General features: G+C 35.0%; 1 protein-coding gene across 2 annotated transcripts; it reads left to right on the top strand.

The window, feature by feature from the left end:
- The first annotated feature begins 38,496 nt into the window (after positions 1-38,496).
- Positions 38,497-232,441, top strand: SLITRK1 (SLIT and NTRK like family member 1). Of its 2 annotated transcripts, XR_002078633.2 has the most exons (4): positions 38,497-39,138; positions 220,505-220,626; positions 223,000-223,069; positions 229,578-232,441. XR_002078633.2 is itself a non-coding variant. In XM_019444099.2 (2 exons), exon 2 carries the CDS (start codon positions 39,691-39,693, stop codon positions 41,779-41,781), a length of 2,091 nt encoding a protein of 696 aa, XP_019299644.2. In that variant the 5' UTR covers positions 38,563-39,138; positions 39,638-39,690; the 3' UTR covers positions 41,782-42,992. The 2 variants fall into 2 exon arrangements, 1 of the variants encoding a protein (XP_019299644.2); XM_019444099.2 differs by lacking the exons at positions 220,505-220,626; positions 223,000-223,069; positions 229,578-232,441 and adding an exon at positions 39,638-42,992 and having other exon boundaries at positions 38,563-39,138.
- Positions 232,442-288,358: the final 55,917 nt, after the last annotated feature.

Consider the following 288,358-nt stretch of genomic DNA (forward strand, 5'->3'; position numbering starts at 1 on the left):
TGGATGATGTTCCTTGACAAAAATCTAAGGAGGCAAAAAAAAAATCCTATTTCTTACCTTCATTTTTTAATTTTTAAAGGTTTTACTTAAATTCCAGTTAGTTACCATACAGTGTAATATTAATTTCAGGTGTACAATATAATGATTCAAGACTTCCATACCATACCCTGTGCTCATCACAGGTGCATTCCTTAATCCCCATCACCTATTTAACCCATGTGCCCCACCCACCTCCCCTCTGGTAACCATCAGTTTGTTCCCTATAGTTAAGAGCCTTGTCTCTTGATTTGCCTCTCTCTCTTTTCTTCCCCTGTGTTCATTTGTGTTATTACTTAAATTCCATATACTAGTGAAATCATATGGTTTTTATCTTTCTCTAACTGACTTATTTTGCATAGCATAATACCCTCTAGCTCTATCCACATTGTTACTAATGGCAAGATTTCACTCTTTTTAATGTGTGAGTAATATTCCATTGTATATGTATACCACATCTTCTTTATTCATTCATCAGTTGATGAACTTGGGCTGTTTCCATAATTTGGCTATTGTAGATAATGCTGCCATAAACATTGGGGTGCCATGTATCCTTTTGAATTAGTGTTTTTGTATTCTTTGGGTAAATACTTAGTATTGCAATTGCTGACCATCCATAAAAATAAATTCAAAATGGATTAAAGACCAAAATGTGAGACATGAATTCATAAAAATCCTAGAGAACACAGGCAGATTTTTTACATCAACCATACCAACTTTTTTCTAGATATATCTCCTGAGGCAAGGGAAACAAAACCAAAAATAAACAATTGGGACTTCATCAAAATAAAAAGATTTTGTACGGTGAAGGAAACAATCAACAAAATCAAAACGTCAACAAAAGGCAATCTATGGAATGGGAGAAAATATTTGCAAATGACGTATCTGATAAAGGATTAGTATCCAAAATATATAAAGAACTTATAAAATTCAGCAACCAAATAATAAAAAAAATCCAAGTTTTAAAATGGGCTTTGTCAACTTCCTATGCAGTTTTTAAGCATGAATTTTGATCTCTCACTCCATAGACAAAAAAACTATTTCAGATGGATTATAGAGTTACATATGACAAGTAACATAATAAATTTCCTAGAAAGTAGCAAATAAGAATATATATATAATTATGGAACAGGCAGATATTTTTTAAAGTGATACAAAATCAGTAATCAAAGTAAAAATTAAAAATGTTACTACACTAGTGGTAAGAGCATATTTTTTTATCCAATTACCTGTAAGAAGGTAAAAAGGCAATCCATATTGTGGGAGAAGACATTTGCAGCACACAAATCTGATGATGATTTCACAATATATAAGGAACTCTTCTAAATATGTGAAAAACTCTTAAATAAATAAGGAAAAGTTCACCCAAGATAAGAGAAAAATGGGGAAAAGATTTAAACTTAAATAAGCACTTCACCACAGAAGATATCTAAACAGCCAATAAACACTAGAAATTGTGCACAACTTTCTTAGCCATCAGGGGATTAAAAACCTAAAATTAAAATCCTAAAATTGATACTGCTATGTACACAATAGAATGCATAAGAAAGACAAAAATGATAAATACTGGTAGATATGTTTGAGCAACTCAAACTCTTATAGGCTGTTTGTGGGGGGATGAATATAGTACTCCCCTATCTGCAGTGTCACATTTCACAGTTTCAGCTGCCTGTGGTCAGTCAAGAACAGCAAGCAGATGATCCTCCTCCTAACATATCATCAGAAAGTCAACAATAGTCAGTCATCATTCACCTCACTTCATCTCACCAGGTAGGCATTTGATCATCTCACATCATCACAAGAAGGGTGAGTTCAGTGCAATAAGATATCTTTAGAGAGAAAGAAATTACATTCACATAATTTAACATAATATATCATTATAATTTTTCTATTTCATTATTAGTTACTATTGTCGATTTCTTACTGTGCCTAATTTATAAATTAAACTTTATCATAGGTGTATAGGAAAAAACATAGGGTATAGAGGGTTTGGTACTTCACATGGTTTCAGGCATCCACTGGGGATCTTGGAATGTGTCCCTCACAGATAAGGGGGACCTACTGTATTAGCACTTTGGCAAGCTATTTAGCAGACCCTACCAAAATGGAATATACTAAAACCTTTACCCAACAATTTGGTGCCTAGTACTACCAAATAGAAATGTGTTCCAGAGTTAACTAAATATAGGTGTCAGATTTTGACAGAACTATTAAAAATAGCCAAATTTTGGGAAAAAAATAAATATTACTCAATATTGTAATGGATAATTATGCTATATCATATCCATTCAATGAATATTTAATGAATATATAGTACTAAGAGTGAACGTTAATTACGTGTAACAACATGGGTGAGTTTCATAAGTAAAATGTTGAGCTAACTAAGTCGCAAAAGAGCAATGCTGTGTAATTCTATTTTTATCCAAGATAAAATAGAGCAAAACATATTTAAACATACGTATGGTGGCAGAAATTAGGTTGGAGGTTATCTCTGGTGCACTGTAGTCTCAGAGGTTGCTGTCAGTGTTCTGTTTCTTTATCTGATTCTTGTTTACACGGTTGTGTTTACAAGGGCAAATTCATCAAACTCCATAGTGACGATTTGTACACTTTCTATATGGGGTGTTTACTTGAATAAAAATTTTAAATTTAAATTGAAAAAATATTATTGGGAAGGGCCACAGACAGAAATCCCCAGGATTGTTGATCCAAACTCTTGCTTTAAAAATTCTGAAATCTGGGGCGCCTGGGTGGCTCAGTCGGCTGAGCATCTGACTTCAGCTCAGGTCATGATCTCATGGTTTGTGAGTTCTAGCCCTGTGTCTGGCTCTGTGCTGACAGCTCAGAGCCTGGAGCCTGTTTTGGATTCTGTGTCTCCCTCTGTCTCTGCCCCTCCCCTGTTCACGCTCTGTCTCTCCCTCTCTCTCAAAAATAAGTAAACATAAAAAATTTTTTTTTTTAATTCTGAAATCCACCTGCCTCCTTAGCGCAGTAGGTAGTATATCAGTCTCATAAAAGTTCTGATATTCATGATTTCTTTTTTTTAAGTCAATCAAAGATGAATTTGGTGTAGTATTCTATCATTAAAATAAATAAGTTTGAGGTCATATCTGTCCAAATGCAAAAGAGCACAGTGGATGGGTGATTTATGTGTGTGTGTGTATATATATTTGAAAAAAGGTGAGTAGATTGATGTGATTAACTCATGAGTTTCGGAAATAAAAGATGGAAGTGATGAGGTCATGAAAAGGGAAAGATAGTTTGATTTCAAATGATGAAAATGGAAAGGAAATTTACAGTCAAGTAATTGAGATCTTTGAATGCTATGTTAAAGAATTTGAACTGGGGGTGCCTGGGTGGCTCAGTCGGTTGAGCGCCGACTTTGACTCAGGTCACGATCTCACGGTCCGTGAGTTCGAGCCCCGCATCGGGCCCCTGTGCTGACAGCTCAGAGCCCGGAGCCTGTTTCAGATTCTGTGTCTCCCTCTCTCTGACCCTCCCCCATTCATGCTCTGTCTCTCTCTGTCTCAAAAATGAATAAACGTTAAAAAAAAAAAAAAAGAATTTGAACTGTATTTTGTAGATAAATGAGTCACCACAGAAAGTTTTTGAAAAGAAAAGTGACAGCATTTAACCTGTTTGTATGAAGATAACTCACGTGGCAATGTGGAGAACAGATTAAATAGGTTAGAATCCAGAAACTTGGCGATTATTTGGGTAGATACTGTAACAGATAAAGCAGATGATAAAAATCTGACATTAAACCTGATATTAACAAGAGGAAACATTACAAGAGAGAGGCAGAGAATTTTGCAAAATGTAGTGATGTAAGAGAACTGACAGAATTTAGCAAGTGTGTGGATATGGGAAATGGGAAAAAGTGAATGAAGTAAAATAGCTTTAATATTTCTAAATATTGTGAGAAAGTGAGAAAAGCAAGTACAGAATTTCAAAAGAATTAGTAAACAAAAAAGAAACACCTTTGGAGAGAAACTAATGAATTCATCCTAACATTGGAATTTGATATAATGGAGTTTGGAATAATGCCAGTGTGAACTGGCAACGGAGAGTGAGGTGTAGAAGCAGGTTTGGATGAAGGTGTGTATTTGGTCAGTCATGAACAGGATGTTTTGGTGCAAAGGTCATCTTTGAAACCATAGAGAGGCCCCGGGGTAGCTCAGTCAGTTAAGTGTCCATTCAAATCTTGGTTTTGGCTCAGGTCATGATCTCACAGTTCTCGTGAGTTTCAGCCCTGCATCAGGCCGTGTGTGGACTACATACAGCCTGCTTGGGATTTCTCTCTCTCTCTCTCTCTCTCTCTCTCTCTCAATAAACAAACAAACATACATGATATTTTTTAAATTAAAAAAAAGAAACCATAGAAATGATTTCCAGAATCTTCCTGTCAGACTGAATCTTTATCATCATAATTTCTCATTGTGTTATTTAACTTTGTTTTATCCCACTTTATGTATACATTTCTAAATTCTCTATGCTGAAAGCAACATTTAACATTTATTTATATATTCTCCTACAGGATCCAACCTGGTGGTAGGGCCCAAAGTGATCAGTGACTACTAAATTTTTGGTGATTTGACCTTTTGGGTATGTGACAGCTCATGTTTTTATATTCATTATGAATTTTACAACTTTCAAATATTAATACTTTCAAATTTACAACTTTCAAATATATCATTCAACTTCTCAAAATATATGTAGCAGAACAATCTACATTATGTAATTTATTTTTATAATAGCAAATATGTTTCAACAATAGCTTTGAAAAAACCTGGATCCTCTAGTCAAAATTTGGTTACTGTCAGTCTAGGGATACTGAGTTAATTTATGCCTTAATTATTTCCCACATGGATTATTGCATTAAGTTCCAACTATGTCTCTCTTCAGTCTGATTCTACATTTCCTTTTTCACTCTGTAGCCAACAATCTGCCTGTCTATAATTTATATTCTTTCTTCAAGTTATACTCTTTCTTCAATTTATACTCTTTCTTCAATTTTTCCAGACATTCTTCTTATGATTATTCCACATCAGTGAAGTTTCTGTGGAATCCTATTATTAGGATTTAATGAATCAGTTGTAAAATAAGAAATGTGGCTTTAATGCAGGGATGGTGGCTATATTAGTTAGGGTTCTCTAGAGAAATAGAATCAACAGGAGATACACACACACACACACACACACACACACACACACACACACGTGTACATATACACACATGTATATATCAATAAAATATGAAGAGGTTAAGATATTTATTATAAGGAACTGTCTCACATAATTATGGAGGTAGAAAAGTCCCCTGATTGCCCTCTGTAAGCTGGATACCCAAGAAAGCTAGGGGTGTGATTCAGTCAGACCCAAAGGCCTGAGATTTGGGACCAATGAGGGTAAGAGATTGATGTCCAAAGTCAAGCAATCAGGCAGAAAAGGCCAAACTCTTCCTTCCTCTGCCTTTTTGTTCTATTCAGGCCCTCAACAGATTGCATGATGTCCACCCACATCAGGGAGAGTAAACTGCTTTACTGAGTCCACTGATTCAAATGCTAATTTCACCCAGAAACACCCTCACGGACACACTCAGAAATAATGTTTAGCCAAATATCTGGGCACCCTGTGATCCAGTGAAGTTGACACATAAAATTAACCACCACAGTGGCTGTGCTCCAGAAGCTCATTACTAGGGATATTGTTTTATTATTTAGAAATCCCTTTTTTCCCCAGATTGTCAGAAAATGTGCTAGTCCACGTAAGTGATTTTTCCCGGAATAGAAACCTACCCTTTAAAATTAAACATTTAATGTGCTTTGGTTTAAACATTTTAATGGAAATTTTTCCAAACTGATTATACATGTTCTTGCCTTTTAAATAACATGTACTGAATATAATTTAACTTTTATGTAATGATTTAGGTCCTTTATTACCAACATCAGCTGGCTGTAACTTCAAGATTATCTGTATCTACTTCTATCTGTATCTACTTCTTACCAATGCCACTTTACTGCACACAAATAACATACATCATCTGGATTGCTATAATGCCTACTTTCTGATTTCTTAACTATTCCCCATACCCACTGCAGCCTGTTGTCCCAGAAACCAGAATGATCCTTTTAGCATTTAAGTCAGATCATGTCACTTCTGAGCTCAACATACTCCAATAAGTCCTATTGATTCTTACAACGGCCTACAAAACCTTACATGACTTGACTGCTCTTATCTCACTTTCTACTATTCTCTCAAGATATGAGTCATGTTCCCACCTTAGGGTCTTTGCACTAGCTGTATCTACTTACAATTTCTTCCACCCTTAACAATATTTTAATATATCTTGTAACCTTTGACACATGTACAACCACACACACACACACACACACACACACACACACACGCACACACACACATACAAGAAAGACTTCTAATTTACTGCTGCTAATGTGCTACAGACTCAAATAGCAACTAAACAGCCTCATCCAAATGATGTCTAAAATTAGCATGCATACGCTCTGAATGGCAGCCTGAAGAACTTTTCTTTAAGGAAATTATATAATTTTTTGCATACGATTGAATGGTGTTCATGTTTTAAACTGCTCTAGATATTTGCTATTACTGGAAAAGTCATCTCAACATAAGTGGGGTATTATTTTCTATGGCATGTAAGTGGCGCTGATGAAAACCATCAACGGAGCAGATAGGAAGGAAAAAAGCTTCATGTGTCAGTGATTCAGTCTTCTAGTAACATTGTTTCTATTTTTTATTTTAAATGTAATAAGCTTGTTGAGCCACGGAAGAATGCATTTGAGGTAAATCCAAGTCATTTATCATATTCTTATTAAAAAAATGAAACTGAAAACAAAACAGGAAACATAATGGGAAATGTTTACTTTTGTTTAAAGTATTAGAATCAATCCTATTTAGAAAGATGAAAACTGAATTATAAGGCATATAGAGATATTTAAGCATTAAGACTGAGGAAAAGATGGCTACTTTCATAATGAAAATTCTCACCTCATTCCTATATTAGTGTTAAATATCAAAATTAAATTAGTTACCTTCTTTTCATTGGAACTCTAATGAAGTGTTAACAGTGCCAAATGAGTACCATGATAATTTGTTGCATGATTTAATGTAAGCAACATTTTATTATTCTAACTTATAATAATAATAGTGATTCATTATATTTATATAAGTCCAACATCCAGAAGAAAATCCACAAGCATAAGTGACATATGTATTCAGAAACTCATCCAATAGCTGTAGGAATAAAGACATATGATAACTAAACATGCTATTGACTGAACAGAGATTGACAATATCTTGTGTTCATTGTTTGAATGGCTGTTTTAATTATTCTTGTTTCCTGCATAGGGAAACCCAGATAATAGATAATGAATTGAGCCCCCCCCCACATACAAACAAACAAACGACAACAAACCAAAATCCAAAAAAGAAAAACAACAAACATTGCATTATATTGGATTTTATGGTAGGATTTTATGATAGAGACACAGTCTTGGGTTGAAAGAGTAGCTAGTGGGAAATCTTCATACATAATACTTGCTACTGAATGACCCAGTGTCAAATATACTCCATAAGTAAAAATCATGTCTCTACAATAGCCATATGTTTTCAGCCCATTGTGTTATTTTATAGGAACCTCATTTATGTGTCATTCACCCTTGAGAGTAATTTATAGTAAGATAAAATGAAATTCATCTTCATTTCATCTGAAGAGATTGAGTAACTGGAAATCTGAGAGAATCTCATTTTGTCAGCGTATACCTATTTGGGAGCAGAATTTATCCCTGGAGATAAGCGCCCATTCCTAGAGATTATGGCATGAGTCAAGTCCAAAATACAAAAGTTGAATGCTATTCCTTGCTGTTATTTTCATCCTAAAGCATAAATACTGAGAAACAAGAAGAGTCACTTTTTTTTTCTATAGAGAAGATGATGGGATTTCTAAAATAGAATGAGCACAAAACCTCCAATTGTTGTTTTTTTTTTTTCCTCTTTTCGTTTCAATCAGTGTAGCACTGAAATAATGGAAACTCTGTGGACTCCTCATCAAAATGGTCCTGAGTTAAGAATGTGGGCAGAAGCACCTTTCCTTTCTGGGTAGACCTTTGAGAATATGACTTTGCAGGATGAAGGAAAATGCTGCGAGGTTCTGATAAGGCCAGGTGACATTAGACACTTCATTAACTGTGCTCAGTGCTGGTTAAGTAGGGATTTCTTCTATTGTGAATATTAAAATAAAATCAAAGCTCAAGCCACGACTGATTCCTTTATCACCTCTTCATCATACTCTTCATCATCATAGTTAACATTTATTTTGTCTATTTTTCACGCTGTTTCATACATTTAATTGCTTATCATATGTAGTCGAAATTCTATTGTATGTACTTGTTTAGCTTCTTTCACTTGTAATATATAGATAAGGTTCCTCCATGCCCTTCCATGGCTCAATAAATCATTTATTTGCTGAATAATATTTCTGTGTCTGGATGTACCAGAGTTTATCCATTCACCTACTGTAGGACATTTTGGTTGCTTCCAAGTTTTGGTAATTATGAATAAAGCTGTTTTACATATCTGTGTGAAGGTTTTTCTGTGGACATAAATTTTCAACTTCTTAAGATAAAATATCAAGGACACTTATTGATAGATCATATGGTAAGAATACTTTTATCTTCTGAATTAAACTGTAGAGAATTGGTATAATTTTTCCTTCAGTGTTTGGTGGAATTCATCAATGAATAAACAAAGCCTGATGCTTTCTGTTTTGGAAGTTTCTCCATTATTGAATCAGTTTCTTTAGTAAATAAAGTCCTATTCAGATTACCTGTTTCTTCTTGTGTAAGTGTTGGCAGTTTGTGTCTTTCAAGATATTGATCCATTTATCTCTGTTATAAAATGTGCCGGGCATAGAGTTTTTTATAGAATTATTTTATTATCATTCTAGCGGCCATGGATTTGTAGTGATGTACCATCTTTCACTTCTAATATTAGTAATTTGTGTCTTTTCTGTTTTTTTCCTTAGACTGGCTAGATAGTGTATTGATCTTTTCAAAAAAATAGTTTTGGGTTTTGTTAATTTTCCCTATTGATTTCCTGTATTCGATTTAATTGATTTCTGCTCTAAATCTTATTATTTACTTTCTTGTGCTTTATTTGGATTTAATTTTCTCTTCTTTTTTAAGTTGCCTAGTATGGAAACTTAAATCATGATCTTAAAACTTTTTTTAAATAATATAAGTATCCAAGGCTGTAAATATCCCTCTAAACACTACTTTTGCTGCATCCCACAAATTTTAATAAGTGACATTTTTATTTTCATTTAATTCCAAATGTTTTTTTTCATTTCTCTTGAGGTGTCTTCTTTCACTCATGTGTTAAAGGTATATTATTTAATCTCTAAGTCTGTTGGCATTTTTGAGTTATCTTTCTGTTATTGATTTAATTGCATTGTGTCTAGTTTAATTGCATTGTGGTCTGAGAGCAGACATTATATGATTTCTATTATTTTAAATTTTTTAAAGTGTCATTTAGGGCCCAGAATATGGTCTATCTTGGTGAATGTTCCATGTGAATTTGAGAAGAATGTGCCTTCTGCTATTGTTAGATGAAGTACTTAAAATACATTTTTAAAATTTTTAATGAAAAAAAAATCAAGCATATACAAAAGTAGAAAGTACCTCTATTTACCCATTGCTTAACTTCAGCAAATATCACCCATCGTGATTTTCTATACACCACCTACCTCCCTCATCATAACATATCTTGAGTCATTCCCCAGACATCATTCCATCCATAACTTGCAAAATAATTTTAGCAAGAAACAAAGGTAACATTTTTCAGGGACTTTGTTCAGATATTAAACAATAATTTACTTCAGAAAGTATTATCATTAGATCTTACAAAAGTATAAATAAAGAAAAGAAGCACAGATATCTGGGAATTATCAACTATATGAATTTTACAAAGTTAGTTGTATTTTCTATTCTCTAGTTTACTTACCTGTAAGATAAGAAAAGCTTTGTAAACCTCACAATTTCTTATGAAGTTAAAATGGTAAAAGATGTGTGGATATCATATAAATAGTTGACTCAGTGTAACTGAATTTGAAGTAAAAGGGTGATTAAGAAATAGAGAACAGTATGTTATACTTATGCCTCTTTTGTGTATAGAATGGAAATACAGTCAAGTATGTAGAAATTGAGGAGCTATTTCATGGGTAACTTAATGCAGGAAGTTGACAAATTATTGCAGAATTACCCAAATCAAATTTTCCAAGAAGGTAGTGTAGATTACTATACTGCTAGTTTTATATTTGAAGTTTTTATTACAATCATTTTGTAACCATATGGATTTTGAAGTGTTTGGCTTTTAATTTTTCCTTCTGTATATTGTAATAACTACTAGAGTCAGTATTAAAACTATAGTTTGTATGCTGCAATTTTCAATATCTTAGTAAAATTTTGATATCCACATCAGCATAAACTAATCACGAAAGTATAATCCACCTATATATATAATAGATAATAGCTTTTTCCATTTGAAAATTTATTACAAAGAAATTAGTTAAAACTAGAGTGTTGAAAATATAAAATAAAATTCAAATGAAAAGAACCATAAAAATAAATTAGAAATAAATTAGAAATACATTTTATCCCTGGAGCACCTGGGTGGCCCAGTCAGTTGAGCATCTGCTTGATGTCTGCTCAGGTCATGATCTCATGGTTTGTGAGATCTAGTCCCATGTCAGGAACTGTACTGACAGCTCAGAGCCTGCTTGGGATTCTCTCTCTCCCTCTCTCTCTTCCCTTCCCCCACTCATACTCTCTCTGTTTCACTCTCTCAAAATAAAAATAAATAAATAAATACTAAAAAAAGAAAGACAGAAATTTAATTCCTGAGAAAATGATCACAACTATTGAGAGTTTTGTTGTTCTGGAGCTATCCATTTTTGTGGCATTAAAAATATTTAAAATTTTTGTATACCAGAAAAATCCATGTGTAGTTCTCAGTGTATTTATTTTTTTTAAATATATATTAAAGATATATATATATATATATATATATATGTATCATATATATATATATATATAATATATATAATTTTTCCATGTATTTTTAAAACATATATAACATATATGGGTACCCCAGTAATACAAAATAGCTTTTTAATATCGAAATGCTTTTTAATGTAAATATTACATTGTTATTAGCCAAATAGGCATGGGATAGTGATATAAGGAATGAGTGTTTGATGGTAGTATTTTGTAGTGAAAGGATCACAGAAAAATGTGTACTAAATAACGTATGGAGGGCAAATATGTTTAGGACTACATTTATAATGAAACAAATTATGGAGAGATTTTTTTTATTTTACTATATAAAAATAAAAATGTGGCTCTTTTATTTGTGAGATTTTGTTGCCCAAATCGTTTTCCATCTTTAAATTGTTAAAACCTTTATCCAAACTCTTTCCTACACTGAGCAATGCTGTCCTCACTTGAGATAATACATATTTAGGTAATCTCTACCACACTTCTTTTTTCATATATGTGCTGACTTGCTTTCTATAAATAAAACCATGAAAATCCTTTGGTGGCTATATTCATTTTATTTGTGTTTTGAGAGGAGAAAAAGAGACAGGGAGCTCTTAACCAAGTATGATTGATATTCAACTTATGTGATCATGAATATCCCTTCCATATTTTATATATGAAATATTTCATAATATGACATTAAAATAGTAGTATTTTGCGTAGGGTATTATAGAACTGCACAGGTTGTACAATAGTATTTTGCTTTAGATTAAGACCTCAATTTAAATCAATGTGTGAATAAAGTATATACATACATATATACATGTACGTGTACATCATATATGTAAACATACAAAAATAATATTTACTAACTAAAGTGTTTTTCTAAACTTTGTATAGTTTGTATCTGTTAGGGTCAGGCATAAGGCAGGGTAAAGATAAGAGTCAGGGGCTAAAAACTTTTAGCAGTCAAAGGCTTTACTGGGAACTAAGGTCTCGGGCGAGGTTCCTTGACTCAGGGAGAGAGAGAGAGGAGTCAGGGAAGTCTCCCCCGGGTGTGGTGGGGTGGGGTTTTTAAGCTGCAGCGGTTCCGGGTTTAGGTCCAGGTGGGCCTTTTTCGTGTCAGGTCTTGCTGTCGCTGGGTGATTGGTTGACCTCCAATTCGTTCTGGCACCTTACTAGGGGCTTTTCGTTGGGTTGCGCTGGCAAGACGGCTGTCCTCTCTACTGTGGTTCCAAGGACATACTAACAATATCCTTAGTCACTATATTTCTCTGTAGATATTGATTTGAATTTGTTGGATATAAAATTAAAAATGGGTATTTATATTTGAAAAATATTCCTTTATATTTGTAGCAATTAGATTATTACCAATTTGTACCAATTTGCTCAAAGTAAATAAATGCATAACCTAAAAAGAGTATCAAAGAAATAATTTGTAATAATTTGAGAATCATTTTTGATTATTTGATTCTGTGTTTAAACATTAATCTTTTGTAATTAACTATAAATGGTATGCTGTTGCAAAAAACTTTCTTAGACATCAAATATATTAGCATTGTGAAAGTTTCACATTCTAAATATATTAGTAATATCATAAGATGATATTAACTGCTTTCAGTAAATGAAATGACCTATTTGCATCTTTGAGGCCATTCAAGAAATACTGATTTTACAAAGTGTAAATTTTTACCTAAAATAGCAAGTTTCAAATATAAACATATTCACACTGACTGTGATATTAGGTAGTTACCTATACCACAGGTGTAAATGATAGGGCGTTACCTATGCCACAGGTGCTAATGCTAGAGATATTATATAGAAGTGTGTGTCAAAAAATTCCATATTCCATTCAGACTCTATCATAGTTTTCATTAACTCAAAATAGCTACTAAACCAAAGTTAAACTCTATAAAAGATGGCATCAAGATCTATCAGGCTCTGAGTTGTATGTATGATTTATGTGACTAAAATTAAACCTCAATGGAAAATAAAATCATAAACAAAGAGGGGGACATAGCTTCTTGTATAGGAGTAGAATGATGATGGCTCATAAAACAGAGTTTTGCTACATGAGACAAATGCATAGCATTAATAACTTCAAAACATATCCAATAATTTAAAATGATATAATAATTATAAGTAAATTTCATCAGAGAATGAGGCTTTAAAAAGTTTACTATTATAATAAAAATGGAAGGAACTAGAGAATCAACCCTATCAACCAGATCTAATACTGTGATTTAATGTTTATATTCAAAGTTTTCTTGCAAATGATGATGGAACATGCAGAAATTTACAGTGGTTTAACTTATCACTGCCACCTATATGTCTCTGTCAATTAAACATATACTTTCAAACTAATAGAAGAGAACAACCAATTTGTTCTTTCCTGAATTGCGTAGGAGGTATTGAATGCCATGTTCAAGAAGCCTTTCTGTTCTAACTCAGTATTATACAATTTGTTTTGTATATACCAAGAGGTAGAAGATTCACTATTTCCCCTTAGCTTATTTACAGGAGATTTTGATGTACTAAATCATTTTAAAAGTTAAAAATAGGGGCGCCTGGGTGGCGCAGTCGGTTGAGCGTCCAATCAACCTAGGTCATGATCTCGCAGGCCGTGAGTTCGAGCCCCGCGTCAGGCTCTGGGCTGATGGCTCGGAGCCTGGAGCCTGTTTCTGATTCTGTGTCTCCCTCTCTCTCTGCCCCTCCCCCGTTCATGCTCTGTCTCTCTCTGTCCCAAAAATAAATTAAAAACGTTGAAAAAAGAAAAATTAAAAAAAAAAAAAGTTAAAAATAAATTTTCTTGAGGAATTTTATTTCTTTAATTTGCATCCAATAAAACTAATAATGACTATGTCTTTCAATTTGTTGCCGCACAAAGCATAAAGCATTATTGTGTTGGGAAATCGTTTGATTTTGACTTAAAGGGAGAGTTCTTTTTTTTTAAATTGATTCCTGAGTTATTATAAATGATGCCTGTGCAATTATTCAATCAATCCAAAATCATGTAGCTAAATTAGTTCATGGTACAAATAAATATATTGAGCCAATTTTTTACATTGTTTTCTTTTTCTTTTTCTTTTTTTTTCTTTTTTCGTTTTTAAAGTAATCTCTATACCCAATGTGGGGCTTGAATTCATGATCCCAAGACCAAGAATCCCATGCTCTATTGACTGAGCCAGCCATGCACACCTTGAGCCAAAAGTTTTTTAACAGGATTTTTTTTAATCCAGTAATTTATTACAATACATATATGGACTTGAGCAAAAAAAAAAAAAATTTAAGATTTTGACTATCATTTTAAAAGAAGGTAAATGGTTTTATATACTATATATTTAAATACACCTGTTAAGCATAAATTAATCTAGTCATAGAAATGGTATTATTGTAGTCATTCATTGAATTAACAAATACTTACTGGGTAAAATATTATTCTACTCCTTTGCTTGACACTGAGCTGGTGTTGGTGGAAAGCTGTCAGGATCCCTTTTCTCATAGAGCTTACCTCCTAGCTGTGCTCTTGGTAACTCATTCTGCCTCTGGGTCAATTCCAAATGACAATGATCTCATATATTTTCTCTTGAGAGTGAGGAGAGTGAGGGCAAAAAACACCATCATTGCCTTGAGATGAGGTCATTATGATTATGCCACACAAATCAGATTTTTATTCAAACTTTGACATAAAAGAGAAAGTTCTGCATTATATATATATATGTTTTACATTATATATATGTTTTATATATATATGTTTTATATTATATATAATATATATGATAAATATATTATATATATGTTTATATATTTAATATATATTATATATGTAATATAATATTTTATATATATGTAAAATGAGAGAGAGAGAGACAAAGGTAGAGACAGAGACAAGAGACAGACCACAAGAATCAGAAGATATGGAAGTCAGAAGATATGGAAATCTATTTTTGTGTAATAATCCAATGCTTTATTTCAGTTTGATTTGTCTTGTCATATTAGCATGTGAACTGTATGGTCTTACTATCTACAGATCTGAATTTCAGATTTTTAGTTATCTTCATACCCCAAACTTTGGTTTCAGCAGTATTTCGTTTATTTAATATAATATTTATTTAAAGCAAATTTAAAGCAATTTTTAAAGCAAATTACATAAAGTGATATGTATTTAAAGCAAATACTTTTTCTTGCACTTTTGTTGAAATATTAAGACTCCAAGGTGATCAATATTAGTTAAATGTATCATAAATTAAGAGTATAGCCTTTAGTGTAAGAGTATGGATTTTATAATTAGATAAATGTAGATTTAAATCAGGTGTTCACCGATGACAACTGTGTGAATTAGACCCGTGTCTTAGACAGTAGTTACCTCACAGATGTGAAGAATTGCTAATAAGAATGTGATATATACACAAAGCTCCCAAAATTTTACTTACATACACACATAACAAACACAGAATTCAACACTTTGGAAGTGATTAAAGCTTGGACAAGAGTGAAATGCTTAAACAAAAAGAATTCTGAATGAACTTACTTGTCTGAGGCAAGGCAGTCCTAATTTTTCAACATGATACTTTTCTCAATACAGACATGTATTGAAAAGTCAAAAGGCATATGCAATTGCAGAGGGATATAACATTGATGTAATCATAAAGTTACATTTTTATGATTATAATGAAGTAATTTAGTAGAGAGGTAAAGGACATTTGGAGAAACTATTCTGATATGAATATTACTATAGCTCTTTATAGAGTTCTATTTCTCCATTATCTAGATATAAAGCATCTATTTACTGATACAGGTTAATGAGGACTTTGGTAAAGTGCTTATTTGTGGCTTTAAAACCTAATGGAAATTTACTATATCAAGTAATAGCACATAGTACCTTTCAAATAATATGAAATTTTCAGTTTACATGACAAACACAAATCTGCCCATGATCTTTCTTATTCAGTGATGAAAATGCTTTATCAAATGTAAAATATAGAAATATTTTGCATTAATATTTCTGAAAAAAAATAGTATGTAGGTGTAATTATACAACTCGTGGAACTTATGATATAATAATGTTTCAAGACCATACTGCTCAGGAATTTTTGTTCATGATAGTATATACTAGGGATATAAATGCCATATCACACAGCAACATTAACACTGTGGGAAAGAAAGCAGGATCACATAACTGGAGGAGGAAAGAGAGAGAGAGAGAGAGAGAGAGAGAGAGAGATGGAAAAACCAAGAAAAAGTATAATCTAGTACTGACCTCTAAGATTTTGGGTAGCATTAAAAATATGAGAACTTTTTGGGTACCTGGGTGGCTCAATCAGTGAAGCCTCTGACTTTGGCTCAGGTCATGATCTCACAGTTTGTGAGTTTGAGCTCCGCATTGAGTTCTGTGCTGATAGCTCAGAGGCTGGAGTTTGCTTCAGATTCTGTGTCTCTCTCTCTGTCCATCCCCCATACTTGCTCTCTCTCTCTCTTTCAAAAATAAATTAACATTAAAAAATGAGAACTTTGATTCACCTCAAGATTAAAGGAAAATACACAGACATGTATACATACATGTTTGGCAAGATATTACCCATTATCATGATACATAAAAATCTTCCATTCATTCAGTGATTAAAAACACAAATAGTATTCTTAGTGTTACTATCTCATTTATAATTATTTAATTACTTCCTACTCTGTGATGGAGACTGTCTTAAGTACTGAGAATATTGTGTTCAATGAAAAGATGTGGTCCATGCCCTCATAAAATTTTAAAACTTGTAGATGGGAAAGGTATCTACAACAGTCACAATAAGTGCCTATGTAATAGTTACAAAATGTGGGAGTGCTTTAAAGAAAAGTATGGAGCAAAATAAGAAATTATTACAACTAGACATCAAGGCAAGGGAGTGGGTCGTGGTCTGAGAAGATCTTTTGGTGAAAACAATACTTCCATTAGAAAAATTTTCCCAGGCAAAAGGGGCAGTGTATATAATGTCTCTAAATCTAAAAAGAACTTAATTCTTTGGAGGAATAGTATGAATGTGGCTGCGGGAGTGATCACAGGAGTGATATTACAGAGATTGGGGCCATCATCAAACACTTTGAGTAAGAAACCATGATAAAGATTTTATGTTTTAGCTAAAATGCAATTGGGAACTGTTAAAAGTTTCTGAGTAGGGCAGTGACCTTTTTTGATAAGCATATTAATAAGATCACCAAAACTGTGATCTTAAAGATCTTCTTTAAAGATCTAAAGTTCTTCTTTTTAAGAAGATAATTTTCAAATAACTCTATTTCACTTGAATATTGCATTCACAATACAAGAAACATATAACATAAAAAGCAAATAGGAAGTAGGAAGTTCTTGAAAGTCAAAAATATTTCTAAAATTAAATAAAAAATAATTGACAACTTGGAAAAGTCCAGATACATACTAAAGATGTAGAACAAAAGGATAACATGAGAGGAGACTAATTCATGAGAAATTCAATATACAACTAAATATGAACTCTAGATAAAGAGAGCAAAGAAAATAAAAGCTAATAGAAATTTCTCAGAAAGGTGTCTAGGCATAGACTTGACAACTGCCCAAAAGAGTAAATGACAAAAGATTTTGAAAGATAAAGGGTGGATTCTAAACCTTCACTAGCGAGTTTCCATACCAATTAATGAGAGTTACATTTGAGTCACATATCATAAACAGTGAAGTAGCTTGAGATCAAAGAAATTATAGCTTTATAGATCTGACAAAAAAAAAGATCTCAGAAGAAAGGACTGAACTAAAATAAAGAATATAAGCAAGAAATTGAATATATATGAGTAAATCAGAGAAACAAAAAAAGTAAAAAAAAATAATCTTTTTAGAAAAGTGTTTATTTATTTTGAGAGAGAGAGAGAGAAAGAGAGCACAAGTTGGGGAGGGGTACAGAGAGAGAGTAAGAAAGAGAGAGAATCCCAAGTAGGCTCCACACTGTCAGTGCAGAGGCAGACACAGGGCTCCATCCCATGAACAATGAGATCATGGCCTGAGCTGAAATCAAGAGTTGGACACTCAATCGACTGAGCTACCCAGGCACCCCAAAGAAAAATTATCTTATTAAACTAACCTATAGTAGTGCATAATTTGTAAAGAGTGATGGAATTAATGTCTTCCAAAGCTTTTGCATTGTTAAGGATAAAGATAATGAAATAACTTAAGTTTAGATTTTTAATCTCATTGACTTAAATATGCATGATAAAGTTTCTAACATAACCACTAAAATTATAAAAATAGAATGCATAAAATCTAAAAGAGTAGATGGAAAGTTGAAATAAGAGAAAAAAGTCCTATCAGAATAAGGCAAGAAAAGATTAAAAGCCTATGTAAAAAAGGACAAATGGAAGAGGAAAAATATGTAGGTAGAAATAAATCCAAACATATCAGAAATGATGATGAATGAAAACAATGTTTGCCAGTTAATATCTAAAGTTTGGCTGTGATACCCTATTTGTAAAAGCCCTAACTAATATACAAGAAATCAGAGATGATAGTAAAGATGACACCATATATATTCCAAATACCAAGAAAAAGGATTATTCATTTTAATATCAAACAAAGTGGATTAATGTCTCATAATATAACATATGAGCAAAAAGTAATCTAATTCTGATGAGATTTTGAAAAAAATCCATTGTATTATATGACATAAACATGTATGAATCAAATACTTGATGTTCAAGTAGACAAAATTATAGAATATAAAATATTGGAACATGAGTGTGCAGCATCCAATGTTTAGAGAAAATGCATTATTCTTAAAGTACAGTTAATATGTATTACAATTGTTTAACACTTGTGAAGTATGGTATTGTAACTGATCATATGCTTGAGCCACAATACAATTTAACTTGGAAGTCAGTTTCAAATACATAGTGTAGAAATTTTAAAATGCACTTTCAAATATCACTAAATAGGGGCACCTGGGTGGCTTAGTTGGTTGAGCATCCGAATCCTGATCTCAGCTCAGGTCATGATGCCAGAGTGATGGGATCAAGCCCTGTGTTCAGCTCCATGTTGAATGTGAAGCCTGACTGGGATTCTCTCTCTCTCTCTCTCTGTCTCCCTCTCTACCCCCCCACCCCTGCCCCTCTGCCCTACTATAAATAAATAAATAAATAAATAAATAAATAAATAAATATCACCAAATGAACTTCTCTATATCACATAAATATGAAAGTCAATGGAAATACTACACATTAAGACAATGGATAAGGATATATTGAATACAATTATGGATTTAGTATTTCTATTAGAAGAGCATAAAAAGATGAAAATAGTGAGCAGAACAGCTAACTGAGTTCTGGAAAAAAGATTAAATAAATCCAAAGAAGTTAGAAGCACCTTAACATGAGAGAGGAAATTAATAAATTAGAGAACAAAGTTTCAATGGAGAAAATAAAAACAAAAAGTTGACAATAAAGAAAAAAGCACCATTTGAAAAGAGTAATAAAAGTGATGTTTTTCTTGAGAATTCACTGAGGAAAAAATCAAGATAGATACATATTAAAATGAATAATGAAGTAAAACTCATATACTCATTATACACAGTATATACAATATAATCTTTAATTTGTTTCAAAGATGTATTTTTCAAAAAATGTTTTCATTTCTTATATCTTCTCAAATTTTGGACATAAAACTATTTCTTTTATCTTTCCCCCTAGCTTTATTGAGCTAAAATTGACAAATATATTTTGTATATATTTAAAGTGTACAATGTGATGTTTTAAAATACATATACATTGTGAAATGATTACTATAATGAAGCTAATACATATCCATCACCTCACATTGTGTGTGTGTGTGTGTGTGTGTGTGTGTGTGTGTGTGTGGTGAGAACACTTAAGATCTACTCTCTGAGCAAATGTCAAGAATATAATACATATTTATTAACCATAGTTACCTAATATATATGTATGCATGTATGTATATATATTTATTTTCAGAAGAAACTCTCAGGTAAAGGACAAATGTTTTCATTATTTATCTCTGTAATCTGGACTGTGGGATGCTATAAGCAGCCAAAGCTCTACCAGGGAAATCATGGAATACCTCTGATTTTACCACTCTGTACTCATCAAAGTTGAAAAGCAAGCAATTGAAGGATAGCTATTGTCTTTTGTTGCCATAAAAATGGAAAGTAGTTTTTCTTTCCTTTCTTGTACCTTATACTCACCACTTTCTTTATTGAGATATAATCAGGTAAGTTTATCTTTAAGGTAAATTTACCTTAAATTTAAGGTGTATTGCCTGTTGATTTGATACACTTATGTATTTAACTGTGATTACCACTGTAGCATTGTTTAACAGGCCATATCAATATCATTTCTTTTTTGTGGTGAGAACATTTAGGATCTCTTGCCAACTTTGAAGTATAGTATTGTTGACTATAATCACTAAGCTGTGCATTAGATCTCCAAAACTAATTCACCTTCTAACTACAGGTGTGTACCATTTCACGGAATCTGCCCAATTGCTCCACCCCTCAGCCCCTGGGAACCACCATTCCACTCTTTCTATGAGATCTGGTTATTTAGATTCCACGTATAAGTGATATGGAACATTATTTGTCTATCTCTGACTTGTTACTTAGCATATTGCCCTCAAGGTCTAGAAGTGTTTTTGTTCAAGAATTATAGCTGATGATAGCTCACAAATACAGATCATTCTATACTAATAAAGCTAACCTTCAAATATTAAGGAGCTCAGAAAACAGTATAATTTTCTTATGAAAAAGAAATGCAACATAAAGAAGTAAACAATTATCAGTGATGTTTTTGAAAGACAAAGAAAGAGAGGCTTTGAAGGGAAAAAATTGTGTAGATTATAATGTATATTCCATTATATTTTGAAGGCCTATAGAAGAGTGAATTGCTCTGTAAGGTTTCTTTGTTTGCCTCAACCATTCTCCCTGGCTTTCATTAGAGGCATGCTTTTGCCACCAAAAGATGACTTTTTTTCACCTGACAAGGGGATATTTTTCCTTGTATTTAAATAATTATAATTTTATACAAACTATGGACCTATTATTATGTTGCTACTGAAATAAATTCATGTCTTATAGTCTATATCTTAATTGTACGTGATAATATTATTGTATTAGTGTACACAATATAAGCTTATTATTTTAATCCTATGCTTATAAATTACTATAAAACAAAAATTTCCCTTCTCATTGCTAGTAATTTCAGCTAGTTTTCAATTGGCTTTCTTTGATATTGCTAATGCCTTAGTTTTAAAGTTGAATGAATGAGTGAATGAACAAATGAATGAACAAAAATATTATATGTGTAATAAGGCTTCCAGTAAGATTTTATGTGTATATGCACAGAAGAATATGAATATTTGTTAAACAGATATTCAAAATTCTTCTCAATGAAATTAAGAGTTGCATGTGCTGTGGTATCCTGGTGAGGGCAGCAAAAGATTCAGCCTAATTTTAAAAGGAGGTACTGTTCTATGCAAACTACAAGTCATTACAAAATCCAAAGTGCAGCTCTTCAATCCCAAAGGAAGTATTCAAAGACAAAAAAACTGTACTTTTCATCAAAACAATCACAGTATCATCACTGTTTTCTAAATCACAGTAGCTCTTGTATCTATTCATCCATTCATTCTTCATATAATTATATGTATATATACATATATACATATATGTGTGTGTGTGTGTGTGTGTGTGTGACTTATATCTAAGTCACAAGCCTGCAGAATTTTAGGAACCACCTGAAAAGATATAAATACATCTGTAACTGAGAACTAAGAGGATGCACACTCTTATTAGTTATCACTAAATTACAATTGTTCTATGCAGCATATATTTTTTTCTAATTTATTGTCTATTTTCATAATTTGTTTAAAGTATCAAACATCTTAAAATATTTTTTGTGATATATTTAGGTGGGTAAATGTAATAGCATGTTCTGGTATCTAATTGAAGGTATGGTCAGAAGAGAATCTGTTAAATTTATTTATTTTTTTAATTTCAATATACTAAAGCTAAATAGAAATATATTTTGATGGACTATAAACATGTTAACAGCTGAATCAACAATATTTATTGAGCAGATACTGCATTGTTTTAACAAATATTTATTTGATACTGACTCAGAGTAAAAATGAAATGATATAAATATAAGAAATCTTGGAAATGCATCATTTTATTGACTTGATGATTGTTTAGGAATTCATTGTACACATGAGTGGATTTTTTCTTAAGTTACACACCTTAACAGAAATGCAAGTTATTAGCTAGAATAATAGTAATGAAGAAAGGGCAGGTGGAATGAGGAGGAAGGCATGGAGAAACCTGTATGAGTTCCAACATGCTTTATTGGAGGTTTAACTCTGAAAAAATAGAAATGGTTCTAGAAACCTGAAATGGAATCTTAAAATTTTCAGCCTTTTCAGTGAGATACTCTATGTTTCTAGTCACTTCGATGCTAATATCATATGTGGAAACATTCTTTCAACTGAAAATATTCCATTGGATGCTGACTAGTTCAGAGCATGTGTGCCTCACATGGTATCCTCTTAGTTTTTGTTTTAAAAAGTGATTTCCATATATGTTTAATTGATAGTATAATTTGAAATTTAAACACATACTTCCAGATGCTGAGGTTCAGAAATTACAAATTTGTTCTATATTCTGAGCCACTAAAGAAAAAATAAATTAACAATGTTATCTCATATTTGACACATACAATTACAAATTGGATGTTGTTTTTATTTTTATCATGAAAAATCAAATAATAAATATGTATTGTGACCTCGATATGAGTGAGGATAAAGCATAGTTCTATTTTGAAGCATCTATAACCTAGGCAAGAAAATCAGGCACAGATATTTTACAAACTAAAGAAAAATAAAATGTGAGATGAAATAATTCTAATCTAAGGAAATTTGTAATGTGTAGATATCAAGTAAGTAGCAAAGATATAAAGTGAAATAGTTCAGAGGAGTTAATCTTAAATTGTAATTGTCATTTTTTTGTTGTTGTTTTTTTAAAAATATATGGTATCTATTGTGTTTAGTGCTGTTTCCCATGGGAATGTCTGGGGAAGACATAGGACAGTCAGAAGGTGGTTTGATGAGCATGAAATCAGAATTTAAAGGACAAGGATGTAAGTGGATACACTTCCCAGGACTCACTCTTCCCCTTAGCATTCTCAGATATGAAGAGTTTTGCCAATATCTTATTTTTCTGTTTCTTTTGTTTTGTTAAGTTTCTTGCCATGATACTACTCTAATGGTACTGTTGTTTTTATCTGATGAGCTGGTCTTTAGGGTGAAGTGGCATGTTTATCATATGATAGTATGTATCTAAAAAAGTATAACTTTTGGGCAACCCAGTCGGGACCCCTCTTACTCTTGAGAGCTTTGTACTTTGGCTCAATAAACTCTATCTCTTTGCTAAAAAAAAATTATAACTTTCAGGAAATAAATTACTGAATAAATTTTATGATTGCCATTCATACCATCGTATCAACCATATGATTATTGTGGGCTGTGGAATCTGTATATATGCATATATGTACACATACATATATAGACATATACATACACACATAAATTCAGCTTACAATTTATAATGATATATAGGACATACCTATAATATAAGCTAGACTATCATGAGACAGAATGGAAATATGGTATATGGATGGATTCTAGTAAGTTTACACTTACATTTATTGGGGAGTAAGAATTTAAAAAAAGGAACTGTTGTTTTGCAAGCTTTTCTATGGGTCTCATGTTTGGCTTTTGATACTCTTTTAACAGGTTTTCCCAGATTTATTGAAATATAATCAGTATACAAAAAAATGACACATAATTTATGCAATTTGATCAGTTTGGACATACCTATGCATTAATGTTACCCTCACCACAATCAGATAAAGAGGATAATAACTATATCCATTACCTCCAGAAGCTTCCTTGTGTCCCTTTTGTTTCTTTTTATGTTGGGGAGGGGAGGCTAAGAACACTTAACATAAGATCTACTCTCAACAAATTTTTAAGTGCATAATACCTTATTGTTAACTATAGTCATTGTATTTTCTTTTTTGAAAAGTTTAGTTATTTTGAGAGAGAGAAAGAGAGCATATGTGGGGGAGGGGTAGAGAGAGAGAGAGGGAGAGAGAGAATCCCAAGCAGGCTCTGCATTGCCAAAGTGGGACTCAACATGGGGCTCGATCTCACAAACCATCAGATCATGACCTGAGCCAAAATCAAGAGTCAGGCGCTTGACTGACTGAACCACCCAGGTGCCCCTAGTCATTGCACTTCCATCATAATCTCAACAATCATCAGTCCTCTATGATAAAATACACAGTTTTGGAGAATCTAGTAAAGTTTCTTAGATATGAACCTGGGCTTTGCTCAGCAACTTTACATAGTTAGACATTTTAAAATATTTTGCTAACAGTGAAAAGTGAGTAAAATAATGGTCACTTAGATAACTAAGGCACAATGATTTACAGTTAACAACATGCCTTTGTGTTCATCACTTCCTTTAATCTTCAGAGTATAGACATGAAAATGGGTAGAACAAATATTTAACAACTGATCAAGTAAATTGTGCATCTTTTATTTTTCGAGCCGTAAAACGTAGTGATTAAATTGACCTTTGAGCATTAATTAGTTTTCTTTGGCATCTCAATTCTCTTCCACCTCTTTTGTTTTTTGCATTTTTTAAAATAACTTTTAGCATTTTTAATTTAATTTGATAGTGTTAGTGTTTTTTATACTTCACAGTTCAATAGTTGGCTAATATTGAAAACTACTTTTCTGTTCATACCACCTTTTCAATTTAACACATACAAATATTTTGAAATGTATAAGAAGAAAAGGAATAATGGAGATCAGTACTTGGCTAATATTAGAAAATTCCCCTTTCTCCTTTTCTTCTTTCTCCCGCTTATGTTTTACTGCATATGCATACTTCAACATATACAATGATAAGAAATAAAATGGTTCACATCAAAACATTGTTTCACATAAGTAAGAAGATAAATATTGCCTCTAAAGTATTATTTCTGAAGGCATTGGCATTTGTGTTTTTCACCCAGCTCTTGAAATAATTCAAATTTATCATCATTCATGGCACAAATAGTTATGAGCATTTTTTAAGCTTCTTAACCTTTTACAAAAAGCAGACTGACAGATACTATAATGTTACTTGGAAGGAGTTTATGAAGCATACAGAGTCCATTTATCTTTGCAGACAATTAAGGATTTAAACATGGATTAGGCCATGCAATCAAGTAGTTTGTACATAGATTATTTGGTCTTGGCATCCTATCAAGTTATTTGAGTGCAATATTGTTATTTCACCAAAAGGTATTACAGGAACAGCTTTAAAAACTCATTCCTGTATATGCTCTAAGGAGTTATTATGTCATCCATAATATCACCATTTCTCAATGTCTTCTGTATGAAAACCTACATTGAAAATTCAGTACTTAAATTTAGTACTTGTGAAAAAAATGTGGTTTTCTTAAGGGAACTTCAGTTTTGTCCCCATATCACAAAGTAACTCCCAATATAGTATTTACTTTCAAAATTTGGCCATCCACTAAAGGATATTGAAAAATACCTTGCACTCAGTGCACATACTTATAAATGTAAGTAGACTATTGGAAAGTTAGAAATGCTTAGTTAAAAGAACAGAGCAAGAGCTATGGTGATTAATAATATATAAGTACAACATTATTTTTATTATGCTATCCATACTGGTTAAGTGTGGAAAGAGAAAAAAATAGCAATTCAATGAGTTTGACATCCCATAAGTAATTGTACAGAGAGGAAAATAGTTTACCTATAAGCACACCCTTACAAACTAGCAAAAGTATTATTACCCATTTTGTTTTGGACACCATAATACTCAGGAGCAAATGCATAACCAAATTAAAATGGCTCTGAGGACCTTACAGCCTGCAGGTTAGGTCCTGATGGCCTTTTCCAACTCATTTTCTCCCTAAGAATATGTCTATACTTTGCTATTTTATTGTATATATTTTCTATAAACTACCACAAATCCTTTGTGGAACCAGACATGCTATTAATTAATTGCTTAATTCTGTGCAGCTGCACTGTGCCAGGCCCTCTGCCAGATGCTGGAGATACAAAGATAAACATGACACAATCCCTTTTTTTCAAGGAGCTAGAAATCTAGCCAAAGTGGATCCCATTTTTATGGTACTTTGAAATATAGCAAGCTCTTCCACATTATCATATTTGATATACACACATGGGAAATTTAAAAAGTGCATTAGAAGTATGTTTACTCTTCCTGGGCACTGAACTGCAACAATTATTTTGTTCAATAATAGATCCACCGGGAGTATGTAGCTAATGTGTGAAAATTCAAATCTGAATAGATGTGTTATCCTGGGAGAATAACGAGAATTTTGGTGAAACCCCTTTTGATTCTGTACTGTGTTATTGTATTTTGATTTTCATGAAGCAAAATGCTTCCATCATTACCAAATCTGAGAATCTAATATTTATATAGTAGATAATACCAATTGTAGACTACTGCATTGCTTCAGAAACAAAATGAAAAGAATCCAGAGCCAAAGATCAGAGTGAAATGATAACATATTAAGAAAAACCTCTAATTTGTGTATATTTTTAAGTCTTTAAGAATTTTAAATATGTAAAATAAAATGATTTGATGACCATTTACTAAATAATAGTCATGTATGTTGACAATGTAAATATTTTATTCTGTCTTACCATGCAAAATAGAAGCCAGCCAATTACATATCCTACTGCTATCCATGGTTTTGTGCTTTATCTGGCTGCCTTTGAAAAATAGATTTAAGAGCTCCTGGATGGCTCAATTGGTTGAATGCCTACCTCTTAATCTTGGCTCAGGTCATGATCCCAGGGTCTTTAGATCAAGCCCTGCATGAGCTTCCCACTGAGCATGGAGCCTGCTTGGAATTCTGTCTCTCTCTCTCTCTCTCTCTCTCTCTCTCTCTCTCTCTTTCTCTCTCTCTTTCTGTCTCTCTCAAAAATAAATTGAATAAAATAAAATAAAATAAAATAAAATAAAATAGATTTGAAAACAAGGCTATTTATTCTGGCTTTGGTTTACTGCCCTCCTTTTCCTCCCATTGTTGAGGAAGAGAGTCACATTCCAGTGTAGTGGTTTTTCCATCCTTGAGGATGGCCAAAGCATCACACTTGACACTGGATGATTAACACTGACAGCAGGGAAGAGTAGTGCAGCGAACCATTTGCCCAAAACATGTGTGCTGATACTAGTTGTAATCAGACTAAAATGAAAAAAGAAAAAAAAATCTCTTTTTTACCTAGACTGGGAGAGCAATTTCAACATGTGTTTTGATTGACATGCTTGCAGATGTTTAAGTACTGTGAAGCAAACTATAATTTATAGAAACCAGATTTTGCATCCCGTTGATTTCCCTTAGAAACATTTCATTGAGATATGACATTTGATTTTGATTTTTCAAGACCACCTCAGAGACAAGATGTTATGTGCTATCTCCTAATGCTATTAACGTATTTTGTGTGCCTGTAGTGACTATTTCAGCAAATCTTCCTTCAGGAATACCAGGAATTATAAATATGTTACTAAACTAATGGTAAAAATCTGGGAACAGACCATCCATTTTCAGTGGCGATGATCACCCACAAGGGGGGAAGTTGGTTTGAAATGGCAGAATATTAGATATTGCAGTAGTTGTAGACATGTAGGACATGCACGATATATAGTACATCTTTTATGAACATTTTAGGGGAGCAGGAATAGGGGAAAAAGAAGTCTAAAAAAGCTCTTGGTATGGGAAATGATAATGGAAAAAATTAAAAGTTTAAGAAACAATGGTATAAACCTAGTCATTTAGGGTTTGAAGCCACATACTGGTTTACCTAAACTAAATTTATCAAGCAAAAGGCAAGACTTTGCTGAACTGGAAAATTACAAATAAAATAGTATTAATACTTCAGTAAGTAAACATCTTCTAGAGAATTCCTTAATGATGTTCTTTTAATATAAGAGAACTGAAATACAGTTATGACAATTTCAAATATGATTATAATTATTTCTAGATTAAAATAAGTATATGAAGGATTAAAAGTATGAGAAAAGTTACAGGTTTTTAATGTCTTGTGTTCTAATATATTTATTTCCAATTTCAAAAGGGGTAGAATATTTAATAACTATCAATAAAATATTTTCAAATCAAACTAGTAAAAATTATGGAAGAGCATATTAAAATAATATCTCTTCTTAAACAGTTCCAAAGATGAAAACATTAAAGTATAATGAAATTTTAACTGTGTTATTTGTTTTAATTCTTCTTTCCACTTAGTTTTTAAGTCAAGGTAACAATATTTATAATTTGTGGAAGCCATATTCTTCAAAGACAATTATTTTTCTGCAGGTTGTATGCTAACAAATAATTCAAAGTAGTGAAATTCATAAACTAACAAATAAGCTAACCAATTAAACTAAATCCAAACTAAAATCAAGCAATGTGAAGTCAATTATAGTGATATATAAAAATCCATGGCTGTGCACAAAGGCATTTTAGAAATTTACTGTGAAATAAATTTTTGCTAAATTTGCCCCTTTAATTAAAACCTATTATGTAAAAAAATATTTAAGAAAACAACGATTTACTGTATAAGTTTTAAAATGCAAATTTAGTATCTAACACAATCATTTTTAACATAGCTTTTTAACTAGTAAGTTTTTTTATTTAAAATTTTTCATTATATTTGAAATAATCTTTGCAGATATATTTCTTAGGCCAGTCAATGGATTTTTTAGCATGATAATTTCAAGCTGTAATATACTGAAAAGAGGAGGAGTAAACTAAAAAGATAAGAAAAGCAGGCAGAAAATATTTTTTATAATGACATAGAAGAATAGAAATTGCCCATTATTGGAGCACCAGGGTGGTTCAGTCAGTTAAGCCTCCAACTTTGGCTCAGGTCCTGGTCTCACAGTTTGTGAGTTTGAGCCCCACGTCAGGCTCTGTGCTGACAGCTCAGACCTGGAGCCTGCTTCAGATTCTGTGTCTCCCTCTCTCTCTGCCCCTCCCCTCACACTCTGTCTCTCTCTCTTTCAAAAATAAACATTAAATTTTTTTAAGTTTAAAAAGAAAGAAATTGTTACTATGTAGCAGAATCTTATGTTCTCAAAAATAAGTTTTCCAATAAAGTTTTTCAATAAAAAAAAACAAATGATAAGATTTAGTCGCTTTTCCAAAAATCATAATAATGGGAAAATACCAACTTGAGATAGAAAACCACGCTTGAAAAAATATATATATATGCATGTGTACCTATATATGTGTGTATATATGTACATGTACATATATTTGTTTATTAACTTATGTAAATCACCTACCAGATATGACATCACTTCCTTGACTTCATGATAGTTTTAGAGGACAAAGCTTTTGGACAAAGCAAAATATTCTGGGAAAGGGAAACCTCACTGTGCTTTAGATACAAATTTCAGCTTGAAATAATTGGAAACTGAGTATAAGCATTGTATGTTTAATAAATGGCTATAATAGAGGTGCTTGTTCAAGAAAAAACAGGAATGTAGCTAGTTAGCCTAACTTCAGGGACACAGTAAAATGAGAAATGATAACAAAAGTCCCTCAAGGGAATTACTCAAGCCATGCAATCTAACTGCCAACATCAGCTTACTTTCCAGGATGCTCCTGGAGATATAACAAGTAGGTATATGACTGTACAGCAACAAAGTTAAAACTGAGCAGATAACTGGGCATAAAGCCTTATTTCTCAGTGTCACCTTCAAAGTGGCACTGTGGGTTTTCAAACAATTACAAAATTTGAATTTGTGTTCTGCTGTGTCTGTACTACAATATTCAGAAACCCTGAACCATCATTGTCTCAGAAGTAGCCCCGAATTACCTACTTTCTTGTACAATTATCTTTGATAAACTAGCATTAGAAAAAGGATTGGTAAAATTTGGGGGTGGGGGGAAACAACCAGCATAAACCAGGACTTTCCTGGGAAAACATGGATGTAAAGTCAGTCACCTTACTCCCACTCAGATCAGTCAGATTTCCTGATTTACTCAAGCAGAGAAGCCATTTAGAAAAAGGTAACTGGGTAGCTCCCAGAATCTCTGGAAAGATCAGAGAACCAGTTTGGGTACATGGACAGGAGCAAAAGTTGCCCCATAATCAAAATGGTTGAAGTTAGACCATAACATTCCTCTGCTGAGGATGGTGCTGCCAGCGCTGGAACCAGCAGCAAAACGCTTTCAACAACTCCCTTCTCAGCCCTGGACCCTGAGAAGTCCCCTGCCACAGTTGTGTTGGATATTCTCATTGCTGCCGTTGCTACCATAGCCAGAGATAATCCTTCTGTTTCCTTTGCCACATGTCACTAAGTCTAATTTCAAAATCCAGACACATGAGCCAAGTCATATGATCTGCCCTAGCCACCAGAAGAACTGGGAAAATGGGTGTCTAATGTTTTACCATTTATGATATTATATGTGGTTTATCTCCAAATAAGACTTAAAAGGTAGGAAATTGACTGGTATTAGGATCGGAGTAAGAGATTCTCCCATAAGCCCAGTGTACTACAAAGTATGATTTCCTGAGTTTGATGCCAAAGCCCATGCTATTTTCACTGCTCTAGGCAACTGCTCATGTGAGATAATGCTTTTTCACAGCCTAATAGTTACCATAAATGTAAGAACTGCCAATTCCAACTGATTAGAAAATAGCATGTTTTCTAGTTTAATAAATAATATTTAATTCTTTTTTCTTGGGCGATTTAAATGCCCTATAAGATTTCCATTCTCCATAATATCGAAACCAAAATTAGTTACTAGTATATAGTGCTTGTGGACAAATCTAAAAGAGATGGTGTTGACCTTTTTCATCAGCTGATTAGCCACTAGCCATCTGCACGATGTAATGTAATGGTCATCACAACAAGGCATCCACCTCTGTTAAATGCATCTCTACCTGGCCTGCAATAGTGCATGTAATTCTACCTTTAGACATTTATTTCTCTAGATCAAGACATTGTATATTTAAGAATCAAGAGTGAAAATGTAAGTGGCAGCTTTGTCCATCTTGCAGTTTTGGCATTCTGGTGTTTTGCATACAGTAGGTTTTTTTATGATTTATTGTGCATACAGTGTATATACATGTTTGTGTATGGCTAGTGTACATGTGTGTGTGTAAAAGGAAATAAATGATTTTAACACTTTGTTTTTGAAAACTGGTGAAAAAGAATGTGGGTATAATACATTTTTAAATGGTACATAATCTTGCCATCATATGAACACTTGAAAGACAGTCAAATTTTGTCCTGAAATAAGTCCCAAGGAAGACATAGTAATGTATGTAACAAAATAATAATGAGTGGGACAAAGAGAAAGGTAAAGAAAGAAAATATTTTAGAAACAAAATAGGGGGCAAAAGACAACTTAGCATCTTTAAGATTTTGCCATAGCTCTGAAAAAAAAATAACAGAATAGCAAATAATATTTTTGTATTCATACATTTGTTTTGTTTTCACACCTTTTAAAAATCCAGTCAATAACCTGAAAAGTTAACCTCACTGGGTCTATAGACTTTCATGATCTTTTATATTCACAACAGCTAATTTCATAATCCACTTCCTCTTGCAAAAGCAGCAACGTGTCCCCATCATTAGCATCATCACCCATTCATTGGTTGTCAACTAGGTCCATGGTGCTATACTACTCTTATGGGATATACAAAATGTAGGTTAGAAACTCATTTTCTAGAGGAAAAAAATTCATAAATACTTGCGTGATAATACAAGAAAAATGTATAAAATGCACATAATGCATGGAAAACATGAAACCTAAAAATGTACCTAAAAAATTCACAGATCATATCACTTCCTCAGGTAACTAGTTTGTGAATTAATCCTGTCTCTGAGCTTCTAACTCTTGTGATCTGTCCTATTCAATTTATCACTAACTTGCCTACTGCCTTATTTCACCGGTAGAGTATACATCTCACATATTATGTGCCCATTGCTCTGCTAGATGACTGATATAAAAATATAAAAGAATTTTATTCTTTCAAGAATATTACATTTTAGTGAGGAATCAATGCCACAAACAAATAATTTTTTTTAAAAAAATACACAATTTATTAGTTATTTTACTGAATACATTAAGCTGAAAGGTCCTGAGATGCATAGATAGGTTGGTCTGGAAAGTCACAGAAGTGATTTTAAGCTGAACCATATCTTAATACTTAAACAGGAATGAAGAAGGTAAACAATGTACTCAATAAATAATCATAAATTGAAAAGTATTTGCTTAAGTAAATGGATCAGCTTGGCTTCACTTTAAAAGTACTGAACTGATTGGAAAATATTTTAAATAATAACAAATAGTGTTGGCAGGGGTTTAAGGAAATAGCAAATCTCATCTACCATGGATAGAATATAAATTAGCAAAATTTTTGTGTAGGCAACTTGTCCATTTGTGTCAAAAGTCTTAATATTATTCCTACACTTTGACCTGGCAATTCTACTTCTAGGAATCTATAATAAGAAGATAAATAATGATGTTCATAGTGATTTGAGCACAAGGTTGTTCTTTGCAGCATTATTTATAAGAGCAAAAATTTTAGTAAGAACTAAATATCCAACAATGTGAAATTAATTCAATGAATTATTCTATGCCGTACAAAGGAATTCAGCCTCTAATGTAATATATAAAATATAATATATAAAATATAATATATAAAATATAATATATAAAATATAATATATAAAATATAATATATAAAATATATATATAAAATATATATAATATAATATAATATAATATAATATAATGATGGATAATTGTTTAATAACAAGGAATGTGAACAATGTTCACGAATAAATGTTAAGTGCAAAAAGTGTATTGCAAAATATATGTGTGGATGTTTTTACTAATTTCTGGGTGTTGGAATGCAGTAGATATTATTTTATATTTTTGCTGTTGTTTTCAGTGTTTTCCAAAAGCTCTACTAGTAACATGTATTGCTTTATCTTAAAAATGTAATATGTAATTTTTACGTAACACAGAATTCCTTTTCTGTGAGTAATTATCTGCAGTATCTTACAAATTTTTAAAAGTAAAATAAGTTCTGTTAAAAACAAAACAACAGGCCCAAGATGGAGTTGCTTATGCTAAACCCCACATCACCAAACTAATACTTAATTCATTTTGGCTCTCCTAGAAGTAGAATATTAAATCAGCATGAGTGAGGTAATTGGCTCTAAGAACTCGTTCCATGCTCTGAAGAAAAGTGACCTTGCCACAACCACTCTGATTTTTGCTAGTATAACTTTCTTGTTCATGCTTGCCTTCTGCCTACAAAAGTCTTTTTCATTTTGGACAGCTCTTTGGAGCACTTCACTATCTGCTAGATAGAAAGCTGCCCAATTCATGAATCATTGAGTAAAGCCAATAAAATCTTTAAATTTTATTCAGTTGAATTTTGTGTTTTAACAGTTCTTAATAGTTATATACTTAGGCACCCATTAATATAAACAATTGGAGGAATATGTGTTCTTAATTCATGGTAGTAGAGTACAGAATACAGTGTAGCACAGTTGACCCTTGAACAAAATAGGTTTGATAGATACAGCACAATACTATAAATGTATTTTATCCTCTTTATGATCTTCTTAATAATATTTTCTTTTCTCTAGCTTACTTTACTGTCAGATACAGTATATAATCATATACAAAATATATGTTAACTGACCATTTATGTTATCGGTAAGCCTTCTTGTCAACAGTAGACTATTAACAGTTAAATTTTGGGAGAGTAAAAAGTTATACATGGATCTTCAACTGTGCAAGGGGTTGTTCAAGAGACAATTGTATACACCTAAGTCAACTGTTACCCTTTCCAGGCAAACATTTGGTTGTGTGATCTATGTTAAATTTTTAAAAATAATTGATTAGCAATTTCCCTTCATATAAATTATGTTTTTGATCAGTGTCCTCTCCAATATGTCCAAAATAGTGATTCACATGAGTTTTACTAGACAATGAGACTTTATGAGAACATCAGTTCCACTTGAAAATGGCCAAACATGTGACTCAAAGCAGCTTAAAATTTAAAGTAATATGAACATGAAAAAAGGATGTCAAGTCACAAGTAAAAATGTAAAAGTATTTTTATGTGTCCTACTTAGTTTACTGTTTATTTCATTATAAATAAAAGCTACATTTTGAAAAGCAACTATAAAAAATAATTTAAAAATATCTTTTATGGTTTTGCCTTCAGAAGTCATGTAATGTGATAATTATCTTGGTATTCCACTCCTAGAAAATTATTTACAAACATAAAAAGAAACTATAGAGAAATAGAGGGAAATCTTACATTCTAAGCATATTAGTTTATAGGTATAATTGATTTATGTTCTCATCTCTTAGTCTACAATTTGTGTTACAGAAGAAAGAATTCCAACAACTCCTTTATCTTGTGAAATAGCAAGGATAGTAGTAGATTAAAGTCAGCACCAGTGAATTCTATTCTACAGTGGTTATTACATTTATTCTTGGTTTCAAGGCCAAGTGAATATGCAAATACATTAATAAAATATCCCAACTCCAAATGTAAAAAGTCTAAGGAGGCAAGAGACATTCGGATTTTTCTGAAATCACTTTTAAAGATTTTGGAATCAGGAAAAAAAGCATGAAGCGACCAAAAATTCCACAAACTTCAATGAATTAATTTGCTAGTAAGGAAATTGACCCATGGAGAGCTTACCTGAAGTAACAGATTTAGAGCGAATAAGGACTTACAAGTAGGAATAAAAGTTTAGCTCATGAGGGTGTAGTTTTGTTAACTCTGGCAAAGTCAGCTGGTATTATTCAATCTTGGTAGATTACTCAATACTCCTCAGTTTTGGTTTAAGCATCTGTAAAATAGAATAACAATATTAAATTCACTATACACAAGTTTTCAGTAGTTTCCTCTGGAATAAAAATCATGGATGAGAGAAGACTAAAGATGGACTTCCTATATATGATTTTGTATTTCTTAAATAAAAATGTATTTCTTTAAAATTAAAAATCAGAGGCACCTGGGTGGCTCAGTTGGTTAAGCGGCCTACTTCGGCTGAGGACATGATTTTGCGGTCCCTGTTCCAGCCCTACGTTGGGCTCTGTGCTGACAGCTCAGAGCCTGGAGCCTGTTTCAGATTCTGTGTCTCCCTCTCTCTGACCCTCCTCCGTTCATGCTCTGTCTCTCTCTGTCTGAAAAATAAATAAACATTAAGAAAATTTTTTAATTAAAAATCAAAACTGAATACTTTTAAAATTATTGTGCAGAATAAATAAACTAAATATCTTAAGATATTTAATATTTTAAATTAATATTTGTTATATATTCTATTCTTCCATCTTAAATATGCATATGCATGGAAACATCTGGAAATTTGATGCCACTTGGGGAAATAGATAATAAACTGATAACTCTATTTTTAATCATAATGATTTTGTGATATGTATATCTAGCTTTTGTCACTTAAGAGATGAACCTGTTGAAGAAGAATAAGAAAACATGAACTTTTAATGATACAATTGAAATCCTTGTAGCCACAGCGCAGAAACAAAACTACAGCCCTGAGCAAATATTATCAGTTCTCATCATCATCTGGAGTATCCTTTATCTCAGGCTCCTGAGATCATCTGTTATGAGAGGCAAAGCAATTGAAGTAGTTCACTTGAACTCAAATAGATACAGTAGAACCCTTTTAAAAAGAGTTCATGCCTAAGAAATGTTCCCCTAAGGCATTAGAAATGTTTAGATCGCATACACATTGCCATATTTTTTTTTATTTCCCACCAAGAAATTTACTGTTGTACTTGAAGAGTTAATCTTTGGAGGGATGGGAGTGCTTTCCTGGACTGATTTATTTCTCTGAAATGAATTTTTAGGACAATAATATTTTTAAGAAAAATTTTTTGGCTAATTAATGAGGGTGCATTTTCAAAGGAACTACATGTGTGTATCTGTGTTGTTAGCTTGCAACTTTATATTGAATATCTTCATCTAGGTAATATTCCCTAATATTCTCTTCTGATTTGGTTGCTCATCTGACACTACCACACACCTTTTCTTAGAGTACAGACATAATAAACTATTTGAGGAGGGTAACTCCCCCCTTCAAATTGTAATGTGTCTAAGTAGGAAAACCCTGATTGTAAATTTTCTAATGTGACTGGTGCTTTGAGAGGCAAGAAGCAATCAAGGAAGAGAGAGAGAATTTAATGGGTGGGGGAGGGGTGAAATGTGAATATCAATTGCTTGCTACCTCAATTCTGTTCATTTAAAATCAACTGAAATATGTTCTTTCGGTCTCTTCATATAAAGAGTTTATTCAGCAAGTTGAATAAACAAGTAACTAATTAAGTGAAAAAGTGTGATTTTAGATGATTACCATCAATACTTTTCTTCCTAAACAGACAGCATTTTTCTGTCTCCCCTTCAGAGCCTACTTACCCCTATCAATCACAGACACTGAAAGAGGCTGCCTTTCACAGGGTGTTTTCTGGGGCTAAGAAGTTTCAGACCTGAGTCCTGTTACAAAGATACAGAAATATCCTTCTCTTCAGTATAACTCCTCCAGCACTTCTGCAGCTCTACTGCATAGCATTTTTTCAGTGAAATGGTTTCAGATTAAGCGTTTTCTCTTTCTACATGTGGTAATGGGTTAAATTAAACAGGAAGGGAATTGTTTTAGAAGTGTAATAGGTTGTCTAAAAAAAGGCCTCCCCTCTCTCTCAGCCTCTCTCTCTCTGTCTCTCTCTCTGTCTCTCTCTCTCTCTCTCTCTCTGTCTCTCTCTCTCTCACACACACACACACACACACACACACACACACACACACACACTGAACCTTCATCCATGCTCTCCGGCTGAATTTCACCAGAAGACAATACATTTGATTATATGAAAATTTTGTCTATAGATACGAAAACTGCCTCCCCCAAAGAATTAGCTTCTGGACCCAAGAAAAAATTTTCCTCTACTCTTCTCTGAATTTCCCTATCTCTAGTCCTTCCGGAATTCTTTGACTCTCCAGTCTTTTCAAAATGCACACATCCTTGAATATTGGATCTTTTATTCAGATTATTAGCAGGCATATTAACAGCTATCCAATTGCATAACACATAGTTGAAAGGGAAACTGATGTAAACATATTTCTACTTAGACTGAAGAAAGGGCATCATCATCATCATCACCATCATGTCCTGTAAATTCAAACCCTAAAATGTGCACAATTTTAAAAATGCATTCACTGAAAAGGTTTTGACACTAATAAGAAAAGTCAGCAGAACAGCTGACAAGCAGCAGTCTCTCACCATTTCTCACCTCTCGGGTGTTTGTAGAACTTGGTTTTTATAAGCTCCATCTAAGTTTGAGGAACCGGAGAAACCTTCTCTGAGAAAAGCCCTAGCCAAGCTCCACTAGCACCAGTGACCCAGAGAAGAGAAACTGCTAGCTACCTGCAGAGAAGCTTCGAACAGGGCCTTAGAGACCGGCGATTTCTCTCTCTCTCTCTCTCTCTCTCTCTCTCTCTCTCTCTCTCTCTTCCCCACTCCCCCTCTCTCTCCCTCAAAATGCAACTGGTTATTTACTTGTATGCGTTTTAAAATCGTCCGTTCAAATTCGGAAACTTTGTGAGTGTGTCTGAGTGAGTGAGTGAGTGCGTGCGTGTGTGTGTGTGTGTGTGTGTGTGTGTGTGTGTGTGGTGCGCGTGCCAGTCTGCCAGTGGTTTTTTAAGAGCACTCACGAATCATATTGGGATTTTTTCCTGCTCCCTCCCTCCTTTTCCGGTTCTCTGTGAAAGCTTTCGGGTCTGGAATCAAAGACGCAAGCAGGCATTGTATTTTCACCCTGCAGACTTAAATAACATTCAAGAAATATCATCAGAGAAACCTAACTCTCATCAACCAAATTGACTAAAATTCTATACCAAGTTTAAAAAAGAAAAAGTATGTGCCTAAATTATATCCATGCAACAAAAAATTCATACCCAAGTATATTATTTAAAAAATATATATGATACGATTATATGTTCCAAATAATCACTTTAAACATAGCCAAAAAAAAAAAAAAAGGTTTCAAAGACATCAAATAGCATAAAACATTGTACTGCAGAGACGGAAGAAATGCATTTAAAGCACCGATGAAAATGGCGTGCAGTATAATTACCTCAAATTGCTGTTCGCTTGACACCCTGACACTAATTTTATTCAAGCCATTGGGAAATAAATGTTTTAAAAGCACTCCTTTCCAAACGCTGGAGCCAGTGGGGGCTGTGAGGTCATTAAGGAAAGGAAAGGGTAAAGTTTTCAGCACGCAAAAAAGAATTAAATAATCCATTTAAAATAAGCGTCTATCTGGATTGACAGCCTTTAATGCCCACATTTTTAACGCTTGCCCTGTACGTGGATTGATTTTTTTTTTTTTCCTTCAGCATTCCCTCACCAGATGGATTTTTGCTACTGCAGATCAGCAGAGGGTGTCAGATCTTTCAGAGTGCACCAGGCTGGAACAAGCAGAGCTTCTTAGCAACTCTCTTCTACCCCCTCCCCATTCTCGCGCTCTCTCCCTCCCTCAGACAACTCGCCCCCCGCCCTCCGCCCCCTCCACGTAATTCCGAAAGAGCAGAATAAAGAGGAGAAAAAGAAAAGAAGAGCTAGTAACCGAGAGCTGGAGCCCAGAAAAAACGGCTGAAGAGGACCGAAAGGGAGGAAAGGAAAAGGATGGACAGCCACAAAACGCAGCGATTGCGGAAATTTTCCAGCGCCATTGGCTCGGCAGCGTGAGTCCTTTCGGTCGGGCGTGATTTCAGCACCGGGGGGACTGGACAGCACCTCGGGGGGACTTCTGGGCAACCTGCAACCACAGCAAGAACTCCATCAGCCGCCTCAGCTACAGAAGCCGCCGAAAACCCTGCTTTGTATCAGAGAGGCAAGGTCAGTCCGACGCACAGCCATGCACAGGCAGTGCGCCTGTACTACGCTGCAAACCCTCTGCTTGTTTCTCTAACATGCACTTGCTTCTAATTACTAGCATTGTTCCCTTCCTGATTAGTGAGGACCACTAGATCAGATTCTGTAAGGGTGTATTTTTAATTTATATGTATATATTTAACTTCTTTTGGTAATTTTTAAAGGGTTGAGGGAGAGTGGGGTTATTTTTTCTACTTTTCTTTCCTTCTCTTTCTTCTTCTTCTTCTTCTTCTTCTTCTTCTTCTTCTTCTTCTTGTTTCTTTTTGTTTCTTTTTTGCTTGCCTTGCACTACGTGCCTGGATAGTTTGTGGATATAATTATTGACTGGCGCCTGGGTTGTTGCAGTGCGGGGGGGTTAGGGAGGAAGGAATCCACCCCCACCCCCCCAAACCCTTTTCTTCTCCTTCCCTGGGTTCGGACATTGGAGCACTAAATGAACTTGAATTGTGTCTGTGGCGAGCAGGATGGTCGCTGTTACTTTGTGATGAGATCGGGGATGAATTGCTCGCTTTAAAAATGCTGCTTTGGATTCTGTTGCTGGAGACGTCTCTTTGTTTTGCCGCTGGAAACGTTACAGGGGACGTTTGTAAAGAGAAGATCTGTTCCTGCAATGAGATAGAAGGGGACCTGCACGTAGACTGTGAAAAAAAGGGCTTTACAAGTCTGCAGCGTTTCACCGCCCCGACTTCCCAGTTTTACCATCTATTTCTGCATGGTAATTCCCTCACTCGACTTTTCCCTAATGAGTTTGCTAACTTTTATAATGCGGTTAGTTTGCACATGGAAAACAATGGCTTGCATGAAATCGTTCCTGGGGCTTTTCTGGGGCTGCAGCTGGTGAAAAGGCTGCACATCAACAACAACAAGATCAAATCTTTTCGAAAGCAGACTTTTCTGGGTCTGGACGATCTGGAATACCTCCAGGCCGATTTTAATTTATTACGGGATATAGACCCGGGGGCCTTCCAGGACTTGAACAAGCTGGAGGTACTCATTTTAAATGACAATCTCATCAGCACCCTACCTGCCAACGTGTTCCAGTATGTGCCCATCACCCACCTCGACCTCCGGGGAAACAGGCTGAAAACGCTGCCCTATGAGGAGGTCTTGGAGCAAATCCCTGGCATTGCTGAGATCCTGCTAGAGGATAACCCGTGGGACTGCACCTGTGATCTCCTCTCCCTGAAAGAATGGCTGGAAAACATTCCCAAAAATGCTCTGATCGGCCGAGTTGTCTGTGAAGCCCCCACCAGACTGCAGGGGAAAGACCTCAATGAAACCACAGAACAGGACTTGTGTCCTTTGAAAAACAGAGTGGATTCCAGTCTCCCGGCGCCCCCTGCCCAAGAAGAGACCTTCGCTCCTGGACCCCTGCCAACTCCTTTCAAGACAAATGGGCAAGAGGATCATGCCACCCCAGGGTCTGCTCCAAACGGAGGTACAAAGATCCCAGGCAACTGGCAGATCAAAATAAGACCCACTGCTGCGATAGCGACCGGCGGCGCCAGAAACAAGCCCCAAACCAATGGCTTGCCTTGCCCTGGGGGCTGCAGCTGCGACCACATCCCAGGGTCGGGTTTAAAGATGAACTGCAACAACCGGAACGTGAGCAGCTTGGCTGATTTGAAGCCCAAGCTTTCCAATGTGCAGGAGCTTTTCCTTCGAGATAACAAGATACATAGCATCCGAAAATCGCACTTTGTGGATTACAAGAATCTCATTCTGTTAGACCTCGGCAACAACAACATTGCCACCGTAGAGAACAACACTTTTAAGAACCTTTTGGACCTCAGGTGGCTGTATATGGATAGCAATTACCTGGACACTCTGTCCCGGGAGAAATTCGCCGGGCTGCAAAACCTCGAGTATCTGAACGTGGAGTACAATGCAATCCAGCTCATCCTTCCTGGCACCTTCAATGCCATGCCCAAACTAAGGATCCTCATTCTCAACAACAACTTGCTGAGGTCCCTACCCGTGGACGTGTTCGCTGGGGTCTCGCTCTCTAAGCTCAGTCTGCACAACAATTATTTCATGTACCTTCCAGTGGCAGGGGTACTGGACCAGTTAACCTCCATCATCCAGATAGACCTGCACGGAAACCCTTGGGAGTGTTCCTGCACCATTGTGCCTTTTAAGCAATGGGCAGAACGCCTGGGTTCCGAAGTGCTGATGAGCGACCTCAAGTGTGAGACGCCGGTGAACTTCTTTAGGAAGGATTTCATGCTCCTCTCCAATGACGAGATCTGCCCCCAGCTGTACGCGAGGATCTCGCCCACGCTAACTTCGCACAGTAAAAACAGCACTGGGTTGGCGGAGACCGGGACGCACTCCAACTCCTATCTAGACACCAGCAGGGTGTCCATCTCGGTGTTGGTCCCGGGACTGCTGCTGGTGTTTGTCACCTCCGCCTTCACTGTAGTGGGCATGCTCGTGTTTATCCTGAGGAATAGAAAACGATCTAAGAGAAGGGACGCCAACTCCTCGGCGTCCGAAATTAATTCCCTACAGACAGTCTGTGACTCTTCCTACTGGCACAATGGGCCTTACAACGCAGATGGGGCCCACAGAGTATATGACTGTGGCTCCCACTCACTCTCAGACTAAGACCCCAACCCGGGTAGAGCAGGGGAGCTGGAAGGCTATGCGCCCCCTCCCCCCCCACCCCACCAATCCCCTACCCGGCTGGCATCCCAGGGGTCAGAGGAGCCCAGACCCAAGTCCAGCGCGTCCCAAGGCTTTATGGACATAAGTAAATAAATAACTGTGAACTCGCTCCGCTGAGAGGGTTTGACCCCTTAGCTCCCTTCTGGAAACAAAGAGCAGACTGTGGTGAGCTGGGAGAGCGCTGCCAAATCGCTCTTTGCAGCGAGCTCCTTTTGATAAAACCCAGCAGGGGCCCTGCTCGAAGAACTAGCCCTCTGCGTTGGGGCTGACCGGGATGTCTGCTGCGGTCCTATACATATATACGTGTACCCCACATCTATATAGAGAGATAGATATCTATTTTTCCCCCTGTGGATTAGCCCCGTGAGGAGGGGGGGGCGTGATGGCTCCCTGTTGGCTATGCAGGGACGGGCAGTTGCACGAAGGCATGAATGTATTGTAAATAAATAACTTTGACTTCTGACAAAAACAAAAAGTGCTGCATGGCTCGCATGGAATCCACGCGCTCCAGGGACGCTGCCCTCCTCGGCGACTGGAGACGGCGTCACGTTCACAGCACCCACCCTCTTACCTGATAAGTCCCATCGTATCAAACTTTCTATAAACAAAACACAGTATAATCAGAAAGTGCCATTTCGCCATTATTTGTGATCGGTAGGCAGTTCAGAGCGTACGTACGTTTACTGTGAAAAAAAAAAAAAATGTAAAGGTTTTATTTAAGACATTTGCATGGCTAATCATCGGTCCATTTTATGAGTTAAAAATGTATTTTGTTGAGCGGAGTTTTTAGGGGTTGTTTTGGGTTCTTTCTTTTATTTTGATGGTGATGTTTTAATTTTTTTTTTGAGGGGGAATATTTTTCTATACATATCCAATAATGCCTTTCATCTGAATGTAAAATAAGTACCCATGATTTCTATTATAGTATCAGTGTAATTATTAAAAAAAAAAGATTTTGAGGCAGTTAAGCATGACCAATTAATGTCATTCTAGTGCTTAGGCTGCGATCTTATGGTAGCAATTCTGTGCTGGTGTAAATCTTACTTATAAAGTAGGAAAAAAGAACCGAGGAAGCACGTGAAACTTACTAATTCTATTCGAGGATTTTATAATGGCATATTTTTTCAGTATTAAAGTGAAAATGTTTTCAACTCTGGGTCCTTACATTTTTCCAGCTTCATGTTTGCAACTGGTAAATTGGATTTGCGGTGGAAGGGACGGGGGAGGGGGACGGTTGGGGGTGGATCCCTTCTAGAACTACATCAAGGCTCTTTAAGCGTTTTACTTAGCTTTTCATCCTTTACGTAGCTCCCCTCCTCCTCCATCCGCACCCGGGCTTTTTCCAGCTCTCCCCAGTCTGTAAAGCAAGGTCTTCCCCAACACACCCTCCCTCCCTCCGCCCCTTTTTCCCCTTCTCCTTATGCGGCAGTGAATCCCTTTATTAATACTGGAAATCCCTCGCTGCTGCTTCTGCTGCTGCTGCACACACTGCAGATATATTAAGGATGTTAGTAGAGATTTGATTTAATTGACTCTGCCTAGATCGGTCTCATTAAACAGAGTGGAGATTTCATTGGTCAGCACTCTTCGATGAAAGACAGCCCTAATGACTGGCATTTGAGATGCTGCTGGCGTTTTGAATTCAACATCTGCTGAAAACGGTAAAACTAATTAGTGCCCACCCACCCTCCCCGCCCCAACAACTGCATACTGAAATTTGTTAAAGCACTCATCTTTATGAAAATCAATCATTATCCTAAAGAAGTGTTTCTCTCCCATCGTTCGGATTTCTAGTTGTGGCCTAGTCATTAACAAGAAAAGCATTGAACTGTTTGAATTTTATGAGCCAGTGTAACCTGGCCTCAATCATATCCCTCTGGGATTTCTAAGCAGTCTATTTTATCAGCAGTTAAGGGACAAAAAGCAAGCAAAACTACACATATTGATGGGGGTCTGCATTCCACCACATATCCACCTTGGAGAAGTGTATTAAAAGACTGCAGACCACAGATTTAAATTATATATATATATATATATATATATATATATATATATATATATATGATTATATATATATGATTGTAAATCAGCTAATGAAAACTCCCAGAGCAGTAGTAGTAAGATTTGCCTTCTAGAGCTCATATTCTAAAGAGAAGTAATTTCCCAGAACAGTGATGTTCTAGAGTATGTATTATTTATTTTAACAGTTTTTAAATAAAATCTTTATTATAAACTATGACTATACCTAAGGCCATTCATCATTTTCTCTCTTGATTCTTTTGTTTGTGGACTGCATTTCATAGTGATGAAATTGTAACCTACTATCCTCTGACAAATATTATGGGCTGTTTATTTATTTATTTTTTCTTATGAAGGACTGAATTCTTTTTTTGGAGAGTACAACTGGGTTCCCTGTAAGCAATCAATAGATTTATTTGTAATGGAAAAGTTGGAGAGGAGGGGAAGAGTCGTATACTCAGCAATATCATGACCTTAAATGTAGATATTCTACATCTCTGGTGGGAAGTGATATTAAAAGATATCTAGTGAAGCATGATAGTAATGTTTAAAACTAATACATGATTAGTCTAAGTCAGGAATCTAGAACTTCTCCTAGAAGGTCTTCACTGGGGCAAGAACTTTTGTTCATACTAATTAAAAATAAATTATGATATAGAGCAAGTTTAAAGAGTAAACTTAGTTTTTAAATACTGCTTTAACATCTTTGAGTGAGCCAGCCATGTGCTAAATAGTTTACATAATTATTTAATTTAACCCTCACAAATACATTTGACAAATATTGTGATAATGTCTCACAATATTGCTATTTCCATTATACTGATGAGAAAATTGAGGAGAGTAAGCGATAACTCAGATCATAACTGGTAGATACTGAAGTGGTATTTAAACTCAATTTTCTTTGCCCTACCAAACCTCATTGTTTGAATGGAATGGTCATATATATTTAGCAGGATAAACTCTTAAAGAAGAGTATCCTTAAAAAAATACACAGAGCTGTAGAAATACTTTATAACAAGTCAAAAACCCAAGTTGTATCTTCTTAACTGAGTATGTATAGGTAGCTCTTTATATTTCCAATATGCCTTGCAGCAAAAGAAAATTGCCCTACATTTAGAGGAGATAACTTTAGTGTGTTGTCCAAGATTGTATAAAAAGGCAACATAAAAGAAAAAAGATGAATTGCTATATGCATTTATCAATTATACAAATTAAAATCATTAAATTTTCTATTTATTGGTTCTAAAAATATTAGAATTATCAAATATTTTAATAAACACTAATATATGTTAAAAATCCATGTAGAAAAGGTATTCAATGATTTAATGTAAAAGAACATTCATTATTTAGAGAATTTTTTATTTTGATAAAGTATCTCTATTGCAATTATATATATAAGCTAATATATAACCATATATGTTAGTTTTGGTTTAAGGTAATATATATTATGTATTAGTTTAGTTTTCAGGATACATAATACATATGGTCTTAGCACATAACTTTCATTTACAAGTGCCTACCTTATTGTTGTTGCCTTTATATAAAATGTTCATATAATTAGCTGCCATGTGCATTAGTTTAGATATCTTGTTTCCAATTAAATCATATTTAATTCATCAAAGTAAGAGATTTTAGTTATGCCAGATGGAAAAGGAGGAAAAAAGGAGGTATGTTGTTTAGTTCCATTGCTTTAAAGAAAGTAGTAGCTTCTGTGGTTGCTGCTGTAACTAAGAATATCCTAGAATTTAAGTTGTTGCCATAGAAATTTATTGTTTAACCATTTTTACATGTTTACTCAGAGGAAGCTGGAATAGCTGATCTAACATTAACATAACAGGATTCTCTTTCTTAATAGTTTTTATGTCAGATGTAATTAGAATTATCAAGCATTTTAATGTGTTAAAAATTATATTGGTAATTCCAAGGACAGTTTGTTAATTTAGCTTTTTCCAGGTTGCTAATAAGTGTTATTTGGTATGTACAGAGAGATGGATAAATTTGCAAGGGTGAACACAGGAAGTGTGTGTTTTTAATGTGTTGGTAGAATATTAAGTAGAGTGGTTTCTAATTCAGCTCTTTTGCTCGCTAATTTATAAATACCATTTTTTAAATTTTTTTAACGTTTATTTATTTTTGAGACAGAGAGAGACAGAGCATTAACGGGGGAGGGTCAGAGAGAGGGAGACACAGAATCTGAAACAGGCTCCGGGCTCTGAGCTGTCAGCACAGAGCCCGACGCAGGGCTTGAACGCAGGGACCGCTAGATCATGACCTGAGCCGAAGTCCGCCTCTTAACCGACTGAGCCACCCAGGCGCCCCAATACTATTTTTTTAATATATAAGCTTATTTGAAGAAAAATGGAAATATAAACTGTGATTAAGATTTCATTTTAGTAGGTATTATTCAAATGCAACATATTATTTAATTTATAAAAGATAAACTCTCTATGGTATCAGTAGATATAAGAAATGTATACTCAAGATTTTTAATGTATAGGATTTGCTTCAGTTTGGCCCTGAACCATAAAAATAAGAAGAAGACTAAAAATAAATTTTTCATGTAATCCCCTGACATTTTCTTCTTCATAAAAATTTACCAAAAATATTATTATTGTTGTTATAAAAAGTAATACACAGGACATTCAGGACTTCCTTCTTGGTATCAAAACCTAAAGATATAGCACTAAATGGTTCCATGAAAACACATGTTAAAAACAGCAATCCTGAAATCTGAACCAGTATTGACTCTGCTGTAACCCAAAATTGCTGTCAAAAAAATTGAATCATTAAGAAAAAAAAAAAACAGATTAAGTATTTAGAACTAAAATTTTATAATGAAATGAACCACTGAAGAAATCATCTTTGATTATTGAAGCCCAATATAACTCTTTGGCCTCAATTGACCAGCAATTACAGTATATGGCTTAGACCTCAATTATCTAATTAATTACTCTTTCCCATCCATTTATTTGTTAAATATATGCTATATCACATACTTGAAATATAATTATATTTCCAACTTGAACTTTGCCTGAGGTTTGCAAGAAAAGAATTATCTAATAGTTTAAAGAATTTTGAATGAGTAAGAACCTAAATATTCAATTGGCAACATTAATTGGGCAATTGCTACATGAAAAATACTGGGAAAACTCTTTTGGGAAAAGAGAAAAAGGCACTTCTCACCTCAAGGAGTTTACAACCTACAAAGCTGAACTATATCCATCCTTGTAATTGTAGAATGGTACACCATTGGCAATTCTTAGAATACTACTAGAAAATTTTGTGTTTCTTTCTTTGAAGTGGTTTAGGTTTTTAGCCATTTGGAAAAGTGCAACGGTCACATCAGCTTTATCAGTTGTTATGCAAATAGTTGAAAATCTTAAAATGATATTTTTAAATGAAAGCAGTACTTTAATTATCTGCTAGTTTATTTCTTTTTCTGTAAAATGGGAATAATGTCTGCAATTTTGTAACTTCAGTTACGAGTTTTTTATCTAATCATTCTAAAAAGAAACAAAGCGATTTTACCATAAGTGAATGATCATTTTTTAATTTTAATTGTTTGAGAAATCAAATAAGTTTAGGAAATTTAATAAGGTATTTTATGATATCATAAGAATTTCAGAATAGTTGTCCTTGGTTCTTAGCTTTGATTTGTGTTGTTTATATACATAAAATAGATTAGTCACTTTAATAAAATATTAATATTCTTTTATAATTGTGCTGTAAAGCTAATAATCCCATAGCTATGTGTTGTTTACTGAAAGCTAATATTCAGTTACTTAGTAGTATAGTCCAAAGGTTTAACATGCAGGAAGCAGTAAGCAAAATCATACATTTACTTGCTTCTATGCCTTATTCCCTTTGCTTCTAATTCCATTTCATTTCTTGGCAGAAGAATACAGGAAGGAAACATGTTTAGCTGCAGCATATCGATAGAAAAAGTCAATATATAGTGAAAAATGAGAAGTGCCTCAAATATAGATGATAAATGGCTAATCCATACTGCTATCAGAGAAGCAGTCTGTGCCTCCCAGGAAAGGGAGATGAGTGTAAAGGGCCACTGTTACCATAAACAATAATAGCTCTTACCAGACTCTGTGATATTTATTGTATACTTTCCTCTTTTAAATCAAGATCTTTTTAACGTTTTTGAACTGTACATGATATGAGAAAGTAATGCTCATTATTATAATAGCAATATGATTTGAATATTAATATATATATTATATATATAATATATATATACACACAAAGAACTTTGTACCACTGCCATAAAATAATAAGATTGCAAAATAGTGAATGAATTTAAAACAATGGCATTGCCTATACACTATAGTAGAATCCACATGTTTTAGTTCAGGCATTTTTATTTATTAAAATAATTATTTTTATAGTTACAAGTAATCCTACGTGACTAAATTATTATATCTAAAATATTTTGTTGTATAATATATGAAATGGTATCATATAATAATCATTTGCTAATTTCTGTTCAGTTACATAATTTCTATAGCTAATCTGATTCAGTTCCGAGTCCAGTTAACTTTATCTAATTGGATATATTTAGCACCAGTTTGTGTTTTGGTAGCTTATACAGAAAATGGTTAAGTACCATTTGTCATCACAGAATTGTAAATTAATGTTAGTGAACTTTTCAGGGTTCCTAAATAATGAATCTAAATTAGTTTACTTCATTATCAGATAAATCTAAAGAAATGAAATTACACAGCAAAGGGTTTAATGCTGTTAATACCTCTGTTTCCTGAATGAGTAAATGTTTTCTGGTGTCGTAATATATGCTTTAATGAGAGTTTATTATTATTATTATTGGAGTCAGAAAATGTTATATTTTGTTATTTTTCAGCAAAACTTTGGTTTTATGACATTTGTATTTTTTACTAAAATGGTCATTTCTTTAACAATCGAATTTCATGTCACAGATGGTATTTGGTATAATTAGACATTAAGACATAACAAGCAGGGTGTTCCAGGAGGGTATTACATCTTATGGTGTAATGTTATGAGGAATAAGACTTGGAGCCAAGAAACTAACAGCTGGAAGCAGCAATATTCCCCAAGAAATGAATTACATGGAATGTCATGTTACTATTACAACTTAAAATTTATAACATCAAATTAAGAGGAAAGTCAGATCAGAGCCCTTTTGAACATTATTTGCATAAGTGTGACATCACTTTTGGCTAGCCCAAAACTATTTATACCACAAGTTTTTTTATTAACATAGAACATGTTTTCCAGCATTTTTACATGGATAGCTAATATGGTGCCTGTTAGATTTCCATCTCTGAAAGCCCAATTTACATACTTGATGAGTAATCAAATGAACAAATTGGAAACAGTTATTTTCTTGTATAAAGTCAGGGGTTTTTTGTTCATAATATCTTAAGCTAGTATGACATATATAAAGAAGAGTAATTTCAGTCTTTATTTTGCTGGTTTTTAAACCATGACTGAGAAATATTTTGACCACGGCCTTTATAATAGTGTATTCGTCAAGACTAACACAATTGTTTAAGGAGGCAACATTGCATTGGTGTTGGGGAGATACATCTTAATCATGACAAATTCAGAAAACAAAAGCAAAAACAAAAAAGGAAAAACAACTATGGATGATGGAAATTTTACTTTGATTGATTCAACATGTATTTCATGTATTCATCTGATTACCAGCTATATGACAGGTACTTACACAGAGGATCTAAATCTAAAGGAAACAGACTAGATTTCTGCTCACTTGAATTTACATTCTATAGGGTATTACAGAAAACAAAACAAAAAAAGCAGTTAAGATAAATTTGAATAATGAAGAGTCATGAATGAAATGAAATAGGGAAGGGGCTGATGATCTCTTTTCTTTAGGATGATCATGAAAGTTCTATCTGAGATAATGCATGAACTGAGTGAAAATGGTAACAGACAATCATTTGAAGATTTGGAGCTGAGAGATCCTGGCAAATAAAACATCAAGTACAAAACATCCTGATTTTAAAATGTGCATGGAATGTTTGAGGACTAGAAAGAAGACTAGAATGGCTGGTATCTGACCACAGACAGAGCTGAAACTGGAGAGACAGAAAATGGATAATGCCTTATAAGCCATAGCAAAGTATTTGGATTTTAAGTATAACAGAGAGTTTTAAGCAGCCAAGTGTTATGATTCAAGCGGTATATTTAAATATCCATTTTGACTTGTTTAGTGAGAATGAATTATACGAAGGCAAGGAGCTGCTGTTGGAGTTTGGGATAAACATGATGATATCTTGTACAATAGAGGCAGGAGGGGAGATGGACAGAAGTGGACAGCTGGGGGGTATCTTTTGGTGTCAACAGAACTCCATATTGGAGCAGACATTAGTGAAGGTAGAAAAAATACTTGTACGTGTGTGTGTGTGTGTGTGTGTGTGTGTGTGTGTGTGCATGTGTGAGTGTGTGTGTGTTTTCTTTTTCAAACGATTTGATGGTGGTATCTTTTATTGAGAAGGGAAATCTAGAGGAAGCAAGTATTAGGTGTCAGAGCTGGATTTGGAACATGGTAACTTTGAGATGCCTATTTACATAGTCCAGGTACGTTGTTGGATATGGGACTGTGGCGTTCTGGAGTAGTTTAGGGAGAAAATACAGAGTTGGAATTCATCATTAGTCTTTTATTGACTCCATTTTATAGAATTAAAACCTAAGCCCATGGTTGTGTTTAACCAGAATATATAATCTATATTCAGGGAAGATTTACTCAAAATTGAGTATAAAGTTGATTTTAGAGACAACTGATGTGGGAAAGTTATGAAACGTTATATCTTTAATATTTGTACATTTTCCCTCAAACCAGAAGACAATACATAAAACCTAGCAAAATATTCACTTATGAAAATCAATTGAAAACAGGAGAAAAATAGTCTGGAAAAGAATACAAACAACTTGTGACCTAATTGTACAATGTAAATTTTAAATTGAAATGCTTAAGGTCTTTGCTTTAATAAGCATATTTCTGAATAAGAAAGTAGCAACTAATCATACCCATTATCAGTTACAAAAGGATTTTTTTTTCTTCCTCCAAGAGAAAATATTTCTGGCAAAGGAAGATTAGCTTTCATAATCAATAATAAGACAAAAATGAAGATTGGGCTATTCTTACTTGGTAGTCAAAGGTTGGACTCCGTTTAGGAAGGTTTCCTTTTTACCCTTACTTTTGGGCAACTCGATGATCAGATTATCTCTGAAAACCTCCCACAACACATTTGGCATTTAGTCCAACCCTTGAAGAGACAGCACAATAAAATATATTTCATGTTTTCCTCATAGAACAATTTGTCCACATGTACATTCAGCTCACCATCAGTAACTGTCTCTAATTCTTAACCCTCTAAGTGTAATTGAACTTAATTTTCTAAGTAAATTGTGATAACCTTTCATTTAATGTAGTCCTGCTGTAATTCAAATATTCATTTTAGACATTGTACAAGGATAGTTTCCCCTCATCAGAAGGCTTTTAGTAGCTTCAGTTCTTTCTGTGTAGGTGTGATGCCATGTCGTAAATACTCAGTTTATTTTCAAAAGGAAAGTTAAAAGCTGACTGAGAGCTCTGCTTAGATTCTCGTAACATGCCCTTACGGTGCTACAGAGTTCAAAGTCTTTGGGATCATTTATGGGGTCAACAACAATGTACCTACAATCAGAAGCTCTGGATTCTGGATTAAGTCATTCTCTAACTAGCTCTGTGATCTTAGGCAAGACTCTTAATTCATCCCTGAAATGAGACTGCTGGACTGGAATAAAGAAATCAAAAAAACTTTTTCTGTAATGGTCCTAATAATAAGTATTTTAGGCTTTGTGGACTGGATGCAAATCTAGGACATTATAGACATATTATATATTAAATATCTGTGTGTATTACATATTATATATATGTGTGTGTATATATATATTAAAAGAAGAGAGGAAACAAATTTCCAAAAGTATGTGTTGACAAAATTTAAAACTTTCTTCACACATGGAAATTTGAATTTTATATAATTTTTATATGTTATAAATACCATTTTTTTCAACTACTTAAGAATGTAAAAACATCACATGTGGCATAAAAACAGAAAGCAGAACTGATCTGGCCTATGGAAGGTAGTTTTTGAATTCCTGAACCAGATTAGCTCTAAATTCCTCTAATAAAGCTCAAATAAAGTTTTTATTATATAGTCATTATAATATTTCCAATTGTTTTGCTCTATGAAAATTGTGTAAGATTTTCAAAATTATACAGGGCATTTGTCTAACTTTTTTTTTTCCATTCAGTGTTTTATGTTTTAAATTATGTCAGGGAATGTCATCAATTTATAATTATAAATGTGTATAAAATAGGCCAGGGATAGGGGCACTTGGGTGGCTCAGTTGGTTAAGCGTCCGACTTCAACTCAGGTCATGTTTTCGCCATTCATGGTTTGAGCCCTGCGTTGGGCTCTGTGCTGACAGCTTGGAGCCTGCTTCCAATTCTGTGTCTCCTTTTCTCTCTGACCCTCCCCCGCTCATATTCTTACTTTCTCTCTCAAAAATAAATACACATTTAAAAAATTAAAAAAAAAAAAAAAACAGTAGGCCAGGGATAAAATAATGTCTGAAGAGGACTGACAATAAACTAATCGTGTTTGATCAAGAATTATTAGAGTGGTTAAGAGTCCCATCTCTAGAATTAGACTGTATCAATTCTAATCCTAGCTCTGGCTAGCTGTGTGAACTTGACCAAGTTATTAACCTTATGGCTCCTCGATTTTCTCACTTGTAAAATGTAAATGACAATGTTAGTGCCTACTTCATAGCAGTGCCGTGAATATTAAATGTGTTAATACAGTTAAAGTGCTTAAAAGAAGTTTCGATACATTAGGATCTTTCAGAAAGCATTAGCTATTAATCGTGATTCTCTATTGCATAAATATTTTTACATAATCCTCAAAACAATTACAACTAGTAGGTCAGTTTTTAAAATCACTATTTTTCAAATAGAGAATCTGAGGATTAGAAAGCAACTTGCCTGGGAGAATACTGCTCAGTGCAGAGCCAAAATGCAAAGCCAGATCAGAGGGACTTTAAAACAAATGCATTTTAACTGCACAACTGGGTATTTGATGAGAAATTATCAGTGTCTATCCAATCCAATCTCCTGTTGCATTTTTCTGACATACATGTTGTTGTTTTTCCTGGGATTACAGGCTTATAATGATATTTTATTGTATCTCTCCATTCCACACCCACCTCAAAGTACACACACACACACACACACACACACACACACACACACATATATAATTAATTTGACACAATTAAATTTACCCCCTCTTCCCAACTTGCTCAATTACTGGACAGTAACTGACATTCTAAAATTTTATTTGTCTTACATTTGGCCTTCAATTCCTAAGCTTCGTTTAAGTTTCTACATAGTAGCTGATTTTAGCCAATACGCAGAAGGAAAAGAAAAAAAACAAAACAAAAACAAGCTAAATGGCACGTGGATATGACAAAATTGATTAATATGACAACTCTCTGCAAGAGGTAGGATATTTAAAAATATTTAATAGCAGCATGGTAACAAATAAATGCATTTCTAATACTAGCATTTCAACAAGGATGTTTGGCAGGATGAATGTGTCATGGTGCTTCTAAATACATACAAATAAGATACGCTGTGGAACCAGGTAACATGTTTTATGCATTTTATTTTATTTTATCATTATTATTATTCTTTTAAGTAATCTCTACAGTCAGTGTGGGGCTTGAACTCACAACCTTGAAATCAAGACTTGCATGCTTCACTGACTGAGCCAGCCAGGCACCCCATTTTATTATTTTTTTAATTGAGGTATAGTTGACATACATTGGTTTGAGGTGTACAACATACTGATTTAACAAGTTTATATGTTACGCTATGCTCACCATAAGTGTAGCTCACTTTAAAAAGTATTTAAATAAAAAAATCCGATTGCTTCTCCATCATATCAGAAAATGAAAATGGTCAAATTTGCCTTTTTGGGGCTCCCAAGGTGTCCAATAGAACTGGAAAGGGAATTTAGACTAGTGTTTGTATAAGGAAAATTCTCCACCAAAGTCAGTTACAGAATTGGAGTAACTATTATATTTGTGTTTGAAGACTCTGTATTAGTTATATACCAGGGACCACAGATCTTTTTGCTTGGAATAACAGCTGTCTGTGAATGAATCTTTAATATAATATTGTTGCTACTATGAGAGTACTAATAATCCATGCCATCATTTTGAAAGGCAATTCATTCCACCTTCCAATGCCAAAAATGAAGCAGGCTAAAATGTCAGAATACATTTGCTTAGGATAGGAAACATGTTTTCCTCCCATGAATTACTTCCAATAGGATCTGTGTTGACTCTGTTATTTATGGAACTGTGTTCCATGATCCTAAAGGTCCAGGAGATATTAAAAAAAAAAAACACACACACTGTGGCCTCTAAAAATGATTTCTTGACTTTAAAATTTAGAGAAATACCGCACTATATATATAACTTAAGTAATCATCTTTACTATAGGACTTAACTGATTTCAAGAAATACTCTGAATCTCTGTAAGAAATGTATGTATATAATATTTCTCACACTTATTGACCTCAGAAGTCACTACCCTTCTGTCACCTACCATCCTTTGTTTATTCGTTTGTTTTTTTCAGAACACTATTTAGAGACTTAAGGGACACAAGAGATAACTGCCTATGTACCTAATTTAGGAGAGGTAACAAAACAAAACAAAACAAGCTGAGATCTTTAAAAAACCTGAATTTTAGTGGTCTATAATAATAGGCTTAGAGCCAGTTACTTCTGACAGAAAACTAACAATCCAGAGAAATAATAATAATAATAAAACAAAAAAGGAGCCATTACTTTCACTTCCTATGGCTTTCAGACATTTCTGAATCCAAATTGTGTGCCATTTACCATGAAGAGCTTGGACTTTCTTCAACTGTGCCATCTGTTGAAGCACAGGATAGATCACTACTTCATGACCTAGTCATTCAAAATAGATTGTGTCTCAATAAATACAGAATACTCCACTGAACAATTTTTCTTTATTAATCTGGTTTTGGAAGATTCTTCCATTTAGCCATGTTTTATTGGAATAAAATTAATTGATCACAATAGAGCTTATTTTACAACAGTGTACAATTCCAAGTTATCCCAATCCCTCTTGTCTTCAATGGATTATCTTTTTCCTGCATAGACTTAGTCAGCCTTACAAGTAAAATATAACTAATAATAAACTGACAGTCTATGGTGATTAGTGTGCAATCCCTTAACTCTGTAACTGGAGGGCTTCTTTACCCAACTTTATAAGCAAGTTTATTTCCTCTAATTTGGTGTGTTAAAATGCTGATTGATTTTCCATCTGAACTTATCAGTTATGACCATACTTAATGAAACAAAAGGTCAATTTGTTCTAATTTGCTACTGTTTTGTTAAATCAGTAAGCAAATTCTACTTGTTGAAGAATTCACCTTTCCCCTTCTTTTAAAATAATTTATGCCTATGTTCACAGTGATAAATAGATATTATTATACATTAGCAAATCTATATCCTTTAAATTCCATTAACATTGTAAGTTCTTGAGCAAGGCTTCTGCCTTATGTATCTTGTATCCTCCTTACTTATTTGGCGAATAATAGATAATTAATATCAGATGACTGAATGAACACTTCTAAAAATACATATCTTTATGCTTTAAATATGGTTATAGAATAGCAAGGCGAAATCATTTTCAGCATATTTTCAGAACCCACACTCTTCCTAAAACAAATGTTTTCCAAACCACAAAGCACAATACTTGTAAATAAATTGTTCATTCCTAAGTTTGTTATGGAGATAAAAGTGGCTATCTTTCAAAGAGGGCATAGAGCTTTATCTTTTTGTTAAGTTAATCATGATATATTTGATAGGTAGAGCTAGTAATAGACTTATATAAAATTAGATTTACACAAAAGGTAAAAAAGTCACAGGCTATAAGTTAGCAAAAAGAAATGTGGCTACAATTGTGGTGAGTTTTTAAAAAACTCACCAGAGTCTTGCAGGAAAAATTTTCTCCTACCATGCACACAATACCCGCTATGGTATAAACATAAGGACAATAGTAGACCACAGCTTCTGGGACACTGACTCATGAAGGTTTGAATGGGATAGAGCAACACTGAATATAGGTCTATATTGAAAATATAGAAATACTGTCTTTTTTTTTTAAATTTACTTGTCCAGTAGAATGGTGAGAAGGAAAATGGTGCATTTACATAGTTTATTGAATAAGTAAAGCAAAGCTTTATTATTGATTTATTAAAATTACTTGTTTATATTGACTGGCATAAATGTTTTATGTATGTGAGATTTACCAAATGCATGTCACACAGCACTGAAATAAGTGTCAACTACATTTGCAAATAAGACTTGAGTTTTCTAGATGATTTTGAAATTTAAGCTTTCATTAAAAATATGTACTGAGAATTGTCAGTTTCTATTAAACTCAATCATATCGTGTCCCAAATTGCTTTTGGCCAAAGAGGATTAGTTACTCAACATTGATTTTCATTTCTTGTTACTATTTTATAATTCTTGTAATCTCTTTTGTATTTTAAAAATTGTCTTATTCATAGGCAATTATTAATTATCATCTTTAAGAAATTCCAAAGTATATTGTTAAAAAGAAAGCTTTCAATTCTTAGAACACTTTAAGGACATTTACTGTTTTGTAAACGAATTTGAAATTGATTTCCTATTTGGGGATATTAAACAAACTCATATGTCTCTAAATGTTACAGCAGAAACAACCATATTATAAACTATTTTTTTCTGTATTATAAATTTTATTTAAAAATACTAAAATCTTAAATTCCTATGGACTCTACAGGGAATCTTGCTTTCTTTGTTTTTATTAGTGGTTTTAAAACATTTTGGTGGATTCACATCAGCAACTAAAATTAAGATTGGATGTATTTAATCACTGGACAGAAAATTTTTCTCTTTTGACAAAAAATACGCCCTGTGACTCAGAATTTTCTTAACAATGTCTTAAAAGCAGATATTTACTAGTAATGTTTACTTTGGTTTTTTTTTGCTAAATTATTTAATCCATATTTAGGGACATCAAAAATTTTGTTCATTTACTGAAAGAGAGCTCCTACTTAATCTATGAATGTTTGGGAGGAAAATTTTAAAAAACTCAAATTTAAGGGGAAAATACATGCACTATTTGCTGATTACTCCTCTGGACAAGAGGTGGAAAAACTCTCCAAAGTGTGCTGTAGGCATCAAAGGAGTTGATAGGAACCAAATAATGGACTTCTGCTGCCTTTAGTGTTAAAAACACAGCTTGCATCTTTCTACTTCTGTGATGTATTATGGTTGACACAACTTTGAGATAAAATTAAATGTGATTTTGACCCTAGCTGTGTAGCATGAATGCTGCTAACAGAGATAATTTCTCCCTTTCCATATATATGTTCAAGGGTAGGACAAAAAAATGCCAGGAGTGCCTAGTCATTTTGGCCTTCTAAACTAAGGGAGACTTGAGACCTTTATCCTTACTGATCACAAAGAGAAGAAGTGAATCTCAGTTAAATGTAAGAAGACATTTTGTAAATTGAGCTGTTTGATTCTATGGGACTATAGATGATTACGAATCACATTATTTCAGCAGCCTGGTATTATGGCATAAGTATTTTACCATTAGAGTTTTTCTGTATAATGAAAGTGCAACTCATTTGCAAATGTTATTTGTTCTATTGATTTTGTTTACTCAGTAAAATGTATGTTTGAGCTGTGTTTCACTTATATTAAGGATGATTTAGTTTTGTATTATATTTTTGAGTTATGAAATTGCTCAAAGAATATTTCCTATGCATTTTCATGTTTATCTATTATTTAAAGTTAACCTAAGGCCTAGAAGACTCAGAATATGTCTCTGCATATTCTATCATATTAAGAATAATAGTACAATTAATTACAATTCTTCTTTTAAGCCAACCCTAAAATCTTGAAATGTGTGTGAACAGGTAAACAAGTTCTAATTTATCTATCTTCTAGCTCATACTGAAAACCAGCTTAGAGAAAAAGTTATTGTTTGAGAAGACAGTGCCAAATTGAAGATACTTATTGCGGTACTCTAAAAATGTGCCCAGGGTTAAAATATATCACCCTGAGACATTAGTCAGGAAACCTGCACAGTTAATAGGGACCCTCAGTTTGACTAATTGTTGGCATTAAGAAGGAAATTTCAAGGTCTATTAAGAAGGAAAATGAAAACCCAAGTGCATGTGTGGTTTAGAGTGTTTAGTGGAGTCTGGCAAGGACATAGACAAAAAGTAATGAACAAAAATAATAGAAAATGTTACAAAGAGGCCTTGTGAAAGTCAAGTACTATAAGAGGGATAAGGAGTAGCCAGGGATGATCCTGAGGGCAGTTTGATCTATGGTTGAAGGATGATTATTCTCCAGATTGGTAGTATATACCATAGCTGTAGGTATGTGTCTTTTAACTCAAGCTGATTATTTAGGAACAAATATTAATGTTTGGTAGATTTTTAAAAATCAGCTACATATCAAGAACAGGAAAAACTGAGTATCAGGGTGCCTGGGTGGCTCAGCCAGTTAAGCGTCCAACTCTTGATTTTGGCTCAGGTCATGATCTCACAGTTCCTGAGATTGAGTCCCCAGTCGGGCTTTATGTGGACAGCATGGAGCTCACTTGGGATTCTGTCTCCTTGTTCTCTGCCCCACCTCACTTGTGCTCTCTCTCTCTCAGAATAAGTAAGTAAATCTTCAAAAAAAAAAAAAAAAAAAAGAAAAAAAGAAAAAGAAAAGAAAAAAAAACTGAGTATCTTCCATCTGAACAGAAAAAGTATTTATTAATAGATATCAATTTATTTTAAAATTTTATTTCATTAAAGACATTTCCGTGGTAAATAGTTTTATGTCCTTATTTAGATTTAATTTAAAAATGTTTCTATACTACTCCAAAACACTTGGGTTGTAAGTGGAGACAAATGATTTTCTATGTGATTTTAGTGAATTAGACCAATAAGAAAAATGTCCAGGGTGATGAGGCATCTGAAATTAGGGATGTTAAAATTGTCACTTCCCTTTTTCTTAGTTAACTTAAATCTCTGTTAAGTCAGAAAATGTTCTAAGCTGAAAAATATAGTAGTATTACTTTGGGTAATCCAAACCAAAATGAAACATGCATATTATTTTGAAATAGTGTATATCATCAGTCACTAGAATTATTGAGTGGCCAGTACATATGGAGTGCTGTATTGACATTCGCAGATATTCATAGATGTTTAGCTCCAATTATAAGCAAGTATTATTACTACCTTTGAGTAAACACGTTTGTACTAGTGATTTAGATGCGCTTTGTGTACAGGAGTTAGAAACATAGATAAAGCACTAAACGCTCACATTTTTGTTCAGTACAAATGACGCTAATCAACTTCTGACTGATAGCTTGTTGGACTGAGCCAAGGAGCAGAGATGATGCGTTTATGTACCTTAGCTGTGTTTTATTAAATTGACCTCATGACCTGCCAGGATTCCTGCTTCTCCCGAGTGCTGAAAGACACTTGTGTTCACAAGCATTTATTGAGTAAAAAGCAATGAGCTAGGTGTTAGGTACAACATGATAAATAAAACAGTCCAATTTCTCAAGGAACTCACATTCCAAAGACTTTTTTTGTCAAAATGAAGTTGCATTGCCTGTGTGAAAAGTATCAGAGGTGCTTGTTTCAAGGGCAGATTCCTGGACAGAGTCTTAAGTTTTCTGCTTCACCACCTTGAGTTCTGGTAACCTGCATTTAAAAAATAATGCCCTTTATATTGCTTAAGCCTTTTTATTTAGAATACTTTTGAGTATTAGATTCTTTAGCAGAAACTTATTTTCAAAGTAATGTAGTAATAGATATGCTCAGGGAATTGCAAGCTTAGAGAAGGGACATGTAACCCAATCTAGAGGAGCAGGAAGGCATTCTTTGGACGGAGCATCTAAGGTTGGCTATCACAGGAGGCCCCTATTTCTCATGTGTGGTTTGGTGGGGAGCATTCCAGGGCCTTTCTAGCAGCAGATAATCTCCATATCAAGGAAGAGATGATTAGTAAGAGACTGGTATAGATGGAGAAATGCAAGGAATTTGTTTAGGGGGAGAATAAGGGACATAAAAAAGGAGGATTAAGAAGATGATTAGGCACCAAATCATCACAGACCCTGAATGTTATGTTAAGGATATTGGATCGTATCTTGTATTTTACTGGTTTTGATATTCAAATGCAAATAAAATTGATTATTAAAGAAACAAGTCCAGAGAGGGAAGCAATGCAGAATTTTTAACACGAAAGCTGTTCTTCTCCAGCTAGTCGTTGCCATGGGGAAATGTGGCATAGAATTGCCAGATTGTCCAGTCTTTCAAAAATAGCCAAAAATCTGGTGTATTCATTAGAATTAGGTTCAGCTGCAAATAACAGGATATCTTAAAATAAGTGTTTCAGCAACAATGAAATTATTTATTGCTCACAAATTAGTCTGGAAAAATGCAGTGCTAGGCTAGAATGTCAGTTCTGTTCTACCAAAACTATATGGAGCCAGATGATGTCTACCTCACTCCTCCATTATCCCTGGGTTCTGACTCTTGTTGTTATGATTCATTGTGTCCAGGCAGCAGAAGAAATGAACAAGGTGATGGAGGAGGACAGTGTTCTCATTTAAATAAGTTCACTGGAGATGGCCATAGAGCTTTATTCTATGTCTACATGCCTTAGGTGTAAGGAAGACTGTGAAATGGATTTTTTAAAATTCTGAGTAGCCATTGCTCATTAAACATTTTATTATTATGGAAAAAAAAAACGCAGAATGAATATTAGGGGACCAGAAGCATTTTGCACTACATTCAATTACACATGAAATATTAAGTATCTATCTATCTATCTATCTATCTATCCATCATCTATCTGTCACTATGTATGATCAATACTAGTAATATTGGGAAAAATGTTTGAGCTATACATAGTCTTCAAGCTATAAGTTTGTTAATGACAGTCTTTGTTTTATGGGAATCTTTGGATATTCTGGAGGAGCAGATTTAGCTGTTCAATATACAGAGAAGGTTTGTGTCATAATCTATTTAAGTGGTCAAATTATCTGAACTTGGTGACTATATTTTTGGATAAAAGGGAGAGGGAGAATTAAGGAATTACTTCCAGGGTTTCAGTTTGTTTTATTTGACAGATTAAGGTGCAACTACTAATTGGAACAAAAAAAAATCCCAAAGGATGATTGGTTTGCAGGGGAAGAGAAATCCATTTTTGCCCAACCCTGCATTGGCATATTGCACACATTTTGATATCAAGACTGAAGGTAGAGGAAAGGTTTGAGTCATAGATTCAGGACTTACAGGATATGCCAAATGAAACTATCATCATAGAAGAAATCATCAAGATAACACAGAAGTGGGTATAGTTTTAAAATAGCAGTGTTAAGGGAACAGAATAATGGCAAAATGATTATTCAAGAGTTGATCAAAGAGATGTAAAACCAAACTCATCATGAAAGTAAATAAGTGAGAATTGGTAGAAGTTTGAATGTTAGCTCAGCAGATGTGTTGTAGGTAGATGTCCACTGCGTTTGTTGATTGACAGTATGCTAATTAGTGAAAGGTGCTCTCCCTCCTTAAAAGGAGGTGTTTTGGGAAGGAAGATAAATGCCAGTGTGTGGGTAAGTGAATGGTAGGTGTGGAAGTGGATATAAATAACTACTGTAAATACAAATCTTTGTAAAAATTGCTAAGAAGGTATTATACACAGGATGAGGGTAAAATAAGATCAAGGGAAAACCATTTGTTTATTTAGAATGGAATAAATATAAGTATATTTATTGGATTAGAAAAAGAGAGAGTATGGAGAAAGACTTTGAAGGTGTCTAAGTTGGATGTGATGACCACTTGACCAGAGTGTGAGGAAGAAATGACCTCAAGTGTAGCAGCATGGATTACAATTTAAGGATGAGAAGACATGACAATGTGGCTGTACATAAGCTTTAGTTTGGGGTATAGGAATTTATGGACAATTATTCTTCACCAATACAATGTTCATAATTAATTTATCTTCTATGATAAAGGTGGGAAGTGTAGATGAAAAATTCACAGAGAGATCAGAGGCTCCAGATGAGTTAGGAAACAATGATTTTGTAATGATGCCAATTAGCAGAGGGATTTCTGTGTGTGTGTGTGTGTGTGTGTGTGTGTGTGTGTGTGTGTTAAGCCGTGGTAATGGGATGAAAGGACACACATGTTATTGACCCAGATATGAATTTGCTGAGCCTATTTGGTGGAGGCATAATGATGCAAATGTGTTAGATGATCTCCATAGAGAATTATTCAATGGATAAATAACTGAGTCCAAACTAGAGAGGAAAGAGAAAGAATAGTTCCAATAGACAAGAACAAGTTGCAAGAATTGAGACAATGGTGGTCTTTAAGAATCTGAAGATAAGATTTAGCAGAAAGGAACTTTAGAAAAAACTGGAGGATATGGGGTAATAGTCAAAAAGGAGGATGTTATGAATTAGGTTGTTAGCTGGACTACTCCATGATAATAGGAGTGGCTGGTTAAAATGAAATAAAGGCAAAGTCTTGGGTACTATGTTTTCAAAGGCTATTAGTTGTTGGGTGGGTATATATCATTACTTTACAGAAATGTATTATGTGCATTACATAGATCAGGTTAAGATTTTGATACATAGACCTAAGAGTAAAAATAAATCTTCTGTTTCCAACACCTATTTGATTTCTAACTGCTGGAAGGTATCTAACTTTTCTCAGTTTTAAATACTATAATGGTAAAATGGAAATAGCAAAGTTAATTACCTTCTATAGCAAGTAATGAAAAAAAATCTGAGCTTTTAGAAATTAGCTGTGACATATCATAGAGAACATTATAAACAGAAAGATGAAGAGACAAATCTAGTCTTCCTTGCCTAATTGTAGCTCACTGAATAAACAGCCTTCTGAAGCCACTCTCCTTCCTTGGCTTAGTATGCAGGACAATTGATAATCACTAAGACACACAGAAGGAGTAGTTGCAGATGGTTCACATTGATTACACTGAGATGTCATGGTAATCTTTCTGAAGTTCTTAGGCACTAAAATCTGAAGAGAATTTCAGAGAGATTACAAATAGGCTATGACCCATCAACATAGTCCCTCAACCACAATTGGAGAATCTCTTGAAGCCTGGGGGAAACAAGATTCCTTTATTATTTTTAAGAAACAAGTTGTTTCAACACTAAAAGATAATAGGTAAATTGATAGTGTTTCTGTGTGTGTGTGTGTGTGTGTGTGTGTGTTTAATAAATACCTATATCCATTTCAAGATGAAGATAGCCTAATTTTTCACACTTCCAAAAAAGATGGGTATCATAAAAAGAGAATTTAGGTATCTCCTAATTCATGTGAATGGAAGTAAACATCTTACCCTAAAGGAGTAATAAAAACCTTATGTATATGGCCAGTGGTAGGAGTTTATTTCTATCATAAGTTAGTTTTGATAAAGCTGTGAAAGACTAAAGCTGTGATTGATGTCAGAAATTTTAGGTCATGAGGTGAGTGAAAAACAAGAATGAGGACAAACACTACCAAGTGTACCTTGTCTGAAGATATTTGGGAGTCAGTCATATATAGAAAACATGGTTGTGATTTTAAAGCCAAATATTTTATAAAGAATAAACATCTAAATAATCAAAGACTATGTGCAATTATACACTTCTAAAGGTTTTTTGATTTTTCTTAAAAAGTAGTCTCAACTCTGAAACAGATAACAAGATAAACTTTTTAATATTCCTCTTCATGAATAATTATTTTCCTAAATTAACTTGGAGTTTTCATTGAGTTGTTCAGTATTTTGTAGTATGGGTTGTGTTTCCTTGTGGACACAAATTATACCAAGTGGAAATTTGCCTAATAATCATTCTATTGTTTTGTAGGATTCAATTATAATCATTGATTTGGAAGATATCTTAGAGATCAGTCTAAACCAACTTCCTCATCTTTAAATTTTAAATAGAAAAATTGTTTGTAAACAAGCCAAAACACTTGATTCTTTCCTAGCTTCTAGTTTTAAATTCTTATTATGGCCAGAGCCTGTTTCCCTGAAATGTAGGTGAAAAACTAGTAAGAGAGGTGAGAGACTAAGAGGGAGAATGTTCACTCTCTGTTTTTCCAAATTGTTATTTACGGTTAAAGTACTCCATTGGTTTAGCTAAAAATACTTTGTTTGCATTTCTTGTGTTGCTAATAAGATTGTGAGATGACATTTTGATTCTTCACAGAACAGAGAAGAGACTTCATGTCACATTTAATAGGTGTTGAAAATGGAAGGTGCGGTAGGCACAATTTCTTTTCATGTTGGCAGATGGAAAAGAAGGTTGGAGGACTGGAATTGGGATTTGCATTCTTGGAGGAAGGGGCTTGCCTTGGCAGATGGCTGTAGTTTCTACTGCTTTTTGCTCTTGTAGTCTATAGCCCTTATTCTCACCCTAGTTTCACATTCTACTAGACCCAGGAGTTGATACTGGTGGTTTACAGTTGGAGAATCTGTGTTCTCATTATATAGCAAGTAGAAAGGTCAAGTAACCCCATTTTTACTCAAGTGGCAGAAATGTGCTTCTGAAATATTATAATTCTGATTTTATGTTCCCATAGTAATAATTGCTTAATCGACATATGCCAAGTGGGCCAATTATTCTAAGGTGTCATATTTTGGAGGGGGGTCGGCAGGTAAAACATAGTAATAATAAGATGCAAAAAGATGTAGAACTATGCATGTTGATCATTGACTATGGAATTACTAGTACACACTGCTCATAAGTTATGTTAAGGTATTTTGTAGGTTTTTATGAGTAGACCTAAATCCCTACAATTCTTAAACTTTTTGGATTCTTTGCCAAAATTTACCCTGTGTGCTAAACAGTATAAATTTACAAACTGTTTTGTGAAACAATGTTCATATGCAAGTTATGCTTTTTCATACATTTTAGTTATCTATTCAATAGAAACTATTCCGAGAGCTAGAGATAATACCATAGTCCTGTGCTCAAGAATCTTACGGTCTAGTAAATAAACTTGTTCTTATTTTCTCTATTGTTTATAACATAAAATTTATATCATCAAACAATTTATAGATTGATTCCTGCAACAATAGCTGTATATAATTATATTATTTGTAAATATGTTTAAAAATTTTTTTAAGGTTATTTATTTATTTTGAGAGACAGAGAGCACATGCACATGCACAAGTGGGGGAGGGGTGGAGAGAAGGAGAGACAGAATGCCAAGCAGGCTCTGCACCATCAACCCCTATGTGGGGCCTGAACTCACGATCTGTGAGATCATGACCTGATCATGGTGGTATTGTGGCTTGCTTTAAAGTGATATTAAATTGGAATGTTTTGGGGTTTCATTCATGCATCAACTATTACTGAAAGCCTAAGTTATGACTAGCATGGAACATGTTTGTGTGTAAGTTGTACATGGAATTATCTCTATGCAAACATAAAATCATCAGCATAGTCTCTATATCAAAGCTAACAGAACAGGAAAAGATGACTGATATTTTTGATAGTAGATGAAAGAGAGATCCAAGAGTTGTTCTGTTCCTGAGGAAACACAGAGAAGCTGGAGTCAGTTTCCAGCTCTTTTCAAGACTTATTCTGGGTCCAACATGTTACATTTTCTCTGATGTAAGGTAACACATTCCAAGCTCTCTTGATGTTTTCTAAGAAATATAATTTTTCAAATAACTTAAAGATTTATATTTTGAATGATCATTGTATTATTTTCAAAAAAAATGGTAGGTGTATGACTATCTTGAGATGATGCTTATAAGCCACAAATTTTATACCAAAAACAGCCAGATAGATGGATTTTCCTACATGCTTTCCCAAGTAAAATAAGCCCAAAGTTAAATACTCACTCCAAAGCAATCTGTATTGTAAGTGTGAAGGTGTAGGTCTATTCCTTAAGAGCTTTCTTCTTCATAGAGGGTATTAAGATTTTCTTCTTTAAACACCAATGTTTGGCTCTTCATATTTCTCCGTGCTCTGTCATGAACCAGTTTAATTGCCTTCATATAATCAACAGTGATTGACTTTACCCATGATGGTTACTGTTATTTTATAGAATTCCAAGTTATTTTTCAGTGTTCCAGGATTAATTTGTGTTTGTCCTTTACAAATTATCTCATTACATTTCTTACTGTCACTATAATAACAAAATAAATCAAATGAATTTTCAATGGTGCTATGACTGATTTCAAAGATAATGATATTTTTTAACAGTTTCCAGTGGCACATATCATGCGATGACAAAATGTTTTAGCTAGTAGATGCAACTATAATCCAACTATTTTTACTATTACAAGACACATTTCTATTTTCCCTAAATCTGTCGAGAGTAAAATTCAGACACCTCCGTTTAATTTATTTGCTAATAAGGATAAATTAGCACATGTTTTCATACGAGTCAAGTAATCATGAATTTAGATTGAACTTAAAAACTGAAATGACATATGTAGTAACAGTTGTCATAGTCACAAAGGCTGAGTGCCTAGGTAAGCTTTCCACAGAGAAGATATAACAGGTTCATATTTTGTACAATAACCTGACCTACTTTCACTTTTTCTAAAATATGTTAGGTAGAGGAGCAACAGAAGAATCCTGCCATTCAGAAAATGTCCCACTAGTGTAAGAAAACATTAGACTAATGCCCATCTGGGGAAAAAAATACTTTTTTTTAATGTATTTTATGTATTTTATGAAATTTTGCCCTTTATCACAGACAAAAATGTACAAACATTTTACAATGCCGAATGCAGGGGCACCTGGGTGGCTCCGTCGGTTAAGTGTCCAACTTCTGCTCAGGTCATGATCTCACATTTTGTGAGTTCAAACCCCACATTGGGCTCTATTCTGAGAGCTCAGATCCTGGAACTTACTTCAGATTCTGTGCCTCCCTCTCTCTCTGCTCCTCCCCCACTTGCTCTCTCTCTCTATCTCTTAAAAACAAAGAAACATTTAAAAAATTATAAAAATAAAATGCCAAATGCAATGTTAGTCCTTTTCTAAATAGATTAATATGGGAACAGTTCAAATGGTTCCACATCGAAGGGAATTGTGAGATTGCTAAAGGAAAACTGTCAACTGAAGTGGTTATTCTTTTTTTTTTTTTTTTTTAAAGCAAGAGAGCACATGTGTGAGCTGGGGCGAAGGGCAGAGGAAGAGAGAGAACCTTAAGCAGGTTCCACGCTCAGCATGGAACCTGACATAGGGCTCGATCTCATGACCCTGGGATCATGAACTGAGCCAAAAATCAAGAGTCGGATGCTCAACTGACTGAGTCATGCAGGCAACCCCAAAATAGTTTTTTCTTAATACTAATATGCCTAATAATATACTATCTCAAATATGTATATATACATCATAATAATGTGGTTCTGGTCTCATAGGCAACTTCCAATCTTCATAGCCTAGCCATTGTTTGCTACACTCAACCAAGAAACAAATATTATATCCAACAACCTCTTACAAATGATATCCATGATATGGCAATTGAAGCCACTTTCAAAAATGCAAGCTTCAGACATACATTTTTCAACATGAGGCACTATGTACAGAATGTTGTTAATGCTATTTTAAAGTAGTTTTTGTAAATTTGACTTGATTTTTAAGAAATAAGAATATATATTCCATCAATCTTACTTTTATACATAGTATAAAAGTATTGCTTTTTACTGGGTACTGACTACTACATAATTCTATATATTTGTCTTAAATTTTTTAAGTATTTAAGTGCCTCTTCACATGGCCTAGTTACCAAAATGTTTTGAAAGAAGGGAGATGTTATTTTTATTAGAGTGTATTAGTGTTTGTGAGGTTACATTTAAATTTTTTTAAGTGTAACTGGTGTGAGGCCGAATTAACTTTGGGTGATTTTGGAAAGGAGCTCATTATTGTATAAAATGAGTTTAGATTTTATGGTTTTGTGAACTTATTAGTACTTTATAATTTTATAGCTCTAAGTATTTAATTTTAATTACTCCATATTAAAAATAAAACATGTAGAGAAATAAGACAGTTTTACATGTTTCAAATACTAGGACAAATAAGGAATGAATTTTTATATTTTAGTAAGATATTAGCATTTATTTTAGTACGATCACTAAGGAAGAAAATACACACATATTAAGTAAAATAAAATGTACACCTAAAATTTTTATTGTAGAAAATTTAGTCTTATCATGGGCTAATAGAGATATTCAAATAAATACCCAGTTAGGTTAATCAGATCTTGAACATGCATTAGATACAACTCAAGCTTGAAGAGACCTAAGGTCACCATCAGGCTACCTCTACCTTCTTATTAACTTAAATTTTTCCATTATTTTCACTTAAATGTCACTGTTTTATTCTTTATATTACCCTTTCAAAGTATCACTAAGTTTCAGAAAATGTAAAAGGCAACTTTTCCTTAGAAAACAGATTGTTATCTTGCCATAACGAATAAGGAGTGGAGTGGCATTTTTTGAAGGGGTAGTTATGGATGGTCTAGGCTTTCCTAATATACATATTGATCTATAAAGACAGTTTGAGTCTGATAATATAATTTGGGGAAGATAGTGATTGCAGAGCACAGATATATCATTATTATAGCAATAGTGGAAGGAAATGAGTAACTGGGGGTCAGGAAGTAGCATTCCTAATCAGTGCTTTTTGTGTATAACTGAAGTTAAAGCAAACTAGACAAAAGGAAGAAAGGTTTTGGAAAGCATCATATGCTTTGATTAGGTGTCAAAATGTGATCACTTTATTGTTTTTATAAGTAGAGTGCACGGTAAAGTCAAAATTTGTGGAAAACTATTCTTAACTGATAAAATAAATGGAGAAAGGACAGGATGTAAAGAAGCTGTTATAGAGACTTAAGCCAAAAGTGACTTAATTTTGAACTATAGTTTTACTGGGGATATAGCAAAAAAAAAGTGAATATGTACAGGAAGAAAATTAAATTCATAAGTGTCCTTAAAATTGGCATGTTTGTTATTTTACAAATGTGATTCTATATATGTTTTTGACTGTCTATTTATTCTATCAATAGCCAAGATATAACTATTTTTTATTGTTTATACCAAGTAATTCTCAATTTATTGTGTACTGTATTTTATTTTTTATAATTTTTTAAATGTTATATATTTTTGAGAGAGAGAAAGTGTGAGTGTGCAAGCAGGGGAGGGGCAGAGAGAGAGGAAGACAGGATCCAAAGTGGGCTCCATGCTCTGACAGGAGAGCCCAATGAGGGGCTCTGTCTCATGAACCAGGAAATCATGACCTGAGCCAAAGTCAGATGCTTAACCAACTGACCACCCAGGACCCCTAATGTGTACCCTATTTTAGAATCACTAATTAATTAAATGAAAAGTTTTCTTTTGAGATTACCAACACATGCCAGCATTCCCAGTTTGTCCTAGACTGAGGAATTCCCAGGGATATAGGACTTTCAGTGATGAAACTGGAGAGGGCTGGGAAAAACTGGGATGAATGTCTTTCCACAGCACATGCACATTCTTTAAAAATTACTGGTAATAGAATTGACTTTGAAAGTGAATTGTTTCTGTATTTGCTTGGCACTGTGGAAGATACAAGTCTCCAAGAGGCACACCAACTTTTTGTTTACTCTTCATTTTATTACAATGTTAATGGCTGCTTTTTTTTTTTCAATCTCTGAGGCCATCTCTGTACCCAGACCATTTGAATCAATCAATCAATCAATCAATCAATCAACCAGTATCTCTGTCTCCCTCTCTTTCTCCCTTTTAAGTTAATAAAATTTATTCTAAAATAACTACTTTAATGCCAATCTCTTTTCTGAAGGGATCTAGTAATGTAGTGGCCATGTTTTCCAAATCAAAAGCCAAAACACACAGTTTAGCTCTTATTAGTACAATATAGTGAATATTTGACATCAGAAATGTCCCCAGTAAATCTAGATATATATAGCTGTGCAACTAAAAAAAAAAAAGAACCCAAACAAAAAACAAAACAAAGCAAAATGATACAAACCCAGTAAGTTTAGGGTTTGAAGTTATCAAACAGAAATCCAAGTAAAATGAATTAATTTCATAAAAGATATATATAGTATATTATATTAGGCCAATAAATGTTCAATGCATATTTCTTCCATGACCAGAATTAATCTGATGTGGCAAAATTGCTTAAAGTATTTCCTGAGTTTTCTTTATTCATTCAGTCAATAGAATTGCATCCTTCTTATTCCAAGCTTCCCATAAATTGACTAATTTATTTAGAGATTTGACATATATCTTCTTATGGACAGATTTATTTGGTGCTCAGTTTCAGTCACAGGATTAAATAAGAAATAGCAGTAAATACCCAGGTCCATAAGTTTACTGAAGCTACAGCTTTCTAGGTCATACACTTGTGATATAAAGGAGTGATTTGTTAGTAACAAGCTTTTACAATTATAGACTATATTTCCTTAGCCACTTCTTGGAACTGAATAATTCTAACTTAATTGCCCTCTTTAAATCAGATTTACTATAGTTATTTCCTTTGCAGCATTTCAAGAATAACCATATTATTCTCCAAGGAAATATCTAATGGAGTCTTTTAGCTTGGATCTTTCCTTTAGGCCCCACTTCAGGAGGTCATCTGAGAAAATAGTATTAGTCCCTGTCCAGATGTCTTCATGATAGCCCTTCTTCCACTAAGGGTGGGGATACAGCACAGGGATGGAAGAAAGGCTTACCAAATTATGAGATTTCATTCTTATTTAGTCATCTTTACATTGTCTCATTAAGTAGTTGGTGTATATTCAATTTGTAGACATGATATAAAGATTTTTGTGTTGTTACCTTATTTAATTTTCACCAGTGACAGAATAACTGGGTACTAATAAGTTAGATAGGTTAAACGAGGTTTACTAACACCTAAATGTAGTATTCTAGAAGCCAGTTTTTAAAAAGATAAATATTTTACCCCAAATGTCACTTTGTATTACTAGAATGATAACTGTGTATTAAAAGTAATGGGATTAATTAAGCTCTAAAAGTTTTCTTCTAGCCTTTAAAAGTTTTATTATGAAAACTTACTACTTCTTTTAAGCCATATAGTGTTGTGATTTTAATTGATCAGATACAACCCAAATAACCAAACTACTTTAAATTCTCATCAGATTAGAAAATATTATCTACAGTATTTTTGCAGCTTCTCTTTGTAATCCAATGATCTATTTACCAAAATATGAGAGACTATAGCCCTTAGAGCTATACATCACTGTAACACATCCTACATCCTCATTATTTAATTTTGAATTATTACCATATATACTTAAATATGACTTTCTAGTATATTCATTGACCATATAAATACCTAGACTAGGACTTATTTTTTTGCTCAATGGATATTTCATGATCAATATTTTTCAAATCTTTTTAAAGTTAAATATGTAATAGTTCTACTAGTTTTCTACATTTTTAGTATGGAAATTTGTTTGCTCAAGAGAAAATTATCATTGTTTAGAATAATTGCCTACTATTATTTTTTTATGTGTATCTTGACCTGGTTCTTGTTATTTAAGAACTTAAATATAACATGTATGGAATATCTGAGCTAATTGCCTTTGCAACTTCCCCATATTCTTTTAAAAATGGTACAGTGCTTTCTCCTTTGATCCATATGTCTCTAGCATTATACTACTTCATTTTTCTGTTCCCCTTGAAAACAGAACATCTTGCAGATATACTACTTGCTATCTCCAAATTCACTTCCTTTATTTTATCCTTAAACCCTCCATTAGGCTTGTCTGACCCATTCCTCTGAAACTGCTCTTTTAATGTTACAGAGGACTATCACACTGTAAATTTTACTTGCCATTCCTCAGTCTTATCTTACATGAATTATCAATAGCATTTGAAACAGATAATTTTTTCTCTTCTTCAAACACTGTTTTTCGCTTGCCTTCCAAAACTCTACTATCTTCTAGTTTACTTCCCCCTACCCCCTACCCCGCCCTGCCACATTGGCTACTCTCTCTGTCCCTTTGTTCATTCTACCTCATCTCCCTAACCTCTTCGCTTTTGAGCACCCCCAGAGCTTACTTCTTGCCTTTCTTCTTTTTTCTATATATAACTACTGTTTTGGTGTTCTCATCTGGTCTCATAAAATTAATTACCTATACAGTGATAACTGCTAAATTTATATCTCCAGACTGGACCTCTTCCCTGAACACTAGGCTCATACATTTATCTGCAGACATGTCTAGCAGGTATCCCAATGTGTCATGTGCAAAACTGACCTCATGGCACTTCCCCTCAAACCTACCTCTTTTGTAGTCTTCAGCATCGTGGAAATGGACAATTTGAGAAGCACAAGCCAAAGTCTGATATTGTTCCTAATTCCTTTCTTTCTCCCCCATCCCATGTCTAATATTGTTGGCAAATTTTGTTGGTTCTACTTGAAAAACAAATTTAGATTCTGACCTCTTCTCCCAACTCCACTGCTTCCACTCTGGAAAACCACTATCTTATGTAACCTTTTGCATGATTGAAATATCCTCCTCATCGGTGTTCCTGCTTCTGCCTTCCTTCTCCAGTCTGCCAGTCCTTTCACCAAGCCCCCATGTACTCGTGCAGCCAAGGGATTCTTTGGATGGCCATTTAGAACACACCACAGCTCTGATTAAAACCTTTAATCACTTCCATCTTAAGCAGAGGAAAGGCAAAGTCCTTACCAAGACCCACAGTGCATTACATTACATTATTCTGACCTTTGCTGACCTCATTTCCCACTCTAAAACCTGTGTCTTACTCTTACAATATACTGGCCTTCCTGCTGCTCCTCAGAAGTATTAGGTATTGTTGGGGAGGAAGAATTCCCTCTGCCCTGTGGTCCTTCCAGCTGGACTTAGAATCAAAATGATATGAAAGAGACTAACAGGAGAAAAATAAAATTTAATAGCATATGTATGGGGAATCCACACAGAAATGACATTGCAAAGGCAGTGAGGCAACATCAAGCTTATATGACCTAAGGAGAAGGGTAGGATCTGAAAATATAAAAGGGAGGAAGGCCATTAGCAGGAAGGTAAAAGGGGATGTTTTCAAAACAAATGTTGCCCTATTATGCACATAAGTCTCTTAGGTAAAGGGGAAGTCTCTGTTAATAGTTCTCTTCTGGTACAGGGTCTCCTTCCCAATGTTGAGGACCAGGAAGAGAGCTTGTCTTAACATCTACTGGGTTTTGATTCTTTTTAACTCAAAATAATGTCAATGCCAAAGTGGCCCATCTTAGGGCCCACCTTTAGCCCCTACACTATTTACCTAATTCTGCTCTACAGCCTGTACACTTCCTTTTCCCCTTGCCTAGAATTACCCATCATATTAAATATCTATGTGGCTGGCTCCTTCACTTCCTCAAGAGTTTTGCTCAAATGGACATCTTTTTAAGGCAGTCTGTCATGACTTCATTTAAAGTTCTAGATTTCAGCTGCCACAAACCTTCTCCTATAGCATGTTTAAATTTTCTTTCTTTTTTATTATGATATAATTAACCTATAACATTGTATTGTTTTAGTTTTAGGTATGCAGCATAATAATTTGATACATGTATATATTGCAAAATTATTACCACAGTAAATTTAGTTAACATCATCACCAAATATAGTTATTTTTTTCTCATGATGAGAACTTTTAAGATCTACTCATTTAGCAACTTTCAAATATACAGTGCAGTATTGTTAACTATAGTCACTACTCTGTACATTATATCCCCAAAAGTTACTTATCTTATAACTTACATGAATTATCAATAGCATTTGTATTAAAATGCTTTTTATACATTATCTTATAACTATTATCTTATAACTGGAAGTTTGTACTTTTGACCACCTCCTCCCCATTCTTCCTCCCCCTCCCCCCCCCCCACCCCGCTCCCTCGCCTCTGGCAATTGCCAATTGGTTCTCTGTACCTATGAATTTGTTTTTCTGTGTGTTTGTTTTGATTCCACTTATAAGTGAGATTATACAATATTTGTTTTTCTCATTTAGCATGGTGCCCTCAAGGTTGATCCATGTTGTCATAAATATTAGGATTTCCTTCTCTTTTATGGGTGAATAATATTCCATTGTGTCAGTGTGTGTGTGTGTGTATGTGTGTGTGTGTGTGTATCACATTTTCTTTACATTTAATTTTTTTGTCTATTTCCCCCAGTTATAGCTTAAGTTTTATGAATTTACTACTTTGCTAGTTAGTGTTTCTCCAAGGTCTAGAATTGTGCCAGGTGAGCAGCTGGCACTTAATTATTGAATGTATTCATTTTTTACAGACATAATTTTCTCAAATCTTCAAAGATTTAAAATGTCTTTAAGATTTAAGTTGTCAGTGAAAAAAATATGCATGTGTTCAATTCACTCAAAAAAAGTATTTTTTTTAACATTCGTTTTATGTGCCAAGCCTTCTGTCAAGCATGTTGGTTAAAGAGAATAAAATGGAGGATCTTTGCTGTAGGAGTTCCTTTGGAATGGAATTCAACGACATTAATAAACCATCAAGGTCACTGTAATGGATGCTGTAGAGCAGAGAGAAGCCATGCCTAAGATTACATGAAAATAGGAGTCAACTTGAAATCAAGTAAACCCATTTAAATTCCTTAACATCACTCCATCATAGGCCCTCACCTATAAAATAAGGATAAAACCTTCCTTGTGGTATTTTCTGGGGGGAACAACTCAGGAAGTAAATATAGATCAGCCTGCTCTGGTTTGGTATGTAGTAGACACATATTTGAAATGATGTATTCCCTCTGCATGTTTTTAATTTCTACCTAATAACCTCTCAGCTTTAATGTATCAAATGCCAAAGATAATAGTCACTTGGAAGTATAAAAAAAGCAAGGTGGGGGTAATATTGTAGATAACTAAAATCTGATAGGCAACGAGAGTCATTGAAAATTTTTTTAATTTCTTAAAGTTTATTTTTATTTATTTTGAGAGAGAGAGAGAAACAGAGCAAGAGGGGGAGGGGCAGAGAGAGAGGCAGACAGAATCCCAAGCAGGCTCCATGCTGTCAGTGCAGAGCTGGATGCAGGGTGAGAAATCACAAACTATTAGATCACTATTTGAGCTAAAGTCAGGAGTTGGACACTTAACTGACTGAACCACCCAGATGCTCCTGCAGTCTTTTGAATTAATTAAAATTATATATTTTTTTCTAGTAGTATATATAGTAGATCAGAAATGAGGAAATGCTGGGGTGCTTGGGTGATTCAGTCAGTTAAGAGCTCAGCTTCGGCTCAGGTCATGATCTCATGGTTCTTGAGTTGGAGCCCCACTTAGGTCTCTGTACTGAAAGTTCGAGTCCTGGAGCCTGCTTCTGATTCTGAGTATCCCTCTCTCTCTTCTCCTCCCCCTCTCGCACTCTGCACATTCTCTCTCTCTAAAATAAATAAACATTAAAAAAATAAAAAAAAAGAAATGTGGATATGGAAGAAGAGATACCAGTTAGGTTATGTTAATATTTCACAAGACTATTAATGCTGATTTTAAGATACTAAAAAAATGAACATGGGGGAGAGATATTATAGGTGTAAAATCTGCTGGATTTGGAAAATTTATACATATATTGATGGGGAAGAAGAAGGAGAAATCAGAAATGACCCTGGGGACTTGAATCTAAGGAGGGGTATCAATGAAAACAGAGAAGATTAGAAATATTTGCTGGCTATGGGGTGAATAGTGAAGAGCCATGATGAAAATAATTTGAATATAATTCTAAATATAATGAATTTGACATACACAGTACACTGTTCTTTCTTTTTTTTTTTTTTTAAGTGTTTATTTATTTATTTTGAGGGAGAGCACACATATGTGTGAGAGCCAGGGTGGGGCAGAGAGAGAGAGAGAGAGAGAATCCCATGCAGGCTCCACACTGGCAGCACAGAGTCCAACTTGGGCCTTGATCTCACAAATGGTGACAGTATGACCTGAGCCAAAATCAAGATCTGGATGCTTAATCAACTGAGCCACCCAGGAGCCCAACAGACTGTTCTTTCATGCAAGCAAAGAAGGAAGTTAGCAACCACACGTAAATCTTTGAGGTATACTCAAAGATAAGGAAGAACAAATTTAAAAGAATGAGTAAGAACTGTCAAGAATAAACACATTTATAGAATTATGAAGAAGGACATAGACAGCAACAAGGGTAATTAATAATTCTATAGGAACAAATTTAAAAATCAAAGGATTTTCCAAACAGGATTTCTTTAGAGGCAGGAAGGAAGTAAAGAAGGGAGAAAGTAAGGCAAAAGAAAGGTAAACTATAAATACTATATGTAGGAAGGGACCCAAATATAAAAGAAAAAAATTATCTTTGAATCTTTGAATATCTCCATAACCGAACATTGTCTGCAGAGAACATGTGGCCAGGAGAAGCTTGGGAGCTTGACGAAACTGGGTACGAAGGGCACCTGGGTGGCTCAGTTGGTTGAGCATTTAACTTCAGCTCAGGTCATGATATCTCAGTTTGTGAATTTGAGCCCCATGTGGCGCTCACTGCTGTTAGTTCAGCGGTTTGTATCCTCTGTACCCACCCCCGCCCTTCCCCATTCATGCTTTCTTTCTCGAAAATGAATAAACATTTAGAAAAAACAAAAAAGAAAGTGGATATGATTACCAATTGCTACTAGATGAGTGATTCACAAGGATATTGCAAGTTCCAGAAAGGCCCCATGAAGCACCAAGTAAGTCTTTAACACACATTCATAGTGGTGTCGGTCAGCTGAGCTTGACCGTTTGAAAGCACAAAAATGTATGGTTGATAGGTGTTCAGGAATAGAGGATTGGCAGGGAATGAATTAAATATCTGTCAGGGTGGTAAGGTTATTGAGTAGGAGCAAGCCTATGTTTTTGAGGCAGTAGAGAAGAATTTGCGGATTAAATGAGACTATCATGGAATGCATTAAAACCACAACTCTTCTTCAACAAACAGTAGCGATGTAATCTTCCGTTCGGTTCTCAGACTTCTGTAATAGGCAAGCGTTTCCCCTCAGATGAAGAGGTGTGCACTCTTTATTCAAAGGAAAGCAGAGACACTAATATTTTTAAAAATTCTTATAATTGATTCATAGACATTTGGGGGTAGATCAATGTTTCAAATGATGGCATACCATCAAACAACGTGCACTGTAAAAGCACGCACAAAAGAAAGTCAGAGTATTAAAAATAAGCAAAGAGACAGGACTGCACATTGGGAATGACCAATTTTAATTTCACTAATTCTTTTTTATTTAATTTTTTTCATGTATGTTTTTGAGAGAGAGAGAGAGAACACAAGCAGGGGAGAGGCAAAGAGAGAGGGAAACACAGAATCTGAAGCAGGTTCCAGGCTCTGGGCTATCAGCACAGAGCCTAATGCAGGGCTCGAACTCATGAACCAGGAGATCATGATCTGAGCCGAAAAAAGATGCTTACCTTACTGAGCCACCCAGGCACCCCTGTCATACACTAATTCTTAATTAAGTATGGCTTTTAGACCCCCACTGACAAATTTTAAAGCAATTTCAATTGGTTACATTATTATTTATTTCTCACTTAAAATAGAATCTTCTATTGTACATTTTTATTTTACTCTCCTCAGTTAATGCTCACATCATTATTTTGACATTGGTTGTATTTTCTACATTTAAAATTCCATTATGTATGAATTTTGAAAAGGTTTAAAATTAAAAAGGAATAAAATTGTTTAAAATATTTACCTAGAGTTCCTTTCTATACTTTCTAAAAAATTTTGTATAGCAATTTGCATTTTAAAAACTGGGTTGTAAAAAATAATAAAAATTAACAAATATTAAAATTTTAAAAATAAAATAAAATAAAAATTGGATTGTAATCATACTACATATAGAAGCCCAAATATATTTTTCCTTTGCCTATTTTCCACTATATTTTGTTTAGGATATAATAATTATATTATTTGTTAATAATTATGCAATTTTTTAAATTATAATTTATTATTACTGTATAATGAACAGCCTAGTGGATATATTGACTTCTTTTTCCCCTGCCATTGCTAGCTTAAGGCTGCCTTAATTCTCATAGAAGATAAAAATAAACCAAGAGAGAAATTCTAGCAGCAGTATACTCCAGTTGCTTCAGACCCCAAACCAATTTACTTAGGACCCCAGGGTAACAAACATCTATTTTGTCATCATCCTAAATTCCTTCCAGACAACAATGCAAATATGCGGAATGGAAAAAGCATAAATATGCAAATGCATGATTTATTTAATCACTGCCACTTACATTAATTTACGCAAATCACTTTTATTGCATTTCTAGTTGCTTATGACTATCTGTACTTAAGTATTTCTTCTTGGTGAATATCTTTCTGTAATTCAGTGTTTCAGCTGTTTTCACGAAGTCTTTTGACCTAGCTTTAAGAAGTAGGATGCATTGGCCATAAGGCGTATAAATTTAAAAAGTGATATAGCCTGTTCAGAATGAGAAAAACTTGAATTCAAGGCTTCTTTGGGGAAACAAATAAACTTTCCATGAACACCTCTTTCGTTTTTTGGGCAAAGTTAGACTAACAAAATGTATCTCAGAAAATGTTGGTATTTTATTTAAAGTTGTCTTTTTTTTTGTTTGTTTGCTCTTTTGAGAGACAGAGTGTGAGTGTGGGAGGGGCAGAGAGAGAGAGGGAGACACAGAATCCAAGGCAGGCTTCAGGCTCTGAGCTGTCAGCAACAGAGCCTGACGTGGAGCTCAACCTCATGAACCACGATATCATGAGCTGAGCCAAAGTCTGAAGCTCAACCGACTGAGCCATTCATGCACCCCTAAAGTTGTCTTTAATAGAATTTGTCAAGCAGAATTTCTAAAAATATTAAGAACATAAAGAATTCATCATCCATAGGAGAAAAATCATAACTTTCTTGATTGCACGTCACCATCTGAATGTGCACTTCCCAAGCAGCATCTATATGGCTTTGAATTCTTTAGCAGCTTTTCCTGATGTCCGTCAATGAACAAGCATTTCCTAAAGACATTTTTGGGATGTGGTGCTTTTCGAGGAACCCATACCTTTTCTCCTGATAAGTCTGAAAAAGAATTTAGTGAGATAGGCAAACTCACTTCACACTTATCTCACACTGTATAAGGTAGAGAAGAAAAGAAGAGAACCATCTGCAGACCAGCCTAGATCAGTTTAAAACTCAGGACAGTTACAACAGACAACTTTGGAACAGAGCTGCTTTGTGACTTTGGTGAGCCATAGCACTAAGCACTTTTACCTATGTAGTTCCCTTCTTCATTAAATAAATGTTAGAAGCTATGTTATTATGTTGTGTTGATAAAAAGACAAGTATATTAATGATATATATTAAATATTTTCTACTTAAAAGTTCAAATTTTCTTAGAAATTAAAACAGCTTGTGAGCTGTTAAAAATAGTGTGGGCCCTCCCTCAGTACTGTGACTAATGGGTTAACTTCCTCTGCTTTAGAACAAGTTACAAAAAGATTAGCTTCTTGCCTCCCTCTTTGAAATCATTTGATTCTTCTAGATGTTAAGGATGTGGGGTTTGGGGGGACCTGGGTGTCTCATTCAATTAAGCGTCAGGCTCTTGATTTCAGCTCAGGTCATGATCTCATAAAATCAAGCCCCACATCAGGCTCTGTGCTGACAGCACTGGAGCCTGCTTGGGATTATCTCTCTCTCTGTCCCTCCCCTGCTCATGTGCTTGCTCATGAGCTCTGTCTCTCTCTCTTTTTCTCAAAATAAATAAATAAATTAAAAAAAAAAAAGATGGGGGGGTCTACTGAAGCTGTTAATGCTGGCTGCATTTACCATAACTACCTACTTGGGTGACTCTGTTTCTTGTTTATTTTGTTTTGTTTTTCAATCTTATTTTCTCAGAATGATGTAGACATTAAATAGGATGTGGAAGTTACCTGGAGTGTATAATTTAAAGATGGATATGTAAACTTAAACTTGCTAATGATTATTCTTTTGTGTCTTCTTTGCAAACAACAATTGTTAACCGTGTTGTCAAAGGATTTTACAGGTATGAGAACCATTGTTCAAGCCCCTAAAATGTGCTCCATGGACCACTTGATTTTCAGTTACACCTGGGATGTTATTTACACTATAGATTCCCACCATCAAATCAGAGTTTCTCAGAGGGGAGCCCAGAGAATTTATTCTAACAGTATTTCTGAGTGATTCTTATGGCTCTAAAATGTGAGACCCAGAAGTTTAATTGTAAAATATCTTGAAAGTCTGAGGTTTGACAATTTTAAGATCAATACCTATTAAAAAAAGAAAGGGCGGCGGGGGGGTGAGTGTGTACTGAAGTAATATATTAGGAGTAAAGTGGTCCAGACTGTGTTTACCAACTGAATATGAAAGAGAAGTAACTTTCTTTGTCCCCTCCTTATTTTTACTGTTGAAGTCAGGAGACATGCCCCTCAGCCACATATGTAGCCTAATCGACTGCTATCAGAGAAGTTTCCTTTGTGTGTTTGTGCACAGGGATGCTACCTCTTAGACACTTGTGGAGTGGATGGCTTGCGCGCCACCTTGATCTAGGGCCTCTGGGATTCATTCAGCACTTCGATGATGCACTAAATGACACTTGATGCTTTGTAAGAGTCCAGGAATCTTCCTTGTTGTTCAGTTCATTCCCAGGGAGTTACTGTAGAATAGGAGAGACTAGAGTTTATCGCTGTGGTATTTACTTACTTGTGCAAACAGACATTTAAAAAAATACTATCTCCTGCATGAGTGCACATATTGAGAAGGCCTTACTAATAGATTTTTATTCTTTACAAAAAGATTGTTTTTGTTTCTAAACATAGATTTTGTTTTTACTTATTAGCATAATGTATGCCCATAGAAAATTTGGAAACATATAAACAGATAAAGATGGTATTAGACAACTCTAAGATCTTAATGCTTGTATCTCTCCACTGGTAACACTTTAGTCCTGTGCTTTCGGAAGGTCTGTGATGCTTGTGTGTGATGCATGTGTGTGGAGCCTACTTAAGATTAAATCCCTCTCCCTCTTCCCCCTCCCCCACTCACACACTCTTTCTCTCTCTAAAATTAAAAGAGAGAGAGAGAGAAAGTGGTATTTCAAATGCCTACTATATTGTTCATATGATATTATGGCTTTAGAAAACCCTATAGTAAAGAAAATCATTAGATTGCCAAATATTATGGAGCTAGTGGTAAGTATAAATACTGGATGTGGAAGAACTTTACAGAAATAGGAAAGACTTTAAAGTATAAGAGAAAATTTGGGGGCACCTGGGTGGCTCAGTTGGTTAAGCATCTGGCTCTTGATTTCAGCTCAGGTCGTGATCTCATCATTCATGAGATGGAGACTATGTCAGGCTCTGCACTGACAACGTGGAGCCTTCTTGGGATTCTCTCAGTCTCTTTCTCTCTCTCTCTCTCTCTCTCTCTCTCTCTCTTTCTGCCCTTCCCCTGCTCTCTCTTTATCTTTCTCAAAATAAATAAACATTTTTTAAAGTATAAGAGAAAATTTAAAAAAAAGAAAGGAACTTTATAAAACTTAAGCCAGTAGAAAGATTTGAATTATCACATATTGCTAAGGTACATACACAGTTTGTTGGTGCACAGTAATACAAATTTTGGATAACTATGATTTACATATTGTGTAATCATGAAAGAATTCAAGGATAAAACTGAGAAAAGAATTTAAGTCTCTACCCCTAGCTTACTCATAAAAGGCATACCTCCCCGCTCCCCCCCCCCCCCGCCCCGCCCCGCCACAAAGCTTTTAGTTAGGTGCTTATGCATTCCAAAATACATGAAAAGAAAGAGAAAATTTTAGGAAGGGAAAAAGTTCCTTTAAAAAAAGGTCAGTATTAAGAAGTTAGCTATGACTAAGTCTTTCTGCGTCTCAGTTTTCTGAGAGGCTGAATAAAGAGAATAGACATACTTTAACATTGCCCAGGGGGGTAATTTTGAAGCTCTGTTTGTATTGAGTGCCAGTTTTTATTCTATCTGGAGAATGACTCATTAATTGCACCACCATAATCCTAGGGATTTCAGTCTCTGAACCCAATTAGTTTAGTAAACTGGACAATTTCAACACAGGCACCTAGGATCCTTGCTTGTTGGGATTATAGGAGAAGAAAAATGTTTTAGCTATCCTTATAGGTTATTTTGGCTGGTATGTTAATTAAATTGATATAAGACAGATTAATGGGAGAGAAACATCATTTAATTACATATATACAGGAGCCCCATAAGAAATATGGGACCGAGGGGGCGCCTGGGTGTCTCGGTCGGTTAAGCGTCCGACTTCGGCTCAGGTCATGATCTCGCGGTCAGTGAGTTCAAGCCCCGCGTCGGGCTCTGTGCTGACAGCTCAGAGCCTGGAGCCTGTTTCAGATTGTGTCTCCCTCTCTCTGTGACCCTCCCCCGTTCATGCTCTGTCTCTCTCTGTCTCAAAAATAAATAAACGTTAAAAAAAAAAAATTTAAAAAAAAAAAAAAAAAAAGAAATATGGGACCCAAGGAAAAGTCAGTCAGGCTTGTATACCATCCTGAGCTAAGAAATGAGATAGGGGCCTCAGGCTTCAAAGGGAAGGAGGATAATTCACAGGACACTAAAAAGCAGGTGTCTTGTAATTAGGTGTTTGCCCTGACATAGAGATAGGAATTTCAGATAAAAAGTTATCTCTGGTTAATAGCTCTCTTTCTGGGCCAGGCCCCGTATCTAAATTCTTTTAGGCAGTTAAGGGAGAAGTGTAAGGGTTTTTTTTGTTTTTTGTTGTTTTTTTGTTTGGTTGTTGTTTTTTTTTGTTTTGTTTTGTTTTTTTTGTTTTGTTTTTTTTGTGGGGGAGGGTCTGGTCTTGATTGCTTTTAGTTCAAAACAATCTATTTGCCAAAGTGGCATATTTTGGGGTCACATATTTTGCTCCCCCTCAGTCCCACCTTTGAAACTTTCTTAAGAAATTTCACAGTCCAGAAGTTGAGTTGGTGGTAGATTGCTTTATCTCACTGAAATAATCTCTCCGCCCTTAGCCCTAAGAATATATCAGTCCTCTAGTTGGATAGTTGTGTCTCATTTTAGGAGGCATTGATGCAGGTGAGCTCCCAAAGTTGGGCCTATGGTGCAAGCAATCAGGTATTTAATAAGAAGTATTTCTATGGAAACAAAAGAAAAATAATGGGTAATAAATGGAGCAGGCTGTAATCTACATTTCTGAGTTATGAAGGCGGCCGGTCAAGGTCCAGCTCGGAGGCTTTTTAGAGTGAGGACAGGCAGTGGCCATCTGATAGATTTCCCTGATTTGTAGTTTGAGTTTCTCTGATAATCTTTTTGAGGAGCTCATATAGCAACAGGCATAAGGATTTCCCATATATGGAGCATTGTGGTGATTCCTCTGAAATTTTTTATCAAGTTGTCCAACTTTAGCTTGCATGGTTTTGGAAAAAGAGCTGCATTAGTTCTCAATGACTCCAAGTCAGAAGGGTGGGAAAAAATTGGAAATGTTAGTTTGGAAAGTTGTGGCCAAATATCAGAGGAAGCTAGAAGAATTCAGGATCCAGTCCAATTTAGAGATAGGACCTGAAAGAAAATTAACAATACTAGAATCTGATATCTACAAAGGTGTATCACTGAAGCATAATTTTTCTAATCATCGCCTGCATGTTTATCAAAGATAACCACAGTAAGACTGAGATGTTTGCAAATTAAGTCTAGTTTTAATACATTTGGTTTGTTTACATAAGTGGAGAAGCAATATCAATTGACTATGTATCTTTTAATCTGCTTTGCTGGAACTTTCCATAAAGAATCTCAGATTGGACTTTTAGAAGCTTCCCCATCAGACTCTGCCTGCAATATCCATAGATTTGGGTGAATTCCTCTTTTCTTGAGGTCCCCCAAATATCCCGAGTTTTCTGTCCCTGCTAGGAAGTGACCTTTCTTACCCACCTGGTAAGTAAGTCTGTTGGGAACCCTGTAAGCGAGGGACCAGCACAATATTTCTAAGGGGTTTTATTAGCTCCTAAAGTCAACCTTGGTTCCTTAAAACTGTCTGGTTATATCTGAGTATGTGTATGTTTCTCAAACATTTCAGTCAAGGACTTAGTAATGTAACCAATGTTTCTAATCGTGTCCTTTTATAAAGAGAACTGAGTCTCACTGAACTTTTGCAAACTATATTGAACTACATTGCCATACAAAGAATACTCAAGAGTTTTCAAATTCCAGAGGGATCAGGTAGAGAGAAAAATAAGTGTTTCATCTTTGTTTACAAAGATATATTTTACCAATTTGTTGTAGGCCATAGTAAGAGAAGAAAGAAAAAAAAATCTCGTTAAATCTGGAAAAACAAAACATTAAAGAACAGGCAAGATCGTTAAAAAAAAATTGTAATGGTCCTCCTCAGTTCATGTAGTCCCATGTAATTAATACTTGTTCTGCTTGAATCCAGTTTTCTCGTTAGTTCTGGAAATTCTTACCCAGTTCAGTTTTATTATCTTAAAGTTACCAGAAACCTGTTTTCTAGAGTACTTTCCATGAGTCTCCTCAAAGATAAATCACTTCTTGAAGATGCAAATGCTTTTGCAAAAACATCAGGATAAAACAATAAACATCTGTAAATGACAAGACTTAAAATGGCCATGGTTAAAGTTCTGATGAGAGTACTACAATGCAACTGATAAGAAAATTTGCTTATTTCTAAAACATATAACATTTTTAAGATGATAACTGAAATTATGATTGATAATATTATACCAAGACATATTAGGATTGTTAGGAATTTCATATAATTTGTACAACCCTTATAATATATGCCTACACAATTCAACATGAAGAAAGAAAACACTTGGTCAAATTGGATCATAGGTCTTTGTGAAAGTTATCCGTTTAACCTTAGTGACAATTAAAGACTTTGAAGGCAAATACAAAATGTTAAATAGTTATAAAAAACAAACTAAAAAACAACCTTAACTCTTTTAATAAAGATAGCTTACTTAAGTAATCAAAGACCTGACAAAAACACAGGAAGTCATTTTGACAAAACACAAAATCTTGTTCTTTTAGGCAGATTACTTTAAAATATAAGGAAAAACCTTTTATATTTTTTAATAAAAAGCAGAGCAGTAGTCAAAGAAAACTTTGTGCTTTTAACAGAGAGTAAAAAACAAATTTTGATTTTGTTCCAATGCACTTTTGATATTAAAATTCATGTAACTTAATTAATTTTTTTTCTAATCTTAGCCAACTTGACCACACATTAATATTCCTTTCTAAAGATTCCCTTTTCAATACTACGTGGCAATGAGAAAGAATGAAATATGGCCTTTTGTAGCAACATGGATGGAACTGGAGAGTGTTATGCTAAGTGAAATAAGTCATACAGAGAAAGACAGGTACTATATGTTTTCACTCATATGTGGATCCTGAGAAACTTAACAGAAGACCATGGGGGAGGGGAAGGAAAAAAAAAAAAGTTAGAGAGGGAGGGAGCCAAACCATTAGAGACTCTTAAAAACTGAGAACAAACTGAGGGTTAATAGGGGGTGGGAGGGAGGGGAGGGTGGGTGATGGGTATTGAGGAGGGCACCTGTTGGAATGAGCACTGGGTGTTGTATGGAAACCAATTTGACAATAAATTTCATAATAAAAATAAATACATAAAGATTCCTTTTTTATAAATCTTCTATAACTTTCTCACATTCAGATTTTGTCCTATGTTTTTTTCTCTTTCTCACTTTAAAATAATTAGCATCTTTTTAGGACAAAATTATTTTCTTTCCCTCAACAAACAGTTTCTGTAACTGATACTTCTTCCTACCAAAAACATATGTAACTTTCCTTACATGTGGATTTTTTTCCCCTTATCATTTGCTGTAGTTTTAACTACATTTGCTAATTAGAAGTCTCAATCTTTAGAAACTTTAAGAAGTAAGCCATCTTAGGGGCACCTGGGTGGCTGTTAGTTAAGCATCTGACTCTTGCTTTCAGCTCGGGTCATGATCTCACTCAGGATCATGGGCTCAGCTCTGCCTTGGAATTCTCTCTTTCCTCCTTTCTGTCTGCCCCTCCCCTGAGCACTCTCTCTCTCTCTCTCTCTCTCTCTCTCTTTCTCTTTCAAAATAAATAAATAAATAAATAACAAAAAAAAAAAGTAAGCAATTATACACTGTCTGTTACACCAACATTCTTCACACCTGCCACATTTATAAATATATTTCATATTTTCTAGACATATGTGTTTCCTAATAGCATAGGGTTTTTTTTTTCAATGTGGTATACACGTTTACTAATAGGCCCAGATATCTTTTAGTTCCTCTGTAAAAGAAAGCCAAAACTAGATATGCTTATGTTTGATAACTAATGTTTCAGTTTTTTATCTTATTTGGAAATGATCTGGATAATCAACAAGCTTATCATTTAGCTTAATTTAGCAAGACTTTAAGGTTTCAGGCTACCAAAAGGATTTGGGGGAACTATTTGAAAAAGTTCACCTAAAAACTTTTTATTCTATTTACATCCACATAAATCACTTGATTCTAACAATTATGTTTAGATTACTCACAAAAACTTCACGAGACATTAGACAAAGTCAGCCATCATCCCAAGCTATTTTTCTTGCAGATAAATTTTTGTAAGAGATATAATATAAAGTCATTTGACTAGTAAACCCAGACAAAACAAAATTTGTATGTCTGCCTTATATTCAATGTTGATAATTCTAAAGTCACTCTAAAGTCACACCTTTGTATTTTGTAGGGTTTTTGTTTGTTTTGTTTTTGTTTTGAGAGAGAGAGAGAGGTGTGCCCTGGCAGGTGTGCACAGATAACATGGGGGAGGGGCCCAGAGGAGAGGCAGAGAGACTCTTAAGTAGATTCCAGGCCTGGGGCAGAGTCCAACATGGGGCCTTAGCTCACCACCCTGAGATCATGACCTGAGCTGAAATCAAGGATTCTTACTACACTGAGCCACCCAGACACCCCTAAAGTCGTACTTATTTTAATTAAACTAATGAATGTAAACTAGCTTTAATACTGAATATTTTTTTTCAGATCATGTGAACCTGAAATACATTTGGGCTACTTTTTGTTACATTTCTCAGAACTTTGGGAATACCACAGTATAAGCCCTTAATTTTAAACCGGTTAAATAGAACTCTTTACAAATTAATTTTGGCAATATGTTCTGGAGGAAAATACTCTATGATAGACATACATAGACATACATAAACATAGACATACACAGAAATCTCCTAACTTACATTCCAAAACTTTAGCCATGAATTTGGTACAACACTTACTAGTTTTTTTTGTTTTTTTGTTTAATTTTTTTAAATGTTTTTATTTATGTTTGAGACAGAGAGACAGAACATGAGGAGGTGAGGGGCAGAGAGAGAGGGAAACACAGAATCTGAAGCAGGCTCCAGTCTCTGAGCTGTCAGCACAGAGCCCGACAAGGGGCTCAAACTCACCAACCATGAGATCATGACCTGACCTGAAGTCAGACGCTTAACCCAGAGCCACCCAGGCACCCCAACACTTACTAGTTTCAAATACTTGTGTCCCTGGCAGATAGAACAAGTTAAAGTTACCTGCTTAATAAAAACTTTTTGGTAATATTTATGAAAAGACTTTTAAAATTTGTATGTGTCCTTGATAAGTAAAATTAAATAGACTGTGGTCTAGGGTTTGAGCAAAGGTACCTCTTAACAGTTGCATTTTTTTTTAATGTTTATTTTTGAGAGAGAGAGAGACAGAACATGAGCAGGGGAGGGGTGGAGAGAAAGGGAGACACAGAATCCAAAGCAGGCTCCAGGCTCTGAGCTGTCAGCACAGAGCCCTACCAGGGGCTTAACCAACTGAGCCACCCAGGCGCCCCTTAATGGTTGCATTTTAAAAGACTCCTTCCCTACCATTTTTTTTTTTTTCTTATCCAATCTTAGAAATTGGGGGATGTTCTAATCAAGAGTTAACATTTACATTTCAAAGGCACAGGGAAAGAATGCAGGGTCCTCCAAAAAGGACTTTGGTTTATTAAAGCCAATATTTTATAAGCCTTTTGAGATAAATAGGGGAGGATTTAGGATTGGTAACAAGAAATAAGTGAACTTTGAATTGTCTCTGGGGTTACATTTTTCGTTTTGCAAACATTTATAAGGTAAGGACAGTTGCTCTCAATTCTTCAAATAATTGGGTTGTAACTCAAATGACATCATAGGTTAGTCTATCCATAAATCCTTTTAAAAGCAGTTTAAAAGGTTTTTCTTTCCTTCTAGGTAAATAGTTTTATTTTAGCTTAGGGGAAGAGGCCAAATAAAAAAAAATCTTATCAGGCTCTGAATATTAACTTCTAATCTGGCCAGTCTCCAACCACAGAGCTATTAAAGCAAAAAACAAAAACAAAGAAACAAACAAAAAACCCCACACTCTTTTAAATATCTTGTCAATTTTCAGCCAGGACAAGCAGCAAACATTTTCAGGATATAATGGAATATGTCTTTGTAGAGTCTGTATGAAACATTTTAGCAAAGGCCTTCTTCTGAGTATGCAATTCAATTTTGGGTTGAAATTTGGATTCATTTTAGGGGGAAAAGCCTCTATCTTCCCGTGAACATCAGCCTTCAACTGATCATTTGTTGGAGAGCCTAGAGAAATTCTGGTCATCTGTTTTCTATGTGAGGTTGTTTTTGTTTATTTGTTCTTGCCAGAGGTCATCTGGTTTGCCTGAGAACATGGTGTCAGGTCTCACGGTGTCGGGTCTGGGTGAGTGAAGTTGTAAATGGACACCGATCTTTGTAATTTCTCTCCAAATTTGGTAGGACCTTCTGAAGAGTGGAAGTTAAGGAGTTTAAAATTTAAAAGATCTGCTTCTGTCCAGGGGACAAAAATTCTTTGGGTGGGGTTCTAGGATATATCTGCAAAAAGACATTGTATAAGAAGATGTGATGCTGTCAGGGCTTGATTTAGAGCCCAGCAAAATAAGCCTTATGTCTGAGCCTTATTAGCCATCCTGGGTGCTTCTGTTAAATGATTTTCCTGGTTTTTAGTACTTACCTGAGGAACCTGTGTACCCTGGAGTGCTCTCTGTAAATATTGCAGAGAAAGGGAAACTAAAACAGGCAGGAGAATGTTTAAGAGACTTTCTAGAGAAGGTGGAGGGATTTGGGGAACTAAGGTAATTTGCTGAAGAGATAGGGCCAGATGTTAAGAAGGAGAATATACCTTGGATGTGGAGCTTAATTTTTGTTCTAGGTCTCATTTATGTCCTTCCATCTATACTTATATTAAGGCTATACTCATAATTATACTTATTTGCTATATTCTTTGTATCCACTTTTTAATTTGGCCTTTCTAATGCCTGCCTTCCAGGTCCAGGGACCCAGAGGGGCTCCTGCAGGACCAGACAAGAGGGTCCTTAGCTTTGTGTAGGATGGAAATCAAACAGGAGCCAGCAGGTAGTAACAGCAGAGTTTATGTTGAAGACATAGAGAGAACATATACAGAAGGAGCATCTGGGAAACTCAGAAAGGAGCATAAGACTTGTCTTTGTTTGGGACTTGGAGGGGTTTAATGAAGATTGTACATGTCCCCTCAGGCATCCAGGAACAGGTTAAAACAAAGACAAACACCCAGGTGTTATATCTTGAGGCCAGGGGCTCTTGGTGTTGAGTTGTCTAGCTCCAGCGGTCTGGAATCCTCATATGAGATAGCTTTGCCATCATTCTCACCTGGTCCTTCCTTAGACTTTATCTATTTTAAAGAAATCATCAACTCCTTGTCCCTTACAAGGAGGACATTATGCTATTTGCATTATAAGGCATGTGTAAAGTGGGCTGGGCGCCTACAGGTGCTAACAAGAATAGAAGCAGGAAAAGGAGCAAACAGCAGATTTTTATGGAGTCCTTCATTTTCCCTATCTCATTTCCATAGGAACCAACAGACAATTATTTGGAATAAGAGCTCTCTAAGACAAAAAAAATTAATATAGACATTTGTCTAATTCGAAAGATCCCTCATCTGGCCGTTGATGAGTAGGATCTTATTTTAATCTCAATAGCAACTCAAGCCAATTAGCGATTTACAAATTAACCATGGATGCAAGACCATCCCCAAAGGAGACTGTAAAAGATGCAGCCCTCACAAGATCTAGAAAGCTTACTTCCAGAGTTAGCCTCAAAAAGCGTTGTCCTGTGACTTCATTGTCACAGAAGGTAAGAATGGTCTAGTGTAAGTGGTATCTCTGGTTTTTTCCCATGGATACGAGACACCACCAATCACAGACCCATTAATCTGTGACTGGGCAAGTACTGCAGGAATGGGACTTATCCAGCACTAACAGAATAATGAAGGATGAGACAACAAATGTCCCTTATGGACCTGGATATCTCATGACAAACTCCCTGTCCCACAGTTAGACAAAAAGAATGTTGCCTAAGGCCTCCCTTTCTTTTGGAGCCTATTCAGGGTGTTCACCAGCTGCACACCGGTACATGAATCCTCTCAGTCAGTGGAGACTGGTTACAAAGCCAAGCTCAGAAGGCAGAGAACAAGAAGAAAGGAGAACTTCTTTTTATACATGCACATCAACAGCTTTACCTAAGCCTTTGGTCTATCGGAGCCAAACTAAAACCTAAGAGGGATGTGCTGCCCGGATGGGATTGTGCCGTGTTTTGCAGAGTCCCTTGTTAAATGGAAATTGTTTTGAGGTTGGCAGATGACCAAGTGTCAGTCTAACCCATTCAATAACCAACTTACCCTCACATGGGAATCTGTGAGTTAGGAGGCAAGCACTCTAACAGCTTGTAAGTGCTCAACTTGGGCCCACCAATTTTGTAGCTTTATCTTCTATTTTTTTTAATTCTTTTTTGATGTTTACTTTTGATAGAACACAAGGGAGAGGAGGAGAAGGGAATGAGGGAGACACAGAATCTGAAGCAGGGCCCAGGCTCTGAGCTGTCAGCACAGAGCCTGATGTGGGGCTCACAGACCATGAGATCATCACCTGAGCTGAAGTCGGTTGCCCAACCGACTGAGCCACCCAGGCTCCCCTATAGCTTTGGCTTCTAAGATGTTCCTTAGCAACAGCCTTTACCTCACATGCACATTAACTCACAGTAAAGTTTGCCTAAACAGATGCAGGTCTGGTGAGGAATATGAACTCACCACTACGTGAGGCTGGCTTCAATAGCAGGCTTATAGGACACTTATGCCTACATTCTACGGTATTACTTCTATGCCAAATGTCGTAACAGAAAGAGACAAAGAAAACCAGTAATCACTCTGGAGAAGAAAAAGATCAGTAAAAATCAGGAATACTCATATCAAATCTTCACCGGTCACTATACCCAAGGAATTAGTTCCACAGACATTTTCTCATGTTAACCTTAATTTAGAAAAGGAAAAAGGACTCACTACTCTTGCTTCTACCGGACCCTGCAGGTAGTGATCCAAGAGACTGACACAATAAAAAAAAAAAAAAAAGAAAGAAAAAAAATCTTACTTTCTGGCAGCACTTGCCAGAGATCCCAGCATCTCTCAGCAACTGCAGCCCTGGAGCAAGCAGGGTCCAGCCAGAGAAGTTTGTCTCATCCGAGTCACCAAATATAGGGGAGGAAAAATGTTTCTTTTATCCTTATAGATGCTTTTGGCTGGTCTATTAATTAAACTGACATAAGAGAGATTAACAGGAGAAAAACAAATATGGTTACATATGTATGGGAGCCCTTTAAAAAAATATGAGACCCAAGGACAAGTCAGTCAGTTGAGGCTTACTGTCATCCTGAGCTAAGAAATGAGACAGGGGCCTGGAGCTTCAAAGGGGAGGAGGGTAATTCACAGGACATTAAGAAGAGCAGATGTCTGGTAATTAGATGTTTGCCCTGCCATACAGACAGGTCTTTCAGATAAAAAGTTATTTCTGGTAATAGTGCTCTTTTTGGGGCCAGGCCCTCTATTTAAATTCTTTTAGACAGTTAAGGGAGAGGTAAAAGTTTTACTTGAATCTGCTGTGTCTTGATTGCCTTGGGCTGAAAATGATCCACATGCCAAAGTGGCGTATTTTGGGGTCACATAGTTTGCTTCCCTCAGGACCAACTCAAAATGGGCATACTAGGCTAGACTATCCAGTATGTTTTCTTATTCAGAACAAAGTGCCTCAGAAAACACAACATGTCCTAGACCCAGTTTTTAGCTTAGTCGCCATCAACAATGCCTTTTCACAGGAAAACAGAACCCTGTCATTTTATTTCCAAGAAATAGAATATGAGCTTTCCAGACCCTAGTTTCTGAAAAGAAAATGGTCTAACATTTCTTTATATCAAAAATGTGAGCAGCCCCGTCAAGACTGTCAAAGTGAAGTAGAAACTTCACATTTAGTTTGCAATTCAACTATAGAGACATTTGATTTCATAATTGTGTCCTCAGGTACAGAATCAGATTCATGTTTTTCAGAGAAGTGTTAGCATACAAGAAAATGTATGGTTATGAAACATAGTCTCAAGATAGGTGTTCAAGATAGATCTATTCAATGGAGTTTCTTAAACGGTTTATCATCAGTTTCTAGAAGCAATTTGACACTCATTGACAAAGTGGAGTCGTGAACAAAGGAGCCTGGAATGCAACTATTTCATCTGCATAGAAATGATACTTACTGCAATGGCTCTGCCCTGGGCAGGGCCCAGCTTGGGGATGGATAGTGACAAAAGGGCATCAAAGCTGCTGAAGCATTCAAAGACTGCAAAGTAAACAAAGTAAAGTGCTTTACAGAGAAACTGAAGCAGAATGTTAAGTGATTCAGCAGAGTTTTTACGATGCCTAAAAATTCCTAGGGCAGAGGGAATCTGAAATGAAGTGGAGATAGGTTTTTCTTTTTTATGTAATTGGAAAAGGTATAGCAACAGATCCTACAAAAGTGGTTGCTGTTGGAACCCAGAGAAGCCTTTTTATTTGTTTGCAGGAAGTTTTTGATTTTTAAAAATTTTATCATATAATATCAAGTATATCTCCTTCAACTTAAAGAAATAATAACAAATGATAGTTTGCTGAGCACTCCCGAAATCCAGGCATAAGACACAGTCCCTGCCCAGATGCATAACAGAGGTCTGACCAACAAACTAGAAACAAGTACTTCAAATTACAGGGAGAACAAATTGAGTATGTTCCAATGTGACTTTCTAGACAATAAAATCTACTAGTCCATAGAATCATCACCTAAAAGAAGTGAATAAGGTATACTACTGAAATCGCTTAAAATTCGTTGATCTACACCTAAAACACATTGGGGGAAATAAGCAAGAGTATGAAAAATCCCCATCTTCTATTTCAACCCAGTGTCATCCTAATTGGGTTCCACATGCAGCTCACTTTATACTTTCTCTGCATTCAATCAAATATATAGAAGTACTTTTTATTTTCCATGTATTAGTACATTTTGCCTAGTTTTTGAGATAGGACGTAGGATGTAATAAGTTAGAGACCAATATAATATATTTTATTTTTCCTCTTTTTTTTAATCAGTCATTTTCAGAAGCTAACATATCACACTGATACATTTGATGTTTGTAATCTCATTCCTCTGGAATCAGTCATCATCAGTATGGCTCATTAGCAAAAGAAGACTGCTAAGGAAATGTTTCTTACACATTGGAAATGGGGAATCACTCTGCCAATGCACCTGTCTGCAGTTCTGATAGTTATAAAGTGGATTTACATGGTTGCCACAAGTGTGATTTCCATACCAAATAGTTCAAAGTTACAATTCTTATAGAGTGGCACATTAGGATAATGTGACCCATGTAATTTGAGAAATAACATGTGGATTGAGATATTTTTTTAAGAATTGTGGAATATAACATGACTTGGCAACATATGAGATAAACATATAAGAGATTAGAAAAAATTGAATAACAGCTTGTAACCCTTTTAATGAGATGTTCGTAGGATGCAATTGTCAAATTGATGGAAATATGTCTAGTAATTGAATGAAGACTAAACTATTTTTAAAGTTCCACTGATGGAAAAAAAATACATCGGAGAATTTTAAAAATTTGAGACCTTTGCAAGTTTAATTTCAGATCTTCAACAAAAGTGAATTATAACCTGTATCCACACTATTTTCAATAATATATCTGTTAACAGTTTCTATACAATTTTATATAAAATACAGTCACATATATAATGCCATGAACTTTTCTTAACCTTACGAACTATTATTGTCATTCCATAGATAAGGAAGCTGAGCCTCAGTGATATTATTCACTTATTAAATGGTAGAACCAGTATTAGAACCCAAACTTGCCTTGATGTCTTGTCCATCTAGTACATATTTTTACTTGATTAGATCAACCTTGTTTAGTTCACATGGATAGAAAAATCAGAGGACTCTGCAGTATATTTTGAACTTGTACCTATTATGAAAATACATATAGTTTGGACCCATCCCCACTGTCTTATTCTGAACTTCCAATTTCTTCTCATATACATCTTAGTTTTTAGCAACAGTGAAACAGCTTGCAGTGTTCTCAGCCGGAAATACCTTTACCACACTAAAATTTTGACAGATTACTTGGAATTTAAGACTATTTTGAAATCTTCATAATTCAAATAGTCTTTTCGTTAGGAGAGGTTATTTAATGAAAGACAGGGGGGCTATATGCAAATGAGAGTATATGTCCTGAGATATTCCTCCAGAGATCTTTTTATAGGAAGCTAACAAGAACCTCATCATTTTCTGAAGCCAAATGTAGGAATGATGGCTTGAAAATCTTGGCATGAAATGAAACACAATACCTGAAATTGGGAAAGCTGTTGGAAATCCAATACATCACACATAGAATAAAAACTCATTTCATCAGTGTGGCCTTTGTTGACCTAGACTGTGCTGGATAAATACTCAGCTCCCTCTTTTTCTTTATAACATACAAAATCTTAATTTAAAAAAGGAAGTATGTTAATTTGTGTAAGAGCAAGAATTATATGTAGAATTTGTCATTTTCTACATAGTAAATGTATCTGGCACATGCTAGATATTCATGTGTAAGTGTTCAATACATGAATGATCATACAAATGAAATAATGAATTCAATAGTCAGCTGTCCTAGATCCTAATTCTAATTGCTTTGCATATTTGAACATGTGCTATCTAGAGCACTTTCTTTTTTACCATCTAAATATATGCCCCAAAGTATGTGTCCTTGCAAGGATCAAATGAAAAGGGGTATGCAGAAGTCTTTGGAAAACATTATATATTTTTTAAGTTATGTTGAAAATGCAGGAAGAACTCTTAGATATAACTAGTTCCACAATTTTAGGTCAAATGCCAACATTATTGGCAATGTTCAGAATATCTTCTTTAGAAGGAATATGTGCATATATATTTTGTAATTTAAATTGGTTTTTAAAGTTTTTTTTAAATCAAATTCATGTATTAATTAAATTATATATTTATTTGTTTAATCTACCTGCCTCCTTTTTCATGTATCTATCAGCTATGTAGTAGCAATGATTATTGATTTGGACCAGGAAACTTGTAGATTAATTGCTGTGTCTATTGTCCTGGGTCAACACTGTCTATTAGTAATGTAATCTATTTACATTTTTATACTTGTACATGTATGTACAAAAAGTATAAAAGTATACATTATATATATATGTATATATATATATTTCATTGTATAACATGCTTATAAAAAAGAATTTTATTTTAGTGAAAACAGTGATATTTATAGAAAATATACCAAAATGAAATGAAAACTTGTGGTGCAATGAAAATAGAAAATACAGGATACTTTATATTGTGCTATTAGTAGGTTCCAGCTGAGTTTAAAATATAAGAAGAACAGGAAAAGATTTTACTTTCTTTTTCAAACATAAAGAATGGTATGAAATATGCAGTATATGCAAAACTGATACTGAACCAAACACTTACCTGTTTTATAAAAAATGCATTGCAGTCTTTTTTCAAAGACTATTTTCTTCTGTAATACTGCCAAGGTCAATGTGATCTTAGTTTCGCCAAAGTATTCCAGTCATCACATTAGGAAAAATTGCACAATTGCATGCTATTTCCAAATGTCAGGAACTTACCGGAATTTATATGCTATATTTCTGCCTTCCATACAAAAAGCTTAAGTTTGTTAAAGGGGAAAAAAGATATAATTCATTTTCTTTTTTTAATGTAGAATATTTGCTTTATGGGGACAGTAAAAGGGATAACAAAGTAAATCTGACTGTCTTATTATCATGGCAAATTAGGAAGATTTTATATATTCTTTTAGCCTACTAAGTCTAACTTTATTTTCATCATAAATAACTTTCTTTTTTTAAATTTTTTTTAAATTTATTTTTGAGAGAGAGAGAGAGAGAGAGAATGCGAATGAGGGAGGGGCAGAGAGAGAGAGACAGGGAGACACAGAATCTGAAGCAGGCTCCAGGCTCTGAGCTATCAGCACAGAGCCCCACACAGGACTCTAACGCAGGACTGCGAGATCATGACCTGAGCCAAAATTGGACACTTAACTGACTGAGCCATCCAAGCGCCCCATAAATCACTTACTTTCAATAATAAATTACTTACTAATATCTATTCCTTAAATATTATTTAATGAGTGCTAATGAACAGATAACACTTTATTTGATGAAGATATTTGGAACTTCTCTAGTACTTCCTGCAGAGTTGATGGTGAAATATAGTGAAGTTTAAATGACATGTAATTAATTCATTTTGATTCTTTTGGAAGAGAAGAAGTCAAAAAAGTAAAATTTTCGAAGAGCATTATTTACAGACGACTTCATTTAAACATCACGTAACTTTTTTTCCTAGTAAACTTCCCTCCATAATTTACAAAAAGGAATATTGAAGTTTATAAAGTGCAAATTGATCTATCACTCCTATACCCACTTTTTAACCTTCTTGTCTCCTTCCTAAAACTTTTGGAGACTGGTATTTGGGATGATCCTTCTCAGTATATGTATAGAATCCTACCAAAAGATGTGTCCGAAGCAGCGATGTGTAACCGTTCCTCTTCCTCTGTCTCCTCTTCTCCCCCTTCCTCCTTGTTTCAGGACCCTTTTGGGATTGAGCTCACCCTACAGTTGGATCAGAGGTTCTTTCTCAGGAAACTGCTCTTTCCTCAATTCATTCACTTACCGTTAACAATGTTTTTTGTTCTTTTGTTTGTTTGTTTTTGTTGTTGAACCATATTCATGAGGCATTATTTTAGGGACTGCAGTTATATGAGTGAAAATAATGTTCAAACTCCTCACCTTCATGGAATTAACCTTAAAGCCGATTAAACAAATAATAAAAAAATTTGGTTTAATATAACCTGATTTCAGGGTGCTACACAAAGGTAATAAAATTGGATAAGAAGATATACCATAATATAGGTGAGGTGTGAGTGTATTCAAGGGTGGGGCTATATCAGCCAGAATGTGGTGAAGTGACGTTTGAGTACAAACCTGAAAGGTGAAGAGAAGGAAGCAATGTGGCCAGCTGTGCACGAAGAGGATTTTAGGTAATGGACTAAACAGGGGGCTTGGAAAAGCAAGGAGCCTATGTGGCCGCTCAGTAAAGGGGAGTGTGTAAGCAGATGTGCTAGTCTGGTTAATGCTTAACTTAGTATTTCAGGATCAAGGTAACTGTCCCTGAGCTAGCAAAATAAAACTATTTGCCTTGTGTCTAAGGGTGAATACCCGAGGAACTAATAGTTTCTAACTTTGTCCCTGGTCCTCTCCCTCTCTCATTCTTTATAATGACTGCTTTATTTACATTGTCCTTGGACTCCTACTCTACCTCTGGCTCACTTTATCTCTGCATATGACCATCTTTCAAACAATCAAAAAATATAGATCATCAGTCAGTGTTTTTTCAACTCACTTTCCTCTCTGACTTTAGAATCAATACAATATTTATATTCTTCCTTCTGGGATTAAAGCAAGAAATTTGCTTCCTTTACCTTATTTCAGAATAGTCCCTTCACCTGAATTATGAATACCATCTCTTAATGCCTTCTCAGAGAGTTCAATTCCTAGCTCAATTTCTCTCATATAACATCAGTGTCCATCCCCACCCCTTACATTCCTCCTCCTATTTTTTCCCTTTTCCCCATTCATTTTTGGTTTCCTCTTTAAAGAGGCCAAAATTGCTTTAATTTTTCCAGCAGAAAGCAAAATAAACAAAAAGTGAAATTTTTCTAATTTATTGCTCTTTCTTAGAGGGAAGAGACCCACTGTTCTATTTGCTCTTTCCTTTGGCTATGGAAAAGTTTTGATATGGTAGTCTACTTCATCTGCCTTTATTTCCACAAATCTGCTTTGTCCTTTATCATAACATGAAGGTTCAGCTTTTACTCCGTTTCTTAAACACATTAGCTAAATTTATCATTCTTCCATGTTCTTATAGAAAACTTTGCTACATTTTGCTAAATCCAATGGCCTGCTTTGAGTCTCATTCTTTTGCCTTTTAGAGTATGTAATACTGTTGACCGTCTCTATTGGAAAATATTTTTTAACAGTTTTATTGAAGGGTAATTGACATACAAAAAACTGAACATATTTAATGTGTACAATTTGATGAGTTTGAACGAATGCAAACACCTGTAATGCCATCAGCACAAGCACAGCACAATTATAAAATAATCAGACATGACCAACACCTCCCAAAGTTTCCTGTGTCCCTGTTTGGCTTGTGTTTTGTTTTGTTTTGTTTTGTTTTTCTTTTTTTGGTCATAAGACTACATAAGATAAGATCTACCCACTTAACAAATTTTGAGGTGCACAATACCATGCTGTTAACCATAAGCAAAATATTGTACTTCAGCTTTTGGAATTATTCATCAGCCATAACTGGAACTTTATACTCATTAAGTGGAAGAAGAGTAGACCCTGGAGAACACAAATATTTCAGCTGTGAGCAACAGAGGAAAACTATCCTTCGCTTCTCGGTAATTTCTCCTAGTTTCTTCCTGCCTTTTCCTAGTGTCTTTTGATAGTATCTCTTCCTTTACTAACACCTTAAACATTCATGTTCTCCAAGGGTCTCTTCTTCTCCACTTTTCCTTTTACCTTATGTGTGCTGCATGGTAATCACAGAGCATGGCTCAAACTGATCTAATACATGTATCTCCCCTTCACAACTTCAATTCATATTGTGATAATGATGACAAGATTCATATAACCCCACAAGTAGGAACCTCAATGTCTTTAATCTTTCCTTCAACCCACACCCAGAGACTAACTCCTCCAGAGAAGTGCTTCACAAACTATCTGTGGTGAAACATATTTTAAGGTTTCTGTATCACTCCATGTTTTCTGTTTCTGCTCGAATTGCAGTATATTTTAATAGTTACTTAACAAATGATATTGCTTCTTGACTTTCCCTAAACATATACTTTATTCATTCTTAAGTTATTTTAAAAAGTCCTCCCAATTTCATTCTTATAACAAAACAATTTTAACCACCACTAGCATGCCCTGCCAAGTCTTTACACAACTCTTCACAAATTCACTTCAGAGCACATCTAGAACTACGCAGAGTTCACTGACCCACAAGTACATCATTTCCTTTCTTTGATTAAGCTGTTCCCTTGGTCTGGAATGTCCTTCAATACCTTCCTCATCTGGGGAAATCCTAGTTATCCTCAAGGCTTCGATCACACATCATCTCACACGTTATCTTCTCTGTCAAGTCTTTTGTGAACATTTCCAGGCCTACTTAGCTTTAAAGTATAATTAAAGAAACAAACAAAATATGTAAGCTTTGGAGTGACTCAGTTGGATTAAACCATTGATGTTCGTGAATATATTTCAGGGGTGCCTGGGTGGCTCAGTTGGTTAAGTATCTGAGTCTTGGTTTTGGCTTGGGTCATGATTTCACAGTTTGTGGGTTGAGCCCTGTATCAGGCTCTGTGCTGACAATGTAGAGCCTGCTTGGGATTCTCTCTCTCTCTCTCTCTCTCTCTGCCCCTCCATGCTCATATTGTCTCTCACTCTCTCTCAAAATAAATAAATAAATAAATAAACTTAAAAAATCGTAATTCAATTTTTAAAGTTCTTTGAGCCTTAATTTCTTCTCCTTAAGCATCAAGCTAACAATATCAATATTACTGAGTTTTATTTATTGCCAATTAAATGAAAGATGTGCAGATTTTAAAGTGATCTGTATGTTGTTGGTACATAAAAAGTAGATAGAAAGTAAATAAATTCTGTCTTCATTATAATGTTTTCAGTATTTTTATTATTGCGTTTTTGTAATTTAATTATAATCATATTCTTACATATTTACCACCTTCTTAACAGTATTCTTTATTATCTTTTAACTCCTGGGTGTAGTATTGGGCTGAGAACAAAGTATATCCTCCACATAAGTCTGATGAATGCACAAATGAATAGATTCCAAGAATAACAGGGGAAGGGAGCCATTTGCACTTATCAGCACCCAATATTTTCTGTTTATTTTAAATCAGTATTTAATTTCCAGTGGCTTTCAATATTTTTATATGGGTAATTTGTATTGACGCTTACATGAAAAACAGTCTAAAAATGTAAGAAAACTAGGGGCGCTTGGGTGGCTCACTCGATTTAATGTCTGACTCTTGGTCTCCACTCAGGTGTTGATCTGAGGGTGGTGAGTTCAAGCCCCACCTTGGGCCCCACACTGGATGTAAAGCCTACTTATACAAACAAAAAAAAAAGAAAACTGAAGTGAGTTTTATATAACCTACCTCCACCATAAACACAAAACAGCAAAACAACCTACTTCCGTAAAGATACTTTAGGTGCAGATCTCTGCAGAAGAAATAATATCAGCAATCAGTCACTACCTTTACTCCAAATCCTAGGAAAGTTCCAGCATCCCCAGAGCCTGTCAAATGATAGTCAACAAGATGACCACATTACCCTTGAAAGCAGCACTTAATTCAGGATAAAAAAGTTTAAATATCATCTGCAGTAATTTGGTTACGATTTTTTAGGGACTATTTTTAATAATACTTATTTAGTACAACTTTCTAATCAGACAAATGTGTGTGTGTGTGTGCGTGTGTGTGTGTGTGTGTATTCTCTGTAGAAAAAAATAGGACATCCTATTTTTGTTCGTTTTATTTTACTCTTGCAGGAAAGTTTTGCTCTAGGAAGTTTTGATTTGTGGCAGCACATATTGAAGCACATAGAGGTCAAGAGAAATAAGGAAGAGAGAATCAATGAGATGTGGCAGATTCATGTTTTGCATTTATATTACTCATAAAGAAATGTTGTAGACTATGATAATATATTTAATAGGGAGGATCTTGAATTAATGTTCTGTTTTCTAAGGAAAAAATTAAAAGGTTATTTTCTCCAAAACACAGAGAGAATGGATAATGTTAAATTACCAATTTAAAATTGAATTTTCATAAGCAAGAAGAGGATATAGAAAAAAAGTGAATCTTAAAATATGTTTATATAATTTGGAGTCTGTTTAAAAGGTCAAGAAAAGACAACTAATTGAGGAAAAAGCTTCTCTATGTGCTTTGGATAGCTTTTAAACCAAAAATGAAAGTTAGAATTTCAGTTCCAAACTGTATTCTATAGCATATGATAGCCCATTTGGTAGACTTATCTCGATATTGTTTCTTAAAATTAAGACTGAGACAAGGCATAAAATTAAATCTAAGGAGATAAGCTAAGTATTAAAATGGAGGATTTACCTTTCCATCCAAATGCTGATCACAAAACTATTGTAATGCTCATTGGAATTTTTTTCAAAGAAAAATTCCTATTATTTAAATAGACAAAATGTTAGATACATAGGTTTTAGCTTTTATCTGAGTCCTGCTTCTAAAGCTCTAACATTAGGCATATACAAAAATCAGGAAAATAAGTAGTTTGATGATGAATATAAGCAAAATATATATATTATCAGGTTTTTAACTTCTGTGTGGTACCTATTGACTAACCAAAGAGGTGATGTTGATTATACAATTGGTGACCATTTGTTTTTCTTTTCTTGCGTGTCAAAGCTGTGCAGGTGTGTGTGTATGTGTGTGTATGTGTGTGTGTGTGTGTGTGTGTGTGTGCGCGTGTGCATATGCAAGAGACAGATAGACACAGAAACAGAGACAGAAATAGAGATGCCATAACCGCTTTAGTACCCCTCTGTCCAATGGAAAAGATGAATCAGTTGCAAGGTGAGAATATTATTTACTTTTCTCACTTGAGAACAAATCTGAATTAGAAAAGAGTACAAGGTATGATTTTTATGATGAAGATTTCTGAGATCAGAAGGGGAGGCAAAGAGACAACTGCAAGAGTCAGAGCAAACATATTGCTAATATGTTTCCTTTTTGCTTTCATTCCAAGAATGCAGCAAACAACTGACAGCAAAATGTACTTAGGTTACTGAGGAAAATATTCTGTCTGTTTGAAAAATTTCCAAGTAATGTTACCAAAACGAGTCCTTTCTCATTAGTGTTTTAGTTATCTGGTCATAACAAATTCCAGTTCTGAAGACTATGCACCTTGAGGCTCACAAGTTCTCCAGACTTTCACTTTCACACCTAGTTGGCTTATTGCCAGTAGAAAATCCACAGCTGTTACTGACATTTATTTTAAGATGTTCCCTTGTCTGCTTGTACTTTTCTTCAGTCTGATGACTCAAACTTGAGGAAGATGGAAAGATCAAATTACCCTACTTATTTTTGTCTGCCTGAAGTTTTGATCACCTAACATAACATTTCAAATTGAGACTATCATTTTTACAACTGGGAAAAATGAGAATGAAGAGAATAGGTCCCCAGGCATAAGTCTCTCATGGCGTGTGTTATATTATTTTGGAATTTGCTAATTTTTTGTCTGTCTCCCTCACTATACTGTGAGCTCCTTTAGAAACTGTGTTTTGTTCATCTTTTATTCCCAAATCATTTAATAGTGTCTCACACATAAGAAGGTACTTAATAGATGTTTGTTGAAAAAAAAATGTAATTAACTTAAAGATCACAGTAGCAAAGACAAGATACCTATACACTATAAGAAAAATAAGAAAGATGTTAATCTCAGTGTTGTTATTTTTCCTTTTAATTTCTAAAATTTTTCAGGTTATACAAACTCCAATTAGGAATTAAAATGTATAGTAAATTTAATTGAAGTATTGAAAATTATATTTTCAATTATGATTACAGTATGTATTTTATTTCATTCTATTGTCTTATGTAAGTATAATATTCATTAATAACCACCCTCAGCTGGGAAACTGATTCCTTAGAGTATAAAAATTTCAGTGATACTGCTCATACACCTAAGCAGTATCATTGAAATTTTTATACTCTAAGGAATCAGTTTCCCAGATGAGGGTGATTATTAATGAATATTATACTTATATAAGACTATATATATACATAGTATAGTATATAGTATATAGTATATATATGTATATATAGTATATATATAGTATAGTATATAGTATATATATGTATATATAGTATATATATAGTATAGTATATAGTATATATATGTATATATATATAAAGATACTTGAGAAATAAAGTAAGATTTCAATTTTAGTAGGAATATAATTTCTGAATTCTAATTGTTCTCTCAAACATGGAATATTATCTATCCAGAAAATGTTAACTGATCACTTAACAAACCTAAAACCTATTTCCAATTCATGGAATGTACAAATATCTCATTTTATGTGCTCTCCTCTGGATCCCTATCATTTACATTGCTCAGAAAAAAGTATTTCTTCATTTGTTGTGGAATAATTGCTAAAAAAGCCTTTGCAGTTATTTTATAGCATGGCATGTTATGTTTTGTGGTATATAATGGTGTTTTTTTAAAGGGTAATTTACTATTTGCCTCTACTGCTGTAACAAATAGTCACAAAACATTTTGCAGCATTCTGGCACCTGCACAAGTCTGTGACTTATGAATATGCTAATTAGCCTGCATCCAGAACTGGCAAAAATTCAGGACTCACACACAATTACGGTTCTGGCAGCTCTCAGTGCTCTGATACCAAGCCTGACAAGGAATATTTAGGTTAATTAATACAAGGTATAGCTTTTTACATTTGGAATGTAGAACACTTTAACATCACGACTATTTAAGAATCAAGATATTTTGCTTATTGCAATGGCTTCCTCACTAATATTAGTTGGAACACTTGACATAGATTTTAGCAGTTGCTTTGTACTACTTAATGCCACTGAGTCCTGGAAAGGTTATTTCTCTACAAAGCTTGTTTTATAAATAATGCCTGCAATAATTTTCTTCCACGCTACAAAGCAACATTGGATGCCAGAAGCTGTTTCTCCTAATATTTTCAGCAAAGATTTCTATTGTTTTACCTAATGTGTAGTACCATCACTTTCTAAAGCTGCAAGGAGCTCAGCTTACAAAGCAGTAATTTCCTCTGATAACATAGCAAAGCCCTCGATTTTCCATTTCTGCTGAACAAAAACTCCTCTTGTAATTCTCTTAAGTATTTGTTAGGTATTGGAAGCTTCTTCCAAATGTAAAAGCATATAAATATTCAAACATTTACTACAACGTGTTACCTCTCTTTAATGTCAGAATTAAGATAGTTCAGCAAAATCGAAGCTGGGACAAAATGAAAAAAGCCTGCCTACAGCCAAATCATATTAAACCCAGAGCTCACTACTCTACCATGTGTGGGCTTGCTTTCCATGCTTAGCAGGTCTTCGGTTTTATGTTTGTTTTCTTTTGCTATTCATAAATTTACATATGTTTTTTCTTCACCTTAATATTTCCCCATGCATCTCTGAAAAATTCCTGTCTACTGCAGATGCAAAAGCAAATATACTAATGGAAAGATGCCTTAGATATGTTTCATTCTTTCACAGCACTTAGTCGCCATTCTCGAGATTGGGAATTCTTTACTTGTCTTTTTTTTAATTCAAACACAACTGAGAATACCCCAACTACCATCAGAAAGAGTGTCTCCCTAAACTCTGGCTTTCATGGGTGCATGGAGGTGGAAGGATTGGTGTTCTCAGAACCCAAATCAAAGTGTAGGTGGAAAAGGCATTCCAGGCAACTCTGATTGTCTCTTTTCTTATCATTGTCCTTGTCTCTGTTAGCTGAGTATCTATGATTTAGTATGGAACAAAATAAAGAACTCCTATATTGTGGAAAAATGGGTAGATCTTAATTCTGTTTCTGTGACATCTTGAGGGCACAGTTAGTGAGAAAGTTAAGGGCATATTTTTGGGTGTGAGTGAAGCTTCAGAGCTATACTTCATGGAACATGCATTTCTGACTTATTACCATGATGGCACTTCTTATGAGGGCAAGAATTCTTTTTTTTTTTTTCTGATAGCTTTTTTTAATCCTATTTGTTATATTGAACAAATAGGAAATAAATATTTGCATCCTTACTGTGAATATAGCGTAGAAGAGACTTAACAAGTTTTTTTTTTTCTGTTTTTGAAAGGGCTCTCAACAGGACATATACTTGGGAGAACATTCTAACATCCAAAGTCTGTCCTTGAACCTTGTAGACTAAGGTATTTACTATTGGCTATGCATATTGGATAGCTTATCCATGTAGGTCATTTTCTTGGAAAACTTTCCTTTTTTTTCTTTCAATAAATTGCAGACGTGCCCTCAGTAATAACAATTTTGGAATTCCATGTGACAATATGTTCCAAGGAGTAAGTTATACCTGAGATGACAATGAAAGAAGACAGTTACCTATTAACTGTCATGAGTTGAATTGTGTCTTCCAAAAAGATACGTTGAAGTCTTCTCCCCTAGTGTCTACTAATGTGCCCATATTCGAAAACAGTGTTCACAGATGTAATTAATTTAAGATAAAGTCATACTGGAATAGGGTGAGCCATTAGTCCAATATGAATGTTGCCCTTTATAAGAAGAGGTGAGAGACACACACAAGAATACTATATGGTGATAGAAGCGAAGATCACAGGGATGCTGCCTCGAGCCAAGGAGGCAGGAGGATTGACTGTCACCACCAGAAGGCAGGAAGAGACAAAGAAAGATTCTACCCAGGGTTTCAGAGGGCCTGAACCTACTTAATACCTTGATTTCAGACTTCTAGTCTCCAGACTGTGAGAGAATAAATTTTTGTAGTTTTAAGCCACTTAGTTTATCATACTTTTCACAGCATTCTTAGGAAATTAACGTAGTAACAAAGCTGATGTCCAGTAAGTATCCACTACTATGACCATCACAGTTGTCTATAGCTGATGTCATTCCTACTGAGTGTAGCACTCATTCTTTGGTGCCCAAGCTATACTGATTATTGATTATTTTGAAGATTCCTCACTTTGTGAACATGGGATCCTAATAAGAAATATGGTTGAAAAGTTAATGAGGCATTAGTGTAGAAGTCCACAGCTAAGGAAACTTTTTCTTAGACAGTTATATTGAACAGCAATGCTGAATTTTGCTGCTAAGACTTTTTTTAATTAAAAAAAATTTTCCCTTATTGACTAATGGTTTATTTTCTACCAAATAAATCTGGAAGATTTCCCTACTATCATATAAGCCTATGCTCTTGCCCACTTTGTAAAGATGCTACAGGTTTAATATCAAGAGGCCATTTTTATTTCCCTCTTTCTCATTATGGGCATCTCATTCTCAGTGAAAGTAACATGAAATGTTGTGTTAAATGCAAAATGAGTACAAAGGTATAAATGTAGTTTTTTGCTTCTAAAAAGCTTAGATTCTTTACCAATCTTGGCTCTGACTTTTGTAGGAGGACCATTTGATGAGCTAAGGGTCTCCATTTAGGAGTTTAGAGAGATAATAAATCGCAAGGACTTAGATGACCGCCAAGTGCCACTCACAGACATTGATTCTAAACCTAGGACAATTCACAGTTTCGAATTATTTTTAGACAACTGGCAAAGTCTAGGTTAAGCTAAGGTTTTATTAATCTCGTAGGTCTAAACTGCATTACGTTCAGCAGGCTATGACTGGATATTTTACAGAATACTAGGCATTAAGCATGACATATAAAGTTTGAGAACTTTAAAATGAGAGGGTAAAGTGGTGATAGGACTTTGGAAGTGAAGGACGAATAAAGTGCCTATATAACCCAGTCTGCGGGTATACTGAAAGCCTCTTGGTGAATACAAGATTTGAACTAAGCCTTAGAGGAAAATGAAACTAAGGCAGTCAAAAATGTAGGAAAAGCCTTGCAGGCAAATGAAAATACCCCCTTGGCCCCAATGCAGTGTAAATGACAGTAATGTTATAATTTAATTTGGAGTTGGCAAAAGAGATGAGATTGGCTAATACTAGAGAATACAAGAAAGATGAAGACAGCATCATGGAGAATTTGTAGACAGTCTACCACCCTTGGCTTTATGTTACAAGGTTCTGGGAGATAGTATCACATTTAAGCAGACCACCGTCATGTTTTCACTTCTGTTTTAAATAAAACACTTGACTGGTGATGTGGAAAACAGGTTTAAAGACCAAAAGCTTGTAGTCATTGGCAACAGTTAAGAAATTGTCATGGTGACACAGAAAAGACACTATAAGTCTCTGAATTAGGGCAGTAGTAAATGAGAGTGAAAAACTAATTTTTGAAAAGCAGAAGTTTTACCTTCTAAAAAACAAAGATCAAATGTATATAATGTGTATATATAGGTATTGTGTATACATATATTTATCTATGTGAGTATATATTTGCTTTTTTATTATATAAAGGTATATATTCACTCTAGTAATTTTTGAATGTTATAAAAATAGCAAACAATCTAATTACTATTCTTAGGATGAATTATTGTGTGACTTTTGAAAAGAATGAGTTAGGAAATATATATTCATATATATGTCACAAAAAGATTTTCATGTTTAATTATGTGTGAAATGAAATTCATCAAGCATTATAAATATTATTTTAGTGTCATAATGTAATATTTATATATTTAATAATGTGTAGAAAATAATGACATACTATAAACTTAACAATGTTTAGACTTGAGGAATAGGGTAATAGGTGTATTTCTCTTTTTAGATTATTTATTTCTATTTTTGTAGGGTTTTTCCAAGTGGCCTGTTTTGATATTACCTTTTAGAAAATGTAGAAAAAGCAAATATTGGAAGAAATAAGTTTTATAGTACTTGTAATTAATTGGTTTACAGAATGATGATCTGATTCTCTTTTTCTCTTCTTATTTTAAACCAAGTTACTAAGATGGCTTTTAGTGCCACCAACTGAGTAAGGACTTGCAAAGAAAGAGTATTTTGTTTTGATTTCTTAATATGGGGAAGATAGTGATTTAGTTATTTTTAATCTATTATATTTAAATTATTATTAATTTCACATGTATTTCATGTATTTCTAGCATATGCGAGAGAAGGTTTTGACCTTTGGAAAGAATTTGGAACTGGAGATATAGACTAGGGCTCAACAACTTATAACATACTAGTCAAAGATTATAGTTTAAAAATAAGTGGTGGGGCATCTGGGTGACTCAGTCGATTGAGCATCCGACTTCAGCCCAGGTCATGATCTTGCAGCTCATGAGCTGGAGCCCCGCTTCAGGCTCTTGCTACCAGCACAGAGTCTGGAGCCTGCTTTGGATTCTGTGTCTCCGTCTCTCTCTGCCCCTCCCATGCTTGCTCTCTCTCTCTCTCTTTCTCTCTCTCTCTCAAAAATAAATAAACATTAACAAAATTTTAAATAAATAAATAAAAACAAATGGTAACATGAATAGTTATGCCAATTCAGCAGTAGATGAGTTCACTCAAGGAGAAGATATGCTGACAGGAGAAACCAGACCCTGAGGAAGAGTTTTCTATTATAAATAATAGAAGTTCAGGCCAAAGTGGGCATGGAGAGCATCTAAAGCAACATTTCTCTTGTTTTCCAACAAAGAGATTTCAGAGGGGAGGGACTGACTCACCCGAAGTCACCTGGTTAGAGGTAGACAGGACTAGCAACCGGTGCAATTCTGCAGGTTCGCAGTTCATTTGCTCCTCTTTCTCTGTGCTTCCAGAGGAACTTGGCTTCCAATTTTACAACGTTTTGCCATTTCCTAAACATATATATATGTGTATATATATATATATATATACACATATATATATGTATATATATATATATATAAGATCTCTTTTGAACTCCACAGCAGCTGTTAAGTATAAGGCACAGATGGTTCATCCAACTTTACAGCTAATACAAGGTTCAATAACTTTTACAAAGTCGAGTGTTTGGTAAGGGATAGAGCCAAAATTTGCAGCAAGGCTTTCACAGCCAATTTTGGCTTTGTCTCAGCATCACCAGTCATGTCTAAAAGCAATCTTCAACTTACTCATATGTCTCTTGGCTCATATCTGTCATCAGTATTTGAAAGTACAGAAGACGAGTCTTCATTCTAGGTATGTTCTTGTTTGAGGTCATTCTATCCATAGTCCCTTTGCTTCCCCTCGAAACATATAAACTTAACTCATTTTTAGTCACAACAGAGTAAGTTCATAAAGAAAGTAGTACATAAAAGTTTAGTTTGTTGCTATCTATGGTGCTTATTTTTCACAATTAAAAATTCTACACTTGACAACATGATAAAGAAAAGTGCTCCTAGGATTGTACATTTTATTCTTTATTTTTATTTTTTAAAAGTTATTTATTTATTTATTTTTTAATTTTTGATAGAGGGAGAGAGAGAGAGCAAGCAGGGAAGGAGCAGAGAGAGAGGGAGAGAGAAGGAATCCCAAGCATGCTCCACACTGTCAGTACAGAGCCTGATGTGGGGCTGAACCTCACGAACTGTGAGATCATGACCTGAGCTGAAATCAAGAGTCGGAGGCTTAACCGACTGAACCACCCAGGCGCCCCTGTACATTTTATTCTTTAATCTGCCCTTTTAAAATTTTTATCTCCCCCCTCTCAAAATGTGCCCTTGTGAAGTTTGGCAAGTATCTTACCTGTACTTAAAACTTGAAATGTTTCTGCTTACTAAGAAGTTGGTTTTAGTCATTAATAGGTTAATAAAGTTAAGCTATTACGTGTGTAACATATGATGCCACAACTTCCTTATAATTTTCAAGGGACTTGTTTCTTAAAAAGTCAGTTATTTGGCTCTTTACTTCTCTTCACCATTAAACTTTCCAACTGCTGTGTGGTGGTATAACAGAGTCTTTGTCAACTGCTTAGAGGAGCTATTTGTCAATTGTTTTGCTTCAAGGACTGCCTCCTTTGTTGATGTTCCTCCACAGATCCAAAAAGTAGTTCAACAAAGAGAAAAGCCAAAAAAAAAAATGTAATTTTCATTCATGGAGTATTTTTTGAGAGGAAAAGTTTTCAGGTTGCATTATTTAAAACCTTAATTGAGAAGTGAAGGTTAATCCTTAATGTTTTTTTTCTTTGGCAACAGAAGCAAAAAGCTACTTAAAATATAGAAACATTATAAAAATGGAAATAAGTAGTCAGCCTAGGATTATTTGAAATGACAGCATTAGACATGAGGCGAAACGTAATATGAGATTTGCTATTACAAAGACAAAAGGGACAGAGAATTTCCATCGTGATCTCTGATGGTATCAGGTAAGAAATTGGTTGCTATTTAATAGAATTTTAAAACTTGAAGGATTTTAGACATCATCTAAACCAGTCTCTTCCTTTCATAGGTGAGGAAATTGCAGCTCAGGGAAATGCAGTGATTGCCAGACTCTAAAACAATTGCCAATAGAAAGCAGAGGGTAATACAATATGCTACTGTGCCCTGCAGTCTGGCAATACCAGGGGCATTGCCTTTGTTTTCCCCATAGATTTTCATCTGTTGAGGAATGAGCCATTTCCCTCATGCATTTCTATGTGGAGAGAATTTTGAAGAAAAGCCTGATTGATTTTATAGGTTTTTCAATTTATATCTATGTGTATAAGATTGAAATAGGTAACTTTTCATTTCTACAAATTTATTCCTTTCAGTCTCTTACAGATCACAAATCCCTGATGAACTGTTACTTACTTAGTAAACTACACATTGTAGACAGTGGCATTTATTTAGACCATACATTACTCTTCCCTTATCATGCTTCGTTTTCCCCCTTCTGCACCTCTGAATGAACAGAGAAATTAGTAAAAGAATTATACGAAATAGATTTTAAAAGACTCTTTAGGTAGCAGTCAGTAGACTGTTTGGTGGACACAATCTGACCTGCTGTTTATCTTTTTAGTAAAGTTTTATTGGAACACAGCCATGTACTTCTGTTTGCATCTTATCTTGGCCACTTTGGCGTGCCTACAGGGACCAAGTTGAGTAGTGGCCGCAGACACTGGAAGGCACACAAAGCTTAACATATATACTATTTGGCCATTTACAGAAAAAGTCGACCACTCTAAATGACCACCCAAGACTAGGTTGCTATGAAAGAACACAGCATTTGTGAGAAATTGGATGTACCAGGATAGTACCACGTACACACGTACACATGATTGTTAAGCTACTAGAAAAGTAAAAGTTTCAAAATAAGACGGAGAGGCTGGTCTCTAGGAGGACCAGAGTATTTTCCATTACATGAAAAATGTATTTAAAAATGCTTCTTTTTGTAGTTTCATCTTTATAATTTAATATCATTGCTGAATTATTTCTGTAGATGATACAGAAAAGTTAGAACGACTTACATGATCCAACATGTTGAAAGATGCTAGGGAAAACACCCTCAGAATAAGAAGGAACATTTCCTAACAAAATAAAGCAATTTATCGAAAACATAATTAACCTTGAATGTCTATATTTTTGAGTATATGGAAAACAGTTTGTGCCTTGTGAAAACATTCTTTTATTTTTATTCAGTGCTGAAAGTTTTTCTTTGCATCCATCAGGGTACTGCTGTAATAACAGATAGGAAGTGCAGGGTTTCTTCCTTATGATTCCTTTCTGGCATCACCATTCACTGTGAGAAGGGCCCGCCATATGTGGGACCATAATAAATATCATAGAGGAACATCAAGCTTGTTGCCATCTATAAATGAAAGATCAGTGATAATCAACAGATATTTTGTCTCAAGCAGATTTTTTTACAATGTATTTTTCAAAAATCAAATATAGTAACTGACTGTCACTTGCACTTAATCTTTGTTTGGCATTTGCTAATCGTACTCACTTCATAAAATCATAGGATATTCAGGCGAAAGATCTTATTTTTTTAATTTTTTATTAGTTTATTCATTTTTTGAGAGAGAGAGCGAAAGAGAGAGAGCAGGGGAGGAGCATAGAGAGAGGAAGAGAGAGAGAACTCCAAGAGGCCTCCATCCTGTCAGCTCAGAACCCCATGCAGGACTCGAACTCATGAACCGCAAGATCATGAACTGAGTAGAAACCAAGAGTTGGATGCTTAACGACTGAGCCACCCAGGTGCCCCAGGATTTATGTTTTTTTAACCATTATTTATAGATGATGAAACACAGACCATTTTGAAAATGATATGTTGAATACTGAAACTTTGAGGAAATACAATGAAAGATTTAGTTTCTTTAGTGTTCTTATACATACAAAGCAACAAAATGTACAAATATTGGACAGTTGTCAAATTGGATTTCCTGGAGCTTCAGGATTTGGGGGACATTTAAACATAGTCAAACAGAGGCAACAGCTCGGGTCCATTCTCCGCTACTTCAACAAGAGCACACTATTCAGGTCTGTTTTATAACCGTTTCTCTGTAAAGTTGCATTTGAAAAATCAAAGACTTAACCACAAAAACATATGTGAATGCCACTGCTGTAGGAAACTGAACAAGATCATTTAATAAAGAAAAGGATAGCAATGACAGACTTCACAGGTGACCCTCTTACTTTTCAGCCTAAGCAGATCTTTAATTTTTTTTTAATGTTTTTATGTACTTTTGAGAGAGAGTGAGAGTGCAAGCAGAGGAGGGGCAGAGAGAGAGAGAGAGCACACAGAGTCCACAGCAGGCTTCAGGCTCTGAGCTGTCAGCACAGAGCCCAATGTGGGGCTTGAACCCACAAACCATGAGATCACGACCTGAGCTGAAGTTGAACCCTTAACTAAGCCGCCCAGGTGCCTCCAACCTAAACAGATCTTTGCAGGACTAGTTAGACGAAACAGTGTGTTTCCTTTAGCCAATCTCCATAACCCATTCAGCTAATTAGCAAGGTAATGAATAAGGAAGAATAATTATACTCCCAGAGTAAATGCAAAAATAATAATAATGATAACTTTATTAAGAGGATAAATAGAATTAAAGATCTTTGATCGATTTTGAGTTATGAGTCAGGTCATGTAATCTAATCTTTTCGTTATATAGATTAAAGATATTAAAATCTAAGACTTCTCACAATCCCTGGTGGAACAAGGGCTAGAACACTTGCACATGACCACTTTCATAAGGTTTATAGGATTCAAAAAATCTAGGTTGATGTTTAATAACTCTCTAACTTTGAGCAACTTAACTTCTCTGAGCATCAATATAACCATCTCTAACATTGGTAATTCCCAATTAGAGCATGGCGTGTTTGTAAGGATGGCATAAAATGTTCTGAGTATGATATCCCAAGTAAATATGAATTGTTATTTTTAGGTAAGTTTAAATAACATGGAATTGCCAGTATCGGACTATCTTATCTATGAATACAGAGATTATATATATTTTGACTTATTATTACTATCATATCACAAATAGTTGTTTCATAAATTTTTTCATAAATTGTTTCATAAATTTTCTTTTTTTTTGTTAAGTACAGGGGGCTGATTTAATTGTATACCTTTTTTCAGGGTCCACTATTATCCTTGGTCCTGTCCAAGCCATTATCTCCACCTTCATTATATGTATATAAATGCGTAGATAGAGAGATATAATCATTTCATAATATCCCGTTCCTTACTCCCATTTACCTCTTCCATCACAAGCAGCTGTTTTAATACACCTGATATATTTCCTTTTAATTGCATGTGTCTTCAAAATTTTTCAAAGGCAATTATTATAATGCTTTGCAAAATATTAAATTTATGATTTAAGTCATTAGTAAACAATGTATCTTGGATTACCTTTTCTTCTCAAAGGAAAATTACATTTTGCTTCTCTAAAGTGGTAGGTATGAAAAGAGAATAAAATTAATCTTGAAAGCTGGAAAGGACATTGCTATCTCTGAAATGTGGGTACAACTGACATTCTTTTTACACGTTGTCTCCATTCTGCTTGGCCTACATGCACTTGATATGTTTCAAACATTTGCCCTCATTTTTCCTTTTCCTTTTTAAGCCCTCATAGAAACACACATGAATGTGTGAGCATACATACACACTCATGAACACAAACACACACAGAAAGAAACAAAACAAAACAAAACAAAAAAATGGAGAAAGGCTGAGTCACAGAGAAAAAGAAAAACTGGCCTACTTTTTTTCCAGGTCTTACTCACATATTGAGTTGACAGGGTGAGGTGGCTGGCTGGTAACCAGAATTTTCCAATTGTATGATGAACCATTGTCAGGTCATCAGTTCATTTTGAAAATTCAAGGAAAGAATTCAAAGCTTATCGAAATTAAAACAAAAATAAAAATATATATCTCAAAGGTAAGAATAGGTAAGAATAGTTCACAATTTGCCCATTTTAATTTTAGACCACAGCTGAAAACAATTTAAAGTCAATATTTTTTTAACAAACAAAAGGGAACACCTTGCTGTCCTGGTTTTCAATCCCAAATCAGCCATTTACTTGTCTAATAACTTTTTGGGACATCACCTTATACATGCATAAATATTCCATGTTGATCTTATGAGAATACTCAACTGAACTGTTAAAATAATAACAGGCTTTATTATTTTTAACTGGAGAAATCCATGGTGATGTTCCTATTCTTTTGGGAGTAAGGAGAAAGTCCCTCGACATCTTTTAACATTGATCTTTATTGGCACTTTTGAAATAAAACTGTAGGGCTGAAGTAGAGGAGCTGGAACCACTGAACTTCCTCTTCTTTTAAAACGGAAACAACAGGAAGAATATGAGCAAGAAAATGATTTTTTTTTAATTTTATAGAGACAGAGTGTGAGCGGGGTGGAAAGAGAGAGAGGAAGAGAGAAAGAGAAAGAGAGAATCGAGAATCTTAAGCAGGTTCCACACGCAACCTGGAGCCTGAGGCAGGACTTGATCTCACAACCCTGAGATCATGACCTGAGCCAAAATCAAGTCAGACACTTAACTGACTGAGCCACCTAGGCACCCCAAGGAAATGGTGTTCTTGAAGATACAATTTGCAAATATTTTATGTGCTTATGTCAAGGAAGAGGAAAATGTGAGATTTGACTAATGTCTAAGGAAGTGATAAAATACTAGTGAAATGTCAGAGATAGATTTCTTAGTATAAGTGATTGTCACTTGGTGAATTAAGATTGGAAAACTCAAGATAGTTGCTGTAAATGAGACTTGTATTTATTCCAATCTGCATTTCATTGAATCAGGCTCTCCTTAATCTTTGCTACATTGGGAGAGAAAATCTTTTAGTATTTAAATATTCCAACAAGCTTTGACCTAATGAGAATGAAACCCCACTGATTCTATAACTATTTTATGATCCCTCATCCCCACTTACATACCTTTTCCTTTCTTATTATGGTTAAATTCCTTGTCAGTATTCATAGATCCTTTTTTTTTTACTGTCTCTATGCTCTCTAACTTGTTTGTTTGGCATAGCCAAGACTCCTACTCAACCCAGTTCTCCACGCAGGCTGCACCTGCTAACTGGCAGGAGAAAAAGGAAAAAAAAAATCAGACCGTGATTAGTCCACTATTTCTCTATTTCATGTACTCTGTCACTGTCCCACACCATTCATGATGACCTTTTCTGTCATTCTCAATCTCAGTGGATGAGCTTAAGTATTTCACTGAGGATGTCAGTATAGCCCCCATTCAACCATTGTACCAATATCTTTAACTATATACACTTCGCTTTCTCTTCATTACTAAGGCTATTAGCTTTACCTTGTGCAAACACATACATACATGTGATTCTACATTAAATCCCGGTACCACTAGCCTACTCAAGGACAGATCTACAGCAATAATTATTGCTATATTGCATCATCAATTTTTTCTTCAGATCATTCATTAGCATAAAGTTATGCTGTAATTCCTTTTGTCTTAAACAAAAACCTTATGTGTCCACTTATCTCACTAGCTACTGTATTGGATCCTTCCTTCCCTGGTGGAGCTGCTTCTTGAAAGAATTTCCCATTATCCATCCCTTCATTTATTTTCCATCTCGCTTCAATCCACTCCAATCAGATTTTTACCTCCATTTTTATTAATGAAACTGTTCCTGTCAAGGTCATGCATGACATCTACACTGCGAAGTGCTACAGTCAATTCTCAGTCTGCTTCTTACTTAGCATTCCACAAGCATTTGCACCTGTTAATAATGCCTCCTTTTGGAACCGTTTTCTTCAATCAGCTTCTTGGAAAAAAATTTTAATCTGGTTTCTCCCCACCTCATTGTTTCTTAATTTTCTTTTTCCCCTTTGTTCATCTTTGTCCTGACCTTTTAACTTTGGATTTCTTGGGATGTAAGCTAGCGCTCTCCTTTATTCATAGTCCCTTCACTGTTTATCTCATCTGGTCCTGTGATGTTAAAAACCAAATGCATATTATGCATATTAATGATTCCCAAATTATGTATCTAATATAGACTTCTGCAGGGAATCACTGACCAACTTCCAACAGGTTTCCATGTAATTATTTTACAGATATCCACAAATCATGCATAAAATTGAGTTCTTTCTTTTTGAGAGAGAGAAGAAACTTTTTAAAATTTTTGTTTTGTTTTGTTTTGTTTTGTTTTGAGAGAGACAGAGAGAGAGAAATTGCAAGCAGGGGAGGGACAAAGGAAGAAGGAGTGAGAATCTTCATCAGGCTCCATGCCCAATGTGGAGCCCAACATGGGGCTTGATCTCATGAACTGTGAGATCATGATCTCAGTGGAAATCAAGAGATGTACACTTAACCGACTCAGCCACACAGGCGCCCCTAAAAATGAGCTCTTAAGTTTTTTCCTCTTACCTATTCTACTTTCAAGTTTCTCATATCAGTTAATGGTTGTTTTGTCTACTTTTGCACAGCTTAAGAACCTCAGAGTTATTCCTAATTGTACTCTTTTTCTCACACTCCTCATTTAATCTCTCAGGCAATGTTGGTGACTCTGCTTTCAAAATATGTCTAGAATTGAATTAATGTTCTCTCCCACCAAGGGCACCATATTGGTCCAAGCTATTATGATATCTTTCTTGGACCACTGCAGTAGCCTAGACATTCTCCCTATGCTTCCTTCCTGTGCATTACAGTGGGTGCTGTTGTGCCTGCCTAGGTTTCTCCTTTGGAATGATACATTCATCTCCAATATCTGCTGGAAATGTTGCTTGTTGACAGGTCACAAGTGAATCCCTCCCTTGGATTTTCTCTTAGTCATAGGTAGCTGCCTTTTTTAAGCATACACCTCTTCAATGAGGGTAACTTGTGTCACCAATTTGAACCAATTCAGCAGAGACATCTCAGGTCTACAATATCTTGGGATCAGCTGAGGTCTTTGCTGAGGTCTTATGGCATTTGAAATTCCTTCTCTGCCCGATCCCGCGTTCCTCACTTCTCACAGGTGTTCTTGTCACTGTTCCTAAATAGACATCATGCCTGAGATTTCTATCTCAGGGGCTATTTCCTGGGAAGTTGACATGCAGTTTGTCCCACAACAGTCTGAAAATTAGCCTAGAGGGTGTTTTAATATGTACATTAGGTGCTATAATTCCTCAGAGCCCTACACTATTTCCCCATTTTATTTCAAAGTAAAAGCTGAAATGTCCTTAAAAGGGACTGCACAGCCCTACAACTTTTCCCCTTGCTTAACTCATCACTTCCATCCATGCACTGTTCTGATCTCATTTCCAAGTAGTCTTTCTTACACACTTCATTATAGCTATATTGCCTTTATTGCTCTTCCTCAAACAGGTCCTCCATGAGGCCACAACTCATGACTTTTGTGTTAGCTTTTTCCTCTGCATGGGACACTCTTCCCCTAAATAACTGCAAGGCCATTTCCCTTACTGCTTACAATGTGTCTTCCAGTGAAGTCAACTCTAACCATCTTATTAAAAACTGACACCTGGGTGAGGTTTTACCAGCCTCCTTACCAGTTATATTTTCCATAGCGTAGTCACCTTCTAAAATACTGTATGCATCATTCATTGATTTATTGATGATAATTTAGTGCCATCATGTTACCACCATATTGTAAGCTGTATAAAGATGGATTTGTTTGTTTCTTTCTAGATCTCTGATACATAGGAGTAGGTGGTCACTAATATTTGTTGAATGAATGAATGAATGAATGAGCAAGCTACTTCAGTCCTTAGGATTAAGTAATAGAATATATGACAATGCAAAGTTTCGGAGTCAGTGTCTGTCATATAGTACATATAACAAGTAACAAAATAGTTACTTTTTCCATTTATCATTGATGTTTTTTCTAAGACAAGGTCCATAGAAAATTTTATAGGGGGATATATATTTTTTTTAAATCTGTTTCTACCGGTAGCCAGATTATACCACAAAATTACCCATAATTTAAATTTAATTATAATATTCCTCTTCCGCATATGTCCATGATATCCTGCCATTCTCCCCACCTCCACCTCTATCATCTATATTTCTTGCTTACTTAAGAAGGTAAACTGTACTTAAGTATTCATATTTAAACAAATTGGCCAGGGGCTTCTGGGTGGCTCAGTCAATTAAGCGACTGACTCTTGATTGCAGATCAGGTCCCGATCTCACGGTTGGTGGAATCAAGTCCCACATGGGGCTCTGCACTGACAGCAGACCCAAGCCCTACTTGGGATCCTCTCTCTCCCTTTCTCTCTGCCCTGCCCCCGACTTGTGTGTGCTCACTTGCTCTCAAAATAAATAAACATTAGAAAAAAAATAAACAAATTGGCCAGTTGTTTCAGTTGAAATTTTAGTAAATTCATTTTTCAGGTTGTACTTTAAATTGAGATAGGGCCATATTTTTTATGGCTACAGATGAACTGTGTTAGTCATTTTATGAAGTGAATGACCTGTGGCATAAAATGGAGACAGAAAAGAGTACTAAATCATTAAGATATAGTAACCAAAACAATGGAGGGTGAAATTTTTATAACCTAAAAGTTCATTGGCATATGTGGAAAATTAAGATAGCAGGAGATGGATCAGGAGGTTCATCTAACTATCAAAACGTACATCCACACACTTGTTAAAGATCATAAGATACAACATGTTCTTAATATTCAGGGGAAAAAAACTACTATTATGCTTTCTGCAATTATTTTTACTGCTAATAGATAATAACCTAAATTTTACATATACTCCATAATAATTTATATACCTACCTAGTTTAAGCTTTTAAAAATTTTCCAATTGTAGGATTATTTTATTTCTGTAAGTTTAATTCCTATCCATAAAACATCAAGTTTCCAGCTGCTTCTAAAAGCGATTCATAGTGCTTTTAGCCAGACCTATAATTAAAATATCCAAAAATTTTTCTTAAAATAATTACTTAGAGAAAATAAACTAACTCTAAAGCAGTGTCTCACCCATATCTAAAATATGCCCAGCCTTTTATTTTAATTATTCTTTGTAGTGGGTCCAAGAAAAGAAAACTGTCGTTAAATTTCTTTAATGTTTTCATGACCACGTGTTATTTAAATTTTATTTAATTTTCAAAATTTATCGTTTTTAATTTCCAAATGGTGGTAAAGATGTAAAAGTCCTGAAGAAGAGCTACACTGAAGTATAATAAATGTCTTCAGTTTTAAATATGTTGAACCTTAAATAATGAAGATGTGATGCTATACTTTGAACTCATGAAATTAGCATTCTGTAGGCCCCAGAATCTTTTGGGGGTAAACAGGTATTAATCAAATGAGAAACTTTGGAGACACTCAGACAGAAAGAAGTTAGGTAAACCTTTTTTAAGTTACTCTTTTTTTAGTTTTTGATTGTTATTAAGGTAAAACATTCTTGTAACTCACCTTTCTAAAGGCTTAGAAATATAAATTAAGAAATACTTTCCCTCTTCGTGTCTATTAAATACCCAATTCATCTCCCAGGAGGCAAAAATGTAACAAGTTCTTGGATATTCTTTGTGCATTTATAAGTATTTAAGCAGTTATGTATTATATGTGTGTATATATATATATATATATATATATATATATATATGGTCCACTTGACCCTTTTTAAAATACAGTTGGCCATATACTACATGCATCATTCTACATTCTTGCTTTTTCACTTAATATATTATGGAGATTTTCCTCCAATAATATAGGAAAAAATGATCCTCATGCTTTGCATGAGATCATATTATACTTTGTAGGGTGTGGTATACACAAATATAGACACAGACACATACACTATAATTTATTTAATGTGTCATTTAGGGAAGCTCATAGTATTTCCACATTTTCTGTTATAAGAAAATGATGTGATCTATCTCTCACATGAGGCAGCATATATAGTATACATAGACTCTTTAAATAGGATGGCTGGGTTCAACAGAATGGCATTTATCATTTTAATACAGATTTCCAAAAGCTGTTCAAAGAATACGTGTTATATTCATACTCCACCAGCAGTATATGAAAGTGCTGGTTTAACCATTTCTTGTTCAGAAGCTATAATAATAATAATAACACCAAGTACATTAAAAGAAAATTGTCATATGAGTAGAACTAGTTACTGACAATGCTAGAAATGTAAGCGGAAAGGTTTTGTTTGGTTTTGTTTTGTTTTCCCCTGGAAAAGGTAAACTACTTGAAGGCAGTCAGTGTGCATCCTATTAGTGTTGACACTAGTATCATGCCAGAAACATGATAGATGCCCTAGGGTTGTTATTATCACAAACTGACATAAATATGGAGAAAATGATTCAACTTCAGGAGACATAGCGGTACGCTCCTCATTTCATAAAAAACAATGTGTTTGAAAGCTGATTGTGACATCACATATGTATTGAGAGGTTAGCGGAATGCCAGATGCACAGACATTCATTGACAACTTAATTACAGCCACCAGCGTAATCTGACAGTGGCTCTTGACAGCACACGCTAAGGAGAAGAGAAGCAGTGGTGAACTCAAATCACTGCAGTGTCTGGAAAATTCACAAAATTGTCAGAGCTGGCACCCTCCTCCAACCTAAATAGATTGCGATTGGGAACAACAAATTAACAATGGTTGATGGTCTCACTTAACGGATTTTGAAAAGAATTGCCCCTTACTTTATCAACTCCTTAAACTAGGCAACCTTTGAGATCGTATAAATCTTGGTAATACATCAAGTTACATATTTATCTGTTTCTGTTTTTTTCTGATTGGGTTTGGAAGCTTGAGTATGAACTCTGGTCTCTTGTCTTCTGTCACTTTCATAGATGTATCCTATGGATTTAAGTTTCTCAGGTATTTTCAAAAGAAAAAAAAGAGATCATTTCAATTTGGGATATTTAAATGTATATGAAGTCAGTGTTCTATTGCAGAAATACTGTTTAACCTAAAGGAAAGTTTCAGTGCAATGAGAGATAATAACACCCTTGTGTGGACATTTGTGAGAAATTTGTGAAACATCTGAGACAACAAAAAGATAATGGAATTGCAAAATGTTATGATTACACAGGTATTTCAATTTAGGAAATGTATCAGTAATATCCATTTTGATAGAGCATTAATTTTTAGTTGATTTAACTTGCTTTGATATTATTAAGATACATACTTTAATTTAGGCCTTTAATTCAGGTTCCAAAGTGACAGAATAAAAAATACAAAATACAAAAATAAGTTAAACAGGTCTAAATGTGTATGTCGAATAGTCCTCTTTAAAATCATATTCTTCAGTGTAATATACTTAAACATTTAATCATTCTTATCATTAGCTATAGTATGATGTGCAAGTTTCAAAAACTATCTTCATTTTGTATACTTAATGACATTCTTATTAAGATAATTTTGATTGCATAAAGGATCCTAAGTACATGTAATAGCATATTCCTGTCTCTTGTGCTGTTCTAGCTCCTCAGTTTAGGTAAGAATCTCATTGTTCTTAGCAAGATCTTCGGAAATAAAGGTCAGAGCCATTATGAAATTTCAGTGAAGATAATTGGATATTATATTATTAGACCTGTTTGCTGAAAGTAAAAGGAAATGTACATAAACGTGGTTTTATCCATGTCTAGGAAAAAGAAAATGGATGGTAAGACTTAGCAGATAACACTTACAGAATCTTTCCCACCTGCTAGACACTGGCATTGTTGAGTCATTTAATCCCCAAGTGCCAAATGGGGTAGGTACTAATATTCTCAGCAGTGTTTCACTGATCAGAACCCAGAGGCACAGAAAGGTTAAGCTATTGCTCCAAGGTTCTGCAGAAGCATGTGTTGGAGCTGGGGCTCGAATCCAAACAGTCCAGCTTCAGAGTCTGCATAAACGGACAAAGGGAGGGTGTCACATCAAGCAAATTTTCATGGACTAGTTTTCTGAAATATCTTTTATTACTGGGAGATTTGAAACACTTTCCCCACTCATGTCCTTTCTATTTATGTTAGTTTTAAAGGTCCTGTCAAATGTGGGGAGAATTTATGTGTGGAATCAAGGTATTTTACTGTGATTACTTCTAATTTTAGTGGCATACTAAAGTAAGTCCTTGATGTTCGTGACAGTTGAGCATTGTTCAATTAAAAACGATAATAACCCAAATATTTTATACTAAAATGTGAATGTTTCGCTTGAATAAATTCAAGCAAATCATACTAGGTTGATATCAGCATGTCAATTTCCTCTAATGTCTTTATTATATCTATATTTTGGGTAAAATGGAATTTATGACTTAACCTATTCTGATAATATTCTTCAATATCCATTAGAAGACTAATTTCTTGATAAATTTTATTAAGTATATTATTTCTTTACTTAATATTAAGCTAGACTTAAGTAAGACTTTCTATTTGTAATATAATGCTCTAAAGTTAAGAGGACATGTTGTAATAGAATGTTTATTATATTTTATTTTAAGTAATGTCCTTGGACAATATATCTACAAGATTTCCCATAACCTATAGTAATTCAGTACAAAATAGGTTTTAATGTAAATCAAATGTGCTTTAAAATACTATATACAAATAATGTGCATATATGATAAACATATGCATATGTGTTCATATATTTTTATAGCATTTTGAGGTTTATTATTTGAGAAAACCTAATTTTGCAGCAAATGATCTTTTATTACCTGGTAAAAGTGTAATTAGGGATAATTAGTTTTTACTAACTTGCTAATTAAAAGTCCCCAAAGAAAGTCAATTTACTTATTTACATTAAGCATATTTCTCATTGTAAAGAATCTAAAATAAAATAGAAAATATTAAAACAAATCTGGAGGTGCTTAAATAAAATTGAATCAATCAAGCCAGTGCATAATTGGCATAGGTCCTCTTGTCATTTTGTATGATACACATAAGGCTTTGTATTTTCAAATGAAAAGCCAAGTGAGGCAAAGCATACTGTATTAAATACTGCTAAAATGATTTCTCCTACTTTAGTTTTATGAATGGAATTTTTTAAAGTTGTCAAAAGAACCAACACCTCGCTTCAAGAAAGGTGCTGAAATTTTAGCAAATAATAATAGTTAAATATGACTGAGTGACCTATTCTAGAAACTTTTCTAAGGCAGAGCTCTTGACAGAATGCATTAGGACCAATCAATATCAAGTCATTGGCTCAAATGACCAGGGCATACACTAAGTATTTTGCATCTAGAGACTGTGCATGTCTCTAAAGATTAGATGACTTGATAATATTGCATATTTAACATTTTAGAAAGATAACTTGTGCAGACAAAAGCTGGGGTTTGATTTGGTTTCAGAAGATTTGGTTATTAGATATGTCTGTTGTTATCTGTGGGTCATAGACAGGGAAGAATAACCCCTAAGACTGTTGGAGGGGTTAACTTCCCTATCAGTACTTCAGTAACACAATGGACATGCTAGAATTTTCGTAAACATCAAAGAGGTGACACCCTAAAAATGCCTAAAACAATGCCAGCAGAATAGGAGAGGTTCAGAAAAGATCTGGTAAATCTGAATTTAGAAAAAAAGGAACCTGGGACACTAATACTGAATGACTTCAGACAGCTTCATAAATTAGTCTAGACAGATTATACATATGCATATATATGTTGCGTGTAGAGAGGTTTATTGTATAATATTTTGATAAGGTCAGTAGAAAGTTAATGGTCTAGGCACCAGTACCTTTTTTGAAAATAATTTGTTGAGAAATGGAGTTTAGAATTCCTTATTGGAAAGGACTATTTTCAATTAGAGTGATGAACAGCCAACATCTTTGTAATATTTTCTCTTCAATCCCATTTTTCTTTTTTTTCCCCCCTGATATGTGGATATTCTTTTACCAGAGGAGTGTTAACTCTGTGATGTAATCTAAAAGAATTTTCTTCTTTTTGGCTTGGGAAGCAGTGAGGGAAAGAGATAAATAGCCAAAATAATAGCAATAGCACCAGGGAGAGAATGCAGTCAATAAGATTTAAACAAGACTTAGTTCATCTGCAAAGTAATTGTTCAAATCTATCATTTGAATTGTTTATAATTTTTTTTAAAACCTGAGGTTCTGAGGAGATTAGATGTATTACAAGCTCAGAATGATGGGTGAATGTAATTGTATTCATCCATATAGTGATTTACCTTAGTAGTATAGGAAATTTAGCATTTATAGTTTTAGGTGGTTGTTGTGAGGGGTAAGTGACTAGATTAGATTTTAGTTGAAATGGCCCACAAGTAACTCACAGGCTTCTAGAAAGGTGGAAAAGTGATGGAATACTTTTACATATCAAAAGCTGTGAGAAGAAATGCATTAGTAATTGAAGTCAAAATCTAATATTAATGTGATTTTTTTCCATTCATCTTTTCACATGGCCGACTATACAAAATGTACACTATATAACAAGTCTTCACTGTACATTAAGCACATATCTGCTGTTTTCTGTTCTTGTGGCCTCCTGGACTCTGAAATGAGTAGATTTTTAATTTTTTTTAATGTTTATTTATTTTTGAGAGAGAGAAACAGACTGTGAGCAGGAGAGGGGCAGAGAGAGAGGGAGACACAGAATCTGAAGCAGGCTCCACAGGCTCTGAGCGGTCACCACAGAGCCCCATGTGGGGCTCAAACCCACAAATCACAAGGTTATGACCTGAGCTGAAGTTGGACGCTTATCCTACTGAGCCACCCAGGCACCCAAGTAATGAGTAGACTTTTAGACAGCAATTATATTTGAATTATGGTTGTAACCTTTTGAAAAATTAATAAACTAAAATTTCTGCTTATCTCAAAAATTTTGGGTGATATAACTAGAGTTGTTTTAACAGAAACCCACATCATACTAATAACTTAAGGCAGTTATTTGTCAATTGAGATTATTTAAGCTAAACAGAAAAGAATGAGAAGTATCTAAATATTCAAATAAGAAAATAAATATTTTGTGCCCATGTTTTTTTACTGGTAATTAAAATTTTAACTGGGCAAGGGAAAAATGACAATTAACTTGAAGCATACATAAAAGTTTTATATTTGGGAAGATAAAATAATATATTTATTTATTACCACATGTTTCATTGCAGAAATCATTATAAAGATATAATATTCAACAGATTTACAAAGGAATATATATATATATATAATGCCATCAGATATGTATGTATATATATGACTTTTTCATATTATTAATACCTTAATGTATATCGGTGCTTTTAAATATATTCTATATATCATTTATAAGAAAGAAGTAAAATATCAATGTTCATTAGCTCTTGATTTTCCTAAATATTTTATTACCAGTTTTAAACAATAATGTGCCAGAAAATATACATGATTAATCTGATTCTACTTGTATTTATATATAATAACATAGAAAAGTTTGTGCATGGCTTTTATCTTTTTGAAAATGGCTTATTTTTCCAATAGCAATACATGTCAAAATGCTGAAATGACAGCATCTTTATCTTCTTGAACCTCAAATATGATGTAGCTCATTACATTAGCACCGAGAAAGCAGGCCATAAATTACCACAGTGTGTTCAGGCATGTCTGCAGGCTTGACATTGCCTTCCTCACAGAATATCCATCATTCCAGAAATGTCCTGGATACTGAAGGGACAGACTGCAAAGAAATTAAATCCTAAAATAGAGCCATACAGTTTCTTACTGTTAATATCAGATACAAGATATTGTTATATCAGTTGAGTCTCTACCTCATTGATGAACTCAGTAATCAAGATAGATTATGAAAAATTTCATGCTTTAAAAACTATGGAGAGCTTACATATGTTTACATCATTTATAGAGATTGAAAATGGGATAAGTGAGTAAAATAATAGAAAAAAATTTGAAACATGAAAAAAGTATTTTCATTTTTTATGTCATACATTTTAGAAAATAATAACTTTAATAAAATAAACATGAGAGTTGTTTACTTTCAGGACTGATAAATACATTATTCTTAAAGAATACACATAAAGAACATGCTTGGGTTGATGGTCAAAAATTTTAATTGCAGTACTTATAGTGTGTAACATAGGACTACATGATGAATAATGTTAAAGTTGCAGAGAGAAAAGAACATGTTAAAAGGTACAAATTACAGTGTCTTCTTCTGGCCTAGGAATGTTAAGTTCCATGAGGGAACAAATGGGAAAAAGAAACTATTTAAATGCAGTGCCTGTTCAGAATATTAAGTATGGAAAGAATATTCCATCACACACTCATTGATTTCAATGAGTGATGCAAGGTCTTATTTTTGAGGGACTAGAAAGGACAAGACATCAGGAAATTTAAGATTCTGTAATTTTTTCTTTGGAAATAGAAAAGGAAAATTGGAAGGGAAATATGTTTCATATATTAATATTCGGTTCATTGATTTTTTAATGTTTATATATTTTTGAGAGAGCGAGAGCGTGAACAAGGGAGGGGCAGAGAAAGGGAGACAGAATCCGAAGCAGGCTCCAGGCTCTAAGCGGTCAACATAGAGCCTGACGTGGGGCTCAAATTCATGGACCGCCAGATCATGACCTGAGCCAAAGTAGGATGCTCAATTGACTAAGCCACCCAGGTGCCCAGTTTACTGATTTTCTTAACTCAACATTGAAAATGTTACTGTTTTGTGAGACTTTGGGTACTTATTTCTTTTATCTGATTCCATTTTTTTCTTTTTTACAGTTAAAACATTGATCATGTTACCAAGTCTATAGTGAAGATAAAAACATCAAACTTCATCTAATATAATTTTATATTAGATAATGGTAAACTATGTATTCATATTTTGGAAAAGGTGACAAACAAACAAATGCTAAGATAAATGAGAATGTAAACCAATCCCTGCTGATCTGCAGCTGTGGCAGAATAATGCCCTCCACCAAATGGGCAATGATCTCATCCCCAAAACCTGTGAATATTACCTTACATGGCAAAATGATCTTTATTGGTGATGTGCAACATAATACAAAACAAACAGAAGAGACTAAATAAAACGATCTGTATTGATGCAAGGGCATGGACCATAAGACAGTGAGAGTAGTCTGAATTAGCCAGGTGGTCCCCATCTAATCACATTGTTGTTAGAAGCAGAGAAATATCTCCAGCTTGAAGAAGAGGAAAGCAGAGAGATACAGCAGAAGGGAAGTTGGAGACATTTGAAGTCTGTGAGGGAATCTACTGCCTAGCATGGAGGTTAGGTGACACAGAAGTGTGGGAGCCAGCTGGAAAGCATCAGAATAAATACAGACAACCTCTTGACAACCAGCAAAGGTGGTGCAGACCTCAGTCCCAGGACCCAAATGCCCTCCACAACCAGAATAAGTTTGGAAGCTGTTTCATTCCCAGAGCCTCCTAAAAGGCAAAGACTTTGGGTTACACCAACTTTGGCCTCTGAGACCCTAAGTAGAAAGCCAACCGAGCCCATCAGGACCAACTTACTGAGGTTAGTTAATAAATGTGCATTGCTTTAAGCAGATAAATCATGGTGATTTTGTAAAGCAACAATAGAAAGTCATACAGCAGTATAGATATCTCTATCAGAGAATTGTTTCCACTTAAACAATGTTAAATGGTTAAAAGTTTGAAATGTACTCAAGGCCATTATTAAGATTGTGTCTTAATTCTAATATAAATAAGAAGAATGGAAGAAAATAATATTCATGCACATATATTATTAAAATAGTTTTTAATGCAAGCATGAATACAGTGTGTTTCAATATCCTTCCAAATGTGAAATTAGGGAAAACTATAATCAAAATTACATGTGAGCAGAAAACGGTAAGGTGCCTAGTACCTCATTTGTTGTGATAGCCTATTCAGAGTCTGATATAGAAAACTTGGTAGGCAGAGTCAGATATTTGCAGAAGACCTCTACTCCAAGACAAACTCATATCTAAACGTATTCTCAGTTGGTGCTGTTAGTAGTGAAGCTGCTCAATTGACCTGACTTTTGTACAAATTGTATTCCTTGCCTCATTACAGCTGGAGATGTTAGCAGTCATAAGAACAACAACAACAACAAAAAGCCTTACAGGTGGTGGTGGTGGGGGGGGTGGTATGCAATGCTTGTTTGATACCAACTATGATAAAAAAGAAAACAAAAACTATCCTCAGGTGAACATTTTTAGTTGGGATGGCTCAAACCCATTTAGGGTTTGAGTGACAACAAAAAATACAAATAATTATTAACATTGCTGATTGTATTTCATGTAAATCACCTGGCCATTCACCAGGTAAATCACCTGGCCATTCATTGGTTGTGTGTACGGAGATAGTTTTTCCCTGCCCCAATGCTTAATAAGTGCTATTTTTAAAACTCTGATAGCATTTCCATATAAATTCTGAGTGTGTTGGTAGAAATGTAATAGATACTGTTGACAGATTTTGATAATATAATTGTATAAGATATGATTTGCAGGTTAAAATTGGAAAATTGGAAGGTGACCAAATATCAAGGGCAAATTACCAGAGTAAATGTTTCGATTTAGGATTCATTCTATTTAATATCATGGGCAAGAATGGAGACTTTTCTAGCAATCATCAATCATCCAAATTGTCAATCAACTATTAGATAAATCTTTATAGAGTGCTTAAATACAGTAGAACATAATGTATAGTACCCTGCTCTCCGTATGTAAGACTTAAAAGAAATACTCCTTTGCTGGATTACACTTGAGTTTATTTTAATGTGTTAAAGCATTTTTCAGAGAGGAAAAATATTGTTTCAAAGTTCCCTTTACCCATTTAAATGTCCAAGTAGGAATCAGTAAACTCTTACCATTTCTGAGCATACAATAGCAGAAACCTTTCTGCATCTGCCTCACTGCTTGTCAACAACTGTCTTGCTTTTCTGTGTTTCAGAATATTGCTAAGAGCATATAACCTTGCCATTGCAATTTCAGACTGATTTTCTTTTTCATGTTCCCTATCTAGTTGCCTAGATTCCAAGGTCATCTCTTAGTTCTCCCTGTAGGAACTGATAAAAAGGTAAAATGAAAAAAAAAAAAAAAGAATTTAAATTCTGTAACAATACCAGCAAATAACCTACATAATATTTTGAACTGGCAATTTAAAATCTGAAGGCATCTTGACCTGAAAACACTGGGAGATGAAGGCATAGATGACAAAACAAAATAATAAAATATTTAGAAGGTAAAATATATTTTAAAAATATTGAGTAACAGGTAGTCCTTATTAAATGAAATAATGAAATAAGATTTCAAATTTTAGAGAACGCTAAATTCTCTAAATGATTGTAATGTTGTAGCTATATTAACCGTTCCATGCATTATGGCTATAGTATGCTCATAACCTGGAAAAAAGTTAATGAATCTCTTCTTTTATCATACAAAATTATACTTTGGTCTTGAGTAGACTCTTGCTCATTGGATATTTAAATTGAAATGGCAGTAATAGTAATAACAACATTTTATCTAACATAAGATCATTTTTAGAAAACAAAAGAGAAAGAGATAATCAAAATAGAGATTTTGGTTGTAGTTCCAAAAAGAACAAATAGCATGTCAGAGGTATTGTAAAGGTAAAAACAGATCAGGAAAATCAACATGTGTCAGTGTGATATGATTTAATTGTTAAAAGATGAATTTGGGATATTTGCAAGTAATATAATAGGTAGTTATCTAAAGATGGTAGGATTCTCAATCACCAATATAAAAAAATCTATTAAATATAACATATGATGAAAAAACTAATTTGGAACTATTTGTAGGAAATAAGTCAATTGCTAGATATTTATTTAAAAATTAGTGATTGTATACTTTGCATTTATCAAAATCATTGCATTTTAAATAGAGTAGTTAATAAGACAAAGAAATAGATACTCTGAGTGATAAAATTTAATTCAAATACATTGGTAATGAGAATGTTCACCTTATGTTTAAAAACATTAAATTTCAACGGTATGCTTAAGCTCTGTCCATATATATGATAGGTATGATATAACGGATATCTAAGATTCTGCCAATGCAGTAGTGCTGTCATGGAAAAAAATCTAAATACCTTTAAAATAGTTTAGATGTAAAGTCTAAAGCAATAGAATATAGAAAATTTGTCTATTACTATGATACACTGTGATGGCTCAGCATAACCTCTGTTGGGTGAGTTTTATCTCTGAAGGTGTGTAGGCCATAGTGCCCAGTTATTTCATCAAACACCAGTGTAGGTGCTACTGTGCAGGTAGATGTGTTTAGCAGCTATATGATCAGTTAACATTAAGAACAGGGGATTACTCTCAATAATATCGGTGGGCCTCATTCAGTCATTTGAAAGCCCTTAGTAGCATAACCTGAGGAGTCTGTGACAAAAAGTTGTCATTATGTCTCAAGACTCAGAAGCAAGTCTTCCTGGTCTGGTGGCCTGCCCAGCAAATTTCACATTTGTCCTGGGATCATGTCAGCCAGTTTATTAAAATAAATATCTCTAAATAGGGGCAGGTAGGTAGATAGATTCTGTTGGTTCTGTTTCTCTAGAGAAACCCTATTGATACAGCTTCGCACATAAAATATAAGCATCAGAGGTATTCACTGATTACTGCAATAGTTGTTTGACACATAGAAATAGATTTTCAAAAATGAGTGGTGCCTGGGTGGGTCAGTGGGTTAAGCATCTGACTTCAGCTCAGGTCATGATCTAGGGGTTCATGAGCTCAAGCCCATGTCAGGTTCTGGGCTGACAGCTCAGAGCCTGGAGCCTGCTTCAGATTCATTGTCTCTGTCTCTCTCTGCCCCTCCCCCACTCACACTCTGTCTCTCTCTCTCTCCTTCTCCCTCTCTCTCAAAAATAAAAAAAAAATAACTTACAAAAATGCTTCCTAAGTTCACGTTTCTACATTTATTCTATTTTAACACATCACATTCTAACTGAAGGCTTTTTCCTGAGCACCAATTTCCATGAGAAGGAAAAGCAGAGCTAAACTTTTAAAATCCTTTTCTGTCTAGTACCCACATTTCCTTTAGCTTTTCTGACTATTTTTGTCTGTGAAATTGTGTGTTTTCTGCATTGCTAAGTGGATCCTTACTTGTGATTGATATTTCCCTTACAAAAGCATCTAAACCTGTATTTATTCTGTGGTTATTTTTTTTTTTTCAATATAAGCAGTAGTAATAGAAAACTAATAGAAAAAAAGAACTAATGGAAAAAGAAATCCATCATATGTAATACCTAATGATTATTGTCACTTTATGATTATTTGAAACAATGAAATACAAGGATGATTTTTACTCTTTTTATGCTGTACTTTGATTTTAATTTTTTTTAATGTTTATTTATTTTTGACACACACACAGAGATACAGAGTGCAAGCAGGAGAGGGGTAGAGAGAGAGGGAGACACAGAATCTGAAGCAGGTTCCAGGCTCTGAGCTGTCAGCACAGAGCCTAATGCAGGGCTCAAAACAACAAACTGTGAGATCATAACCTGAGCCGAAGTCAGATGCTTAACCCACTGATCCAGCCAGGTGCCCCTTAATGCTATACTTTTAAACGGCCAAATTCTCTTTCTTTCTTCCATCCGTCTATCCTCTTCTACATTCAGGTAACAATAGAAGATGAGATGTTTGTGCTATTGTCAGAGATTTGAAATAAATAGTTAACAGCAAAGAATTAAGTCAGTGGATACATGCAGTTGTCCTAATAAAACATTCCTTTTGATGCTTTGTGATTCATGTGAGTCTATAATTGCCACATAATTAGGAACCCACAAAAATAGTAGCTAAGTTAAGATAGTCAGTTTCAAGAAAATCCCAGAGTTTCATAGATGTTTTGGTTGGGGGGGGAGGGGGAGGAGGAAGGAATTAGGTCAAAGGATGTGTGGCACATACAAAATAGCATTAAAATTAATGCAATATACATTCTTCCTTTCTATAAATACATAAACTTATTTTTGAGTCACATTATAGAATTAAGCTCCAGGAGTTAATTTCACAAAGGATAATTTAGTTGGCTTAGAAATCCAAGTGAGCAGGGGCGCCTGTGTGGCTCAGTCAGTTAAGCATCCAACCTTAGCTCAGGTCATGATCTCTGGATTCCTGAGTTTGAGCCCCACGTTGGGCTCTCTGCTATCAACTCAGAGCCTGGAGACTGCTTCGGATTCTGTGTCTCCCTCTCTTAGCCCCTCCCCTGCTTGCACTCTGTCTCTCTCTCTTTCTCAAAAATAAAAAAAAACATTAAAAAAATCCAAATGAGCAGCCACTATGTCAGGCATGAGGCCATAAAATAATCTGGTCACTAGTTGATATAAATTTTGGTATTAAATATCTAATAGATTTTAGAAATAAGGGTTGCCAAAATGTGAATGCAGCAGTATATCTAAATAATTAATGCATAATTAATTAATCCATCAGTTAAGTTTTTTTTTCCTTTCTAGAAGTAAAAGTTACAGATAAAACCTATATATTTTTACCCTTTTGTATACATTCATCTATTGTTCTCCATAATAAGAAATGACTCTGCTAAGTACCTTATAATAGCAAATATAAATTAAATCATGTTATTTAAGTGCAATAAGAAATCAATATGGTTTAGAAAGTTTAAAAGAATAAAGACTGTAACTTTTTTCTGATAAACCCTTTAAAAAATTGAATTATCATGGTATATTATCCCTTAAGATGAATAATAATATGTACTTACTCATTATTATTTTAATATACATATAGCAATGATAGAGAAAACAATAAATATTAAGTGACCAAGCACTATAGCAAAAAGTGGAAACTTTATTTTTAAAAGCAATTTTTGTGTGATTTTACTTTATTATCTGCCAGCCACTCAAATACATGTACTTAAGAGTTTTAAAAATAATTTATATTAATAACTTTGATGAAAGTAGAAGTACAACCCATCTTCCTTTATGAAAGCATCTGCTTCTGGAATATACAATAAAATGGACTCTATATAAAATATACATTTTATAACTAGGAGTTTAGGTTCTGCTGGAAATGCTTAGATTTAGCATTTATGGCAAAACTAAATGTTTCATGCACAATTTATTTAAGAGAAAATGTTCAGAATTGTGATTTAAAGAATTTCTTTCTTTTTTTAAATTTATTATTTTGAGAGAGAAAGCATACACCATAAGAGGAGAGGGGCAGAGAAAGAGGAGGAGAAAGAGGGAGAGAGAGAGAATCCCAGCACGGGGCTCAAACTCACCAACCGTGTGATCATGACCTGAACCGAAATCAAGAGTCGGACACTGGAGGCACCTTGGTGTCTCGGTTGGTTAAGTGTCAGACTCTTAATTTTTGCCTCAGATCACGGTTGGTGAGTTTGAGCCCCACATGGGGTTCTGTGCTGATAGCACAGCCTGCTTGAGAATCTCTCTCTTCTCTCTTTCTCCCTCTCTCTCGCTCTCAAAAATGAATAAATAAACTTAAAAAAAAAAAAGAGTCAGACACTCAAATGACTGAGCCACGCAGATGCCCCAATTGTGTATTTCTAATTTCAGAACTGTTAAATGTTACATGCACTTATTTTTCATTTGTATTAGTGCCTGAGATATTTAGATAAGGACCTGTAATTATGATTACCATTAGATTGTGGTCAGATTAATTAATTTGTGTTCAATTTTTGTTCAATTCAAACAGTAACTGTTTAATATACCGCCGGCACTGATTCAGTTACTGTGGGTATTGGGGCATAAGAGGTAACAGAGTCTTTTCCACAGATAAGAGAAGACACTGGTTGGGTTTTGTCCCAGGCCAGTGACTAAGCCCTCCCTTTCCCCTGTACTCACAATGCAGAGGTGAGAATGTTGAGGTTGTCAGGATGGTTTTGAATCTGAAGCGGTTTATAAGCAAAGATAAAATGCTCCCAGAATCAACCCCCTGAGTGGGATACAGCCATGATGGTGGCAATATGGTTGACAAAGATGGGTTATGTCAGAAGACGTAAGGCGACCCTCTGTACATGATGTCTCCTCACTAGTCAGCATGTGGGTCCACCAAAAACCCTGCTCAGTTTCCTAGAGAAGAGTACATTTGTGGTTTTGACAGTGGAAAGTTGAGTAAATTCTTATCGAATGGCCTTTTTATTCTTCAATTCAGATAGAAGTGGCAAAGATTGAGGGAAAGAGATGCCCCAATTAAAGGTGAAGAGACTGGAGGAGTTATTGCAGGGCAGGGCTGGCATCCTGAATGTGATTAGAGACATTAACTTGCCAGTCAGGATTGCTGGTGAGCCTCCCTTGCTCCAGTCTGCACTGGCATCAACTACAATTGTATCAATCTTACAGTGGCATGAAGAGCAAATGGCTAAGGTAGTTAAGAAAATTGGCGACAGTGATTTAAGTGACAGTCCACATAGAAAAGGAAGGGAGAGCAAAAAGGGAAAACAGAAAATGAGATAGATGAGGGATCAAAACAAAATCAAAATGAGAAAGAAGAACAGATATGCTAGAGGTAAATAGAATCAAAATATTGGAAGAGTGTGATCAAATAGTACAAAAACCCCAACTGATTATTTCACAGATAAAAGACTTCCAGGGAATGTTGAGTTCCATTGATGTCAGCCCAAGTATTTGAGATCAACCAGAGGGAAATTTTACTTTTGGCTTATGCCTGCAGATTACTTTCACTTGCTCTTTCGTTCCATTTGCTCCTTCTCACAGTGCTCCCCAATCCTCATCTGTACTACCTTACACCAATCTTAATAGAAGAGCATTTGGAACAAAGCTATTCCTAGTCCTATTATTGGGGGATTCTGATAAGAGGTTGTCTAACCATATGCAAAGCAGTTCTGGTATAAAGGGAACTGCAGTGCCCTCCTCTATGTTAACCATTCCAAATGGTATTTGCATAATAGTAGAGCCTTGTATTCTTATTTTCATGAACCTGTAAACAGTGGTACTGTTGTATGATTGAAATTCAGAGATGAAGACTATATTGGTTTCCCTAATATTATATTGTATGTGCCTATGCTTTTCTGATACCGTTAACTATTAAGGCCTGTAAAGAATTCTAGGTTTCAGAATAATATAGCTCAAAACTGACAAGTAAACATCATGAATGCTGCCTAATTGATAAGTGCATTTTTCTAACTATGTAGAGAATCAACTGAAGAATTCTTGATGTGCTCTCTCAATCAATCACTACCAATTCATCAGAATTTGTGCATCAGAAGCAAGCTAGTCAACATTTTGAGCCTTCCCTTAGGAAATCCAGAAGGATTGTCAATCCAGCCAATTGTCATTAGCTCTTGTACCACAGACAAATGATCAAGCAAAAGTTACATCTAAGGGAACAGGGAGGATTTGGTTTCATGGCATTCACAAAAATACGGGGCTTCCTGAAATTTAATCCATCTGAGGCTGATCTCCATAGAGACTTCTAAAACCAGATGAGAACCCAGAATTTCTTCTTTTCCACAAAAACTTCTGCTGGACCTTTGCAGTTGGATTTCACATTGTTAAGGGTGCATCGATTTTGCTCTTCATCATGATTGTGTTTCACTCCCCCCATATTTGTTATAAAACAGTCATATATTTTTTGTACCTTGGTGGGATTTTTGTCTTAACAAGCATGAAAGCATTTTACTAATTTATATAAAATTCCAATCCCCATGTTTTTTTATATTCTCAAAATAATTCTATTTAGTCAATGTTATTCTTTTTCTTTTTTTGAGAGAGAAAGAGAGAAGGAACTAGTGAGTAGGGAAGGGACGGGGGTGGGGAGAGAGAGAGAGAGAGAGAGAGAGAGAGAGAATATCTTAAGCAGACTCCACACCCAGCACAGAGCCCAAAGTAGGGCCCAGTCTCACCAACTGTGAGATCACGACCTGAGCTGAAATCAAGAGTAGGATGCTTAACCAACTGAGCCACGCAGGCACCCCTCATCAATGCTATTCTTCTGTGTTCATTCCAACATTGTAAAATTGAGGCATTTCTAAGGTACAAAGGGACAAAATCGGTTCCACGTTTAAAATCTCAAAATTTCCAAATTTCTCAAAGACTTTTAAAATTAAATATAGTTTATACTGTTATTTTTTTAAAGTTTATTTTATTTATTTTGAGAGAGAGTTTGTGGATATGTGCAAGCCAAGGAAGTGTGGAGAGAGAAGGGGAAAGAATCCCAAGTAGGCTCCACACTGTTGGCACAGAGCCTGACAGGGCTTGATCTCAAGAACCACGAGATCATGACCTGAGCTGAATGAAATCAAGAGTTGGACGCTTTACTGACTGAGCCACCAGGCACCCCTAGTTTATATTATTTTTTAATATTGGGAGTAGATTTTCAGATAAAAAGGAATTTTGTTTTATAATAGTCATATTTCATCATCTTCCCGTATAAGTATGGGAACATAGTATATATGGGCCTCTCTGGGCTCTATCCCAGTACATTGAAATATTTGGCTGTGCTTGCACTAATACAACCTTGCTTTAATTATTATAATTGTTTATATTAATAATTCTAATTCTTCATGGATTATTTGATTTTCAGACAGGATATGTCCCCCCCCCTTTTTTTTACATTTTAAATATTTTATTTTCTAAAATTTCACATTTATTATTCCTACATTTTAGGGTTTCTACCAACCCTAAAAGCAATATTACTTAAATGCATTTCTTGGTGATCCAACTCAAAATGTTGAGCCTTTTGTGGACTACCACACCCTTCTCCATTTGCTTTTTTTAGAATTAAACAAAAACACTCCTCACCCCTGTAACTTGAAGCTACATCACAGAATGTGAAATTTTGGCTTGACCTGTGTTTTTTTCTATTTATGTAAGATATTGCCACTCCAGTATGACTACAGTGACTGCTTTATAGTCTCTTTGTTTATGTATTGTCTACATATATCCTTAAAACCAAATCATGTGGCAAATGTAGCACACCCATTTTCAGGAACCATATGTCTTCTCTTCCTGATCCTCATGAGCAGATTAGATGTCACACTGATTCAGCTACTGCAAAAGTGGGTGAAACAATCACCTGACACAGTGAAGTAGTAATAACACTTTTTTAAGGTTCTTTTGTTTATTTTGAGAGAGAGAGAAAAGGCACATGAGAGGAGCCGAGGGAGGGAGAGAGACAGAATCCAAAGCAGGCTCCACACCATCAGCACAGAGCGCGATTCGAGGCTCAAACTTAAGAACTGTGAGACGGTGACCTGAGACGAAGTCAAGACTCAGATGTTTAACAGATTGAGCCACCCAGGCACCCCCTAGTAATAACATTTTATTTAGCAAATTTTACATGTGAAAATACATAAATACAAAAATTAAGCAGTGATTTTTATTTCCAAGGGAAATATTTCCCCAGTTCTCTTAAACCAGCATTTTAGATATGGTTTAATAGGCCAGAATATGCAGTTGTTTTGCCAGAAACATTGCATCTGCTAAAATGCATGCTTTGGGTAATTACTTGTTCGACCACTAGCTTGACATGATATTTGACATCATAAATGTCTGCAATCTTGAGAAGATTAGTTAACTTAAAGGAGCCTCATTCTCATTTCAAAAAGTGTAAAAATACTACCTTTCGGAAAATAATGCTTTAGATTTATGATTTGAAATATGGGAAATAAATGGGGAGACTACATTGTGAGCTCTTATTATGTAATTGTGAAAAGTTATTATGACATACGTATGCCACACCACAGCTCCCAGTTTCCTACAAGACTGTCAGAATTTATATTTTATTCTCTCATTTGTTTTCATTGCTCTGCAGTAGAAGCTACTGCATGTGTGGCAGAAGTCAGGAACAGATTTCAACAGTTTATTTCCAGTGAGCTTTCTAATGAGGTCCCCCCGCCTGCCCACCCAAGACCTACCTAAGAGGCAAAGTAACGGGCACTTGAATCTGTTACTTTTAATCAATGTGTTATAAAAGCTGAAAAACGTGACGTAATATTTTATGTTTTAGTAATTTATCAGGTAGTGAATTAGACTCTGGGGAATATATTGCTGTTTGTATGATATGAAAATAATATGAAAGAAATTAGCATCTTAAAACCCAGCACATTCTTGTAAAATTATTTAAAGTATTTTACCTATCTTTGTAAATTTTGATTGGAAAATAAGAAAAATGTTATTCCATCGTCACTCCCCTATCCACTCTGGCTTAAGTTTCTAAAGATAAAATAAGCCACATGGATTTTTCCACTCCTGGATCTGAGTAGTTGTCAGTTGAAGAATTCTCTTCCCATTCCCTTTTTATCCCCACCCTCTACCCCCTACCTGCCAGTCCTACAAAGGGCACAACTTGGCAGGTTTACTGAGAGTTTTGCCCAAATACAAAGAGTATGTGAGATGCAGTGTGGCAAAAACTTGGGCCAACATACAGTCAGCTGTCCCTCTGCCCTACCTGCAATGCAAAAATGGCCTCTCTGATCAATTAGGAGGCTCATTATTATGTTCTTAAAAGAGTTGAGTACTGCTTTATCATAGCCTGGAAACTCAGACCACTGCATTCTATTTCTGATGATGTAGCCTATAACATAAATTGTAAGAAAAATATCTATGAAAAATGAAGTATTTCCTTTTTGTTTTTTCAGGATATCAGGGAGCCCTTCCTGGTAAGAATGTCCTAATATCATTTTCTTTCTTTGTTTCTTTTTTTGTTTTTTTCTTTCTTTCTTTGTTTCTTGAGAGAGAGAGAGAGAGAGAGAGCAAGGGAGGGGCAGAGAAAGAGAATCATAAGCAGGTTCCATGCTGTCAGCGCAGAGCCTGAGGCAGGGCTCAAAACCACAAACCATGAGATTATGACCTGAGCCAAAATCAAGCATTGCCCACTTAACCTACTGAGCCACCCAAGTGCCCCAACTAACATCATTTTCTAAAAAACAAAACAAAACAAAACAAAACAAAAAACCAAAAACGTTTAAAAATATGAAGTCATTTGCTTTATTTTTAGTTTATTTAGTTTATTTCTATCAATGAAAATATATTATTAAAAACACAGAATGTTATTATAACAAAATTGCAGTCATTTGCCTACCCCTTTCTTTCCATGCTAGAGTCAACCACTGCAACTCTATTATTTGTTTTATTCATTTTCATTTTTCGTCACCAAAAAAACATACTGCTGTTTCCTCTTTCCTCAATTTTAGACACAATTTATTCTAACTATGGAAAATTAGTATTTAGTCAGCCTAATACATAAACTCCCTCTACCTGCCCTCAACCCCCCTGACACATTTCTTGTCCCATTCTCTCTGTACATTATATAACTTTTGGGGGTAAATATTCAAATTTTAATCTTTATATCCATGTAAGTTTCATTAGTGTGATATCATTGTATTTCCTCTCTTATAACATTCCACTGGGACTTTGTAAGTTTTTGGATTCCCTTTCTGTGTTGGAATTCATTCATAAAAGCACAAAAGAATTAAAAATAATATCTCAGTTTAGAGAATGGAAACACATAATTTCAGGTTCACTTCAGTCCTAGAGGTAGAGGTATTTCTCCCAAAGCCCTTCCTTTTGTTTTTTTTTCTGAATTCATTCTAGTCTTGTTCTCATCCTTAGGCCTTTCTTTTTTCATCATCTTGAAAATCTCCTTTACGTTTTTTTGGCTGATGGTTTTCCTCAGTTCTGATTTTTATCTTCTTGCTTGTTTTCCTCCCTAGTTTTGTCTGTTCACATTCAGCAGTAGTTCCCGAAAATAATCCATGGGGGTATTTTTTTGAGAACCAGCATGTTTTGAAGAAGATTTTATCTTTGCAGTTCATTAAAGTCTAGGTTAGAAATATATTCCCATCAGAATTTTGAAGACACTGATTTCTACTCTTCAATTTTATTTAAAAGTTTATTGCCACGCCAGATCCTTTATATGTGAACCACATGTTCATATTCATCCATATACCCATAAATATAAGGCATTTGGGAAATTTAAAATACCAAATGGTTACAAATGAATTATTCAAGCAATCCAAATAAAACTTTAAGATTAGTTTTAGTTTAACCAAACAATGTGGTGAATTTGTTAATTCTTTACTTTTCTTCTTATTCAGAACAAACCATCCTAATCAGTGTTTGAAATAAGCAGTTTTTCTTATCAATTTTGCATATTTGTTTCCAAATCTGTGTTTGAAGGGCTGGGAGAGTAAAATGAAACTTGCAAACCTTGGTTTTATATCTGTTTACTCTCATGATGGTATTAAAACACACATAAGAGATTACTGGACTAGAACTGAAGGTCAATCTTTCCTGCTGGATTTTAGGCAGAATTAAAGTAGAGATTATGCCTGTTTGCTTCCACTTGTATCTCCAAAAGTTAGCATAAGACCTGGCATATAGCAAATATTCTTTAAGTGTTAAGTGAGGTGTGTGTGTGTGTGTGTGTGTGTGTGTGTGTGTGTGTGTGACATATTTAAGTAAAATAATTCACTAAGTAAAGGAATTAACTAAAATAACAGCATAATGTTTACAAAAGTAACCAGCGTTAAAAAAAAAAAGTCACCTGTGCTAAAAGATATTTCCAACGTCAAAATATTCTTTCTGACCTCATTAGTATGGATGAAGACTCAATACAACTTGCTTTATTTATTTATTTCCTATGTTCCTTCCATTAATGTTTTAATCATACTGTGTGAAACTGTTCAAGCTTCAAAACTGATATTACATGTCTCTATTCTGCCAAAGTAAGACTGTTTTGTCAAACATGAAGCACGTCCTAAGGCTGTTTGGGGATATTGAGAACTTATGAGGTGAAGAAACTTAACTTTTTTTTGTAAACTAAAATAATTATAAAATAGTCTAATCAAACATTTTTAGAGGCCTATTTTGGTGCTATACCTTAAATAATAATGACTAGGCCTTAGTAGATAATATGAATCACCCTGACTCATGTCTTTAGAATTGAGAGATTAAATTTGTATAAAGCTCAGGGATAAAATCGTATGGATTTTGAATTTATGTGTTTATAATGCTGTTAAGGTAGAACGTCTCAAACTTAAAGATGACATAATTATTAGATTATAATTACGGAGAGACTTTGAAAATGGAAGAATACTGAAAAAATAGCCTGGTGATCAGAAGTCATAGGTATGTTAAAAGGTAAACTGAGATACATTAAATTTTTTCAAGTTATTTGAGATTAGAAATGGGCAGCACCAAGCCCAGGGTGATTAGGAGTACTACAATGATAAAAGCTAGGGGGAGGTTTTTATGAAGAAGATGCAGAAACAGAGCAAGGGAATTCATTTATTGGCTAGAGCTTAAGCAGTTACCTTATTTAAGAAAGCCTAATTGACTGTTGTGATTGGTTGTTTTTAAGTTCTGTTTTCTCAGATTTGAGTCCATTGACTCTGGCTTAGGTTTTAGTTTGCTTACTAGGCTAGCAAGTCATTAAAGTCACCTCAATCTAATGGTTTCCTTGTTTAATTACAAATTCCTTATTTGATTTTGTTTGTTTGTTTTCATTGAAAGGAGGAGGAAAAAGCAGATTAAATGGATACTATTCTTCAGTAAGACAATACTTTGTCTTTATAGAACTGTACAACTAATGTACAACTGGATGACTAACTGTGAACTAACGTACACATCTTTTAAATTCCATATAAAAATGACCACTTAGAATATTAATAAGATAAATAACAACTAAAGGAAAGGAAAAAACCCTTTACTACCATGAATAATGCAGATTTTCTCTACCTTGGAATCTTGAGAATTACTAAGTTATGAAAATGATTAACCGAGAGGATAACTTATAAGTATTTTTTCATATGGCTGATTTTATAATTTGCAATACCCAGTAAACAAACACAGGAAGAACATGAGGACAGTTTTGTATTTTTCAAAGATCACCTCATGGGGAATCTGTTTTAGTGTATTTAAAACAATTGTTTAAGGCTCTGTTTTCCCATGTATTAACATTTAAATAACTTCAGTTCAATAAGTGCGTCAGGTACCAATGGTGGAATTATGATCAATAGACTTCTGTCTCGAAGCAGTGAATAATCTGTTGGAGAAAGATGACTTAAAAATGTTTACTACTGGTAATTATAAATAATTCATAAGACCTGAGGATTCTGGTCAGTCAAGTGTGAGCTGTCTGCAGAGCACCCAGTATTGCATGAGCGTAACCACTCTTTTCAGATATATAACATGATTTAGTTTAGAGCAGATAAGTGATCAAAATGGTTATAAAATTAAACAACAACAAACTTCATTCAATAGTTTTGTGACAGAGATGATTTAGACCAACATAATGAAAATTCAAAGAACTATACATTTGGTTACCTTTATCAACCAATATCAACTGATACGTGAATATCAGCATCATCAGATAGTGTTATAGTTAAAAGTTACACTGTGGAATGATAATTCACTCATTCATAAAGAAGGATTTTTGTTCAAATCGTACAAAAACATCTTTACTACATTACCTTTAATCATAGTTACAAACAGGTCAATTTTGTCATGGACTGAATTCCTGATATTTAATGAATGACACATGATACTGAAATAGATTAACATACATGCATAATTATTTATAAATATTAATTACAGTATATATTATGTCAAACTTAATAGTGAATCAAAGGCTTATAAGCATGTATAGTCAATACATTTGCAAATTATTCTCATCAATTGCTTTATGTACTTTGTATGAAAATCTATCCATGTGTAAAGTATTTGTGTAGCATTCAGCCAAATCAACCCCATCAAAACATAAGAAAAAATTTGCTTAACTTTTCTTCTATTGTAAATCACTGAACCTTTTTATCTGAGGTCAATGACCAAATGATACTTGGATTAACTACATTTGATATTTATTGAAAAGGATGTCTCCAAGTCTGTCTCACTTCATTTCAATTCTGTTTTATGCCCTGTTCATGTTTACCATGGAATGAAGCTGAAATAAGAAATTGTTACTTTACTTTGGCATTACTAGACTTCTTTCAAAATCTGATAAAACTCCAGGTGATTTTAAAATATTGCTAATTTGTTCTGCACGTCTGGACCACATTAGTTGCCTGGATAGAGACAAAGCATAGATCAAAGAAGTTAATTGAAGTGCCCATTTGTTTTTAGTGGATCCAGTCAGTATACGTTGCTTGGAAAAAAATTTCAAGAGTTGGACAAGAGTTTAAGGGAGGGTTTAAAAGAATGTGTGCAGAAGCAATAATTTTTGAGGTAGAAATAACTGAGCTTGAAAGCTGAAAGAAATGAAGTATTGAGTATTCCTTACAAGGGTAAGGAAAGAGGAAGTTTTGAAGAACTACCTCACCTGATCTTCAGGTCCTGGTAAAGCATAATGAGCACTTGATTATTGCTCAAAGCAAGGAGAAAAGATAATATAGGAAGGAAAGGGAAATCTTGGAGAGTTGGAGGTGTAACAGCATACAAACCAGTGATTTGAATATGAAAAGTGCTTTTGAAGTTGGTCTATTCAAGGAATGGTAATACATTATACCTTAAAGGAGGACAGCAGTAACTAATGGATTAAGGTTTTGTTTTTCAAATCAGTACACTTAACTCATTAATAAATTAACCCAATAAGTTATAGTTTCCCTATAAAGATAATTACTTAAGTCTTTAATTTTATCAAATGTATGCTTTGTGGAAGTGGGACATTTATATTCTACTTTAAACCATAAACATGTTCTCTCATATTAATCTTGCATGGATTAAGGTGGTTTAAATAATTTAATAATCCACAATAAGTATATCAACACTCCTAAAATAATTTAATTAATACATTATTACCACATTTGAAATTTAAGGATGCATTTCACTTATTGTATACTTTGATTTAGCTAACATTTATTTAGGATACTTTGAATATTTTTGTTTTTCTTTTCCTTTGAGCTATTTTGCACAATTAAAGCTAAGCTGGAAAGAGGAAAGATCTTGGGGGTGTAGAGTGTGTGCGGGGTGGGGGTGATGGATATAGGGTTTGGTGGGTAGTATGTAAATGTCATGTGGGCATAGGACATAATTGAGTTTAAAATATTCCATAGTGGCAGACATGTTAGTCATTTTTGCTTTTTAAAGTGAGAAGTAGGTTTAAATACCACCAGAAGAATGTCAAGTTTTAGGGAGCTGGGAAAATTCTTAGTTCCTTATTTGCACAGATGATTATATGCATATATTCCTGATGAGTTTTCTAACTCTGGGTATTAACTTCAGATTAAGCATTACAGGTAGCCTAATTGGAGGATCTTTCTAGCACCACATAATATAGTTCTTTGTTTGCAATAGAAAACTGAGTACCATACTAAATTCTGCAAAGCTGCTGTCAGTTGTTAGCATAAAGAAGACAGATACAGCTAAATGGCATTTTTGTGACCCATTTGTAATGCAATGCTTAAGAGCCTAAAGTGAGAGCCTTTGATTTCTAGCATGTATAGAAGGCATGATTCAACAATGATAATGTATGAATGGAATTTTAAATGAACATACAGTTAAAGCCCAAGTTGCAACCCCACTGATTTGAAGAACATTATTGATATATATATATATATATATATATATATATATATATATATATATATATCTGCAGTCATAGCAGCCTTAGAGAATAGATTTTAGATTGTATATTTTATTATAGACTATAGATAGAAAATAAAGTGAGAAGTCTCAGTTCTTCCCTCTACTTCACAAAACTAGTAGGAATGTATTTCAGCCACAGGAGATTTCTATTATCTACTAATTGTCTCATTATTATTATAGTCACAAAACACTTTAACACTGGATACCTTGAAATAGTCTGCAATTAAATTAATTTCTTGTGAGGCATAGCCATTGAGCTCTCATTAAACATAATAATAAAAAGCCTTCTTTCCTACATCAAAATCTTAGATGAGCTACAACTCCTCCATGTCATATATATGATGTCCTTACTACCTAAATTTTAATAAAATGAATTGAGTATTATTTATTTATCTTTTTGAGTTTTTTAAATTCCAGTTGGTTAACATACAGTGTTATATTAGTTTCAGGGGTACAATATAGTGATTCAAGAATCCATACATCATCCAGTGCTGATCGTGACAAGTGCACCTTAACCCCATCTCCTATTTAACCCATCCTTCCACCCACCTCCCCTCTGGTAACCATCAGGTTGTTCTCTATAATTAAGAGTCTGCTTCTTGGTTTGTCTCTCTCTGTCTCTCTCTTTCTCTCTCTCTCTCTCTCTGTCTCTCTCTGTTTTCTCTTTACTCAGTATTTGCTCATTGTTTCTTAAATTCCACAAATGTGTGAAATCATGATGTTTGTCTTTCTCTGACTGACTTATTGCAATTAGCATTATACTCTATAGCTCCATCTATGTCTTTGCAAATGGCAAGATTTCATTATTTTTTATGGCTTAATAATATTCCATTGTGTGTGTATATGTATATATGTGCATATATGTATAAAATCAGTCTTCTTTATATATTCATCAATTGATGGACATGGGCTGCTTCCATATCTTGGGTATTGTAAATAATGCTGCTATAAACATCGGGGTGCGTGTATCCCTTTGAGTTAGGGTTTTATATTCTTTGGGTAAATACCCAATAGTGTGATGCGGGATCATAGTGTAGTTCTATTTTTAACTTTTGAGGAACCTCCATACTGTTTTCCACGATGGCTGCACCAGTTTGCATTCCCACCAACAGTGTAAGAGAGTTCCTCTTTCTCCACATCCTCACCAACACCATTTGTTTCTTCTGTTACTGATTTTAGCCTTTCTGACAGGTGTGAGGTGCTATCTCACTGCAGTTTTGATTTGCATTTCCCTGATGATAAGCAATAATGAATGTATTTTAATGCGTTTGTTGGCCACCTGTATGTCTTATTTGGAGAAATGTCTCTTCATGTCTTCTGCCCAATTTTTATTTGGGTTATTTGGCTTTTGGTTGTTGAGTTTTATAACTTCTTTATATATTTTAGATGCTAACTCTTTACCAGATATATCCTTTGCAAATAATCTTCTTCTATTCTATAGGTTGCCTTTTAGTTTTGTTGATTGTTTCCTTTACTGTGCAGAAGCTTTTCATTTTGATGCAATCTAATAATTTATTTTTGCTTTTGTTTCCCTTGCCTCAGGAGACATACCTAGAAAAAAGTTGCTATAGTTGATGTCAAAGAGGTTACTGCCTAATGTTCTTTTCTAGGATTTTTATGATTTCAGGTCTCACATTTAGGTCTTTAATCCATTTTGAATTTATTTTTGTGTATGTTGCAATAAATTGGTCCAGTTTCTTTCTTTTGCATTTTGCTGTCTAGTTCTCCCAAAGCCATTGGTTGAAATGAGTTTTGAAACTAGGTGATAGTGAAATGAATATTTTACGCTATCATTTATTGTATTATTTCTAGCCCAAAAAGAAATGGTCTCAATCCGATTAAAACAAAGTTGTCCTATGGAAATTTACTGATTATACATCATATCCTAAAATTAGAACTTTCCGTTACAAGATAGATATATTACCATTTCTCAAAGCTTTGCAATAACATGGGGAGGCAGAGTGTCAAAGAGAAAATATAAGCATTAAAATGATATAGACTGTTACAAACTACATAGATAATAAAGTAGAGCCACTCTGTGTATATGCATATATTATGTATAATGTATAATGATTTTATATTATGAAATATATCTATATATGCATATATATACTTTCTATATTATATATATTAAAAAGCTAATAACATTGCTAATAATATTCAGTAACTATATCAATTGAAAATTATGAGTCACAAATGTTGCACAAATATCAAAACATCATGAGTTTGTCAAGAATCTGGAATAAATGATGCATTGAAAGCCATCAACATGGGTGATATATAGTGTAGAGTCTGGATAAGAAGGCAAGAAAAGTATCAAAACATAATCTTGAGATCACTAATATTTGAAGAGTCATTAAAAGAAGAGAAGATGTAGAAGAGGCTTCAAGAGACTTCCAAACAAAGGGAGAACATGGAAAGTGTGATTTACCAAAAATATAAGGGAGAGAGAAACATTTAAGACCTAGCCTTTCAGATGCTGCTGAGCTCTCAAGCGAAATCAGTTGTCATGGATGCAGGATTAGTAAAGAGGTGGGAATGAAAACAGATTTCCATGATTCTAAAGTGTAAACAAAAGCTGAAGAGTAGGCACAGCAAGTTGAATATGTCTTATAAAACATGTCTGTAAAGGAGACATTTTAGGTGTTTGATAAAGGGAAGTTCAAGGTACAAGGAGGTCTTCTGAAAATGAGATGAGAAGAATATAACCTAAGGTGATAATCTCAGTGAAGGAATATAATTGTAGGATAAAAGGGAAAGTGGATATAACTGATCAGTTAGAATTTCTGGAAAATAGGCGCAGGTGTTACTCAGAGCAGAGAGAGAGAGCAAGTGAATGAGTGAGAGAGAATTAGCTTTGGATTGGAGTGATACATTTTTCCTGCAGCATTAAAGATGTGAGAAGTGATAATGTGTGTGTATATATAATATGTTAAAGAATAAGATGCTAAAATAAATCCTAGTTTATTTTTTCTTATAAATTTACTTATAAAAATTTCTTTATAAATCAGAAATGGGGTCTTTGGCTTCGTGGGAAGGGAATTAGAAGTGGGTAAATTGGCTTAATTAGAATGGTAATGTTAGTATACTAAATAAGAGAGCAGAGAGAGGGAAGGAAAGAGGACACAGAACATAATCTTAAAGAATAAGGATATTGGAGAGATAAAGAAACACAAATAGTGGCCAGAGAAATTTAAAGGAATCAAGGGAATAGAGTTTTCATGAAGATAAATGATGAGTAGGATTATATGTCTTTCAGTGATTTATACAGGAATATTTAATATTAGTTTTAGCAAAAATAACTGTAATTTCAGAGCAATTAGACAAATTTTACAGAAAAGCAAGGTTTAAAAAATTGGACATAGTGGCAATCAATTCAGTTAAATTCAAGGAGTTTGTGCAGGAAAGAAAATAGATGGGGTTATATGGTTGCAAGGAGGATATGAGATCAAGGGATGGTACGTTAATGAGAGGGAAAAATCAAGTATGTTCAAGTAGTCAATGAAAGGATCCAAGAAAAAGTGTTGGCTAAAGACCAAACAAAAAAAGATTAGTTAAGAGATAAATATAGCTGAAGAAGGAAGGGGAAAAAAGGGTAAGATTATTATTGCTATAAAAAGATAACTCTTTTTGAATAATGGTGGGAGAATGTTGAGTATTTCTGCTTGTGAATTTGAGGGAAAATTTTTCTGTTGAGAATGAGGACAATGGAAGATAATGTTTGAAATAATTTCTCTGGAGAATGGGAATAGCAATAACTTGGAATGATTGTTCGACATTGTAGAGCCTAGATGATGTTAAAAAACAAGGATATGTATTGGCACAGATCTTAAAGTTGAGCTATTTTTCTTTGGCAATAAATGTGAAGCCAACCATTTGTTGTAATTCAAGTTCAGGGAGTGGAGAGGGTGGTATTGTTGAAGGACAGTACACAGAGGGACTATACATGCTGACAAGTCAGTGGTTGAAATAATGGAAATGGGACCTAAACTGAATATGGCAGAAGGGAGCTTATGATAGGGAAAAAATAAAGATCAAAAGACTAGAGTTCTGCTGAGTCCCAATAATTACGGAAGTGGAGCTCTAAGTAGATGTAGTCAGTATGATTAACAAGAAAAGTAGGAAGTTGCAAGGATCTTTTTTTTTTCAATAAAAAAAGGGTGAATTATGACAATATAAATGAGCCTCAGAGAACTGAGGTTTGCATTAAAAAAAAACCATGAAAGTAAGAGTGTGGAAGTGGCAGGAAGCCAGCAATACCTAGGATGTAGGAGTAACAGGCTCGTTTACTTCACAGGGTTACACAGGAAGGAGACAGGACGCTCAGGGGAAAATCTATTTTGAAGATGAGATTCAAGATCCCTTAGTGAAGAGTTTTTGGACATAAGTTCTATGTACAGAATGGTGCCTTCTTAGAGAATCATGAAAAGATTTGGGTAAGAGTGGGACATTGAAATTTGTGTTAATGAAGTAGAATTAATGAGAAGTACGAATAGACATGAGCATGAGATGACACGAAACAAAGGGATTTGCATCATGGGAAGTCCCAAAGGCTATTAGCCATGATATGGTAGTTTTAGTAGCATCACTGATAACATTTTTAGTCACATGAATCTGAAATATAATGTTAACAGTTTTTCTTGTAACTAAACTTAGATGTAGCATGTCTAGACTTTTCTTTCAAAACCACTTTATTGAGGTATAATCTAAATGCCATAAAATTCACCAAATATAAGTGTCCTATAGTTAGCAAATATACAGAGTGGTACAACCATCACCACAGTCCAGTTTTAGATAGTTTTCATCACCCAAAAACTTTCCTTGTGAATATTTGCAGTCAATCAATGTTCTTACACCTAGCATGGGACAGCCACTGATTAACTTTCTGTGTTTATAGGTTTGCCTTTTCTGGAATTTCCTTATAAATGGATTCTGATCTCTTTTGTGTCTGGCCTTTTAACTACACCTAATATTGTTTTTTATGTGCTACTTTACGTGCACCACTTTATATTTCCACCAAAAATGAGTGAGGGTCCCAGTTTCCCCACATTTGTGCAAATACTTGATATCCTCACTCTTACTGATAATCACCATTCTAGTGGTATATAGTGGTATTTCACTATTATTTTAATTTGCATTTCCTTAAAGATATGCTTATTAGCCTCTACTTTGGTGAAATGTCTATTCAAATCTTTTTTTTTTCTTAAGCTGGTTTATCTTCTTAGTATTGAGTTGTAAGTATTCTTTACATATTCTGAATAAAATTATTTTAGATATAGGATTTACAAATATTTTCTCCCAATCCATAGCTTATCCTTTTTTTGTTTTTGTTTTCTTTTTGTAGTAGTAGTAGTTGTAGTGGTATCCTGCTACTTTGTTGAATATGGTTCTTAATTCTAGTAGTCTTTTCATAGGCTCTTTAGAATTTTCTACATACAACGTTATGTTGTCTGCAAATAAAGGCAGTTTTACTTTTTTTTTTCTTCCCAGTCTGGATGTCTTTTATTTGTTTTTGTTGTTTTATTTATTTGGCTAGTCTCTCCAATACAATATTTGAATAGTAAGAGCAAAATTCTTGCCTTGTTCTGAACCTTAGGGTGAAAATATTTGGTCTTTTGTAATTAAATACAATACTATAGTTTCTTATAAATGCTTTCATTAGATGGGTATATTGCCCTTGTGGTTTGTCATGAGTTTTTATCATTAATAGGTGTTGGATCTTGCTAAATGCTTTTGTTTTTGTCCTTTGTTATATTAATCAGTGTATTACTTAACTAATACTCAGATATTGAACAAACCTTGCATTCCTGGAAAAATTCCAATCTGTCCTGATATATAACACTTTTTATGTGTTGTGGGATTTAGCTTGCTGATGTTTTGTCAGTAATTTCTGCATTTATGTTCATGGAGTTTCTATAGTTTCCTTGTGTCTTGTTTTGATATCTAGGATACATAATCTTTGTAGAAAGAACTGGAAAGTGTTTCCTCTATTTCTAAGAGGTTAAGATTGGCAATATGTCTTCTTTAAATACTTGATAAAACTTACCAGTGAATTTCATAGAGCCTGGAACTGTCTTCATGAGAGATTTTTAAAATTATTATCATTAACTTAATTTCTTTATCTGTAATAGGTATATCCAGATTATCTCTTTTTTTGTTGTTGTTGAGTCAGTTTTGTTAACTGTTGTCTTTGTATTAATTTGCTAATTTCATTTAAATTGTCTGATTTACTGGCATAAAAATTGTTCATGACATGCCCTTAGAAGACTTTGAATTTCTCCAGGGCCATAAGTAATGGCTTTTTAAATACCTGATTTTTATATTTTTTGTTTTGTCCTTTTTATCTTCCTTAAAGAATAGTTTGTCAATTTTTGTGTTTTTTTTTAAATCAGATTTTGTTTTTTCATTTATTGATTTTCTGAGTTCTCGGATATCTATTATTTCATTTCTTATGCTTGAATTCAATTTCTCCTTCTTTGACCATTTTCTCTATTGCTGCTGTTTATATTAACTCTCTTTTTAAATAGAGACATTTAAAGTCCTAGATATCTACAAACTATTTATCAGGATCTGATAAATTTTGATATTTTGTTTTTGTTTTGATTCAATTAAAATATTTTCTAATTTCCTTGACTATTTCTTTTTTCAACTGTAGACTTCTTTAAAATTGTGCTGATTAATTCCAAATATTTGAAGATTCCCCAGCTGTTTATTTTATGTCCAATTTTATCCTATTATGTTTAGAGAATATAGCTTCAATTATTTTAACCCTTTTGAGTTTGAGTCTTGTTTTATAATATAGCATACATCATATCCTGGAGAATATTTCACCTACACTTGAGAAGAATCTGTATTATCCTTGTTTTGTGTGCTGTGTTCTGTAAATGGCAGGTCAAGCTGCTTAATAATATTGCTCAAGAATTCTATATCTATGCTGATGTTGTATATAGTTGCTTTAGTAATTATTGAGAATGTGGCATTGCAATATCTAACCATAATTATGAATTGTCTATATACCCTTTCGGTGCCATCAGTTTTTGCTTAATGTATTAACATATCCCTATGCTAAGATACACACGTTTATAATTGTTATCTTATGGACATTTTATAATTATTAAATATTTCTGTTTCTAGTAATATTTTTGTCTTATATTGTATTTGATATCAGTATAGCTATTCTCATACATTTGTGATCACTATTTGGCATTTGTATCTTTATCTACCCTTTTACTTTACACCTATTGGTGTTTTTGGTCTCAATGTATTTCTTGTGGACAGCATTCACTAAATCTTGCTTTTTCATCTTGCACTTCAATTGCATAACTTGCCAAAACTCATTTAATATAATTATCAGTATGTTTGAATTTCTGTCTGTAATTTTGTTAATTTTTTTATAGTTCTCATATCTTTTTCTTCCTCTGTTCCTTCTTACTCTTGCATCTTGTGTTAACTACTTTTTAGTGCCCATTTTCATTTCCCTGGTGATTTTTTACTAGTATATTTTTAGTTTTTTTTAATGTATTTTAATATATTGCATTCTGCTTCAAGTTAATCTTAAGAACTGTCGATGTTTTGAGATTTTGCTTTACTTTCAATAACAAATAGTGTGCAACAGTATCATGGGTATTAACAGGGAACATGTGACTCACGAGAAAGAAGCAAAGGACTTTCTTACTCAAAGCAATAGTGGAAACCGAAGGATCAGCATTCCCATGCCTGGTTCTTTGAGGACTGTTTCCCACAGGGCAAACCGAAAAAGGTCAAGTGGCACTTGAAAACACAGTGAGTTTCGTTACAGGAAGGAAACCGTGAGGTTAGCTTACTCAGATCTTATATACAGCAACGAAGTTCCCCTCTGTTTTGTTCCAGTGGGAAGATGCCATCTCTTACTTCCAAGGCTGTTCCTTATACAAATGTCCTTGAAGGGGTAGTCCAAATTAAATGCAGAAATGTCTCTGCTGACAAGATAGATGGGAATGTGAGGGACCCGTGGGGAATTGCCTCCCAACAATTAATACTGGCTTAATTCTGGTTAAATACAATAATTTCACACTAATAGAACTCTATCCCACCTCCTTTTGTGCTATAATTTTTATATATCTTGCATCTATATGTTTGATCTGAAAAATACAGCATTATAATTATTGCCTTACAGAACCATGTGTCTTTTAAGGAAATTAAAAGAATAAAAGAGGGATATATTTATAAAATAATTTATATTTACCCAGATATTTATCATTTCCAGTACCCTTGATTTCTTCCTATGTATTTGTGTCAACATCTGGTGTAATTTCCTTTCAGCCTGACAGTCTCCTTTACTATACCTGGAATGACAGGTATACTAGCAACAATTTATCACAGCTTTTGTTTATCCAGGAATACCATTATTTCACTTATTTTGAAGGTTAAAGTGTGTGTGTGGATGGGTGGCAGGGTGTAGGTGTATTTTCTGAACATGCTATTCTCTAGCTTTTACCTCTAGTTGTTTCGATGAGAACTCAGAAATTAATCTTATTGGTGTTGCCTTCTGCGTGGCGAATTGTTTTTCTATTTGTTCTTTCAAGTCTTTTTCCTTTGTTTTTGGCTATTGACAGCTTGTCTATTCTGTATCTGGGTGTGGATCTCTTTGGCTTTAAACTTCTGTGGCATCATTTTATAAATCAAATTTGGCCAATTGAGTGTCATCATCCTTAATTTTTAAACCTGCCCCCTGTCTCTCTCTCCAAATGTATCTATGCTGGTGTGCCTGATACTGTCTTCTGGGTCTCTGAGCTTCTGTTTATTTTTCTTTCATCTTTGTTTCTTTCTGTTCTTCAGATTATGCACATTCTATTGATCCATATTCATGTTCATTGATTTATTATTCTGCCATCTAATACCTGCTATTAAGCATACCTAAATTAAATTTTTTTTTTACTTTTCACACTAGATTTTTATTTGTATATTTATAGAATTTTTATTGTTTATTGATATTAACTTTTTGCTAAAACATTTTCACATTGTTTATAATTCTTTAAGGATCATTTCCTTTGATTCTTTGAATATATAAGGTTTACACTCTTTTATTTATTTACATGTCTCATTTTTAATTTTTTTAAATGTTTAATTATTTGAGAGAGAGAGAGAGAGACACACACACACACACACACACACAGAATCTGAAGCAGGCTCCAGGCTCTGAGCTGTTAACACAGAGCCCGACCCTGGGCTCAAACTCACAGACCACAAGATCATGACCTGAGTCAAAGTCTGAGGCTCAACCGACTGAGGTGCCCCTCTTTACATGTCTCTTACTTCTCTGTTGGAAACTTTACCTTTTACTCAGCATATTGTAGCATTTATGGATTCTGATTTTTTTTTTAACAGAGAAGAGTTATAGCCATTGCTAATTTTTGTTATTGTGCTTTGCTTTCCTTTATGCTGTAACTTTCCTGGACTTAAATATGGACTCTCTCCTCTGCAGTGTGTGGTCACTGATGCTTCTGCTCAGTTGTTTTTATTCTTATATTTTTAGCCTCAATTCCTAATGGTTGTACCTATGTTTGCTTGGTAGGCAACCAATCATTGATGAAACAGTCTGCTCAAGCCTAAAGCCAGTAAGATTTCCTCTCTCTTACAGTAGCTCTGATTGGAAAGTATTTCCAACATCAGGCAGTTTTCAAGTCTTTCCACTCAGGCCTCTCCCATCTCCCATGTGCATATGCGAAGTCTCCTATTCCACTGTCATTTCCTGGAGATCTTGGGCCCATCTGAATCTCCTCCTTATGGACATATAGCTACCCATCAAGCCAGGACTAGGGAAAAGCTTGCCTAACTCTACTTTTGCTCTTAATTTCTAGGATCACTCTGCTAAGAGTTTTGATTGGCTGGGGGACTTCCATGCATTCCAGGCATGATGGTTTTAACCTTAAGCTAAAGAGCTACAGGCTTTCTGTATTTGTTTCCAAGTGAGTTTGCTACTTTTATTAGGAATATTGTTAGGATTGGACTTTCCATTCTGTGAAACAAATTAAGCCTACTTCCTCCTCCAGTGAAACTTCCGGTTTTCACAGTTGGCACTGCTCTGGTAGAGCTATATGCTGACTGAGATGGTGGGGACAGGAGCACCCCCAGCAATAATGACACAGACTCCCACTGTTGTTACCCCAAATTCAATGGTACAGCATAAGAAACTGCTTCTGTTTGTGTTTGTTGTTTGGCCTTTGACCAACTCCCAGAATCTTGAAATAGATATTTGTAACAACTTTGTTCAGATCCCAATTTGCTTGGGGGAGACCATTTTCTGAGCTCTTTGCACCTCTATAACCAGAAGTTCTCCCTATTCTTTTTGATATGGTAAGATGAAACAAAACAAAAACCTTAGCTTAAACTCTTTCAAATAAGTCACTTTTGTAACTTTTCTCAGATATTTCTTGCTTAAAGAGTCATTCTCTCCCATCCTGCCCACTCCTCCCTTTGTGGAGTTTTTAGGATCCTCTAGCAAAATATTCAGTGAACTGCTATCACTGCCCACATCTGACTCGTTTGGATGTTTTCTCCACAACTTCTGTTGCTATGTCTCCTCTAACTGACAGTGAGAGGCCCTGTAAAATTTTCTGTTTGTGTGTTCTCTCTCCGGTTAGTTTCTGTGCCTCCTTTGGGCGTGGCAAGTGGGACCATAGGTGTCCATTCTAATCCTACACTACTGAAGAAGTGCAGGAATCTGAGGAATTCTCTGCTCTCAGGTTTGGACACACAGTGCCACTATGATAACTGAAAGAAGGCTTTAACTAGAATTTGCAGCACTGTCTTCTTTAAAATCATTTCTCCAAACATAGAGTTGTACCATCCACAACTCCCCACTCCAAAAGACTAGACCTTGAAAACAAACAAACAAAAATAAAAAATGCAGGTAGAAATTATAATCTAAGTATTACATCTACCTTGTTCTGACTCCATATCCTCACATACCATCCAGCCCTCTCTCTTCACAGTTCAGAGGATTATATGGTCGGGAGCAAAGATTCAATTTCCTATATCTTTCTGCTTTACAATAATACAGAAGGTTTTTTTTTTCAACTTAAAAGCTCAGTATTTACCAGTTCTTCTGTTTATAATCTTTTCTCAAGGCAATGCCATTCTTCTGTCTCAAGGCCTAATTTGAGAGGATCATAAGATACAAGGGAGACACATACCTCAGCTAGTGTGTATCTTCCTGCCACATTTACAACAGCCTTCTCAAACTAGAATAAATCCCTTACAGTCCCTGATGAATAAAAGACATCCAGGACTTGATTGATCATATTTCAAGGTGAGTCCTTGACCAGAGGCATAACCTGGCAATGTGAATATCACCACATACTGGAAAAGTGACAGCCTCTGATATTTGAGAAACACTTAACTTATGAGGGAGATATGTGCCAAGCAAGATTCTAGCCTAGTGGTCTCAATGCTTGCTTCACATTTTAATCAGCCAGGGAAGAGTTAGAATAGAGCAGTGTTCATGGTCCACCTAGAAATCATGATTTAATTGTCTTGGGTTATGAACATTGTTTAATTCTATAATGTAGCACAGCTTGCTTGAGCTTTTCTGGGAGGGGTTAGCAAAAGATTCATTTGGTTTTAGGGATTTACTGCACATACTATCAGAGAGGCACTGGATGACCTAAGGAAAATCTCAGGTAATTGAAAAGTGCCTAGCCTGTAGTCACTGTGTCTAAGGCACTGGTGGTTAAAAAAGTCTCATTTCTCTACTTCCTTTGATAGTCTTTATCTCTCTACTTCCTATTGCTAGCAAATGATTAATCATTGTATTCTTTATGAATAATCATGGTCCCGAGACTAAAACACCCCAGGCTATGATAATATTAATGTTTCAGAACATCAAAACAGAGAGCCTATTCTTGAATATAGTGACCTTCTTGAATTTACCTGCTGAAGTACTTTACAATGTAACCACTTTTTCTTATATGACATGGCCAGCACTTTCATTGCTGAATTTCTACAAGTATTTGTTGTTGAAGAACAAGCTGTCTGAGGCCAGAATGATATATTATTTTTTCTAGGCATGCCATAATGAAATACCACAGACTGAGTAGCTTAGACAATAGAAATGTATTTTCTCACAGTTCTGAAGGCTGGAAGTCCAAAATCAAGGTATCGGCAGGGTTGGCTTCTCCAGAGGCCTCTCTCCTTGACTTGCAGAAGGTCACCTTCTTGATGTGTCCTCACATGGTCTCATCCCTGGTGTCTCTCTGTGTGTCTTAATCTCCTCATTTTATATGGACACCAAGGAGATTGAATTAGGGCCAACCCCAAATGTCTCACTTTACTTTAATCCCCTCTTTAAACACCTTACCTCAGAGAGGCTTGAGACCTGAACATATGAATTTTGAGGGGACAAATTCAGACCATAACAGATGCCGAAGCTGCTGAAAGGACATGGAGAACAAAGCTGAGGTGAGGGCTGTTCTAATCCATGATCTTGTGACAACTACTTAAATTGTATTTCTTCTTGTTTTCTTTACCTATAAAATGGGGGGAAGTGAGCATCAGAATAGTTAAAATTAAAACGTGTTAAAATTATGCTGCACGCTCTGAAGATACAGTTCTCCATGGATTCCTTGGGTTTCTGTGTGGTCTCTCGACTTCTTAGCAAAAGGCATGTTTGAAGAGCAGGTGGAATTGGAGATTAGAGACAGTCTATCCCTCTAATTTAATTTAATTCCTATATATTTACCATATGTAGGAATTAAAACTGTACTGAAATCACTTGTTCCATTTATGATTTGAGGCAGAAATAAATTAGGAACAAATACTCTGCTTGAAATAAGTGAGAAACAAATGAAATTTCTTGAATTATTTAATAATTAAAATATTTCTTAGAGTACTTTAGAAATGTCTTGATTGTCTTAATAGAATATTTTTACCAAGCTGTAATAAAGTGGATGACTGCAAAATAACCAAAAATCATAATCATCCTTTACACAATTGGTAGAAATGACTTTTGTTACATTTATTTAACAGAACCCTGTAGCTTAGCTCCAATTAATGAGTCTGTTTTGTTTTAAAAGAAAGGGATTGGGACATAGGAAATATTTTGCCTTTAATTTTTCCCCCATTACTAGAACATGTTTAAGTTCGCTGTCTTGAAAGCATGTGCTCCATAGAATCTATGACAAAAACCAGATGCAGTGTAACCCTATGTGGCAGATAGCAGATTAACCCTATGTAATACCAATACTTACAATACCTGCCCTAACTATTGCACACTATAGACTGGGAAGTTGAAGAAAAGTGCGTGGGTCCAGATATCTCTAAACATATGTATAGGATAACAAGTGCATCAGATGGTGTAATTCAAATTTGAATTTTAACATATGGTTGATCCTAAAGTTTTTAGTACCACTCATCTCCAGTCCTGTCCCATGCTTTTATTCCCTTCTCTCAGGGTATTTCACTAACCAACATCAACGCCTCTCCCCCATTTTCAAAGTGTCGTTGGAAAAACAATGAACAGAATAGCTTTTGATTTACTCTATTTTGGCTTCATCCTAGCCATAAAGAGATCTGCACTTTACCCTTCCAGGTGATTCTTATGCACACTGATTTTGAGTCCTAGTTTCCTGGGAGTTAAGTCTCTGTGAAACTTTCTCATTATTTTAAAATTCAGGCCTAATAGTTTGTGTTCTTACTTGACTTCTAGTAGACCCTGCTGGACTATACCAATAGTACTCACATTGACATTGGGCAAGCACTTCCTGTAAGTTATCTCTCCTAACTATCACACTGGTCCTATGGAATGGTATATTCCCATTTCACATATTAGAAAATGAGATGAATAGTTAAATAGCTTGATGCTTCACTGCCAGTTTGTAACTGGAAGAACTTTGATTTGAGAATACCAGAAAGAGGCCAGTAACCCGAAAAACTAGATATTAATTCTACCTAGAGCTAGGTGTTTCTGTCTAAAGATTTTATTACACCAGTCACTACCAGGCTGTCTCCGTAATATCTATCTGAAATCATTTGCTTCTTTCTATCTCATGACACCTTTGCTGAAAAAAATGTACTCAGTGTAGCCATTAGGTAAACAGACTACTCCCACCATTGAATTTTCTTTTTGATTCTACCTGAATTTTAACATGTTCTCATCAAATCACTAATTTTAAATTGTAAAATTTTCCATCTTCCCTACCAAAACTTTTTGAGACATTGAATTAGATTTTCATGATTTGGTTCTGAGATGAAATTTTTATCATATCATTTTAATAATACAACAGAATGCTCAGTTGCACCTCTATTACTGCCCAAAATTGATGATGGAATCCAAAATTGGAGGCTGAGAAGCATCAAGCAGCAAGGAATTGGAGGCCAGACGTCCACTTCAGCACTTAATAAGGGAGGCTAATTTGGCTCTGCTCCCCTGATTCTAATCCAGCTTCTGAACCCTCCATTTCAAGCCAAGTAAGAGTGTTTCCAGCAAAATTAGTCACAGAGTTTTAGGGTTGCCTTCATTCTCCATTTGAAGGTCTATTCCTTAAACTATCAGCTACATATGCTTATTTAAGCAGGAGCTAGGGAGGGAATTGAAGTGAAAATCTTCGGCAGGAAGAAGACACAAAATGGAGCAGCAGGCATAACCATCACTTGATGTGGCCAGGATGCGTAAGCTTTCTCTAGTATTTATAGTGCATGAAAATAAAATTTGAGGCATGTTGCTGTTATCTCAATCAGGAAGCCTGCCAAGTCTGCTGGCTGCCAAGCGAACAAAAGACTGTAGGATGGTAGCTGAAGGGTTGGAGGAAGGCAAGCCAAAGGAATCACCATCTTTGCATAACTCCTGTCTGTAAGTTTACCCGTGCATACAGTGAGATAGCCAGCCTTCACACCGTTGTTACACAGAACGTCAGTGATCACCTAGATGAGTGAGAAAAAAATTTGCAGCCTAGAGAGACACTTGTTCCTTTCTACTCCTCTTTTTCCAATCCCGACCTAGTGAAGGAGAATGGAACTGAAGAGAGAGAAAGAAAGCAGTGAGAAAGCAGAACGTATCCCCTACCCCATGTGGGTTACTAGGGCCAGAGTTGAGCCTGACTTAGGCAGAGAAATATAGAAAGCATTGAATGAGATAAGAGATTCGACTATTACACTTGATTAAATTTGTCTGATATTTTCAAACCTGACAAGAACCATAACGTTATAGAATCTGCCCATGACTGGAGGAAGGGACAAAGTCACAGAATGTTTGTGTCTTACTTGGTTCACACTGTTTAACAAATTAGTGAAAACTAAAATACAATCATATTCTTGAGAATAGAGAAAATTTAATTTGAGTTTGCATTGTTTGCCATTATTGTGTGCCAGTAACTCCTTATCTTTTTATTAATCTGGGAATTCTCAAAGTGTGGTGTTCATGTCAGCTGCACTGGCATCACTTAGAAGCTTGTTAGAAATGTAACTTCTCAGGCCCTAACCCAGACCTACTGAATCAATAACTTGGAGGTGGGGCCGGGTGATGTGTCTTTTAACAAGCCTTCCAGATGATTTTAGTACAAACTGAAGTTTAAGAATCACTGGGTATTTTGTTTTCTATTTTGCATGTCTTGAGGGAAAGAGTTACACAGATTTAATTTTAATTGATATTTTGGTGACAATTTTGCAGCTTTGTATATTCATCACTTAATTTTTCTAATATTTGGTTTAACTTAAAATATTTTTGACTTTTTATTACAATATTATATCAATGTTTATTATGGTACAATCTTATTTAATAATTTTATAATTATAAATAAGTTTATAATTTGTATATATTTTTCCAAATGAAAATGTCCCATTTCATAAATTTATATTTGTTATTAGCTAGTGATTATTTAATATAAACTCTTAATGAGCTATCCTACTGAGGAGCTATTCTCTTAAAATTTCCTTAGAATATTATCCCTGGCCTTTAAAAAATGTAAGCATTTCTGTAATTTTAGTAATATGCTTAATTCAGAATGACAAAGTTAAAGTTAATACATTCTCAAAATTTATTTCTGGCTCAGTAATCCTTAACAGTTTATAATTGACCCATATTTAGCTAATAAAAGATTTCCTTTGCTTTTGAAATTTCATCATAGCCAGCTTAAAATTAGCTTCTCAAATACGTTTTATGTCTGGTTTAATATCTAAAATGCATTTCTAGCCTTGATTGCGTTTTGTTTTGTTTTGTTTTTACATTCTTTGTCTGTTTTACTATCTAGGAATATCACCATTTTAAGTTAAAAACTGGTAAAGTCCTATTGCCTTTAATAATCATATACTTACCTAATAGTAGAATAAAGAAGAGGTTGTTTTCTATAGCCATCATATTTTTTATAAAAATACAGATACACACACACACACACACACGCACACACACACACACACACACACACACACACACACATCTATTTAAACCATGGTTTGATTCTATTCTACTTTGGAGCTAAAATAACGGTGCATAAAGATTTGCTTGGTAACTGTTTCTGGGTAAAACAAACTTTTAAAATTCTAATAAAAAACTTCTCAAACTACTGTGTTGTGAAATGTAAAGCATTGCCACATTATATTTTCAAAAGATAGAGAAAAGAGACTAACACGAATGTGCATATTAACACAAAAATGCATTTCTATAAAAAAATAGGTGATCAGTGCAAAAGAAATATTTTGATTTCATGTTAGTATCCATAATATATCTACATGCCCTTAATGTAATAGAGTTTGACTTAACTCTGCTAGAATGGATCAATAACAAAAATAACAATATCACTGTGTTTTGGATGTTTGAAGGATGTCAGGAATCTCTGTAAATGCTAAAAATACAGTATAGTATGCCAAACAAAGGGAAGCTAAGAACATGTGAGGTCTAAAATTTGTGGATTTGGGCCAGCTGAGCACAGCAACAAGTAGTTCATTTTAGCAGTGTGCACAAACACTTCTTTCATAGAGGAACACTCTGTCACTATTCCAGCCCCTCCGGTCTCCCTGAAAAATCCCATACATGACATTTGCATTGACTTCATCAGCTTCAAATCGCACCATCATGAATACTAGCACGTATTTTGTATTCTTTGCATCAATAGCCAGGACAGGAGGCTAATTAGTGTACCACCAATCCTTTAAACACAGAGTTGCCATAAAGAGCAATTCTCTCTCACAAACACCTCAACTTCAAACCTGTCAATTTAGTCAGAGATGGGATTTTTCCCCCTTGCACAAACTGCCCTAAATAGCTACCTATTTACAAAAGTTTTAACTCTTATACTAAAATGTCAAGTAATATTTTAAAAACTGTTCCAGCTTCAAGTCTGAGACTTTAAATTCTAAGTGAACTGAAGCCATTCATTGAAAAATATTATAAATTGATCTGACTGCTATTTAGACTTCAAATTCTGTTATAAATTAAATGAAGTAATTCATTGAAAGATATTATGTAGTAAGACATGGTTAGAGTATTAGTTGTGGGAATGAAACTCAGAGCCTTTATTGCTAGTATCTGATCCCAAAGGTGGTTGTGCTTTGAGCAAATATCACTGGGTTTAGACCTGCCATAGTTCTTAGAAACTCATAAAGTTCCAATAAATAATATCTTGAGCATAAGAGTGAATGACCATGTACAACATTTCAACAGGATAAGGATGTGAAATTTTTTATTTAAATACTCAATATTGATGATTCTTTAAAAAGATATGATTGAAATAATTTTGAAGTAATGGTAGAACGTTATATATGTATATATAATACCTATGTGTATATATTTGTACATACTTATACAGACATGTATAGACACACACACAAATTTTTCTTTTTTTATAAATTACAAATGAAAATTTGAAAAATACTACTTTCTGTATTTTTATCAATAAAAAAATAAACTAAAATATCTATCATGGAAGTTGAATCCATCTCTCATCTTGAAAGAATAGATACATGCAAAAATTTGTAGAAATTCGTCAAGGGAAGAGAAGACAAAACATTCATATATTTTCTGAAATTGTTTAAAATTCTTCATTTGTAATCATGTAATAATTATGACTGAGAAATCTCTCCAGTTTCCCTTTTTCAGGAATTGTAAATAAGTATTACCACCTATATGTGAGTTAGACTGTGTTACAACGAGGTCAACACTTCTGTGTAGTACAACTTTCAAAGCACATTTATAATTGAAAACCAATGTTAACATTAGTTTTTGAGGAGTTATTTTATACTTGTGATAATAAGGTTTGGCCCGTCATGCCTTTTTAATATTTGTATATATTCCAAAATGATCACCGCAGTAAGTCTAGTTAACTTCCATCACCACACATAGTTACAATTTTTTCCTTGTGATGTGAATTTTTTTTTAAATGTTTATTTTTGAGAGAGACAGAGAGAGAGCACGAGCAGGGGAGGGGCAGAGAGAGAGAGGGAGACAGAGGGCCCGAAGACGACTCTGTGCTGACTGACAGCACAGAGCCTGACGCGGGGCTCGAACTCACGGACCGTGAGATCATGCCCTGAGCCGAAGTCAGACGCGTAACCGACTGAGCCACCCAGGCGCCCCTGTGATGTGAATTTTTAAAGCCTACTCCCTTAACAACTTTCAAATATATAATAGAGTAGTTATAACTATAGTCACCATGCTGTGCATTACATTTCCATGACTTATTTCTTTTATAACTGGAAGTTTACACTTTATCTTAGCCAAAATGCTGCAGTGAACATGGGGATACATATATCCATGTTTGAGTTAGTGTTGCCATTTTCTTCAAATGAATGCCCAGATGTGGGATTGCTGGACCATATGGGAGTTCTATTTTTAATTTTTTGAGGAACCTCCATACTGTTTGCTTTCCATAGTGGTTGAACCAATTTACATTCCCACCAACAGTGTAAAAGCCTTGTATACTACCTAGGAACTACAAATTAAATACATTAACTCAATGCATTTAGAATGAATTTTTAAAGTAAAAAAAAAAAAAAAAACTTCACATTTTGTCTTGTTTTTCTTTTTATTTTTCAGAAACCATTAACAATGTGGCTTTATTTATTTATTTAAATAAGAGGATCCAACTTTTTTTTTCAGTTTATTTATTTATTTTGAGAGAGAGAGAGCATGAACAGGGGAGGAGAGACAGAGAGAGAGGGAAAGAGACAGGATCCCAAGCCCCATGCTGTCAACGTGGACCCAGTGTAGGCCTGGAACCCACAAACTGTGAGATCATGTCCTGAGCTGAAACCAAGAGTCAGATGCTCAACAGACCGAGCCATCAGGTGCCCCAACAATGTGAATGTGGCTTCTTAAAAAGATTATCTACTGTGGTCTTTATATTAAACTTAAAAAAAAAAAAAAAAAAATATATATATATATATATATATATATACCATGTCTTTTTTCAAACCAGAATAATAAGAAGCATATCATTAAAATTTTCTTATTATGGCTATGAAAAACTGAATTAAAAATTGTAAAACCTTATGGAACATCATTCAAGTAATTTTTTTCAGAAATGATAGCATTAAGCTAGCAGAAGAGTAAATTAATGAGTATATTAATTTAGAAATCATTAGCTCATATCTCATTTTAGTTGTATACTAAACAAATCAGAGTATCTGCAACAATTTTAATTGTTTTGTTAGATGTGGTCTTAAACTAAACTCCTCTTCTGCCTGTGTTGAAAATAGACTACAGATGATTACATTTCCATAGACTTCAAAACATAAGCTTCTTTTGGTTTGAAATAAGAATGTTAAGGTTGCCAAGTATAAAGTTTATAACTGCTGTTATTTTGGATTATATAGAGTTATGAAAATCCAAATGTTTTACAAAGTTAAAAAGTATTCTTTTTTTTGCTCACTTATAACTCAAAAATCTCTAGTCATTCTGCCAAAACATGCCAAGAAGCCCAGCTCCTTGCCATATGTCTGCATAATCTTATCAAATCACTGCTATTCACGTGCACACTCTCACACACATACAAACAAGGGATGCCAAAAATTAAAAATATATGTATTTTACAGAGGCTTGAATTGAGACCATGACCTCATTTGAACGCAGCATGTGGCCTATTTCTAGGGTTATTTTAAGTCACCATTAACAGAAGTATGTATGTGTATTTTACTTAATACTCCCTGTACTACCTACTATAATTTTAATGTATCCTGATAGTCAAGCATGATTGAAATAATTTAATAATAATTTAGTTTTTTAATTTCATTTACTATGTACAATTTTCTTTGTTTATCAGTTAATAATATAAAACAACATGATAGTGAATGGCATTCCGGAAGCACCAAATAAGCATTAGCTATAATATAATAGTTATTTAATATTTAATAGCATTAACTATTACTAAAACATGTATAAATAGATTCTTAGACAAGGCCCTTAATGTCTTAGGTTCTTAAAATAACTAAATTCTGTTAATAAGTTGTTTATTAGATTTTTTTTCCTTTGTGAAAAGTAGCAGTGCAGCAATTTGTTCCGAGGTCACGATTGTCCAAAGTTCCATATTTCCTGTTTCTAGATACCCATTGATATCTTCCTATAACATCAGTCATCAGTTCCAGGCCCTGTGAGAAAACAGACACAAGGATTGTATTCTCTCTCGAGACATGGACTAAAGAGAATTTCAAATTGGGTGTTCTAGTGTTTAAAGAATACCTACTTCATGCCAAAAAATAATTAAAAACCATTTCTATATGTCTATGTGTTAGGGAAAAAATGTGAGTGGGAAAAAGCAGGAGGAGTGAGCTCCTCTCCTTGTCTTCAATATCACCACATTTTGTTCCAGGATAAGTAAGTCTCAAATGCTTTAGGGTATGAGGTTCTTTCTAAGCTGATCACAGTTTGCCCCTTTATCCTAGTGTTTTAATGATTTTTCCAATCCAAATCACCTCACATCAAGATGTATGTCCTTTCAGATTGGAATTTGCATTTTGCACCTTTACTTTTTTCTATTTCATATCTCTCTGCTATTTATATTCACACTATCTTTTTTTAATTAAAAGAAAATTTTAATGTTTATTTATTTTTGAGACAGAGAGAGAGACAGAGCACAAGAAGGGCAGGAGCAGAGATAGGGAGACACAGAATCCAAAGCAGACTCCAGGCTCTGAGCTGTCAGCACAGAGGCTGACGCGGGGCTCAAACTCACAGACCGCGAGATCATGACCTGAGCTGATGTCGGACGCTCAACCAACTGAGCCACTCAGGCGCCCCTATATTCACACTATTTTATAGCTACTTTAGTTTTTCTTATATTCTTAGTCCTAGCTAAAGACTCAGTGTTTATTTAATAAGTAGACAAATGAGAACATTTTCTTGAGAAATACTGAAAACTATGTGTAATCCACCCAGTGGGAACGGCCATTCAATCCCACTATAGTGAATTTAGACTACTTTAATGGCACTCAGCCTTAGATGAATGTATAATAACTTGGAAGTATTGAAAGAAATCATGTTGGGAGAACTTGCTCCGAATTATATTAAAATATCTGAAGGTAGAGGGGACTTGGCATTAAGAACTATTAATATCTCCCAGGTGATATTCTAATGGGTAGCCATGGTTGAGAACCACAAGCATAGATGACTTTGTATCTACCTATAAGGTTTCATATCACATGTACTTAATTAGGCCAACGCATCAATGAACATCAGGTGTTGTTGATGTTAGCCTATAATGTGGCTTATATGGATTTACTTCCTGAGCACTTTTCCACTGCACAATAATGTGAGAGATTTTTCATGGAGTCCAGACCTATGATTTATAACTTATATCTTATGATTGGATTTAGCATGGTTTTATGATTTGATTGTGTCATTTTATTTATTTTTAAGTATTACTTATTTCTGAGAAAGAGAGAGAGAGAAAAGGAGTACAAGCAGGGGAGGAGCAGAGAGAGAGAGGGAGACACAGAATCTGAAGCAGGCTCCAGGCTCTCAGCTGTCAGCGCAGAGCCCAAGGTGGGACTTGAACTCATGAACTGCAAGATCATGACCTGAGCTGAAGTTGGACACTTAACTGACTGAGCCACCCAGGCACCCCTTGATGGTGTCATTTTAATCCCTTCTACAAAATCTTTTGGAGATGCTTTGTTAGACTTCTTTTGAACAAATCACTTTGTGTTTTTCCCTTGACACAGTCTATACCTATTAATAGATTGTTCTAATTCAAGTCAATTTCCTGTTAAAAAACAAAATTCAGGCAAGTAAATTTGAATATCTAATTGGCTTTATTAAAGGATTCATGAAGTGTGCACCATCCCATCTGGCAAGTAGAGGGAAGCTCAGAGTGGTACAAATGGAAGGTTTTTATAGGAAGGAAGGTGGGGCATCCTTTGTTAGTAGAAGAAAAGGATGATTCCTGGCAAGGTTGCTTTTCGTTAAGGGGGAAAATGGGCTCTTACCCAGCAGATGACCTCATCTTCCTTTGGGGGATGGAGAGGGCCCACATGGCAGACTACTCCACTGGCATCAATTGAGACAATTCCTGACTGACCAGTTATAACTACATTTCTGGGGGAGGTTGAAACTTCAGATGGATTGTATATTAAACCTCAGTCTGGGGACTCAGCATAAGTGGTGCCATTTTTGGCTGTTGTTTTCTGTTTAACATTCCTCATTTGGATTGATTAAAAATCAGGTTCCCTGTAATTTTCCCTGGACCTTTGCGCATGAAATAAACATGTTTGTTTTCCATCTGTAAGTCCATTGAGTGTTTGAAGATGGTTATTATATTTATTTTTCCAAACTATACTTTTATACTTCTCTTATGATATGTTACCTGGCTTTTGTATTACTCTGTAACAATTCTATTTAAAGTGTAGTACTGTGCAAATATTTAATACTGTAGATGCATAGTGAACTAGCAAACGTTAAAATAAAATCATATATTTTTGAGACGAACATTTTTTCTTGGTAAACCAAAGTTACCCCTGCTTCCCTTTCTAGCCTGTATTTTTGTTGTAGGGTTTTATACAGATGTTACTTTTATCATGGCTTAATTTTAGTTTGTTTTATTTCATAATTCCCATCAGATATTTTTAAAGTCCAGTTGTTGTAATCTAACGGAAAAAGGATTTCTTGAGAAAGCTGGAGGCAGAGATGTTTTTCAGAGGCATTTGGGCAGTAACGATGAGTTCTCCTTCTGGAATGGTATGGCCTTGCTGATACAGAGTTTGTTTGGTTCAAGACCTCCATATGTTTCCTTAAAAGCAGCACATTGATTAACAATTTAAGAGTTTCCAAATGTCAGCTGAAGTTCCACATGTAAAAGGTCAGAATCATGAAATAAATTGACTTTTTGGAAACTGGTAAGACCCTATCTGCCCTACCACAGACTCTGGCTACATCTGTTTTGGCATAGTGGAAAATTTATTTTCATTATGATTTTATATCCTTGGATAACCAAATTGGGGATGCAGTCTGTGTAGAGTGTTTATCTGTGTGTGTATAAACATGTATAATTGCATACTTGTCTTTTATTTTGTTTGGGTAGGTAGATATTCCTTTTCTCCTTATTCTGCTTATCTGAAAAGCAACACTTGTCAGGTGTTGATTATTTCTTTTTGCTCTGGCTAATCTGTGTCATCAACAACCAAAATGACTTTATCAAAGACATTAATAACAATGCTGAGCAGAAAAGGGCTGATGATAGGACTTTGTAAAATACCACTGAAGACAGCTCCCAATACCTCTTATCTTCAGTTTGAAAACAATCTGTTATGCAACATTCCTCGGACATATTTTCCAAATAGTTATATTGCCCTCCACCATGTGAAGTCACAAGGAGAAGGCATCAGCTATAAACCAGAAAAAGGGCCCTCACCAAATAATGCAACCATGTTGGTGCCCTGATCTTGGACTTTAGGCCTCCAGAACTATGAGGAATAAATCTGTTGCCTGTAAGCCAATAAAAAAGTGTTTAAAATTTGTATCACTAACAATCCTACTGGCTTCATATAACAGAGGTTTATTTCTCACTACTGTTTTGTGTCCTCTACTATAGGTTCTATTCTGTTTCTTATTATTCCAAAACTCAGGCTAAAGGAACAGGAGGTTGCTTAGGGTATACTGGTTTTGTGGCTCTTAAAACTTCTGGTTGAATACGATATGTCATTTCTTCCTACATTTTGTTGGCCAGAGATAACCGTATGGCCCATTAGCTCTGATACAAAAGGGAGAAGTGGGTATATTCATCTAACAGGGAGAACACGGAAGGGATCGATGAAACCTTATAGATGGACCCTGTAGATATTGGTAAAAAATAGTACAATCTACTACAGAGTTCTTTATGGTCAAGAAAGAACCTTTCTTATGGCTGTATTTCCAGAACCAACAATAGTGCCTAGAACATAATAAGATCTGGATGCTTGTTTGTTTAATGAATGAAAGGATTGATTAATGGCTGCATGAATGATTGAATGATTAATTTTGAGGTACTGAGTACAAATGCCACTAAATACCAAGCTAAGGCATTTAATATTTTAACTGTTAAAAGAATAAGACATCATTAAAAGCCTTGGATCAAAAATATAATTTGAATAAAGGATAGCTAGAAATTTCTAGTGAAACTCTGGAGCAAAATACAGCCAGAAGACCATCCACCCAAGAGCCCTCAGAGAGATTGTTAAACATGCAGATACTTAAGCTAGATCTTCTGAATCAGATTCTGCAGAAGGACCTAGAAAATTGCAATTTTTTTGATGGACATATTTCATGATTTTAAAGTACCCTCAAGTTCGAGCATTTCTCACTGATGCATATAAGAAGATCAAAGAACTATTGGAGTTTAGAGAATTTGTGGAGAAGCAGGTTCTGGAGAAGAGGACAAAACCAAAACTCATCAGACAGATGAAGCTGTTGATGAGATACGATTATCTGTTAATCCTGTCTTTAGATGTACTTTTTTCTTCCTCCATCTTTTGTTAATATTTCTATCTTTTTCATCTTAAAAATGACAAGACTATTCTTAGATGAAGTTAGCGATTACTCAGAGAACATTCTTCTGACTTCTGTTTCAAATTCTAACCTAATTGCTGGATTGTCCCCTGGAGGAAGGGGACAGAGGTGATGGTACAATGATGAGGTAGCAGGAAGAGGTAGAATGGGATAAGAGGTATGAGAACTACACCAGAAATTAAAGGATAAAAAAATTACAGGCATTTGGCAGGATGTCTGAGCTGAGTTCTCAAACTTATTTTCAGATGTGCAATAAAGTGTTACTTTTCCTTTCTCAGAAAAATAGAAGCATTTGGGACACATTAAGCAATCAAAAAAATGTTATCTATTTCAAATATATATTTTAGTTTCCTTATGGAACTCAATTATTTTCACATAAATATTCAGTCTTTTAGATTTTAATCTCTTGCCTATCGGTATCTATTTATTAAATATATTATTATGAATTAATATACAGAATTTTGCATCCTCATAAATTTTTGAATAATGTATTGTTTTAGTATCTTGCTTTTTTAGACACAAATTAATACAAATATTTAATATAAATTATGTAAATTAACAATTATTTTTAAAAATCTAGAGCCATTCCTAATGTAATTTCTAGAATTTCTTCAAACATCCTCTAATTTCATCATCCCTATGATTGTTATTGATAAGATGTTATCCATATTATAGGGTAGTATAATTGTTCAATACTTTCCCACTTTTTTTAAACAGTCTTGTTATAATATATTGATTAAGAAGACAGTGGCATCAGACTGCTTGTGGTTGAATTCTAGTTCTCCAAGTTAACCACAACAAACCTCTGTTTATTCATCTATAAGATAGATATAAAATAAAATATGACCTATGTCAGAGAATTATGACAGCTGGATAACAGAATATGTTCAAAGGCATAATACATGATACAGTAAGCCTTCAATTACGATTAACTATTATTATTAGATATTGGTGTAATACTTATAAATTATATGGAAAATATCTACTTACACATTTCATAGTACAAAGTTTAATTTCATTAATATCAATACCTATTCTAATATTACTCTGTTGATGAATCTGACAGTTTTTAGATTTTTGATATGAGTATTTTTATAGTATTATTCTAGAGAGCATGCATGGGGGATTAACCTTCTGAGTCCTCGTATTTTCACAAAGTTTATTTTGTTTTCTCATTTTTAAAGTTCATTTGGTTTGGATGCAGAATCCTAAATTCCAAATCAGTTTCTCTTCCATCAGTGTTATATTGTTTGAATTACTATGGCTATGTTTAATACCAAGTGTCTGATAAAATAGGCTCTTATGAATTAAGATTATTTTTCAAATTTTCTTAAAACATTTTCTATGTAATCCAGTTTTGGTAATGAGAAAGTCAGCATTACTTATATTCTCATTCCTTTGTAGGCAATTTGTCTTACTTCTAAAAGTTTTCCGTAGTCTCTATTTTTCCTTATAGTTCAAAATTTTTGCCGTGATATGTATCTTGTGGGTCATTTTTCATTCTTACTACTTAGGACTTGACAGGCCTTATACATATACAGACTTATGTATTTCTTCAGTCTGGGAAATTTTCTTCTAATATTCCAGATTTACTTTAAGGGTCTTTAGTCCTAATATAATTACTGCTGTAGTTATATAAGTATTCACATTAAAATTATCTTCAACTTTTATATACTTGATTCTGTATACTTTTTATGACTAACATGTAAAAAAATAATTTTCAAAATTCAGAAAATCTTGATTTTATCCAAGTACAAATGTGTCTGGAATCTAAGAAATTCATTTATGAAAGCACAAGCAGTGTGGTAAAATCGATACAAAGAATATTTTTCAAAAGACTTTATTTTTTGAGTAGTTTAACATTTACAGAAAAATTGAGCAGAAAGTGGAGATTGACCATATATACTACCCACCTTTCCTCTAGTTTCCACTGTTATTAACATCATACATTACTGAGGTACAGTTGAAGATTGATGAGCCAATATTGATCCATTATTAACTCAAATCCCTATTTACCATTAGGGTTTATTCTGTGCTGAACATTCTGTTGGTTTTGACAAGTGTATCAGGACATTTATTCACCATTAAAACGTTATACAGAATAGTTTCACTGTTCCAAACACTACTGTGCTCCACCTATTCATCCCTGCCTTTCCCTCCAACCTTTGGCAAATGCTGATTTTTTTTTTTTTTACTGTGTCCATAGTTTTGTCTTTTCCAGAATGTCATGTAGTTAGAATCCTACAGTATGTAGATATTTCATATTTGGCATCTTTCCCTTAGCGATATGCATTTAAGATCCCTCATGTCTTTTTGTGGCTTGATAGCAATTTGTGTTTCTAGTGCTGAGTCATACTCCATTGTATAGATGTACCACAGTTTACTTATCTAGTCACCTAATGAAAAATATCTTAGTTGCTTCCAAGTTTTGGCAATGATGAATAAAACCACCATGGGCAGGTTTTATGTGGACATAATATTTCACCTCATTTGGGTAAATACTAAAGGGTACAACTGTCATATTACATAATAAGAGTATATTTAGATCTGTAAAAATCTGCCAAAATTGTTTTCTAATAGTTGTACCATTTTACGCTCACCAGAAATGAATGAGCATTCCTGTCACCTCCTATCATTGCCAGCATTTGGTATTATTCTTGTTTTGAATTTTAGCCTCTCTAGTAGGTACGTGGTGATATCTCATTGTTGTCTTAATATGCTATTCCCTAGGGATATATGATATTTAGTATCTTTTCATGTGCTTATTTGCCATCTATATATTTTCCTTGAGGAGTAGTCTGTTCAGATATTTTTTCCCAGTTTTTATTGGATCATTTATTTTCTTATTTACTTTTTTAAAAAAATTTTTTTAGTGTTTCTTATTTTTGAGAGAGAGACAGAGTGTGAGCAGGGGAAGGGCAGAGAGAGAGGCAGACACAGAATCTGAAGCCAGCTCCAGACTCTGAGCTGTCAGCACAGAGCCTGATGCGGGGCTAGAACTCATAAACTGTGAGATCATGACCTGAGCCGAAGTCAGACGCTTAACTGACTGAGTCACCCAGGTGCCCCATATTTTCTTATTTACTTTTAAGGTTTCTTTATATTTCTGGAAACCAGTCTTTTATCCAATAGGTGTTTTGCAAATATTTTCTCCTAGTATGTGGTTGCCCTTTCATTATCTTAATGGGATATTTTACAGATTAGAAGTTTTTAATTTTAATGAAGTTCCAATTTATCATTCTTTTTTCTTTCATGGATTGTGCTTTTGGTATTATATTCACAAAGTCATTGACAAACCCAAGGTCACCTTGATTTTCTCCTATGATATATTATAGGAGTTTTATAATAGTGTTTTAAGTTTATGTCTGTGATATGTTTTGAGTTGATTTTCATGAAAAGTATAAGGTCTATTCTAGACTCATCTTTTTAGGCATGTGGGTGTCTAGTTGTTCCAGCACCATTTATTGAAAAGATGCCCGATCCTTTTGCCATTGAATTGTGTTGCTGTCTTGTCAAAGTACAGTCACAGCTATACTTGTTGCAGAGATGGGAACATTTTAAGAATTGATTATAAGAATTAAGAAATAAATAGTAAAAATCACCAGCTTATATACAAACTTATGTTCAGAATTTTATGTTTACAATATTTATGTTCTAGAAGGAAATATAACCATGACTTTGAGTTATTCTGGTCAGAAGTTATTTGCATCTCAACTAAATAAAAAATCCACAGTTTAGCATGTAACTATAGAGTCTGGGTCAGAATCAGTAGTAAATAGATCTCAAACAAAGCACATCCCATAGGGATCTGAACTCAAATGTCACATCTTCAGGGATGTTTTTCCAGACTATGCTACTTTAAGTAGTCTCTTCCCCAAGAACATTTTGTCAGATGATGTGTTTATTTCCTTCTTTGTATTCCTAGCCCCTGAGACCTTTAGTGGCAAATAGTAAGTGTAAAAGACATAGAATCTCCTATTTTTCTAGCTCCGTTACATTTCAGTTGACTTTGTGATTTGTGACTAGAAGTAACAAATCACTTCCATGCATAGTCTTAGGAAAGCCCATGTGAGACCTTCCACTTATACCATATCCCACTGGGAAATGCAAGAAGACCTTATTCAGAGGTGGAGGAGGAATGATAAGATCTGAGCAGCCTAGATGACTGATTAGCCACGTGGATGGCCAGAAACAGTGTCATCTAAACAGATATCTGAGCCTACAAGCAGATGGAGGGCAGCAAGAAATAAACCTTTGTGTGTACAGAATTTGGTGTTGCTTGTTAGCTCAATAAAACCTAAGTTGTCCTAATTAATACAAGTATGTGCATCGATATACTGTATATATGTATTTTAGATGAATGGTAAAGGAAAATGAAGAAATGTGTGTTTACTACAATGAGAACAGTCATAAAGGCAGAAAAATAATTTCATTGTAGAAAACAAGTGAATTTATTGGGTTATGTCAACATTCCAGAGAATTATGGGAGATTCAGTCTAATTGTGTACATGTGCTTCATATGTCTGTGTGACCCATGTACTGAGTATTCTCTTAATTAACTAAAGTAAAATCCAAATTGAAATGAGTAATGTGACTGTCTCTGAGTTACTCTAAAATTTCCAGGCAGAAGAGCCTACAGAGAAATCATGAGAGTAAGAAGCAAACATCATAGATCTATCCAAGAGCCAATAAGATCAATCCTCACTTTCTATTTTTATGGTTAATCTTCTCAAGTTCAAATTTTGGTCTTCATTTGTGTCTTTGCTTATTTAATTTTTTCTCTATTTTTGTTATTTTCTGTTCTCCATTGTCCTTTAGAACACTGAGAATTCACAAACTGCATTTGTCTCATGTCTCACTGGCTGGTTTTCTAACAGGTTCTGCCAACAGGATTCATTGCTGATAGATCAGAAGGGAGGAGAGAAAGAGGAGCTTCCTGATTCTAGCACAGCAGTTACAGTGGTCCCCTGTTTTCACTTCCCATGGTTTCTGTTACCTGTGGTCAGCTGGGATCTGGAAGCAGATGATCCTCCTTCTGATGTATCCTCAGGAGGTCAGCAGTAGCCTAATGCTATGTCACAATGCCTACATCACCTATCTCACTTCATCTTATCACAAGGCATTTAATCATTTCACATCATCATAACAAGAAGGGTGAGTACAGGACAATAAGATATTTTAAGAGATAAAGAGATCACATGTATATAACTTTTATTACGGTATACTGTTATAATTGTTCTATTTTTATTATTGTTGTTAATCTCTTCCTATGCTTAATTCATAGATTAAACTTTATCATAGGTATGTATGTATAGGAAAAAACATAGTACATATAGGGTTTGGTACTGTCCATGGTTTCAGGTATCCACTGAAGGTTCTTGGGATGTATCCTTCATGGATAAGGTGGGGTGACTACTGTATTGGCATTTGCTAGCATTACTTAGAGCAGTGGTAGCAGTGAGATATGGTACTTGAACACATTTTGATTGTGTCAATGCCACTCATCTTATTAGTGTGTCCAGAACTACTACGATAGCCTCTTCTAGTGTGCAGTAGCTGATGTAGGCTGGTGCCCTCCAGTTGAGAGACATTACTAACAACTTCTATTTCTTAGTATTATCTCTTCCAATTTATTCCTTCAGCCCCTGTCATCTTTCTTTTTTTTTTAAATAATTTCTTTTTTTTAATGTTTTTATTTATTTTTTGAGACAGAGAGAGACAGAGCATGAGTGGGGAAGGGGCAGAGAGGGAGAGGGAGACACAGAATCCAAAGCAGGCTCCAGGCTCTGAGCTATCAGCACAGAGCCCGACGTGGGGCTCGAACTCACAGACTGTGAGATAGTGACCTGAGCTGAAGTCGGACGCTTAACTGACTGAGCCATCCAGGCGCCCCCTGTCATCTTTCTTTTGATCATTCAGTCCTCCACCACCTGTATAACCATTTAGCCACTTTGAACAACATGGATTAATTTCTGTTTCCCTGAGTTCATAGTGACAATATACTTGATGTATTACCGGAAGGCAATGATGAGTGAATTAGCAATTTGCATAAAACTAATGAATGAATGTGATATAATGTATAGAAAATGGACATATTTTTATATTTTATATGCAGATTCCTTTAATAATCTGAAGTCTCTTGAGCAATCATTGAAAATTAAAGTCAGCAATCACAGGCATGAAGATTGAAACGGTTGTCTAAAGTTTTATGCCCTGAAATTCATGTACTTTACTCTGTTGGATATATCTTGGCATTTTTTTTACACACTATTCTAATAAGCTCTTTCATTTTTTTTGTTCAGCCCAGAGCAAACTACTTTAGAACAACAATTTTATATGGGGGTGTTAGAATGACTCCTAAAAGCATAGTGATCAAAACCAAGATTAATACCTGACAGCTTAACCATAGAGGAAAAGAAATACTCAAAAAATAAAACATAGAAACTGTTCAAATGTTATCATACAGAATAAAATGTATGGACACATTCATTTACAGTTTTCAAAATGTCCCCAAATGTCTAAAATAATAAATTTTCCTATGATATTTAGCCATTAATAAGTTATTTTAGCTTTTAAATTTTAAAATACCAGGAGCATAAAACTGAGTAAGTAAAATTACACAACAAATATAACATGTTTTAATTAGGTAGGACAAGTGCAAAGGGCTTTGATACCTAAATAAGAAATTCTTTATATGCATAAAGTTCATGAGAAGTTTCAATTTATGTTGATCTACCCAGCATAATTTTTAATGGTGCCTTCTTTTACACTTATAATTATTGTGGTTTGTGCAATAAGGCATGGTTATCCTTTCTACTGGGAATATACTTGTCATTATTGTAAATTATGTATTTGGTTAATATCCAAAGCTAACAGAATTTCTGACACAGTGGTAGTAGCGAAGATTCTTGGTTGTCCTGAATATCCATACTCCCATTTTTCCAAAATTACACATTCCAATTCAGAATACACATGATTTTTTTTCTTTTCCTCTCCCCCACCCCCCAAGGACTCCAGTGTGACTGTGTGGATAAGTTCAGATCAGATGGAATATGGATAGAAATGTAATCTGGAAGCTTCCAGAAATTTTCCTTAAGAGAGCTGTCAGATACATTTTGACCTTTTCATCTCCTCCCTCCTGTCAGTTCTTGGGATGCATACATTCTGTTTTGGAACATGAGATTGGGTGGGGGGTGGCAAACCCATTCAGAACATGACAAAGTTCTGAACAGGATAGTCCTTGGTTCCCTGGGAAGTTCATAGACTAAGCACAATAACTGGTTTGGGACCACTTACATCTAGAGTGTGTTTATACAAGATAGAAATAAACATATAAGGCACTTATTGGCAGCCAAATGTAGTCTTTACTGAGCTAGTAGATCTTTAATAAATGTCCAAAGGGTGAATCAATTACTGAATCAAGATCAAGCTAACATTCAATCAAACTTAGAGGCAATCTTTTATTTAAAATGATTTTAGCTTCAAGGTGCAGAAAGTCCAATTCAAATTGCTTCTAACAATATTAATATATATTTAATCACATCAGAGAAATCCTACAGTGAGCATAGGATTCAGGGTCTGATGATTTAATGGCATATAGTAACACAATTTATGCATACCCTTTCCATGGTCCCACTCAGTCATTCTTTGACAGTCATGGTAGATTTAGAATGATTGCTGGAAGCAATAGCAATTTTATTCAGCAGCAAAGGGATGGATGTTGCCGAGATTTTATAAGTGGAAAACTTTTCTGGGAAGTCAGTGGTAAACTCTTGTTGGCTTCTATTGTATTAATTCCTTTCACCGTGAGAATACTGTATGTTGATTGATCTAGGCTGGGGTTTCTGGTGCAATAATGGCAAGAGGATGAGATACTTATTAGAGTCTTAGATTATTGGTAACCCATCCAACACATATATTAAAGTGGGGGGTGGGGGTGGTATAGGTGGATAGTTGGGAAAGGAATGATAGTCTCTGGAATTCAATGACAATATCTTCTATTGTCTAGCACTTTTGCCACCTGACACCGATATTTCCTTTTCATCTATACTTTCAACTGAATTTCCTGTCTAGGATCTCAATGTACTATACATCCCTCTTCATCAGATACAGATATCTTTCTTCATGACCAGGTATGTACATATAGCATATCCATCCCCAATGTGTGTATATAAATATAGGGAAAAAATTGAAAAATACTAGAGTGAAGAATCTCATTTGTAAAACTTTGAATAGAAAAGACCATCAACTTTTCATTTGTTCACATAGCACATCATATTGGAAAAAAAAAGTAAGAACTCTTTGAGCTGGTTGTAGAGTCCTCATGTGTACTGTTTCCCATGACTTCACCTGAGACTGATGCATATTACAGTTTTATATTAAATTTTTAGCCTTAAATTTTAAGTTATACTAAAAACTGTCATCTGCCAATAAACTAAAAGAAAGTCTAGGTAAAAACAGCAAAGTATTATACTACTGAATTACTTTAGCATTATTATTGATACCACAGTACTAATAAGGAAAACAAAAAATTTTTAAAAAATTGTCTAAAATACTTAGCTAAAAGAACATTATATTATCTGTGTAAATTTTTACCTTTGCAAGTTAGAAAATGATCTCATTTTGTTATGCAATTACAGAGGAGTTATGTTTAATGACAGTGAATATAGAAAAATATATTTGGGCAGTTTGCTTATATATTTTTCCTTAGGTTTGTTTACAAGTAATCATTGATGCATTGTCTAAATTATTAGGAATTGAAATTTAGGAGCTCATCACCATCCATTTAACATTTTTGTAGAAAGGAGTATTCAAGAAAGTGAAAATAGATTTTTCTTTAAAGATTTTTTTTTAAATAAATTTCACTTCAAGACCACTTTCCTCTAAATATTCCCAGGGCTACAATGATCACTAGTACAGAGATTTCAAATCATTTGAACTACAAAGTTATACCTGGCAAGTTGGTCTTATTTTCACCTTTTTATTTCTTTCTTTTGAGTATTTGGCAGGACTAATCATGTTGATTGATGTGTGGTAAAAAGGACTGCTGGGAAAACTGCTTCCAAGCAATGTGCCGCTGATGAAAATGGTGCAATTTAAGATTTTTAAATAAAGGTGGAATAATTTCAGTATTAGGAAGTGCATGGATTTCAGTGGGAATTGGAATAAGACTTCTCTTTGGACTGATATCAGTTAATAGCTATGCTAAATTGCAAATGCCATTAGCATTTGCTGTCAAAAGAAAAATTGAGACTTAAAAATACCTAGAAAAGTTTTCTTTACAGTTTATTGTTATGTGATAAACCAATCTGGGCAAATTGTATAAGTGTTTATCAGTGGTTACCAGGTGAATTGTACATTTCCCTTACTTTGATATATGGATGTCACTCTTTTCAATTTTATTGGTTAAATTATAATATGATAAGGACAGATAATAAGGCATATTTTTCAATCACATATTTCCTATTTAAAATTATTCCTAGTTATTATTAAAAATGTTATAATAAAATGTACCTCTTAAAATACAAGAGGTTTGAAAAAGGGGGTAAAGAAAATACTGCTAAAATCATGAGGACTTCAGTGTCCTGTCAGAGAATACCATCTGAATTCCACAGGGAACATGCACCAAATCCATGAGGAGAGGAGCATATCTGGTTTGTCCATGTCAGGGTCACCAGTAGCTAGCACTGTGCCCAGAATAAAATAGATGCTCAATACATGCATTGATTAAATGAATGGATAAAATGTCACAAGACCTTGTCTTTTCCAAAGAAGGGTGTCAGGAGACAAACATCAAACAGGTTCGTGAGATTGATTTGATCTAAGTCCTACTTAACCCTAAGACTGTACTTGGTGGTACATGCAAAGGAAAAGAAACATAGGTACTTTTGCTTCTCGTGCAGAGAAATGAATTATTTCTTTTTCCCACTAAGAAAGTTTGTTCCCACTAAGAAAGTTTGTGTTTTTATAAATGCATTGACTTTATATTCTATAATTAGTTTGTATTTGTATACAAATGAATGGGTAAGGAGGTATGTGCCTTCTGTGCTAAAATATCTATCAATAGACAGACAATCCCAATAAGGAAAATTCCCTTACCTATAGTATCAGTACACCACAATACTTTATTGCTTAGAAATTTCAGACTTTTCCATGAAGCTGTTTTGTGTTCTATGAATAATCAGATACAGTTCTTGCATATGTCAAACAAACAGCACTGTGCTCACAACAGTGAAGATCAACCAAAACAAAAAACAGTATTGTAGGAAATCTGGGAAATTATAGCACAGTTTAGTGTTGCTCGAACTGGGAAAGGAAAAGGGAAAAAAGTCCCATTGGGAGGAAATTTACTACCTTAAAAGATTTTTCTAGGATTTCAGAAATTCTCTAAAAAATATATTTATTTATTTTTGTTTTGTAATTCTTAATCCTAAGAATACCCTTTAATTCTGTAGGACTGTAGTGGAAAAACAAATATCTACACATTTATGGAAACAATTAAAAAGTAAGTGAATACAAAAAGAAGGGCAAAGGGACTAATGAGCCTGATTTAAAGGAGCTTTCCCTGTTGCCCCGCGTCACCCAAACACCCGCACATGTTTTCACTGACATTTAAAGGCATGCATAAGATGTTGTCTCCATTCACACTACTGACATATGTGTTATTTAGAAACTGCTTTTTTACAAATGTATTTGAGGAGTGTGGCAGTTTTTCAGCACAGATACACTTAATCTCCATACTTATACATAATAACTGTAAACAGAGATGAATAGTAGTAAGTAGTGGTACAGAAGAAAGTGCTGGGTTATAAGGGAAATCAAAATGCTTCACTACATGATACAACCCTACATTACTATCTCAGTATTTGCCGTTAAAACCATGGAACTTATAATATAGATGACATTAACAGAAAAATGCCAATAGGTCTGGTTACTTTGGATACTATTTGAAGCTGTAGAGGAATGATGAGTTACTATGGCTTTGAAAATAAATAAATATAAGGAAATTACCAAAAAAAAAAAAAATAGTAGTATTAGAGATGAATGTCAGTAGAACATAAAACTCTATTAAGAAATACCTTTCTGTATCACTTAATATTCCCAGGATCTATACTACCAAATAGCTAATAGAAAATACATCGATAAGTCTGTATAAAAGTGATAAAGGAGATAATATTTTTTATTTCAAGTGGTTGTGTTTTCTGTGTGATTGCTGTAGGATTAGGCATTCTGTGAGAGGCATCAAGAAATGCATATATATGTAAATGTACATATTTTTAAAAATCGTGTCTATAAATATATATCAATATGTATATATACATATACATAAAGAATGAAGAATGATCAACATCATTAATAACAATCTGTTAATTTTGAGTCCCAGATAAACTTCATAAAGCAGAACTATATAAAGACACTAATATTGTGATAATTTCATCATTCATCAAATTTAAATATTTTTTAAAAATTATTTTGCTATAGTAAAAATTCCTGGATTTCAGATTTATTTTCCAGATTTATTTTCCTAAAAATGATATGATGATTAAATTATTGAACTTTTATATGCTATGTGATTTTCACTTGAAAATCACATTTCTTGAGAGAGATTTATAATGATAATAATAATAATAGGAGCCAGAATCTTCAAATTAATAGCAAATACTTAACAAAAAAATACGGCTAAAATGCTAAAGCTTTAGGTAAGTCAAGTTATCTCTATGCAAATATATATTTTATTTGCCATAAAATTACAAATATGACTGCCCTATGTCTTTGTAATAACATATACACAAATATCACCAAATGGTCTAATACATAGATACTTTACAATATGTAAGACTGTCAACCCTAAAACTAAAATGGCCAGTTGTTTTGCTAGCAAAATGAGTTTATTTGAGACAAGCAAACTATGGCAAACAGTCAAGTTCGAAGAGGCCAAGAGAAGGTCAGCTTTAGTAGCTTTTAGGAGGAAATTGGGAAGGGTTATTTTTAACAGAAGTTCACTGGAGAACAGCAATAATGAAGTTGTGGCGGTTTCTCATTGGCTACAAGTGGTAGATAGTGTGTTGTTGCTGGGGCACGTAGAGATCTGCCTTACTTTTTTCAAAGGCGGGAAATAAAATTCCTATGTGAAACTCTTCAGTGTAAAAATTATATTCTTCCCGCTGATTAGGCAGACTGCAAGTACTGGTACATGTGAGAGCGCCCCCTTCAGGAATTCCCCCACTTCATTTTATTTATTTATTTATTTATTTGTAATCTTTATTTTTGAGAGAGAGACAAAGTGTGAGCAGGGAAGGAGCAGAGAGAGAGGGAGACACAGAATCCGAAGCAAGCTCCAGGCCCTGAGCTAGCCGCACAGAGTCTGACGCGGGGCTCGAACTCACGGACCACGAGATCGTGACCTGAGCCGCAGTCGGACGCTCAACCGACTGAGCCACCTGGGCACGCTCGCCACTCCATTTTATTTTTTAATTTTTTTTTTTTAACGTTTATTTTTGAGACAGAGACAGAGCATGAACGGGGGAGGGGCAGAGAGAGAGGGAGACACAGAATCTGAAACAAGTTCCAGGCCATCAGCCCAGAGCCCGACACGGGGCTCGAACTCACTGACCGCGAGATCGACCTGAGTTGAAGTCTGAGGCTTAACCGACTGAGCCACCCAGGTGCCCCATCGCCACTCCATTTTAAATGAGATTTCCTTTACTCCATGCTCAAAACTCTCATACCATAAAGTTCTTATTATTAACTAAATTTCAGGCTGAACTCATCATCTAAAGGCAGTGTCTTCACCTCTCCTCTTTAAAACAAGTTACCTCTTAAATTTAAGCTTTGTTTCGAGTGTAATTGTGAGTGAATAAATTAATCATGTGCTATAACATAAAAAGAGAGAGGACAATAGGACTCAGGGGAGAGGTGAATGCAAATGAACTGAAGAATTTAATGCTCAGCTTCAGTGCAATATTATGATTTTCACTTCAGCAGATGAGAAATAGCGGGGGTGTGCAATCTGAAAATCATCAGTACAGTTAGCTCTTCCCTGTTCCCACACTAAAAATCCATCAACAATCTGAATACCAGACTATAACTCCACAATCCAAAAGCCTTTAATGTTGCAAACTCATCTGTGCTACTGCTCTATGTACAGCATACCAAATGTAACTATTTAATTATTTAGCACCTATGTAAATTTGTGTGCGTGTGTGAACTTGTATCTTGCAAACACCTGCTTCTATCATGCATAATGTAAACACAGTCCCAAATGAGAGGGGCTGTGTAAAGGATTCTTCTCCAATCTACTTCATCCTGCTATTTTGGAGTGTTGCTACTGTGTCTAAAAATTAGAGAGACTATAAAATACATGTAATCATTTTTATATTTTTTTATTGCCTAAAGCAAATAGGTCACAGAGTAATTTAGATGGCAGTTAAGTTTTATTATTTTGACAGTATCCAGAGAGATAGCAGTGAAATGGAAGCTACTTTCACCAATGTGTAGCATGTCAGGAATATTTTGTGTTGGCTTAATATATAAAGGGATTTTGTAACTTGGTAGTGATAGTGGAGGACCATCTAGAACTTATAACATCTTCAATACTGGGTCTTGAGTCTTGAGGTAATTAAGTCAGAGCCAGCAGAATCAAATGTGTCATAGGTTTATTTTCCCTACTACTGCAGAACATTAATTTGGTGGATGGTAAATTATTATTTTTTTTACATTCTTGAGTAGTCTATGGAATATGCACCCCACAGCCTAGACCTCTGTGTCCAATTCCCACAGAAGACAGTGGGGAAAATAATCTCCACAACACATAGCTTCTTCATATTTATAATCCCTAAGGAAAAGAGACTTTGGACTTAAGGCATGTAAATAAATTCATTTTTATAGTGCGATAAAAGTCAATCACAAGGACTTTGATGATTTGGACAACAAAGACTTCATTACTTGCCTGTAGCAAAGCAACTTAGAGTGCTATTGTTCCTGGAAGTGTATCTCTCAAGTTCCTGGTTGGAAGTTCTTGTTCGATCTCATCTTAAATTAAAAGATTTTGTGGAATTTCTTTTCTTGATTTATGATGTTATGAAATGTAGAGAGGGTGGTCTGTGGCACCAAATAGGCCTTGTTCAAAAGCTCATTTCCAGTAAGCATTAGGTGAGTGAACTTGAAAGAGTTATTCAAACCCTAAAGGTTTCAGTTACTTTGTGGTTTGCAATAACAGTTGTTTTCAAATTTAGATAAGGAGTATAAATTGCACATCAAGCACAGTGCACATATCAGATACTGTAGGAATATCATGGCACTCTTTGATAAGACTCTTAGTAAGACTTCCATTTTTAAAATAAAATATATTGCAAGCCATTAAATTATAAACAATTATGTCTGCAAAATTATGTTTCCCAGTCTGCCCTTAAAACCAGTGATCCTTGTTTTGTTTTTTTTTTTAATTTTTTTAACGTTTATTTATTTTTGAGACAGAGAGAGACAGAGCATGAACAGGGTAGGGGCAGAGAGAGAGGGAGACACAGAATCGGAAGCAGGCTCCAGGCTCTGAGCCATCAGCCCAGAGCCCAACGCGGGGCTCGAACTCACGGACCGTGAGATTGTGACCTGAGTGGAAGTCGGACGCTTAACCGACTGAGCCACCCAGGCACCCCCAGTGATCCTTGTTTATAATAACACTTACTAACATTAATGTTGTAGTGATGTGTTCTAACGGTAATACTTCTTAACAAATAGTAATGAACAACTGACAACAAAAACCTAGTCCAAATATTTTATAGAAAAAAATTAACATTTATTGTTCACTGCTGGTAATATATACTTTATATATGTTATGTTAAAAGCAGATATTGTTTTCAATATTTTTCAGATAGTCACTGAGGCTTAAGAAGCTTAAACAGCTTGCCCAAGTTTATAAAGCCTGGAATTTAGGCTCAGGTTTTTTGCGTCTAACTTCCATCTACCATGCAACACAGAATTTCTGTAGTTGTGCAGGGGGAGGATCATGAACTAGAATGCCCCACAGATCCCTTTACCATCTTGTTCTTGTGATTCTGATCATAAGAGATTTCTAAATACAGTGGGAAAAAATTCCAAAATGTATGGTTATTAACTATGTCATGAAAAGCATTTTCAATTCTATCCAAAGTATGATTCATGGACTATTTTCACAAATAGAAAAAAAAATTGCAAATTGAAGATAGCCATAAATTAAGATTAGTCTTAGTTTCACAAAGAGTAGAAAGACAGCATATTGTATGTGGGCTGAGAGGTGAGAAAAGTATAGAAGAGGAAAAAAAAATTAAGGTGCTCCACCTAGATCAGGTATAAAGTTTGAAGTTGCAAACTTATTTCATATGTAAGAAAGGAGACACATTCACAGCTCTCCCTTACATATTAGATATTAAGTTACAAGCATCACATTATTGTCACAGCCTTCAAATTCGTTAGCGATAACTCTCCCATATTAATCTCCATATTTTCTTCTTTCCCCAGGGCTAATTAATCTTCCTCTTCAAGCTCTGGTTTTCATCTTATCCCACAAAACCTCTCAATTTATTTCTATTCTCTTATCCCTGTTCAATATTTTTTTAAAAATAAAAGTATATTCTATTTCTTCTTTTTTTCCACCTTTGGGTAAAGGCCTATATCTGGCCTTCAAGGCCTTGTAAATGGCCTCTTCTTTTTTCTTCAGTACACTTTTGACAGTACTTACCCTACACTTCCACCCTGCTTTTTACCCATGTGTTCTCAGAATAAGCCACATTCTCCATGCTTTTGAACATGCTCTTCTCAGTGAACAAAATCTCTCTTCCGTACCTACCTCATTTAGATATCTAACAACTCACTTTTAGGTCTCAGGTCTTATGCAATTCGCTCTGGAAGAACTTACCTGTTTTATCTAGGTTGGATCCATAGTCCTTGTGTATTTCCACATTTATAACATCTATGACACCTAAATTATTTGTTCATTATCAGTCTTTGCCATGAAGGGCAATATCTTTTTTATTCACCAGGGAGTTCCTAGGATCTAGCATAATGCCTGGCATAGAATAGATATCCAGTTCAATTTAATTTAATTTTTCTGTCATGAAAATTCTACATACATTGATGCGGGTACTAAAGTTAAGTTTTAAACAATGTAACATATTCAATGTAATATGTGAACAGAAAGAATAATATATGGTCCATGCTGTCAATTTAGTTTATAACCTGGTTCACTTATTTCTATTTCTACATAGTTGAAACAAATTATATTTTGATAGAAGTCAAGTGGTGGTAATTAAGTGTACAGTCTCTCACTTACTTTTGCGTACAGACCCCAAAATGTGAAACCCAGTGAGCTTTGAATTATCTTTTTTTGTTGTTGAAGGGAAATTCAGATGCAGATAGTTTGCACAGAGAGAAAAGTTATAAGGTCGGTCACATACAAATTTTAAGATAAATATTTGTTATGACAAATGGCAAGATAATGAGTCTCTGCTAAAAGCAAAACAAGATGATCCCTCTTTATTAAAGGCTCTCCATTGAACTGGTACATATAATTAAGACAGGAGAAGTTTTTATTAAATCCTCTCTGAATTTGCTTGATTATATTCTGCTTTTAAGCAATCTGCAATCTATTCAGAATCTTTTTAGAGATCCTGAATTTGATTGTTTTAATTATAGCTCTGAGCTTCACATAAAAGCTCAGTTTCCTTTTCTGTAATGGTAGGGAATCTAATAGGACACACACACATACACATGATAAATTTCATGAGTGGTTATGCCTGTCAAGCAAAAATTGATCTTCCCTTCCATTTTTTCTTAAAATACATCCATCAGAATATCAGATTCAAAATCAGAAATTCTGGCCCTGCTTGTTCTTAACCATGAAATTTTAAGTAATTTCATCAAAAACTTTGGTCTCCTTTCCAGTCCATAAAAAGCATATGTGATATTTCCAGATCACTTTCTTGGTGAATTTGAGGATAAAGTTAAACAAGTGACTGTCAAAAAGTTTGAATAATATGAATAGTGTCATATAAATTTAAAACAATAATTTAACTTAGTCGTCTCTTTTTTCTACACTAGCCTACTAACAACAGTGTTGTAGACCTTTGTAAATAAGAGATTCTGTAAGGACCTGTGCCTAGTTATTTACATATAGACATCATTTTTCTAGACAGAATTTTTACAGTGAATTTAATTCTCTACTCAAGGACTCATTTTAATTTACTGTTGTAAGTTTAAATCCAATATCCACACAAAATACAGAATCACTCTTTTATGTACCAATCTACACCTATAGCTCTCAAACTATACCATGGAGCAACTCACCTTCAGAGCTTGCTAACACTACTGGGTCCCACCTCCAGAATTTCTAATGAAGTTGATTTTTTTTTTTTCATGCAAGTTCCTAGGTGACATGTATTCAGCTACTCCAGTGGTAGCATGTTGAAAACCAGTGTTTTCAGATTTTAACATTCTTAGCAACTGCCTGGCTTTATTCCCTCAAACAGTTATTTCATTGCCCTGAGGTATTCCTCTACATTGTTATTCTTAAAAAAGAAACAGGAGTTGAGATTAACTGCTTTAGAAGGAGTGTTTCTCAATCCCCTTGCCAAGACCATACTCGATTAAATCTGAATTGAAAGGCAGGAAGCCTGGGATTGCATATTTGTTTTGTCATCTAAACAAATATTCAACACAATGTTATCATTCAATTAGAAAAATCTATTTGAATAACTAATAAACACTGTTTTCTGGGTCATCCCAACCTAGCAATGAGCTGTTACAAACAGATGTCTATGGATTGGGGTACAGTGATCAGAGGTGGAGGTTGCCCTCCTTCCCGCCCTTAATTCAAGCATGAGATTCATGAAAAATTCACCTATTGTGAGTGTTCTGATGCAGATACAGTAGCTAGTGCACCAAGACTGTAGCACTGTTGACCAATCAAGCACAAGAAATAACTTCCCCAGCTTCCATTTCTTTATGATAGAAGTAAAACTCAAGAATTTGTTACCATCCAAAAAAGGTGATTACAAGGGTTTTGGGGCAAAAGAACCCTTAATACTCACTTTTTTCCAGTTTGAGATTTTTGGAATGTCTATACCTTTCTTATACATGCTTACCCTCATAATAAAGCTTTGATTATGTGCCTTCATTAGGGAATGATAATTATTGTGACATGGACTTTAACAGACCATTAGCATATGAGTTAGTTGATATTTCATAAATGGTTCTCAATGAAAAATTACATATTATGGGGGCATCTGAGTGGCTCAGTTGGTTGAGTGTCCGACATTGGCTCAGATCGTGATCTCATGGTTTGTGAGTTCAAGCCCCACATCAGTCTTGCTGCTGCAGTGCAGAGCCTGCTTAGGATCCTCTGTCTCCCTCTGCCCCTCCCCAGACTGCTCTCTCTCGAAAAAAAAAAAAAAAAAAAGGAACATTTAAAAAAGTGTATATTATGTATTTAAAATGTTTAAAAAAATTTTTTTAACGTTTATTTATTTTTGAGACAGAGAGAGACAGAGCATGAACAGGGGAGGGCAGAGAGAGAGGGAGACACAGAATCTGAAACAGGCTCCAGGCTCTGAGCTGTCAGCACAAAGCCCGACACGGGGTTTGAACTCACGGACCGTGAGATCATGACCTGAGCCGAAGTCGGACGCTTAACTGATCAAGCCACCCAGGCGCCCCTAAAATGTTTTTTAAATAACATAATTTCAGGGTACATAACAACAGTGAAAATTATGGTGAAAGAAAAATTATACTTTTTAAGCTAATTTTAACCCTCTTATAAGCCCTTTGTAAAATTTAATAATAACTGTATTGCTATTCTTGAGATGAATATCATGTATTCCTTAATCATTCATCAAATTCCTCTATTATAAATAATATATGGTAAGAAATTACATAAATTTCCAGTATAGGAGATATTTTACACATAATAAAATCCTGTCTTCAATTCATTAGATAAATGGAAATGAGCACTTTTATGACATGGTTTTAGGTTATAAATTTCTCAAATCTGTTAATTTGAGAAAATTTAAAGATACAAAAAAGCATACAGTAGAAAAAGAAAAAGAAGGCATGTTAATATAATATAAAGATGACTATTGTATTCATTTTTTAAATTTTATTTTATGTTACTAAATATTTAGTGCCCCTTTATTTCACTTTAAAAGTTTAACATACTGGGGTGCCTGTGTGGCTCAGTCAGTTAAGCTCCTGACTCTTGATTTCAGCTCCAGTCGTGATCTCATCGTTCGTGGGTTTGAGCCCCGCATCAGGCTTTGTGCTGATGGTGCGGAGCCTGCTTAGGATTCTGTCCCCCTCTCTGCCCCCTCTCCTGCTCTCTCTCTCTCTTAAAATAAATAAACTTTAAAAAATTAAAATAAGTAAAAGTTTAACATAAAAATTCTTACAAATCTTCATAAATATCATTTTAACAGTAATTAGAAGATGTGTTTATTATGTTTAATATTCCATGTGGTAAAATCCATATTTTTAACTTTGATTGTTTTCACAACACGAGTCAATTCTTTTGTATCTTTTACAATGAAGTTCAAAAAGCCACTGTACCTGATTTTTGAAAGATTTTTTACAAAGTTAGAGCATTCTGCTTCTAATACTTTTATTATACATTTTAAACTAAATTTAATACACAAAAATACGCATTTTGTAATTGGTGATTTTCACATCTGTATAACTACATGCTCGTCAAGTAATAGAACATTGCTAACTCCATAGATACACCTTTACATCAAGTTCCAGGCATTAGCATAACCTCCAATGCCATAGATTACTTTCACTTTTCAGCTTTATCTCAATGGAATCATATAACATGTTATCTTTTGTATATAGCATATCTAGCTCCAGATATCTTTGTGTGAGGTTTGTACCTCTTTCTACATAAAGCAGTGCTTGGTTCATTTCCATTGCTATTTGCTACACATATGAATATCTATACCAACACTTTTGACTCTTTCCTGCCAATAACCAATGGCATAATAAGTACCTGTATAATATGTGACTAAATTGTCAACTAGAAACTGAATGAAGTTTTAAGTAACCAAAATGGACAGTGAATGATAAACTATGTTATTAAGTATTCGTTATGCTCATGTAGTCTCCATAAACTATTAAAAATTCTCAAATAAAGCACCTAAAAACCTAAAAATTATATTATTAATATAATTTTGTTAATATACAATACTCTAAAAGTATAAATGGAAACAAATACCAGTGTTTCCTTTAATGTCATGACCACCCCTGAGCTTTCAAACCTCAATAGCAATGGTGAGAAATGGTTGTTCAATGATCTCTTTAATATTTGGGTATTTATATATCTAGTTAGGGAAAAAAAGTCATTTATTGTTAAGAATTGTCTTAAATAGTTAAGGATTCTAAATGTAATGAAATAGGAATTTACAAAGTTAACCAAATAGGTAGCTGATGATTAACAGAGTTAATAGGCAAGTTATTAATAATTTATAAAGTATCAAATTATTTTATTTGCTTTAAATATAATAAATCCAAAATTAAATGACAGTTATGCAAATATAGACAGATCAATCAATAGCTGCATGCTTAGTAGCTGTGGTTATGAAGGTTCCTATAATAATGTTTGTCTAGCCAGCTTCCATTCTACCCCTTCTTTCTCTTGTGAAGCAAACCTCTGATCATACATGCATGCATCTCAAGGGAAGCATGAAAACTCAAATATTATACTGAACAACATTGTATTCATTATAGAATGTGTAAAATTTCAATAAGTATTCTTGAAGGATAAAATCAGTACCTTCTAATCATGTTATCTAGAGAATTCATATCATTCTCTGAGATGCTGTTAACAACTGAACTGGTTCTAAATGGTGTAGAATTTTCTTGAGGTCAGCCTACAAAGAGTGTGAGAAGGTCAGGAGCATCATGTTCAGTGTTGGAGATCCAGTTCACCATGTATTAAATGAGAATTTCTAAGATAAAGCAAGCTGGAAAAGAAATAGAAATAGAAATAATAGAAATAGAAATAGAAATAGAAAGAGCACCAGCATCATTTTAGATACACTTCTACAATAGATAATTCTTTTCAACTAAATAGGTGCAAAACCAAAAATAATATTTTAATTAAAATTATAAAATTGTATTTATACCTAGTATATTTAAAAGGTCAGTCTGGCTCCAAATAGGGAATTTAAAAGTTATATATAAATATTATCTAACAGAAATATAGACATATATATATAAGTGAATTTGAAAGTTCCCATGCAGTTAAAATTTATGCCTGTATATATGTTGTGTTTTTACAAAATTGTGTTTCAGTGAGCAACTGAGAGAATTATACAAACGTCATTTGACAATAGTGTACCAAAATTTTATAAGGAGCCCCAGGACTTATTTCACATTAATTGAAGAAGTACCCAGTGAGGCCCATTGTTAGATGCAAGGAGGTCTTGACCCATCTCACTATGAATGACTTCTTCATCATCATTTTCAACTTTTTCACATATATTCGCTTCCTACCATGATTATGACAAAAAATAAGGAACAAGTGTATCCTAGTTGGAATTAGAAAAGACAGATAAATTAGGAAATGCTCTTTCACTTCATATTTCAGTTGCTTTCTTTGGACAAAGTTTATGCCTTGTAACTCTAGGTTTAAAGAATTCAGCCACTCGAGACAAAAATAATTAAAGAACAAAATTTGTGTTCCTTGACTGATTTATATTAGGAGGGCTTATTGTTTACCCTTGCTATACATGATGAACATTGCTATTCTCAATTTCAACCTTTCCTTTCACAAAGAAGCAAATCTTGACTAGTGTCTCTGAGTTACATTGGGAGAGAAATATGGTCTATAATAATATGCTCTCTAGGTTTAGCCTGGTTCAGTGGAGTTTATTAAAATGTCAATTCTAATTTTTTCTCCCTCTCTCCCTTTCTTCTCTCACTCTTTGTACCTCTATATCTCATGATAGTGACTGATTCATTTGACTAAAACAGAGTCAACCAATGTGGACATAAACTGAGTATATGTGGACATAAATGGAGCAATAAATAAATGCTATATTCTCCATTGTATACATAAAAATATAACCCTAGAGTAAATCAATGTCTCCATTATTACATCAAATCATAGCAATAACATAACTCTGAAAAAAATGATTTATCATTTCATTTCCAGAAATGCCTATTCAATGATTTTTTGTATGTGCAATTTAAAGGCCTAATTTTATTTATTTATTTATTTTGAGAGCAAGAATGTGCATGCAAGTAGCAGAGGGGCAAATAGAGAGGGAGAGAGAGAATCCCAAGCAGGCTCTACACTCACAGTGGAGCCTGACATGGGGCTCCATCCCACAAACTGAAATCATGACCTGAGCGGAAAACAAATGGATATCAGTTAGACGTCTAACCAACTGAGCCACCCAAGCACCCCAAGACTTAATTTTCTTAAATATTTATGAGACTTAGCCTTAGTTTTGCTTTGTTTAAATTCTAGCCAAAAACGTCTGTTATTGTATCAGTTTTTTACAACACCAACCTTTATCACGGTATCAAAATCCCATTAGCATTCTTTAAAAAAATTTTTTTTCATGTTTATTTATTTATTTTTGAGAAAGAGAGAGAGAGAGAGAGAATCCTAAGCAGGCTCTGTGTTGTCAGTGTAGAGCTGGATGCCGAGCTCAATCTCACTAATGGAACTGTGAGATCATGACCTGAGCTGAAATCAAGAGTCAGGTGCTTCACCAGCTGAGCCACCCAGACACCCCAGAATCCCATTAGCATTATTTTTTTGTTCTTTCTTTCTTTCTTCTTCTTTTTTTTTTTTTTTTAGAGAGAGAGAGTGGGAGAGAGGCAGAGAGAGAGAAGGAAACACAAAATCTGAAGCAGGCTCCAGGCTCTGAGCTGTCAGCACAGAGCCCGATGTGGGATTCAAATTCACAGACCACGAGATCAGAACCTGACCTGAAGTCAGAAGCTTAACCGACTGAGCCACCCAGATGCCCCCATTAGTGTTCTTTAATCTGGAATGGCTTTTTCATAAAACACATTAAAGTAATACTGTAGTTTTTCTAATGGTAGTGTACACAGAAAAATTTTCTTGGTATGTAAAGAATGTATTTTAATGGATATTTAAAGATACCATGGTAGAACATATCATTAATGTCCTAAGAACAATAATAGATAGGTAAATTGTTAAAATACAGACATAAAACTTGATGTTGATAACTATAAATACTTCATGCAGATTATGAGGAAGATGTATTGCGATGTTTTTAAATTCTAAAAACACTGAGCACTGTATTTTACCATATTCAAATATTAAGACAGGATATACTGATATACCTAGAATATGTGTATGTAACCACTCTGTGCTTCCAACAGGAGTATATTTGTAATTTAATATACATCAATTAATATATACATTATTAAGGTGTAATTCCTTTTGAGAAAGATGCCATTTTCCCTTCAAATTTGATAAATGCATTCTACATAACACTACTATCATTCTCATTAATGATTTATTATACAATATTGTCTTTCACCAGAAATTATGGTAACTACATGACCTACAACACTACCTGAACTGAAATAAATGGCTTTTAATGTTACCCTGCTGTTTAAATATGCTCCACCCATGGTGTTTCATGCTGCTGTGTACCACTATGCTAGAGGAACTTGTTGTGCATTCCAACTTTGTAGGTAATAGATGGCTTAAATATATTATTTGCCTTTAATTTAAATATGGTCAACTGAGTGATTATAAAATAGCTCTGTAAATCATCATTTAAATACCAAATTTTATAGAATATGTTTTATAAATATTTGCCCTATTTATTTATTTAATGTTTTTATTTTTATTTTTGAAGGAGAGAGAGACAGAGCATGAGAGGGGAGGGGCAGAGAGAGAGGGAGACACAGAATCCAAAACGGGCTCCAGTCTCTGAGCAGTCAGCACAAAGCCCAAGACAGGACTCGAACTCACAGACTTTGAGATCATGACCTGAGCTGAAGCCAGATGCTTAATTGACTGAGCCACCCAGGCACCCCTATATTTGCCCCATTTAGAGGGAGGGGAGGACTTTTAGTAATTTTTATTTTTCCACACATGTGCACACATGTGTGTGTCATAATCAGTAGTATAATGTGGTGGAGTTTATTCAAACTGACATATGTTCTAATCTCATTAAATGTTAACTTCCTGCCACCCCTTGACATTAAATGTTAACTTATAAATTTACGTGACTTTGGGAATACTGTTTTATAGCTCAGGTTGGACTTTTTTTATAATAAATTGTAGGTATGATAGGATTTTTTATAATGAATTGTAGGTATGATAAAAGGATTGATTATTTGACATTGTAAATAAGCAAAACTTGGTTCCTAATAGATGCTTATTAAATGGTACCTAAAACCATTTCCATATTGTCAAGGTAAAAATAGTCTTATTCTTTCTGGTACTCTCCTTTGATGTTTCTCCCTTTAATTCTTTCACTCTTCATTTTATAAAATACTGGATACTGAATCACATTTCTACTTTGTTGTTAAAAAGATAGGTTAGCAAATAAAATTAAATAACTGTAAACCAAAATGTAAAACATTTATTTTCATGTGCAATTAAACTTGTATACAGTGCAGGTATAGAAAATAAGATGCTTTGTTTGAATTTTTCTACCGAGAAACACAGAACACGGGGATTTATTTGAGTGCTATACATTTTTTTTTGCCAGAGTCTCTACATTGCTGTCTTCTTGTGCTTTCAGTGGCATTTGAAATGTGTGTGTGTGTGTATAGAGGGTGGTGGATTAAGTTCTGAGGAAGCCATACACGCAATTGTCTCTCAATAAACATTATATTTAACCACATCACATTAAGCTGCTATAATATTAGCATATAAACTTAATGGTTTTATTTGTAAAAATCAGTTTTAATGTACCATTTCATTAAAATAAAGCGTTTTAGATATCTCCGAAAGAGAGAGAGAGAGAGAGAGAGAGAGAGAGAAGCTATATTCTTTCAGTCATGGAATTATCTACTTCAGAATTAATAATATTAAGTCATTGAAGTATATTTCCATACTAGAAAATAAAATTAGAATAATAGAAATTCTAATGTTTGACTCTGGTCCCTGTTGCTTTTCTAGTTTTTAATCTGTTAGCTATTTTATGTGTTTGTCTTGTAAAAGTAAACTCTTCAGTACTTTTAGGCTAAGCGTTTTGGGACTACTGGGTTTCAACCTCATACTCACAATAAAAAAGGAATATATGTGAAAACTCTAGGACTTCATGCTTTGCCTACTGTCTGAAATATTTTACTTTAAGTGTATTTAAAGTGTCTAAAAATAATTATCTTCAGAATATGTACTCTTATTAAACTTAGACTACCTAGCTTTTGGTCAAATTGACATTTCTTTCATGTAGATTTTTAGCTTCCAACATCTTCAGAGTGTGTCTAAGGCCATTTTTGGAAGAAAAAGTAGTTCAGATACCATAATATTCAGTCTTGTAAAGTGTCCAATTCATGTGGTTTTACTAAAGTGGTACAACCACAACCACTATTTAATTCTAAAAAATTTTCATCACCCTAAAATGAAACCTCTTCTCATTGGCACCTACCCTTCAATGTCTTTCCCCCAATTCCTGGCAACCACTAATCCACTTTCTGTCTTTATTGATTTGCCTATTCTGGGCATTACATATAAATAGGATCATAATATATGGCCTTTTATCTGGCTTCCTTCACTTAGCCCAATGTTTCCAAGGCTCATCCTAAATTCATTTTATGTAGTAAGAGTCTTAATTTTGCAACACACTTCTTACCGTTTCAAGAAATATTCAAGCCATTTCAACTTGTGAAAAGTTTGATTTATTGCAATTCTGCAATTTTTTTCCAAAGGTGAAAAGACAAATGTAAGCCATGTCCCTTCTAAACGAAGTGAGTTGGAGTTCTCATCCTTCACTTTATCTCTTTCCTTAATTCGCTAGCTGTTTTGTGAGATCTGTGAAATAAAGGTGATATCTGGCCCTTGTCTGTCACAGGTGCCTGCCAGCAGCCATTATGGGCTGCATAAAAACTACATAAGATCCTTTTATCATGTACTGTAAGGTTGGCAGTGCAGGTAAAACCTTTTTCTGTCAGCTAATTCATTGTTCTCACCTTAGAACACAATTTTAAAAGGCCCAAGAGAAATGGAAAATGATCTTAATGTAGATCTAACACTTTTAAGCAGAAGAAAAATGATGAACTGCTTTTACCTCCTTCAGAAATTTAATAGATAAATCAATCTCTAAATTTTATATAAATGGTGGACTGCATCAAAGATAAATCAAAGAGCCAGATAAGAGCAAAGTAGGTGCTTGAAAATCTCTGCGAAGTTATGAGTAGCCATATTTTAGCATGCACAGCCAATTTTCAGGGCTCTAATTAATGTTGAATGTTCTAAATCATGCAAGCCAATACTAATGACAGACAAGAGTGGATATCCAGAAAAGTACACATGCTGAAATATAATTGTACAGTTGTATTACTAACCTAGTTCATATTAATTTTTTTTAATTGGATACAGTGGCTGAGAAGATAAAATTATGAAAACCTTGAAATGAAAAATTCTCCAAGTCTCAATTTAGAGTTAATAGTGTAGGAATTGTGCTGTTCACTTCAGTTTTTTATTAGGATTAAATAGGAAGCCAACAGAGAAAGATCTTACTTTGACAATTGATTAATTTGAATGTGGGGGCACTGATTCTGAATTTTCATTTTTTTTAATGTTTTATTTATTTTTGAGACAGGGAGAGACAGAGCATGAACAGGGGAGGGTCAGAGAGAGGGAGACACAGAATCTGAAACAGGCTCCAGGCTCTGAGCTATCAGCACAGAGCCCGACGCGGGGCTGGAACACACAGACCGAGAGATCATGACCTGAGCCAAAGTCGGACGCTTAACCGACTGAGCCACCCAGGCGCCCCTCACTGATTCTGAATTTAATCCTAGTCACATAAAAGTGGTATTACATTTGCTGAATAAATAGCTGAGATTCAAAAATAGAAGGAAAAGCTGGGCATAGTCACCAGAAACCCCCCCATGTCAGAGAAATCTTGGAATTATAGGTGAAAACTGACTTAAATTCATGTAAATATTCTACGCTGTCTGACATTTCCACATTAGAACCCTGGGCCTTCTGTGTCCTAGCTGGGTAACTTTTAATTAACTAATGATGTTTGCAGGGTCTCACATTTCTCCTCAAAAAAAGATTGTTAGTAACAGCATCTATTGGAAAATAGTGAAAACTGAAAGATGGTTTAAGGGCCAGGTACTTTGCTGGGCACATCATAGACTCTTGGCATTATAATAAGGCTTCTATTCACTCTCTCTTCAAATTGGATCCTCATGTTAATTTTTCCCACCTGAATTTTTAATCAAATTTACTTAGTTTAATTCAATTTTTACTTTCTTACATATTCCAGCTGATGTAGCTAAGCCTAGTAACGTGGAAAAAAGATGAGGTAAAACCAGAGAACCACAAACACATTGGATTCTTATTCCATCAATAGTACCTTTAGGGTATGTTTCAAAAGTTCACATCTTCAAGGGTTTTCAGGGTACTGAAGAATAACATCAATTTTTAGGTAGACTAACAAAGTTGACTTTACAAAGTATACTGGTTTGAATCTGGATTCACCATTTTCTGTGACTCCCTTCCAATTATTAGCATTAATAATTTTCAAGGTTAGTATAAGCAAAGAAATTCACATTTTACTCATTGCTTTCAGGTTCAGTATCCTTATGTCATAAAGCCTGCAAGACACATAGAAAAAGAGATCAATAACCTTTCCAAAGTCATAAAATTAATGAATAAATAGAGCCATAAAAATATAGTCTTAAGCATTTCATTTCCTAAAATGACTTACGTTAAGAATTGGTAAATAGTTCAATGAATCCATAAAACTTACCATCCATGAGTTTGTAATTTAGTTTTAATTCAGCAGCCCTTTCATTTTATTTTCTTTAATTCTTATTTTGCAAAGTTTTGGCCATTTGATATCTCCCTGGCATCTGTGTCGGAGACCATACTGAGGCAGAGAAACTTAAGCTAAGTAAAGGCTGTTTCGTTACATTTTTAGTATAGGGAGATTGAAGAGTTTAAGTACAATTAAAGCTGGGAATTTTCTCTAAATTGTTTTTATTCTCGTACCATTCGACCCGTTTGCATCTAATATATAGATAATAATTTCCTAATTTTGAGATATTTACAGGCATCCACAGCAAATGTCATACATACCCTCATACTTTCTGTTAGGAAGTAATGGCTTGAAAAACTAACCACTGAATAAACACTAGGGTGAGAAAGTTTCTTAACATACTAAACTGAATCATGTCACCTAATATTCCTAAGAATTAGTAACTTTTAACATGGGGATATATCATAATCATATTTGAGACTGAACAGTGAAGATGGTATTTTCTGCAAGGCTACAATTAAATCTCTTTTCTTTAAATTAAAGTCACTCATATATGAATATATATAAATATACATATGAATATACATGTGAATATATATGAATATACATATGGATATATATGAATATACATATGAATATTGAGTATTTTTGTATACTTTGCATAAGTATCTAGTAGTGCAATTGCTGGGTCATAGGGTAATTCTATTTTTAATTTTTGAGAAACCTCCTACTGTTTTCCAGAGTGTCTGCATCGGTTTGCATTTCCACCAACAGCGCAAGATAATTCCCCTTTCTCTGCATACTCACCAACACTTGTTTCCTGTGTTGTTAATTTTAGCCATTCTGACAGGTGTCATGTGATATCTCATTGTGGTTTTGATTTGTATTTCCTTGATCATGAGTGATGTTGGGCATCTTTCCATGTGTCTGTTAGTCATCTGAATGTCTTCTTTGGAAAAATGTCTGTTCATATCTTCTGCCCATTTCTTCACTGGATTATTTGGTTTCGGGGTGTTGAGTTTGATAAGTGCTTTATAGATTTTGAATACAAATCCTTTATCAGATATGTCATTTGAAAATATCTTCTCCCATTCCCTAGGTTGTGTTTTAGTTTTGTTGATTGTTTCCTTTGCTGTGCAGAAGCTTTTTATCTTGATGAAGTCCCAATGGTTCATTTTTGCTTTTGCTTCCCTTGCCTCTGATGGGCACTTGTGATGAGTACTGGGTGTTATATGTAAGTGATGAATCATTAAATTCTACATCTGAAACCAATTTTGCCATATATGTTAACTAGAATTTAAAACTTGAAATAAAAAAAAATTAAAATTACATTGTGCTTAGATCTCTAATATGTTGAAATTTATACAGGTTTTGATTTTTTTTCTTTCAGGTTTTGATTTTATAAAGTAAACTCCTAAAACCAAATACTTTAGCATTTGTTGGTAGATTTTTAGAAAACTACATTTTTGTAGAAGTCTTAGATTGATTTTGATTTTTGTAAATTAGTTCTTTAGAGTTGTCATATCCTTTCCAACACTGACACTAGAAATCTCAAAGTCACCTTTTAACCCTCACATTAAAGAATGCGCTAAATTTGGGGTGCCTGGGTGGCTCAGTCGGTTAAGTGTCCGTCTTCATCTCAGGTCATGATCTTGCCATTCATGGGTTCGAGCCCCACATCAGGCTCTGTGCTGACAGCTGAGAGCCTTCAGCCTGTTTCTGATTCTGTGTCTCCCTCTCTCTCTGCCCCCTACCCTGCTCACACTCTGTCTCTCTCTGTCTCAAAAATAAGTAAACATTAAAAATAATGATTTTTTAAAAGAATGCACGAAATTGTTTCATCGTACTTCCTTGTTCCCACCCACCTCCATTGCTCATTTAAGATTTCATAATCCCTTACCTAGTAGTGGTCTAATTGTTCACTCAAAATCCAATCTCTTAGTTTGTTTATATTTCCTTATATGGTGTTTATTGTCCTAATACACAGTTTAGATTAAGCCATTCCTTTCACAACTGTTTAGTGAGTATTAAAAAACAAACTCCTTAATTTATATACAAGGCCTTCTGGACTATGTCGCTATACCTTTCAATGCTTCTGATTGTTATACTCAAATCTGTCTTTTTAAGTATTTATGACGTGCCAAATTATCTGTAATCTTAACAGCACTGCTCTAAATAAGTCTAGTTGAAGATGAGTATTATGAGGGTCCGAAAAGATGTCCCAGACCAGACAGCTAATTATATGGCTGGATTAGGCTGCTTACTTAGTTTACCTTCTTCCAAATATCTAAAACTCATCCCTTCTTTTCCCTCCTCTCTAGTCAAAACCTGTTATTTTATGAAGTTGAACCCAAATCTCTTTACTGAGATTCTAGTTCCTTACCCAGATGAATAATTCTATCTTTTATAATCAACTGGAATTATTTATATCTGTAGTATAAAGATAATTTAGCCTCCTTTCTATTAAATTAAGTATTAGCTTCTATATTTTATTTAAGACACCTTAAATACAAAAACTGTATCTTCGTCTTCTTTATCCTTCTATGTTTGTTTCCATTCATGATCAGAAACATATTTTTATCCTTACATAATCTGAATGGCAGGCATATTCAGTCTGTTGGTTGTAATTCAATTTATTTGTTGTTGTTGTTTTGCTATTTGATAAAATAGAAATTTAACTATAGCTTTCAAATACATTACTTACTGTATTTTGGATTCTTTGTAATAAAACAGATTGCCAAAGTTTGAGGCAATATTAGGACAATATCTGCTGATTCTCAGAATCCTACTGAATACTAATACTGATTACATTTTAAATCTTGGCCAAGAACATTATAAATTAGGATGATGAAGAATTGAAAGAATAAAAAATCTCTTTAGTTATTAATTTTTTCCTAAAGCTCTTAGCTAAGTTTTGGAAGAAAAAACATGTATCTTCACAAACAACATTTAAATGTATATGTCATTGTTTCTATATTAAAATATTTATGCTTATATATTTATAAAAATGCCTCTTCATAATATTTTTTATGAATGGTATAAATTGATTGAAATGGCAATGAAGTCAAATTTATTTATGCCATCAATAAAGAAAGTTTTTTTCAAATGCACACACACATGTGTTTATGGTAAACATATTTAAGGCATTGCTCCGGTTTCTATAAACCCCTTCTAAAAAGAACAGAAAAATCCAATATTATAAGTCTCTATCATTTTCAACCTTATGTTGGTTTATAGGAAGATACAGGACTAGGTTAAGTATTTTTCACATAATGTTTGAATTTAATATATTGGACTAATTTTTACAAAATAGAAATAAAACATAAATAAATAGTACTTTGCTAACTGAGAATCCAAGTCACTTATATTTTATGATTCATCAAAATTCTAAAGACTAGGAAAATCAACTAAAAGATTTAATTTACGGGGCACCTGGGTGGCTCAGTCGGTTGAGCGTCCGACTTCGGCTCAGGTCAGGATCTCACGGTCTGTGGGTTCGAGCCCCGCGTCGGGCTCTGTGCTGAGGCCCAGAGCCTGTGCTCAGAGCCTGGAGCCTGCTTGGGATTCTGTGTCTCCCTCTCTCTCTGACCCTCCCCTGTTCATGCTCTGTCTCTCTCTGTCTCAAAAATAAATAAACATTAAAAAAAATTAAAAAAAAAAAGATTTAATTTACCTATTCCTGAAGATATCTGGACTTGATTTTTCAGTAGCAATAAAAATATGTAATTGTAGAAATCACTAGATAGAATTTTCATAGAATTAAAATAATAAATAGTAATACTCGGTATGTAATTCAATAAGCTAAGTAGTTTACCTGTGAAAGTGTTTTATTTAATATCTTATTTTTTAACTCACATAGAATTATAATTCTGTAAAATTCCATTAATTTCAATGTTAATTTTTAATTTTTTTAACATTTATTTATTTTTGAGAGACAAGAGAGAGACAGAGCACAAGTGGGGGAGGAACAGTGAGAGAGGGAGACACAGAATCCCAAGCAGGCTCCACGTTCTGAGCTGTCAACACAGTGCCCAATGCAGGGCTGGAACTCACGAACCATGAGATCATGACCTGAGCTGAAGTTGGACACTTAACCAACTGAGCCACCCAGGCACCCCAATGTTAATATTTTAGAATTAATTATAATTTGTTGTGGGTTGCAATGATATAGCCTATCCTAATTATAAAAATCTGTTATAAGGAAATAAGTGATTTTTAAATGTACCATATATGATGATGAATATATTCATTGATTTTAAAAGGCTTTTAAATTTACCTCATATGCTGGGACAATTTTTATGAGACCAACTTTAATGGCCTTATAAAAGATGTCATTTATAGGGTATTTATGACATGCCAAATTATCTCTAATTTTTTAAACAACACTGTGCTAAATAGGTATAATCGAAGAAGAGTATTATGAGGTTTTGAAAAGTTGTTCCAGACCAGACAGTTAATTACATGGCTGAACTAGGATGCTTACCTAGGCTGGCTGGTTCCAAAGCTGGATGAGTATCAGAAGCTTAAAGAATCCTTTATAGTCTAAGTGAGCAGCTGTCTCATATTCAGAAAGACTCGAAGAACTAGGATTTCCTGGACTTGTTACCGATTAAAATGTCAATGACTCAATATAATTGATTTTTAAAATATCTTCCAAATGACTTTGATGATCAGCAAGATACGAAAATCCAGGTAAATATGGTAGACAAGTATAGTACAAATAGCACTGCATCAGAAGGGAAACCTATGTTTCATTTCTATCCTGCTATTTAAAACTTCTAGGAAGATCATATAATGTTTTAATGAATTGCCATGTGGTGTCTACTTTTTTCTCTTCATATGCTTCCTGGTATGAATCGGGAAGCTGCAAGTAGAATGCTAAGAAATCACTGAACCCAACATCAGCTCTAAACCGCTACAAAGCGTATGTGACAGCTGCCTCTTTAACGAGTGCCTCAAAAACAAATAAGCCTTGTTGGTGTTCTACATTATGGATTATATCTCATGGTTGTGTCTATGTCATCATTTTCCAGCAATAATCCTAATTAATCCTCAATAATCCTTGGTTAAGTAGGCTACAGAACCACGGCACTTTTTTTCCTCTAAAGGTCAGACGTATTTTAGTGACATTTTTCCCTTAGGGTTCAAGCATCAGCCCCTTCAGGCTGAGTCAGAAGGTGACCTAAATGACTCATGCTCTTCAGTACTTAACTATTCTTTCTGACCCTGAGGATTTTTCCTGGCTTATACTAAATACTGTAACTACCTTTCCATGAGAGTGAATTCTTTCCCAGAGGCTGACTTGATATCTTCTCTAACTAGAGCCCCAAAACAACTTCTCAACTAGTCTTGAAAGAATTTCTAAGAATGGCACGATATTATGGTGATTACAATATAGAGTAAACTATAGAATACATGTATATTTATATACATATATACAGCTCATAACTAACTCTATACTGTACTATATATATTATATATCTAGTGCATATATATATTGTATACATACACACAAGTATTTGGTAAATATTTGAATATTTAATTTCTGGCTGTTTCATTTATCCCCCATTTATTTTGTACCAAAAATGTGTATAAATGGTTACAAATTATCAAAGGTTTATGGATAAAGATTTTAAGTCACAGAAGTTAGATAATATGCCCAAGATAAAAGAGCTAATATATGACAGGTGAGATTAGGAGTCCAGGTATTTTGGGTCAGCTAGGTGGCTCAGTCAGTGAAGTGTCGGCCTCTTGATCTTGGCTCAGGTCATGACCTCACAGTTCGGTTGGTGAGATGGAGCCACCTCTGGGTCTGCACTGACAGAGCCTGCTTGGGACTCTCTCTGCCCCCACTCTCTGCCCCTCCCCTGCTTGTGTGCACTCTGTCTCTCAAAATAAATAGACCGAAAAAATCTAAGCATTTTGGTTTAGAGCTAATACTCTTTTTTTTTTTTAATTTTTTTAACGTTTTATTTATTTTTGAGACAGAGACAGAGCATGAACGGGGGAGGGTCAGAGAGAGGGAGACACAGAATCTGAAACAGGCTCCAGGCTCCAAGCTGTCAGCACAAGGCCTGATGCGGGGCTCGAACTCACGAACCACGAGATCCTGACCTGAGCCCAAGTCGGCCGCTCAACCGACTGAGCCACACAGGTGCCCCAGAGCTAATACTCTTTATAGGGGCAATATTCATATTATCTGTCACTGCCTTTCTTCTTTCTCCATATTAAATTGATATAGCAACATCTACAAATTTCATTTTAAGGTGAATGAATAAGTCTAAATCTACAAAAGGAGAGTCATTATTCAGATTGTTTAAATGTATTAGCCCATAAATATATTAGCCCAAGGATATCTTTTCTTTCTTTGGATGGTTTCTTAGAAAAGTTCACATTAACAAAATGCTTACACTTTCTACTCAATTAATCGTGTATATATAATATATCCACTTTGTGTTTGGTGCTGTATTTGATGGATTGTTTGTTAAAATAGAAAAATCGAACAGAAAAATAAATTGTTTTTGGTGATCTGAGAGAACGTTTTATGTAACTGATGGGCACAATTTCCATAGGTTAAAATTAGATGTCAATAAAGTAGTAAATTATGATATGTTGTGCACTAGTACTAAATAAAATTAATTTTCAGCCAGAGGGATCAATGAGGAGATGGGACTTGAACTCAATATTTAAGGATGGTCCTTAAAATCAGTAAAATACATGGAATTTTCTAGGAATATTTCAAAAATCCTATAAATATAAAAACATTTACATGTAGAATGATGTATGTGGAAATAGATAAAATGGAATAGACCTGTTGCTAATTTCCAGAAACTGTTCTGTAATATTGAATGATTCTCATCTCATGCGTATGTTTATTCATTCAGAAATATTGTTGACTGATAGCATTTGTGCAGGGTCCTGAGCAGAGCATGTTTTCTGCTGCTGCTGAAAGATTTTACTTCCTTTTCTAATGGTAATATAAAACTCTTTTAAGATAGAAATTATATATTAGCTATCCAACCATAATAGAGTCTGCAAATGGACAAAGTAGCCTAGATTAAAGGGAGAATCTCAAGTGTAAAGTGAATTCTACCAATGTCAACATAATTTCAAAGAAATGGCTTAGGAGAAAAATAAAATAGTATATATATCTATATCTAGATATAGATATAAGTGTAGTATTTTTCATTCTCTGTATGTAAGATTTAAAATATTTTTAATGACAAGAGTACTTACATTTAGTTCTCATGAAAATTTTTCTCCTAGTAGATTCTGATTATTACTCTTAACTATCTTACAGCTGGAGTCCAGGGACCTATGTAATTTTAGCTATAATTAAAAAATAAAACAAATTTCCAGTTTCAGTTTTCTAATTGCATATAGGTCATGCATTTAGAGTAATTGAAATTTTCACTCATCATCTAAATAAGTGACATTATAAAGACACAGTCTTACTGTTTATTGGACCAAAACTAGTTTGCTCCATATACACTGTAGAGGAAAAAAAGTAATCAAATTAGTGTAATGAAGATGCACTCTAATAGATTAAATAAAGATTTCAGTACCAAGTAGTTGATGATCTTGAGTGATAAATATGACTGTTGTATAACCAAGCTTAATCTTTAAAAAATTGTAGTGTTCTAGCCTTTACAAAAAGATCTAACCTTATATCAAATAAATATTGTCAAGATTGATTAATATAGTTGTTATTTTGACCTCAGCTGTCCAAGTTGCAATCCAATTACAAAATATTTCTGTGAACATCTATAAGGACATTTCAAATTGAGAGAAGGTAACACATGATTGTCACGTTTATTCATGCAAAGAACAATTAGAATAGATTTATTTTGAACATGAAGGAAATTTAGAGAAAAACAAGCATTGTTTCTCATCTGAGAAAGAATTGTTGTTTACTTAAGGTTAACCATGAAAATAACTTACTTCATAGAATACACATAATATAGTAAATACAGATATAGAGAAAAAAGTACATTATGAAAGCCATGTACAGATGCATGCACTTTGCTCAAATAATTTCCACAAGAAATATTAAATGCACATACATTGTTGTTACCATGGAACTAGGTTCTGGGGATAAATAAAGATAAAATTATTTTTGAGGAACTAACAGCATGCCATGGAAAACAGTTATATGAGCATTATAAAAATATGTACAAGTACCATAATGGAAACATATATAAGGTTTGATAAAAATGCTAAGAAGTATCTTACTCCAACTATTTTGGCATTAGTTGTGGGTACTGGGATGGGAAGGAGTTGGTAGATGGCAATTGGGAAAGCACCCTGGAGAAGTGATTCCTAAGTTGAGTATAAAATAACCATATTAGATGATATCTATGTCTGTAAGGACATCTACTCAAAACGGGTGAAATAAGTGAGCATATGCAGGAAGATAAGCATTGTGTTTAGGGAAATATATAATCATTTTGGTGTTTCTACATCAATTTGAATTAGACAGTAGGGACAGATGTTGGAGAAATAAGAGGCTATACCTAAAAAAAATGTAAACTTTATTCAAAAGGCAGTTATGTTATTCCAACTGGTCTGACACCAACTGTATGTACTACAGTTCAATTCTGATCCTAACCGCCGGGACTTGGCACAGACTCACAGATTAAGGGCAGATTCCTCTACACGACTGCTCTCACTTCAGATGCCAGCTGCAAGTCTTGAAGGCATGATTGGGCCATCCCACTTCTGGCCAACTGGCTACAAATTTAGGGGTTTCCATGATCAATCCCATCAGGTTTAATAATTTGCTAGAATGGTTCACAGAACCCAGGAAAGTACTGTATCATAATTACAGTTTTCTCACACAGGATACATACAGGGTGTAACCTGGGAGACAATGCAGAACTTCTGTGCCCTTTCCTCACAGAATCAAGGAGTGTCACCCTTCTGGCACATCAATGTGTTCACCAACAAGGAAGTTCCACTGGGTTTTGGTGTGCAGAGAATAAATTGAGATTTCATTAATTGAGTATGATTGAATTCAAATACATGGGCAGATTTAATCTCCAGCCATGCTCCCTTTCCTAGAATTTGGGCTAGCTCCAAGTTCCAACACAGTAATCGAGAGGTTGTTCTTCCTGGTGACCAGCCTCCTTTCTGAAGCTAAATAGGACTGACCATGAGTAACATCATGAAGAAGTTTCAATATTTATCAGCCCTTGACTAATATGGTTTCATCTATTTTCCTTTCTTCTTTCCTCACATTATTTTGAATCAAATCCTAAGATACCATCCCATTTTACTTATAAATATTTTGAAAGGATTTCAGTTTTAATTTGTCTTTACTCTTAGTCACAAACATTATTAAAGACTATAGCACAAAGAAATACTGAGATTGATATAAAACTATGTAATAAGAAACAAGGTCTTATTTATTTAAACAAGCCACTTTATGGCTAACAAGTGAAGGGGAGTTATAATTTTGAGAGTCAAAAAGCTTAGGCATTATCACCACATATTAATTCATTTTATAGTCCTCAATGAGACTATTGTATGTATTTCTGTACCTTTCATTTGAAAAAGCAGAGAAGATATTTAATATTTAATTTACAATATATTTTACCAGCTCAGCATATAGTGTGAATATAGAGTACATCAAAGTTGTAAATGGGGCCTGGGTAAACCCTGAAAAAAACAGTACTTCAGATGCCTGCTAATTTTTAGAAAAGCGAAAAAAGCAATTTTCTGTTCAGGAGTGAAATAAATTCAATGCCCTGCAAAATATAAAGAGCTGTAAAAATGTATACCATTCTGATAAGTTAGTAAATAAAAGTTTGATGTGAAGTAATACAAATGAAGCCTTCAAGAGGTAATAATTTAGAACCAAATAAATTATGAAACAGAACTGCCAACTGATCATGAAAAAAATTAATCTATTTTTGTTAATCTGTTGGTTTGTGGGTTTTTTCTTCTGTAATTAACATAAACTAAATTTAATAAAATCTGTTAAATGGGGAAGTGTTCTACTCCAAAATAAAACGCTTTGTTAAAATGACTAAATCCTGAAATGGCTAGACAAATTCTTAAAAAAAAAAAAAAAAAAAAAAAAAAAGAGGATTCCTAGAAAGGAGATTAAGAAACCCTGCTCAATTTGTAGGTATTTGTAGGAGTCAGATCAACTAGAGATGGGCCTCTAAGAATGGTATGCACCAAATTATTTATGACAGGGATTTGTTTATGGAATTGGGGAAAGGGTTACACCGTTTAGCTACAGTTGTTGCTTTGTGTCTGGTGGTGGCTCTGAAATAACAAGGGCATGCAGTATAGACAGAAATATAAGGTGTTGGAGAGAGCAAAGGCAAACTGGAACTTGTATAGATGAGTGGAGAACCCAGGAGGATGAACTGGAAGCCAGATAGCTTCTCAACACCTTGAATTGTCCAACTTGAGTGATAGAGATGATTTGCAGAAGAGGCTGGTGCTATTTGTCAAGGGCATAAACAAAAATCTGGCTCAGGAGCCAGCGGATCTGGAGGAGGAGATCTAGCAGATGGCAGAGGAGGTGGAAGCCCAGTTACTGTTTCAAGCCAACAAGGTGAGTCAGCAAGTTTCAGACACTGTGCATGAGCTATAATTGTATCCGATCCTACACTGACACCCTGAGCTTCAATCTAGCTGTTGTTCACTTCCACCTTCTAAATCTTACACATCATGTTTTCCTTATGGCCAAGCTTAGCCCAAGAACATAGAGGGAAAGAAATTCTGGGAAATCTTGTTTCAGCTCAGCTAAGTTGACACAATAGAAAACTATCAAGATTCTCTTGCTATCTCGGAATCTACATGCGTCTTCATTAACCACAGATAAGTTCTAAAGTCCTACTTCTTCCTAACATGATGCACACACTAACCATCTTCCTAAACAAATTTAAAAAGTCCTTATATTTGTCTTTAGCTGATGATGCTCAGTCCTTTTCAGGATGAATCACACTGTCTCTTTGATGTTCTGTAACCTAAATATTGAGATAGAAGGTTAGCTACTATTAACATATCTAACACTTGTTGATTTTGTGGAAAAATGTTTACACTATATCCCTTACTGAAATAAGTTAACTATTCCTTAACTACTGAAGACCTCATTTCAGCAGATTAGTTACGAGTTCATAATTGGTGTTTGTCACTACCTCTTCCCACTCCCAGTCTGTATTGCCTTTACCTTCAGCAATCACCTCAGATGCTTGTAGATTCTTGCTTGGTTGAATGAGCAAAACCTTTATCCCTAAGGTGGCTGGGTCATTACACATTCTGACTCTACTGGGTTGATGGATTTTCCATGGGCTCTAACTACAGGACATTGGAGTGCCCAACGATCCCCAGAAAACTAAGTGTTCTCCTCCTTATACCATATTTTCTAATAGCATCACAATTTCTATTTTTAAAATTTTTATTTTTAGAAAGAGAGAGAGAGAGCATGAGTGCTAGAGAGAGGCAGAGGGGGAGAGAGAGAGAGAGAGAGAGAGACAGAGAGACAGAGACAGAGAGAGACTCTTAAGCAAGCTCCATGCTCAGTGCAGAGCTTGACACGGGGCTCTATCCCATGACATTGGGATCATGACCTGAGCTGAAATCAAGAGTCAACAACTGAGCCACCCAGGTGCCCCCACAATTTCTCTTTTATACTAAAGATCACTCCAGACATATAGCAACCTCTTCCTAGTCTATGTATTTACTGGTGTTGAGTAGCTAGAACAACAGGTCTTAGGGTAGAAACTCAAGTCTGTAATTATTTCAAATCATTGCAATGTCTCCCAGTGGAAGCAGGATTTTATTTAATGATACTGAATCTGTGATATAAAAATACATGTCCTCATATATAAAAGTATTTTTTTTCCTTTTTGTTACAGTTGCCTGGTCAGCGTATAATCATAGAATGAGTTAAAAAGTTTTCATTAACCCCTCCCTTTAACCTACTTTGGCAATTTGAAATTCCTTTTCAATTTTTTTTTAATCTTTTCACATTTTCTGCTACAGTTTGATAATGAAACTCTCCTTTAAATAATTAAGCTACTGGCTAATCAATGCAGTCCTCCTTACAGTACCTGCCTGCTCTGTAAGATTTTGATATTACTCTGCGGTCACGCTGGGAAAAGTCCTCTTTTTGGATGCTAATTCTTCCAGTTTTTAGGTTCAAAATTTTCATTGCCACATTTCACCATGAATCTAATTATATGTGCCTTATTTTATAAAAATCTAAATTTATTCTTGTAGAAATATAGTTCTCTACCACTTATATATACAGAATTCAATTATCACTGTTTTATACGTGTTGCATTCTATTTCTTTCCTTGCTTTAAATGTGATTCGTCTTTTGAATGCAAAATGTATAAAAATGTCCAGAGAATAGTGTAACACACATGTATCTCAAACAAGAACAACAAAATAGTATATGTGCTTTTTATAAATTATGAGTTAAGGAAATATCACTTGTAAAGTTAACACTTCAGTTTGATTCCCTTGCTTCACACCTGCTATGGATTGTTGTACAAGCTCAAATTTACACTGAAATTCTATGCCTCTTGCAATGGTATTAGGAGATGAGGCCTTTGGGAGGTAATTAAGTCATAAGTGTGGAGCCTTCATGAATGACATTAACGCCTTTACTAAAAGAGGCCCTAGAGAGCTCCTTTGCCCCTTCTATCAAATGAGGACAGAAGTCTGGGACCCTGCTGGGGGCCCTCACCTGAACATGCTGGCCCTCTGAACTCCTACTGCCAGCTCTCAGAATGGTGAGCAATCTGGTTTTTTTATAAGCCACGTAGTCTGTGCTATTTTGTTACAGCAGCATGAAGAGACTAAAATGCCACTTGTAGAATCAAACATGTGAAGTCATTCAATATACTTTAAGTTGGCATATTAACATTTTTTTTAATCATTCATTCTATTTACTTAATAAATATTTCCCTGGTGCCTAATATGTGGCTGACAATGGTCTAGACATTGGGAATCCAACAAAATATAAAACATAGTTTTTGCCATGTTGGCAATTATATACACGTTGCCTCTCACCTTGGTATGTTCACATGTCAAATGATCTTGTACTCCACTCTTCTTCAGACGTTCAATTACAGGTTTATTCTCTAGATCTTTTCATGATCAGTAACAGCCATCTCCTCCTTAAACTAATCTCAGTTGCAAGAATGTCAGTATCTGATTAACACCTTCTGTTTTCCAGCTCACTAACCGTACTACTGCAATTACAACAATCCTTCTAGCCCACCATAATCTACAATCAATTAATACTTCCATCTATTTACCGTCTCATAATACTCATATCTTCTTTTTCCCCATAACCTGATTCAATTCTATGATCAATCTTTGTAATCATTCTCTTGCAGACATCCTCATTCCTTTCAATGCTCTTATTTTTTTTACTCTCCGTTGCCAAAGCTGCTTCCCTGGCCTGGAACTATAACACTCAACTTGCTGAATTTGCCTAAAAGAAAACCGATCTTGCTGAATCTTCCCGTGTAAATCCACGATCAACGATTTCAGTTGAACACTCAGTGCTACTCCACCATCACACTTTATTTCTCCAATCCATCCCTTCTCGCAGTGAAAGATGACTATTTTGCATTTTTTCTGACTTCAAGTATTTAACATTTCCTGCCTATACGTACACTCAACTAGTATTCCTGCTTTATATTTCCCCAACAGAATTGAAGAATACAGAAGAGAATATCCATAAGCTCTAGTAATTATATACCCCCTAACTGTGACCATGTGCTGTATCTTATGTTCTCTCAAATTACCATTAATGAACTGCCAGACTCCTTTCTAGATTTAACACTTTTACTTACACATCCAATTCCATATCGTCAGTGCTGCTTCAAGCAATTGCTCCAGTATTTCTTATTTCTCCCTTCCTCTCTTGTAAGCATTTTTTCTCTTGCTACTAAATCTATAGTTACAGTATAAAACCATGTTCCTATTATCCTCATATTGAACAAAAGATAGGATTTCCCTCAATTTCATTTCTTCATTAATTTTTCCCTACTTCTCCCCCTTCCATTTCAGCAAAACTTCTTCACTTCATATATTCACCCTCTGACTTAACTTCCCTTCTTCCCTTTCTCAAACTCCTGCCAGGCTTTTGCCACTATCATTACATCATATCTTTAGCCAAGGTGCCAAGACCATAAGTGATTTCTCAGTTGCTAAACATAAGTTTCATTTCTTCATTCTCCTCCTGAGCCACAGCACCATCTGAAATAATTGCTGACTCACTCTCTCTGGGGAAGCCCTTTCTTCCCTTTTCCTCCAAGTATATTCTATGGTTTGGAGCCTACTTCCCTGACCACTGCTTCTGAATTTCCTTTCTTTCTCATCTCTGCATATATATCTTGGAGTACTCCAAGTGTCTATTCCTGATGTATTTTATTTTTGGCTTACCTGCACTCACTCAGAAATTTCATTAAATCTCGTGCTCTATTTCCATACTCTGAAGAATTACAAATGTGTATCTTCAGTCAGAATCTCTCTCCCAAAATTGACTCAATTATTTAAAGGCCTATTGATAGCATCACTTGAATGTCTAATAGATATTTCAACAGTAAAATACCAAAAATTGAGCCCTTAATATGCTCTCTCCCCCCCCCAAATTCTTCCCTGTTATATTAGTTTTCACGAATTCCTTATTTCTAGTTGTTCACACCAAATCCCTTAGAGTTCTCCTAAACTGCCTCCCCACCGCAACATTATTCAAGTCTATGTAGTAATCTTCTTTGCTTTACCTTCAAAATTAACCAGAATGCAAACATTTCTTAATACTTCTGATATTATTAACATTTTGGTCCAAGCCACCAAAATAGGTTGAAGGCTTGGAGTTCCTCACTACTTTCTCTGCCCCTGCCTTTGTTCTTATTATAGTACATTCCCTTCAAGTTTTGCTTTGTTTTTAATTAAAGTAAGTACATTTTTTTGAGACAGAGAACGAAAGTGTAAGTGGGAGAGGGGCGGAAAGAGAGGAAGAGAGAGAATCTTAAGCAGTGGAGCCTAGTGTGGGGCTCAATCTTGTGAGATCATGACCTGAGCTGAAATCAAGAGTCAGAGGCTCAACCGACTAAGCCACCCAGGTGCCCCTGGTCAATTCCCTTTAAAATAATGGTCAGATCACATTACCTTAGCTCAAAATCCTTTGGTGGCTTCTTATCTTGCTTATAGTAAATTCAAAGCCTTTACAAGACTGACGAAGTGCTATGTAATTTTTAGCTCCATAGGTACATTATGTGTGTTTTGTGCAGGTACACTAGAACCCCATCTGTGCCTTGTCACTCCCTCTTCTAACAGTACAAGACTGCAAGTTTTTTCCGAAGACTGACCTGAGCAACTGCTGTCATTGTGCCCTCAGAGCTGAGCGTCCATGGAATTTATATTCCTTCAAGCAGCCTTGGGCTTGAGGACTAACTTGTGCTGGTGTGAGAAACCCCAGCCATGTTGATTGCAGCTGAGATCAGATCTGGGGGCTAATTTGTACTCCAGAATTCCCCTGCAAGATCACAGTCTTGCTTTGCTCCTTCACCTTCCGTTTTCTATTGCACCCTTCTTTTATCAGGTTCTTTCTGGAGAACATTTCCACAATAAATCGTTTGTATGTATGTATACTCTCAGGGTTTGCTTCTGGAGACCAAAGCCCAAGACAAGTCTCTATTCCAGTTTTCTTTTGGGCCACATGTCCTACTACTGGACCCCTTATTTACTCAGCTCTAGCTTTGTATCTTCCCCCTTTTACTTTTCCCCATGACAGCAGGCATGTCCCCTTCTCAGGTCCTTTGCATTTATTCTCAATGTCCTCTTACTCCAAGTACCTGTAAAGCTCAGTGTTTCACCCCTTACTTGTCCTTGTTCAGATTATACCTTACTTGGGAGTCCTCACTTCCAGTACACAATATATCCTATCTTCCCATCTTTCTTTTCTCCATTGCATTTATCAGCTTAAAGTACAATGTGTTTAATGGATAACACTTATTTACTGTCTCCCCCCATCACAATGTAAACATCCTGAAGGCAGGAAGTTTCTCTGTATCTCCAGATCCTTGAAGAGTCCTTGGCCCACTAATGTGTCAAAACAACTAATTTGGGATGAATTGAATAAATACACATTCAATAATAATATGTAAACATTGTGTTAATTTGTACAGAAAATATATCATACTGTATATCATCGTGAAGCATTTTTTTGTCATTCACATTGTTTTTGAAATCAATCCATAGTGATATATATACATAAGCATCATTCATTTTTAATTGTTTCATGATATTTATCATTTAGAAGTAGTTTTAAGAGGAAACATGTATTTTAGTCAACATTTATATACAATTTTCCAAAATATTTACTTGTAGAAGAGAGAGTCTGTACAGTTAAATTTTCTAGCAGTGAAAAAGTTAATATAAACACCAATTCAATATGAAAATATTGTCTCAATCACTAAGCATTTCTGTCATGGTTTTATTTTTTAACTTCTTAGACTTCTAAGTTAAATTGAAATTTTTGGGTACAAATGTCATATTGTTGTATCTTATAAATATAGATAATCTTAACCTTTAAAAAGAACAATTAAATTGCAGAACACTTCCTGCATAGATAGATGAATGATAAAATAGCATAGAATAGTAGTTCATTCTTTAAAATCTAGGCAAGAAAGACTAATTTCAAGGTCCAGCATTTCAACTTCATCTTTAGTTTTGAAATAATTGCTAAAATACTTTCTTAGATGAAGAAATTCAATTGAAATGAATGACAAAGATCGTACTAAAATCAATGTCTCTAATGTTAGGAATATATTTATGAAATGTAACTCATGAGAGATTTTTCTTGAAAGCTCAGAAATAAATACGAGATTACATATTTTTGTAATATCTTAGGATAGTGGGTTTAAAATGAACACATAAAATATTTTGAAATAAACTGATTTTTAAATACTTCAGAACAAAATGCCATTTGTGAAACAAGGTCAGTATTAATTATCAACTTGATCTTCCAATATAGAAATGTGATTTGGAAAATCATCCATCTATAGAAAAGTCTTCCTTTTTTTTCTTTTTTTTTTTAATACCACACTGAAATAAAATGTTTCTCATTGCCCCTAGTTGTTCTTTGTGATCAGAGGCCAGTGTTATCAGTGTATTTGAGTGGAAGGAGCTGTACTGTGCAAATTAGGAGACCTGGATTCTGATCCTCCTCTAACTAATATTTCAAAGAGGACTAAAATCTGGAGATTTATTCAGATACAAATAGTGTTCCTATATTTGAAACACACACAGTTTTTAGAACTGTCTAAATAAAATATACTAAATTATTATATTATATTTAATATGACATATTAAATATATTAATTATATTAAATATATTAAATATATTATAAATAAAATATACTATTTTCACCAGAATATAAGCTATAACAATATAAAGCAGTTTCCCAGTGTTCATTATACATTTTTAGTATGAAAAATCAGATGGTGAAGTAATACATCATGTTATCTACTGGAGAAACATCATCATTACTAAGGATGAAGTTGTAAGATAGCTTCTAATAATGAAGCTGTTACACATTAAATTTCCAAGTGTTTTCAATTACAACCTATCATTGTGCTGAACACAAATTTGTGAGACAATGCAGACACCATTCCTATCTTATGAAGTAATTCATACAGTTTCATTGTTATTCCCAAAGTGTGGCTGGTTAACTGTGGCCACACATTATCTGTCACTGAGAGGTTGGATGTATAAAGTGGTGGGCTGGAACCAGCTTGTAACAGCTCACAAGGATAGGTTTTCCTCATTTCTTTCCAATTCTGTGTTTAGTGACATAATATTGATAACTCTAATTACACCAGAGAAATTGGTAAGTACTATAAACACAATTGTTTTGTTTTGGGTTTTGTTGTTGTTGTTGAGAGACAGTTTACTAGCACACCACTGACTGTTCTCTCTCTCTGAATCAATTTTGGCTCTGAGATGACTTCGACCAATAGATTTTGGCAGAAATGATCTGTACCAGTTTCCTGGCCTAATTCTTCAGAAACTGTCCTCCCCTTTCTGCCTCTTAGAATATTTGCTCTTGGAAAATGCCCAAGCAATCAGTGAACAGGCCCACATAGACAAAAACTGAGGGTCCCAGTTGATGGCTAGCGTTAGCTTGTCAGCCACCTTCAGCTGGATCCTTAAGCAGTGGTCATTCCATCCCAGGTGACAATATATAAAACAGAGATGAGCTTCCCCCACCAAGCCCAGCCTGAATTGCAGATTTGTGAGCAAGGCAAATTATTGTTTTGGTTTTCAGCCATTACATTTTTGGGTGGTTTGTAATGGTACATTAGATAACTGGAATGCAGAGACACAGCTTGAGTGTAGACAAATTAAGACTGGACCCCACCTTATGGAAAGTTCTTCATGCTTCTATTTCCTTCCCATTCCTCCATAACAGTACTGGAAAAATAAAGAATATATACCCTATTCTGAAGAATGCAGAGAAAACCCAAAACTAGTGGTTAAACTACTGTTTTTCTAATGGTATTTGACAGACACTTTCAAAGTCACTATTGTGGAATCATTGCAGGCATTCTGAGTCAATGTTTCATGAGTAGTATATGCCTTCTCTTTTCCTGATTGTAAATTTCCATGTAATAAGAATAGCATTTGAAAGTCAAGTCATTTATCTTTGTTGTGTGTCTAAATTTAGCATCTATTTTGTTTATTTGCTGACTGCCAGAAATATGATGAATAATAATATTGGAAGAATTGGCAGGAAACTGAGCATGCATATGAATCACTAAGTCAAATTATAGTAACATTAAAAAAATTAACTGTAGGGTAATGTAGGTTATCTTTCTTATTGGTATATCTGAAAACAATTTTGTAGATGTTTAGAACAAAGCAATCAAGAGAGAATCATACTGGTAACAAGTTAAAGTGTTAGTAATTGTAGATATGTCCACAATAGCATTAAAATATTTAATAACCTGCTATTAGTGAGTAAAACATAAAAGTACAAATCAAAACATTACACCTACTTTCAAATATCACAGACTCAAGTCTCGATTATCTGTCACCATGAATATTGTTGTGGCATTCTAAATGGTTCTGTTTTTACCCTCCTTCTCTAGACCTATTACTCCAAAAATACACCTCTAAAATAAGTATATTCTTGCATAGAACCTACCTTTTCATTCTAAGGAATAAACTCTAAATCCCTGTATTCTATACAGTTTCTCTTTTCAAATCTCAAAACTTCATTCTCTTTCTTAACAAACTAGGTTACTCTCTTCCCTAATATTTCCCACACATTCTCATCCCTACTTTTGACCATATTGATGCCGCTATTTGAAAGTCCTTTCCCTCCATCTATATATATTGAAGGAAAAGTCAAATATTAAGAACCAGTTCAAAAAGGATGCATGAAATATTCCCAACTACCCAACTCCAAAAGTAGTAGCTCATGCTCCTGTATTCACACTTCTCTATTATAGTACTTCAGTTATGTTAATATTTTATTTATTTCTATAAAAGCACATTTGTACTGCTAATAGTTCTCCAGTTTCTAATATTATTTTTTTCATTACTAGTATTGTCTCTTAGTTTAATTTAGTAAATGGGTGCACAGAGTCACTTCCTTTCCCTTTTGTAGCTAGAGGTAGTTTTGTAACAACGTCCTTGCCAACTGTTTTAAGGATAAGTCTTTCACTTAAAAAATTATGCTTGGTTCTCCTTTAAATTGTTTCTCCTTCCCATGAGACAGGACTTGGACTTAGCACTGGTCAACCAAGTTTGACGATGCAGATAATAGCACTAGTTGAGGGAGATGAGGCACAGAGGTAAGAGCCATACACCCTGGATGATCTAGTGGTTCAAAACTGCCAGCCTACACTGGCCTACCCACCTACCTCATTGTTATGAAAAACATATATGATTCTATAGCCACCTAGACTATATATCCTAACATACTAATGCACTAATCTCTAACTTTCTGAGTGTAGAAATATCACAGACACTTTTTTCTTTCTCCTATACCTACCACAAGGACTTGCAGACATTATGTGTTCAAAATGTCTTTGTTACATTGCATTGCACTAAAAACTAATTTTATTTGTAGGAAAAAAAATCCATGTAAACTTTTGTTCATTAGATTGGCCTTATCAGCATTAGGTCATCTTATAGTCCTCTATTAAAATAATTAGATCATTACTTTTACTAAAACATTAAGATATTCATTGTTTATAATACAAGTCAGTATGTTTCAGAATTAGAGTATATGTGGAAAGGAAATGGTGGCTGAGAGGATAAAAAGAGCAGAGAAGAAAGACTTCATAAAGTATCTGTGCTCCATTTATAGTAATGCTATGTGCATAAGGGAACCTCTTAAAAATGATCCACAAAGCAAATGGTATTTCAATAGTAAATATCACAAAGACCAAAGGAAATTTAAATCTAATTCAGAATTATTCAATAAAGGTCAGTGAGAAGTAGGTGGGGAAAAAAAGAACATCAGATGATAGGAATTTTCAATAATGTCCTCATCAGAAAGGTCAATCAAAGTTATTTCCCTACTGTTTTCAAAGGAGGTAAAACTTTTCAATTAAGAGTTGTTGAGTAGTATTAAAGAGAGAAGACTTTGCCCTCAGCAATTTTTTTAAGTAAAAAAACACAAGTCATTTTATCTTAATTCATCACTGTATACAAGAACCAGGACTTAAAAAAAAAATAATAATAACAAGGCTAAGATTTTGCTATAAGCCTCCAGGCATAGGTAATATTTCTCTCCTCACATGGCTTCTGTCATCTTGTAAGCAGAAAAGTAGGAGTCCTACTAAAGCCTGCCTCTGTGCAGCTTGAGTATTAAACATAATTCTGAGTCACAGAGTTCTCACAGCTTCTGTAAAAGCTACAGGAAAAGATGCAATTCAAACAAAATGTTCCATATAAATTCAGGCAGACCATGAGCATAATGGACCTATGTGAATAAACCCTTGAATCACAAAATTTCACCATGAATATAGAGAGTTGATGGCTTTACCGTTTCTAGTTGAAGGATTCCACAAAGTATCTGATTTCTGGTATATTTAGGGAATTGGCCTCATGGTATGTTATAGGAGCCACAAATGCCCCATGGTGGGGGAGGGGAGGGGAAGTCCCATGCATAATAGAGAGTGTTTACAGGCTGATATGGCTAGAATTTGGATGGTTTGGACATTTCCGAGTGGCCTCAAAAGAGAGTTGCTGGGGGTCACTGTGTTAATGAACAGATAAAGTGCTCATCCAGACACAGTGGAATCAGAACGCAAGGGACTTTTATGAGGAAAATATCTCAGAGGTGGACAGAATGACAATAGTACATAATACAGCACAATTACATTTAGAAGGAAGTAGAACCAATTTCCTCACATTTGTGTAGAACATAACATGGAGCTTTAAATGTGGCAGGAAACAAATAAAAATCTTAGCATACACAAGCATCTTTAAGATGAGCAGTTAGAGAAATCACTCCTTGGCCACATAACAAAAGCAGTGGTGTCATTTGGACATCAGAAGTCTCAATAATAAATTACCATAGGGACCAGATTAGGGAACATGGAATTTGCTAAATTGCTATGTTGGCTCATTTGCAATATCCAATGGGACCTTCTAAATATCACATAAAGATATGTGGGAAAAGAGCACAAGGTCTTAATTACAAGTAATCTATGAAATTAAAATGTGAGATTATTTTGCCATTAAAAATGCTAAAGCAATCTCGTTAAACATATGAAGCGTGGACATTCTAACACACTGTTGAAATGAATATAAATTTATCTTATATAAAATAATTGACTACTTTTATAAAAACCCCAAAAAATATTCTTTCAGTAATTCCAGCAAAGGGAATTTATTCGAATGAAATATTCACAGAACAAATGAAGATTTACAAATATGTTTACAAAAATATTAATAAAACATTTCACAGTAAATAACCTATATAAGGAAATTTGTTAATAAGGATGGCATAGTTACATATGGAATATACACAACTGTTGTGAATTATATTTGATTTTGCCTGGTACCTATTAATGTGGAAAATACATAATATTAAACAGGAAGAGTAAATTACTTGAAACAAAGAGCAATAATGATCTTACTTTCTGAGGAAAAAGAGAATCAAGTTTCTTAATTCTTACTTTGAGAAGATCAGTGTTGTTGGAATATCTAACATTGATATTTGAGTTCAGAGAAAAGACATTGGCAGGTTAGTATAACAAGGTTCTCTTGAGTTAAGAGATCATCATCATGGAATGCATTAGTACCTGGGCCTTGATTGCCATGGAAGATATCTGGGTTTTGTCAAATCAAGTCTTGGGCCAGAATTAATCTCAAATAAGGTAACTTAACAATGTGGACATGCACTTGGGAGAGGTGTGTGTGTATGTGTGTGATCAAATGGTATTTCACTGGGAATCAAGAATTATGTTGGTGTATATTATGGTATATGTATTATGGTTTAAAATAACCCTGGAGAGAGACATTGTTTTCATCCAAGAAACAAATATTGAAACTCTAGCAGCAATGTCCATTGTTACATGAACACATAAGGGAGAACACCATATAGAAATTGCCTGTTTGCAGGAATAATATTGCATACTAGTAAAAGCAGCAATGGAAGCAGAGAATTGATTCTGATTGCTGGAAGATCGTACCTTGAAGTTTTACCCATTGGACCAAATGAAGCCACTGACTCCTTGGACTCAGTAAGTACCAGGTTTTTGTTTTTTCATTTTTTTAACTTGTCAATGGAGTGGACGCTGTACCAAGAAGAAAAGAATATTTTCCACAATAGGCAAAGTGGGAAAATAGAAATGTGATATTGTGACTTTATATTTTTAGACAGCCTATAAAAACATGCTTGGACACTTACTATCAAGTGACATGATCATATTTGCATTATAGTACTTGGTGTTGACTCTCTGGAGAATGGGTATAGTGGGACAGGCTATTTCTATAATAATTATACCTAATTACAGACAGAAAAGGCTTGACCTTGAGAAGCTGAAATAGAAATGAAAATTAAGAAACTTAGGAATACAGACTATTCATTAAATATAAGTGAAAGATAATTAAAAATATCAATAGTTTCTTAGGATTGGAAAATAGATGGATAATAGTACAAACTTAGAAAATACAGAATTATTTACATATAGACAGAACTTATTCAATTTTGGAGTTTGTTCTTACCTGTACGATCTCTAGATGGAGAGGTGAGGAAAAGCAAACATGATTATATACATAAATCTTAACTTCAAGTTCTGATATTAAAATAATAGGTTTGGGAATCAACACATACAAGGTCATTGATGCCACAAGAATAAGCAAGTTGGTGGAAGGAAATAATAAGAAAGTTTGTGAAGTGAGAAGAGCAACAGGTCTAGGAAACTCTGTAAAACACAAATATATAGAATGTACAAAAGATATAAATATGCTCATAAGAAGATAGTAAAGATAAGAAAGAGGAAACATAGAAATAAATGGAATAGTGTTTCAATAATATCAAATGAAGTAACATTCATTAGATATGGGAATTAGGAACTCCTTGGTGACCTTCCAAATAATAGCAGTTTTAGCTAAGTGCTGAGAACAGAAGCCAGACTGCAGTGGGTTGAATAGTGAATGGGAGGTGCAGAAGTAGACAAAGAGAGTCAAGGTTATTCCTTTGAGAATTCTAGAGTAGAAATGGAAGACAGCAACTTTGAAGTAACTGAAAGAAAGAAAGGTCTGTGCTAGCATATCAAAGTCATTTTTATCTTCTCCTTTCAGTACATTTAATAGTCTGGATGTTGGTAAAAGTTGAAACATGGTAAGGATTATTCTTTGTGTTTGAAAAAAATCAAGGCCCCTTTGATAACACTCTTTTAATCCTGTGATTCTTACTTACAGTTATAAATGCAGTTAAAATTACATTCAATCTCATCAGAAATATAGCATCTTAAAAGATTTTTTAGGATGAATGGGAATCAACTGAATTTCTCAGTGTCCCTACAATTCTTTTCATATCTAGTTTCTTAGTACCCACAAATGATATTAACAATATTTGACCTCAGAGCAGCATTCACATCAACATCAGAAATAAGCACTAACTGGGGAGACCTGGGAAGTGAACAACACTGATTAGACAACAGCCAAAACCAACCAGTTCCATCAACAGTGTATCAAAAAGGGAATGCAATAAGGAGAGGGGGTTATATCCTCCATGGAAAATTTTGAAACAGTAATGAAATAGAATAAAAATGGGTGTACGTTTTACCATCATCGTATATCAACAATTCTAAACAATGTATGTCATAAAATACTGCTTCCTTCCTTGCTGGACTATGTCAATTCCCACATTTAGTCACTATCCAGGTATGTACCAATTACTTATCAGTCGTGTAACCAATAAGCGTAACATTTTTTAAGCATCCACTATGTTTCTAGCATCTCTTTAGCTGCATAAAGACACATACACCTGCATATACTGAGCAGACAGTTGTGACATTGGCTTATTTTAGGTTTCCTCAAAATTGAGAGGAAGGGTAAGTAATAATTTTTGTATGTGTACTGTGCCTGGTTAACACCCCAGAAACACTACACACTTCAACTATGCAAACTTTAATCCACCTAAATAAATTATGCATTATAAAAATGTCTACTTTTTACACTGGATAAACTGAAATTTAGAAGGTCAAGTGACCTACCAGAGGACATACAACCACTAACTGGTAGCATTAAGACTTGACTCCAGTGTGCTTTCTTTCTCCACTGTAGTTCTTAAAATTGTACGCCAAAGTTTTCCTAATTGCAAAATCTCTCAAGCTGCCAACTTGATACACAAGTATAATGCAAATTACCTCCCCCCCCCGCTCCCCGGGTATAGGATATGGAGAGAAATAGAATACTACATATAGTAAGATTAAATTAAACAAAACATGCTGCATGGAAAAAGTTTACATAAATGTATTTGATGTTCTAGTGAGCACTTTTAATGGGTGTTAGAAACTGCTCAGAAGTGAGAGACTGAGGCTATAAGACATGGGCTGCCTCTCATCAGCCAGCTCTGTCCTGATTCAACACTCAGAATCTTTTCACAGTGTCAGACTGCTGCTCTACTTAAGAAGAGAGGAAGAAGAATTTTCAATACCAAAAAATAGGGAGGAAAAGGTATGTATAGTACTAATGTCATGGAAAAATACCAAATGCATTAAATTTGTCATGCAATTCATTCTAAATAACAGTGCACTTCAAAAATGACATCCAAAATGATATTCCAAAAGCTATCGTGCCTGCAAAAATCTTTACAATGTACACTATTAGAGTACAACATTTTAAACCAATTATTTCATTAACTGCCTTGCTATTATATGTAAGACAGATTTTCTTTGGTGAGTGAATAGAGATGCAGATCAGGTTTGATAATAATAGAGGCAGAGTATGACTAAGAGCTTTATGTACCAGTAGTTCTGAAAGTGGTTAGCAAACTGAAAGGTAAATTAGAAACTGAAGGTGATGTCAGATTACAGTGTGACTTAAAGAGAAGGAGTCTAGAAGCTTTTATTTTCACCATATTACCTGACAAGGCCAAGTGGGAAGCTGAGATTCAGTTTATTTTTATATAAACTGTAAAACATTAAATGATATTCTGACCTTTCCAGTTTTACTATATGGAGATTACAGAGCATTTAGTTGTAATGTACAATTTACTTGGTCTTGTCTATTTATGCTTGATATTTGCATGCAGAATAACTTTTAAATGCACAGAGCACATAGGAAAAGTTCGCAAGCAATGTTCAAATTTTACCTTGAAGCGTAAGTACTTAATGCAGAATACTGATTCTTCATATTAATACTCTGTCTGAGCAGAGAGGTTTTTTTTTGCAATATAGCTATACTTAGTTTTGTCATGTGAAGGAAAATGAGATATTAACTCATTTTAGACAAGTTCACCAGCTATTATATAAGATATCATTCTGATAAAGCCAATGACCAACTGTGCTCAGAAGAGGGGCCTGTGTAGTTATTAAAAAGCAATTATTAGTAAAGTTTGGAAAATGTTCTTTTTGTAAAAAGCTGATGATTATATAATAGGTGAAATGGATAAAGGAATAAATAATAACCAGTTTACTGAAGAACAAGTAGGAAAATGATTGCAAGTAGAGAATTGATTTCCTACTTTGATGATAGATGTACTATTGTCCTTCACTTTCAACCAAACTCAAATGACGAAAGTTCAGGCTTAAGAACAGCTTTCTTTATAGAGAATTCAGATTATCTATCACTGAAAATTTCTTTTAAACTTTGAACATAATTCAAGGATATCACAAAAAAGAACATATATTTTCACAAAAAGAACATACATTTTCAACTATATAGAGGTTGTTACCTATTCATATATGTATGGAGACACATTCACGCATGCACACAAAACACATCACATAGAATACAGATTATAAGGAAATACATTAGAACAGCGATTTTAGGATTACAGGGGACATTATCCTACTGTAATTTTATATGTTTTCTACAAAATTATATCACAAATTAATTGATTGGAAAGTGTTATTTCTGAATTAATCAGAAAAGTTTCCATTTGGGCCAAGAAAAAATGTGTTTATGGTGGAATTGACTCAGAATTTCAACATTTGGAGGTTGACATCTCAGGCCCTCCACATCCTTCATCTGTGTGATAATGGGCAAATAATTTAACTATATTTTTTTCTGCCTAATCTTCTAAAAATATAATATTTGAAGGATTCTTGTAAGAATTACATATAATTTTTGTCAAATTCATGAGTTCTAATATATTGTGAGTTTTTTAAATAACTTATTTTCCTTACTTATTCTTTTATTTTTAATTTTTTTAGTGTTTATTTTTGAGAGAGAGAGAAAGAGAGAGAGCGAGAATAAGCAGAGGAGGGGCAGAGAGAATGGGACACACAGAATCTGAAGCAGGCTCCAGGCTCTGAGCTGTCAGCACAGAGCCCGATGAGGGGCTCCAACTCACAAACCATGAGATCATGACCTGAGCGGAAGTCAGACACTTAACCGATTGAGCGACCTAGATGCTCTTCTTTTAGAAGAGTTACATTCATAATAATTTTAAAGTATGTTTTGTTTCATAATAAACTATTTTCAGTAGGAGCAGCTACTATTTGAACAAGCACCTGGCTTGAAATAAAGATGTTGGAAAAAACATTCTTCCATTCTTTCATAAGATTATTTTGGTTTGTTCAAATATGGTTCATGGTAAATGTTTTAGGATCTAAATCTTTATTTATTATCATTATTATTATTATTATTATAGCTTTTACTTACTTATTTTGAGAGAGAAAGTGCAAGTGAGGGAGGGGCAGAGAGTCCCAAGAGGGCTCCACACTGTCAACACAGAGCCCCATGCCAGCTCCAACCCAGGAGCCATGAGAACACATGACCTGAGCAGAAGTCGCATGCTTAACTGACTGAGCCACCCAGGGGCCCGAGTATCTAAATCTCTGAGAAAAAATCTTTTACAAAATATTTATGGGGTTTTTTCTTTCTTTAGTAAAGTATGTTAAAATCTGAGCAAAATCACAAAAGAAAACAGTAACAATAAACACATATGCTATTCCCCCATTGCCAATTAGGTAGTAGGAAGTCTTTTGACTAAATGTACACATCATCTTATATTTAAAATTTTGTTACAGATCACTATTCTTTACCATTTTTTTTTTAATGTTAAGAAAATTTTATGGTTTGATTGGATAATGAGGCATTGACACATCTGAGTAAATCAATATCTGGGCCCTGAGGCAACTGTTTTCTCCTTCATTTCTTTGGGTTGCACGAGCAACTTGTAAATAGATCAAAACAAAACAAAACAAACAACCTTTTGCATTACTTAAATTTTTCCAAGGCATGTGCTGGTACAATATAAATCTCTGACAGATGCAACAACTTGAAACATCATGCACAATACCTTGGACTGCACTGCTCCCAAGGCGGCCCTGCTCATTTGTGTCTGATATTTGGAGCATCTGGAGGAGTGTGAATAGCATTGGGAAGAAGAGGGAGGAGGAAACAGCATGAGTGCCTGGCTGGGAGTGGGTGAGCCCAAGTTGTGCAGGGCAAGCCTGAACGTGTCATTGGTGCAAACCCAAGAACTCTTGATGGTCTTTAATAAAAACGTCTGGTGGAACCTCATGATAGGGTCTTCAACAGCCTCGAGCTGGCTCACAGCCAAGTTAATTCTGCAGCTATGTGGTGTGGCTGATGGTCCTGCACCGTGATGCTGTGCTGGATTTTCTGGGACAGAACGCTAAACACCTTTCCGACAAGGGCAACTTTCCCTCGGAACTGCTGTCCTTCCCGTGTAAGGCATGATGCGTCAATATAAATTGCACCTAGTTGTGTTCTATCATTACCAAATCACTAATGTTGAATGAAGCTGGATCCAGTCCCCTCCCAAGTTGACTGGGCTGTCATGGGACTTGATGAGACTCAAGGCACTGGCACCATAGCAGCAGTGGCAGCGGCAACCCAGCCCGGTCTCCTTACTTTACCATTTTAGAACTAAAATCACCTGTAACATCTTTTGTAGTTTCAAGTAAAAAAAAAAAAAGTGAATTTATAAAGCTTGCTAAATCTGACAACTGATTAATATACTCAAGAATTTGATATACTCTCAGATATTCTGAAATGTATTTTCAGAGCTTGACTTAGCTGAAAATAAGTTGAAATAGATTTTTCCTCACACACTTTATTTTGTAATATTATAGGTAATAGTAAGGTTGTGTGGATTGAGGACAAAAATAAGAAAGCAAAAGATGCATCTCTTTAGGAAAATGGGCAAGAAATGAAAATATTGCAGATCATAATATATATGTATATATATTTTTAAATCTCTCAATGTATAATCCTATTTTTTGGATATACATGTGTTTATACTCAGAGAAGATGATTAAAGGTCCCACAGACTACCACAAACACCTCTCCATTCTCTAATTATTAACATTACTTGTAATCAGCATTCTGAAAATACTCTTATCTAACATATTTAAGCAGCCCCCAAAACCTCTGGCAGAGAGAATATATCCTATCAGCCACAGCAGCACCCCTAAGCCATTTCTTAGGATTAGCCCAAGAACCATTCTCAGATGACCCTACTGAACTTCCAGATCATGACATTAAAACACAGTGACAGTTAGCTGGAGGGTTGCAGCTGCATTTTCGTTTCTTCTGTTAATGGTAAAGCTCTGAAGTCTGCTTAAGGGAAGGATTGCACAACTTCCATTTTCTGACTGCCTAAAATTATTTTTCTGAGAAATGATCCTTATAGATCACTAGCAGGCAAAATTGTTCTGTTTTAGAAGACCCCCTAAAACAGGTAGAATATATAGGAAGGGTTATTCTCCTCAAAATATAGAATAAATGCTCTGCCTTTAAAGGAATATTTTTGGATAGAAAGCTTTAAAAACAGAAGCAGGAAGGGTAAAAGCACATTGGGGCTCAGTGCCAGAGGTAAATGCATATTGTATTAAAATTCACCTGAATGTGAGGACTGTTTCACTTCATTATCTCCTCTGCCTTCCAACAAATGAATCTGTTTATCAGTATTCCCCAGTCATCAGTGCCATCCATAGGCTTAAAACAGAAAGAACCTTAATGTCTGAAAAAATACAGAGAGTTTCTATATTAACTTTAGAGCATGTGAATCAGTCAACATTATTTACACATAGTTATAGTCAGTAGACAGAGCTTTGCTAGAAATAATACAATTTACACCCAAAATAGAAATATATACTTCTTGTCAGAGTTAGGACAAAGTATTTTGCATTTTCATAACCAGGTTAAAGTAAATTCATATATATGTGTAAACACTACTTTATATTTATTATAATGGTATTACATTGTAGATGATGCTGATCATATGGTAGCAACTGCTACATTATTTATAATAGCTTATACTTAATTTTAGGAATAAAAAAATAGAAGAGAATAAATTTTTCATCGCTGGAATGTATGTCCATCTGCATTGTGATTTCATAATAAAAACACTACATTAAACTATTTTTAGTCAAAATTTGGCAATAAGTAAGTTTTAAATATAGAAACAAGGATATCATTGTTTAAGAATTTTTTATTTAGGTATTTCAGTTGTAGAGCACAGATTCATTCATTTCTGTTGACCAAGCATTTCTTGAAAACTTACTAAGATTAAGAACTAGGAAGAAGAGGTTCTTGACATTAAGAAATGTACTGTTTAATAGGAAGCAAACAAAAAAAGATCATAATGTTATGGTGAGTCCTATAATAAAAGTATGCAAAGCATATGCTGAGAAATCATAAAGGTAGACACTTAGTCATGAAAATGTTGCAAAAAGGATGCTATCAGTGTTAAGTCTCAGATGTTTGACCAGCAGATTTTGCCTTGTTTTATAAGGTCATAATATGTAATATTAGGATATTGTATAATATAAATGTGTTAGAATATGGGAAAATGTATTAAAGAAAAATGTGTCTTTAGTTGTTGGCACAACTCAAACTCACTCCTGAGGTAGCATTAACAGTTAATATACTTTGCTCTCTTCTAGTAGTTGTGGGCTGCTGTAGACTCTCACACAAATAGGCAGATGCCCTATTAAACCTGAAAATTTGGGGTCATCACTTTCAACTTGGCTTTCCATAATCCCTTCGTATCTATCAGTCTGTTTGGTCTGCTATAACAAAAAATGTTATAAGCTAGATAGCTTATAAATAGCAAATGTATATTTCTTACAGTTCTGGAGGCTGGGAAGTCCAATATAATGGCACCTGCAGGTTCAATGTCTGCTGAGAGCCAGTTTCTTCATAGATAGCTATATTTTCACCATAAGCTCACATGGCAGAAGTGGCAAAAAAGTCTTCTAGAGTCTCTTCTAGAAAGGCACTAATTCCATTCATGAGGGCCTTGCTTTCATGACCTAATTGCTTTCCATAAGCCCCACCTCCTAAACCCACCACATTGGGCATCAAGTTTCAATTTATGAATTTGGGGTGATGGGCATAAACACTCAGTTCATTGTAATGTTCTAATATATTTTCTAATCAGTTTTCTTGAACATATCTGTAACAACATTTAAAAATTTTAGGGGTATCTGGGTGGCTCATTGGGTTAATTGTCCAACTTTGGCTTAGGTCATGATCTTGCTATTGGTGAGCTCGAGCCCTGCATCAGACTCTGCTAACACTCAGAGCCTGAAGCCTGCTTTGGATTCTGTATCTCTCTCTCTCTCTCTGCCCCTTCCCCCCAAAAAAATAAACATTAAAAAAATTTAATAAAGTAACATTTTATGCATTCTGAGCATTTACATTGTATCATATTTCACTAAAAAAGTTCATAAAACAAAAAAATTCCAATTCCTGGCACAATGATCCAAACCTACTTCTGCAGACCTACCATCTGTAATTTCATACATGCTTTGGTCAAGACTGTGTTACTCCTCTAATAAAGGCAGTCTTCATTTTTGCTATAAATGTCAGCCTCTCTGAACCCTTTTATTTCTAGTTTTTCTGGTCTTATATCTTCTGTTTGTGGGTCCTTATTTACCCCTTTGAATTTTATTCATATGTTTCTTATATTATCTAGTGACTTCTACCTTAAAATTAAAAGTTGAGGTTTTATGATTCAATAACTGTTCTTTCCTCTTCTTCATAGTCACATATGATATGTGCTGACTACGATTCCTGTTTCCATCTCCTCATCTCTCATTAACTCTCAGTGCCCTCCAGTCTACCATCTAGCCCACCACAGCACCAGATAACTCCAGGTCAGTCTAGCAGGATTTTCCATTCAATGAAAACATTTTATTATTCACAATATTTGATATAGTACCCAAGACTTTCAAGAACTCAACGGATTAACTATTTGCTAGTCTTCTTTATTTCTAAGGAAATCTTTAAATAAAATATAAATATAAACACATAAAGTGATGGGACCCCAAGAACAAAAAGCAGTCATTAAATGTTTTCAATTATTTGTGTCTTTATACTCCAAAGTGACAGAAAACAACACAATCCTCCTCAACACTAAATGACAGTAAATAAATTTTAAAAGGAAGAAGCCTAGGTAATGTTAATTGGGAAAACAATTCTTTATTTAGAATGGTGTAGCATGCATTTTCTCTAAGGAGAATTGCTAATTTTTAAGGTTATGCTTCCAAGTAGGAGTTGTAGTAAGAGAAATAACAGGTCATGACTTCTTGTCATGTAAGGAGAAAAGCTAGAAAGGGAGTTTTGCTGGATTTTAACATGGACTGAAACCTAAGCCCAATCTGAAGCCTGAAGGAAGGGATAGATGGAAGCACAAAAGAGGTCCTATGATTGAGGGAGGGACAGAGGTCACAGAACTGGAAGATGAGGAGGAGAAAGTGCAGGTAAGAATGGATATGAAACCAGGAGAGTCTGTTCTGTGAAGAAAGCCTCCCTGGTGTCATATACCATCCTAAAGCTGAAGTTTGGGAGGTTTCTCCTGTGCTGTGCAAGTCAAAGTCCAAGTTAACTGGAACTTGAATCTTAGTACTTTCTTGGTTTTAACTCCATTTTGAGATTTCCCAGAGCCTTCCAAACAGAACTTTTCATTCTAGAATACTATTCTCACGAAGTCTAACTGGAACAGAATAAAGAGGGAATGGAGGCTTGATGCACCCTACTCCCTTTCTGTCTCCACAGAAATGGGGACCATCCATCCCCATGAGGAGACTTTTATGAGGCATCCCCATGGCAAGAGGAGGCAGGGAAGACACCCACTGTTTTGGGACAGTTGGTCTCTACAAATGCAGGACAGAAAGTAAAACCACACTTGATAGTACTCTTTAAGTTAGTTTGGGGACATCTTTTCAGAAGGAAGTAGGCAGAAGTACCTAGGATACACGCAATGATAACCCCCTTCTTCATGAATGCCTTTAAGAAAATTATTTCTAGATTTCTGCCACTTATTCCCGTTTCCTCCCATTATTCGTATTAACCAAAACTTTAAATGTTCAAATTTCTGTCTTGACCCAAACTTATCAGTCACCAAACCCAAGTGAATTCTATCTCAAAAATATTTCTTCAGTACAAAACTTGTCTAGCTTCATGGCAGCAGCTGGTCTAAGCCACTAAGATTTCTTGCTTTGTTTCCTGCAATAGCTTTCTAGTTATGAACATTCACTCTTGCTTCTTGCTTCCAGATGATTCTTCACAAAGCATCCAGATAATCCTTTCAAAATATAAGTTTTATCTCTTGTTTTCTTGCATAAAATATTTCAGTGGCCTTCCTTGCTTTTAAATGAAATCTCCTAAATTCTTACCATGGTATATAAAATCATGCCTAAACGTCTCATCTAAGAATGCTACACTTTCCTTTACTCCTAAGTCCTGAACCACAATCACAGTACTGGAGTTTCTCCTACTTTCCAAGCTACTAGGGACCTCATTTCTTCTCTTTTTATATATCTGCCACAAAAGAACTTTCTTTTAGCCTTTAACAGTCACTTCCTTGTTTTTATCCGGGATGATTTCTATATATCTTTTATAAGTAATCTTAAGTATCAGCTATTTGTGGATGCATTCTTCTGAATCCAAACTCAGACTATGTTCCTCTGGTGTCTGTGTGTGTGTGTGCATGTAGTATGTACTCCCTGTATACTAGTTTTTCTTCGTACATCTCTAAGTATGTGTATGATTGTTATTTAGGTCTATCTTATCCTACTTGACCAAAACCTTATTTTGGAAAGGGACTGGGTCCATCTCAATGTAATTTTGTGCTTTCAAGAGCACAAAGCAGCCTTCTTTCAGTCCTTTTTCTTCCCTCCCTGACAGTTTTCTGGATCTAAAGACATACATTTTTCTTTATTTAAATTTTTATTCTGAGAAAGAGAGAGAGAGTGTGTGTGTGAGTTGGGGGCACAGACAGAGAGAGAGAGAGGGAAAGAGAGAGAGAATCCTAAGCAGGCTCCACGCTTAGCACAGGGCCTGACACAGAGTTCAATCCTAACTGGGGTCATGACCTGAGCCAAAATCAAAAGTCAGATGCTCAACTGACTGAGCCACCCGGGCACCCCTAAAGACACATATGCTTTAAAATGAGAGTTGGGAGAAGTAATGGATCAGGGTTTGAGAATAAATATAATCAAACATCAAAATAGTAACAACAGACAAGTAAGCCAAAAGAAAGGATATGAATAAAGTAAAAGAGAAGTACAGCCTAGAAGAGAGAGATCTGGAAACTTAATATCCCAAGCCAGTGCCAATTATCTTTTCAGAAATTAAAAATTTGAAAAACCCACATGGGTTAAAACTTCCTTTTTGTTTCCATGTGTTAATAAAATACACTTTTTGAAATGTCGCCCACCATTCCACTTTCAAACACAAGAGTTGTTTTAAGTTCTTCATGGCTACTTAGAGTCATTCCCACCTGCATATGACTTTTTTAATAATTACAGCGGAGGTTTATTTTGTCTACTGACTGATTCGCTCACCTTACCATGGACATTTTCCTGCAGTGTTTACAGTAATCACTTTAGTAAGAGCATACCATGCCACTGAATTACTACAATTCACTGACTGTTCCCTGATTTCTAACCATTTTTCTACTAATTTTTTTCTATAAAAATAAGTCTATAGTAATAGCTGGTTTCATGGTCATTTATTTTTCAAAGTCTAATATTTTTTAGGTTCCTCTTACCAGAAAGATATTGATGTGAAAGTATGAATATTGCTATGTATCTAAATATAAACTTCAAAATGCTTTACATGAATCTTTTAAAAGCCACAAATGAGAGAGGTATAACTGTATATCAAGTTAATGGAACGTATTTAAGGAGAAAAAATATGGATTAAAGTCAGAGTAACTGGCCTAAATGCCTCTGCTCTGTAAATTAACTATCTTCCTTTCTTATCTTGTCTCTCCCTTCCCCCACCTCTCACTCTCTCTTTTTTGTCTTTTGTTGTCTGCTGTGATTGTTGACAGCCTGCAAAAGCATCCTAGTCTATGTGAAATTAGCTTTCCAAAAGGCAAAATTGCTATTTGAGAAGATAACATTCAAAATGATTCCTGTGAATCAGATAGTCTATTGTGAGATGGACTGAATTATGCATTGAGTTGCCGCAGATTGAATATTACTATTTCAAGAACTTTTTTTCCTCCCATACCTTATAAAATAGGAGCCAGAAAGTGGAAGGAATTAAAGGTTTCCTCTTTCTTTTTGATTTCACCCCTTCCTGTCAGCCTCCTTTCTTACCTCATTGTCTTTTCCAGTCATCTTCCTAGAGATATATATTTAAAACACAAGTAATGCATTCTAATTGTTTTGTTGATGTTTAATTGAGAGGAAGAGCTTCATCACTATAGCAAACTCATTTTGCATTTCAGAAGAACACATTAACTTTCTGCAGAAATATTTTTGCCAAAGACTTTGTTTTGATACTGCTTTAATTTTCTTTAAGCCTAATTTTCTTTCTGTATTCATTATGTAATGGAGCTTTGAAAAAAATGGCAATCTCTGTGTTTTGCCTTGAGCTAGCAAAGGATTGTTGTTGTTGTTTTTTAAGGAAGTACAATTGCTAAGAAAAATTAATGGATAATTCAGCAACAATTTTACTCCTGCAAGCGTAAAGAAAAAAGAAAAAAGGCATACATGAAGAATAAAAACCTTAGAAAGTAATGGATGAATGGTTACATTGTCTATTGGAATGCCCAGTGTAAAAAAATACAGATGGTGGTGTAGATTTAAAAGGACATATAGGCACAACTTAAATATCTTTTCTTTAAATAACATAACTCTCTAGAGTATGTCCTTAGGTATTTACAGAGATTTCAATTGCATTTTAACTGATCAGTTGAAAAACTAAAAATTCTGTGATTATGAGAATGAGTGAAAGGGTAAATCAAAGGATGATTTTTAAGCTCCACCTAGTATCCTTACTCTGCTAAATTAAATAATAATGTGGACTATTTGGGAATCTTGTAGGGGAAAAAATGGATAGATATACACAAATAGTGAAAAACTCAGGCCTTCTATGTAACATTTTCTACACAATATAAAGCATCATAAATGTTGATTGCAGGTTCAGCACAAAGGTCATAAAAACATACAGGCCATTCACCAGGTTCATCTTTTCAACCCCCCTTCATTCTAACCCCCCATCCAACCCCCTTCACAGAACTTCTCAAATTGCTCCCTGATCCCTTCTAGGTCTTGGTTCCCACTGCAGCATCTATTATATGAAATGTAACTTTGTCTCCTTTTGGCCAGAGTATGATCAGAGAAATAGACTAGTAGGACATACAATTTCAGAGATTATGCTCAAAAATGTAACACGTATGCTTGTGAGGGCTGGCACAAGTTCCCAAATCCATAGGGCAGGCTATAGGAAAGGGCACGATGGAACTCTCGGGCTTAAGCTAAACCTACTGTCCACCATGGAATTTCTCTTCAAGAAAACCTCAGTTTTACTCTTAAGGTCTTTCAACAAGACTGAACCAGGCTCACCCAGATGAATTAGAATAATCTCACTTACTTAAAGTCAACTGACTATGGAATTTAATTATACTTACAAAATGCCATCACAACACCTAGATTAATGTTTGAATGAGTAACTGAAGGCAATAGCCTAGCAAGTTAAAACCTAAAATGGACAGCCACAGTCCATGCCTTGTAAACTTAGCACACATACACACCTGAAACCAAACTTAATCCTCAAATAGAGACAACATGGGGTGCCTGGGTGGCTCAATCAGTTGAGTGTCCAATGCTTGATTTCAGCTCAGGTCATGATCCCAGAGTCATGGGATTGAGCCCTGCATCAGGCTCCTTACTGAGTGTGGAGCCTGCTTAAGATTCTCTCTCTGGAGAAGATTCCCCCTCTGCCCCTTCTCTGCTTGTGCACACATGCTCTCTCTCTCTCTCTCTCTCTCTCTCTCTCTCTCTCTCAAAATAAGACAATAACAAAGTCATACTTCTACAAAACATGATTCAGGTATCTTGCATAAATCTGAAAACAGGCCAATCCTTTCCCTAGGAGAGAATGCAAAGTATTGATGTAATGCTCACTTTCTTCTTTGATATGCTTTAAATTATATACTGTGATATAAAGTTTATTATAAATACCTCTTACATGACAGGGGGATAAGAGGAAGAAGAAAATATATCTAGCAGGTGTATGTATATAAATGTGCATATATATAAACATATTTATATTAAGAAAAATACACATAACCATTACAATCCTCATTTCTGCAACTGATCACATAGTTGTAGCAGGACTTTATAACTACTTTCTCCTCTAATTCCAGTTCCATTCTTCAAGGGTCTAGGCCATTAGCAGTCCTATCTGAATTGTGCTTTAACCCTGGTTTTAATCGTAGGACATGACAGCACTAGGAGATACCCTAGGGAATGTTCTGTATATCAGACATACTCTTCCTCACTTCTGTTATTCAGTAACAACCCAATTACCCCCTTGATAATCTGGATCAGTCAGCCCAGACAGTAACATTGTAATTCTCACCTTATCCTGCTAATTCAGAGGCACACAGAGCCCAACATGGCCAGGAGGCAACCTCATCTTCCAGTTCAGTGATATTATTGTTTCATCTCCTTGTGGATACATTCTTTCTTTTCCTTTGGAACTAAGGACTCTAGACCAACAAAACCTAAGGTCATGGGAATAGGACATCAAATGTTTGTGTAATACAGAATTGAATCACTCCAATTTCCATTCTTCAATTCCTGCATCAATGAATGCTAGCTGTGGAAGAAAATTGCAACATATAATAGATGCTAATTCAGATCATATACAGACTCCTGCAGGACACTGCATAGGTCCTATAAGGTATTGCCACCTATCTGGCACTATAACAGTCTTCAGAAGACTACTTTACCATTCACTTCAGGATGATGCAAACATGATAAGACCAGTGATTTTCAGGAGCATGGGCCCATGCCACAATTTATTTTCTGTCCAGTGAATTTCTTGAATAGAAGCGATGCTGTGTGGAATACCGTGGAGGTGGATAAGGCATGGTAAAAGTCCATGGGTGGTAGTTTTGACAGAAGTATTGAGTTCAGGGCAGGTAAATCATATCCAGGGTAATTGTCTATTCCAGTACGAATAAAGTACTATTTCTGTGATGGAAGCTGTCCAGAGTAATCAGTCTACCATCAGGTAGCTGGCTGACCAACTTGGGGATCCAGATGTATTCTAGAGTGCCTAGTTTTATTCTCTACTTCTGGCACAGTAGACAATCAGCAGTAGTTGTAGTCAGACCCGACTTGAGTATAATTCTGTTAATAATTCTTATTAAGACTATGTGAAACCTCCATCCCTGCCACCATGGTCAATCGGCTCATGAGCCCAGTGGGCAATGACAGGGGGCCAGGGAAAGAGGTTGACTTATATTCAAAGAATGGGTACTTTTATCCACTTGATTTTATTTATTTTTTAATTTTTTAAATGTTTTATTATTTATTTTTGAGAGAGGGAGAGAGAGAGAGAGAGAGACAGAGTGCAAGTGGGGAGGGGCAGAGAGAGATGGAGACAGAATTCGAGGCAGGGTCCAGGCTCTAAGCTGTCAGCACAGAGCCTGACACAGGGCTCGAACTCATGAACCATGAGATCATGACCTGAGCCAAAGTCAGACGCTCAACAGACTGAGCCACCCAGGTACCCCACCTACTTGATTTTAAAAATCTACTGAGGTCACCATTTCAGGAGCAGTCATATAGGAGACAAGTATCTTTATATCCTTTTACCATTTATAATAATCTATGCATGTGCCTCTTCCCCAAATCTCCTTGTCACCAGTTTTCTCAGTCATGTTCCTTCTAAATCCTGACCATTTAGCTAAATTATTAACCACAGCCAATGAGCTGCTATAGACTTGTGCCTCTGGTCATTTCTCTTTACAGGCAAAACGAACCACCAGGTGTATTACTTAGAAATTCTGCTATCATGAAGGATTTCCTTTCACTATTGTCCTTTTGGGGATGTTTAGAATGTAGTCTTACAAGTATCCATGTTAGGTGATGCTTGGATGTCATGCAGAACCATCCATAAGAGAACCATTTTTCTTCTTCAGTCTCCTATTCACGGGAAACTTTCCATGAGAATAAATATTGGTGTAGACTTCAAAAGTGAAGGTAATGGAAGATGAATGAAGACCAAAGGGAATTTGAGCCACTTCTTTACACAACATACTTATGTTTCTGGGGCCTGGAGAAGCCTCATCTTGTATATACTGCTTCCATTGGACGATGCAGTACTACTTGGCATGCCCAAATTCATGGCTTGAAGGCTCAGACAATACCCGATTCATGGTTTCAACATCTATGCAAAATCTCCATACCTGCCACAATGATCACTTTGTTCATATGCTCATTGGGCACTGAGAAGAGCAGCTATGGGAAAGGGCTGACTCGTATCTCGGAAGGAGTAATCCCATACATTTGATTAGTAAAATCTGCTGAAATCATCATTTCATGGGGGGCATCTCAGGTTGCCTGCTAACTTGGAGAATTATGGATAAACATCGAACTTTCAACTAAGGCCCATAGTAAAAAGGGCTTTCTCAAATTGAAAGTAGTTATCTCTCGGGGATTATTAGGCTTCGTTCCAAGAATCTCAGGGTGATGCTACAACTAACCTAGTGATGCCTGGCATTAAACTTCCAGCATCATTGGATTTACAGGATTATATGGTCCAAGTGTTAGAGCAGTTTGCATGGCAGTCCAGACCTGTTGCACAACCTTCTCTTATTCTTGGCCTAACTCATATTGAACAGTTTTGGTCACTTGGTAAATGGTTCAAAGTAGCATAAGACAAATTAAGAATATGTTTCCAGGGGCACCTGGGTGGCTCAGTTGGTTAAGAATCTGACTCTTGGTTCCGGCTCAGGTCATGATCTCACAGTTTGTGGGTTCAAGCCTCACATTGGGCTCTGCACCGACAGTGTGGAGCTTGTTTGGTATTCTCTCTCTCTCCCTCACTGCCTCTTCCTTGCTTGCTGGCTCTCTCTTAAAAAAAAAAAAAAAAAGAAAAGAAAAGAAACAAACAAACAAAAACCCTGAATATGCTTCCATATTCCATGGAGGCCTGTTAGGTTTTGCACTTTTTTTTTTTTTTTTTTTTTTTTTTTTTTTTGTGGTAGGAAAGGCCAGAAGCAGCTACTTATTCACCTTGGCAGGGATATTTCAATATTCCCACACCAATGGACCCTTAAAAATATACCTAAGATGAGAGGGCCCCGAATTTTTGTTAGATTTATTTCTCACTGTCTGACACACACTATACTTGATATATTATTTAATATGTAAATATAAACTGGGACACCTGGGTGGTTCCGTCATTTAAGTATTATACTCTTGGTTTCGGCTCCAGTCACGATCTCACAGTGTCATGAGTTGGAGTCCCACGTTGGGCTCTGCGATGGCAGTGCAGAGCCTGCTTGGGGTTCCCACTCTTTCTCCCTCTCTCTCTGTTCCCCCCAACTTGCACTGTGTCTCTCAAAATAGATAAACCAATCAGCAGAATATCAGTAGAATGGGCCAGCATAATATCTCGTGCAAGAGAAAGGCAATCAGGGTAACCCATGAGGTAAATTATGACTTAGGGCTGGAGAGTTGAGACACCTGTGAAGGACAGTGAAGGTAATGGCGCTGCTTGCTACACCAGCTGAAAGCAGTACATTTGGTGGTCCTCACTAATAGATATTCAGAAAATAGCACTTGCCAGATTGATAGCTGTATACAAGTTGCAGGGATATGCTTGATCTTCCACATGTGGAACAGCGGTTGCAGCTGGGGTCTATGACCTTGTTAAGCCTATGATAACCTACTGTCACTCTCCAAGATCTGTTCTCTGCACTGGTCAAATAAGTAAATTGGGGATGGTAGGAATTTCCACATCACTTCCTTTAACTCCTTGATGGGGGCAGTCCCCACAATCCCATGGAATGGAGCTCTACTTTTTTTCCCTAGGTAAAGCATTTCTAGTAGCTTCCACTTGGTCTTTCCCACCATAACAGATATCACTCCATAGTTTGGGAAACCAAGATGGAAATTCTGCCAGTTACTGAGTATGTCTATTGCAATTATACAGTTTGGAACTGAGGAAATAACCACAGTATATGTTTAGTAGACAACTGGACTGACCCCAAGATGGATCTGAGCTAAAAATTCCATTGATCATCTGACCTCCGTAAGCCCCTATTCTGAATGATGGACACAGTGTGTGTTGCCAGGAATTAATTTTAGTTCAAAGACAGTGTCCAGCAATTGCCAAAAGCATCATTTCCCTTTCTCCAGTACTGTCATTCTGGTAAGTCCTTTTGGAGAAAGATTAACAACAAACGCTTTGGCAATATCACAGGGTCTTTCCTCAAGTAGAGTTTTAGGTCTGTAAACTGGCTCAAGTCTGGGAGTTGACTGAGGTGCCGTGACTCAGTGTTTCACTGATTCAAGATGGACTTCTGCGCACCTGATCTAAAACTCTTCTGCTTATGTAGTTTAAGTAAGCATTTGGCAGCCTTTCCTTTTATTTCCTTTTAAGGTCACCATATTCAACTAACCACTGCAATACCTCTCTATGAGTCAGATATTCTCACTGCTTTGACTCCACTGTCTATTAAGTTAAACATATCCACCTTATCTTTTTTAATTAAATGTCACCATCTGGCTTGTACAATTCTGAGATTACGTTATCTCCATTGTTTTTAGGAACCCAGTTAAATGGGAGCAGTTCCCACTGTAATTTATTATTTATAGACAAGAATAACCACAGGGCTTTTCAGGGATTTTAAGACCCTACTCAAAAGTATTTTTCTCAGTTTCAGTGATAGGTATGTCCTTTGGACCAGGAGCCATTTTCTAATTCCTCAAGCTAAAATATGGAATCCAGAATCTCTGCTCAGTGAATCCATATCAAAAAATTCAACCTCATCCAACGGTTTGCTCTCTCCACCATGATCTCATATCCTTAGAATCTGTTTACCCATGTATTTTCCAGATTTCTGTCACTATAAATTGGAAAATTTATTGTATAACAATGAGTTTCATGGGTTATAGTTTATACTGCATCATTTGGGGTCTGCTGGAAATGGAGTTTGGCTTTAGGTCTAAAAGCACATTGTGGTCATGGGAGTAGATCTTGAGGAGGTCATTGATGGCCTGCAAGTGAACTACCTCAGGTCCACCCAATAATATCCCTTACTTAAAGTCAACTAATTGCAAACTTTAATCACACATACAACGTATAGCAACAGCGAAATTAATGTTTGATTGAAAACTGGGAATTAGAGTCTAGCCAAGTTGACACTGTCCCCTTCCTCTTGATGTATTCCCCAGAGGTAGGCACCTCACCCAACCACTCAGTTCTTCTTGGAAATGTAACCACGACACGCCGTTTCTTTATAATTGCTGAAGCTACAACATACAGAGTTTGGGTGGTGAAAATGTACACTGCTTTGGGAACAGCAAAGCTTAAAATGACAAAATGCAGACAAGAGAGAGAGAGAGAATATAGAAATGCAAAGAGAGGTAGAGATGAATGGATCAGAAAGTGCTGGCTCTGCTTCCAGTTTTTCCTGGAAGCAGAGCTCCTATCCTTGGATTGCTAAACCCCAATATCCCTGAAATTCCTCTTTTAAGTTTATTTTAATTAGGTTTCTGTTGCTTGCAATGAAAAATATTCTAATTCTATGAAGTTTTCAAACAAACGACTTGGGTGCGAGAAGCACTATTGAAAAACCCAACACAATGAATAAAAAGCAAAGCAAGACATTTTGACAAAAAGAAAAAATAAGGGAATGCAATATGATTCAAAGCCCAGCCTTTGAAGTCAGATATAACTGCTTCAAATCATGACAGCAGTGTGACTTTTGATTCATTAATCCCCCACCAAAAAAAGGTGGGGGGTACCTCCCATGCATCAAACATCATCCTTAACATGGAGTTTTTTAGGAATACACAATCCTTACTCACATAGAGATTGATGACTATCCCATATTTACTATCCCCAGGATCCTGTGTGCAGATTGAGGCTTGATGTTAAATGTCTTAACCAAGATCACAGGTAGTAAGCATTTATGCCATCTTCACAGACATAGTAAGGACATGAAATAAGATATTACACAAAAAGTTTTTAGCACATTGCTTGTCATATAAGTTACTACTTAAATCTTAGTTAACAAGCAAATGGCCTCGTTTCTAACATTATTTTAGTTCAAGTTTTCTCTAAAGTCATTTTCAGCTTAGGCAATCATGACTCTAGATTAAAGATAAAAGATTACATAATTATGTCAGGGACTAGCAGCTGCCAACACTATTTACATACTCCTTTTTCTTCTTAATGAAAGATTTCTAATTTTATTCCAGGTGGCAATATACCCATTAAAAAATTACATTTTCAAGTTTCTCTTACAGGTTGGTATGAGTACATATTTCATTCTGGCAACTGAGATAGATGTAAAACCATTAAATGGTTCTGTTGAAGTCCCTCAATCAAATGTGGGACAGGCATTCTGTAATGGGTTTTCTTTGCTTTTCTCTCCTTCCTCTCCTCTCCTTTCTGGAAACTACTTTGAGATGGAGCTGCACAGCCATCTTGTAAACCTGCAGGAAATCACTCACTATGGATGACAGAGCAGAAAGACAGAAGCAGCTTCGGTCTTCATTGATTGCACAGAGCTACTAGGCTAACGGTCAACTGCTTACCTTTGGGGTTCTTTTATGTGAAAGAATAAATCATGTTGTGTTTCATCGTTGTAGTGTGGTGTCTATTATAATAGTAAAATGTAACTGTTACAGTAATTTTTTGGAAGTAACAAATTAAGGTTAATGTCATTAGACAAAGATTGCAAAACTCAAAGGCATAAGGACCAAATTCAGTTATGAATAGTTATCAGTATATGCCTTCTCTTCTCAGAGCTTTTCTCTCTGTAAGTCTAGCTCCAGCTTGAAAAAAGAATTTGCTTTAAAGAAGGTTACATGCACTAAGATAATATCATATATATTTTTAGGAACAAATATAAATTACTTGCTAAAAAACTGTAAGAAACTAACAAGACTAAAGAACACATGTCAATCAGAGATAAGGAATCACTTGCATCTAAAGGTTAAAGTATTTAAACCCTAAGATTTGGGAATACCCTGCTGATACTGGTATACTCCCTTGGCATTTATCTTGTCATTTAAAATGTTCACAGCTTGCAATATATTGGGCTTATTCTTCTTGCTCTATAGGAGATGGAGGCCAGTGAAGGGACTGGAGAGAGAGGCACTAACCCTCTCTGATGGCATACATGGTGTTTTGGGACCCAGGTATAGAAATAAATGTATATAAGTATATAAATAATTTTTTAAATGTGTCAATATATGTGCCAATATACTATGACATAAAAATAGAGACAGAAACAGCTTCACTTTAAGCACATAATTAATGTTCACCCTTTGCATTAAGAATGGTGTTTTACAACATTGAAATGTGAGAATTTAATTCTCCATTTCCTGCTGTTTCATCACCTTTCTTCTTCCTCCCCTTCTGCCATGACTCCTCCCCACTCCCCACATACACACACCTCCTGGAGGGTTAGCACCAATCTGAAAGTTCTGTTTCCTGGTATTCAGTGTCCTTTTTGCAAAAGTTGAAATCTTGAAAAAAAGATGAATCTATAAAACTATATCAGCTAAAACAACTTATACAGGTACATTTTAAAACTCAGATAAACTACTCCTGATCTTAAAAATCAACGTTAGGGGCACCTGGGTGCCTCAGTCAGAAGGGCAGGAAGCTCTTTTTTTTTTTTTTTTAATGTTTATTTATTTTTGAGAGACAGGGAGAGACAGAGAGTGAGCAGGGGAGGGGCAGAGAGAGGGAGACACAGAATCCCAAGCAGGCTCCAGGCTCTGAGCTGTCAGCACAGAGCCCAACGTGGGACTGGAACTCAGGAACCATGTGATCATTACCTGAGCCAAAGTCAGATGCTCAGCTCACTGTGCCACCCAGGTGCCCTAGAAGGGCAGGAAACTCTTGATCTCAGGGTTGGCAGTTCAAGCCCCATTTTAGACGTAGAGATTAAATCAAAATTTTTAAAAGTCAAAATTAAAGAACGAAAGCCTAAACATATACATGAAAGAGACATGTATCACATATACCAAAAAACTGGAATTTTAAAGTTGAAGTTGCCATTTTATATTCTCTTCCATGTGCTTTACCTTTTTTAACTGGTTCCACTTTGGCACTGCTAGTGTGCCTCTGGAATGGCTTTCTCACTCTTTTCTATATTGCCTCATCAGCCCACCTCCATCAGGGACTCCTCCCCTTCTCCCAACCAACCCTTCCCCCAGAACCCAGCAGTAAAAGGTCTCCCTTTTCTTAAAATTTTTTAATGTTTATTTATTATTTTTGAGAGAGAGAGAGAGAGAGAGAGTGCGAGTGGGGGAAGGGCAGAGAGAGAGACACAGAATCTGAAGCAGGCTTCAGGCTCTGAGCTGTGAACACAGAGCCCGAAGCGGGGCTTGAACTCACAAACTGTGAGATCAGGACCTGAGCTGAAGTCTGATGCTCAACTGACTGAGCCACCCAGGTGCCCCCCGCTACTTTTTTTTTTTTTTAATATTTTAAAGTTTATTTATTTTTGAGAGAGACAGAGACAGAGTATGAGTGGGGGAGGGTCAGAGAGAGAGGGAGACACAGAATCTGAAGCAGGCTCCAGGCTCTGAGCTGTCAGCACAGGGCCATGGGACTCAAACTCGAAAGGCAAGGTCATGACTTGAGCGCAATTCGGAGGCTTAACCGACTGAGCCACCCAGGCACCCCAAAGTTCTCCCTTTTCTAATGGCAAATCACAGGACTGGACACCACTAACTCCTGGGAGACAACTATTACCTAATGATTAATAAGGCAAGTCAGACTGTCTTAGTTCATTTCTCAGTCTTGAAATCTTAGTCACATTATATAAATTAAGACTCGGTTTCTTTTTCTTTTTCTTTTTTTTTTTTTTGTACAATGGAGATAATAACATTCCTATCCTCTTGTGCCTGTAAAAAGGATTAACGAAGAAAACATATAAACAACTTACAGCACAGTGGCTGGCACAGAGCAGATATCCAGTAAATGCCAATTCCTAATTAAGTCATGTTATAGTCATGTATTTAATCTCTTAAACCAAATTAGATTGGAAACTTCTTTGAAGACAGAACACTTCTCTCAATATACATCACTTTTAAAACTTAGCATATTGCCTTACATATTGAGAGAATTCAGTATAAAATTGAGGAGTGATACATCATCAACTTAAAATATTTATTGAACATCTACAGTGTACCAGTCATTGTTCTAGGAACGGAAAACATGTTGGCATATAAAACAGGAAATAGAGAAGTCCTTTAAGCTATGCCACAAAAAAAAAAATTAAAAACAGAAATTCATTATTGGGTTCAGATTTATCATGCCTGATTCAGTGACACTACTCTACAAAATTTCTGCTTGAAATCTTCCACAGTATCACAAAATAGATAACCTGTCTAGTCAAAATTGCAAATAGGCTCTGTACTAAACTAGACCTGTCTTTGGAAAGCAAAATCCCCACACATCAGGGTCTTTAACACTGATGTAGGTCAGGGTTCTTAAGGACTGCAATGGAAGGGTAATGATGTTGAAATTTTGTTCACATAACATGCAGTAATCCATGGCAGTACAGAAGGGTTCTTGGGAGCAACCGAGGGGCTGTTTATCTAGGGCCAAGAGAATTGCCACATGAACAGGGGCATGTGTGTATTCACATGGCCAGCAACATCCCTTTAAGACACATAACTTCTTGCCCGAAAACTTTCAGCGGCTTTCCATCACAGTTCAAATGAAATCCAAATTTTACCATGGATGGTCCTTTGCTACTTCCTCAGTCTCATTCCCTACCAGTCTTCTTTGTTTTCCTCTTAAATGTAAACCCCTTCAGGGAAAGGAGGGTATTTTGTTGATTGCTCCATCCCCAGTTCCTGAAACAATGCTTAAAAAGATATATGTAGAAGGTTTTGATTCATATTTGTTAAATAATGAATGCTCAAAAAAAATAAAAATTTGTTATATCGTATAAAGGGAGGGTAATTCCTTAGGGCAGCCTACATCAGCCTACATCAGTCAATATTAATTAGCTTCAGAGCTTCAGGAACATTATGCACATTGAATTTACTTTTTTAAATGAAAGTATTGACATACAATATTATATTAGTTTTAGGTGTACAACATGATGATCTGACATTTAAATGCCTTACAAAATGATCACCGTGACCAGTCTAGTTACCATCTATCACTATACAAAGTTATTATAATATTAGTGACTATATTCCCTATGCTGTATATCATATCCCCATGACTTACTTGTTTCCTAACTGTAAGTTTGCACATTGAGTTTAATAACACTGGGCTTTAAAGAGAGGTACCTTCATGGGGGGTGGGCGGGTTGTACAGTGAGTCACTACAGAGCTTTCCACACCCTCTGCGGAGCAAGCAAATACTCTGTCTTCAATTTAAGATTGCATCCAGGAAAAGTAGATCTTTCTGGGGCTCAGACTGATCTGCCAATGTATCAAGAAGCACAGTCTGGCAGACAAGCTCTGTGAATGGATTACGGCTGGCTTCTGGCAGGGATCTATAGCCTGGTGGTATCTGAAGCTACAGGACTACCGACTATACATTTTGTTCTATCACATGGAGGTAGATTCTACTTTTCATTGCGTAAGGAAGCAGAACACATAAGAGGATCTGTGTTTTCATGCACCTCTTCTCAGTGATATAATAAACCACAATTTACAGTCCCGTTCTGGATTAGAAATACCATTTGTACAGAAAAACTCCTCTGTTTTATTGTTGTTGGGTAAGCTCTGCATCCAACGTGGGGCTCAAATTCATGACCCTGAGGTCAAGAGTTGCATACTTCACCAACTTAGCCAGGCAGGTACCCCTTATTCACTTTTAAGAAAACTAAAAATTACCTAATTATTGTGCTGGGCAAGAGTCCTGGCACATGAAAAGCTCTCAATAGATGTTATCTAGTATTATCTCCTATATTCTCTTACATATTTCTTGTAAGAGTCTAGAGCATTTTCATTTATGACTTTTATTAGTTTATAACTGTACATTACACAGACTTCTTTTGCCCATTGCCTACTTTCTTTTTCATAGCAATTACCTTTTTAAAAAGATAGGCATTTTTAAAAAAATTATATTTTGCTTTACCAAGAAAATTGCTAAATTGTTTTCGAATCTAGAATTATGGAAGAAAGCATTAGTAGGAAAATTGTTTTATGGTTAAACTACTGATATTACCAAATTAATGTCTAAAATAAAGCACTGACACACATTTTCTACTAGCAACTTGGACACATATTTATACAGAAATCACTCTTGATATCCCTGGCCTGTTTTAGTGTCTGTCTTCTTCTCATGTATGTTGGAAAGTAACATTTATGCAGTACAGTAGGTTCTTAACCTTTTTTTCCTGCATCATAATGTGACCTCTTATATTCCTCTCCACCTAAACTAGCTGAAGCATCTAGTGGTGACAGAATCTGATTTATTTCAGCAACAATCATTAACCTATCCTTTTGGGCAGCTACTGCAATAAATTCAGGAGATTGGACAGGAATGAAGACACTAGTGTATTTGAAGATTAGACTGCAGTTAGTTAGAACTAAGGTTTATTAGCTGTCATGTGCGATAAGCCAATTGGGATGTTGCTCAAAGAAAATACAGGCAACAAAGAAATTGCTGTTCTCCTTTATTAAATAATTATATTGGGAAATATACCATGCCATAGAAACAGGGGTTTCTATTACACAAATATATTCATTTATTTCTATATATACAAAATATATTCTTAAATAAATCTCAAAAATTCTCAAAGAACTAAAATATATAAAAACATTTTAAAGAATTAACTTAGTTTGTTCTCCCTTAAGTTGTGAATCTATAAAATATTAATATACTGATTAGATATTGTATATAAGTCATGTTAAATATACCTTTATATTTGTTATATGTGATAGATACCTATTTATATTTTATATTTATGTATTATATAGTATTTATATGTATTACATATAATATATAATGATATACTATGTTCATATGTAGAAATACTAAGAGGTAAAACATCCTGAAGGAAATGATGGAACATTTGAAAAGGCAATGGAAATAAATTATTAAGGATACTTTTTCCCAAAGGTCATTATACCTAAAGTACAGTTTAAAAAAAAACGTTTAGCATAAAGTCATCTGGAAACACAGGTAACCAGTAGTATTTGATGAAACTTCTATGACTACATGGAAGTTTTTTCTGCATCACTCTGTAGTTCAATGTGTGTCATCCCCACCACACACATATAGATACAGATCCCCTTCATGTCAGATAAAGGTTTATTGAATCATTTTCTTTGTTCTATAGTATTTAAAAGCACTCTACCCTTGCTCACCTAAAAGTAATCTAACATTCGGTCTCTCATGATTTCTCACTCATACCACATGCCATTTTGACCATTGTATTTTATTGTCTTTCTAAGATGACTTTAATTGCACATGTAAGTACAAACTACTGTATGAGTATGCATGTGTGTTTTACTCTGTTTACCTCTCTTGTTTCCCTCGTTAGATGAAGGAACCATAGCAGAACTACAGTGAGAAATTAAATAACTTAATTAGTCTTTTTACATGATTAAAGCTAAGAAGGCTTAAGTTTGAAATATACTTGCTGAACTATCATTTTCTACTGCAGAGGTTAGCAAATACATTCTCTTTAGACCAGAATAAAAGGAAAATTATTGGAAACATTTAGAGTTAAGTTCTCGTGTGAAGAGAATGAGTGCCTGGCCGAGCTGTCTTGGATGGTTTTTAGCATCTCTTCTGTGGCATATCCTCCTGGATAGGAGATAACACAACCCTATGCTCACTCCCATAAGACCATCCACATGCTTCCTAGCCAGGCTATATGATCTCTAATCTTCCAATAGTCTTCCTGGCCTCTGCTTCTGAACAATGAGCCACAACAATCACACCTTAGGAGTTCTCTCAGGCTACTCTCCCTCCATACCAAGTTGATGTTCAGGTGTACTGCTCAGAGCTCTGTCTACTGGGAAGTTTTCTCCTCAACATGGTCTTGCAGGGCCACCTCTAAGTGATGCTTTGAGCATCAGTGCACGGTAGGATTAAATAAAGCCATCCATAAACTATGGTTTTCTGCCTGCTTTTTCAGTCATCTGGTATACATAAAACACTACAGGGCTATGGTATGATCTAAAGGGTGAGTGCAACAGAAATGAGTGACATGGATATACAGCCCACCTTTTTGTTCAACTAACTTGTGTCCACTGGACCTTCTCAAGACCAAGTATGTATACACTGTCTCATTTGCATAGTGAGTTGATGTTTTCACAACCAAGCATCATGATTTAACAGGTTTGCCACACCCAGCTCATGATGGGCAGTTCAGCTGCAGAGTTGCTTATTGTCCTATGTTTATGCATTCGGTCTCTATTAGGGTCCACTAGCAGGGCAGGGCAGGCTCTGCTTTTCACATGGGGAAGAGTTTTCTGCTGAGGATGGCACAGACTTAGAAGTACGGACCAGTCTAACTACAGTTCAGTTCTTTAGAGTAGTCTAGGCTTGCAAAACACATAAGAAAGCACCACTAATTACTATCTATCATGGACACCTCTAGCAACTTGAGATCTGCTGGGCCATATGGTCTAATTGGTAGAACTATAAACATCATAGCTTGAATCTGCTCTAAACCTGCTCTTCCTCTGCACCTCACTCAGAAGAGACTTTTCAAGTTATTACTAATAGTTTGAAGCCATCTTCCCAAATGTGGTATGTTCAGCCCTCAGAATACAAAGAAGTCCATAAACACTGTGCCTTGTTCTTTAAAGCAGATGCAAAGTGCAATAATTTGCTCTTTTTCTTGGAAAATGGGATATGATAGAAACCATTAATAATGTGTTTTATAAATCTATGAGAATGACCCTAATCTCTGCCACCTCCCTGGATGAATTATTGCTTCTCATTTTTTACCTCCACCACAGTGGAGGGATGTAGTATTAGGGCTTCCATTTGGCTCTTCCATTTTGTTCTTTGTCCACAGGTCTTGGAAAAAGTGAAAATTCTTGCAACTTGAGGTATGTCCATCCCAATTACATAGTAAGGTAACAGAGAAATGAACATAGGATGGATTGACGAACTCCTGGTCTCTAAGAGATGGACTTGGATCTGGTTGCCATTTATCTACTAGGCTCCATAGTAATGAAGGGAACTGATAGTGCTTTAAGAAGAGTGGAAGGGGAATTCCTTGTAAATTATTTTTAAATTTTTTTAGTGTTTATTTATTTATTTAAGTTTATTTATTTTTGGGACAGAGAGAGACAGAGCATGAATGGGGGAGGGTCAGAGAGAGAAGGAGACACAGAATCTGAAACAGGCTCCAGGCTCCGAGCTGTCAGCACAGAGCCTGACGCGAGGCTCGAACTCTCGGACCGCAAGATCATGACCTGAGCCAAAGTCGGACGCTCAACCATTTGAGCCACCCAGGCGCCCCAGTGTTTATTTATTTTTGTGAGAGAGAGAGAGAGAGAGTGTGTGTGAACAGGGGAGGGGCAGAGAGAAAGAGGGAGACACAGAATCTAAAGCAGGCTCCAGGGTCTGAGCTGTCAGCACAGAGCCCGATGCATGGCTCAAACCCAAGAACATGAGATCATGACCTGATCTGAAGTCTGACGCTCAACCGGCTGAGCCACCCAGGCACTCCTTCTTGTAAATTCTTAACGCAGAGATTCTGATATTCCCAACTTGCTTTAAGGGTCTCATTTGTGGCCATGAGCATATACTCCACTACAGAAAATATCTGTTAGCTTTTCAGAGCTAGTGGAATGTAAATCAAGATGAGAGAGGGCATTCACAGGAAGAAGCTTGATTAATAACCTCCAAATTAGCCATTTAAAAAAAAATTATTTTTGAGAGTGAGTGGGGGGAGGGGCAGAGGGACAGGGAGAGAGAATCTTAAGTGGCTTCCAGGCAGGGCTCTATTTCTTGACTGTGAGACCATGACCTGGGCCAAAATCAAGAGTTGGACACTTAACCGACTGAGCCATCCAGGCACCCCTACAAATTTTTAAACAATAGTCAGCCCAACTTGTTCATCTGTAAATGAGAAAGTTATATAAAGCATTATAATCCCTCACATGGAAGTTAGCCATGATGTTACACAGAGGCCAGAATATATATTCCTTAGAGGAGAAATGACAGCTATGAACTATCAATTGTAGGTACTAGTGTCTCTTACCAAATCAGAATGGAAAGACTGGAGCAACTGTAAACGCAACATGAAAGGAAAATTTCTTCTAATAACATTAAAAAAATTGGTGCACGCCTGGATAACCAGGTCTTCCTGAGGAAGATTATAGTCAAAAAACTGACACACACACACACACACACACACACACACACAAATAATGGAAAATAGCTTCCTTGTTCTGAAAATGTGTAATCCACTCTTTCTATGTAAGAAAACAAAAACTGAAGGAATTCACCCAGTTAAACCATAAGAGAAATAACAGGGAAACAACCTAGAAGCTAAAGAACTATTTTAGGGACTTACCAGTATTACCGAGTTATGAGCTTCTGGCATCTGTAAGCTACTTCACTTTGGAAAATTAATTTCATGCTTGCCTACTCCTGTAAAACTCCTGACTGAAGGGTCTCATCTAGGTTTGGAATGGTCAAAGGAATGTCAAAATTGTGCTTCAAGAAAGCTAAGGAAAAAGCTGTCAATGTCACAGTAGTCAAGGATATTTTTCTTTCTTTTTAAAAAATCAACCATATATGCTAAATTAAGGATATTCAATTAGGGATATTAGGTATAAACTTCGGTTTATTGAGAGATGAAAGAAAGAACTTATTTTTCCGAGGAAGATAGGCTCTCATTTTGAGTACTAAGCTCTCATGTATTATTTCAAGAAATAGCTTCTTAAAATAGGAAACAACACAGAATCATTTTAGTTGACTTTAGGCTTAGATTTCAAATCTAGAACATTTAAAAAAAAATTTCTGGACTAGGATTATCTATCATAATTCTACAATTATTGATTTTTTTCTATATTGTTACTTCTGCTATTCTTTCAAATATATTTGGAGAAAACAATACCACCATGAAGAGCATTACCTTTGCTGGTTTCATGTGGAAAAGCAGGAGTTCAACGTTTGTATATCTCTATAAAAAAGGAAACAAATGAGAAACTAAAACCAATGCTATGATATTAAGAGAAATAAAGGAAAATATTCAAGCATCTGTCTACATACTGGAAAACACGGATATATATATATGTATATATATATATGTACATATATATATAGTAGATATTTAGAAGACGGCATAGTTCAGATGGATATTATACTATCTTTGTTGGGCTTACAAAGGAAATAAATAAGGTTTCCATGGAAGTGGAGAATTAAAATATAAAGAATACAAATTTGTAGAAGTACAAAATTTGGCTGGGCTTTTGTCTATCAAAGCCATTTTAGAATGCTTACACTACAGAAGTGCTGGACCTGGAGACTTGCCACTCAGACCACCCATCAAGGGAAGGCTTGATGGGTGCTGTAGGAGGGCAGGGCTGGCTGTAGGAGGGCGGAGCTAGCTGTAGCGGGGCGGGGCTGGCTGTCAGAGGGCAGGCAACAGACAGGCTCCTTCAGGTCTAGCCTGCCTGCAGAGTAATGCCTCACCCTGGAAAGCAGGGGCGATGGCAGAGGAAAACAGCTTTATCGCTGACCGAGCAAGGTGCGGTATAACGGCCCAACCATTTCAGGCCAACCTGGGACAACTGTTGGGCAGTACTTGTTGCAGGGCTCTCCAGCAGCTGACTGAGACTTTGTCACAGTTATAACACCATTGGACTTCTTTTGCTCATCCTGCTTCTGCCTCCTTTCCTTCACAGGTGCCATTCCTTAATAAATATTTTATACCCCCTATCCGTTTCAGCATCTGTAGAAAATCCAAGCTATAACACAAATATTTCTGTACATCTAAGGGTTTCCCTAGACCCACATTGGGCTGTGACTGAATATTTCTCCCTGGTCTCTATCTCCCTTCTTTGCTAGTCCATGAAAGAGATGGTTTTGAGGAAATAAATGCAAAGTATTCCCAAAACTAAAACATTAAACAAGCAAACTTCTAAAAAGTTGTGGTTTTGTACACAACAGTCATATTCAAGTTATGCCTCATCCAGTCTATCTTTCTAAATGTCCACATCTGCTCCGGATCAGCTATTCTGCCTCAAGAACTTTGGTGGGTATTTTGGGATTAAAATGCTTCCTAGATAGATTTCTACATTTTCTTCTGGGCACCCAAAGATCAGAGCTCCTCTCTGAACATCACTGCTTATTTGATACCTGAAACAAATCCCTGTACCTTTCCAGAACTCCTTGCTGGCACCTCTTCTACAGTCTCCTATTTTCACGCTCAGGAAGTGTTAAAAGGTTCACTTTAGGCGAATTCACTAGAGGTGAATTTTATAACTCTTTTTCCATCTTGGATGGAGAACAAATCCCAAAGGACTTTTTATGTCACCAAAATTTCTTCTCATATGGCAGTTCCTTAGATTTTTCTTAAGTGAGTGCTTCTCACCTGGATGTCATAGGGACTCCTTGCTAGGGACTACTCTGGGAAAATCTAGTTTCACCTCCAATTGAATATCTGCATTTTTGACCCAAAGGAAGCAGAGGACTCTATGCATATTCATAACAGCTCATTCTATATGATGCATACCAAGACTCCTATCTATGCTTGCCATTATTAATTCTTTTCCCTCTGATCATCCACAGTTCTGGTCATTTGGGCTAATGTTTCAAATTTCTAGGACTTTGAGTTACCATTACATGTATATCACCTGCTAACCACTTTGCTAAGTAGTCTACCTATGGTATCCTTTTAAAATTAATTACATAGGATATTAATACGAATAATGAAAATTCAAAACAGTCCCTTAGTCCCCTAGTTTGCTGACCCAGGGGTATCTGTTTTTGCCTATGTATGCTCCTGTTTCAACCAAAATTTAACATTTTAACTTATGAAAATTTTCCCATTCCTATTATTTCACATGAGGAAACCAAAGTCCTGAAAGGTTAAATATTTCTCCCAAGGTCACACAGTTAGTAGGTGAAGAAGTCTTTGAGCTAGGTTTGCCTGACTCCACAGAAAACACTTTGTTGTGTTGTTTGCCTAAAGGTATTTGAATGAATGCAATCTCCAGATTTCTTATTACAGCAGTGAAGGTCAATGCTGGCTCATATGATCTTTCTCCACATTTAAAAAATATGCCTCTCCTTCCATAAATCTGAACATGGTCAAAATGTAGGAGTTTTCCTGCACCAAAATACTTTCCTATCTTCTGACAGAAATCTTCTCAATATTCAAATCAGTGAGGTCTATATGTGAACAACTTCCTCTGGTGTTACACAGTGCACATCTGGCACTACTGTACATAGCAGCCCTGATAACACACATAAGTGTTTAATTTTAAGCTGCAGCATTCAGCCAATATGTTCGAGAGCTTACTGAAGGATCAGTGTGAACATATTTCAGCAAAAGGGTGGGATTCATTTTCAACACAGTTACTATTCTTTACAAAGGGAGAAGAGTTTTATTTTTTTTAATTTTTTAAATGTTTATTTAGTTTTGAGAGAGAGAGAGAGAGAGAGAGTGAGCAGGGAGGGGCAGACAGACTCTGAAGTAGGCTCCAGGTTCTGAGCTATTGGCACAGGCTTGAAATCACAGAATGTGAGATCATGACCTGAGCTGAAGGCGCCCAGGGGAGAACAGTTTTTAGGACCACTCCCAGCACCTGTAGAACACGGAACCAGCAGCAGAGAGAATTCAGAGATATACAGGAAGTTTGGTACTATGTAAAGATAGAATCTTTTTCTACTAATACATAACTAGAGGCAGAGATTTATAGCACATACTGGAGGGAAGTTTATCCTCCTAAGAGATGGATTCTTGAGGATAGAAAACTCAAAGCTAATTTTCACAAATTGTAGATGTGGAAACCTATAATTTTAATAAAAAATTATAAGAATACTCCTATTGGAAAGGGACATCTCAGATATCATTGTATAGAAACACAAGATTAACAAAACTGAAAGAAAGCAAAATGAGAAATTTGAATGGAAAAAACAGACAAACAAAACAGGAAAAGTAAATGCTTCCCATGAGTGTTGGTAAACTATAATTGAATGTTAATGTCAATTCCACCAAATCTTTGGTTTTAATGCACAGATGGCCTTTCAGATAAATATATACACACTTTTCATTCCCTGTCAAGGCTCTATGCACTTCAGACTAATCTTTTTACCTTGTTCACAAAATATGGAGTTAGATAAACCTGAGCTATTATTACAGGAGAGAAATATATGCTGGATGGACTCCACCTGACTACTATAGCTGCCTTGATTCTGGAACCAAAAGTGAGCAGCTCAGATAAGACAAGGACTATCCATCCCATGGTTAATTCTCCTTTATAACAGAAATACTTTACTTTGAATGGGCTACATGTACACAATTCAAAAACACATCAATTTTCCAATTCTTATGGATTAGAAGAATTCATCTTCGAGTGGAGGGTGGTTAGCAACAACTGATGAGCATCTAGCAACTTCCAACAGTCCCATGAAGACACATGGAAAAGAATAATGCATACAACATCAAAATAGGAGGACTATGAAACCAGAATGGAAACCACCATCAATGCCTCATCCATGTTATCTATCTCTAGATATGGACAGTCCTTGTTCAGACCCTATTACTCAGGTTAACAATGGTGAAGAAAATATTGGACTGTCATTTCCTATGTCTATGTTCTTTAAAATATTCCTCTGATGACAATGAATTACATGTTTCTTAGAGAAAATGTAGAAAAACATATAAACACCAATAAGGAAAATAACTTTCTCCATATTCTGCCACCGGGAAACATAACACATATCCTGTTTAGTCCAATAGTTCAGAGCGCATTTTAATTGAATTTTATTTGATTCCACCAGAATTAGAATCATATAAGAATTTAATGTTATGAAAACCTCCTATAACCACTTGATTCTTCAATATGTCATTTACTGTCCCCACCCTACTGCTTTACACAGTGCTTTAAAATTTTAAGTACCTTATAAAATGTGCTGTTAGTGTTCCTCCCTTATCCTAGATCCTCCGGTGACCAGATACTAGAAAGTCTCTGGATGTTTCATACTTTGAATTTTTGTAAACATATAACTTTGGAGTATATAAATGTCCACATATGTATTCAAGTGTGTTAAAAATGCTTGGACATGTTTGTCTATATGATATGGGGTGGGGAGGTTAGTGGAATCTGATATCCAAATTCTAGAAGACTTATTCCAGGGAAGCAAACACACTTCAATTTGTCATGAGAATGTAAGCCATTGTAAAATTTCAGGAGCACAGTTTGGTTATAAGCAGAGGAAAAGAAAAAAAAAAACACTTTGCAAGGTGATATAGGCATATGTTAAAATTCACTATGAAACAATTACAGGAAGTGTCTCTCAGCCTAGACTCCCAGGTCTCATGACACTCTTCCTAATATTCAACTTGACTAGTTTTTACATGTGGGCTATCAAAATTCTATGTGCTGTTGACAGGGTATAAAAGGATATATACCCTTAGGCAAATGAGATATTAACATAGCATTCTTCAGTGCCTTGATCATTTTCATTCAAAAAATGATTCTGGGGACAGTTTCCCAATAAACCATTCTGCATTCAATTCCTACATGTGGAGTGGGGAGGTTTCTACATACCACCAAGCAATTTTCCAATACCAGCTGGGTGTCTTACAACTTAACTCTGTTCTGACACTGTTTACTGAAGATAGCATCAGATCCCACTGATTAAGGGATCAGTCCCATAAGACTGCTGCCCTTCCCCGAATCTCAGATGCCAGCCACAAATCCAGGATATCACCTGTGCTTCTGAACAACCAGCTATAGATCGTAGGCTCCGATAACTCCCTGCCTGAGTTTGATTAATTTGCTGGAGTAGCTCACAAAACTCAAAGAAATGTTTTATTTACTGGATTACTATTTTATAATAAAAGGATATTACTCATGAACATCCAGATAGAAGAGAGGCAGAGGACCAGCTATGGAGAAAGGGAGCCGAGTCTAATGGCCCTCCAAGTATGCACCATTCCTAAAGCTCTCTGAAACGTATCGGTTAGGGTTTTTCCTGCAGGCTTCATTACATAAGCATGATTGATTTAATCGCTGTCCATTGATTTGACATCCAACCCCTTTCCTTTGCCTGAATATCAGGGGCAGGGACTGAAACTTCCAACCCTCTGATCACATAATTGGCTCCGTGGGCAACTAGCTCCCATCCTCAGGTGTTTTCAAAAGTCACCTCATTAACCTAACTCCAGTTGTGTTGGAAGGGGTTATTTATGAATAACAAGACACTCATTTAAACCTTAGGGCTTTGAAGGGATTTCTGAGATTGAGGACAAGAGACCAAATATTATAACAAAAGTTGATCTCATTGCTCTCATGGCTCAGGGAATTCCAAAGATTTTGGGATCTGTGAGCCAGGAACCATGGACAAAGATCAAACGTATACAAGAAACATCTTTTGGTCATCTGAATGACCAAATACATATTTCTTATAAATCACAATATCACACATGACAACAAATATATCCACTTCATCATGAAAATTGCTGCCTGGCATCCCATTGCATGGATATCCCATATTAAATTAAACGTCAATGAAACTGTCTCTACTACTCTTTTTATACAAACAGTTTTAAAATGGACATTCATTCTTATACATGTCTTTGTTTCAGGTGTGGGTATAACTATGATTAGATTTATATAAATAGAATTATCAAATGACATGTGAATTTTAACCTTCACACATAATGTGTGTTAAATATCATGACAAATTAATAGTCACAAACTATTTACAAAACCACCCTTGTTAATGTGAGATTTAACACACACACATATAATATATATATATATATATATATATTAGCTTTGGCAATGCCATTGGTGGAAAAGCTAATGAACATTTCAATGTGTTTATTGGTACCTGGCTGCAATTTGAAGAATTATTCATGTTAGGGTTTTATTGCTGCCAAAACAGATTAATGCAAACTTCACAGCATAAAACAACATCCACCAAGTTCTGTAGGTCACAAATCCCAGTGTTCAAAAGGTTGGTGTGAATGCTTCCCGTCCTGGGGTCTCTGGAGAAGAGTCCATTTCCAAGCTCATTCTGGTTGTTGGCCAAATTCAGTTCCTCTTATGGCGGCAAAAATGCAGTCCCCGTTTCCTTCTGGCTGTCAGCTGAGTCTCAGGCTTTGTTTCTAGAAGCTTTCCATGTTCCTTCTCATGGTTTCCTATGTTGTTCTCTCCAGCATCAGTGGGCTAAGTCCCTCCTCCTGTGTGAGTCTCTCTGGCTTTATCTGGAGATGTGTTTTTTTTGGTTTTAAAGGGTCCCCAGAGGCACCTGGGTGACTCGGTGAAGTGTCCAACTTTGGCTCAGGTCATGATCTCACAGTTTCAAGAGTTTCAGCCCCATGTTGGGCTCTGTGCTGACAGCTCAGAGCCTGTAGCCTGCTTCGGATTCTGTGTCTCCCTCTCTCTCCCTGCCTCTCTCTCTCTCTCTCTCTCAAAAATAAATAAAAACATTAAAAAAAAAGTGTCCCATGATTAGATTGGGCACTGATGAATCTTTCAGAACACCTTCTCTATCTTAAGGCTCATAAGCTTAATCATTTTTCTCCATGTAACATAATATACCCACATATTATAGGAATGAGAGCATTGACATTTTTATGAGAGGCATTCTAACTACAAATATATATAGTATATATATATATATAACATACATTTTCTAAACCTAAAACAGGGAAAAAATTATGTTCACCTATTATTTCAGCATGTTTCTCCTTTGAAATGCTGGGTGATAGTAAAATATGGTATCTTATAGGTCTTCAATGGAAAATAATTATAACCATGAATTACACACTAAGAATTAATCTTTCATGTTAAAATCCACATAAATAAATTCAAAGATGTGTACAGATCCTGAAATAATACCTTAAAAATATCAAAACATATTTCAAGAACGAACTAACATTAGACAGAATTATGAATCAAGAAATGAGAAATTTGTAGTAGTTAAACAGTACACAATGTGTATGTGTGACTTCTTACTATTTTTAGGTATGTATAACCTCAGTGTTAATACATGAATGTCTTATAGCTTCCTTAATACCCTAAGGAAATAATATCAGTGTTAATAACATGTATTCAGAGATAGGATTCTGGTAGCATAAAGTATTAGGATATTGTTCTAGAATATAATGTTAGACATTGTGGTAGGCAGCATAGTGCCCCTCCCAAGATGTCTATGTCCTCATCACCAGAATCTGTAAATAAGCTAGGTTACATGGCACAAGGGAATTAAAGTTGCAGATAAAACTAAGGTTGCTTAATCAACTGACCCTAAAATAGGAAGATATTTGGGATTATATGCAAGTGGCCTCAATGTTTACAAAATGTTCTTAGCAGTGGAAGAGCAAAGCCAAAATGTAAATCAGAGTGACGTGATATGAGAAGGACTGAATCTGCTGTTGCTGGATTTCAAGATGAGTATGGCCATGAGGAAAGGAATGTAGGCAGCCTCTAGAAGAAGAAAAAAGTAAAGACATCCTCCACAGAGGATGTGCATCCTCCACAGAGAAGTGTAGTCCTGCCAACAGCTTCATTTTATCCTAGTAACACCCATGTTGGACTCTGAGTCTCAGGATTATAACACAATAAAACTGGATTGTTTTAAGCCATAAAATTTATGGCAATTTATTACAGCAACAATAGAATACTAATACATGCATCAGTTAAAGTATATTTAAGAGGAATTTTAATGATGTGGAAAATATTTATTTTATAAAGTTAAGCTACATCTGCAGAAAGAAAGCTTATATAGAATTATATAGTTTAAGGAAAAAAATGATACTGTTAACACTGACTTCAGTGACAAACTCTTACTGTCTGAATATATTAATATTTCACAGCAGTTAAGAGCATGGTATTTACAGTTAAACTTTTATTTGAATGCTATCTATTATTTATTAACTTAATGTGGCCATTGGAAAAATAAAAACATGTTAATCCTTGGCTTAACTATTTATAAAATGGGGACAATTATTCCGACCCCATATGATTTTTATAGATTTCCAGTAAGATGATATGTATAGTCCAGTACACGACACATCATACACATTTGGCAAATGAGAGCTGGTGGTGAACTGCTGTTCTTACACTTTATATCTCCCAGTTCTTTTTTTAAAAATTTTTCTATTTATTTTTGAGACAGAGCAAGCACATGAGCAGGAGAGGGAGACACAGAAGCAGGCTACAGGTTCTGAGTTGTCAGCACAGAGCCTGACGTGGGGCTCAAACTCGTGAACCATAAGATCATGACCTCATCCAAAGTCAGACGCTTAACCGAGGAGCCACTCAGGGCCCTCCTAGTTCTTAAGGTCAAGCAAATAGGTACGTTAAACATCCTCCTCACTACAGTGTTAGACTAATTTTCAGGATACATTTAAGTGAAGTTTGGTAACTCAAATGAATATCTAATTGACACGATGTCAGGAAGATGACTGGAAAACAGTAGAAATTTCAGCCAGTGTAGGGTAGATATGTGGTAGATATCACTATCATGCAGGAGGTAGAGTGTTCTGGCTCCTCAGAGTGTTCTAGTAAATTTGTTTACTTAAGTTTAATCAATTCATCGGTATTTTTTTTTTTAATTTTGTCAACTCCCCTCCGATTCTGTAACAGTATTATTCCACCTTTCTTCTAATGTCTTTAAATTTTTTTTTAACGTTTATTTATTTTTGAGACAGAGAGAGACAGAGCACGAATGGGGGAGGGTCAGAGAGAGAGGGAGACACAGAATCGGAAGCAGGCTCCAGGCTCTGAGCTGTCAGCACAGAGCCTGACGCGGGGCTCGAACTCACGGACCATGAGATCATGACCTGAGCTGAAGTCGGAAGCTTAACCGACCAAGCCACCAGGCGCCCCACTTCGAATGTCTTTAATGACAAAGCAAAAGAGCTGTGTGTTTGGGAAGCGGGTATGAAGCAGCCCAAAAAGAATCACCTGGAAGCTAATAACTGCCCTCACGCATTGCAATGCCACACGACCAAAAACATAGACTGAGGGAGTTGGATAGAACAGTAAAATCATCTAGTCTAACTTTCCTATTTTATGTATAAAGATAACGAGTCCCAAAAGAATAAATAACTTGCTGAAGGGTACAATGTTTCAGACACTAGGAATAAATCCTAGATGTTCCTTCTTTTAGTAACACACACTTTATGTTTCAATGTTTATTTATCATTTTATAACAAAGCCCCTTCCTTATGTTTGTCCTCTTACTGTAGAAATTTTCATTGAAAGCAAAAATTGCTCAGTATCCTCCTTAGAGTAGAGCTGTTTGCTGTTATTTTGCCTGTAAGGAAGAATTCTGACCCATGTGGCATGTTGCTGCTGTCAACAGAAAGGGCATTGGGGCAGCAGGTAGAAAGACTCAGCAGTATATAAAAATCCTCTACGGCAAGGTTCACCCAGGTGTTTCTTTCAAATTCCAACCTCCTCCCTCCCACATCTCCTTAAGAACAGGTGTGACCCCTGGAACATCAGAATCAGCAGGGGTAAGTGAAAGGTTATACAGAGTTGAAAAGCAGCAGAAAATTTGAAACATAAGCAAATTTAATACATAGCATCTGTTTTCAATATGGGTTTCTCATATTTAAACTTAACATTCTATTTTTAGTTCTGAAAGGAAAAAAGGACTGACTAATCTTGATCTAGAAATTAGTGACATAAAGCAGCACAGATTATGAAAGATAGTAATTCCAAAGGTCAAAGACATTATTATAAATGAGTTATTTTAAAATTTATACATGTTATTTCATAAAATCATAAAGTCATGGGGATGAAATACATCAGTCTGTCACTTAGACCAGTCTCATTTATTCTAATTATCTCATTCTCAATTTGGGGGTTTTCTCATTAGGAATTATCATTAAAAGTTCATAAGCTATTCTTGACAGTGAATAATGAGCAAATTGTCAGATTTAGCCCATGCTGACATTTCTGTTCTCAATTTGATGGTTGTTGACCTCATTAGGTGCACTTATAAAACAAGGCTTAAAATCTAAAAAAAGGTTAGAGACTTGAAAGTAAACTACTCTATAACCTGTCATTATCCCAACCTTAAGAAAGTTGATTTTGACGTATTAACATTCCGTTGGATGTTCAGAAAGAAAAAAAAATAGTGAATAGAAATGTTTATACAAACAGACTTTAATTTTAATTATTCTTACCAAAAGCATTGACAGTTTATTAACTTTAAATAGGTCATATGCGGTGCAGGTATAACAAATATAGCATGTATGGTGCTCAAAATATAACCAAGGGATAAGAGCCTATTTCTTCTAAAGGAGAGTATATTGCACATCTCTGAAATATTTACTCATTAGCTGGTTTCTAAGTGCACTCAAGTGCTTTCAGTACTATTTGTTTTTCATTTTAACAAATTAGGAAGGTATTTTGTTTGGTATTAAAATCAGATAACTAGAGTTTTGCATTTGGGAAAATAATCTCTAATTTTTTAAAAAAAATTGATGTTTTTATTTATTTCTGAGAGAGAGAGACACACACACAGAGTACTAGCAGGGTAGGGGCAGAGAGAGAAGGAGACACCGAATCCGAAGCAGGCTCCAGGCTCTAAGCTGTCAGCACAGAGCCCAACGCAGGGCTCAAACTCGTGAACCGTGAGATCATGACCTGAGACGAAGTTGGATGCTTAACCAACTGAACCACCCAAACAACCCAAGAATCGGTAATTTTAAAGAGAGATTTTCTCTGACATACCCAAATCAATGACTTTCACATATCAAAGCCAGCCTTCTTCATGGTTGTTTTAAAGACATTTAAGTAAATGAATATCAAGTTATTGCTTACAAGTTTATTTTCTAAAAAGGCAGCCTACTGGCTACATTACCTAAGGGTATTCTATAGTGGTTAGGTTTGAAGAGTTCCTTATCTCTTGAGTATTTGCTAATTGTGTTTACCTATCAGTAAGTACCATTGGAGAGAATAAACATGATCAAAGTTAAAAATGGAGGAAGTTAAAAACTAAAGCAGAATTGGTAGGGTAGGAGGACTGTAAATAAGAAATATTAATCAAGAAAATTTAAATGATTTTTTTAAACGTTTATTTATTTTTGAGACAGAGAGAGACAGAGCATGAACAGGGAGGGTCAGAGAGAGGGAGACACAGAATCTGAAACAGGCTCCAGGCTCTGAGCTGTCAGCACAGAGCCCGACGCGGGGCTCAAACTCACGGACCGTGAGATCATGACCTGAGCCGAAGTCGGCCGCTTAACCAACTGAGCCACCCAGGCGCCCCAAATCAAGAAAATTTAAAGGATACTCTCATATGGTAGAAATATACCTAATATGTAAAATTTCTGTCATTTCCCTTCTTTACAGAGTAAGAAAAGGGAATGGGAAGTACTATGTTACACAGGAATGTGCAAGCACATAACAAATATATAACGTAGAAAAAATGTGTCTACAAAGTAAGCAATACTAAATAAATTCAAGTTTCTATTTATTTGCAACAAATAAGCCAAATACTAAGATGACTTATTAGTGTCCTTTTATTCTTCAGTGACCATCAGGTTTTCAAATAAAGACAATCTGAGTGTCTTAAGTGTCATGATAGAAACAGAGTTGCTATGGGTTAAACTGTGTTCCCTAAACATTCATATGGTAAAGTTCCAACGCCCAGTACCTCAGAATGTGGACATAGTTGAAAATAGGGTTGTTGCACATGTAGTAAGTTGAGGTCACACTGGAGCAGGATGAGCCCTTAATCTGACAGGTGTCCTTATATAAATAGGAAATATGAAGAAATAGACATATACAGAGGAGGACATGACATGAACATTAAGGCAGATATTGGGGTCATACATCTACAAGCCAAGTAGTCCCAAATATTCTTCACTCAGAAGGAATCAATTGTGACAGCATCTTGATTTTGGACTTAAAGATTTTGGAACAGTGAGACAATAAATTTAGTTGTTTAAGCTAACCAGTTTGTGGTACCTTTTTTTTTTTTTTTTTTTATGGCAGCCCTGGCAAAATATTATGGGTTGTATCTGTATCAATCAGTGTTCCCTTATGTTAGCATAGAGTTCCGAAAAGGTGGCATATTTGCACACATATGCATGAAGAGAATAGAGACAACCCTCAGATTACCTGGCACTTAATGATAATAAGTAGATGCATACACTGCCTCTTGTTGAGCAGAAATAGGCAAGAGAAAGAAATCCATAGAAGCACATTAAAGGACAATATCCTTCCCTAATTAAACACTTAGAACACTATAAAAATAGAACACATTAATTTGTTGTAGGCACAGAACTTATGCCCATTATGTATTTATTATTTAAACACCATCAAAAAATGTATATAATTAAGCACTGAGTTATGATAGCAGTTTGATGCAAAAAGGCGGCCATTGGCCAGGTTTTTGTGAAAGCAATGAAATGTGTCAAAAGTATTCAGATAGTGTTATGGTAAGTCTATTACCTACATTGTCCATCAAATAAGCATGATGTTTTTGTATGTAACTTTCATCCTTCCAGATAAAAATGCATGACCCTCTTCTCTACTATATATAAATCATTTTGAGTTTTAGGTCATTTGGGAGTGGGGAAGTCAATTAACTTCAGTCAGCAGCACCGGAGCAGTGACAGTGGGGAAAAAAGGGAGAGAAAAATAGCAGTTCAGACTTACATGAAAATGCTAAATATAGATAGAGGTGTTCCTGGATGAAATCTATGAGAAACCAACAGCTAAAACCAAACACAGCAATGTAAGAATAACAATCATGACTAGCCAAGAATATTGACAACATTCACTCATTTGTTCAACAAATATTTCTTGAGTACTTATTATGTGCCTGGCATTAAACTAGACACTGGGAATATAAGAATACAAAACAGAAACTGTCATTATCATCATGTTGGAAAAAGCAGAATAACAAATTAGCAGTCAAATGCATATGACGATTTCAGGTTTTTAAAAGCACTTCAAAGAAAATCAAGGTGTTGTAGCTGCTTCAGATGAGGTCATAAGGAAGGTCCGTTCCAGGAGATTTGTAAGCTGAGGTGTAAGGGAATGTAAGAAGTGACCCAAAGGCAAAGGAGCAGGTTTCTTGATTGAGAAAAGAAACAACAATAACAAAATATTGTGCTCTCCAAGAGAAGTCCGCACTTCCTGTGAATGCCTCGCTGAAACTGAGTGACTTTTCCTGAATTGAGAGGATATTCATCTGAGTTGGAAGAAATATAATATTTTTATATAATATATGAAATATAATTTTAAAGTGTAGGACAGTAGACCACATATTCTGTGATTTTCCTGTTTGCTCTGGAACACATGGTACATTCGTTACCACATAGATTTACATGAATGCAGGTCTTAATTATGATGAATAAACTAAAATATGCCTTGGGTTTAACTTAGAATGGCTTGTATAATTTGCTCTTAAAGTATTATATAGTCTGTCAGTCTTTGAAGATTTATTGCTTACAACTAAACAGTGCTCATGATTTTTCATAAGCTATTTACACTTTAGACATATAATTATTTCTACTTAGCACATGAGGAAACTGAGGCAGAGGCAATTTGTGCAAATTATCCAAAGGCATAGAACTGGTAAGTAGCAAAGGCAATAAACCCAGGAGGTCTGGCTTCACAGCACATGGATGTAATACTCTTCTGTTGTGCATTACCTATACTTTTTGTTCATATTATTTCAGGTTTATAACCAAATACATAAAATTCCACGGAGAATTTGCTTTTACCTTACATGCCATGTTATGTTTTAACGATATTTGTCATCAACAAGATAAAAAATGAGAAGAGCTATCTGTTTCCTAGACTGCTCGTCTCATCTCCCAATCCAAATGCTCATACTTATAAATTCTTATACTGTACAAGTTTAAATAATAGCAAGTCCATTCAGACAAGTAGGTTGTAAATGCATCATGCAGGCAAAGCAGACATGGACTGGCTTTTATCCTTTGAAGAGAATAGTGAACGAAAAGATTCTAACTATAGAAATGGAAGATTTAGAAAGGGGGCTTTATTAGTCACAGCATGAGGTGTGGAAAATGGCTGTATCACCCTGGGGATGTTTTCCTCATTCACTTCCTTGTATTAGACTCCATAGTTTTCTGATTCACTTTCCAAGTCGAAATCCTACCCAAACTCCTCAATTCTTCCCTTATGCCATTAATGACATAGAAACATATTGAGGAAGAGTACCTTCATGAACTCCTTAGATACTTACAAACCTTTATATTGAGCAAGACATGGAGGCAGGTACTGAGATAGAGACCTGCCTTAAAAATCTTAGATGACTGTTGGAAAGCCAGCTACACAAAGGACTGTGATCGAACATAGAAATGAACTTTGCATTATCTAGACTGTAACAAATCCAGCTTGACGTCACTATTGCAAACATATAAAACATCCTTGAAATATTTTTTCATTGAAGACTAAAATATCATATTTCACAGCAATTGTTTATGGTCCCCTTATTAGAGATAGACGTTGCTGTTTAAATATATTCAAAATAACTTTTGAGCTGAATGCTTACGAATACTGTGGCTCTATCTCTGGCACGTGAGCATGCAGACATACACACTCACACACACACACACACACACACACACACACACACACACACTTAAATAAACATCTTATCTCCTTGGAAACTTTTTTATGTTTTTCATTATTTTTCCTTCTGAAACTATGAGTATATGAAGCCTAAATACCCCCAAGGGCTGTGGCTCAGTTTTATTTTTAGATTTTATTAACTGCTTCGTATATTCTACATTTAGCTTACAATTTTTTATTGTTGTTCTCCCAACATCTATAAATAAAATTTGAAGGCCCATCTACCTTTAGTTTACAGGAAACAGAATAGAACCTTATTGAATTTTACTGTTGGTGTTAGGAAAAGTTAACAAGGTGAATTGATTGTGCCTATGAGAAGCTAAGAATTTACTGCTGTTATTATAAGATTGTCTAAATTTAAATGTGTTTCATCATTGGTTGTGAGTTTATATGTGGGAAGGCAGATGTTAGCAGTGTCTTAGTTCTTTCTATTCAGAATGATATTGCTTAAATTTAGTTTGTTCAATAGAAGACAGTGTAGAGCCAAATTGCCTTAGTATAAATAAGAGTACAAATTCAAAACTTTCAAATTACAGATAAACAATGAATGTCCAGATCCTGATTAAAATTTGGCCACGTTTACTAGTAGTAAATAGAAATACTTAAAATGTTATAATAAATATTTATGCCCACACACAATATAAAGATAGTCAAAAGTATTTCATCTTGTAAAAGCCTAAAGCTCTTCATTTAAGCAATTCCTATTTCAATTTAGTCTTTGATGTGTCAAGCTAAGCTCTAGAGAATTTCTCCCTTGAATGACTGACTTTCCATTGGAATATACTCTTTGAATAGAGATTGATGCTAGATTCATGCTATCAGCATTCTATTGCTTGCAGAAAAAAGAAAACCATTATTATACTACATTTAATTGCATTAATACTGAGAAGAAGAAAAAAGGTCACTGAAAGAAATCATTTGAAATTTGCTTTTTATAGCTATTGCCTAAGCAGCTTGTTTATAAAATATGCTTTCTGGATGTACAGGCTTGTAAGCATGGATGCAGATACCCTGGGTTCTAATCTTCTTTCTCCCACTAACTCGTACAGCTATCAACATAAGTCATACAACTTCTCTAGCATAAATGTTTCAATCTTTGAAAAAAATACATAATTTACTGCACATGGATCTATGACAAGACTAATATATTTCTTAAACACTTTAACACATATGAGTGGAACAGTATTTTGGAATATTACCAAGGTAAAGAAAATAAAGGCATTGTTATTATTTTTTTAGATACGAGCCAGCTGATTTGGAAAATAAAAAGGTCAGTATAAACAAACATTTCAAGAAATGTTTCTCTTAACGTCTCTGTGTTAGAACTAAATGTAGATACACTGGGTTCTCCTTTGGAAAATATATCACTTGTATTGATTCTTTTGATAATCCCCTTAATCCCCACGGATCCCAATATGCTCCTGTGCACAGAATCTCTCCAGACCACACAGTACTATTGTGTTACTACAAGGATTACAGTTCATCAGTTACAGCATAATTAGCAATGCCCTACAGAGGAAAAGCACCCAGGGAAACTTGCATGTTGCTCAGATAATGATAGAAGAAATAAGAGAAAAAGGGAGAAAAGGAAAGTCAGGTCTTTCATGGTCATAAGTGAAATGCACAATGAGGCATCCCATAAATAACTAAAGAAAATTAAATAGGGCTGGATTTTTGGTTTACAGGTAGAAGCAAGAATTTCAGACTTCAGAATCATACAGTTATTATTATCATTATTATTATGTCTTTGCAGACTCTATGACTTAAATGGTTCTCTTTAATGGAGGCTTTAGCACAAAAGCTATGTAGGTGATCAAAAACACTGGGGTAGGGAATATTGAAGACAATCTAACATATCGTGATTAATTGAAGAATGAAAATAACTGACAAAAAAAGAGGCAGACTGCTTTTCTAATTTATTGTCACCACTGAACTTTTTTCTTAAAATAACTATTACTATTTACCTTCCAGAAATGTGCAAAAATAGAGACACCTTTTAAGAGAAACAGTCTTATTCCCAACTCTAATCTGTTGATCTGTTTACACAAGAACAATGTAACCATGTTTATACCACTTTGCTTTTCGCGGTGGCCAGGCAGATGCAGATGGCTATTACTTCCGATCTAATCATTTTATCAACTAGATGCACCATGGTGAAAGTACAACTGTAAGGGAGTGATAGGAGGCAATCTTCTCCATTGCTGTGCTGGTGTGTAGCTAGTGCCCGCACAAGCCCTAAATAAAATAGAATTCATTTTCTGGGCTTCTAATCTCCTTTACTGTTTTTTTTTTTCCCCTAAGTTTTTTGCCTTCTTCATATTTTCCATCACCTAAAGCCATTATTAGTCACAAGATTTCATATTGAAGACTGAATATTTCTTAAACGAAATTTTTTAAATGATGAATATTCAAGAAATCAATGAACTGGCTCCTGGAACACTAGTTTATACTAGTAACAAAGGGTGATGGACAAAATTAGTGAAGTGTAATATGAAGCTATAGTAACTACTTCAGTGGATGTCTACATTTCAGTGCCTTAGCAAAATAGAAGTTACTTTTCACTCATATAAAAGTTCAACATGGCTATTTCTGGTCAACAAGTGGGGTGACTTGTGTGAGAAGTTTTTTGAGTAAAACCTGGATGTTGCACACATCACTTTTGCCAAAATTCCATTGGCTGCAACTCTGTAATAAGACCTCTCCTAATGGCAAAGGATTCTGGGAGATATAATCTAGCTATGTGCTCAGGAGAGAGAAGAGATAGATTTTAGGAAGAACAATCAGCCATATCTTCCACAGTCTGTCCTGGTCAATATGAATTGACTTCCAGCTTTATTCAAACTCAAATACTATATTCTCCCCTTACCCCAAAGGGGAAAATCCAATGTCCATACCAGGTACTGATTGTATCACAAAGTCCACTATCTCAATTGGAACATATTATTCAGGTCTAGTACCTCATGGTCTTGAAATTTATTAATTGAAAGATTAATTATTTTCCCCTTACCAAACTCCCACAGCATGAAATGGTAAACCAGGGATGAGATAACCTCAGTAAAAATACCCCAGGCACTGCTCTCTGGCAATGATGGCTGAGTCTCCATCCTAGGAAAGGAGGGATTTTCTTGTTTAAATTCAGGATCTCTGGCATTCTCTATTGGCACTTAATTCCAATGTTTGGGAGTTTCTTCATGTCACAAGTTCCTTCATGATTACATCTGAAGTGAGGAGTACGTCCTCCTTCGGAGATGGGTGCTTCCTTGGTTGCAAAGATTTAAAGCCCTAGGGTTGTTGTAGAACTGCAAAACACTTGTTTTAGTTTATTTATTTATTTTAAGAGACAGAGAGAAAACATGAGTGGGAGAGGGGCAGAGAGAGAACCCTAAGCAGGTTCTGCACTGTTAGCACAGAGCCCACCGCAGGGCTCAATCTCACAAACGGTGAGATTATGAACTGAGCCGAAATCAAGAGTCAGATGCTTAAATGACTGAGCCACCCAGGTGCCCCAGAACTGCAAAACATATAGATGAGGCTTTTTTTTCCTTTTTCTCAGCAATGTTTTTCTTAGAGAGTTTAGTAGATTTCTGATTCATTTGCTACTAGTCAGTTACATGCTAGTAAACATACCAAAGTTCCTTTTTACTTACAATTTTCATGCCTTTTTTTTCCTTCTGATCCTCATGCTTCTGAAATAATTTGCTTAGATGGAAAGGAAACCCCCTGGCTATAATTTTTGCCAAAAGACTGAAACTCCTTTTAGCTAAGAAATTCTAATTTGTCTTTGTCATGCAAATCTTTTTCTCTAGTATTATCTCTTATTATTTAGTATCTAGAGGCCTTTGCCTTTCCCAAACATGTGTGGCCCACATTTCTCACCCCTGTTTCTTTCCATCTCTGTTCTGAAATTGGTCAATCTTTGCCTTTTCTTTTTAACCCTTTGCTAAAACATCAAATAAAAGCTAACAAACATGAGACCTCTCATTTTTTCCAAATGCTTCCCTAGAGCTACAGACTTAATAGGGCATGGTTTCCTTTCTGAATTACTGCAGATAGTAGTAATTTTCTCAAATATCTCATCAGTATATAAATCTTCAATGTTTTAACCTGTAGTGGTTGTTATCTAATCGACTGCAACATGACTGTTAAATCAATGGCAGCATCCCACTTCTATATATTTATGAATTAACTAGATTAAAGCTATCTGAAATTAATGCCAACAGTTTAGAGGCACAACAGATGGAAGTCTCTCTCATAGATATCTATAACATTACAATGCCAGTGTACCTGGTTGTAGATCGACTGTTTTTTCTCCAGGCAATGAAAAATTTACTCTAGCTCTTTCTATTTTATGGCTCTAAATCCTATAGTTTAGGGTTTCTTCATTTAAGCTATCCAGACATAAAAAGGGGAGAAGGGGCATGGAGAAGACATAAATAATTCTTAAAACCTTGGGTATGAGTAACACTGTGCACTTCTAGTCACATTTCTTTGCCAAGGACTAGTAATAAGGCCACAAGGAGAGTAAAGGGAAAAATGGGCTAGATGGGCTGGTCCCTGGCTATACCTTTGCTATAGAAAAGGATATAATTCTGGGGGAAAAATACTGTCCCCATTGTGACAGACTGTCACAGTACTTCATAATGTGACTGTATTTGGAGATAGGCTCTTTAAAGAGATAGTTAAGATAAAATGAGGTCATTAGTCCCTGTGAGAAGAGGAAATGTGGACACAGAGGGACACAGATGAACTTGGAGAACTTCATGAAAACACATGAAGACAGCTGTGTACACCAAGCCAAGGAGAGAGGTCTGGAACAGTCCATCATAGTCCTCAGAGAAAAACAACTCTGCTGACAGCTTGATCTCAAACTTGTAGCCTGCAGAAGTGGGGAAAAAATCAATTTCTGTTGTTTGTCACTCAATCTGTAGAACTTTGGTGTAGCAACTCTAGGAAACTCAATGATATATAGGAGACATGACAATAATTAAAGTAAGTATATGTATCAATGACAATGAGAGCAGGTTGCATTCCTATTCTGAAGGCAAAATTAGGAAATGATTACTATTAGATAATGTTTTAAAAATATTTCATATATATTTCAAATTGATATAACAATGTACCAAAATACCAATTTTCTTTATATAAACATATGTATGTATTATTCACAAAGTCTAACAACAGAACAGTTCTCTTCTTTTACTGTTTGGCATCTATGTTCATATTTTATCCATATTTAAAAACATTATGCTTTTTCCTGGCGTAAGTTACTTATCTGTCATAAAAAAGATGACTGTCCACCTGCCCTCTCCCCCTCCCCCCTACTTCTCTTTCTTCCCTATGCCCCCCACTCAGATCCACAAATCTCCGTTGCAAAAATCTCAAGCTCAAGATCTGCACATGACAGGCTGGCTTCCCCCATAAGATCCATTTATGATCCTTTTTACATTCACAATCTCTGAATTTATAAACTCAGCAATTGTAAGCTAATTACTTCTAATACTCCTCATCCAAAATAATAAAAAAGAGAGATAAAAGGTGGGGATGGGGGGTGGAAAACACAAAATTATGCCTAGAAGCCATAATCTTGTTTTTCTTTTTAAAGTTTACTTATTTTGAGAGAGAGAGAGAGAGAGAGAGAGAGAGAGAGCAGGGGAGAGGCAGAGAGAGATGGAGAGAATCCCAACAATTCATGCTGTCAGCTCAGAGCCCAACACAAGGCTGGAACCCAGTTAGAATGAGATCATGACCTGAGTCAAAACTGAGAGTTGGATACTTCCTAGCCACCTAGGAGCACCCCCGCCCCCTGGCTTGTTTTTCTAACTGGTCATGAAATCATCTTAGTTATGCTTGGTAATAGACATTAATCACCCTGGCCATCAAAGAAACTCCATTTTCTACATCTTTTTTTTCAGTGACACAAATATTCTCTAAATAAATATATAGGCGGTCTATATAGTTAGACCATTTGGGGAAAGATTTCTTCCTTGGGAATCAATATATCTTTAACATCTGAGTCCAAAGTTAATTGAGTTATTAGGTGTAATAGTGATATAGTAAGAGGGGCCACTGCCATTTCTACCCCTTGGTCTCTTGACTTATAATAAACATTTTTGGTAGTATTTGTTTATTTTTGAAAGAGAGAGAGAGAGAGAGAGAGAGAACGAACAGGGAAAGAGCAGTGAGATAGGGAGACACAGAATCAGAAGCAGCCTCCAGAATCCAAGCCACCAACACATAGCCCAATGCAGGGCTCGAACCCACAAACCATGAGATCATGACCTGAGCTGAAGTTGGATGCTCAACTGACTGAGCCACTCACAAACCCCTCTTGACTTGTATATTCTGCTTTTATAAATATATATATTGGCATCATATATTGGCCACTGGTTCATTCATATATTACAACAGTCATAGGGTGTTTTCTCTCTAATAGCACCATAACTAAACATTTTATTGGCCATTTCACTATTCTTTCAAGCCATCTGTTTATCAAAAACAAAGAAAGAAACAACCAAATAAAAACCATGGCTATCAGCACGAATAGGCATGGCTTTCCTTAGGTATCTGTGCTGCGGTTCTTCTTTGGGCCTGTCCAAGGACTCCATACAGCATTCTCACCAATGACACTTGGAGCAGTGCTGGACCTGCAATGCCACAGTACCAAACGGTACATTTTCTTGTACCACAGACCACTGTTGAACTGTAACTACTGTTGAGCTGTCAACTACTGTAATCACTGTTGAACTGTAACTACTTCTCTTGTACAAGGTCTCAGGAGCACTAGTGGTTTGCCCATCAATTTAGTAAGATTCCTAGTGTAAGTTACAGAGCAAATGGGTCAAAGCAGCATACCTAAATATGGTATATATTGCCTACAAAATCCAAAAGGCCCACCAAGTATTGTACTTCTCTCCTAGTGGTAAGGAGCACAAAGTAAAGCATCTTAGCTTCTATTCAAAAAGAATATTATCCACCACTAAAACCCCAGGAAATCTATACTGATATATTTCTGGATATTTGTCATGATGCGTCTCCTGCACTTTAGTTCTAAGCCATGCATTTTACTTGGGCTTCTAGGGTATCCGATACCTCCTGTTCACCAGATCCCATGTCACCAGTGTCAGAATGTTATTTGTATAGAAGGCCAGTGTGATTTAATATAGGAAGTGTAAATGATTGAGGTCCTTGAAGACTAAGACACAGCAGCAGAACTGAACTATTCAGTTCTGGGGAATGAGAATTAAGTTGGACTTCTGTCATTGCTACTGTTTGATATCCTTTCCAACTGGCATGGAAAGAATGAATTTGCCAGATCCCAATTGCTGCTAGGTGCCAGAGACTTCCTAACTTATTAGCAAAAATGTCACCTCTCTGGCCTCAACTGTGATTACAGTCACCACCCGATTGCAAGATCCATTCACCAGACAGATTATAGAAAAGGCTGTGTGATAAAAGCATCATTTTTGTATCTCTTAAGGTTTTAAAGATACTGCAAATCCCTGAAAATTTCCAAGAATGTAGTATTGCTTTGGATTATGACATTGGTGTGGACGGACAGTGACAGAATTTTCCACTAAGTTCCTTCAGCAATAATGGCCCTCACTTCATGGGTCAGGGGGCCCATGTGTAGATTATGCCATTTACCAACTATGTTTAACTTTTCCTTCAAGGACTCAAGTGTTAACTTCAGAAAAGGTTTGTGGAATTACTGGGCCTTCTATGAGATAAATTTGTGTTCAAACTTGATATGTTGGCTGCCCAAGGAGTAGGGACCACATTTAAAAAGAAATATCTCATAACCTCCCTTTTTTTTTTTTTTTTTTTTTTTTTTTTAGTATGTCATCGGTTTCCTTGTACATAGTCACCCTGATAAATGGGCACAGTTCTCTTTAGGGCAGGCTGCGTAAATCATGCAAGAGTTGTAAGTTTCTTTCTTTTTCTTTCCTTCTTTTCTTTCTTTCTTTCTCTTTCTTTCTTTCTTTTCTTTCTTTCTTTCTTTCTTTCTTTCTTTCTTTCTTTCTTTCTTTCTTTCTTTCTTTCCTTTCTTTCTCTTTCTTATTTTAAGAGAAAGAAAGAGAGTATGAGTGAGAGAATCCCAAGTAGGCTTGCCCATTGTGGGCTTGATGCTCAATCCCACAAACTGCAAGATTATGATCTGAGTTGAAAACAAGAGCTGGTTGTTTAACCGACTGAGCCACACAGGTGCCCATGTAAGTCATTAATTTTTTTTTTTTTTTTTTTTTTTTTTTTTAGTGAGAGATGGCCCAAGTGAGTGAGGGGCTGAGAGAGAGTGAGAAAGAGAGAGAGAGAGAGAGAGAGAGAGAGAGAGAGAGACGGGGCTCACCCGAGTCGGGGGTTTATGTTTACCCGAAAGGGGGCTCGAGCTCACCCAATGCAGGACTCAAACTCACAAACCAAACTATAAGATCAGGACTTGAGCCAAAGTCAGCACCTGAGCCAAAGTCAGATGCTTAACCAACTGAGCCACCCAGGCACCCTGTAAGGTTCTTTCATAAGAATACTGGTTCTCAAATTATATATATATAGCGTGAATCGGTATCACCTGGAGGGCTTTTTAAAAGACATATTTATGAGCCCCAAACTTGAATTTCTAACCTGGTAGCTTGGTAATACTTCCAAATGCATTTGCTTTTTTGTTTTCTTTTGTTCTGTTTTTTTCAATGTTTTTGAAGTTCATTTATTTATTTTTGAGAGAGAGCGAGCAGGGGAGGGGCAGAGAGAGAGAGCGAGAGAGAGAATCTCAAGCAGGCCCTGCATTGTCAGCACTGAGCCCAATGTGGGGCTTGAAGTCACAAACCATGAGATTATGACCTGAGCTGAAACCAAGGGTTGGATGCTTACCAACTGAGCCACCCAGGTGTCCCCAAATGCATTTCCTTTTATAACAAGTTTCCAGGTGATACTGATGTTGCTGAACAAGGGACTATACTTTGATAACTACTTCTTAAGAAATTCAAAGTTGCCTTTGGTCATTGGGGTTCTGAGTGTATGAATTTCCTTAAATCTGAAACTGGGGGAAAGCTCTTGGCTTTTGACTTGAGGTTTCTAAGAAGAGAATAAATTGTGTTTTTATCCATCAGGACTTCAGTTTTCCCCTCTGTATAGCTAAATATACTTCAGTGCACCATCCATCCATTTTATTCCTGAAGACCAAGTTTTCAGTTAACCACATCAACAATCCCTGTGATTTAAAATATACGGCTTACCAGGATGTCTGGATGGCTCAGTTGGTGAAGTGTCTGGCTCTTGGTTTTGGCTCAGGTCATGATCTCACAGTTTTGTGAGTTTGATCCCTGCATCGGGCTCTGTGCTGGTGGTGTGGAACCTGCTTGGGATTCTCTCTTTCACTCTCTCGCTGCCCCTCCCCCACTCATGCTGTCTCTGTCTCTCTCAAGATCAGTAAGATCAGTTAATAAACTTAAAAAATATATATACTGCCTATCACTTTAAGGATTTAAGGATAGAGTACTACCTTGACATGTCTGTGGAAGAGAGACTTTATTTGATTTTGCGCAAATTTCTCCTATGTGTCCATACAAAGGCACTAAAGAAAAGAATATGCCTCTATAACAAATGTCCTTAGTTATATCTAATGTGCATCCCTTCGCAATTTTAATAAAGCAAAGAAAGCTGTCTTGGTTTTCTTCATTTGTTCTTACTACAGAGGTATCAAGTTAGCTCTGAAATTCCCTAAAAAGCTCTGGGATTTAAATGTAGCAGTACATTGATGTTAAAACATACACTGTCTGTTAAAAAGACTCCAAAATTGGGGCATCTGGGTGGCTCAGTCAGTTGGGCAACCAACTTTGGCTCAGAGCATGATCTCACAGCTCAGTGAGTTTGAGCCCTGCATTGGGCTCTGTGCTGACAGCTTGGAGCCTGGATCCTGCTTCAGATTCTTTGTCTCCCTCTCTGTGTCCCTCCCCTGCTCACACACTGTCTCTCTCTGTCTCTCTCAAAAATAAACTTAAAAAAATTAAAAAAAAAAAGACTCCAAAATATATTTAGGCACTCCATAGTGTGACCATATTATTAAGTTTGTGTTATTAAAAAATATGCTATATTTTTTCAAGTTGATATTTTCATTTAAAAATTATAAATTTCATTATTAATTTTAGAACATAACAGAAAATCAAACATTATGTAAGAGCCAATGCTTCTTGGACTTAGGAGGGTTAATATTAAATCATAACTCAAACTTTAAAATTATATTATGAACAACAATAAAATATATTTCAGTAAATGAACAAGATGAATATATACTTTGTGGTCATAAAAACTGATTTGTGCTGAAGACATGATATAATATTTGCTTTTCAATAATAATTCCATGTAAAACACACTTGAAATTTCTTTTTTTTTTTTTTTTTGTTTCACATTTGGAATTTCTAATGGGAGCCCTTTTACATCTGGAGTATTAAGCATTTTCAGAATTTTGAAAAAAGAATTGTAGTTTATCATGTTTCTATAAAAGTGTTGACAAAATAATTCTACAGAAACGTTTATGTAAATACACATTGTCAGCAAATGAGATTTCTAAAATTATCTTTAGGGTTCAAAGTTGTGTAAGTTAAGGATTAATTGCCAAATATCCTTAAAAAGAGACCTTAAAAATCTAGTAAGAAAGACTGTCTTTCTGTTCCTATCTTCAAGATAAACCTTCAAACACTAAAAAGACATAACACCCCGGGGGCTGTTTGACAGATAAGAAGAGCTACCAAGTGAGGGGACCATCACTTCAAAATAAGTTCCTGAAAAACAAAACTTTTAAAGGTATAAGTCTACTTTTCTTAGAAGACACCAATCACTGGAATAGTTCACACAGTAAAAAATAAAGATAAAACTGAAGGTAACCAAATATATATCTAATGAAATTCATTTTGGTAAAGAAATGGAATGGAGCGCATTAGACTCCCTAAATTACATTTGCCTCTTTGCAATCATTTCTGTATCAGATGGCACTAAACCTAGGTAACCTAATGTTTCCAAAACACTAGCTACTCATTACATGTAGCACTTGAAAACACAAAACCCATAATAGCCTAAAGCTCAAAGTGTTAAAACTAGACTTTCCAATTACCTCCATTTCCTCCAACACTTAAATCAATTTTGGAAGACAATTAGAGTGTCTAGAATGAACATATATATTTCTTTTCTTATTCTAGCAGTTTATATAATCACTTGTTTCTTCCTATCATTGCTAAAATTTGGACGGCAGTATTGATCTGGTTTTCATTCAGTATATTGAGGATTTATGAAACCCTATGTTATAGATTTTTACTTTTACCTGCAAGCACCATTTCCTCTTGTTTATTACCAACACCTACACTCTTTCACGGAACTATCCCACTCTACCCTTGTTCTTCTACTGGAGACCTTGAAAAATAATGCTCACATTATCTGACCACTTAGTTGGACAAGGGACCATATGTACCAGTGGTGTTTTATCTGGGATTTTTTTTTTTTTTTCAGTTGGAAACTCTGTTTGGAAATGAGGTATTTGTGTCTGGCACCTACCTGCTGTCGGCCATCATGTCTGTACGTGTAGAGAGGAAGCCTACCTAAGAAAGTGAAGACAGCACGCAGAGGAGTAGAGTGTAGAGATGGAGAGGAAAGCATCTTTGTCTTGTTTGAATCCATGATTCCAATCATCCCTGACACCCAAGAGTACTGGCCTTTTCTGAGGTTCTATCTAAGTTAGAGTTGTATTTTACTTGCAACCAAGAAAACAAAGTGTTGATGTTTTAATTTAGCACTACATTAGCTTCCTATTTCTGCTGTTACAAAGTAATACAAACTGAGTGGCTTAAAACAACACAAATCAACTCTCCCATAGATCTGAGGGTCAGAAGTGGGTAATTTGGTCTCACCTGGCTGAAAACAAGGTGTTGGCAGCCCTGCATTCCCTTCTGGAGGCTTTAGTAGAGATTCATTTCGTGGCCTTTTCCAGCTTCTAGAATTCTTTGCCCTATTTTATCTTCAAAACCAACAATGACTGATCATGTCTTTCTCACATTGCATCACTCTGACTCTTCTGCCTTCCACATTTAAGAACACTTTTGATTACATGGTGCAACTCTGATAATCCAGGATAATCCCCCATCTCAACGTTACTTGCTTATCAACTTTAATTTCATTTGCTACCATAATTACCCTTTGCATGTAATATAAGATATTCACAGGTTTCAGAGGTTCAGGAATTAGGGTGTGGACATCTTTTGGAGGCCATTAGTCTACTTATCATAAGTATCAAACTTCAAAACAATGGAGAGAAAGAAATACAAAAAAATTATTTATATAAATTTATTCTTTTCCTCACTATAAGTATTTTAAGAAAAATCAGAAACAGGTGGAATGTGTTCTTATGAAAAATAATTGTGTAAATTCACATTAGCCACTACTTTTATAAAAAAAGGTTTAGGTACTTCCCCTCCCCCCCATATTCCTATGCATTTTTGCTAGTGATATTTGTTTTCTATTATATAATATGGAAAGTGTATAGTATAAAATGCTGATTAAAAATGTCAGGCATGGAAGAAGTGCTAGATATTTTTTTATTCCTGCCACTCACTTAATGCTTGATTCCCTTCTAAGACATCCATTCATGTTATTCTATATGTGAATATTTCCAGTGATGGACAAGTCATTATTAGTGAGTTTAATGAATATCCAAATCTGTGGGTATTGAAGAATGTCCTCATGACACTGATTCTGGGAATCTTCATGGTTTGCAATCTTTGCTGATGAAGAAAGGAATTTCTGCATTTGATGCTTGCGTCCAATTTCCCACTGACACAGCAGACTGCAGCCCTTGGGAGCCAGTGAGAAACATGGGCTCACTGAGAGGTTGTGGGATCGCCAGCTCTGGCCCTATAATTCCTTGCTCTGTTAGAAGAGGAGAAGGCGGAGGAGTTCAGGAATAGGTGTTCTTTCCCTGCAGTATCCACAGCTTGAATTAGTAACACCGTGTCTCACTAGGAAGTATAGGCATTCTCTTACCCTATTGTACCATGTGACACAAAACAGATGACAATACATATTTGAAAAGGTCAAGGGTATATTTCTTCTAGCGATTAATTTTGTTTCTGAGTCAGAACTTGTACAGTTAACAAAGAAAATGCACACTTTCTTTCATAGTGATCATAATTATGAACAGTCAATATGTAAGATCTAAAGAATTAGCACACAATTTTCCATTGTATTATGTCAGTAGGAAGGACATAAAGGCTTTGTTATTTTTATTTACTTAAACTTTTTTGAGAGAGAGAGTCAGGGAGTGCCTGGGGGTGGGGTAGAGGGAGGGGGGTAGAGAGAGAGAATCTCAAGCAGGCTCCACACCCAGTGCAGAGCCCTATGAGGAACTTAGTCTCTCAAACCATGAGATCATGACCTGAGCTGAAATCAACAGTCTGATGCTTAGCTAACTGAGCCACCCAGGCTCCCCAAGTTTTGTTATTTTTAAAATGATGTATTGCTGTCATTTACCCTATAAATCCAAGAGTGGATAGATTCTAGAATATTCATGAATGCTTTTCTATATGACCAGGAACCCCAAATTCTATAAAAACATGTACAGTGAAATAGAAACCACTGCTTTTGAGATGATACAACATAAAATAAGAAATATCATCACCACCATTTCAGACAGTTGAACGTGTTTACCAGAACCCCAATGAAACAAAAATAGCTAACTCTAACACTGATATTTAAGAGACAATCTCAGGGAATACACCTTGATTTAGGAACACCAAACTCTGGATCTTAGTGCTGAATTTGCCATTTAAATCCAGTGAATTTTATAATGCAAGTAGTAGGTTTTGCAGCTCAGACTAGGTGATTATCAAGGCTTCTTTTTTCTCATCTTTCTCACTGCTTGCCTATTGAATATCTACCTATTTATTGCATGCTTTTATTCTTGCACACACACACACACACACACACACACACACACCACAGTAACCCTTATTTTTTAAAAAATAAGGGTTAATAAGGGGCGCCTGGGTGGCTCAGTCGGTTGGGCTACCCAGTTTCGGCTGAGGTCATGATCTCATGATTTGTGAGTTTGAGCCCCGCGTCGGGCTCTGTGCAGACAGCTCAAAGCCTGGAGCCTGCTTCTGATTGTGTCTCCCTCCCTCTCTGCCCCTCCCCCACTCATGCTCTGTCACTCTCTGTCTCAGAAATAAACATTAAAATAAATTAAAAAAATAAAATAAGTGTTAATAAAATTTAAGGTGGGTTTCTTAAACTTTGCAGTATTGATATTTTGAGCCAGATAATTCTTTGCTAGGGAGTAGGGATTCTGTGCACTGTGGGATGCTTAGCTGCTTCTCTGGCATCTACCCACTAGATTCAAGTGCCAATTCTTGGCCTGTTGGGACAACCAAAAACATCTCCAGATATTGCCAAATGTTACCCAAGGAACAAAATATATCACCAATTGAAAAATAATGTTTGTAAAAGATTTTGCTATAATAAAAAAAAATAGAAATAGTCTGACGCAGACAAAATAAAGCATCCTAAGTCTCATGATTCCTTGTATTTTAACGACACAGGATTTTCTTTAATAGTTTCAGTGAACAGCTGAACTTACTGTCCTTTTTATTCCGGGTTATGCATTTTTTTTCTTGACTGAACCTAGGAGTGTGACCAAATCATAGATTGTTTCATCACTTTTAAAAATACCTAATTACCAATTATTTAATCACTTCTGATACCCGAATAGCCATCCCTTTCTTTCCATATAGCTCTAGAGAAATATATGTATATATTAATCATTTTTTCAAAAAATAATTACGTAACATTTACTGCATATATATTATGGGCCAGGAAATATGCTAAGTAGTTTGCATGTGAGGTTCCATTTAAGCTTCTCCATAGCCCTATTTGTTAGATCTTATTTCCTCCAATTTGGAATGCAGCTGACCCCCTGGAATGAATTATTTTTGATAAAGTTTCACAACTTGTTAATGCCAGGACAAAGATTTGTCCATTTTAGAGTTGGCTACACTTCTGCCTTGAATTGTAGTGACTGTACACATGTGTTCCTCCAGCTCCACAATGGGTCTTTTCGATCAGTTCTTTTGTCTCTCTCGTCACCCCCCCACATCTTGCATACAGGCCCCACTGAACTCAACTAATTTCTGCTTAGCCAGGAATTACTTTGCCTCTTTTGGTCTCCAGACCTCAGAAATAATATTTCTCACTCCAGCCTCTTCACATTTCCCCACCAGAGTTAAGAGACAAAACTCGATGGATTTTGACAGCACAGCTTGGTTACGTTGTAATTTTAATTTTGCGGTGCTCCCTACTGGTTGGCCTTTCGCTTCCATGCTACAATTCTTGCTGTTTTTAATAAACTCACCTTGGTCTGCTGCTCATTTTAATCAGCACATATGGAAAACAACAGGATTCTTATTTTTTAAAATCTAGTCATCTTGAAGAAAATTTAAGTAACCCGTGCTAAAGCTATCGGTTGGAAACGTTGAGACCCTTGGGGGAAATGTGCTGTAAGGTGAGTGTGATAATGCTGCACTGCTAAAATAATGAACAAAGATCTCATGTGGTACCAGAGTGATCTGAGCAGTACCCTGTAGCTTCAGAATTCTGAACATGTTTAAGTAAAAAAAATATCTTGCTAGGAAGGGAAAAGTATAAATCAATGTACCAGTGGCAATAAAATAATACCTAACTGAAAGTGACTTGAACAATGAAAACATCTGAAATATCTCAAGATAAGAAGTTCAGAGGTGGGCAGAAGCAGGATTGGCACACAGGCTGTATGATGTCCCCAAGGACTATGGCTCTTTGAATATTTCTTCTTTGCCTTCAATGTCTTGGTTAAATCCTCTTCTACAATTTTAAGATGGTGACAGCAATTTCAAATATCACCAGTTCCAAGCATCATATAACTCATAAAACAGTGTCCAAAAGCAGTAAATGATACCCTCGGAGGTCCCCAGTTTTTATCATAGAGGAAAATCGGGGTTTTCAGAAACTCTGTAAGAGTGCCCTTTTATAGCCTATTGGTTAGGCACACACTATAAACCAATCTCTGGTAACAGGGAATTATATTACTATAATTGATTACATAATTGCCATATTTATGAATCAACTCCTGTTATTTACTTCCTGGAGAACATTGTCACTACATAACTAACAAAACTGGGGTCCTGTTAGCAAAGCAGAAAAGAGAAAAATGGCTGTTGTTAGTCAATTACATTTTCCATATTTAGTAAATTTAACTAACTTAAGCCTAAAGTGTTTAGGCATTAAATATGGAAGCATTAAGATATAACCTTGGAGGGCAAATAGCCCTTTGAATTTGCTCTACTTCCATAACACAGGCTTAAAGAAGTTCAGGGATGATAGACCATGAAGTAGAGTATCTTGGGATAATAAAATGATTGCTTTCCCAAAAAGAAAAGATTGTTTTCTCAATCCTCAAAATAATAAACACAGAGATGCAACTTCATAGACCATGAGAAAATAAATAAATAAAGGAATGCTCTGTGGAATTGGCTTCTAATTATAATCAGGAAGTGGATTGCTCTGCCCCCTCCCAAACTGGACTGAATCATAACATTGAGCAATGGAGCCCAGGGCATGAGCTTTTTTTTGTTTTTGTTTTTGTTTTGTTTTTTGTTTGTTTGTTTTTGAGCCTTAGCTTCCCAGATAATACTAAGGCAAACAATGTTTGGAAAACACTGCTCTAGAGTAAAGGCCCTTTGAGTTACTTTGGATTTGAAAATCCTAGTATGGTAGGAAATGATGGCATTTTATGTGGTTTTCAGCTTTAACCACTTCCAGCCCTAGACAATGGAGACTTAACATTTTCTCCTCCTTCATTCTTCTTTCTTTTATTCATCTCTCATCAACATCCTGTTGCACAGCAAACCTCCACAATAATTCCTTATGCTTCCCTGATCCTTTACCTCCTTTCATATCTGACTCTCACTTTGAATTGCCCATAACAGTTTCTTAACAATTGCCCTTGCATCTTGATAGGGAGCAAAGTCATAGCCAAACCAGCACTCGTAACTCCTTCCACATGGTATAAAAAGAAAAAATCCAGCACAGATTGCTGATAGGTAAGGATTTGCTTCTTCCTTTGAGCTTATCTCACAGTAATTAATATTGAGGTCAACAAGTTTGATGGATTTGAAATGAATTTTTTTTTAAGTAGGCTTCACACCCAACGTGGGGCTTGAACTCACGACCCTGAGATCAAGAGTTGCACCTGAGCCAGCCAGGTGCCCCAAAATGAGCTCTTGTATGAGGTCAGAATTTGTGAAATTCCTACATCATTTATATAAGCATTTCACTGAAAGTAAGATTTGATATTTATTATTTATTTGATTCTAAAATGTGCATGTCCTACATGCAGTTTTAAAAATATTTTGAAGACATCAGAACAAATAGGTCTTATCCATTGAATAGTAACTTTCTAAGCCAGAGAGGCAGCATCATACGTTTACCATGATCAGGACTATTGGGATCTAGGTTTAAATCCCAACTGTTTACCATCTACTTAACCACAGTTAAGTTAATTAACCTCTCTGACTGTATTTTCAAAGGTGTGAAGTGGGTACATCACCTCTTTTTCAACATTGTTATGAATATTAAATAAGAGTTTACATTAGAACACTATAAACATTATTACCTAATTAGTCTTATTTTTAGAGACAAAGAGGTGGTAGTTTATACAGAACTATAGATGTATGCTATTCTTTCATATAGATACATTAACTCTTTTAAGGGAAATAACATGAACAAATATCCTCAAATAGGTAAATATCAGTTTTAAATTGACAAGGAATAAAATGAGTTTGAAATCTTATACCATCTCTGTGTGATATTTGTCATCAAATATATGGGTTTATAAGGAGACAATTATTATTATTCTTTTCTCCCAGGAATCAGGTTATTTGGTGCATTTGAATCTTGTGCCCATTGACTTCCAGCTTTCATTCATTAACCCACATAATGAAACTGACCCAGGATTTAACTCAAGCATGGATGAATAATATAATCCCATGCAATTATATTTACTAAACAAAATGTTTCACAGTGTAGACCCACTACCATGCTTATTAAAGTAAGGGTATATATCCATATCTATGTAAATTAAATATAAATTGACACAGTTACTATTTAATTATGGTTAATTAATTGTGAGGTAATTAATATCACTTTAACAAATAAATGTCAAGATAAAAGGTAAATATAACTTAAAGAGTAAGAAAGTGTGATAAACTTTTGATTAGATTGTATCATGAGCCACTATTTACCCTAATTTCAGTTCATCCAATATTGTCCCAAGGATAGTTTTTTTCTCTTCTCTCCAGTAAAACTGGTCGATGTAGTTCTTTCATACTTTAACATTCAGAAGTTTAAATATTGCTATTATATATTTTTTTCCTTAACCAGATGTTACCTTTAGACAAAAGTATAATGTTTGTGGTTTTATTTCTGTATCTTTTTGCAAACTCATACACATTTAGTCTAATATGAGAATATATGTGCCTTCTTAGAGAGCTGAAGAGAGCTCCAGCCTAGCCCTGTGGCATCTGTGAAGGAGGGAGGTTGATGAGCGTTGGATTAGAAGTAATGAGGGATGTGTTCTGGGGAGGTAGGAAGATGTGATTTTCAGCCCCAAACCCTATGCCCTCTTTTTCCTCACAGCAACAGCAGCACAGGAGCCTCTCAGCTTTGGGCTCACAGCAGTATGTGATGTATTTTCTGTTTTAGCTTTTAGAAGAGGAGGAGAAGATAGAAGTTTCCTTCTCCAACCGGAAAATCTATTCTTAGAGTCTCCCTGCAGCAAGGATCATTTGGGCATCATCTGTCTGTCTGTGATGATTAGTAACACTCTCTTCAGTTTGTTTGACTTGAAGATGGAGTGAAATGCCCTCGTCTGCTGGTTACAGTTCTGAGAAAACCCCAGGTACCTTGGGTGACAAACTGACCAAGTCCCTAAGCTCACAGCCTTTCCAGACACTGAGAGAAAAGCATGTCTTAGTGCTTGCCAGTCCTTCCTCATCAGAGCCGCTCCTTCCAGCTTATCTGCCACAACTCATGAGTCTGGGAAGCCTGTGTTTTGCCATGTCTAGAACCCTCATTGACACCGACACATCTATCCCACATTCTGGGTTTTCCTTGGTCCTTATAAATATATCCCTTCGATTAGGGACTTGGTAAATGGAATCTAGCTTCCAAAAGGTGTCATGGTCATTTATAACATTATACACTGCAGCTTGCCTTCTGCAAAGCCCTGGCTAATTTCCAAGTTAACCCAACAGCGTCTTACAAGACTTAGGCAAAGAGGTCATATTCTACTCAGGATTCTGTCTGATAATATACAGTTTCAGATTTTTCTGGTAAAATAACATAAACCTGATTGGCCATCATGGCCCACTGAAACCATTAAAGTCCACAGAGAATTTTGGTTTTTTTCCCATCAGATGTAACAATCGGATAAGTCACTTCTCATAAAACTGCTCTCAAATCAAAGAGCAGCCTTAAAGAACTAACAGATTCTTTTTCACCCTCCCCTAAGTCTATAATGTCTCTGGAAAACAAAATGTGAAACACAAAACTTCATGTTGGCACTGCTCCTAGATCCTCTTTTGATCATACTACATATCCTAACAACAATGGCATACCCTTCTAGATCCCTTTTGTCTACTTACGACATCTGTCCTGTACGTCCCTGCTATGGCCCCCACAGGAATATCAATGGATACTTAATATCACACAGCAAACTTACAATAAGTTTTGGAAGGTTTTGTAGGGTGGCATAGACCAAAATTTCATCAAACAACTCTGCAAGATATTAGGTGTTCCTTCAAAATGATAGAGATTACCATTACTATAACTTCTCTATTGATTTCCCCCTAGACTTATAAATCAAATCTTTCATATTATGCCAAGACCCTATTTATCCAACTATTTATTCGACTCTCTTAGAAAGAGAGAGAAAACTTATTGCTAATGCCGATCAGGCAATTGGATGAGGGCTGAGCTACAGTTTGGGTAAGGCTTAGTTACACTCTAGTTTGTCACCCATACTTCAGCATGATTCTGCAAGGTTTTCATTGAGAGGCCAGTGTGTCTTGGTACTTAGATCTAAATGATTGAGAGACAGTCATTTCTGCTCTTCAGAGATTTTAGTATTAATCTAGGTTAGTATTAATGCAGGTTTTTGCCTCATTCAACTTCAAAACTTGCACATGCCATGAGGGAAAATCTAGCCCCACATGTCAAAGTTCATCATTTCATTCCTGTGCAAATGCTTTAGCATCTCTGTTGGGTTCTTGTGCCCCACAGAAGGTCCAAGGCTAAAATCTAAGCCTTTTAGCTGTAAGGGCCTTTTAGCTGGGTAGAAAAGTAACAATAGGACCCTCATTGACAATTAGACCTTCACTCTCTAACGTTCAATTCATATCTGTTTTATTTTCTGACCCCTGTCCTTGGTAGTTTTTTGTTTCCTGAATCCCTTGAGATGTGAAAGATTGCATGCTGCTTTACAGAAGCTTTCAATCCAGCTGCCAATAACATACGCAGCCAGACTTCAGCAAATATCATGTAGGGAAAATCACCACATTTTTGAGGATTATCAAATTTCCAATCTTGGCACTGCAGCCCTACACAATCAGTACAAGATTTGCTGGGAACTCTCTGTGCTAGCAGGGAGCTCTGCCTGTGCCAAACCTCAATCCTTAGGCTACACTAATAATGAAGAATCCCCTGGATGAAAATGTCTGCAATCCTCACCTCATTTCTGAGAAGCATTGGCTGGAAGTTCATCCAATCTAATCCTATTTGCATGCGTACTTATCTGATGACTTTAATTATATGATTTTAATGTTTTACCTAGCTTTCCCAGCTGTCTTTAGTGGGAGTATGATTCTATTGCCTACTACCTTCACTCAGGAGCAGAAATCTTAACAATGAGTTAAATGAGACAACTAGGTGGATTGTCATCAATCTTAATCTCTACAGTATTTGACACCATCTAGAAACCTGCTTTGCTCCAGTGATGCCTGTATTTCTTCAAATTCCTTTTTTCACCCTTATGATTAATTCTCTACTTATCTTTGTCAAGGAGCAGGAGAAATTGCTACTCCAAAATATGCCTGTAGGAGTCCAGGGCATACCACCCCCAAATATGCTTCTTTGGTATGATAATTATTTTGAGCTGTAGGTGCTTGAATAAGAGCAAATGCATTGACAGCCTTTTTCTGAACTTCCCTTATCTACCAAAAGTCAGATCCAAGGAACTCAATTGTCATAAATCCCTTCCCAGGGAGTTTCATCACATGAGAGGTGACTGAAAGTCAGTATCACACCAAAACTTTGTCACAAGCTATCACACTCCCATCTATTTTTCTACAAGACCCATTCATTTTTCCTAAACAAAACAAAACAAAACAAAACAAAAATTTTTATTCTCTGGCAGGAGGCCTACATTTCCACTTCCCTTTCCATATTAAGATGGTATTCAAGTCTTAATTCTAAGGCATCTCAGGACGTCACTCATTTTTCCCTGGGTATCTCCCACGTATACATGCAGTATACATGTTAATAAATTTGTTTTTTCTCTATTTTAATCTATCTTTTTATCACAGGAGTCTCAGCTAATAACTCAGAAACGTAGAGAGAAAATTATCCCCCTCTGAACTCTCGAACGAAGTTTTCTATCCTTCACCCCTCTAATTCTTTCTTCATACACTTTATCCTTAGAGACTTCAGTTTGTGCCATGGCTTCATTGCACTTGTGAATGTTTATGATGCTAAATCTACATGTTCCATCCACATATCTCTTTTTGGGTATCTCAATTTTACTGAAAATGTATATTTCTAAACTCAACTCATCTTTCATCTTAAATTTAATCCATTTCCTGAATCCTCTATGTCAGTGAATACCATCTACAGAATAGTACTTTGTCATACCCCTACTTATTTCTACCCTTCAGTTATTCAGGATCCCACTCAAAGTTGTTAATATTGTGATTCACTGGACAAACAAATATTAGTGAACAATGTAAATGTGTTACACGTCACTTCAAATAATCAAAATTAAACTAGAAAGGAGGGTATATATATATATATATATATATATATATATACCCTTTATAAGGATAAGGTTTCTAAATTATGGCACTTATTTATTTTTCATTTTGGAATCTGGATCTCTATAAGGCCCAGGCCATGGGATCCATAGGAACTTCTCTGTATTTATATGGAATGTATCTCTTGCTTCTCTCACACATCTTATAAAGAAGTCCAAGGTACTTTTCTAAATATTTATTACCATAAATATATGTCCTAGAGGAAAACATGTCTAGTAGAGAGGAGGAAGTATTAAGAATTTTGCAAACTAACATAATGAATTACAGATTGGGGGGGTTGACATAATAATAAAATAGCATGAAAATGTATACTGATATTCTTGTCATGCAAAAACTTCTGGAGGTTCCTATTCTTCAAAAGGATAGACATTTATTAACAACATCAATAGGCTCAAACCAGTGCCTACAATTGACTTAAATTTGGG

This window comes from Panthera pardus, unplaced genomic scaffold (genome assembly GCF_024362965.1).
Source record: "Panthera pardus isolate Hobbes unplaced genomic scaffold, ASM2436296v1 HiC_scaffold_1, whole genome shotgun sequence".
Taxonomy (NCBI): Eukaryota; Metazoa; Chordata; class Mammalia; order Carnivora; family Felidae; genus Panthera; species Panthera pardus.

Coding starts and splice junctions, on each gene's coding strand:
- SLITRK1 (XM_019444099.2), top strand. CDS start 39,691: ATGCTGCTTTGGATTCTGTTGCTGGAGACGTCTCTTTGTTTTGCCGCT.